The 230,337-nt window shown below is 32.0% G+C and overlaps 5 protein-coding genes across 10 annotated transcripts; 3 read left to right on the top strand and 2 right to left on the bottom strand.

Moving 5' to 3' along the window:
- Window positions 1–900: 900 nt before the first annotated feature.
- Window positions 901–66,608, bottom strand: LOC118184910 (tyrosine-protein kinase CSK-like). 2 transcript variants are annotated; one of them, XM_035354650.2, is made up of 13 exons: window positions 66,455–66,608; window positions 56,527–56,595; window positions 50,046–50,156; window positions 47,634–47,734; window positions 41,382–41,601; window positions 36,797–36,965; window positions 36,377–36,479; window positions 26,626–26,787; window positions 20,164–20,263; window positions 10,054–10,149; window positions 9,796–9,882; window positions 7,320–7,527; window positions 901–4,761 (listed from the first exon to the last, which is right to left on the bottom strand). In XM_035354650.2, exons 2-12 carry the CDS (start codon window positions 56,551–56,553, stop codon window positions 7,351–7,353), a joined length of 1,353 nt encoding a protein of 450 aa, XP_035210541.1. In that variant the 5' UTR covers window positions 56,554–56,595; window positions 66,455–66,608; the 3' UTR covers window positions 901–4,761; window positions 7,320–7,350. The 2 variants fall into 2 exon arrangements, with proteins under 2 accessions (XP_035210541.1, XP_035210550.1); XM_035354659.2 differs by lacking the exon at window positions 66,455–66,608 and adding an exon at window positions 66,176–66,196.
- A 142-nt stretch (window positions 66,609–66,750) lies between these two features.
- On the top strand, window positions 66,751–123,852 carry LOC118184922 (glyoxalase domain-containing protein 4). 4 transcript variants are annotated; one of them, XM_035354666.2, is made up of 10 exons: window positions 66,751–66,907; window positions 83,853–83,902; window positions 91,316–91,436; window positions 93,863–94,007; window positions 103,402–103,452; window positions 106,001–106,080; window positions 109,310–109,396; window positions 112,459–112,572; window positions 117,458–117,544; window positions 123,646–123,852. In XM_035354666.2, the coding sequence occupies exons 1-10, from the start codon at window positions 66,818–66,820 to the stop codon at window positions 123,709–123,711; spliced, it is 891 nt and encodes a 296-aa protein (XP_035210557.1). In that variant the 5' UTR covers window positions 66,751–66,817; the 3' UTR covers window positions 123,712–123,852. The 4 variants fall into 4 exon arrangements, with proteins under 4 accessions (XP_035210557.1, XP_035210577.1, XP_035210571.1 ...); XM_035354680.2 differs by lacking the exon at window positions 66,751–66,907 and adding an exon at window positions 67,267–67,524; XM_035354671.2 differs by lacking the exon at window positions 66,751–66,907 and adding an exon at window positions 68,442–68,704.
- Window positions 123,853–137,793: 13,941 nt separating this feature from the next.
- On the bottom strand, window positions 137,794–139,918 carry l(2)37Cd (general transcription factor IIIC subunit l(2)37Cd). The gene has a single exon (XM_035354718.2). It carries the CDS (start codon window positions 139,576–139,578, stop codon window positions 138,259–138,261), a length of 1,320 nt encoding a protein of 439 aa, XP_035210609.1. The 5' UTR covers window positions 139,579–139,918; the 3' UTR covers window positions 137,794–138,258.
- A 302-nt stretch (window positions 139,919–140,220) lies between these two features.
- On the top strand, window positions 140,221–172,856 carry AIMP2 (aaRS-interacting multifunctional protein 2). Of its 2 annotated transcripts, none has more exons than XM_035354708.2 (5): window positions 140,221–140,485; window positions 141,325–141,441; window positions 161,787–162,006; window positions 167,094–167,166; window positions 172,497–172,856. In XM_035354708.2, exons 1-5 carry the CDS (start codon window positions 140,342–140,344, stop codon window positions 172,825–172,827), a joined length of 885 nt encoding a protein of 294 aa, XP_035210599.1. In that variant the 5' UTR covers window positions 140,221–140,341; the 3' UTR covers window positions 172,828–172,856. The 2 variants fall into 2 exon arrangements, with proteins under 2 accessions (XP_035210599.1, XP_085672200.1); XM_085816074.1 differs by lacking the exon at window positions 140,221–140,485 and adding an exon at window positions 140,595–140,627.
- Window positions 172,857–198,458: 25,602 nt separating this feature from the next.
- LOC118189042 (ocellar opsin-like) lies at window positions 198,459–213,079 on the top strand. The gene is made up of 5 exons (XM_035359577.2): window positions 198,459–198,616; window positions 207,484–207,805; window positions 209,493–209,824; window positions 211,368–211,629; window positions 212,633–213,079. The coding sequence occupies exons 2-5, from the start codon at window positions 207,506–207,508 to the stop codon at window positions 212,942–212,944; spliced, it is 1,206 nt and encodes a 401-aa protein (XP_035215468.1). The 5' UTR covers window positions 198,459–198,616; window positions 207,484–207,505; the 3' UTR covers window positions 212,945–213,079.
- The last annotated feature ends 17,258 nt before the right edge of the window (window positions 213,080–230,337 follow it).

The raw sequence follows: 230,337 nt of genomic DNA, 5'->3' as shown, positions 1-230,337 counted from the left end.
CAAAAAGAAAAATTCCTAAACGTGGAAGACCATTCATTGATGGAGAGTTTGCAAAAGAATGTCTTCAGTATGCCATTGATGTGCTTTGTCCATCATAGGCTTAAGATATTTAGAACATTATCTGTCTGGTGCAACAAAGTATGGAGATGCCTGTTTCCCTTGAAGGATGGAGTTCAACAATTCATGCAATCCAAAGAGAAATCCGTTTGCGAGTTCCATGATGAGAAGTAGTAAAGAGATTTTGCATTTCTTGTCAATATAACTGGTTATCTCAATGACTTGAACTACCACTTACTGGGAAAAGGTCTACTTATTCATAATCTTCATGATTTTCAAAGGTTTTGAGACAAAATTAATCCTATGGTAAAGTCAATTGCTAAATAAGAATTCAAGTCACTTTCAAAAACTGATGGAGTTGGTGAATAAAACTACAACATGGAACTAGGACGCTTTGTACACTACATATCAAATCTGAGATTCGAATTCAAAAGCAGATTTTCAAACTTCTGTGAGAATGTTCTCTTTGCCATTCTCAGTAGACATCAAAAGTGTTTCACCTGAATTTCAGTTAGAATTCATAGATTTGCAGTGTGACTCTGAAGTAAAAAGGAAGTTTCTCGAAAATTTTACATGAATTGATTTTTATTCAAAGTATGTGTCCAAAGACAAGTATCCAGGAATGCATTGTTCGTGTCTTATATCTTTGGCAGTACCTACATATATGAACAAATGAAATCAATCAAATAAAGAACACATTTGACAGATTAATATTTGGTGATATTCTATGAATCATAACACAGACTTTACCAGATATCAAAGCTTTAATAAAGCAAAAACAATGCTAAGTTTCTTATTAAGACGGAAGGAACTTTCAAACTTTCATCTCACCAGTAATGCAAGTTTTTTTTTTTTTTTTTTTTTATTGTCAATGGGTTTTATAACAACATTATGTACTATTTATCATGTCACTTTCATAATTAAAGTACAAAGCATATAAATTTGACTTCCATTGACCTTCATTTTTTTAAACAAAAAACACAAAATATTGGACTATGTCTTAATTATTTGTAGTCCTGTAAATCTCCCTCTCTTTTATAAATTTCCTGTCAGTGCTACTTATCTGCCAGATAAGTAGCACTGACAGGAAATTTATAAAGATGTATGGCCCACAAATCTGTATAAATTTATTGATATGGCCCTCAGGCCTGAAAGGCTTGAGACCCCTATTTTAAGGTGCCACCACATAAGGTGATGGGGGTAAATCACATCAAAATATTACAAGTTACCAATTAAAGGCACATGACAAACTAGAACTATAAATAAGTTCTAATACTCAATTTAGGTTTTAAAAAAGAAAATTGATTCTTTAATATTTAATTAATGTATTATTCATTTCATACAGAAGTATTTTGAAATTTTCTAAGCACAAGAAGGTTACAAACTATTTCTAACATCCTAAAAAAATAAAACTTTTATATATATCAAAACTTAAGGATTCTTACTTCTTTCATAAAAATGACATATCAAGAAATATGTCAGACTCTCAGCAAAATTTAGCTCTTTGTGACAAGGAAGACTATTATAATAGCCATATCCTGTTTGAAAGAACATGGATGTCCATTTTACTGGTCATGTTTTTTTCTCCCTTTTCATTCTAAGCTAGGGTAGGGTGAAATGTCAAATGTGATGTCCTAGGAAATTTAACCACTTATCTTTTTTACAGGTATTAATGATCTAATTTTCACTAGTTTTCCCTTTCCATTGCTTTGCTTCAGAATTTTCCATGAACATGTTCGTGCCACAGCAACATAAAGCTTAATGTTACTGTGGAATGTTCCATGTTTTCACAATGCTTGGAGTTACTTTGCTTCATTTTATAACAACATAGCAAAAAGGAAAAGGCGATTGACCAAAGAAATAGAAAAAGTTCCTCAAGGTTTGTAAAGTGCTAATTTATATAAAAACATAGCACACAGAACAATACAAAGTACTGAAGACAAGTGTAACTTCTCTCCCATTCTTTTAAAAACTATATACTTGTACACTTTCCCCCTTTTAATTTGAAAGTGTTTTGTTATATATAATTGTGGTTTTAATAAATAGTAAAACATGTTCTCCTAGTAAGGCTGTGAAACTAATAATAATAGGTTTTTCTGCTAATTGTTACATTTGCAAAGTATTTTTCTGTTTACAAAACATGAAGTTTGTAAAATTAAGAAAATGTGTTTATAATAAATGAGTTTCACTAAAATCAGCTATAAAATAACAAATTAGGGAATTTAATAAAATAATTTTACTATAGAGGTATAACAGAATAATTGTTGTAAACATTATATGAACACTTAATTTGATAAGGTAATTAAAAATTATTTAGAAATACAGGCAACGCACACACATACACACAACAATTTTTGAAAAGAAAATTCTTGCATAAGACAAAATCATTGTGAAAATTAAACTGTATTTAATATCCATTATAAAATGTTCATGAATTTACATGAAATTAATGATATTCAAAATATAAATATGAAATTTAAAAATTACTAAAGTGAAATAAATTTCTACACGATACCGATACATAGGCTTTAAATAACAAAAAATACAGAACATAATTTCTTTTTTTTTCATTTCACAGACATCACTGGACACATGTTGACATATAACTTTAAACTTGAAATGATTACTCTAACACAGAATTTCTCAAATTATGTTCTTTGGAACTCTGATATAAAATTAAGAATTTTAGGGATGGGATTACAAATTAAATGTTACAGTGGTAGTAAATTTTACAAAGTTACAACAGTGGGTCTTATTGTAAAGCTAATTTACTAAAATGTCTTTTTAAATGCAATGTGCAATCTGCATATAATATTTATGGCTATAATACAACAGCACCTATCCAAAATATCAATAAATGATGCAAAAAGGGATCAACTGGGACCTTACCTAACTCACAAAATATGTCAAAAATCTATGTTCATTAACATGCATGTTAATGATTTTTATATTTTTAACACTAATTTTTATAAACAAAGGATTGGATACAATAACTATGATTTGTTTAAGAATAAAACCTTATCCTTTTGCTCCTGGCATGACTGGCTGTTATATTTATTTACTGTACTTAAAAAGGATAAAAAATGTAAAAGATATTTGATGAACAAACAAGAAAATACTTTGTTGATGGCATGTTCAGTTTTTTTTTGTTGTTTTTTGTTTGTTTGTTTTCATTAATGGGATCAATTGCACAAAATATGAAAGAGTTCCATGAGTAAACTTAATTTGGAAATGCCGTTCTAACACATTTTGTCAAAGCAATGACATGAAATAATTTCTGTACGGAAATTTCACATAACTTAAAATATATTGTACAACATTTAACAGTGAAAGATTTGAAATACATGAACATAAGAACTTAACAATTGAAAACATTTCAAACATCATGGAACATAAAAAAATTCATTATATTGGTTTAAAATAAAGTAATTCCAAAGTCCTCAAAATGTTAATAATATATAAAATCAATTATTCAGTTAATGTATGCTCAATAGAAAATATTCAAAATTTTGGCATTAATCAACTAATTGCTAAATCTCTTTTCCATGCAACATTTATTTGAGCAATGTTTATTTATTTATTTATTTTTGGCTTATATACAGTATAACACTTCTGTTCTAAATAAAATACCAGCAGATGCTAAAAGATACGAAGCCAAGTGAAAACTTTCTGTTAAAAAGGCCTTTTATACCTTCAGTAAAGCATAATAACTTACTTTGTACATTAACTTCTAAACTGCCTTAAAAATATGAGTAAACAAATTGCACATCAGACTTTAGATCAAAGTTTTAAAAAAATAATATTGAGAATAAAAATGAATATTTATTGCATATAAAAAGCAGTAAGTAAGGCACAACACTTAAAAAAGAGCAGATTAAATTATTTTTTACTTCTATACTTAAGTACAGACAGAAAATCATGTTCTTTGTAATAAGCCAGTAAATTGGCTTACCAGTAACACAAATAAACAAACCCAGACTAAGTGCAATGAAATAAAGTGCATCCACCTAACAAATTATAAATTCATAGAATTAATCTGCAGTTCCAGTGACTAACTATAAACAACTAAAAGCAAATAACTTCACTATAATTCAACACTGAATAAATAATTATAAGTGAAGGAAAAAAATTAAGAACATTTGCCTTAAAAATCTGTTACAAATGAAAAATTTTCCATAAAAAATAAAATATTTTGCATTACTGAAATGAAAAGTTAAAGCAATTTTTTTAATAATGTTAAACTACGTAACAATTTAAGATTCACCGAATGTTCTAAAATTTTTTAATCAACTTCATTATAACAAGTTGTATAAAACACAGAGCGTGCATATCAAATTCTATAATAAAAACAATATGAAAAATATTCTGGCCAAATATGATATGGCTCGGTAGAGTATGATGACACAAATTTACAGAAGTGATGAAATAGGACATATTTCATAAGTTAAATATACTATATTTTCATTTAAAAATGTACACAATGAAGCATGAGTGACAAGAGGCTTCATATCTATTACAGTTGTTTCCACAAATGCTGTATTTCCACTTGCAGTATGGAAGCACTGTTTCGTAGGGAGAATTGGTCAACATAAAAATGCATTCTTTGCACAAGTAAACATGCTTCACCAACACTAGAAGGCACTGCAAAACTACATTCCAAGTTACTTTCTGCATAATCTTCACATGAGCATAGCCAGGTAGGACCTGTTAAAAGATTTAAAATCTGGTCAATGTTTTACAAAAGTTTACAAGTAATAACTATGCTTTGGAATACAGTTTGAAACTGTGAGTTACTACTAATAATATAGTGCAAAATGTAGTTATTAATTGTCAAACCAGGACACATTCAAGGAAACATTTAAAAAATCTAATTTTTCCACTAAGCATGTATGATATTACAATAAGAAATTAAAAGATATGTCTAAATTAGAGCCAGGCAGGGGTGAGCATGGTGAGGCATTTGCCTCAGGTGAATAAGTAGAAGGAGCACCAAATTAGCCAAGAAAATACATAAATTTATTTTTAAAAAGAAATTTTGATTTTTAATTTCAGAATACATCAAAGAATATCAAAATAGCATTACAGCAATCCACGTGTGAAAAAAAAATAATGTTGATTTTTTCTCAAAAGAAATGAGTTTTCACAGGAGTGTACACCTTGCACACACACCACACCCACCCACCCACACATACATACATACATACATACACACACACACACACACACACACACACACACACACAAAAAAAAAAAAAAAAAAAAAAAAGAGAGAGAGAGAGAGAGAGAGAGAGAAGAAGGAGGCAGTTCTTTATCTCCTGTTCTACAGGGCTGATTGTCAAAATTTAACTTGCATTTACTATATCTCAAAAGCATGACGTAAGATATATATTAGATTTATATTCTGATCTAGTTTATTCAGTAACTTATTTTTACTTTCATCAATTTATTTGACTTTTCATCTCATGTGGTTGATAGATCCACCTGCTCATTTATTTACAAGTTTGCTTGCTCTGCAAATTTATGTCTTTAGCATTTTCTATGAAGGCATCCTTCCACGAAAGAGGTACTGCTTATGGAAATTTTGCTCACAAAGATTACATATTGTTATGAAATGTACAGGTGCGGTAAGATGGCTTCCACGCAAAGCAGTTTTAGGGTTGCCATAAAATGCGAAGGAAGGCAGGGTTGCCGCATTTGGCAAGAAATCACCCATTTGGCGACAAAATTGGCGATATGACATAGATGCATGGAGAACCTTCTGGAATGAATTCTTACCAGTTTAGCGCAGAATGTTCTCGAACACAAGCCGAAAGCTATATAAACCCTGCTGGTCTGCAGTTGGTGGGTGTGCTTCATCAAGAGGGCCAGTCAGAGTCCCTCGTCTGGAGTGCGAGTAGTTAGTATCGAGTGTGTGTCTCGTCTAGCAAGTCAGTCCGTGTGGAGTCGATTGAGTTGACAGCTGGGCAGCAAGTGCCGAGTGGGTCATCGAATGCACCAAAGGAGTCTGTTAGTGTATCGTCGGGAGAGCGTGTTGAGCTTTGGGAACGAGTGAACCGAAGACTCAGGAGCTGTGCTCGTGTATCGTCGAGTGCATAGCGAATTGTAGCGTGGAGAGTCTCAAGAGTACGTGGAGTTCCGAGAACAACCAAGCAGAGTTGGGAGCTGTACTCTGGTGCAGGAAGCTGTTTCCACCTTTATTGCCTGACAGTATGAAGGCTGTGTCACTGATGTTCCAGCGTGTTTATAGTAGATCTTTGACGACTATAAAAAAGTGTTGTTGGAGCTGCTCTGATTAATATTGGCTAAATAATGTATGTTTCGATAATTCATCAAGTGTCGTCGTTTTCACTCCAAATCTACGAACCCCGTACGAAAGTGAAGGAAGAAAATAACATAACAACTGGTGTAAGAAAAGAAGAATAAAAAACACAACAATATATTAGCAATACTTTTTAATGCATGAACTAAATCCCACAATTCTGAAAGATGCTGCTGTAAATATCATCAAGAAAAATGGAACTTCCGATGTCCCAATATAAAAAATTGTCATTATTAAAACCAATACATAACTACATAAAAATCATGATAAGTACAGCAAATAACTTTAATTATCCTTGAAATAAAGCCATTCGATAATAATATTAAATTAAACCTAAAGTAAAAGAATAAAATAGATTCTGCAATTTATACCATGAATCAAATAAAACAAAAAAAAAAAAAAAAAATTAGCAGAACATATGTTTAGATGCTAGTTTCATATATATTTCCAAGAGTGCATATAATTCACAAGATTTTACAAAGGAGATGCTACTGTAAAGTATTGCATCCATTCAACTTAAAAAGGAAGACAGCATGAAACAAGGTAGTAAAAGTTTATAAGATTTATTTTATTATTATTATTTTTTAAATCTGAGCAAGGATTCATACCAAAATTTTTTAACACAAATGCAAGTGTTTCTCAAAGTCAACACATAATTAAGAAAATGCTGGTATTTTTTCTATTGCTTGCACTAACATTTGAAAGAATGATCATATAAAAGTGAGGCATATAACTGAGATGTTTCTGCATTTTTATTATTTACTTAAAATTTTTTCATCAAGAGAAAAGGATAACAGAATTTTGAAGTTAAGTTAAACCAATAAATAAAAACGTTTACTTATCCAAGTAATTAAAAAGCAGGCAACACTTAAATTGAATGAAAGCTTTTCCCAGCAGGAAATTGAAAGCACAAAAAATAATCAAAATAGAAATATATACTCACATTACAACTTTATTTACATATATATATGCCTTCAGTCAGTGATAGCTCTGAGCTCTTCCAGTCTTTTTAAAACTTCAGAGAAAGTGGGTCGGTTTTCGGGTTCTAAGTCCCAAGCTTGTTTCATGATATCATATATTTCTGTAGGACAACCTTCTGGAGCTTCCATCCTGTAGCCTTTCTCCACATGCTTTACAACATCTGCCAATGGCTAAAATAGGGAATATACTATAAATTAATTTTTAGAACAAAGCTCTTTCTGATATCAAAATAAAGAACGTTTTAGGAACAAATAAGAATTAAGTATGTTTACTAATATTTAAATATATTTTATTTTTAATAACCTAATAATTATACTAAGTATATTTGTCTTTACAAGGTCTTTTCTGTTATGCTCTCTCTAATACATACTGCAAATCACCAGGAAAGGATTAACAAAATTTCCCAGAAACAGTTTTCAAGTTAATTTCCCTGTTTTTTCCAGATATCACTATCATAGAGCTGATAACAAGAAGTCATTATTCAGTTAAAACTTATTACAAAATGTATAACTAATGTGTTTTGTCTTAGATAAAATTCTATAGATAGTGAGCTATTGTTATTTTACACTTTACCATTATTCAGTATCCCACATTGAGTCACTTAGAGAAAGCATAATACTGAATGAATTGTAACTTTACTTATTAGCAATTTTGATTTGTATCACTTGAACAGCACAGAAAAAATACAGTATACCAAAAGTTTTCTTAACTCATTTCTGTAAAGGATTTTTTTTTTAAAATTTTATATTTTTCCTTATTTGGGGGGGGGGGGGATCTTACAAAAATTTTGTTTCAGCAATTTTGTATAAAAGCTTCAATAAAAACTACTTCAAAATCTCTCCCCCCACTTATTTGTTTCAATCAGTTAATTAATCTGCTTTTTTAACAGCTCTAAATTTATATAAATTAAGCTGTTAATTATGATAAAAGTTTCTAACTCTAATATAATATGAGAAATACGTTTATGTTTTGAATCCTAACAATACACTGAGTTATGAGCTGATTTTAGAAATCTAGTTGTCCTTTATAAAACAAAATATTTTTGATTATGAGTTACTTTTATTCACATCCACAAGTAATGAAAAATATAGTCTAAGAGGGGAAAATAATATGAAAAGACAAAATGAAGCAAACAGAAAGGTAGATTCACTGGGGTGACTACATGAAATTTTTTAAATTTATGACTGAATTTTATACTTTTTGTACTGTGACCCAAAAGTCTGTTAACACTTGAAAATTCATTAATTCATGGAATAATGTAGATACAGAGGTAAAAATTGACATGCATACTTGGAATGACATCGAGTTTCATTGAAAGAAAAAAAAAAGTACCAACATATAATGCAGGGCAGCAAAGTGTCAGTGGCACTGCATGAGAATTGTGTATGAATTGAGCAGTACTGAGAGAGGAAATCAGTCTCTTTATGACTTTGTCAGTTTTCTATCCTCACCTCTGGATGTTGGTCATAGTGTGATTCAGATTTATCACATCAATCATGATTGGACCCTTTTTCTTTGACAAAATGTCTATTCTGCTATTCAAACTGTCAGTGTGACCAGTGCCACATATGCTGGTATGTTGCAGAACCACATCATCCCTAGTCTGGTTGATAAAGACCTGTTGGAAGGTATGACTTTTATGCAGGATGACACTACACCCCATATTGCTAAACATGTGAAAGATCTCTTGCACGCATCATCTAGTAAGGATCAAGTGCTGAGACATCACTTCCATTATGCTTTGCTTTTCAGGTCCCCAGATTTAAATTCATGTGATTATTGGTTGTGGGGGGTTAACAGAATTCGCAAGTCTACCGCAATCGTCTGACCTCATTAGAGATGCTAAAACACAACATCTGACGGTAATTTTTTGTCATGTCTACAGATATGTTGTACATTGCTGTTCACAACACTGCCCCTTGACTATACATACTGTTGATGAATGACAGCCGACACACTGAACATTTGTTAAAAGGAACATAGTCTACTAAAAATCAATTGTTATGCTAATGACTGATTTTGTTATCATATGGAGTGCCATCTGTTGGTTGTTTTAAGCACTTTTTTTTTGGCTTTCAATAAAACCCCCATGACATTTCAAGCATGTGTGTCAATTTTTACTTCTTTACCTGCATTATTCAATGAATTATTGACCTTTTAAATCCTAATGGACTTTCGAATCACCTTGTATACCTCAATGAGCATTTAAATTTAACAATACTGACAGAAATTTAGTATTAATATATACACCATTTACTTTCAATATGAAAACAGCTTATAAATACTAATGAAGTAGATGTCTTCACCATGGAAATATCGAATATGAATTCTGCCATTTCTATTTTCAGTCAAAAACAAAACATCCTAGGATGATAAAACATTACATGAAGAATAAAAAAGAAAAGTAAAAAAAGCTTCTAAATTAATTTTATACTTACTATTCTTGGATAAGGCACACGACCAAAAGAATATATTTCCCACAGCAAAATTCCAAAGCTCCACATATCAGATTTATTTGAAAATTTCTGGGGTTGGGGGAAGAAAAGAAAAATTATGAAAGAATTCTGTTAAAAAAAATTTTTTACAAGAAAAATGTTATAACTTTTGAAATGTTCTAAGTATGTTAGGCATATAAATGTATGATTTTATGCATTATGCAGTTTAAACACTGATATTCTAGAATGTGTGGAACATACACTATGTCGTAAAGCTTCTGGGGCAGTCCATTTTATCGGAAATTTTCCACCTTCAAGGTTAAAAGATTTTTCTCTAGCTAACCCAAAATCACAAACCTGAAAATAAAAGAAAACTTCATGAAACATATAATATATATAGGCTACAAAATATTTTATCAGCAGTGTATGAAAAACTTCAAATCTGCATTTTTTTTTTTTTTTTTTTTTGCTATATTTCACTTACAAGCATTTTCTATGATGCCTTTTAATAATTTGCAGTATGCAAAAATGAGAAAAAAATCATATTATCTGAGATACTTGTGCAATAACTGCTATGCAGATATCATTAAAAAAATCCACCCGCTCCAGAGTTTTGCCAGTAATATCATACAATGTTATTTCTAATATAAATTTCATCTTGGAAAATTCATAAAAAATTATGAAGATGTAAATTTTTCTCTAACATTTATGTTTAGTTTTTCAGTAATTTATTATTTTTAAGCTCTTACAAAAACAGTGTTATTTGCATGATATTCTGACACATTTCAAAGCATTATACTAATTATTTAAAAAAATTTTCTAATCATCTGATGTTAACACTTTTTAAAAATCTTTTCAATTCATTTTACCGTAATTTCCGGAAGAAAGGCCGCATTAGCGTAAACGCCGCACTCGAGAAAAATGGCGGGAAAAAAATTAAAATTACACAGAAACGCCGCAATAGATTAAATTGCGCTTGACATTGTCGTGGGCCGTATAGATGCAAAAACTCAACCTAAGTCCTGATATATGACATACCAGTTAAGAAAAATGCATGAAATGAAACCATAACTCAAAAATAAATTAAAGGTAAGAAATGTATAGCTTCTGTGCCGTTTAGAGACATTTTCAAAATTTTTCCGCTCCCTTCTTACTTAAAAACTATTCAACAAGTACTTGTACATAAACTGATGGGATCTGTATTTGGCAGAATGCCAAGAAAAATCCATTCATGCTGAAGGGGAAATACGTCAGAGTTCGTTATGGCGAGGCAGGTGCAGTCGTGTCCGCCTTTGAAAAAAATTGCAGAAAAGGCAGGCGTGGGGAGAGGATGAGTCCTGGAAGATTCATCGAATGGCAGAGGAGAGAGACTATTCAAACTGATGAGAATGTTGATTTGAAAGGGGGAAGAATGTTATTGTTCTGAGATCTCGTTTAGGGTGAATAAGGCATGTAGGTCTGTTCAAGGGAAAGAATGTAAACAAAATAACGTTCGCAAAAATCAACTGAGTGGTCTTTTGTGTGCGAACAGCACCAGTCTATGCACGATGACAAGGCCATCCAAACTATGTATAATGACCATCATAGGAAATATTTTATTTTTAGTGCACCTAAACGCCGCACCCGCTGAAAATGTAAGTTTTAAACACATAAACGCCGCGGCGTTTCTTCCGGAAATTATGGTAATTACTATACATTGTTTACAATATAATGACTTTATTTTTATAAATATATAAAAAATATTCAATGATGTAAAAAACCTCCGACATCACATGCTTTCCAACAACACTGGATTTCACAACTAATTATAGATTATCACACAGTTGCAAAAATTCAGTCTGCTTATGAAGACATACTATAAAAATAAAAATGAAATATCAGTATATATAACTAATAAACGTTTTGTGAATGAAAGTTAAAATATTTCTCCCCCTAAAACAAATAAAATTTCAAATGGATTTCCCTGCATTTTTAAGATAATAGGTTAATAATTATAGATTATCACACAGTTGCAAAAATTCAGTCTGGTTATGAAGACATACTATAAAAATAAAAATGAAATATCAGTATATATAACTAATAAACATTTTGTGAATGAAAGTTAAAATATTTCTCCCCCTAAAACAAATAAAATTTCAAATGGATTTCCCTGCATTTTTAAGATAATAGGTTAATTTTGATTTAAGAAAAAGATATGTCTAACTTTCTTAATAAGATAATGTTAGAGGTAAATTTTGAACTGAAAGTGATCAATCTTTTATACTGCATGTGGAAGAAATAAGAAAACAGTTTGTTCTACTTGAAATGAATTGAATTTGATTGAAATTTGCAGTGTTTAGTAAATTTATTCTTTCAGCCACGGTGTTAAAGAACTTGATTTTATTTATTATATTTTAAAATAAGGTTATCAGTCATCTTAGCTAACTTTCTATAAAACTGAAATTAACTTTAAAAACCATGCATAATTTTTCTGGAATATATACACTTTTAATATGGAACAGAAAATTAAAAAATATGTAAATAAAAATATAATTTAAACTACTAGTAACCCCCTTAATTGCCCCTCTCTATTCTAAAAACCACAATACTTTTTCTGGACTGTGCCATTTCTAGATTATTCCATCTTGTATCCCTTATATAACATTGATGACATAGCTAAGTCAAACCCAAAAATTTTGAGAACTGAAACTTTCTAACTTGAACCTGGTGAGCCTCCATATCAGATAACTGCACACTTAAGTTTCAGCTTTCCTGCAACCAAGAAGCTACTTTGCTTTGCCGTGCTGCTAACTACGCCATTATCTAAAATGTGATACACTATTAAAAATTGTGGGGTGCATATTACATCCATGATCATGTGTAATGAAAAATATGTTTCAATAATTAGTTCATGTCTAACAAAAAAAAAAATTATATTCCATTCAGCCCAGCGCTTAATCTATGAATCTTGGTGAGAGAGAACGTTCTCTTTGACTCTGGCTCTTTGCTGATATAATTATAGCCATCAAGCGGATGTGTGTCAGGGGTAAAATGAGTCCTGAATCTGACTCCTAAGTATGAATGTAAAGTTGGTGGTTACGCTTTCGCTCCCCATATTTGGTTGCATTAGTGGATACTGCCTGAAGACGATGTATAGAACGCACTTGAGCTGTTTATCTCAGTATTTTACTTTTATTGTACTCACTGTCACTTAACGCACATTTAAGAACACAAATTTTCCTTCCTGTGAGGATAACCATTGATAACAATACACTAGATACCATGGCATGGTGAGAAATTTATAAGTTCCTAAACAAACTCCCCCAAATTTATAGCTCTTCTTAAAGGGAAAGATTTCCGCATGCGAGTGATGAGACTTTACTTACACGTCTTGTGTTCTCATGAGCTCGTATTTCTAGGGAAATAGAGTACTGCAAGATCTGCTTATTGTTAAACTAAAACGTTAGGAATTCATTTTTTTTCCTTGAAATTGTGGCTCAATTTTATAAAAAGAAGTACCAGAGCTCATCTTGTTTAGAGCTCCGTTATGCTTCGGCTAGAATTGTAATTTATTTTAATTGAGAAGTACCAGAGCCGGGCTCCGGTGCAATTTAAGCACTGATTCAGCCACGTCTGTCTACAAGTCTCTCTTTCAAGTATCATCTTTCTAACTATAAAGTAGTCTCTCCATATTACAATGCAGACAACCATCACCAATCCATTGCTGCTTTCTCCAAGTCTTCCTGTTATATTTATATAGTCAGCACTCTTCCAGGAAATTGCCAGTACAGTCACACGCCGTTAATCCGGACCTCAAAGCTACAAATTTTTTGCGCATGCATGTAATACCTTTACACATGCGAATAATACGTTTATGCATGCGCGTTTAATGTATAACAGACGGTACAAACTAGGCTAAAATTATCTAATTATCTATTTCAGTTAATGTTGCAGATTGCGTTGTTCCTTAATCTTCAAATTGGATCCGGCTTATTATTTTTTGCAGACCTTTAGAGCAATTTTATAAAGTTGGAACTTTCGATTATGTCAAATAGAATTTCCAATGCTGGATAGACAAAGGGAAAGAATGTTTCGATGTCCATCAAACAAAAAGTGGAATAGCTGCAAAAAACTGATAAAGGCTCCTTTGTTTTCTAACCATTCCGAAATCTGTTTATCAATTTCACGCTGCTCTGAGGGGATCTTCAGGGCAGATGTTTTTATTTTATTCGGCTTATGATTCCTTACTAAATGTAGTATTTCATCTCGATGTACTCCGTCTTTGATATGATTAAAATCAAATTCCTCATCATTATAAATATCATGAATACAAATCAAATAGTTTTCTGGTTGCAATTTTCTAATTTCGACTACGCGTAATGTATGCTTTACTCATGCGTGTTGAAAGAAATGTTCAATATAGTAAACAAATAAATATTAAACTTTTTTTTTGGTAAATTTTGATACCCTTTAGATCATAATTGCTCTTTATTTCATAAATTACGGTTTCATATTTTTAATTTCTGCATGCCACCTTACCAGATTTAAACTGATGATCTATAATCCGAAAAATCGATAATCAGGAATCGCCGTAGTCGAACGAGTCTGGATTAAAGACTTTTGACTGTAATTTATTTACTTTTCTATACACGTATTGTTCTACCTTATTTTTATGTATGTACTATTCTCCTTCTTTTTATTTTATTTTCATATGTTTTTGAGGCATAAGCAATATAAATATTAAATTTATTTTAAGTTTATTAAAAATTTTAAATAGTTTTATCATAGTTCTCTTAAGTTTTCACATTTCTAATTTAAATTAGCAATAGTAGATTTATACTTCCTTTCCTAGGACATAATCATAAAAATTACTACCACTTGTTGTTTTGTATTAGCTGAGAAATATTTGGCGACAGAGGAGAATCTTGTCTAATAGAGCATGCGCTACCTGAAATATATTCTGTGAGAAACTTGATTTTTGTTGTACATTCGAAGTTGCGATTCATATGTTACACTGTAAGAAAGAAACCTAGCACCAGAGTGTCGCTATGGAAAATAAATTTATTGAAAGTTAGAGCAGGTATTTCTGTGTAATGTGTATGCTGTTATTTTATTGTGATATATAGCTATCGACGGGAAACAGAAGAAGTCAAAACAAGTTTTTGGCCGGTCAGAGCCGGAACAGCTAATGAAGTTTATGCGACTGTGATATTACTTTCAGTTCTGTGAAATGAAGGATTACTTTGGATACTTCCAGATTGAAGTTCTGTAGAAACAAAATGGTAAGTACCTTCCCCCTTTTTTGAAGCTCATTGTACATTTTTGAAGTTCTTTATTTGTTTATTGACTTTTGTTAATTAAAATGTCACTAAAGGAGATATTAGTGAAAAAATGTATATTGAAAACACAGTTAATAGAGTTAAAACAAAATGTTGTGGACGAAAATGTCCAAAGAAGTGATTTGGAAGTACTGAAGAATAAGTTTAAAGTGCTTGAGACAGAGATAAAGTCAATTTCGATTCTTTGTTCGGATTATGTACTGAAGAAAGTATTGATGCTTACGTAAAAGAGAAAGAAGAGATTGACAATATTCTCTTAGTAGATGTAGAAGTCAAATTAAATCGTAAATTAGTTAAACTTTCCACAGAAATTAAATCAGAGCCTTCGGTTTGCACAAATACTGAGAACAATGTTAAATTACCCAAAATTAGTTTTCCAATGTTTTCGGGTAACTTACACGAGTGGCTTTCATTTAAAGATATATTTTTAGCCAGTGTTGATTCAAATACTAATTTAACAGATGCAGTCAAATTACAGTATTTAAAATCTGCGCTAAAAGGAGATGCTTATTGTATTGTGCAGTCAATATCCCTAGTTGACTCTAATTAAAAATTAGCCATTTCATTACTAGAAGAAAGGTTCCCTAATCACCGCAAACAAGTGTATGCTCATCTGAAACGATTTATGAATATGCATCTTATGCACAATGAGTCTGCATCAGCAATATTAAACTTAATTGACATTACAAATGAATGCGTGAGATCACTAGAAGTTTTAAATCAGAGCGTTCAAGGGTTTTCTTCCAATGTATTTGCATACATTTTAGGGCAAAAATTAAATCCTAACACCAAAATATGGTGGGAAAGAAAATTAGAGAAGGAGAATTTGCCTAATTTAACAGATCTTATAGAATTTCTTAAAGATCATGCAAGAACTCTCAACGCTTCAAAGAGTGTGACTAATACAAAAAAAGTTACACATACAGTTACTGCTGTCGTTTCTAATGCAAATAAAAAACATATACAGAATTCGTGTAGATTATGTAATATGAGCAATCACAAGCTTTTTAACTGTCCTAAATTTTAGAAATAAAGTGTAAAAGAAAGGATAGAATTTGTGAAAAAACAGAATTTATGTTTTGTTGTTTTAATTTGCACAGAGCTAGAAATTGCCGTTATAATTACTTGTGCAAGAAGTGTAAGAAAAAACATAGCTTTCTTTTATGTTATCAAAACAAAAATAATTCCGTTGGTACCACAGTAAAAAGTGCAGACACTTTAGATCAGGAGTTGGGTGATCAAAACAGCAATGCGTTAAATATGCATGCACCTGCATTTCAAGCTAAAACTCAAAATGAAACCTTTACAGCCACTACGGGTACTAACAGTGGGAAAAATATGATTTTATCTACTGCCTTTGTATTCATTGAGACTAAAGATGGAACTTTAATTAAGGTAAAAGCATTATATGATAGTGGAAGTGTTTCTTGTTTTTGTGCCGCTGAATTAGTAGATATACTTAATTTAAAAAGGGAAAACACAAATATTTCAGTTTGCAGTATATCAGGTATTTCAACTACGATAAAAAGAAAAGCAGTTGCCCTTATCTGTAATCAGGAACAAACGTATAAAAGGAAACTAGAGGTTTTGGTAATTCCAAAAATAGCAGGTTTAACCCCCACAAAGTTTATTGACGTTAGTAACCTTGTGATTATTGAGAAGGTAAATTTAGCGGATCAGGAATTTTATAAACCAGAGTAAGTAAACCTGCTGCTCGGCGCAGAAGTTTTTTATGATATGTTACGAGCTGGTAAAATCTACGTTCCTCACACAGGCTTGATATTACAAAATATTGTGTTTGGACATATAGTTAGTGGAAATATAAATGATTCATGGAGAATTAATTTATTGTATTGTGGGTTAATAAATGATAATTCAGAGAATGAATTGAAAATGTTTTTCGAACTAGAATCATTAGGAATTAAAGATGATCCTTATTGTCAAGAGGAAGACAAAGCATTGAAAATATTTAATAAGACAGTTTGTTTTAAAGCTGGTCACTACAAGGTTACTTTACCCTGGAAAAGGGACCGGAATGAATTAGCTGATAATTACCAAGTAGTGGAAAACAGATTAAAAACTCTTGCAAAGGAATGAATTATGACAAAACACTGTTTTCTACATATAGTGAAATATTAGATGATTATCTCAAGCAAGGTATTATTGAGAAAGTTTCAGATGGAAATATACCTATCCGTAAACCAGTCTTTTATCTACCACAGCAACCAGTATTTAGAGAAACCAGTGCTTCAACGAAGACTAGAATAGTGTTTGATGGCAGCTCACATGAGTTCGGGCAGTTATCATTGAACGATTGGCTATGGACAGGGACTATTTTGAATCCTAACATGTTCCATCTGCAAATTAATTTCCGATTAAATAAAGTTGCAATTTCAGCGGATGTGGAAAAAGCACCTTTGCAGATTGCTTTGGCAGAAAAGGTGGTGAAAAAAGAAAAATGCGGTGCGATTCCTGTTTGTGGAAAACACACAATTAAATGATCTAAAACTAGCGACATACAGATTCAAGCGTATAAATTTTGGGATTAAGTCTGTAGAAAGCTATATATAGCTATTGATGGGAAATAGAAGAAGTCAAAACACTTGTTGCTATGGAAATGTTTCCATGGACGTTGAAAGGCAAGTTATGTGTTCTTATCCCCTATGGGTCAGAATATGTTTCAATTCACAGTTCAGGCTATATCTGAATTTGTCAGTAAGCAGCAGATGGTCTCATTCCTCTTAGCTGCACTAAACATGATGTTGACTTTTCCTTAAACAAGCACACAACTGGATTAGGTTTTGAACTGCTTTGTATATATTCATATATATATATGTGTGTGTGTATAAAATATAAAAAATATGATGGCTTTGCTCTACACAAACAGGCAATCTCTAATTAACTTTCTGCAATTTCAGAACTCCCCCCCCCCAGACCAGTACTTTCGAGAAGATTCTGGCCTGTTATGTAACCGCTACTATAAATATAGAGTTCGTGCCATTTTTCGTCAGACTGCTTTTCTCCTCCTCCTGCTATCAGACCTTTGCTGCCGCTCTTTCCGTCTTTCTTTGTTTGAATAGTATGACACAATAAATTTAAAGTTAATCCTATCTAGTTTAAATTACTATTGCATATGTAATTTTGGAGAATCTAAAAGAATAATGATTTGCCATTTGAATTGAACAAAAATGTGTAATTAGAAGCTAAATCCTTTGGTGTCATCATTTCTGCTAGATCCCACTTCGCCAAACAACGCATGGACTCACATGCCAAAGTTTGTGACTCCCAGCCATGATGACTGCAAGCTGATTACTCTTTTATGTTCCCGGAAATATTACACACACACACATATATATGCATGTGTGTAAGGTGTAAAATATAAAAAAAAACAAAGTTTAATTTGGCAAGACTCCTTTTTATTTCTCACTTTTAATTTGGCTATCACCCCTTTCTGTTCTAAAAGTAGAAATTGTTTATAATAATTTTGCTGGACTGCACCTTTCAAAATTAATCATTTCATGTTTGCTTGTGTAATTCTGCTGCAATGTGGTAAGTCCTCCGGGAATCAGATTAAAGAAATAGCTTACTATATATATGGTCCCTTTGTTTTCTACTCTGCTTGCTACTACTTAGATGTGTTGTGTAGCCTCTGTTAGCTATTATCCATTGTTCAGAAAATATAAGCCGTACAGAAGCATGAGGTGCAGAGCACATCCATAATTTTGAATTGTAAAGAAGAATATATGTTCTACAATGTATTTATCAAGAAGCAAATTATGTCATATTAACTTCAGCCACAACTACTAGTTTTTTTTTTTTTTTTTTTTTTTTTTCATTATGCATCTCAGGTAACTACGCAGTACAACCTCTCCAAGAGCAAAGAAACACTTATCACAGAGCAAAGAAACACTGCAACTATTCCTGGGTCATCTAATTATATATATGTAAAATTTGTAGGTAAATTAGCATCTGTTGATGACTACTAGGCACCATGAAATCATTACAGCATGGACAAGTTATGCCTTTTCAGTGTCATCAATGAAAAAAGCACGTAAAAATTAATTAACACATGCTTTTTTCTTCTTTTTGAGATTCTGTGCTTTTGTTGTTTTTTTATTTGACATGAACATTTTGAAATATGATGGACAAATTTAGGTCTCTGATTCAGCACATTATTAGCTATCTATCTTTACAAAACACCTTCTCATGTATACATGCCAAATAAAGCAACTAAATAACTAAATACACAAAAAAATTAACAAAATCCATAACAGATAAGGGTATTTTCAATTGAAAAGTAGTGAGTAACTTCAATGACGAATAATAAATGCAGTTTTAATCAGTTAATACAGAAATTCAGCATTTAAAGAAAATTTATAGATGGGTAATTTCTTGTCTGTTGCTAGTGAGATTGGAACTCCGAACTGAAGTCATCAGCAGACACACCAAATAACACATAGCAATGTTTCTTATACAATACACATTTTATGTAATGGAATGACTGTTTTTTTTTCCTCCCCTTATTCAAATTCCACAGAAGATACATAAAATTTAATGACCAAACAATTTAAGCTGGTGATAAATAATACAAAACAGAACCAGCACACTCAATTCCCAAATCATATTTATATTGCAAAATTATGTGCTAAATGTTTCTAAAATAAGAAGTTATATGGTTTTGAATACTATATTTAAAGGAAAAATTTCACATTTTATTAATTAGCTTTCACATTTAAAAGTATTATTTAACAATTATTATTACAATTTAACTAATAAATAGCAATTACATCAAATACCTTACACTATTCAATATTTTATTTCCAGACAATCACGCAGCTTTAAAAGTGACAAAAGTTCAGCGGCAATGGATAAAGGATTTAAATATTTCATACATTTAAAATTATTTCCAAAACAAATATTGCCTTATTATTTAAACAAAATCAAGATCATTGGTAAATCATTATTAAAAAAACAAAAGAGGACATTAATGGAAATACACTAATAACACCTAAAAATTAAGTATACATTTGAGAAAATGAAAAACTGGGAATACCTTTGCAACATTTTCATCTGATATTAAAACATTCCGAGCTGCCAAATCCCTATGAACCACTTGTCGTGATTCCAGATATGCCATACCTGCACATGTATCTCTAAAAAGAAAATTAAATCAAATTTAAACAGCTTATGTTATAAGAAATATCACTGCCATATTTCTACCAGCAAAGACAAAATAAATAAATAACTAATAATTCCTCTACTGAAATTTTTCACTGTAAGTAAATTTAACATTTCAGATATAACATGCTTCTATATTTTACACAGACATGAATGTTGCTATACAAAATTCATAAACAGTTATTACTCCAGAAATAATACATGCCAATCATATGTTATTAATAAAGTTCATAATCTTTTACCACAATATACAGTGCATCTGCACAGTTCCATAAAGGAAACTGGAAATATGCACATCCACACCATCTCTGCAAGTGATTGTAACTTTTTTTAATAGCAACTCTGCCAGAGTTTCCAAATTAAAATACATTTAAGACCTATTTTATGAGAGCAATAATAAGTAAATAAAAAAATCAGCCTTTCCCCCACGAAAGCAAAGCGAAGCTATACCACCCTTCTCTTTATTTTTCTTATTACAGTCAAAAGTCTTTAATCCGGACTCGCCAGGGCTTCGGCTATTCCGGATTATAGATCATCAGTTTAAATCTGGTAAGATGGCATGTAGAAATTATAAAATTAAAAATATGAAACCGTAATTTATGAAATAAAGAGCAATTATGATCTAAAGGGTATCAAAATTTATAAAAAAAAAAGCTTTATATTTATTTGCTTACTTTATTGAACATTTCTTTCAACGCGCGCATGCGTAAAGCATACATCATGCATAGTCGAAATTAGAAAATTGCAACCAGAAAACTATTTGATGTGTATTCGTGATATTTATAATGACGAGGAATTTGATTTGAATCATATCAAAGACGGAGAACATGGAGATGAAATACTACATTTAGTAAGGAATTATAAGCCGAATAAAATAAAAACATCTGCCCTGAAGATAAGGATAGTGCTGACAGATGAACTTCCAGTTCCTTGCGCCCTGCGACGTTCCCCCGCAGAGCAGCATGAAATTGATAAACAGATTTCGAAATGGTTAGAGAAACAAAAGATATGCCTTTATCCATTTTTTGCAGCAATTCCACTTTTTGTTTGATGGACATTGAAACATGCTTTCACTTTGTAGATTTTTTGACAGCTCCAGAATCGGAAATTCTTTTTGACATAATCAAAAGTTTAAGCTTACTTTTATAAAATTGCTCTAACAGTCTGCAAAAAATAATAAGCCGGATCCAATTCGAAGATTAAGGAAAAATGCAATCTGCAACATTAACTGAAATAGATAATTAGATAATTTTAGCCTAGCTTATACCATCCGTTATACGTTAAACGTGCATGCGAAAACGTGTTATGTTTATGCGTAAAGGTTAATATGCGCATGAAAGTTTGTAGCTTTCAGGTCCGGATTATAGATCATTCCGGATTATGAACGTCCGGATCAAAGACTTTTGACTGTATACCATAATGTTAGAGTTTCCAAATCTTTAAAATATATTTAGTCTTTCTTAACGAATAAATTTTTTTCAGGATTTTCACAATACTATCAAGAAGACAGAGATGCATTTTATTCCCGGCTTTTGTTTTGATTTAGGCTATGAGAGAGAATACATCCTTATCTAGTTTTACTAACAGAGATTAACAGACAAGTCTGTTATATGATTAGAAACTTAATTCTGCTTTAACAAGCCAGGTACACATTTTCCTTGTTTCAATTTTGACATAATCCAATCAAGAATGCAGCAAAGGATAAAACTGAAATTATGTTTACTGGTATATCTGTGTCAAAAGCACGCAAAATGACATATGTTTGTTTTGGTCCTGTTGCATAAAAAGTTAGAAAATCAGGGAGGCATTAGCCTTCATATGCTTTCCATCATCAACTAAAAGCACACACAAAAGCATATTATATGAAATGTATCCATTTTTTTAATGACGCTCATTTAAAAATGGATACATTAAACAGATACAGAAAAATGGATAATAATTAGTTAAGATCAAAGCCACAATGATTTTAATTAATTGAAGAGCAAACAGTCAATGGCTTCTGCAAGAAGTAACACAATATCATCTCAACAGTATATATTGAAAAGGAAGCATGGAATAATCCCTTCTTAAAAAGAGAAAAAGAGACTGACACATATCTTGATCCTTGCAGCCATTTTTAGTTAATACAGTCAAATCGTATTATGAAAAATTTCAGGACGACCGAGAGTTTGATTTGCTGTGTCCAGTGGTTTGTTATAACTGATCTGATAAGAAAAAAAGCATTATTTCACAAAAAATATTAAATTTGACTAATTATTGTTGTCACATTTAACAAAAGAAATTAACAATAACTAATTAAAAATTTATATTATGGATTAATTACAATCATTAAATTTCTTATTTGCTCTTTTTTCAGTTTCACCTATGATAATAATTTTACACAATAAATTACTTAGCATTAAAGTCATGGTTTAGACTTGAAATTTGTACCTCCAGCTAAAATAAACTTTTATAATTATGAATAATTCTTTTCATAACATAATATAATCTACTAAGGTATGATTATTATGTGTCATGGTTTTCTAAGAACTGTTATACTTGCTTCAAGAACCTCTGTTCTTCAAAGAACACAGAAATGCAAGGAACAATGAAGTAAAGGTGTTTTTCACAACCCTACTTTTATAAGTATATATGATTTTACAGTAATTTTTCAGCTAAAACTTGCACAAATTCTGGAAATTTTTTTGAAAGATTCAAAAAATGTTTCAAACAACAGCTTTAAATAACACATAAAGTTTGCTACATCCAAATTTTATGATTATGAAGTTCTGCTTTAGCCATACAAAATAACATTACGTGCATAAGAAACTACACAGGATAAAAAAGTTTGCTCATTATAAACTGGGTTCACTACAGTGGGATTTAACTGTATTAAATGATTTAAATGCTCTTTGTGACTCTCTGAATTTAGCTCCAACAAATATTTTTACAGTGTTTTTTCCCAGAGATGGAGGAAATATGTCCCTTTTTAACATTTTGTACAACTAACAAGAGAAAGAAGAAATTTTAAAATATTGGAATTCTTTAAAAACCAACTCCTTTTTATGGACATTTTATATAATTTATTAAGTTTTACACAAAGCCACAAAAATATTCCATTACATTTAAACTCACTGTTCAAAGTTCTGTGATTAAATTTATGCTAAGTTTTGAATACAATTAACTTTTTCCCTGCATACACTTATTTATTGTAAATGTACATTTTTTTACAGGGGCAAGAACTAGATGCAAATATCGAAATTATGTGCTGTATTAAATAATTCTGTGTGAACAAATACATGAGGCAGAATCAAAAACTTCCTGAAGTTCTGTAAGGTGCCATGAAATGGCAGCACAAGCTATAGCAACCTTCAGTCTTGATAAGGCAGTATGCCAGAAACCTCACTATATTATCATCAAGGTTATTACAGTAGTATTTTTGTAATTACATGTGTAAGACAGTTTAAAATTATACAGTTTAACCCTTTCTGGACGGGCGTCCCATATACACATTCCCTGAGAATGTCTCTTACACCTGGGTGTTCCATCCATGCACCACTAGGGATCGCATTTAGAGGATGGGTGATGTGTATATGCATTTTAAGCTGGAACGTTATTCTGAAGACCATTAGATGGAATCCTTATGTTTTAAATGAACATTATGTTTGAAATGAACACAGTTTTAGATTCCTGACCTTGAGTTTGATATATTCTGCCTGACTTTGGTATTTGACTCATCAACTGTTGCGAGGGTTGGGGTGGGGGGAGGTAAAGCGTAAACAGAGATGGGCTATTTAAGTCGCAGCGTGCTAATATAAACATTCATGTATCTGATTTATATCCAATTCCCTTTTTTTTCCTCTACTATGTACAGTCTTTTAGGGTTACTATGTAGAGTTTTGTTATGTTTTGCATTGCCTTCAGATATATTTCGTGTTCTTCTCTTTTTATTTCAGAAAGCCTCATCTCCAGTCTACTATGGTGTGAAGGCGCTATTAATCAGAGGAAGAATACACTCATAGAATTAATGAACCATTTACTAACACAGATGAGAGTGATGATTCATTTTCTAAAGAGTTAGAAAGTGATACGTCTCCATGCTTCGAGATTTACCACACTCAGTCTTCATTTTAAATTTTGTTACTTTTTACTTTTAATAGTCTTTATTGTGTTGTTTTATTAATTTTAAACTTTACTGGTGGATTTTATCAATTAAAACTTTGGAATAATTTGAAATACTGCTTTGAAAAATTATTTTACAAGATAAGCAATTTTTTAAGTATATTTTCATGTAAAATAAAGAAAAAAGGTTATTAAATGCTAATTTTAACATATATAAGAGCTCAAGCAATAATCTAAAATGATACCAAAAATTACGATGATCGAAGTGAAACTTATTATTATTATTTTTTTTCTGTTTTTTTTTTTTTTTTTTAAATAAAATTAGGCTTAGTGATGCAAAATGCCCGTTCTGTACGGTGACTGCCTTCGGTTCCTTTCCGCCCCGCACAAATATCTTAAACAAAGGTGCGTGGCCGCGAAAGGGTTAAGGAAAGGGAACAAGCCAACACAAAATTCATGCATTAAACTGGACAAACTGGCCTCAGAGAGCAATGTTTTGAGTTGCACAGGTGCTTCAAAGGCAGAAGATTGTTTAGTTTATTTGCTTGTGTCAAAGCACACGTGGGTGAAGCAAAATGCCCGTTCTGTACGGTGACTGCCTTCGATTCCCTTCTGCCCTACACAAACGTCTTACACAATGGCGCGCTGCCGCGAAAGGGTTAAGGAAAGGGAACAAGCCAACACAAAATTAATGCATTAAACTGGCCTCGAGAGCAATGTTTTGAGTTGCACAGGTGCTTCAAAGACAGGAGATTGTTTAGTTTATTTGCTTGTGTCAAAGCACGTGGGCTAGTTGGAGAGATGCCTTTGTACACGACAGGGCAGACGAGAGCTTCACACATAAAATAGAATACTTTGGAAATTTATATCACCAACAGCAACATGGTGAGAAATGTTGATTTGCATTGTAAAATAATTTTTAAAACAAATTTTAGGTAAATGTGTATTGAGTCAGGTGGAATCTAATTCTCAAAAAACTTCTGGATTTATGTCTAGTTTTTCTTCTTTTGATGCAATAATGGAAAGATATATGTCTTCTGATATAAGGATAAAAGCACCTAAAAGACTGGATTTATTCAACTGTACTTCTTATAAGTTTCAGATTCTCGTCAAGTCTCAATGAGGGCAGGATGTTATGAACTGAAGTTAACTGAAGCTAAGGTACACTGATGTCAGCTTCCAGAATGTATGAGAATCAGAATTAGTCTTTTAGTTTAAAATGTGAAAGAACGCTTGGTTGTTGTGTCTGTCTTTGCACGTTTCATGTGCTTCAATAAAATGTTTTCAAGTTTTTCGAAATGGCTTTAATCATCCTGGACTTTCCAAAATACCCTGCATTGTGCAGATATGAATCTGTAAATTAAATCTCGGTTCTTTATTTTCAGTAAATAATGATTGCATTTTTTATTTTCCTTTTCGGAAAAAGGAAAGAAACACAGCTAAACCTAAAACTGGTAAGTAGCCACTCAGATGGTATAGTGGTTAGGAGAGCTGAATGTGATACCAAAAGGACCGGGTTTGCAGGCATGGTTGTAAGTGTCCGTCCCTTCATATAATGCAAAGGTGGCCCACCTATTAGGTGCCTCCATAATAAAGTGTCCACCACTTCTGGTCAAGCCGAAGTTGGCTGACAGCCCGCCACTGGATTATTTAAAAAAAAAAAAAAAAAAAAAAAAACTATGAAGGATGTTTTTGATGTTATAAACTGCCGTATGGTAAATGTAGTTGTAGCACAAATTTGGAAACCACTCTTTTCATATTTGGTTCACCTTTTTAAATTCGCCAAAATGAGTTATACGGCAATTTGGTAGTATTAACAAGATTGTGTAAAAATACTTAATGCATATATATCACTTTTTCACATCACTCTAGCATATAATAAAAGCATACAAGAAACATTAAATGCAACATAAAAAAAAAAAAAAAAAAAACAGTCAAAAGAACAGAAAAGAAAAGATTGACTAAGATTATATTTCAAATAGCAATCCAATTGCAAAATGAATATGCAGCTGCACTGAATTAATTAAATAGAAAATATAAGTGGTTAATAATCTTTTCACATTTTCAAGAACTGTTAAGTAGTACCTTATATTTAATTAATGGAAAAATGACTCTACTTTCTCACTGCTCATTAGTGGTTGGTAACCCTACATATGTTTCACAAATATATATATATATATATTAAAAAATAATAATATTTCATGCTTTCTAATTTCAACAAACTTAAGAAACTTACGTGGCAAAATGTATTTGATCTTGTTTTGTCACATGAAGTCTTCCTCTGGAACGTAAATAATCTACCAAAGAACCTTTTGACATGTACTCAGTAACAATGTAAATTGAAGGCCAATTAAATACTACACCAAGCAACTGTACGAGATTTCTATGGCTTAGGGAACTGCAAAAATTAAAATTAAGTGTAAAAATCCATGGGAAAAAAAAAAAAAAAAAAAAAAGAGGAATGCTTTACTACTTACATAAGAGTACATTTTTTTAAATATCACATTTTTATGTAAATTTATATAAAAGATATTTTTATTTAAATTTATATAAAAGATTTCGATTAAAATTATACTGAAATTATCCATTTGTTTTTTGCTCTAAAATACTGTGTTAGAAATTACATTAAATTGAAAAGTAACTGCTATGAAAGTGGATACTCATTGATACTTACTTAATTATTTATCATTCAACCAGTTTTAAATTAGTAAATTAGTAATTTCAATTAGTAAATACCACTTTGATATATGCTACTACTCTGAGCTTCTTGTCAGGCATTCCAAGTAGGGAGGACAGCATCTAAAGTATGATTATTCATTCAAGTATACCACACATGATGATTTCTACAACCCTCCTACACACATCAAATGATTTCGAGTTGTTTTTGCGTAAAAACATATTTAAAAAAATAATAATTGGACATATTCATTTGAAATTTATACACTATAAAATATTGTTTTAAGGAAAGTATACAAATTCATCTATGGGTGAAAATGGGCATTATATATATATATATATAAGTGTTATTTGACTGATCTTAGCAAAGAATAGCACATGAAAATGAAATAACAAAAAATTGTCTTCCCATCTATATGAAAAATGTATGATTCTGTCCTGGTAATCAATAGGTAGCTTAAAAAAAAGAGAGAGAGATGAAAATGTATGAGAATAACAACATACAGAAATTTAGTTCAAGCTCTTGTTATTACTGACAGAGGATGCAGAAGCTAGAAATTTGCCAGTAAATAGATCTACCTCAAGCATATGAACTTCTACAATTTTGAGTTATTGTTTCCAGTACATCTCTCTTAAAACTGATTTTAAGGCATGCTTTTGAGAATTTAAACAATTTGCAAGCAGATGGGCTGAAAGAACTCAGTAATGTGCTGAAAAATGCTTAGATGGATATGGAACCATGTGGACTGCAAATGCAGCTAAGTCTGGAGGGTGCATCCATAGAGTGAAAAATTTAACTGAGGCAGTTAAAAAATTTTAAGATTGGCCTAGTAAATCTCAGGTCCAGGGAGGTATTTTCATGCTCTCCCAATTACTCATGTATATTCCTAATTATGTGACATGTTGCATTATCATGCTGGAAGATACAATCAATCCCAGGCAAGAAAATCTGAATGTATGGCTGTACATGGTGCAGGGATAGATGTAATGCACGGATAGATTTAATGCAACCCATAATGCTATTTGCAATGATAAACATATCTAAAAAATGGCACAGAAACACTCTCTAGACCACAATGTTGCTTCATTCAATTTGTATTTGCCCACAAATAGCTGAGAGGTGTTTATTCTCAGATGCTTCTTTTTGTATGCATTCAATAAAAACAAAATGTACATCTATTTGATTAAGACAAAAATGTAATTTATCAGAGAAGATAATTTTGGCCAGGAGAGTATTCTGTCTTTTCTGAAAATATATGCTGTAACAGAGTTTTACGAAAATTCAATGAAGAAAAAGTAAATAAATAAATAAATTTAACTACACTTAAATCAAATATTCATTAAACAGTGATAATAAACTTTTAAGCAAAACACTTTTAAGCCTACATTAGATAATAAAGTTTTAAGCATACATGAGACGCGAAGTTTGCAGTTTCTGACCAACAACATATTTACCCTTTCTTTTTCTGCCACAAGGCTGAAGTGCACAAACAATGCAGTCTATGGTGAAATGTTATGATGCCATTGTTCTAAAGTTATCAGGGACAAAGTTTTCTTGAAAAGGGACTATGTCCTCAAAGAAGAAGTGTCTGCACAGTACTTGGAATCTATTAAATTATTCATCACTGAAACAATGAATTTGGTTATTTTTAGACCAAGTACTTACTTATTCTGACACTACCAAACAAGTAAAACGAAACCAAGAAAAAATTTTTAATATATATATAATAATGATTAATTAGCCAATATTCTTAATTATGTATATTCCCCTTAGTATTTCAGTGGAATATACCGTCATACAAAATTCTGAAAGAAATAATAATTCAGCTCACCAAGCGGGCCGGACTATGTCCTAAATAAATAAATAATTCACCCTTAAATTGAATGGATAGCACAAAGCAAATCTCAAAGCATACAAAAAAATAGGAATAAATTGCTTTAAACTATGAGGTAAACAATGAATACTCTCTCCTTATAACTGTAAAGCAATAGCATGCTACAGCATGAAATTCATGTAATTCTTCCCATTACAGGAGTAAAAATGGGGAAGGGTGATGTTGACTTTACCTGCACAAAGTATTTTGTTTATTGAATGCAGATACTCTACAGCAGGAGTGGCCAACAAGTCGATCGCGATGCTAATTTTGGTCGATTGCTCGCAATGACTGGAGTGGAATTCCGTATACAGTGGACTTTGAAGCGAATATAGAAGACAAACACTTTTAGCAATAGTTTAATGCGTTCTGGGAATTTGCCGAGGTCATAAATTCCTAGAATTCTGACAGCCTGACACTGCAATCTCCACCCATCTAACACAATACATTTTGACTTATGTTTTACACTTGTCACCGGACCAACTGTTAGGGCTCATAAAAGAACACAGTCAGTTAGCTTGAATATTTGGTAGTGTCATACGGTAGCTGCGTTTCTTTGTGTTAACACCATTATTATTAATCAACATTATTTATTCTCATTATTATTATTATAATTATTTATTCTCAGTGCCCACTTTGTGTTTCAATTTTTCTTTTGCTTAAAATGTAAGTACCTTTTCTTTGTTTTAAATCAAATTGCTTTTCTTACATATCTATTTACTTGATACGTGAGCATTCTTGGCAATAGATCTCTAAGCTGCGGTTATTACACTGAGAAAAAAATAAGGACAGTATTACAAATACATTAGGAATAACAATAATTCTATTTAAATTAAGATTTCAGTATTTAAACCGTAATAAATATATTGTAACTTTCATATACTTCTTGTAACTGAAAATATCTTTATTAGATTTTAATACACTTGTATTGCTGCATCCGATTGTAGCATGCAATATATTATCATTTCTCTCAGTGTTACGGAGATAATAGCCGCAGTTCACGAGTTCTGAATTTTCTAGAAAAATATTTAATTCAATATTTATTCTTTAAATTGTCATATTTCTTTGCATTCTAGTGTACCCATGAACATGAGTAGTATAACCGAAGAAGTCAAAAACTTATCACTTCAATGAAGAATGGGAACTCGATTACTTTTCACAAAACTCAATTCACAAATCAACACAGCATTTTTAAGAAGCTAAGGTTAAAGTCACAAGCAATAGCTGCCGCATTATTCAAAGTAAGCTACCTCTTAGCAAAAAAATTTAAGCCATTTTCCGATGCTGAATTTGCAAAGGAAATTTCTTTAGAAATGCCAGATTCAGTTTTTAACGATTTTAAGAACAAGAGTGAAATCATTCCTGCATTTCAAGATTTACAATTGTCTCGAAACACAGTGATGAGATGAATTGAAAGGATGAGTGGGAATGTAAAAGAGCAGTTATATAATTATATTAATAGATGTTCTTGCTTTCCCCTTCAGTGTGATGAATTGACAGATATAAGGGATACAGCACAATTACTTGTTTTCGTTCGCATGGCTTTTAAGCATTGTATATCTAAAGAAGAATTGTTGGGTTTGATTTCTTTGAAGGAAAGGACTAAAGGTGTAGACATATTCAAAGCCTTTAAAAACTTGCTCAATGATTTAAAAATACCGCTATTTAAATTAGTCTCAATAACAACTGATGGAGCAGCTGCAATGATAGTTAGCATAAATGGATTTATAGCCCTAATGTCAAAAGGAAGATGAATTCCCTGCCTTTTTAAGCTATCACTGCATAATTCACCAGCAAGTGTTAGCTAGCAGGAGACTAAACACAAAAGAGGTAATGGACATAGCATTTAAAATTGCTAATTTAATTTGAGGAAGCCCCTTCAAACGGCTTTCTTCCAAATGCAGCTCGATGAAGGCCAACCTGAATTTTCGCAGCAATTTCATGATTAGTTGCCTGAAATTATAGATTTTCTTCACGAACAAGGTGGAAACTGTGAAAATTTAAATGAAGAAACTTGTTTTAGTGACTTAGCATTTCTTATTGATTTTACTTCAATATTAAGTCATTTAAATTTAGAATTACAAGGTTAAAATAAAACAGTAATTGATATGATCAGCTGCATAGACGAATATAAAACTAAATTTATTTTTCTAATAGAAGATCTGCAACAAAATAATCTGAATCATTTTACAAATATAGCGGATAACCTACAAAAACATAAAAATATGAATTATACGATCGACAAATATGTCGTGGAAATCTAAAAAGTACTTGAAAATTTTGAGATAAGATTCGAGGATTTTGAAAAAATTAAAGAAATTGTGGAATTCATATCTTTTCTTTTAAAAAAAGATTTAAGTGTGAAACGCATTAACCAAAAAATTTCAGACACATTTCATGTGGATCAAAAGGCATTAGAAAATGCAATTATAATTTTACAAATTGACTTAATCTTACAAACCCGAAAATATGAAGAGAATTTTTGGAAATATGTCAACCGGAAAAAATATCAAATGTTGCGCATCACCAAATGTTGCGAATATATCGATATATTCGCAACATTTGGTGACGCTGTCGGACGTCTGATGTCTTGTTTCGGATCTACACACCTAAGCAAATCGGCATTTTCATACTTGAAATTAACAAAGACTAAACAACGTTCTGTTCTGACTGATTCCCATATTGAATACTCATTATCTTTGTCAGGATATACACCTAATTATGATTCCTTGGTTAGGGACATGCAAATCAATCTTCCTATTGATGTTAAGGCAATAAAGTAAATTCTAAATCTGTCTTTATCTGAAGCTACTTTGAACTCATAAATAATGTTAATAATTATCCATGTTCTTTTTTTCCCTTGATATGAGTTTTTGAGATCTTTTGTTGTTGTTTTTTTATGTAGGTAGATAAACCTTTCAGTATGATATTTCAGAATGAGGTATGCTCAGCGAGCTATTGATAAATTAGCAAAAAATAAGCCACGTTATTCTTTCATGATAAATTCTCCTGGCCCAAAAAATATGAAAGTGAAATATTGAAATCAAATTATCAACTATACAGTACATTTGTATAACAACATTTTCATAATTAACGAATAAATAATACAACAACCTATACATGGCAGTAGATAAAAAAATTAAATTGCATTTTAAGTTAGTAAAAATCTATCTTGAAAAAGTGTAGGAAAATTTAATTTTTTAGGCACTGCATGTATGAAATGCTGCTATTAAAAGTTGGGTCTGGAAATTTATTTTCTTCATGAGCCTATATCTCTAAAACTTAATAAGTCATTTAAAAAATAAAAAATAGTTTTGAACATATAGCTGGAATGCATCTTATACTAAAATACCATATACAAACATTTTATGCATTTTACGCCCTCCTCCCCTCTTAGACTACACCTATAATAACAAGTCGATTGCGACACACTTTTAAGGTAAAAAGTAGATCTTATATACAAAAAAGTTGACCACCCCTGCTCTACAGCATGTGCAGTCCTTTTACAGTGAAATATGGGTAGAAAGACTTAGGAAGAATTTGTCCAGTTTTGAATACCTGACTCTAAAATCAATGAGTCTATGGATACCTACAGATTAAAAGTAAATATAAATAAAGATTTTACTACATGACAGATTTACACAATACAGTACAAAAAGATTTTACTACATGACAGATTTACAGAATGCAGTACAAAATCCGTAATCCGGACTCGTCGAGACTTCGGCGATTCTGGATTATAGATCATCAATTTAAATCTGATAAGATGGCATGCAGAAATTATACATTTAAAAATATGAAACCATAATTTATGAAATAAAGAGCAATTATGATCTAAAGGGTATCACAAAAAAAAAGGCTTAATATTTATTTGTTTACTTTATTAAACATTTCTTTCTATGTAAGTTGTTTAAGTTGCTTCACTTTTTTGTGCTAAACATGCATGCGTAAACATTAAACACGCATGCATAGCATTAAACGCACATGCGTAAAGCATACCCCTAGAAAAAGTTTGTGGCTTTGAGGTCCGGATTATAGATCATTCCGGATAATGGACGTCCGTGATATTTCCAGTTAATGGAATTTGCAAAGAAATGTGGAGAAATTTAGTAATTGAAAATGCTATAACAGAACTTTTTCATGGTGATGACGATGCACCAATCATCAATTAACTAATGGATGGCAAAATCTGTAGTTATGGTTCTAAATCCAGAAAATATCTTAGTGAAGAAAATGACAAGAAAGTTATTGATAATGAAAATCTCATAGTGAAGAAAATGGCTAATCTTTGGAATATGGTAACAGGTAGTTTGGCGACATTTTGGTAAGGCGATAAAGGTTACTAGGTAGGACTTAGCAATAATCTGAGAAGTACACAGTTCGAATCACAGATTATTTTGTCTCAGAGAATTGAGAGATCATGAGACGTGACATTTTCCGGAAAATTCCGATCCTAATTCTAGCTAATAAGCACTTAGAAACAATTTCGCTGCTAAAGTGCAGAATCGCCCACTTATTTGTTGGCGCTTTTTACAAGAGTAAGAAGAATTGGATTTTTGTCAATTTTCTTTGACTTTTTAAGTGAAAACAGGTCGATGTGTACATAGATAAAGTCAAGAGTGTGCGCAATGCTATTTTTGTGCAATTTGGGGATGTTTTTTTAAGTGAAAATAGGTCGACGTGTACATGGATACCGTGTATGCGCAATTCTTAAAAACACGGCAAGCAGTTTGCGATTCTGCACTTTCTCCCAATTTCGCACCTAATCTTCATCATGATTAAGCACTTTTGTTCCATAAAAGTTCTAGCATAAGTGTAATTCAGCTAGCAGATTGTTGGAAAAAAAGTTGCGTAAAAGGGGGGGAAGGAAAAAAATGCCTTTACTTCATGAAAACAAAATGGCATCCCCCCAAAAAAAACTAACAGTTTGCTGTAGCAGGGTTGGTCGCCAAAAAATTGCCAAGTTACCATAACCCGAAGAGTTACCAAGAAAATGACAAGAAAGTTATTGATAATGAAAAAATTTCTATTGACAATTAATTGGTGTCAACAATTAGTTGTCAATGTATTGACAACAATTGCTGATAAGGCAATTACAGGACTTGGACAATGTAAAATTGTAACTGAGCAAGAAATTACATCTATCTATAGAATCAAAGAGAAAGTATTAGCACAAAAAAGTATGCAACTTAAACAACTTACATCGAAAGAAATGTTTAATAAAGCAAATAAAACATACAGAGCTTTTTTTATATAAATTTTGATTCCCTAGAGATCATAAATGCTTCATTATTCCATAAACTATTATTTAATGTTTATAATTTTATAATTTCTACACATCAAATTACTATAATTAAAGATAATGTATTTACATAAAAAACAAAGTTATTTACATTGAAAGAAATGTTTATTAAAGCAAACAAATATTGCGTTTTTTTTTTTTTAAATAGAAATTTTGATTCCTGTAGATCTTAAATGCTTTATCATTTCATGTTTTTAATTTTATATTTCTACATGTCATCTTACTAGATTTAAACTAATGATCTAATAATCTGGAAAAATAACAAATCCAGAATCAGTGAAATCGCGATTAGTCCAGATCTTGCACTTAGTACTTATATGTATATATTTGCAGATGCACACACATACATGATTAATTCCAAATAAGCGGAAAAATGTAGAAACTGTTACAGAAATGCTGATATGCCAAGCAACAAATATTTAAATTCTTAATTCTGAAATACTCCCATTTTATAAATATTAATAAGGCACTTTTATTATATAAAAACTCATTACATAACATATAAGAATTTAATAAATATATTTACACACACACACACAGGATTTGGAAAATGAAACAGAAACACTTGGTGATTATAGTACTTTACATTTCAAATTTTATCATCAACTGTATAGCAAGACACTTGAATTTTTAACATTAGAAGTATTAATTTTAAACACTGAGAACATAACAGGACATAAATGGAGATTAAAAGAGTTTAAAAAAAAAAAAAATCTGTTCATCTGACTGCATCTTATTATTAAGATAGATCTTTTTTATTATCAAGGGCCACAATACTTAAGACACATAGACTTGTCTATATGCCAAGAAAAGTGAAGAATTCCATTCAGTTACAATTGACAAATTAAGAGAAAGTCACAAGAAAAAGGATATTATAGTGTTAGAGAGGAATTTGGACTAAAAACACAATTACTTAAAGCAGAATTTAACATTATCCCAAATTCACCCATTTCTGCAAAAACTGCTTATCAGATTTCATGGGATTGATATTTATGGTTGGATAATTGGTGCCTATGTTAAATTTTGGTTTGGGTATTTAGTATGGATAATTTACAGCCACTAACTCTAATTTCAGCAATTATTCTGACTGCTGAAAGATTTTAAGGGGCACAAAATTTGGACATTATATGATGTAAAATGTGCATGGTTCACAAAAGAATTGAACATCTCTATTTTTCTCACTTCTGAAAGAATTTATGTATGGACAACTTCTTAAGAGGTGCGTAATAAAAACTGTCCACCTAAAAATTTTGGTGGACAGGTCGAAGCCCAGACTGAAACATGGAACTGCATCGGTGATAAATTAGGCAGCAATATTATGGAATTGCTTTGGAATATTGACCGTCTCAAGGTCCCACCATTTTCAAAAATCATAAATAGGCCTGTCCATCTAAATATTCAAATGCTGTATCCCAAAGGAAGTGCTGGGTATCAGAATGATAATTTATTAGTTCAAAACCATGAAATTGATCATGAAGTGATTTGAAGAATGTAAAAATTAATTTGAATATTTTCCACTCTTACACAATCTCTTGAACTCAAGCCATTCAACCTATATGGGATAAACTATAAATAAGAATTGGAAAACAATTTCCTCCTTCATTATCATGAAATGAAGTAGCTAAAATTTTGCTCGAGAAATATCTAAGAATACCACTAATAATAAAATAAGATTTGTATTGGTAGTTATAAGAAGAATCACTGCACTGATGGCCTTCTTACTAATAAAGCACTGCACACTAGTTCCAAGTGTTTCAATTTCGTGGACCCCTGCATATACAAATATCATGGAAGTATCGTCATATTGCCTGCTCAATACTGATTCATCCCAAATTGAAAATATGTCATAATAGCTGGCCTAGGAACAAATGTTTAAAAGAAGTTTAAACTAGTTTTTTCCTTTAATCTAGAATCAGTTCATTAGTTAATTGCATTAATCATGTATAAAGCAGAACACAGAACTTATTTTAAGAAAACATGAGCCTATGAATGAAGTATTTACAAAAGTTAATATTTTCTGAAGTTTCTAAAAGAATTGAAAATAATACTTAAGCATAAAAATAAGAGAATTAAAATGTATATTACATGTACAACCATCTTTCATACACAAAGAAGTGACTAAAGTATAAACATACGTCATAACAGAAGCTTCTGCCAAGAATGTTTGAGCAGCTTTGCTGTTATCTTTTAAAACTTTGACAGCAACTTTTTGACCTCGAAAACAACCCAATACAACATCTATAATACAATACATAAAAAGAAAATTAAAAATATGAAACACTCATAAAAGCAAAATACAAACTTATAAAAATTATTACTGTTATTTTTTTAAAATAGTAAATCTCACTTGTGCATTATACAAAATTCCCTCCTTAATCATCATTTTTTGAAATTACAGTCATTAAATTTTTTTCTTTGGATTAAAAACTTTAAAGTACGATTCATTCATACGTATATAATATTTATTAACATATTAATTTAATCAAAGCTAAAAGTTTTCACTTTTTAATTAAGAAACAGCATTATAAAAGAGCAATAAGAGACATTAAAATTACCTCCAAATTCTCCTTTACCAAGGACTTCACCAAGTTTTAAATCATCTAACTTTATTGTCCAGCCAGCTTTCTCAAATTCCTGAGAATCTACTGAAAATTCAGGACCACCTTTTTTTGGAACAGACAACTTTAATCTTGTACAAAGACCATCAGCATCATTTTGATAATGCTATCAAATATGAAATAGCAAAATTCCGACATCAATTTACACTTAACGACTTTTTTATATTTGGTTATTAGCAACTGAATAAAAAAATCAATAAAAATCAATTTATTATACAATTATTTAACACTAAGCAAAATTACAAACTAACTTATAATAGAATTATTTAATGATACAGAATATTTTTGTTTTCTCAAATGAATTTTTATACTGCTCAAATATTTTGCTTGTAATTAAAGTTAATACTTGCAGTTGAAAATAATTTAATTTGGTATTATTACTTTCATAGAATATTCAGAGTTATTTTTAAAAACTAACATTACATTTTCTTTCGCAGAATAAGGTTACAATCTAATATTTATTCATATACACAATTTAAGTTCTCATATAGTTCACATCTATTATTTTTTTAAATATAGAAGCTGCAATTCAAAAATGCTTTTAAACTACTACTTCCAGTATGACAATGTTTCTTAATCTGTGGCCTTTCTAGATTAAAAAATAAATAAAATTCAAATTAACCATGTATAGCTGAAAGTGTTTTGAAATTATACATGGTAACATTCATCACTTTTTTTTCCTCTCAAGATGGACATTTTTATGGCATTTATTACTAGTTATCCATCTTACTCTAGTCTTAACAGCAAGAGAGATTTAAAGAGAGTATGATTGTTGTGCTTCTTACAACAAACATCCAAATACAGAAAAGCTATGCAAGAATTGGCAGGCTCATCTATCTTATTAATGTGAGTATCAATATTTATCTAATTTTTAGTTAATAAGGTAAATATTACCCAAATTCTAAAAGCCTTGAATTATAAATTTTCTCCAACTTAATGCCAATATAAAACTAAATGAATTTTAATTAATTATATTTTTAAAATGTAAGTACACTGGTAGTAACACATGTTAAAAATTTGCTTTTGAAGCAAAAAAACATAAGGCAATCTGAAGAAAATTTTAATTTATAAAAGTGGTTTTTACATGAAAAATATTTTACAAAGGCTGCAGTATGATATTTACAAGATTCAGTTTTATGTGTTCTTTGTGTCCTTTAACAGAGAAGGGAAGGGAACTTTTATTTTGTCCTCTCAGTTTTTAACATGAAACAATCCAGCAACCTCAGATTAAAAATTCAGGACCACCTTTTTTTGGAACAGACAACTTTTAAAGATGCAATATATGCATTTCGTTTTAAGTTTTAACTGCTATTTGAACTGCATCTTGTAATTTTTTTCAAACTGCAGTGTTTTCAAGTGAATTTTTTGGTTATCTGATACTCACTGATACAGTGAACAGTTTATAATGTCTCGTGGTGATGAAATCAGTTTCTTTTTTTTTTTTCTTTTTCTTTATTATTATTATTATTATTTCTAATGGGTATAGTTTGGGAATCACATTCAAAATAGCATCTTTGAAAACAGATTATTCTCTGCATCTTGTCTCTGCCACTAAGTAAAATGACAAGTGATGAAGAGCTGTACTACACAGCCACTTAACACTCCCTAATGCCACTACATATCATTCTATCATTTATTTATGGATTATTCGAATAACAATAATAATAAAAATTATCCCTTCATCCTTCATTTCATTGGGGGGGAGGGGAGGGGAGAAAGGAATGGACAGCAAATGTAAAGGAAAAGAAATAAAAAAATCTCATATTCATAAAAGAATTCAGAGTATCTTCTAGGATTGACAAACATTCTCAAGAGTTCAAGTCACTGGCTATATATTTGGTAGAGCATCTGCAGATACTGGATAATTGAAAACCACTTTTTCAAATATTCAGCTGTTGTAAATGAAATGGGTCATCAAATGATGTCAGGTTTCTACTGGTTATAGAAGAAAGCCAGTGCTGAAGTTTAGGTAAATTTTTTATGTCATGTGACAATGTGCCCCATGAAAAACAAAATGGTATTTATTTTGTTTAATGAACTGAATATTACTGACATAAGAGTTAATAATGATTTGATGATTAGTCATGATTATGATCATGATATGGCAGTGATTTAACATCAATTAATGCTCACCTGCATTCCATTATTGCTTCTTTCAATATTACATCAATGTTTGCTAATGTTCCAGTTGAAGAAGGACTAATATGTCTTGAAACTAAGTTTTGAGAATTCCATTTCCTTTATACTGAAACTGAAGGGTTACTTTCTCTTTCTAAAGTCTCTTTAAGTCAAACCCACTTTGTTTTGCAAAATGAATATTATTGCCAAGTTATTGCTATGGGCAATCTTCTCAGTCCCTGTACTAGTTGAGATTTACAGGTACTATTCTGAGGTTAAATTATCTGAGAATCTTTTCACTTCTGGATTCACTATATAAACAACACTTTCATGCTTTTGATGGTAATAAAGATGTACTAGTTGAGATTTACAGGTACTATTCTGAGGTTAAATTATCTGAGAATCTTTTCACTTCTGGATTCACTATATAAACAACACTTTCATGCTTTTGATGGTAATAAAGATCAGACGTTATCTATTATAAATTCAACTGACCCAGCCAATCAGCTCACTTTTGAAACTGAATCTAACAATACCCTTCCCTCCTTGATATTCTTATCATTTGCAATGAATCTCATTTTAGCATTATTGTTTGCCATAAAACCTTTTCTGTTTGTTTACTGCCCCATGCTACATAATGGCACTTGGCACTAAATCACTTGAATTATTTAAAATTAATGTTGGCCTGAAAACTTAATCTTTAGCAGTCAATACGTGTGAATTAAAATTGTAGCCAACAGAAATTTCTTGCAGTTAATAAGTTTTAGATTTAACACAGGAGAGAAACATAAATTTGAATTTTTTTAGTTAATTATCATTAGTGTTTATGCATGCTTTGATAAAAACAAATGAAATTTAAAATTTAGTTAAAAAATTTATTTTTGCTAAAATAACATTTTTAACTTGGAGGAGGGGGAGAGGGCAAAGGATAGGTCTACCAGTTGCTTTTAGATTGTGCTTTCATACTGCATGTGTTTAACACCAATAGTAGAAATGACCTTGTCACATGTTGAAAACTTCCATTGATGCCTCTGAAGATTACTTTGATTAAACAGATATTCTTTTTATTTTCTTCTTTTTCAAGCACCCATAAAATTTAATACACAAAATGCAATTTTATTCTGAATAACTCAATAGTTTACTGTTTTCTCTGTGACAGTGCACTTTGGTAATACAAGTGTTTCAATAATCATTAGGTCAATGCTTCATTTTGAATTTCAAGCTAAATACAAGACTAAATATTAAAAGTAATCAGCAGACTTTTAAAGGCATTCTTTTATTAGGTAATAAAATAGTTTTCTAATATTATAAGCCTGAAAGTTACTACATTTTCATGAAATTCATGTACATTATTGCATGAATATTATATACTTAGAACAATGTTTGTACAGTAGCCTTCTGAAGCCTGGCTAATTATTAGAAGTAAAACAAATATTCGCATAATTTATTGTGCCACTGCAAATAATCTGTGAATTTAAATATCTAATGATTAATTATGGTAAATAAACACTGATTACGTATAGTAAAACTGAAATAGTTAAAAGAAGTGTTAGAGTTTTATCATATATCATAAGAAATATCAGGATGAATTTATAAACAGAAGTAAAATGCAACAGACAGAAAAAAGCAATGGTTAAATATTATAAAAATTTGCTTTGTGTAAATCATGCGAAAATCAAAATTTCTAAAGTAAATGGCATATGCAACCTTGAAATATGAAATGGTACTTTTTATGCTATGCTTTTAAAAGAACTTCAAATTGATTAAATTCACTTTATAACACACGATTCAAAATATTCAACTATTTATAATAAGCTTTTCACATACATTATGTTAAAATTTAATTAGATAATTTGACATTTTACATTCCTTGGCAAATTTCATTTTGTAATTTTCACATACTCAGTCTAAATTGAGAAAATCATGGGTAGAAAAGGAAAGCTTCAGTTTATCAAAGTAGTTTAAAACATGACAAATATAAGATTAATACTTTTCTGTGGATAAATTTAGTAATTTACCATATATTGGTGTAAGACAAACATAAATACAAATTGTTACTGATTAAACATTATTGTTATCTCTATATAAAGTTCTAGAGATGCCTACAGAAGATTAAGACAATTCAGACCAAGTAAAAGCCAATAAGGAAAATTATGCTGAAAATCATTAGGAGGTTAGGTGAATGACATTCACATACTTTAAATTTCATTAATTCAATAAATTTCACTTATTGCTGAAAAACACTTTAAAAAAGTTTAAAATTTTAAAAAAGGACAAAGATTTGATAATCTGTCCAGAAATATGACAAAACCCGGAACAGATGGCAGAAATGTACATGCATAAAAATACTTTATATATGCAATACATATATTTATGAAAGAGAAAATATTGATTTTAAGATTACCTCAACTAATCTTGATAAGTTTTCAAAGTATTCTTCTTCATCAATGGTTAGTTTGTTTTCTTTGTAAATGACTCGATAATGTTCAACTTTGTTCTTAAAACACACACATAATGTGTAGTCACCAGGGAAATTAGTACTTTCCCTTACTAAAAACAGACCATCTTCTCTAGGTTGTAATAATGCTTCTGCTTCATCTCGAGTAATTTTCCCATGAAACCACCTTCATGATTATATGTGGGGGAGAAAAAAATTTAAATCACAAAATCCTCATATGAACATCAGTACATATTATTAAAATAATAAAGGGTACTTTTCCGTCTTGCTGGTGCAAACAATAAGGTCGCCAATAATGGTACAACTGATGCCAAAGGAATATCTTCACTGGTAACCTTTTACGCCTCATTTTCAAAACAAGTTGCAGTCATTCGTGCCAGATTAATTGTTTCTTTCAATACTGGCATACAATTACATAGAATATTTACAAAGATAATTAAATTTTATGCCCTAAGACCATTCGTGGTAATTAAGTCAATTAGGATGCAATCACACCGCTCACCCGACGGCGAAAATATAGAAAAGGCAAAATCAAGGATTAAATTCATCAATTCTAATGAGAGTGCACTACGGTTTTACATATTTTCTGAGTAAGCTATTCGTATGAATTGAAATAATTCTTGCATTTAAACTTGTATTCCAAATTAAGATTTCACTTGAAATTAATGTAAATAATTACTGAGAGAATTATATTTTTGTAGCGTAGTTTACATGAGATGAGATCACTTGGGGTCACGCGATACGGATCGGCGAATCAAGATGTTGAACCATGATAACATAGTAAATTCTTAAATTAATGTCTTTTTACAAATTTATTGGCTTTTTACAAAATTATAAACCATATTAAAATGTTTATGCCTTCAAAATAAAATATTCTTAGAACTAACATTTGTTAACATTTTTTATGTATATACTTTATGTTGTCACCAACAAAGTGTGCTTGGCGAGATTTGAAAAGCACCTAATAAAGAAATATTAAAACAATTTAAATTTATATTTAAGAAATTACAGTAAAATCTGTTAAGACAATTATTACAGGTAATATGTACACACATCACAGATAATATGTACATTATTAGTCTTTATGAAGGTAGACAAAAATAGTTCTGTGATAATACCAGAAATATAAAATTTAGGTCATAATTTCATAAATGTTTGATGATCTTAGATAGGCAGTGAACTGGTCATATCAAGAAACAACATAAATATTACTATTCAATGAATGTCCTTCAGGTAGTCATTTCTACACTTTTACAGGCAGCTCTTGGGTGATTTAATGCATTCTGTGAAACAGGCAATCATTCACTTATTTATGTTATACAATGACTTTCAGAGATCACCACTAGAGATTTTATCATATATCTACACAATAATTTAGAAAACTTCACAGCAGTTGAAAACTGATTGGAATACATCAAAGGTCTTTAAAAAAATAAATAAAAATGTGCAACATTATACATTAGCCCATTAACAACACTTCCAATGACAGAATATTTTTTATGAACTGGTCAGAGAACCGCATACTTCATATATACTAGCCAACATATGACATTAAAAAATTAGAAGATTTTTTAAAGAAATCAGATTTTTCTCAATGACAAGAAAGATTTTTAAATGATAAAAACATATTTTTTAATAATGAATTACTTGAAACAGTTACTAATTAATATCTGAAAGTTAAGTTACTAATTCTTAAATGCAAACAGTAAAAAAAATAATTAAATGTAAAAAAAAAAAAAAAAAAAGTTTATTATTTGCATCTTTTAACCCCTTAACTGCCGCGGGTGTATATATACAGCTTGCTAAGCCGATGCGTTAACTGTCCCGGGCATATATATATGCCCTTCCAAACTACTATCATTTGCTTTGCGCAGCTACCCGTAAAATTATTCGCAAAGTTTTGGAATGCAACACCACAATGACCTTGACAAAGTAGGCGAAGGAGAATACTATTTCAGAGAAGTGTGAGGAGAAATTAGAGAGAGGGGTGTGTCTAAAGTGGTGAATGTAATGACTGCGCCATATTAGCTGGTGTTGTTTGAGTAAAATGTATTTTTTTTTTATTCTGTGTCCTCCGTTTTCGTTTACTTTTTGTAGTACGTTCCAGAAATAAAGATATAACGGATGTTCTAAACACATTTATCTTTTTTGAATTATTTCTTGATGAACTGCTCATGCTTCATATTATTACTGAAACTAACCATTTTGTAAACGAGTATACGAACCAACACCTTGCAAACGAAAAATTAAGAACAAAATCGTGGCATTCAACCAGTTCAGAAGAAATATATGTTTTTTAGGCATACTGACTGCACAAGGTATAACACTGAAACCTGATATTGGATTTTACTGGTCTAAAAATGAATTGATCGAAACTCCATTTTAGGGATCTTTATTATATTTACATCTTTTTATTATACTTTTACTCAAAACATTAAATTTTGTGCATTCATTTTTTTCTTTTATTCTTTATTTTGTAAAAGTAAACAGTTTTTAGAAAGTAAAACTTGCACTTACTTCCCCCCTAATACATCGCATAACTATGCACGCCTGTGTGAAAAATCGTGGCACTGGGAAATGAATCTTGTATCTTTTCCACAGCAGTTAAGGGGTTAAAAAAAATAATACTTTAATCAGTTTTCTTACAAATGCTATGAACAGAGGCAGATTTAGCTTTCATTAAGAAGGTAATTTCATGATTTTGTTCTTAGCATTTTCCACATAGGCCTGCTTTTGCTAAGAGTTTTTTCCTACTGTCTCATTACTAATATTAGGTTTAAATTTAGTCCTTGTTTTTGCAACAGCACTGAAAATCCTCTTGCACTCTGCTTTACTATGGGGAATTGTCAGGATGGCCAACATTCTAGACAATTCACTATACTTTAAAATTCTATCAGCACCTTTCAATTTTTTAATTAAACTCCAGTGGGTGTCAACAGCAGCTGGTTTTATAACTTTATCCAAGTTTTCTAATTGTAAGCTGTAAAATTGCAAGTACCATTTATCAGTTGCAACATAAATATGATCATCTTTCATGATTAAATGAAGTAAAACTGGAAATTTAGTCAAAAAATGTTTTATCAGAAAAAGATGCATTTGCTAGAGAAGAAATATTTGCAACTTTAGCATGTAAAATCACTTCATCATTGACTGGAAATTTATGTAGTATGTGTAGAAATTTATGTAGTATGTTATCACATACTACATAAATTTCCAGTCAATGATGAATTTTGGTAGAACTAGCTTCTAATGTGGAAATAAATCTTATTTTTGCCTTTCCATGAAACTTCTTCCACTACTTTGTTAGTTGCAGCCCCTAGTACCAAATTTTCATCTTTCTTCTGATTTTCTGTTTCTCCATAAATCACATCATATGTAGAATTAGAAGACAAAACAAAGATTGGTTTTACAAATTTTGATAAAATGTCTTTAAAAACAGACCATAAATTACTGACTGCAAAACATGAATTAATGAAATGTTTTCTGCTTTGTAGAACTGTGTTAAGAACATCGAATGATGGCAAAATGAATTGTACAAAAAAAGCAAAAAGCTTTGTTAAGTCCGAAGACAAAAAACATAAACATTCATTCCTCACAAGATAAACTTACAGTAATCAGAAAATGCTTCCCTTGTTGAGCAATTTTTTAATTTTGAGAGAAATTTGTATCAACTAAGTTTATATTTTGTATGATTACTTTGAGAAATGCCAATTAAGTTGCTCACTGCTGAAGGAATTATTTTTCTTAAACCCATATTTTACAGTGGAAGTAGTAACTACATCTACATTTACTTTAGGTATATTATAACTTTCAGTAGAGCATTTTATTTTAACTCTAGAAGCACTTACCTCTTCAAAAAATGCAAGAAGTGGTTTCCATTCATTCTAGATAAACATTTCTTTAAAGATAGCCAGTATGCACATATATGTTTAAAATTTTTTATTTCAGTATTATGCAGCTGTTGGAATTGTTTCGATTTTTACTTCTGTTTAGAATTTCTTTTAATAAATATCAACAATGTGTTCATCTACACTTATTGCCCCATTTTCAACTGCTGACTTTAACCACTTCCCAGTTTTGCCCGAACGCCGTTCGGGTACTTGTAAATGGCACCTTTTTGATTTTCCCGAGCGGCGCTCGGGCAAAACTTTTTTCTAGTCTAATACACTGATTTGCCCGAATTTTTTGCTTATTTAGTGTGTAATGTTTCTAACAGATGGCGCTAGTAGTCCAGTAAAGTTAGAATTGCAAAACAACTGGTTTCAAGGTTAGGTTTTACTGAATTCTTTTACGCAAATAAAGGCGCGAAATTTCTTTTCACTAGCTCCGGTGTTCCGGCTACTGCGAATACTATTTGTTTTAAATTTGGAGCTAAAATAAAAGAAGAAATGAATGATAATGAGAAGCTTATAACTGAAGATATAACTCTGATATTGACTCAGATAGTGAATCTGAAATTTCACTAAATGATTCTGGAAGTAATGACAGTTTGTTGTCTGACTTCTCTAGTGATGAAGAAACGGAAAGTATAGATAACCTAACGCAAATTTGGAACTTTTATGAACTTGATATTAATAATCCTTCTTTCTTGATATTAATAATTCTTCTTTGGAATCGAACAGATATGTAATAACAATAAAACATTTTAAATTCTGACATCTATTTTTGTAAAGTGTGTTTTCCAGTTCGCTTACTTGTTCGAAAAAAGCCAACTTTAAGGAAATATGTGCTTTTTACAATGAAAATAAAAATTAGCATAAATCAATAAATTCAATACTTGTAATAGTTCTGACTCTTGATTTGGGTTTATATAATGACTTTCTTCATAAAAATGTTTATCAAAAATATGCTTATTTTTTGTCATAATATGACGGAAAAAAGAATCTGTTAAGTGGTTAAGAGGTGATGGGCGCACATCATTTGCAGACCTGAATTTTTCATTTTTAAGATGCTTGCAACACCAGTTTTCAAGCCTACCATTACTGGTCCATTTTTAGCACCAAGTGCTAAGCGGAGGAATTGCAATTTCTTTCAAAATTTTAATAATTTATTGTGCTATATTAAATGTTGCTTTAAAGTGGGAACAGAAAGTAAACTACATTCAATTTCTAAAGAAAAGAAACAACAGTTGGATACAGTTTTGAATTAGTATTATTGCTTCCATCTGCAGAAATGCAGAATGGAGTTATTTTAATGTAATCAATAACTGAAGATTTGTTTGTCATACCCATTTATTAATCTTTTGCAGCCATTTTGGTCCTTATACTTGAGTACTTCTTAGTGATTTCGTTATCAGGAAATATTTTTAAAAGATTGCAGCATGATCCGATGCATTCATTGGCAGGTTGTGCTGCAGGAAAAGGGCAAAGAAAAGGCACTCTACATTAATCACCTTTTGGTCCTTTGTTTCCACAGAAAAATTTAACTTTTCATTTTTTTTTTTTTTTTTTTTTCAATAGAACTCATGTTGTCCTTGTGTTTTTGTGTAAGTACATGTTTGAGAACATCGACCATTCCACCGTGCAAAATAAAAAAATCGCAATGACAAACAGTACACATCGCAAATGTATTACATTTCCTTGAGGAAATAATAGAATGAAAGTCATCTATGTATGATTTTGAAAATACATAAGTATTTTACCTTTTTCACAGACATAACTAAAAAAAGATCATAATTTCTTAAACTATTTCTCGAAAGCACGTGCACTCACACCACTCAGTTTAACAAGATGAATAAAATAACAGCCTCAATCTTGCTTAGTGTTCATTGGCTAATATATGCCAGTTGACATGCAGTGGCACTCGATGGTCATTGGAGAACTGGAAGACAAAGTTTTCGGACACGTACTCCCACTCACAAAGTAGAACTGAGCCATAAATTCTCACTGATGAAACTACTTTTCTATGAAATCTAGAGAAAAACCACATGCTTTCAGATGGCCAAAATCACTTTTTCTTAGTGCAAATAATGAAGTTAAGCCAAGCTACATAAAAAATGTGAGAAATTTTAAGAATAAGAGAAAGTTGGGAGAAATATGTTGTAAATCGGATTGGTGGCAGACTGATTGGAAATGAGCAGAGTTTGTAACTCAGTTCATATATTTAAAATGTGTTTACTTTCATAGAACAACAGTGCAATATGAATTATAAGTATTTCATACAGCCAATTTGAAATATTTCTATTCCAGTTTTACTTACGGCATGGCATTCAGTTTAACTTCTGATCGCTTTTGAATGTAATTGGCTGGTATTAATCCTTCTCGGTTGTCCACATGTCGTGCTCTGTACCAATTTGGATCCTTAAATAAATATTCTTAATGTAAAATGAAATAAAACTATTTATTCCTTGATACATAAAAAGAATTATTTCCAATCACAAATTTATTAATAATTCATATTATTTAAATTATAATTATTTGAAATACTGCTTTCCAGTTCATAAAGTATAATAATAACACATATTTTTTAACAGAATAAAGCATATCTAAATTTGCACATAATGATCTTTACTATCAATAATGATAAAGAATGAAGTCCTACTTATGAAATTTCGGATAGTTTTCCCCTAAGCGTTTGCCCCATGTAAATGAAAAGCTAAACACATATCAAGACCCAATGATAGGCCACCTGGAAACTATCTTTTTATATCTAACATACATCATAAGTTCTTCCTCAGTAGATTTATCAAACAGAGTTTTATTTTCATATCTAACATACATCATAAGTTCTTCCTCAGTAGATTTATCAAACAGAGTTTTATTAACTGAAAGTTTTATTTTTTACTACAGATGTATATAAAACTTATTAAATATCAGAGAGTTATTTATTAAATTTTATTTACCTTTGCAGAGGTTGTGCTAGCATCCAAAAGAATGCTAACATAACCACAATCTAAAGTTTCTGCAATAACCTGCTTATGGATAATAGCTACAATATGAGACATAAAATCCCTGCATAGTTTGTCATTTTGATATTCACTAAGAGCAATGCCTATTTCAAATTTATTACGCAGCTAAACCAAATCTTTGAAATCCCAAAATGGCTTATTGTGCTTTGCAATATAATAAGCATTGTTAAATAGTTTTTAAAAGTGCTGAAATAGACTTTCATTTATTTTTCTTTAGCACACTGCTAATGGTGTGGACTCTGGATTTTTTACAGTTGTAACTTTCAACAAGCAATTTTTGTGGATTAGTGATCGACTGTAAAACTTGAAAGTTTCTAATGTGAATAGCCACTGAAACCTTGCACAATCCACGCATATTTATCTGCTACTTCCATATATTCTGTGGACACTCTGGACTGAGCGATACCATTTTCATATGATAATCACTGAATTTCATCATGCTACTGCTTTCTCAACTGCCTCTTGCCTTCACCTTTTTAGTACCATCACAATCGATACTGATATCACTCAGTTAAGTTCTTCATTTGACATTATTTGGAACTTGATTTGGAACATAACACCGAAAATATAGATACAGATTACACTATTAAAAACAGTTACAGAAAGGTATTGATATTTAAATATATTTATATATACTAAAAAGAAACTTCTACTACATTTCTCAGAAAATTAAAAAATTAAATATACAGTCAAAAGTCGTTAATTCGGACACCCATAATCCGGAATGATCTATAATCTGGACCTCAAAGCTAAAATCTTTCTGCGCATGCGCATAGGCGTTTTACGCGTGCACGTAAGACATTTACGACTGCACATATGCGTCTGCGCAAGCGCAGAATACATTTTCACGTGCGCGTTTAATGTATAACGGACGGTATAAGCTAAAATGATCTAATTATCTATTTCAGCTAATGTTGATGATTGCGTTGTTTCTTAATCTTTGAATTGGATCCGGCTTATTATTTTTTGTGGACTGTAAGAGCAATTTCATAAAAGTAAGCTTGAACTTTCGATTATGTCAAATAGAATTTCCGATGCTAGAGCTCCCAAAGGATCTAGAAAAGGAAAGTATGTTTCAATGTCCATCAAACAAAAAATGAATTGCTACAAAAAATGGATAGAGGCATATCCTTTGTTTATCTAACCGTTCCGAAATTTGTTTATCAATTTCACGCTGCTCTGCGCGGGGGGCGTCACGGCAGGCAATGAACTGGAAGTTGATCTGTCAGCACTATCCTTATCTTCAGGGCAGATGTTTTTATTTTATTCGGCTTATAATTCCTTACTAAATGTAGTATTTAATCTCGATGTACTCCGTCTTTGATATGATTTAAATCAAATTTCTCGTCATTATAAATATCACAAATACAAATCAAATAGTTTTCTGGTTGCAATTTTCTAATTTTGGCTATGCACGCATTGAAAGAAATGTTTAATAAAGTAAACAAATAAATATTAAGCTTCTTTTTTTGTAAATTTTGATACCCTTTAGATCATAATTGCTCATTATTTTATAAATTACGGTTGTATATTTTAAATTTTATAATTTCTGCATGCCATCTTACTAAACTGATGATCTATAATCCAGAAAAATCGATAATCCGGAATCACCTAAGTCCCGACGAGTCCGGGTTAAAGACTTTTGACTGTACTACTTTTAACTATTTTGAAAAACATGCTAGTTTACATAATTTATAACTTACTTTAGTTGGAGTTATTATAGTCATTATATCTCCTTTCTGAAAAACTAAATCTTCGTCAGAACTACCTTTGAAGCTATAACGGGCAACAACTTCAGTACCTGGTTGCCAACCCTAAAAATATTTAAACATTATATAATGATCAAATATAATTTTTAAAAGTTTGTAAGTACCTTTTATACATCTTTGAAATGCATACACAGTTTGAAAAGTAGCATGATTTAGTGCTTTTTATGGAAGATCATATGCAATGACGACTGACAACCACTGCCGAAATTTATGCCAACAGTCAATAGGATAATACATAAGTAAGGTGACCAGACGTCCCGATTTAGGCAAGACAATCCGGATTTCAGACTTCATGTCCCGGCGGGATGCCTATTTGTCCTGCTTTTCTGCAAAAGAGACTCTTAACGTCAATTAACTCGAATTGGGAGCCATGGAGCATTGGTGACACCTCGGTGATGCTTGCTTACGATAAAGCTATGATGTCATCAAAAAGGTGGGCAGCGGCTGAGTTGGTGGCTAAGGCACAGAAACAACATACGCGAAATATCTATTGCCAAAGCTCCAAGCCGGCGTCGAAGTTCCAAAGGGCACGTTTATCAAGAGACCATAAAACGAATATCATTTTAAATTTCTTTAAACTTTAAAGGAAAAGAAAATATTTTTTCGTGCAAGTAAATTAATAAATGAATTAGTTATTTTGAGGGAAAAAAAAACGAAAATCCATGTTTAATTTATCACGAAAAGTCAAAGAAACGTTTTGTCAAAGAACATTTCTTCTTAACACCTTGTTCTTCAATTTCCTGTACTGTCTGTCTATGAGAAGAACAGCTCCCGCCACAGTATCTCGCGAGTGGCGATCGCTATAGCAACAACGCTAGTATATTTCAAATATGGGCGAACCAAGGGTTGCCAATTCCTCTTTAAATGCACCAAGATGGCAAATCTTCAAGGCGTCTCTATGGAAAATGGGTCAAGGCTCATTTCTACGGCAACAGAAAGCTGCAGACTAACTGGCGAAAGCTTTTCTTATGATAGACTATACACATCGCGGACAGAGAAATTCTTGTCGCCAGGTTCCATCACCAAATCCCTTGGCAAATTCTTCCTCCACTTTTCAGTGACATAATAGCAAACTGGTTTACATTTTGTTCTATGGAACCTTTCCTTCTTTACATAAATGTTCTTTGGCTAAGATGGTTTGTGTGCGCTATTGTCATGTTTCGGAGGTTATTTATTTTTTTCTTATGTGAGTGATATTATCCGAGTCTCCATTGTAATGCATGAGTGATATTACTTATTAATATTACTTAATTCTTATTCTTTAGTGATATTACTTAATTCTTATGTGAGTGATATTACCCAAGTTCCGAGACATTGAGCATCAGTCATGCCAAAACGAAAGTCGAAATTTAACGAGGAATTACAAGGCGAGTTTGCTTTCATAAAGAAGGTAGGTTAGAAGCAACACTGATAGTGACGTGACGTGCAACAAATGTGGATCACATTTTTCCATCGCTCACAGCAGGCGTGGAGATATAATGAAGCATTTGACTACTGAGTGTCATTGTACATTGGATTACGAACTATTTTTCTGATGATTATTAGATTTGAGTTAGGTGAAAAGGAAGCTTGGTTGGCTGCTACAGAAGATACCATACGATTTATCACAATCACAGTTTTAGGTCGATGGACTGTACTTCCAAATAACGCAAAAGTTTCTGGAGAAACAGCACAGACGATTTGCAATTTTCTTGTAAATGCATTACAATAGCATGGTCTGACAAAAAAGGTTGTTTGCTTCTGTGCAGACAACGTTAACACGAATTTCGGAGGATTAAAAAGAAGAGGTTGAAACAACATTTTTGCAATATTACAATATGCCCTCGCGATGAAACTGCTAGGTATTGGTTGTGCTGCTCATATCGTCCACAGCACAATCAAAATAGCAGGAGATTGCTTACAAATTAGCCCCGTTCACATGCAACGCTCCTTCGCACAGCTGCCGTTAGCAAGGGGAGAAAAGGAGACATGAAAGAGTTTCGTCTTTAGGACCCGTTCAGAAGACCACAGTCTTCCTTCCCCTTTACATTTTAACGTGGTTTACTGTTGTTAATTTTGTAATCTGTACTTTCGCAACTGGTACCTGAAATTTCGTAATGGTTCCTGAAATATATATGCTTTTTAATTAATATTATTATTTTATAAGCTGTTATTTAGTTCACTCTTGGTGCTTGTCGCTATGGTTAAAAGATGGTAATGGATTTTTAAACTGCTTCTCGATAAGATATAGAACTCAAACTTTGTACATACACTGCTTGTGGATTTGGTGTCACGCTTTTGATTTTTAGAGGATTAGATTTTTTTCAAATTTAAAGTTGAAACGACTTTTTGCAAATATTAACAAATAAACTGAGAATCTCAGAATATTATAGTTTGCACCATAACACACTGTGGAAGAAAAAATTAAATGAAATTTTTAGCGTAATTTTTTAAAAAAATATTTTGGGAGAATTTTTGAAAATTGTTCATATTTTTAGACTTTTTGACGCCCATTAATTTTAAAATTTCATACCTAAAAACATATCGGTTACAAACTTCCAACATTTTCACAGCTTATAAAACAAACTTTTCGCATTTAAAAAAAATTATAAAGGAAATTAATTGGATGATTTTTTTTACTTTTTTGAAAGATATGCAATGAAGCAGAATGGGAAATATTGGTTCTTCTTGGGCATCAATTCGAAACATCGGTAAACTCACTATTTTTATGACATTTATGCTATATAAGTTGTTATTGTTACCAGTTGTTAGTTCAGGGTGAGATTGGAGATATTTCTGAGTTAACTTTCTCTTAAGATGCGTTTTGCATTCCGTTGTGTTTAACATTCTTATTAGATTGAAGCATAACTACTGATTATACTTAGAGATATTCTAAACACTTGTACGAGTATTTCTGAGGAAAATTCCAAAACTTTGAAGTGTTTATGTTGATAAAATAAAATTAATTAAGCTATCATCGGATTTGAGTGCAATGACAATCATTTACGATCTATTATCAATCTATTACAAACCCGTACGCATGCAACACTATTATAATTAATTAATGTATTAAAATTGTTTTGAACGTGTTTTACAAAACAAAAACAGGTAAAGAAAAATTCTACTTGCATTTTATGAGTTTTTGCAATTTTTCTGGCCACATAAAGTTTTAAAAAAAGGTTTGTAATTTATGTTTATATTTAACTGAGAAACCTTTTGCACTTTTTTCAATAAATACTTTTACTTAAAGTTCAAAAACATATACAGGTACGGACTAATTTTTTTAATTATTTTTACTGCTTATATAAAATTATATATTTTATAGAAACAAGGATGGGTTTTGCAAAATACTGAAAGGAAAAAATTACTTGAAATGAAAATGTGACTGAGATCATATTTGTTTTAAAGATTTTAGATAAAAGTGTATTTTTTTTCTCAGAAACTAATTCATTAATTGCAAAAATCATTCCTTGAAGTTACAATAAAAAAAACTGGGGGAGGAGACATTGAAAATTGTAGGAGAAGAAAAACATTTTAATTGCAAAATTTTTCTACAAAAATTTAAATTAAAAAAAATACTAGCAAAAACTTTTTTTCAGCTTAAAATTATTTTGTCTCACAAAACCATTTAATAATATTCATAAAAAGTAGATAAAAATGCTTAATTTTTTTTTTTTTTTTTAAATCATTCAAAAGGTACCGAGTCCCTTTTTGCGTTGAAGCCGATATGCACTTGTCTTAACTTTAGTTTTAATTTGAACGATATTTCTGGAATACATAGCATCAGATAACCTTGTCTGTATTTGCCTATAATTTCCGCATCTTGTACAGTTCTATCTAATTTTTGAGGGGATGCTATCACATCCCCAGACATCTATTAGCGCGATTGTTTCACTGACAGTGCAGCGAACAGTAAATAAAATTAAGTGAACTGCACAGTATAGTACAGGAAATCTCCCCATTTGCCCTGCTCCCGAGAGGTAAGGAACATTCAACCAAGTTCTACCTCCAATTCGGCGAGGTAGTTAATGCTTGTCCCATGTGAGCGGGACACGTTGGAAGAACCGGTTTTCGCTACCGGTCGAATCTGCTTTTGTGAAAGGGGCTAAATTGATGTGCAAGCAGTTATTATGAAAATTTATTATTATCTCTATATCTACACCGTTCGTGTTGAGTCATTCAAAGAATTTTGCGACTTTGCCTGTGTAGAGTACCGGCACATTTTAGGATATGGGAAAACTAGATGGTTATCACCGATGCCTGCAGTAGAGAGAGTTTTAAAATTGTTTTCTGCACTGAAATACTATTTCTTGTAGGAAGGGAAGCGCCCCACCCTAATCTGCAACTTTTTTGAGAATTTCTGTGCTGAATTGTGGCTCTATTTTGTACATAATATCGCTGCGTTGTTTCAAGTTTCAATTCTGCACATAGAAGCACAGACTGTAACAGCATTGGAAGTATCTTCTGAACTGGACGATTTAATACATAAACGCACTGAGAGAAGCACAAAAAACTTTTTGCTAAATGAAGTAAGTACGTATGCTGATTACCCAATTAGAAGAGGAAGGATTGGCAAGAAAAAATGACATTATAAGAGCCACTGAAAATTTTTACGACAACTGTGCTGGATATCTAAAAGAGTGGGTTGAGCAATTCGAAGATCTAAATGCATTTAGTTGGGTTGTGTCAAAGGAGCCACCGTTGTAGGAAAAAGTACAAGAGAGCATACAACGTTTTTGGTGGAAGATTCCGAAGGTTGACATCAATAATAACGAGTTATTTCATGAAGTAAGCTACATTAGGCAATTTACTTCACCACAAAATATTGCAGACTGGAACTGACAGAAAACTAGTCTTGACTGTCGATGGGCAGAAATTTTTCGTCATTTCAAGGATAACATACCATGTGCGCAAATCCAGAAAACTGTGGAGTTTTTGTTGTGTCTTCCAGGGACAAATGCTGCCAGTTAAAGTTTTCTCGACTATGAATATCATATGGACAACCAAAAAGACACAGTTAAAACTGGAAACACTACAAGCAATGTTAATAGTGAAGTGCAATTTTAAGTTTGGCAGTTCCTGTGATGAAGTCTATGAAAGACTTCTACAAGAGCCAAAATTTCTAAGAAGCATCCATTCGTCAACGAAATACGTCTAAGGAGCACTTACACAGGATGATCCTTCTAGGTCAGGCCCATCGTCCACATCGAATTAATACATTTGCGCCGTCATATATTGGATGAACGGATTCAAGCAGTAAGGTAGGTAGGAAGTTACAAACTTTTATTTTCCGACTGCTTTTTTTTTTTTTTTTTATTCTTTGTTTGCTCTTAGTCTTACTGAAAGTGTGTCTGAGTTGTCTCAGTCCAGATCCCAAAGTCGTGATTGTTGATTTAATAATTTATTCAGTCTGAGATATGGATAAATTCTATTTTTCTTTCAATAATAGAGTCTATTTAACACACACGCTAATTCACAAATGTTGGGTAATTCTTTACAGGACAATGTGACTTCACTAAAAATTTTGCACTCCGTATTTTCACCTTCAGAAAGGGGTTCTGCCCTCTCAAATTTGGATCCCTGCATCCCACTTTGCCCTCCAGAAAATCTGGTCACCTTAACATAAGTGCACAAATATCAATTTAAAGAGCTTTGTTTTCTCTGCTAGGACAAATCTAAAGCTAAATATATGTTTTGCAAAGGACTTCATACATAATCCAAATTTCAATAATAACATGTGATCTACAAATTTTAGTTAGTTTTGTATTTCTTCGAATGGCACCACTAAAATGCTATTTTTAAATTCAAATGTGCAATAGAATATTAGGGAAAAGAAATGATTAAAACAACAATTAATTTTAATGCCATCATCTAAGAATTAATAAATAACTAACTTACTAAAAATAGCATTACCCAAATTTCTTTGTAACCCAAGATCCTATTAGTAACTGATGCTTCAATAAATATCTGCTTTATCTCACCTATCTCTTGGGGGGAAGGAAAGAGAAATTTTACTAATACTAAACATATACTAAACTTTAATTAGTTTTCATAATTAATTTTTACCTTAAATACTCAGTTTTGAATCTATATTAACTCACATGTGATTGAAAAAGAAATATTTTGTTAGCTAACATAAAAAACTAGTAATAAATTATTTTTTAATTAACTATAATTATCTACTTGTCCTACTTATAAGTAGAAATATAAGATATGAAGATATTTCTTTATTAAAGCAATCACTGCAATTAACTTCCAAAAATAGTAGACTTCAATCTCAAAACCCGTAATGAGCAACTTATATGATTTTCAGACTTAGTCACCAAAGGCCTATGCGATAGTTGCTGTAATAAAGAAATACTAATATAAATAATATTTTGCATGTAATCCTCATAAAAGAGATTTCTCTTCCCTCTTGACATAATTTCATACTTACTCTTTGAGACATTCTCTCTTGATTCATGTTGCTAAAACCATTGAATCCAGTCTCTTTTCAAATGCAAATCTAAAAAATATTAATTAAAAGAAATTTATTTTACACAGACTGCTAAACATATCATCGAAATAAAGCAAACACTAAGGAGCTGCCAAACTGCTTTACCTAAAAGGCTATGAAAATACATCATTCTTATTTACATTTCAAACATTAAGCAATCGTCTATCGTGCATTTAAATGTGTATTTATATATATGCATACATTTCCACATAATTTTTTGCCTGCAACAGCTTTTTTTTTACATTATTTTTAAATGAATACATAAAAACTTTCAAAATACTTATTTTGATCTAAAAACCATATTTACTATAAATTTCCCCCTTTTCCTACTAATTTTACGGCTAATCTTTAGAATATAGTAACAGGTAGTTTGGCAACATTTTGGTAAGGCGATAAAGGTCACTAGCTAGGACTTTAGCAATAATCTGAGAAGTACACAGTTCGAATCACAGATTATTTTGTCTCAGAGAAATGAGAGATCATGAGACGTGTAATGTGACATTTTCCGGAAAATTCCGAGCGTGATTTTAGCTAATAAGCACTTAGAAACAATTTCGCTGCTAAAGTGCAGCGAAATTGTTTCTAAGTTTCTAAATTGAATCGTCAACTTATTTGTTTGGCACTTTTTACAAGAGTAAGAAGAATTGGATTTTTGTCAATTTTCTTCGACTTTTTAAGTGAAAATAGGTCGATGTGTACATAGATAAAGTCAAGAGTGTGAACAATGCCATTTTTGTGCAATTCTGGATTGTTTTTTTAAGTGAAAATAGGTCGACGTGTACATGGATACCATGTATGTGCAATTCTTAAAAACACGGTAAGCAGTTTGCAATTCTGCACTTTCTCCCAATTTCGCACCTAATCTTCGTCATGATTAAGCATTTTTGTTCCATAAAAGTTCTAGTATAAAAAAAATTGGGCTAGCAGATTGTTGTAAAAAATGTTGAGGGGGAAAAAAAAAAGTCTACTTCGTGAAAACAAAGTGGCGTCCAAAACAAAACTAGCTGGTTGCTGTAGCAGGGCAGCCAAATTTTCGCCAAAAAATTGCCAAGTTACCATAATGTAAAGATTCACCAATTTTACTACTTGAAAAAAGAGGGGTGACCATAACATTCAATTTGAAATTTTTAAGTAAAATTTCTGTTCACAGGATTTAAAACTTTCAATCTGATCATAGACATCAAATGCCGAAATGGCATTTTCTTTCAATTATGGTGTGTTGAGTTATGGCAAAGCACATGAGGGCTATCTGCCTAAGGGAAGGGATGCCTTCATGGAGGACTTTCTAAGGAAAGCTAGCTCGTATACACGTTACACATGGAGAAAACCACGAAAACTACACAGTATATTAAAAAGCACACACAGAACATTAAAAAACACATAATTAGACACATTAATATTATTATATCTACATTATATATTATTAATATGAATTAAAATCTATATTATTAATAAGAATATATCTATATTATATATTATTAATAAGAATTAATTTGTCTAGGCACAATATGAAATACTATTCGTTTGATAACTACAGTCAAAAGTCGTTAATCCGGACTCGTCGGGACTTCGGCGATTCCGGATTATCGATCATCAGTTTAAATCTGGTAAGATGGCATGCAGAAATTACAAAATTAAAAATATGAAACCGTAATTTATGAAATAAAGAACAATTATGATCTAAAGGGTATCAAAATTTACAAAAAGAAAAAGCTTAATATTTATTTGTTTACTTTATTAAACATTTCTTTCAATGTAAGTTGCTTCGTTTCATGTGATAATACTTTCTCTCTCTTTAATTCTATTAAACAGACATAATTTCTTGTTTAGTTACAAAGTTCCGCTGTTCAAGTCCTATAATTGCTTTAAATCATATCAAAGACGGAGTACATCCACATGAAATACTACATTTAGTAAAGAATTATAAGCCAAATAAAATAAAAACATCTGCCGTGAAGATAAGGATAGTGCTGATAGATCAACTTCCAATTCATCGTGCTCCCCAGCGTTAAAGATAAACAAAGTTTAAATAAACAAAGCATATACCTTTATCCATTTTTTCCAGCAATTCCACTTTTTGTTTAATGAACTTCGAAATATACTTTCGCTTTGTAGATCCGTTGCATATTAATAAATATATATCAGAAAATCTATTTGACCCTGAAGATAAGGATAGAGCTGACAGATCAACTTCCAATCGGCGGGGTGAAATTGATAAACAGATTTCGGATTTCAAAACATACTTTCGCTTTGTAGATACAAATTACATATTAGTAAATATATATCGGAAATTCTATTTGACATAATCGAAAGTTCAAGCTTACTTTTATGAAATTGCTCTAACAGTCTTCAAAAAATAATAAGCCGGATCCAATTCGAAGATTAAGGAACAACGCAATCTGCAACATTAACTGAATTAGATAATTTTAGCTTAGCTTATACCTCCGTTACACATTAAACGCGCATGCGCACAAACATATTCACAGCAGTAAAGGTCTTACGCGCACTCTTAAACGCCTGTGCGCATGCGCAGAAAGTTTGTAGCTTTGAGGTCCGGATTATGGGTGTCCGAATTAACGACTTTTGACTGTACTATCTACAGCTCTTGCCTAAATCAAGAAGAATCGCTAGTGGAATCTTGGTTGGTATTAAAAAGAACTTGACGTCCAAATTCAATATTATCAGTGACTTATCCTCTCATATTGGCGCCGAGGTGGTACAAATCGACGTTTGGAAACAAAAAACCCATTTCACTATTTATGCTTGTTATAACCCACCGATTAATAATAAATTAAGTTTCCAGGGTCTTTTCTTTCTTAACAAAACTATCCTTTGTGGAGATTTTAATGCTCATAGCTCACGGAATTATAACGATTCTAATCCTTCCGGGAGGATAATGGAGGACCTAATTAACTCAACCAGACTGGAATTAATTTATCAGAACATGGATGTTCCTTCTTATATTCATTATAATGGAAATGGTACAAATCCTGATCTGAGTTTAGCTACTGCTGATTTAGCTCGGGATGCAAGAAGGGAAGTCATTTATGCTCCTGGTTCTGGACATCGTATGATCATGACCAGTTATGGATTACAAACCTCTTACCCTTTAGTAAATAAAGTGAGAAACAGGTGGAATTTTAAGAAGGCGAAGTGGGAAAACTTTTGCTGGGAACTTGAGACTATCTTTTCCCAGCCACCTAAGTTTTTAAACCTTGAGATGAGCATCGACAAGGCATTCTTTTATTTTTCTGAATTAATTTTGACAACTGCAAAGAAGTGGATACTAAGAGGTAAACAACTAAGGTTCAAGGCTTTCTGGAATGACAGATTGACTGAAGTAAAGAGTGTATCCATTGAATCATGAAATGTTGTTGAACAAACAAAAAATCCAAAGGATGTCCAAAGATGGAGAAGTGTAGCCATCCTTAGAAAAGAAATTATTGCAGCAAAGAAAAAATGCTTTAATGATTTCATTACTAATATAGATTATAGAAAGGATTGAAAAAAAGTTTATAATTTTGTGAATGGAGTGAAAAAGGAAGAGCGTGTTCAGGGAAGAGAACCCATGAAAGTAGGTTCAAAAATACTGATGGATGATCTGGTCATTGCGGATGGGTTTAACTAATTTTAATGCAAAAGACAGCGCTTAAAAAAACGATCTAAAGAAAAGCCAAAAGATACTTAGGATAACAATTATCGAGAAATTTTCTTCTAGCTCTCGGGGACCTTCGGTTTTTAATAGAGATTTTACAATTTCTGAATTGCGGGAAGCTATTGGACAAATGAAATGTAAAAAAAATCCAGACCCAGACAATATCCATATTGAATTTTTAAAGAATTTTGACGAAAACACCCTGAATGTCCTCGACTGTTCCTGCTGCCTGGGAAAAGGCCATCTTGATCCCAATTGATCTAAAAAAAAGAACAAACCACAGCAGGATTTGGACAGCTATAGACCAATTGCTTTAACTAGTGTGTTATCAAAGATAATGGAGAGAATGATTATTTCCGTCTAAGTGGTAGTTAGAAACCAATGGCTTAATATTTTCCAAACAAGCGAGATTTAGAAATTACCATTCTACAAGTCAACAAGTTGTATTCTTAAGCCAGTAAATTAAAGATGCACTTGATGAATGAAATTCTGTACTGCCTGTTTACATAGATTTCCAATCAGCTTATGATAACGTTTGGAGGTTTAAGGCTGTTCAAAAACTTCAGACATTCGGTGTTGGCGGGAAAATGTTCTTTTGGTTAAAACATTTCTTGACCCAACGTTTTTGTGCTACTCGTTATAGCACCAGCACTTCAAAATATAAACAAGTTAAAACGGGTTTGCCTCAGGGCACTGTTATTAGCCCTATTTTCTTTAACATTTTTATTAACGACCTAAGACATCTTAGAATCAGATGGAATCGTGAACACTGCCCTTTTTGTCGATGATCTTGTCGTATGGGCCAGAGCTAACAAAAAAGATCAAGATGGTTTAAACCAAATCTTAAACTCTGCGCTCCAGAGACTTGAGGAGTGGTGTTCTGCTAATAATATGAGAGTTAATCAGAGGAGGACTACTTGTCAGTTTTTCTCTCTCAACAGACAACATTTTACTCCTAGACTAATGTATGAGAAGTCGGTATTGTAACAAACGGATGGTGCCATCTATCTTGGCTGTATTTTTGACAAGCGCCTAACCTGGAGAAAGCATGCAGTTGCTAAGGCGGAGTGTAGATTAGCTATCCTTACACGCTTAGCTGTTGTTAAATGGGGTTGTAGTAGAAAGACTCTCAACTCGACGTACAAAATGTAAATTCAACCAATACTACATTATTGCTGTGAGATATTGATCTCGGCTACACGAGATGTGATACAACGTCTGGAGGTCTTCCAAAATCAGGCACTGCGAAACTTTTCAGTTTCTACATACCAGTAGGGGCTTACTCCACTCTGATGGAGAACTGAAAACCACTCATGTAGCGCTCCAACAATTATCATTGAGACAGAGCTCATTCAGGAGGGCTATTGTGCTGTCTGATTCGACTTCAGCAATACAGGCCACCTCCTCTTACCAAGAGTGTAAGAACATATACAGTGAACAGTGTCAGGAAGTCATAAAAGAACTTTCCCACAAGATATCTTTTCAATGGGTACCTTCACACTGCGATATTTATGAGAACGAGATGGCTGATATGCTTGCGAAAAAGGGGGCTACTGTTCTCCAAAAGCCAAAAATGAGTGCAAGCCTCCATTCTATTAAGCTTCTGACATCGCTAACATATCAAAAGACTTTTAGAGACTTTGCCACTCGGGCTTGTGAGGGCAAGCCTTGGAGTGTTCTCTCCGAGAACAATAAAAAAAATAATAACATTTCTCATTCCTGCCCTGATGACAGAAAAGTATCAAAATACATTCCTATTTGAACGTACATTTTAATTATTACCGGTCATCAAACCGAGCTTTTGTTCCTGACCACCCGTGAACAGTTGCAGTTGCATCTTTTAGACTATTGACGGGACATGATCATCTACAGTATCATTTATTTCACATTGGACTAGCTGATTTGACATTGTGTATTTTATGTAATAGTGGACGGTGGAACATTTGGACGAGTGTGAAGCACTGACAAATTTTTCTTGTAGATTTCAGCACTATTGGCAAGCAAGGAATTTAATGGCCTAATGGCCAATGTAACTGGCATTTGATAAGTAAAATAATAAGATTTCTCATTCCTACCCTGATGACAGAAAAGTATCAAAATACATTCCTATTTGCACGTACATTTTAATTGTTACCACAAGTCAGATGTTTTTAAATCATATGCTGAAAAAAGTATGGGGAAAATATGCAAATGAGTACGGTATTATGAGGAAATTTACGAAATATCTTTTTTCTTGATCTTTAAAAGATGAAATTCACATGAAAAAAATTTCCTTACATTATATTTATTTAAATATAAGATTTTTTTCGGGGGGGGGGGTCTATATTTTTGTTCTAAAATTTGGTAAGGTCTTATATTCATAGATATAAGACCATAAGATTTTTATATTCATAAGATATAAGATTTTTTTGGGGGGGGTCTACATTATGATAAATTAAACTGTAGTATCAGAGAAGTTCATATATATATATATACAGAATAATTACAGCATTTAAACACTACACCATACAGGTAATAAATATAAAAGAGCCTTCTTACAATTAGCCCACAGGCAAAATAAATATTCACTTACATTTTAATTTCTTAGAATTTATGAAGTACGGAAGGCCTTGTATTCACGAGGACATAAATCCTTTATGGCAACTGCTTGAAATTTCTGTAAATATTTAAATCCCTTTTTATAGTATTTCTGTAAATATTTAAATCCCTTTTGATAGCATTTTTATTATTCTGTATTGTTGTAATATTGCATATTGCTTTGTTCAGTTACTTATTCTTTGTTACTTTGATGCAATAATTCTAGGATACACTTTTTATTTAACTTGATTTCTGACCCCATGTTTATTTCATATATCAAATTAGTTCTTTTAGTTCTGAGTGAAAAAATGCTTAAATTGTAAAAGTACCTCAAGTAGTAGGGATATGGCTAAATATGCTCCTGATGGACCTCGGAGACACTAATACTTAAAAACTTACAAAAAAAAATTTAAAAACTAAAACTAAATTCTAATAAAAAACACGGGCTCATAGAAGTTCCTTTGTATCTTGTGAAATTTACCACTACTGATATAGAAAATAAAATTAAAAAAGGAGAGAGGAACTCACTTAAAGGGACACAGCAAAATTATTATTATATTTTTTAAAATCAGAATGAAAAAGTATTAGGCATTGATACAAAACTGAAATAGCTAAAAACAAGTTGAAATGAAGCTCTTGGAAGTATTTTAATACTTGTCAACATCTAGAAAATTATCCTTTAAAAAGACATGCTATTCTACATAGATATACACATGAATATGCTTAAAGCAAGATAAAAGTTACTGCATGTATTAATAATGAAAACTATTTCTTTACATAAAGAAAGTTGAACCATAACTGATTTAGGAAATTATAGTTTATAATCATACATTTATACTGATAAATGGGTACAACTCTAATATACGCCCTAATTTCACCAAATGTGGCGATATGTGTTCTGAGCTGGTTTTTGGCGCGATTGCGTGTTCTATGGCAACCCTGTTGACATTGAAAAATCTTTCACTGGAGCTCATTGGTTCGCATCTGTGTCTGAGAAGATGGGAGGGAAAGATAAAATAGTAGTTGTTGAATTGAAGTTCGGCAAAAGGAAATATGATTGTGGCTATTCTGTTGAGGGGTAGTGGGTATTTCGAAGTGTGGAAAGAGGGTCTGGGAGATTATTTTTAATGGCAGTGCATGATAGAAGTGGGGATTTGTGATTTTATTTATTTGTGAACCATAGTATAAATTTTCTGGATAGTGTGTCTGGCTGTCGTGTAAATACAATAGTGATTACGTGGCAGCATGTTAAAGGCGGTATGAAATTTATATTTCTGCTATTCGAAAACGCATTAATTCATGGTAAGTGCATTTTATGTTATCCTTGTTCTTATTTTGTAGAATGTTATGTTCATTGGTTCTTTAGTATGAATTTCTGTCGTTATTGTTGTTTTTTTAAATTGTTTGAAATTTATTGTAGTTTATTTTGTTGTTTATTGTCTACACTGTACAATTCGTAGATGTTTTTTAAAGTTCAAACAGAATGCTGTGTACATGGTATTATTTGAAATTTATTGTTGTTATGTTATTTTATTAAAGCGAGGAGTGCGTAGATCGTAGATTCCTTCCTTGCCTAAATTGTGCAATTCGTAGAATTTTTTTTAAAGTTTAAACAGGATACTGTGTACATGGTATTCTTTGAAATTTATTATTATGTTAATTTATTAAAGCGAGGTGTGCGTAGTTTGTAAATTCGTTCATTGCCTACATTGTGCAATTCGTAGATGTTTTTTTAAGTTAAAACATGTCGCTGTGTACATGGATTCTTGTCAAATATTTTTGGTTAGTTTTTGCTATCTAAATTTTTTGTTTTTGTTTCAGATTTTTAGCTAAATTGTGTGTTCAAAACGTAGTTTTTGCATGTGCGAAAACCGCGTTTTTGGAGACATTTTAGGCTAAAAGTTCAAAATGTAGACAAAAAATTTAGATAGTAATATGGCAGCGTGAAGTTTCTCGCCAAAAATATTTGGCAAGAAATTTGGCGACTTGAGGGCGCATATCAGAGTAGTTCCAATAAATGCCATGTAAAGTGACAATAACACGAAATAATAAGGCTCTGATGAAAAATTATATAGTATACATTACCTGATGATGAAAGTTAATAAAATGTTTGCTTTTTTTTAAAAAGGAAAATAACCTAAAAATATACATACATATATATGCATGCATATGTGAACCCATTCATCTATCCATAGATGCATACATACATTTCTGAATCTGGTCATGATAAGAGATGAAGGTTAGAGTAGAGAGAAGGGTATCCCTTGTATTATCGCGAGGTTGTTGTTTCATTTATGGTAGCCTGAGTAGTTGAATGTTACGGAAACCCTTTTATGACATAATTGGTTGCATGATTGCAGTAAATTTGTAAGGGCTTGTGTGCATGTTTATTAGGAAGTACACTGCTCGTTTTGTGGTTTAGATGGTAAAATGGCTGAATGTGGTAAGATTAATTTGAAGTTTCTGTATGATTTGGAAAAAAAAGAGAAAAAGAGCATTACTTGACTGGTGTGTAAATGAAGGTTTACTTAGTTGCCATTAATTAAGTGTCCTGTTTGTAGGAAGGAATGCATACTAATGTAGAATGTGTTTGTAGGAAGGAAATGTGTACAATACAAAATTCAGATATTCCAAGTAAAAAAAAAAAAAAAAAAAAAAGTCAGTATAGTAAAAAATTTCAGAATTGTATATTCATTTCATTTTTAGGTTTTCCAAATGCAAAACAACTCCTTATATACAATGCCATACTAATTAAAGGAAACAATAATGTTACATATGTATATTTCAGAAATTTTCCATTATATATATAGGATTATAATATACATAATAGATATAAAACAGTTCTCACTAATACAAGAAATAAACAAAAATGTACTGCTTTCAAATGCAGAAAATTTGGCCAATTCATGCATATTTCTTTTCTGTTCAAAATCAATGCCAAAATGACCAGAAAAAAATTAATATTAATTCTTTACCTAAATCTTTTGTTTATTCTGTAACTTGATTCTAATACACAGATATCAAAACATTTCATTAAAAAATTCATGTATTTAAAACACTTTTCCCTATTTACGAGATTTTAATGCTTTTCTCAACAGAAAATTCCTACTTTGTAAAGTAACCTAAAATCCCGGCATTCTGAAATTATCAATCCCAATATTGTTTACACTGAAACGTAGCAAACGATATGTTATTTATAAAACTCCTACATTTTAGTTATTCTATAAATGAAATACACTTGAATCGGATTTCATAATATTTGTTTCATGAAAAGTTTCTAAATTGACACTTGAGCAAAAGAAATCTTTCAGCGATATTTCATAATTTTCATTCCCAGTATAAAAAGTTGACACATACTATTCCAGAGCAGTCATAAGCACTTCATAACCTAAGTAACAACGATACATTTAAAAGCGAAACTATTGTAATGTATGATACACATAAGCAACAAAATATCATAATATACTTGGTGAGTGGTATTTTGACACAAGCAGGTAGGCATATCTGTGTTATCAACGAACCATCACTCGATACAATATTTGCTTGCTCATTGAAATAACACAATTTATATAAGTACATGTAAGTCTTATATATAAGTACATGATTTAAAGTTTTTTCTTAGTGTAGAAAACTTACCACACAATGCATACACGTGAAAAATAAACACAAAATAACAGACATTACACTTAAATTTCGTTTGCACGGTTGGCAACTTTCAGCGATACGAAATGAATGCTTGGAATGTTGAATCGCCAAGGTAAATAATTTAAATGAAATAAACAGAAACAGTTCACTATCGTCTATAGATAAACATTATCGTTAGTAATAACAGTATCGATAAACTAAAGATAGAAGCTTTTGCTCCGAACGCCTTTTTCGTAAAGGAACATTTCGGCTATTAATTTATGTGAACTTTCTTGAGTGGCAACACTCATAAAAATCACACAGACCAAAGAATCAAAAAGTGCGAAAAGCGAAACTTGTGGCTGAACCTGAACCATGGCGGCAAGGCGTGCTTTGCATTTTGTTTTTAAAGTGGGAGACCGAAAGGAAACCATTAAATTTTACACCGAAATTTTGGGAATGAAGGTAAACTGAAAGAATTGAATTGTAAAATTTAAATACCTTACTTTAAATACTTAAGTATTTTTAATGTTAATATTTCTACGCCATGCCCAGCATATTAAATTGGTTGATCTTTACTGTACGGTACCCCTTGGTTTCTGTCTGAAAAAATCGCCAAGTGGTATTGGTTGTCCGTGAAATCTGGAAGCCCAATGCGTGAAATAGGTTTTTCAGTAACCCTAATGTTGATAATGTTGGCGAAACTAGCCTTTGGGAAATTTTTTTTTTTTTTTTTTTTTGTCATTAAAAAGGTTTTTTTTTTTCTAAGAATATCACCAAGCGTATTATGATAAACTTAGATTTTGGTTATTTGGTTATTTTTTATAATAGTAACTCTTTCATATGGACCCGAGTTTGGTTTTCAGTTGCAGTGTTTGTTTGGATGTATATGGTATGTCTTGGATTTCAAACTTGCTATTATTTTGCTGAGGGTACTATCATTTGAGTATGTGTGAGGTGGGTAAGAGGATGAATGTTCATTAACAGTGGATGAGCCAAAGCGACCAAAAATTTAACTGAATTGCTTACATGGTGGATGGAGGAGATGGTGGGAAGCGTGAACATATGCATGTGAAAAAAAGGTATGTTAAAAAAATTGATGTTTCATTTATTTATTCATCTCTGTGTATTAATTTAGAAGTCAAACAACAAAAATCAGAGTTATACTTTCAAATTTTCACAGGACTAGTTTTATTACATAATAAATACATAATATTACATAATAAAATGCTTTATATATTTAACTGAGGCTAAATTACTTGTATTTAAAATTTATAGACCGATCCATATGGCCTCAAATTCAAATTACATGCCGGGTAATGCATTATATGAAAACAGCCTGACTGGCCGAAATTTTCTTTTACTAAAATGAATTGATTTCATTTAACAAAACAACATTTTTTCAAACCAAACTAAATTTTGAAATTTTTTTACAACATATTTATTCAAATATACATAAATAGTAATATTAATGACAGGAAGAAAAAAATTACAACTGATATTTAGTTTCCGTCTCAAATCTAAAGATTGTTATCTATAAGAAACTTCTGTAACACTTCGTAATTCAAACATATCGACAGCTAATTATTAAACTTTCAGACTGACATTTATTTTAGATAATTCTATTGTACTGAATAAACTGCTTAATACCTTACTTTTTAACTTTCATTAAAAATAAATTATGATATTTTTCCAAGTAGGATAAATCTTAATAATGACAATCTCTTAATAATAATAAATGATAATCTTGCTTTTATTTATTAAATTTTTCAGTTAGAGTAGACTTTAAGCACCCCTTGTATTATGGCGAAGTTGTTTCATTTATGGTAGCCTGAGTAGTTGAATGTTATGGTAACCCTATTGTGACATAATTGGGTGCATGATTCTGGGAAATTTTGAAGCATGAGATGTTTTGTAAGAACTTTTGTGGTGTGTGTTGCTTTTATTGTTTAGACGGTAGAATGGCTATACTTAAGTAAGATTAATTTGAAGTTTCTGTATGATTCAGAACGAAAGGAGAAAAGGGCATTGACTGGTGTGTAAATGAAGGTTTACTTAGTAGCCATTATAAGTGTCCTGTATGTAGGAAGGATATGCGTCTAGTCGAATGTAAAAACCGTTTAGATGGATTTGTAGGAAGATAGGTTCAGATGTGGCGACGCCAATACACGGATTCAAGTTCAGATAATTTTAGGAAGTTTTTGGATGCTGTTAAGGAATTTTGTGTGCCACAAACTAAAGATGAAGGAACTTGTAAATAGGGTAAGTGGATATTTGCTTTTTGTAGTACTTAAATATATAACATGTTTTTCCTTTTTATGTTATTTTGTTTGGTTTAAAATGTAGTTTATTGAGATTATGTATTTTTTGTTTGCCTGTATTGTAGAATTGGGTGCTCCTTTGACTTCTTTAATGAAAATATATTGATGTGTACATGGACAAAGTGAAGGGAGTGCACAATGCAGGTTTGTGCAATTCTTGGATTTTTTTTAAGTGAAAATAGGTTGACGTGTACATGGATAAAGTTTGCACAATGCCATTTTTTGTGCAACTCGAGGATTTTTTTAAAATTGAAAATAGGTCGATGTGTACATCAATACCGAGCTTGGGCAATTCTTTGTCTTGTTATTTTGGCTTTGCATAGTGGCAATTTTTGAGGCAGAAATCACCGTTATGTAAGCCAAAATAATTTGCACAAACTTAGAATCCATGTATCGCCAAGGGTACCCTAAAATATACTTTTACCAATTTTTCTCTGATGCATACAGAAAAAATACACGTTTGTATGTAAATAATCATTCCTTATTTCTTACTACCATGGCATTTTGATTTTGATAAAGTTCGCAACCTTGGAGAAATAAAACTAGAAACTATCTTCATCAACAGTTGTAGATGCTCACTGTCAATCCTTTTCTTTTTTTAAGTTTATTGATTTTTAGCTCTGGGAAACAAAGCTGTTCACATATAAATATACTCCTAAATGAAGAGATTATTCTTACAGCAAAAATTCTTTAACTCAGGATATTTATCTTTTGAAAAATACAAAAAAAGGAGTACATAAAAAAGTGGGTGAATCTTTACATTATGGTAACTTGGCGATTTTTTGGTGAGCAACCCTGCTACAGCAACCTGCTAGTTTTGTTTTGGATGACATTTTGTTTTCACAAAGGAAAAGCTTTGGTTGATCTTTACATTATGGGCCCACCAGCGGCAACGTCGCTGAACACTGGTAGTTCGGTCCGAGGTTCGAATCCCACGAACGGGCTGGCTGCATGGGTGTTTTCGTGGTTTTCCCCATGTGTAACGTGTATACGAGCCAGTTTCCCTTAAAAAGTCCTCCACGAAGGCATCCCTCCCTTAAGGCAGATAGCCCTCGAGTGCTTTGCCGTAACCTAATAAACCAAACCAAAACCTTTACATTATGGTAACTTGGCATTTTTTTGGCGAAAATTTGGCGACCAACTCTCCTACAGCAACCCTCTATTTTTTTTTCCCCGCCGCCATTTTGTCTTCACGAAGTAAAGACATGTTTCTTTTCTTTTTATCTACTGAACACTTCTTCCAACAATCTACTAGCCGAATTACACTTATGCTAGAAATTTTATCTTACAAAACTGCTTAATCATGACAAATATTCACTGCAAAATTGGGAAAAAGTGCACAATACCATACTCCTTACGCGTTTTTCAAAATAACACATACACATAAACCATGTACACGCCGACTTATTTTTACTTAAAAAAAATCCCAGAATTGCACAAAAATGGCATTGCGCACACTCTTCACTATATCCATGTACACTGCTTTTTTCTCATAAATTAGAAAAATTTCACGAAAATACATGACAATTTTCTCGATCTTTAAACCCGGTAAAAAGAACATATATGAAATTACCTGATCGCGAAAAAGTATTTACCCTTTCCAAATATGAACATTTCCACAGATAAAATAAATAAAATATCCAAAAACTTTTACCTCTAAATCATCTATTACATTATACACGTCACCAACGAATTCATACCGCAAGCATTACAAATACTTAGTATCAAATATTTAAATTATTTCCATGCACGTTTATTTCAACTTAAACGTATACCAAATTCCTACAAACTTAAAATTCACAAAATAACTATCATTTAATTAAAATATCACTAAACCATGTACACGTCGACTTATTTTTACTTAAAAAAACATCCCAGAATTGCACAAAAATGGCATTGGGCACATTCTTCACTATATCCATGTACACTGCTTTTTTCTCATAAATTAGAAAAATTTCACGAAAATACATGACAATTTTCTCAATCTTTAAACCCAGTAACAAGAACATATATGAAATTACCTGATCGCGAAAAAGTACTTACCCTTTCCAAATATGAACATTTCCACATAAATAAAATATCCAAAAACTTTTACTCTAAATCATCTATTATATTATAAATGTCACCAACGAATTCATACCGCAACATTACAAATACTTAGTGTCAGATATTTAAATTATTTCCATGCACGTTTACTTCAACTGAAACGTATACCAAATTCCTACAAATATAAAATTCACAAAATAACTATCATTTAATTAAAATATAATTAAATTAAAAAACACTACTTAAAATATAAATGAGCCCATACATTAAATTAATAAAAATTACCTTACAATCCTAATTACTTTAAACTAAATCATTGCTAATAACAATTTTCCCAATAATACCAAATTCCTTTACTTCCACCTTACATTTAGAACAATGCATAAAAATATTATCCTCAAATAATTAAAAATACTAACTTACCTCATCTTCTTCAGAATCTTGATTACGTGTCCGATAAACTTTTCTTTAGTTACGGCCATGGGATCCAAAAATTCACGAACACTGTTTCTCACAACACAGAATAAACCAAATACAAAATTTCCAGATTTTTTCCCGATTTCCCCCCCCCCTTTTCCGATTAAAGAACCGTAATTCGTCCATTAATATCACATGACATATCCCATGATCTCTCATTTCTCTCACACAAAATAATGCGTAATCGGAACTGAGTACTGCTCACATTATTAGTCCCAGGTAGTTACCTTTATCGCCTCCAAAATGTCGCCATTACCAGTTACCATATTGTAAAGATCAACCAAAGCTTTTTTTTTCTCTCAATATTTTTTCCAACAATCTGCTAGCTGAATTATGCTTATACTAGAACTTTTATGGAACAAAAATGCTTAATCATGACGAAGATTAGGTGCGAAATTGGGAGAAAGTGCAGAATCGCAAACTGCTTGCCGCGTTTTTAAGAATTGCTCATGCACGGTATCCATGTACACGTCGACCTATTTTCACGTAAAAAAACATCCCAGAATTGCACAAAAATGGCATTGTGCACACTCTTGACTTTATCTATGTACACATCGACCTATTTTCACTTAAAAAGTCAAAGAAAATTGACAAAAATCCAATTCTTCTTACTCTTGTAAAAAGTGCCAAACATATAAGTTGGCGATTCAATTTAGAAACTTAGAAACAATTTCGCTGCACTTTAGCAGCGAAATTGTTTCTAAGTGCTTATTAGCTAAAATCACGATTGGAATTTTCCGGAAAATGTCACATTACACGTCTCATGATCTCTCATTTCTCTGAGACAAAATAATCTGTGATTCGAAATGTGTACTCCTCAGATTATTGCTAAAGTCCTAGCTAGTAATCTTTATTGCTTTATCAAAATGTTGCCAAACTACCTGTTACCATATTCTAAAGATTAGCCAAAAAGTGTATTTAAATTAATTTGATACCTTTGAATAAGATTTATATATCTGTGTAAATTATCTATTCTGTTATCCAGACCAGAGTCATCACTAAATGTTTTGCTAAACTTGCCAACAGATTGATTTCTATGAAGTCACCAATTTTTACTTTTAAAATAGCTACAATGCTTACATTCAAAAAAAGCAAAAGAATGCATTCAAAACTGGCAACGAGAATACAGATTCTAAAGATGTTCACTTTTTTTTTTTCTTATTTTTGTATTTTACCACAGCTTTGAAAATCTGGGACTTGCCTAATGATGAAACATTTTCCATACAATTTCTTCAGGAACAAAGAATCATTCGCTCACGAAGAAATTGCATGAAAATACACAAAATGAAGTTCTACTTCAGTTCAAAAAAGTACTAAAATAGAGATGAGAAGATGCGAATTTGAACATTTCAGCATTAATTATAATTTTATCAATCGTGATACTACCAATCATACTCAAACTTTTGAAAAGTTGGACAGCACGAAATAGACTTCAACACGGCATTGAACGTAACCAATTCTTATTTGAGGTAATGTGGCGCCAGCAGCACCCTAAAATGCAAATCTTTTGAGACATTTTAAATGATATCCACAGTTTCATGCCTCTGCATTAATCTCAATTTGCTAAATTCCCTAACCGATTTTTTCCCCTAGTTTCTTTGGTAAGTTGTTTAATTTACATTAAAAATTTATAATTTTAGGAATATTTTTTATGTTTTTTTCCCCCCTTTGGACCTTTCTTCAATTAAACTGTACTGCAAATATTTTGGAGATTATTTTTAGGCTTCAAATTTTTCACTAGATCATCAGCTTTTGGCAATATCTGAATACAGGCCAATACCTAAATTAATTAGCTACATTTGAAGATTTTCTGAGGCATTACTTATGTTAATAAAAATAATATCAGAGTTGACTCCAAATCATTAAAAATCTTACACATTTCTTCAAATTCTTGTCTTAATAATTAATGTTATAAACAGTGCTAATTAATTTATGAGAAATGTATTTATGGGCAACGTAAAAATACTTCTTGGGGCCATATGTGGCCCACATACCATCAGTTTAAGATCATTGGTCTTATATACAAAGCAAGAGATAAGAAGAATAAAAGCGATGAAAAAAAATCACTCGTTTTGAAATTTAATTTTAAATTCCAGAAAGCAAGAGGGTAAATTCAGAGTAAACAGCAATTGAGCATAGTTGAAACAATTTTTACATGAAGTATTCTTTCATTTGAAGAAGGGAAGAACATCTCATTACTTATTCTCATATTCTTAAAACAACTCAAATAATTTTAAACAATTAAATGTGCTCAAATTAACTGACAAATCTTTTTATATTTTGATGACGAAATCGCATAAAACATTATTTTCTCTCTATGCATCATTTTTAATAATAATAACATGAAACTTACTGAGGTATATTATCACATTATCGAGGATATCACATTATAAAAATTATCACATTATCGAGGATCAACATTAGATGCAGAACAACTCTTCCAAAGGAATTATTATTAAATAATGGAAATAAAGCAAGAATCATTATACGGACATTCACACTGACACAAATTTTACATTGATAATTATCATTTAACGTCAAAGGAAAAGCTTTTATTTATTTTCGTTAAACAAAAACTTGAATTTTCTTTACAAATTATTAATAAAATGAAACTTAAATCCTATTTTTGAATAAATCATTTTATTATACAGGCAATTAAGTGTTTTTTTATTATGCATATGTGTTTTAGCAGTTGGGTTATTGATAATATGCAGTAAGATATTAATTTTCCTTCTTTAAATCTTAAAATTTCAATGATTTGCATTATGTGGCCACTTAAGTTCCTTATTAGAAATTTAATCTATCCACTATTGAAGGATGGGCCGCATTCGAATCCTTGAGGAGGCACGGTTGTAACTGTCCGTCCTTTCATAAGAGACAACGGCAGCCTCATATTGGGTGCCTTCACAATAAAAAGGCTACTTTTTCTGGAATTAGGAGTGGCCATTACTGAATAGGCAAGTGCCCACCACTGGATAAGAATAAAATAAAATAAAAAATATTCGTTCATGGAAAGAAGTTAAAGTTTTAAAATTCTTTTATAAAATGTATATCAATTTGTTTGCAATTTGAACCATTAAATATGATGGATAAGACTTTAAACTGTGGTAAAAAAAAATGTATTTATATCAGTGTTATCTGAAGTTTCAATGATAATTTGGTACTTGCATATTAGCATAACTACCAAGGTTTAATTTGGTAATTTGTTAGAGAAGAAAAAGAATGATGACTTATATTTAAAAAAAATTGCATGCACATATATTTTACATTATAATTACATATTTATCTTGAAAGTCAATCAGTAAATCTTGTAAATTTTTTTTTTAACCTGTTGGAAATTTTGTGGATTTCATTTTTTTTTCTTTCTTTTTTAACCTGTTGGAAATATTGTGGTTTTCTTTTTTTAAGAATCAAGGCAAGTATTTTCTTAAAGAATTCTACAGCAGACTACTAAATTCTGTACTACAGTTTTTTCTGTTGGGACCAAATCCCTTAAGTAGGTATTTTAAAATTTAAAACAAAAATGATCACCAATTTTCTGTAAAAACAATGGCATTTGTAGTGCAATAAAAAGAACTTGCATAGAAATGGAGACATTACTTACTAAAGCTGAAGATTTGTCATGTGAATGGTTTCTAAAATTGACATCTACTAAAGTATTGTAATCCATAAACACTGAAATTGAACAAATGTCTTTAAGTGGCTCATTACTGGTATGTTAACTTTAATTTGGCTGACATTTGCACAAATGATTTATTGCTATCCTTCCTACTAATGTGTGTAATCAGGGATATGAGGGGAAGTATGAGAATTTTAAAATTAATTAATTTGTGGTCAATGGTATGGATAGAGGAGGGTGACTTGCTCCAGATGCCACATTTTTCAGACGTGATACAGTTTTATGGAACAGAAAGAAGTAACAGAATTTGATAACTGAACACGGATTTCTCTTAGTAATAGAGAAAATGAAGCAAAAATTAGCCCTTTTAAAACTTTTAAAAATTTAGTCTAAAAACAATGTTTTCCATTGGGAATGACAATGTAGCTATTGTTAATAATCTTCAGAATGCTATTCCAAATGTTGTAATAATGCTGCAAATTTTCCTTGCAATTATTGTGTTACCAATGTTAGAGAGTTTTTTAAATGAAAATTATTTAACAAGTACCTAAGGCCTACAAAATGAGTATGTTACCTTTAAAAAATCTTAGTATACTCTTTACTGAACAGCAACTGGAGTAGTGAAATAAACCTCTACTGGTATATGATTGATCAAATAACATTTCAGAATATTACAATTCAAGTTTGAGCTAAAAAATTATCTCAGAATTAAAATTCTGCCTCCTTCCTAAGTACTCTTTTGGGTAATTATTTGACTTTAGATATTTTATAGCTTTTTTGATGTTTATGTGAAAGAGGTGAAAATTTCAGAGACCACCACAGGCAGCAAAATTCTGGCTATTCCACTATTGTTGGTCTAAGCTCTGATTTATTTTTATTTTAAAAAAAAAGTGAGATCTAATACTTTTGTCATTGTAGTAAAAACTATTTTGGATAAATGTATTTATTCAAAATATTATTAACTTGTATATTAAATCATATATTTAAATAAATAATTTACATGCAAAGTTTATGCTCATATTAAATCTAGAGATGTGTGGCAGGCGCTTGAAATAGCTATGCATAGTTAGTTATTGAGGAAATCATTATAAGTAAAGTACTAATGCAGCACTGCCTCCATATTCATGAATAATATATTCCTGGAGAAGGAAAACAAAGCATGATTTATGCAAGATTTTGAAACTTACTGTGAATATTTGAAATCTTTATAATAGGAAACCACATGAAAAAAATGGGATATTTATGCAATACAGTCAAAAGTCTTTAATCCGGACATCCATAATCCAGAATGATCTATAATCCGGACCTCAAAGCTACAAACTTTCTCTGCATGCGCAGACGCATTATGCGTCTACGCATGCGCATAATACCTGTACGCATAAATAAAAACATCTGCCCTGAAGATAAGGATAGTGCTGACAGATCAACTTCCAGTTCATTGCATGCCGCGACGTTCCCCCCATCCCACAGAGCAGCTTGAAATTGATAAACAGATTTCAGAATGGTTAGAGAAACAAAGGATATGCCTTTATCCATTTTTTGCAGCAATTCCACTTTTTGGTTTGACGGACATTGAAGCATACTTTCACTTTGTAGATCCTTTGGCAGCTACAGCATCGGAAATTCTATTTGACATAATTGAAAGTTCAAGCTTACTTTTATAAAATTGCTCTAACAGTCTGCAAAAAATAATAAGCCGGATCTAATTCAAAGACTAAGGAACAACGCAATCTGCAACATTAACTGAAATAGATAATTAGATAATTTTAGCTTAACTTATACCGTCCGATATACATTAAACGCGCATGCGTAAACGTATTATGTGCATGCGCAAACATATTATGCGCAGGTGTAAATGTATTAAGCGCGTGCGTGAACAGATTATGCGTTGACACATGCGCAGAAAGTTTGTAGCTTTGAGGTCCGGATTATAGATCATTCTGGATTATGGGTGTCCGGATTAACGACTAACCTGGATTTTTGCTTTCCCTTGTTTATGTGGGTAACCTGTGTTTTTGATTGTTCAACATATATGATTCCTATTAAGTTATTGCATTAACCCGCGAGCACCCTCGCCAAAATTACGAACACGGGGAGGCGTGCTGGGTATGTCATACCCGAAAGCAATTAACACGTTTTAAATTACATTAATAATATAAATATGAGTATAAATGTGGATTAACATAAAAAACAATTAACTTTAGAATATTTTAAAGAATATAATAAATGAAGTACTTAACATACAATTATTTTGCACATCTCGGGCAGACTGAACACATATGCTCTATACAAATACTGATATTACATTTCTCGCACAGAAACCGTGTCTTTCTATCCTTGTTTTTAGGGCACTCAGCACATCTTCTGTAAACATTTTTCATCTTTTTAGATGGTGGTTCCATGTTGCAATCTCCTGAAATTATGTTTTCGTTTAGTTTCAAAGGGAGCATGATTTGCTGCTGCCATTGATTTGAGTAATCTTCCACTTTCAAATAACCAGTATTTCCTAGAATTTTAGAACTAGTCCCAACATTCATTTGGAATTTGTTTTTCTTCCATACCAAGCCATTTTTACCAACATAATTTTTCATCATTTCATTGATTTTCTAATTCACTGTCTAATTCAGTGTCCGTATCACTGTCTATTGATGAATTATAAATGCTGTTGTGTTCTTCATCTATTAATTCTTCCTCCTCTTCTCTAAATGTTTCATCATCTGTTGAAATGGTTTCTAGACCTTTTGCATTTCTTTATCATAACTTAGATGTCACGCCATGCTGACTAACTAGGAAAGTGAGGGTAAAAATCTGAGAGACGCGAGAAGGCGCGCGGGTGTCACATACCTAAACGGTACAATTCCTAGAAAAGTATTCGAAGAATCACTCCATGGATTTCCCAGCTTCATGAACGTAACCTTGAATTCAGCTACAAAAGGTTTTGTTCATTTCCAGGAAAGGGGTTTTTAGATAATGGACAAAGAATATGCCCCCGGGTATAAGATAGCCGGCGCGCGCTGGTTAAAGTTGTCATTTGGGCATTGTTCTTACAAAACTGAAATTGCGATAATACAATACAAAGACTAAGATTCAGAATAGTGAATACTTTGGCAGTACCAGCTTCTGAAAATTTCCGGATTTTAGATCATCAGTTTAAATTTAGTAAATAATAAAATTAAAAATATGGATACTTTTTGATTATCTGCACCCCCTTCCTAAAAAAAAAAAAAAAAAAAAAAAAAAAAAAATCACAAGGCTGTGTTGACCTATTTTAGGCTAAAAATTTAATGCTATGTGAACAGAAAACTTTTAAAATACAGTGGTGGCTAAAATTGTGGACACTTTTGGAAATTTTTATCTTTTTGAACTTTGTATGCTTATAGAAAATGTTACGTTTCACAAAATGTAAACTTGTATATATCATTTTAAAGAGAATTTATTACTGAATTCAATACAAAACACAAAATTCAATTATTTGCAATACAAAAAAGTTATATGTACTTTAATATAAATAAAAAACACAGTTATGAAGTGGTTTGTAATGTCTTTCTTGGCCAATCACTGAGAACCAATCAAATGTTAGTAACTGCCAGTAGAAGCTGACATCATGTTTACACTTGAAACAATTTATTATTTTGCTTTGTTCTGTAGAAGGAGGACCTGTTTCTTATACACTGCAGTTACAAGTAGGAATTTTTGTAAAAAATTTTAATATTTAGTCAAGAAGCAATGACATCAAGTAAAAGAGTAGATTGGACACCTAGAAAGAGATGTAATATTATTGTGTTACGAGAAAGTGGTCTTTCCTATGCTGAAATTGCAAGACGGGTGGTTCAGTGACTACAACTGGAGTCCGAATGTTTTGTTTACGATGTCAGGAGACAAATTCAATAAAAAAAAAAACAAAGAAGGAAAAGGTGCACCACATCTATTGATGACAGAAGAATAAAAAGACATCCAAGATAGAAAAATGTCATCAGTGGGCATCAGAAGTGATCTGAATGATGCTGGTGTTTCTGTCAGTTCAAGAACAATCAGGAGAAGATTAACAGATGTCGGACTGAGAGGTAGAATTCCACGAAAAAAGCCTTATCTTAATTTTCAGCAACGAAAAAAAAGACTGCAGTGGGAAAAGGAACACATTAATTGGACAGATGATCAGTGGTCACAAGTTATATTGAGTGACGGAACTAAGATATCGTTATTCGGTAGTGATGGGTGAAAATATGTAAGACGTAGAATAGGAGAAGAGCTACATCCTGACTGCATTCAAGCAACTGTGAAGAACCCAGTTAGTGTTATGATTTGGTCATGCATGTCAGCAGATGGTATTGGTTGCCTTCATATCATCGATGGGACACTGAATGCCAGAAAATACATTGATACTATTCTAGAACCAAAACTACTACCTTCCATCAGAGATCTCTTTCCCAACAATACTTTTCAGCAGGATTCTGCTCCTTGCCACACGGCCAAAATATCGAAAGAGTGGTTTCGTACAAAGAGCATTAAATTGTTGTCATGACCAGGAAACAGTCCTGACCTCAATCCTATCGAAAATTTGTGGCACCGTTTGAAAACTATTGTCCGAATGAGGAGTCCATCAAATAAAAGGGAACTAATTGAGGCTATAATTGTTTCCTGGCATCATGTAATAATGAAAGAAGAGCTCAAAACTCTTGTCAGCTCAATGAAACGGCGATGTGAAGCTGTAATAAAAAATAAAGGGTACCCTACTAAGTATTGATAACTCATTGCAATCATCACTATCTAATGTATATCAATAACTATTATCTTTTAACTTTTTTTGTATTGCAAATAATTGAATTTTGTGTTTTGTATTGAATTCAGTAATAAATTCTCTTTAAAATGATATATACAAGTTTGCATTTTGTGAAACATAACGTTTTCTATAAGCATACAAAGTTCAAAAACATAAAAATTTCCAAAAGTGTCCACAATTTTGGCCACTACTGTATACATTTTCTCCCCAACTTAGGCTAAAAATTTTTAAATAGAAAACTGCACTTTACGATAACCATTTTATTTCCATCACTTAATACAGTACAAAGTCCGTAATCTGAACTCGTCGGGACTTCGGCGATTCTGGATTAGGGGTTTTTTCCGGATTATAGATCATCAATTTAAATCTGGTAAGATGGCATGCAGAAATGATACAATTAAAAATATGAAATCGTAATTTATGAAATGAAGAACAATTGTGATCTAAAGGGTATCAAAATTTACAAAAAAAAAAAAAAAAAAAAAAAAGCTTAATATTTATTTGTTTACTTTATTAAACATTTCTTTCATTGTAAGTTGTTTAAGATGCTTCCACAAAAAATTCAAAAAGTTCCTTTTTTTTGTGTCATATATAGTGGACTTTCCAATGCCATACTTCTCGCATAATTTTGAGACGTATAGGCCTTTGTCTGTTTTGTGCAGTAATTCCACTTTTTGTTTAATGGACATCAAAACATGCTTTCGCTTTCTAGATCCTTTGGCAGCTCCAGAATTGGAAACTCTTTTTGACATAATCGAAAGCTCAAGCTTAATTTTTATAAAATTGTTCTAACAAACTGCAAAAAATAATAAGTCGGATCCAATTAGAAGATTAAGGAACAGCACAATCTGCAACATTAGCTGAAATGCCTTAGATAATTTTAGCCTAGCTTATACCATCCGTTATACATTAAACGCATGTGCAGTTTGTAGCTTTGAAATCCGGATTATAGATCATTTCAGATTATGAATGTCCGGATTACAGACTTTGTACTGTACTTGAATTTCCAGCCATTTGGTCTTAAATTTTTGAAAGCAAGTTTGTTAATTTTAACTTACTAGTTTGATCTTTAAAATTTGTATTTAAATACATGTCTTTAATTTTGAGGTTGTATCATTTTTGATCTTCTTATGGTTTTGAATTAACTTTTAATGTTTGCTTCTGTTTTTGAAACTGAAATGAGAGTGTCTTCTAAAGTAAGTATCTCATTCAGATTAAATGTGTTCTTAATAGAAACTTTAATTTGAAGATTATTTGCTATTTTGTTTAACTAGATTATTGGCTTTAAATGGACTAATGGCTTTATTTGGATTGAGTATTAAATTTGACTTATGGTTTGAACCTAGCAAATAATTTGATGCTTACTTGGAAGTAAGATGAAACATTTTCTTAATTTAGTTGTTGTTAATTGATGGAAGATTGGTTTATCCCCTTGATAAGTCGATTAATCTGCAATCAGTGACAATATCTACTTTTTCAATTTAGAATTTACCTTTGGTTTTGGTATTTTTGTGATTTAAGATTTTTCTTAGCTGATTTTTAAACAAGAAGTTGAAATTACTGTTTAAAATTCTGACTAAAAAAAAAAAATTTTTTTTTCTTTCATGGTTTTAATTGAATTTGTGTTCCTTGGAGATGATACATGGAAAGTTTTCTTACTATAAATTATTATGAATTATAGTTAAATATATTTTTTTTACTACAGAGATAGTGCATGTATTTCATGTTCAAATTCCAATTTCCTCTTTTAACTCGCACGTTCTGTTGTGGGAAAAGGCCACCCCTTCCCGCAGAGGTGAGGAGAGGTTTCTTCTGCCCCCTTTCTGAACAAAGAACAAAGTTCTCGTCCTTGTGAACATTTATGATTGACATGGTGAATTAAGCTAGGACTGGTCTTTCATGTCCCCAAGTTCCTTGAGAAGAAAAGGGATGCTACACGGTGAAGTCACTAAATGTATTTGGTTAATCTTCGGATTATGGTAACTTGGCGAAAATTTAGCGACCAACCCTGCTACAGCAACCTGCTAGTTTTGTTTTGGACGCCATTTTGTTTTCACGAAGTAAAGGCATGGTTTTTTTTTTTTTACTCAACATTTTTTCCGACAATCTGCTAGCTTAACTATGCTTATACTAGAACTTTTATGGAACAAAAATGCTTAATCGCGGCGAAGATTAGGTGCGAAATTGGGAGAAAGTGCAGAATTGCAAACTGCTTGCAGCGGTTTTAAGAATTGCACATACACGGTATCCATGTACGTGTCGACCTATTTTTCACTTGAAAAAACATCGTAGAATTGCACAAAAATGGCATTGCCACACTCTTTACTTTATCCATGTACACTGCTAAAGTCCTAGCTAGTAACCATTATCGCCTCACCAAAATGTCGCCAAACTACCTGTTACCATATTCCAAAGATTAGCCATGTATTTATATGGCATCCCAGTGTGCATGCGTATGCAGCAGGTGAGCAGTGGTCATGAATGTTTTTCTTGCATTGAGTGCATTTTTTTTTCTTGTAAGGAATATTATTGGAAGTGTTAAGTATTGCATTCCTTCAAAAATAGGACATTTTGCGTTAGAGTAAAGACTGCAAAAACTTTCATTCTGTGATGTTTTTATTAGAGAAATAATAGAATTTTCTGGATCAAAATTTGTGCACCAATGCTGAATTTGTGCAATTATGTACAGATTGCTGTTTACATTTAAAAACACATGCAAAATACAAAATTTGTCAATTTTTTTTTTTTTTTTTTTTTTTTTTTTTTTTTTTTTTTTTTGAATAAGTAAAAATAAATCGGCTGTGTATATAGAGCAAATGACAGCATGTGCAATGCCATGTTGTGCCATGATGCCAAGTTTTTGCAGTTCTTTAAACAAATCTCTGTTGTGTGCATGAGGAGAGCAGAGCAAAAAAAGAGGAAAATGTTTTATTATGTATGTTTCTTGTGTTTTCAATTTTGTTAATTGTTTGTTGTTTTATGTAATTCTTAGTATGGTACTGTGTTTGAAAATGGTTGTTGTCTTTCGTGTCTTTGCTTAGTGAAAATTTAGTTGCCAATGGGTAGTGATTTTTCAGAAAGATGGTGTGGAAATTCGAAAGTACCAAAATATAAATTAGTTGTATGTGAAATAAGACCTTAAGAAAATCAAAATTCATAAAAGCAAGCTCAATATTTATTTGTTTGTTCTGTTAAATATTTTATTTAGTGTAAGTTGTATAAGCTATTTCATTTTTTGTTTTAATACTCTCTGTTTAGTTTGATAGAGAGAAACAGTTTCTTATTCAATTAAAAATTCTGTTACAAGTAATTGTTTTGCTGAGAATTCTAACTAAGCTGTTAGTCAAAATCTTGTATTTCTCAACAACCTCTTTGTCTTGAAAGTGGAATCTCAATTAATCTGGAAAAAATGCCTTTTCTTAATCCTAAGTACGATGGTATCTATAACTGCAAAAAACAGATACAGTGAAATCGGCTGGTGTTTGAAAGGGGATTGATTGCCAAACAAAGATCAAAGTTGTTCGAGCATAACATTAGGCAAAGTAACAATCTTTTATTTGGTTTAGATTTTAGTCAAAACTGTATTGATTTTGAGAGCAAGAAGGCACAAGCCTCCCTTCATCTAGAGCATTGAAATCTGCAATGAGAGGAAAGCCACAGTTCATCATAAGTGTACTATATATGTGTATACATGGTATTTCCTTCAACTGGGCTGTATGCAGGAGCTCACCTAAAGTCAGAACTGACAATTATATTGTATTTATACCTAAAAGAAGTAGAGTGTATTAATACCTAAAAGAATATGTTCGCAGAAATAGTAAGGAAAATTGAAAATTTAAGTTAATAGAATTTTCAAAGCATGAGGAAAGACTGGATTGAAATTAAAGTCATTAACTAAGCAACCTTAGTTTTTGTGAATGTGAAAAATCTAGTTCACCAATGAAAAAGTGTTTCAAGAAAATCCAGTTCAGCTTTCGGAAGAAGCTTTTTGGATAGTTTTTGCAGACCCAAAGTTTAAAATTGTGATTAATTTCAAGAAAACTAGAAAGGGAAATATAAGAAATGTGTGAGTTTTCTTTTAAATGTGAGCAACAGCTGAGAAATATTGAATATATTTGATTACATATCTTTTTTGAATAATAATGTTCCCTTCTCTTTTTCTCTCAGGTCTTAAGACATGAAGAGTTTGAGGAAGGCTGTAAAGCAAGTTGTAATGGGTAAAGATTTTATGCTATGTATAATAATTTCAAAGTTTTTAGGGTATGGAATATCAAAATTTACTTCCATATGTTAGAATACTTATCAGCCTTTCCAAAATTTAAAATAACAATTCCAAGATAATTATCATATTAGCAACTTCATAAAAAATTAAATATGAATATTTTTAATAAATGTGCACTTTTATGTTTATGAAACTATTCAAAGTATTTTTTATTGTTTAATTAGGGAGAATTTATTTGATTATAAATATAGAAAATTAAGATTTATGTGTATAAATATTAAACTACTTCAAACCATTTTCAAAGAATTTTGAATAAATTCTAATGCCATTATTATATATTGACAGTGCAGGATTTACGTATAAGCTTTACAAGCTATAGCTTGGGGCCCCCACAAAAATTAAAATATAGTATGAATATAGTATTAAAATATAGCATAGCAGACTTAATAAAGGGCCCCATATCTCAAATAGCGTAGGACCTTATCAAGTCTAAATCCGGCCCTGTATATTGAGGAAATTTATTTGAATGTATTTGTACTTACCAGCAATGTTTCATCTAATTTTCCTTGTAGTAGTGTAAATATTCTTCCATGCAAAAATATATTGGACAAGATTAAATGTGTGCAGTATCATCATCAGTGTACTATATATGTGTATACATGATATTTCCTTCAACTGGGCTATATGCAGGAGTTCACCCAAAGTCAGAACTCACAATTATATCAAATAAGGCTAGGAATAAAAAGATAAATAAGATTAGCATAAATTTTAAATCAGTATTTAAATTCTATATAAAACCTAGGTCTCTCTCCCATTATACATTTGGGGAGGGGCATACCTTTTACACATATACTAGCAATCTAACCTGTTAATGTGTAATTCATGTACTCTCAGCCTATTAATATATTTTTATTAATTATTTAATATTAATATATTTTTTCAACTTGAAATGAGTGCTAGAGGCTTATTATCGTTTATAGCTCGGAAATTTCTTTGAGTTCTGGACAGCGATTGGGTAAGAATTTTTACTTTGCAAAGGAGTACAGATAAGTCATGCAAAATGAAGGGGGGTGTATTTAAATTGGAATTAGGAATTTAAAGGGCTATTGTCAATTTAGTTAGTAATTTGTTATTAATATTCCATTATATTTTTATATCATACATATTTCCCTCTTTAAGAGGCAATAAAAAAAGCCTTTTGAAGGAAAAGCATTAGAGCATTAGCAAAGGGAGAGAAATTTTGTGTAAATATATGCAACTCCAATTAGAAAGCAAATGAATTGCTTCAGGGACATAACATATAGGTTTCACTAGGCCCTGTCATTGATTCATGAACTTTCTCATATCTGAATACAGTCAAAAGTCGTTAATTCGGACACCCATAATCCGAACGAAAGTATGTTTCGATATCCATCAAACAAAAAATGGATAAAGCCATATCCTTTGTTTATCTAACTGTTCCGAAATCTGTTTATCAATTTAATGCTGCACTGCGCGGGGGGAGGGGGACGTCGAGGCGCGCAATGAACTGGAAGTTGATCTGTCAGCACTATCGTTATCTTCAGGGAAGATGTTTTTATTTTATTCGGCTTATAATTCCTTACTGAATGTAGTATTTAATCTCGATGTACTCCGTCATTGATATGATTTAAATCAAATTCCTCGTCATTATAAATATCACGAATACAAATCAAATAGTTTTCTGGTTGCAATTTTCTAATTTCGGCTATGCGTAAGATATGCTTTACGCATGCGCGCGTTGAAAGAAATGTTTAATAAAGTAAACAAATAAATATTAAGCTTCTTTTTTTGTAAATTTTGATACCCTTTAGATCATAATTGCTCATTATTTTATAAATTACGGTTTTATATTTTTAATTTTATAATTTCTGCATGCCATCTTACCAGATTTAAACTGATGATCTATAATCCGGAATCGCCGAAGTCCCGACGAGTCCGGATTAAAGACTTTTGACTGTATATAAAAAACACATAAAATTAATTTAGAAAGATTAAACAAAATATAATATAATCTTTAAATTAAATTTAGAGCTCAATTTAAGAGTCTTTAAAAATATGTGTTTGTAAAGTTCTTGAAGCATTTTTTCCAAATAATATAAAAATGTTCTAAATTTGGCATCTAATTCTTTTTTGGTAAAATGAAACAATTGAAAAGGTGCACAGCTCTTATAATGTCACACTTGAGTGTGACAGTGTATTTTTATGGTAATTGATATAAATCAAAATATTTTTAGTACATAATCTTGAAATTCTGTTAACAGAATTGTTTATTGTAGAGCAATGTTCGTTACATAAAAAGGAACAAAATACAATACAGTATAATTGTAAAATAAACTTTGATGAAAAATGGGCTTGTCTGCTACAAGTGAATAGCGTAACTACCTACCGATGGCTGTGGGATACTTAACCCTTTGTTGCATACAAATAATCTAGAGAAGTTAAACGAAAATGTTTGTATTTTTTCTACTTAAAATAATTTTAGTAATAATAATTTAAAAAAAATATTCAAATTTCATTTTAAATAATTGCTACAGTTTGTTCACTACAGTGGACAGCATGCATATATGTACATGCATACAAATCTCTTCCCAACTATTTACGGTCATTGTATTTGAAATCATTTCCTGCCTTGTTTTCAGTGATCATTGCCATCTTCTAAATGGTAAATCTACAACTGACATGTACATACAGACCCCCCCCCAAATACCTTTATTTCATCGACTGTGATTAATTAATTTTGCTACGATTTTGTAACCTGTACCTATTGGATTCAAATGTCAAATGTTCTAGAAATTCCTTGCCAAACATAAACATTTTCAGTGGTGTTTTGGCTTGATAAGCAGTACATTTGGGTTTCAATTCACTCTTTTCAGTAGATCTTTATCTACCCACTCCACAATTTTCTCAAACTGACATTTAAAATAAAATGTCTAAAATTACTAATTATGAAAAAAAAAAAAATGGCAGTATAAGAAAATGTAAGCAATATTATATAATGTTTACTATAAGAAATTGTACTAACTTGGAAACAGAAGTAGCAGCCATTTTCCAAATAGCAATGCTTTACTTAGTGATGTTATACAGCCATCTATGATCGACAGTTGAAAGTTCTAATAATATAGAATGAATAAGCACAGGAATGGAATCTGTTAAGGCATTTACAGAAGAATAAACAAATTTAAACTTTTGTCTACTAGAAAGGACATGATGCAACAAAGGGTTAACTGCAAGTGATGTAAAAACTTCTATTCCTTATACAAGGCAACAGGCTTGTAGCATTGTATAAAAATATCAAAGTTTCAATTTACTTTTATGGTTGTAAAATTCCTTATATACTATAAAGAACTTGAAAAAAATAAATATACAGAATTAAAATTCAAATTAAGATGAATAACTTGTAACTCAAGTTAGGTCTTATAAATTTAGAAAAACAGAATTTTGCATTACCTTACAATAATTAATAATAAAAAAATTAAATGTATGTATGAGAGTGTGTATATTCATATTTTTATATCTTATGTTTACCTTATTTTATTATCTTTAATATGCAGATGCAATATTAAACAGATAAAATCAAGAAAAATTTAATTTTACTGTCCTGTATGGAGGGCAATGAACAGTATGTATGGAAAGAGAAAGAGAAGAGAAACAGATATTATTTTTTGTATGAGGAGTCTTTTTCCATAAAAACGTCAGGGGTATCTTCTTTCATCTTTTGTCTCTTAGTGCGACTCTATTCTGTATGTGGCATGTCGGGTCTCAGTTTCACTAAAAATTTGTGTTGAGTTCTGTGTTTTAAAATGTTTCTAAAATGAGACATGGCATTGTCATTGAAAATGCTTTGTTATAGCTATTGCTTTATCAGGGTTGTATTATAAATGAAAATTGCATCTTGTTACCTTTATAAAAACTTCACATGTCTAGCAACTAGGATCATCATTTTCTCCCTTCTTCTTCCACTGAAGACATTTCCTTCACAATCGCCTTTTATTCTTATTTCTTAAGTTGTTGAACTCATTTTTATGGTCTTCTAGTAACTCCTCTGGACCCATAATATGGCGTATAATAAAATTTGTCCTTAACCTTTTCCCAAGGGCTGGAACATATGTGTCCCAAATTAAGTATACAGCAACTAGCAACTGGGGAGCACGGGACACTTTGTTGTTGGTGGCAGGGGTAGGAATTCTAGCGCTTGAGGCTTGATGACTGTTTTATGACACCCCGCAGAGTGCGTTCTTTTGTGGGATTCTGCTAATGGATTGGGGAAAATTGTCGGTGTTTTGAATTTACCTGTCTTGTTGGCAAATTTGGTATCTTCTAGGAAATATTTTGTTGAGAGGAGAAAATAAAAAGAATAATTTGTTACTTCAATTCACACGCATTTGCGTTTTCAGGTTTTTTCTTGTGCAAATACGGCTTGGAAGTCAAATATAAAAGAAATTTTATTTTTGGAAGTTCGGCTGCTAAAATTCTTCGCAAATTATTTTAAAAGCTTGAATGTATTTTAAAATGCATAATTTTTTCAGTTATTTCTGATTATATTCTTTTTAATTTGGTTTCAATTCGAATTTGAAATTGCCTTTGTTTCATTCTTTTCATAAGTGTTTTTATCATTTTATTCCAATTTTTAATGTGCATCTGAAGGCAGTGTAAAAAATTATAAATGTTTCAGGTGATAAAAATTAATTTTAATGTTATTTGTAAATGACATACATTCCACAACTACTGCTTACTTGAGTGAAATTTTGGTTTGTTATGGTCTAAATGATAACTAGTGGCCAAGTGGATAATATTTCTTTAACTCTGATTATTTAACCTGGATTCAAATTCTGATGAACGGATTGACTGCATGAACATTTCTTGTTCTCTCACATATATAAAGGGAATATCAGCCGATTTCCTTTGAAGGCGCTCCACAATAGCCCCTTTCGCTTAAGTAGATAACACTTTCTTTCATCTGACAAAAATAAAATTATATTCGAAATAATAAAGCTAAACTTATGAGCGTTTTATAACTATGTTTAGAAACTCTTCCTTTTATGAATAATTTTGCTGACAAAATGAATTTTAATTGTGCGACGAATGAAATACAAATTTTTAAAGCAATTATTATGGAACATTTTCTAATTCAAAATTTAAAAAATTTTCAAAATTTATTAATTTATCCGTTGTTATATGTTTGCATTTCTAATGCCATATCTATATCAATTCATTCAGAAATTAGATACCACTAATGTTAATTCAATATGGAAAAACACACGAAGGCTGCCTACCTAAAGAAAAGATGCCTTCGGGGAGATCTGAGGAAATTGGCTCGTATTCACGTTTCACATGGGGGGAACAACAAAAGCCGACCATGCGGCCAGCTCGATCGCCTGACGTCGAACTAACAGCATTCAGCAGCCTTTACCACTCAGTTGCTAGAAGTGTTCAGAAAGAAATTAATTTTACATGAGAATTGTGTTTTGGAGGGAATCAAATAAGACATTGGAATACTAAGCATGTATACAGAAATTCAGATGTGTACCACTTTTTAGTTCCCTGAATTTAATCTCAATTGAATGTTCATTCCCAGCTTCATTACTCCCAAAGAAAGCAATAGCTTGAGATCTGAAAATTTCACATACAGTTTGATATCTAAGTCAATTTTAGCATTCTGAATATGTAGATCATAAAAAACTGAAGAAATATTTCGCTACTCGACAAAGATGTTACTTTCTGAATATCAATGCGTTCCTGTATATGCAATTTTGCATTCAAAGAAAAAATGGTGTAGCAGTATAAATCATCTAACAACTATCATACAAATTAATATCTATCAACAAAATATCTTATATTGCTAAGTGATAAAACTAAATTTTTGTTACTGAATACATTAAAACTCAACAAGGATTTTTTCTAAAGCTCCAAGGTTTGCATCTACATTTCTTTCTTGAACCAAAAACTATGAAGCGGTTTAAAAGAATTAAACATTTTATATGCCTGATGTAATGGCAGATCAACTCTGGGACCGATATTTTTAACACCACATGGAAGAAAAATAAATAAAAAATTTCTTGACTCATGCATTGTAAGTTTTTAGTGCAGTACAAACGCAGTGACCAATTTCTATTGCTCCAGAAATGAATATTACCAGAGATAACACTCATTTTGGAATCCGGAAATGCTTTTTAGTAAAGTTTTTAGTTTCTTTGTAGTAAATAATCTCTATTTAATTTGCTTTTCAACATCAGAATAATAATACTATTAAAAATGAGAATGTATATATTGTTTGCAGGAAATGTTTGAATATTTTAACTCGCTGAATTTTCGTTACGATGGCAAGTGAATGTATTTAACTCTGATTGCTTCTCTTATTTTTTAGTACATAATTTATGTGCAAGTTTAAAAAACTATTTTAATCATAAAATGGAACACTTTCTGGAACAAAATTGTTTGTAGCATACATTTCATCTGATGATAAAGTAATACTTTTTTTCTCCCTTGGGAAAACTGCATTCAACTACTTGCAGTGTGAAAGCGATTAGAGTTCATCCCGCATTCATCACGCCTAGAGCATTGAAATTGGATTGAAAGGAAATCCTGACCGTTTCCCTGCCTGCCCTACAAAAGAGCACTAATCACCTTGTCCTCAAGACTCGATTCGATAATATTCCCCCATTTCCATAACCGCTGAGCCAAGAGCCTTCAGTGAAGGTACACAACTGTTTTTCTAGCCCACAGGAAAAGGTTAATGACAAAGTGCTGTAAGACTGCAACCTAGTCTGGTCATAACTTCCTGTAGGCTGAGTTCATGATTTTGTAAGTCACTTCTAGGCTTGACAAGATTTAAGACAATGGAAAATATTAAAATCATGTTTCAGAGTTTTAATTCTGTAGCATAAGTTACCTCAAAGTACCTTGTGTGCAACTTAAATGTTTGTAACTTGATACATTGTTCATCATCTTAGATGTTTTTCTTCAAATATTTTTTTCATGATGTGAGACGTTCGTGATTTAAAATTCATCTGTATCTATTATTTTATGATAATATGATTTCTTTTTTGTTTAAAACTTGCTCTAGTAATGTATGTAAAGCATTTTGATAATGCCTATAAAGCACTTTTGTGAATAAATAAATTTTATTTCATTGATTAAGCAGGATGTTCCTTCTTCAAAAATTCTCACTTCCTTAACTCTTTTTTTTTTTTTTTTTTTTTTTTTTTACATTTGTGTATTTTAGTGTATCATTTTATTTAATACATGAGTAATTTGTTAATGTCAGAAGTATAAAATATGAAATTGATAAACTGATTTAATAAAAATTATGTAAAATTATTTAATAAATACTTCAGAGTGAAAATAGATGTGTCATTTATATTTTAGACTTTTCATAAAATTTTTTCAGACCATATGATGGTAAATGGAGTAAAACTATGATTGGATATGGACCAGAAGATAACCATTTTGTTGCCGAATTGACCTATAATTATGGTATTAAATCTTATAAATTAGGGAATGATTTTATGGTAAGTAATATTCTTATATTTTTGTGTCATAATGTATCCAGTTTTTGCAAGCCTTTTTTATTTGTCTAAGGAAATAATTTATTTGTGATGTTAATTTTTTTGTGTACAAATGCATTGTATCAGATCTTACCAATAAGTTGCTAAGAACTTGTTTATCTGGTTGTAACGAAAGTATTCCGCCAAAAAACGTTCTTAATAAAAGAAAAAAAATAAATGAAAGCAGTACCTTTAGTGTGAGTAGTAATCACCGCCTAAATCTACAATTTTCTATGAAATCTACGATTCTGCCAATGTTTTGGTACTTTTCAAAGCCTTCGGCACAGAGACTTGATGGATGCAAGTTCAAAAACGGAACAACCTTATTTCGAACGTCTTGTGCAGTATGGAAGATAATGCCAGCAAGATGTAGCTGCAGGTGTGAAAAAGATAGAATTTCAAAGGAGCAATGTCCGAAGCTATGTGGTTTGTGTGGCAAAAGATCCCATTCAAATCTGTACATAGTCCAGCTGGTAAATGCAGACACATATGGGTCTTTCGTTATCTTGATGGAACATTACTTTTTTGTGCCGGAACTCGGAACAGGGACTAGCATCTTACTGTTGAAAGTTTTACCTTTTTTCAGATAATCTTACCAAATACAAAGCATGATCTTTTTATTAGCGAAATTGTGCTTTGCAATTTTGCTGATGGGCTTAATAGGTGCAGACCAACCCCCTTTTTGGACTGTGTTGTTAAAGTAAATCCACTTTTCGTCAGAAGTGATGATCCAGTCCAGAATTTTGCTCTTGTGTTGATATTCAAGCAGGCCTGAAGATGTCTGTCCTTATCTGCTTGAGTTAGCTCATGGGGCACTCAGCAATTAAACTTGTACGTCAAGTTTATGCGATACATAGTGTGACTAATGGGCATGACACTAATGCCTATCTCCTTAGCAAGCTCTCGTGTGCTTGCATACTGATCTTCATCCACAAGTTGTCGTAGGCGACCCTCATCAACATCAGTAGGTAAGCCAGAGCACTTTGCTTCTTAAATGACATAGTCCTTATTTTTAAACTTTCGGTACCAAACCTTCACAATGTCATGTGATACAACATCAGTATCTAAAGCTATATACCTGATTTGGTGACATTCTATAGCTAATGTTTTGCAACAAAACGGGAAGTAAATGATGTTCCTTTTGGTTTCATGATAGTTCCATTTCAGACATCTTCACTTTGCTTCTTAAATGTCATAGTCCTTATTTTTAAACTTTCGGTACCAAACCTTTACAATGTCATGTGATACAACATCAGTATCTAAAGCTATGTACCTGATTTGGTGACATTCTGTAGCTGACGTTTTGCAACAAAATGGGAAGTAAATGATGTTCCTTTTGGTTTCATGATAGCTCCATTTCAGACATATTGCACTTAATGATAACTGTATTTTTTTTTATAAATTTCACAAAAGAGTCTTCTAAAACAAGTCTCTTTCTTTCAGATGCTAAAAATCTTTTAACAAACTGTGATTAAACATGCCAATACAAACTGTCTGCGCAGACGATATTTGTGGTGGCGGGAAACTTCCGTTAAAACCTGATATTAGTTAATATGCTTTCATAATATATATAAAAAATATTTTTTATAAATATTGTTTACTGTAAATAGTGTATAAAAGATACAAATTATAAAATCCTCTTAATAATGAGGTGTACCGAAGAGAACGAGGCTGTAGATTTTATAATCAGTAGTTTAAAATGATGTGAATGCCTCATTAACAAAAGGGTTTGATGCACATAGCAACTGAATATCCTGAAGAGGTTCTAAAAGTTAATTTGATAGTACTATATGTCATAGTATATCATTGCATGTCAACTTTATAATTTTACTTGGTTGAAGCAGTTAAAAGTAGTTTACTTTTTATAGCTATTTCTGGCCATATCACAGACTTTAGAGCAGGGTTCCCAAGCTTTTTGTCCCTAAGGACACATTCTAGAATATCTGTTGGATGGTGGGTACCATTTACTTTTTTAAGGTGAATTTATAGTTGGATAGAGTTAATAATACATGCATATAAAAAAACTAGAAATCTGTCGCTTTTTGCTGGTATCTTTATTGGACACAAATTCTATTTCATTAAAAATGAAAAAACTTTCACATAGAATTTTATTGAAAACTAAAACATTTTTATTGTGATCGCACAGCAGCGGGCACACATTAAACATGGGCATACATTTGGGAACCCCTGCTTTAAAGCATCTACTAATTTTGTAAGGAAATGAGAAACTGATGATAAAGTAGTCTTTAATATCTTTTTAAAATCCCATAAAATTGTAATTTTGATTTGTGAACATTTTTTCTTGTTTTCTTGCATGGCATCAACTATATGTATTTGCATATTTAACAGTATATGCTTTATGATTCCTCAAAACATTTTGAATACTGCAGGGAATTACACTGAAGTCAGATAGTATTATTGATAAAGCTAAAAAGCATGATTGGCCTGTAAAGGAAGAAAATGATTTGAAATTTGTGGAAGCACCAGGTGGATATAGATATTTTATAGTTGATGAAGTTCAACTGGATGATTCAGGTAAACATTACCTGAAAAATCGCTTTAGAGTATTAATTATTTTAGTAAATTCATTCATTCAATTATTTTTTCTGTCTTTCCATATTCTAAAAATGTGAATAATTACATTAATGAAGTCTCGGTGTAAGAAAAAAAGACTGATGATGTCTCGGTGTAAGAAAAAAGATTTTTGAATAGTTTAATCATACAGAGAAAATTTCTGTGTGGATCAAGAACTCGCGTTTGCAGAGACTCCAACTCCTAATTAAGAAATTCTTTAAAAACTGTGAGCTATAGTAAATGTGGGGAAAAAATTATGGATATTACAGAAATAGCATAAGGGAAATGGTATGCAAAAGGGAATCAATGTATTCATCTATTGATTGTCAAAATGTTTGGGACATCATGTATCACATGTTAAGTTGAGTGTCCTGCTAGTTTTGAAGACTAGCTGGTCTTAGATCTCTAAACTGACTGCCATTATTAATCTTTCCATTCAAACATTTTGTGGCAAATCTAATGAGCGAAGCTGAATGACTTGCATAGTAAATAAAGTTCTTATTTGCCCTGCAAGTCATTCGGTTTCATTCATTTAGATTATGGCGAGAAAACATAAGCTTCTGGTGAGTTATGATTAAATAGGAAATGTTTTGTAAATTTTGCCCCTTCAAAATAAGAGGCTAAAATTATCAAGCCAGAAATTTAAAGGCTTATATGCTACAGAATTCTATGCATTAAAGCATCTAAAATTTCTATAAATCATTCACATTGTGCTCTTTACAACAAATTTTGAATTGTGCATGGTGATAAAGCTGCATATATTTTCTCAAAAGCATAAAGAAATGAGTGCAAAAAAATTGAATGAAATATCAAATTTCTTCATAAAAGATGATGAAAGTAATGTTATAAAAGACGGGTTCTATTTTGTTCAATTTTAAATTGAGCACAGCTTTCCAATTTTGGTTTTAGACTATTTGAAACAATATTTTAATTTGTTGTTTTCAGATTTTGCCATAGCAAAAAATTTAACTGGGAGCACACCAAAAGTGCTACAGTTGTGAAAACACTTGCAGAAAGTACTGTCATGATGTTGTAAAATGAGTGTACAATACATCTTTTTCTGTAAGTGCTGATAGAAATAAAAAAAAAAAAAAAAGCTGCTAATACACTTTAGATCAGGGTTTCTTAAACTGTCACCAAAAATTTTAGCAGTTTGGATATTTGTTTAACTTATTATAATAATTTAACAATTACCAAAAATTTTTACGCAATGTATCTGAAAATAGATAAAGATAAGACAATACAGACCCCCCCCAAAAAAACGAAAACGTTTTGACACATCCTTTTTATAATATATAATATAAACACTCATTTTCCTTGCTTTGCATATGACGCTGTCATTTCATCTGTTACTTATTTAAAATTTTCACATTGTTCTATGTCTTAAAATTATAAATTAAAGTTAATTACCTAAAACTGCTATTGTTCTATGTCTTAAAATTGTAAATTAATGACCTAAAACTGCAGCAGTATATTACAAGTGAAAAAATTGACAGTTTCACCCATGCGTGTGTTGGATTTGTGCAATCTTATAGGGTGCAACAAAATTTTTTTAAATATGTGCTGGGGGTCGCGAAAAAATCTCAGTGATAAAAAGAGGTCGCGACTGAAAAAAGTTTAAGAAACCCTGCTATAGATAAACAGTAAAATTTTAAAAAATAATGATATTTGGCAATACAGTGCTGTTTGGCAATTAAAACAATTTGAAAAATTCAGTTTTTTTTAATTTAGAGAGTTGTGAATTTGATACAATGATAACAAAATGTACTATGTTATTATGGTATATTATAGTAAAAAAAAGTAATAATTACTTCAATGATTTCTATTTTAGAACGCACAAATAATGCCAGAGAAGACAATTTTAATTCTTTAAATTAATATTGTATGAGCAAAGTTTTAGATAGGAAAAACTATTTATAATTTTCTTCAGACTATTTAGTAATATGATGGGAATATTTAAAGGTGTAAGCATCATTTATTAAAATGCATCAACCAGCTGTAATCATCTGAGGTTATCCATTCAGCTACAATGAATTTACTAAAAAAGTAATTGCTTTAAAAATAGAAGTGTTGTAAAAAGATACAGTAAAAGCTCAACTAACTGGAAAGTTTGGGAAATGGCAGATTCAGAAATATGCAAAAATTCTGGGTGGTTCAGTGTATAAAAATTGTAATTCAAGGTTAGAAAAGAGTAAAAAATATTTCTGATCTAAAATTATGAAAAACAGTCATATTTTTTTGTTACCAACTTGAATATCAAAAACCTACTTTTAAAATTATATAACATTTCAGCCCACTCCAAAAAAAGCATTTCAGGCATAAAAGTTAATGTATTTCATAGGCCCCTTAAACATAAAAGTTAAACATCTTATAGATCTAATAAAATTTGAGTTTTCTGTGTATCTAGTAGATACTTTGAAAAAAGTTGCAGATTTGCATATTGAAATGTACTATCTACCAGTAAGTATTTGGACATCTGTGATAAAAAAGAATTAGAAAAAGAACAAAATTTATTCAAATTCAATAGTTGGTATAGGCTCAATGAGTGGCAATTACAGCCTCAACCCTCTGCGGCATGCTTTCTACAAGTCCTTGTATGGTGGCTGTTGGAATTTTCTTCCATTTGGCTTGGAGAATTCACTTCGCTGATATTGAACGGTTGTTGCACCCCTTAATTCAGGGATCCAATTTGTCCTAAAGGTTCTCAATAGTGTTCAGGTTTATGCTTTGGCAGATCAGTGCATTCAGTTAACCCCTTTGTTATCGTACTAATCCATGGTGGACCTCACAACATGACAGCTGATGATGTCATCCTGAAAGTAACATGGGTCTAACCAGTAAACCTGGAACAACAGAGGAAGCACACTGTCATCCAAAATAGGGCAGTAGGCAGGGTGTTCAGTTTTCCATGAATTTGGACCAATGGTTAAGTCCATAGCAGGAGAAACACCCCCAGATCATAATTCCACCTCTGCCAGACTTTACTGCAGACAGAATGCATTCTAGCAGGAGGCATTCTCCAGGCAGACACCAGACCCAGATCCTGCATCTGAATGGTAGAGGGTGAATCTTGATTCATTGCTCCAGAGAACTCCTTTCCACTGATCAATGGTCCACTGTTAATGTGCTGTGCTTCCTGGAGTATGTGGGCCATTGATTGGGTGTAATTCTAAATTTCTCTGGATGTTACCCATCGCTCCCTATTTTCCAGTTTCATGGGTCTGCTGTCTAAGCACATTCTGATAATCACCACTCACCTTCCAGTTTTGAATCACCATAGGTTACTGCCGAATTTAGTTAATTCAGCTCACTAGAAATAAATTGGGTAATTCAGCTCCTTAAGGATCAGCCATTTTTGTGATACCTGACAATTGCACCTTTCTCAAAATCAGGTAACTCTGCACTTCATGGCATCTTGCATGGCATTATTACCAATATTTTTCCTACACAATATTTAATGGTGGAGAGCATGATGTATATCAGAACCGCATGTATCAGCATTTGTATGGGTGTCCAAATACAAATGGTAGATGGGTGAGCATGAGGAAAAATTGCAAAATTAAAAGAAGTGAATGGGTGCATTAAATGCAAAGTACTACCTATTATGATGCTTGCAACAGTACACCATTCAAATCCAGCTGGTGAAACTTTTTTTTCTATGATAAAAAAGAATCAAACTGAAATTTGGCTGAATTTAGGTACAAAAGCTGTCTGAGCAGTTCTCATTGACAAAATAGACATGCAGCAAATGAAAAACTATATTGTAGGAAAACATGAATAAAAAAAAAGAAAAGATAATTCAGAATTTAAGCATACTACCTATAAATATTTGCATTCATAATTTATAGATAAATTATGAGCATTTTTGATGGTTGATTATATGCATGTTTTTTATCTATCTGTAATTTTATTTTCTTTTATTTCCTGTAGAAATCAAAACCCCGAAACCTCGTAAAGATATGTGTATGTAGTTTGTGGATTTTGATGTGTATCATTTATGATTTAAAATATTTTCTTCCGTAATGTATTAGATTTAGTGATATTTCTGCTTTAGTAATGAAATGAAAATTTTCATTTGAATACACATATAATTACAAGAAATATTTTAAATTATTCAGTTTTTTATATTTATGAATTTTAAATATAGACTGGCTAATTAAATTGTGCCTTACATTTACATTTTAAAAATTGTAAACATGTCATTCATTTATTGACTGTTGACAAGTTTTGCTGTAAGTTGGAGTCTATGAATTCAGTGATATTTAGAATTTAAGTGCCCTTGAAGAGCCCAAGGATTCTAACTCGAATCATATGGGGGGAAGGGTGGAGATTAAATTAAAAAATTATGCAAAAGTTATTACATTGAAGTTAGCTTAAACCATACCAAACAGTATATAGCAAATCTGTGTAATTTGTTGGCAAAGGGGTTATGAGCCCCATAATCACTGTATATAAATAGCAACCTATCTACAAGGATCTGTGAGAAATCAGTGTTTTAGTTTATATTGGGAAGAAGACAGGAAGGTGAGAAATTTTATAAAATAAGTAACTATATGGAAAAAAATTACTTTTCTTATTTATCTGTGATTCAGAAATGAAGAGGCTATATATTTTTTGTATATTTCATAAGATACAGTATGGATTATTTGTCTTATATGCCAGTTTTGAGAAGGAAGAAATAAACATACTAACAAAAAATATCTACCAACGTTGAATTTTCAATTTTTGCGAAAAAAATATATAGGAATCTACTCATCTAAAAATGCATATTAGCAAAAAAATTACTTCCTAATTAACTATAGATAAGCAGCTAAACATTGTAAAAAATATTGAGATTTGGTAATACAGCAGTGTTTGAAATACATGATAAAATGATTTGACTATTAAATCAGTATGAATCAGAAATTTAAAATATGAAATCTTACTTAATACACAAATCTAACTATGCTAGGTGATGTGGGTGTATTTTTCAGATTTCTCGAAATTTCATCAGAAAGTTTACTATTGGTATTTATATTCATCAAAAATCCTATATTGACATCTTTTCAAAATTTACTGTAGAATATTAGCAGCTGATTTATTTTATAGTTATATATTTTTTGATAAGTAGTTTCATATACAGTAAAAGTCCAAGTATTTGCCATTCAACTAATTGGAATATTTTTTAATTATAAAAATTTTTTTAATGTAAAATTAAGAAAGGAAGGTATTTGTAACTATTATATTATAAAGCATGGACAGGACTAAAAAAAACGTCATGTTCGATTTAAAGAAAAACTGTTGCCAAATAGTGCGATTTAGAACCATTCATTAATAAGCATGCTGCCTGGTCGGTATAATATTTAAGGGAGCCTACTGCAGTATCGAAGATCCCAGTTTTGAATCCTGGAGAAGGCATGGATGTTTATAAATGTGTAGCGTTTCTGCAGCATGGGGGCACACTAAATATGTGGCAAGCTGAAAGTCCTGTTGCATAGCTTAGTGATAGGGAAGAGGGGTGGGAGAGGAGCGCTGTCTCAGGAGGGGAGTGCTGTCCTTCAAAATCCAGTCGAAGTCCAACCTACTTGAGGCTCTGATAACTTCTTCCATGAAATACATGGACAAGATAACAGCAACAACAACAAAAATCGATAATGATGTAATGCTTTGGCTTTATGTAAACCTGATTAATTCTCAATAAGTTGGCTTAATTTTGTAAAAAACAGTGAAAGATAACTGCTTTTTATCACATTTTGAAGGTGAAAAATGATTATAATTTGACTTTGGTTGGTTTAGTTTATTATGGCAAAACACACTAGGGCTATCTGCCTAAGGGTAGGGATACCTTCGTGATGGACTTTCTGAGGGAAACTGGTCAATATACGCTTTACACATGGAGAAAACCATGAAAAGCTTATACAGCCACCCTGTTCACCTGGAATTAAACCCATATTAAAATTTAGGACTTCACTTTAACAAAACAGCATGCAGTACATTATTTCAAATTGTTGAATATCAAAAATTTGTATTGTTAAATATCTGAAAATTAGGTGTTTTAATTTCTTTTTAGACTTTGACTCATCTTAACACATGGTGTCGGACAAAACTAATTAAAAAATCAAGTAATTCAAAACATTCATATATCATATCGACATTCTTATAAACATTCGTATAGTGGTAGTACAGTTTAATTTTTAGGTTCACGTTGTGAGTACCCTATGCAAAGGAAAAATCAATAATCCAAATTCAATAAAACTCCATGTTTCTTAAAAGCCTCCCAGCTCAAACAAATGGAGGGACATGACAGACCACAGTAAATTGTACACTAAATTAAACAAATGAAACATAAAATATATATCAAACACATTTATTAATTTCTTGGCTATCATTATATTACTATATAATGGATAACTGATCAGTAATCCTACCACATATTTTACTATGAAAAGTAACACATAATGTCACATGCAATTACAGCTTACAAAAATTAATATACCTTAAGATGAAAAATAACACATATCTCATTCCAAGATTAACATACTCATATTAATTTGGTAAGTTTACTATTTTTTTGACATTCAGTAGCTCACTAATTAAGCTGGTAAAACAAATCTTTAAACCTTCATCTACAGACTTAAAGTTAATTGGTCGTTATTCAAACATTCAATAGCTCACTAATTAAGCTGGTAAAACAAATCTTTAAACCTTCATCTACAGACTTAAAGTTAATTGGTCGTTATTCAAACATTCAATAGCTCACTAATTAAGCTGGTAAAACAAATCTTTAAACCTTCATGTACAGACTTTAAATTAATTGGTCATTATTCAAACATTCAATAGCTCACTAATTAAGCTCGTAAAACAAATCTTTAAACCTTCATTTACAGTCTTTAAATTAATTGGTCATTATTCAAAATATTCTAATCATTTACTAGTTTACATATATAAAATAAATGATTTTCATTTAAGTAATTTGAAAAGATAGAGAGGTAGACAAATTTAAAAATCACTCACAGATGGAAGACAGTTTTTCTGGGTTGAAGGATCTTTAGTGTCCAATACACTTATTTTTTTTTTTTTTTTTTTTTTTTTTTTTTTTTTTTTTTTTTTCAAAACACTTCAGAAGCATCCATTGATTCAGGAACTGCTTTAAATATGTCCATTAAGTGAGAGACAATTTCTGAACGGAAAGATCTTTAGTGTGAAATATTTTTTCTGTCAAAACACTTTAGGAAGCGTCCATTGATCTCAGGAACAAGGGCAGCATGATACCTTTTTCTGGAATTAATCTGTATCTCATGACAAATTTCATCAACTGGAATGTCTTAAACATGACTATTCAAGTTCTCCAAAATACACGAAGTGGCAAAACTAAATTTTGCGTAGAACACTTTCGGCACTAGCTTCTTAGCTTTCTATGACGAACAATTCTAACTGGAAAGCCTCTAACATGACAATTCAAGGATCTCAAAAAACACGATGAAACGGTGAAATCACATTTTTCGTAGAGCTCTTTCTCCATTCGAACAAATTCTCATCAGCGGGAAGGCTACGAGAAACCTCGCCTCAGACCGAGGTGCACCAAACTTTGTCTTTTACTGCCTTACATCTTCGCAACTCAAATCTGTCTCCCAATCCGACACAATAGCAAGACCCGTAAGGGTCAATCCCCCACTCTTTCTCCTCTTACTCTTAGCTTGAAAATCAGAATCAGGAATAATGAACTCTAGCCTGGTACAAGCATCCAGGAAATCTCGGTGAGTTCATAGGCCTTGTGAGTTCATAGGGTTTGAAAAATCATAAAATTAAAATCACACCAATGCTGGAATTATTTTTTCTAAACGGAGAAAATGACACACCCATTACAAATCAAACACCAGAAAATCTGACAATGCGGTCCAAAAAACATCTGTACACACAATGTGAGAAAAAAAATGGACCCCTCAACTAACAAGCAGAACTAAGCTTTACGAGAATCCAATTACCTAAGCTTAGTTCAACCCCCATTGTCTTGAAGTAAGCAAAACTGCAACTTTAACAAAGCGAAGGTGAGACAATTTTCGTTTCACACACCATTAGGAAAAGGCGACAACACAACACCCTACTGCCTCCACTGTTAGTAAAAAGGCCATAAACCAATAAACCAGATGGCTCTTGCAACTGTTTCCTGTTGTTGTTACACTACGCTTTCAAGAACTACCAGTTAAATAAGGCTTTAACAATTTAAAAATACTTTTTTTTTTCCAGATTAAAATATACATGAATACAAATAAAAATAAACTAGAATAATGATAACTTAAAACATATATTAATAATTAAAATTCGCGACATTACAAAATTACAAAATTAACAGAATCCTGGCATCAAGAAAAGTGCGACTTGTGAAAATTATGAAAAGCGATTTGAATTTTTCATAAGTCATGTTCATAATTTGTGTATATTGATTAACTAAATAAAGAGCGATTTGTTCCTTCAATCCTCTGCTGGAATGATTGGCTCAAGTTTGTCAAGATAATCGCCAATTTTCAAGGTAAACAGAATTTCATAATTCAATATGATGTTTTATTTTGGTGTTTATGTCTAGAATGCCCTATTTCGTTTGACAACTCGCATAATTTAAATGCAGGCATTTGATATTCAAGCTGATGACAAATAAATTCTTTATATAATTTTAGACTGAAAGTTTTTTAATTAATTTATTTGGCTTTTCTACCATGAGTTGCATTTTATATTTGTTCAGTTATCCAGAATTTTCACATATTCAGCATTCGGCATTTCCAGGGCTTCCCGGATTGTCAAGCTTTTACTGTATATGTATTGAAAAAAGAATGAGAGTTCAAGGTTGGCAGACCTTCCTTCTAAGTCACAAACTAAGAGATTCACATAAAGAAATGAAGTCAAAAGCAGAGAGATTCTGAAAATGACAAGTACAAAGTCACAAATAAAAATTCTTAAAGAAATTCATTTATAATTCTGTAACATCTTAAAAAATTAATATGAGTGAACTTCTTTCAGCTGAAACTGAAGATGGGGGGGGGAGTCAAGGGATCTAAAATCAGATTTGTCAAGAAAGAGTAATATAGAATTCAACATGCAGTTCTGCTTATCAGAAATATTAACTTATTAAAGTCCTTTTATGTTTGAGTATTACACATTTACTGTATGTGCTAAAGGTATTCAGCATATCAGTATCTTTATATTAAATTATATGTAGTTATTGTTTTAATTATGAATTTGTTATAATGCAAACATCTAAAAAGTATACTGTTATCAAAGTTTTTTTAATAGGAACCCATTTGAATAAAAAATTTTTACTAAAAAATTTAAAAATGTGAATATGTAAATATTTTCTATTGTATTTATTTTGCCCTTTCAGATCCTGTTAAGAAAGTTACTCTTGCTTGTTCTAATTTGCAGAAGTCAACAGGTAAGCATGTTCATATTCTTATTTGATATGAAACTTAATATGAAAGTTAAATATTCATAAATACTACAACTTTCCTTTGCCTAATAAAAGCGTTTTCAATTATTTTCTAAGAAAAGGTATGCAGTTGAAAAACTTCAGAAAATTATGTAAGGGAAATTAAATGCCATTAGAGTAAGTTTTTATTGCAAATGGTAGTAATTAATGACATCAATGATTAAACATTAAATTGATTATACAAAAATATTATCATTTAAATTATTATTTGCAATTCAGATAATCTTCACTGTAAAGCTGTTTTCCAGGATAAAAGTATTTGAAAGAGTAAGAATAAGTATCATAAGGAGTATTAATTAATATTAATGAAATTTATTAGGTACTCATAAAATAACAGGAGTGACCAGTAGCAGATTTATGAAGTAGGGTGTATTGGTGTATTGAGAATACGGCAAAGCACACTAGGGCTATCTGCCTAAGGGGAGGGATGCCTTTCGTGGAGGACTTTCTAAGGGAAACTGGCTCGTATACATGTTACACATGGGGAAAACCACGAAAACGCCCATGCAGCCAGCCCGTTCGCGGGATTCGAACCTCGGACCGAACTACCAGTGTTCAGCGATTTTACCGCTCGGCCGCTGGTGGGCCTATGAAGTAGGGATTTGTAGTTTGAGGAACCATCATTTTCAGATACAGAATATGTTTACTGTTTTTTAATTAGTTAATGATTTAGACATTCATTAGAATACTGTACCGCTTAAGATTTTGACTTTCATAACATTGTAAATGCACTTTTGTCACAAAAATAAAGGCTATTGAGGGAACATGAAATATGACAGATTCATTGCAACTATTGCAGGATAAGTACAGGGAAAATGTATTTTGTAATGCATAAACATTGAGGTAGAAACTTACTGCAGTTCCAATTAAAGGAATTATATCACAACAATTTTCAAAACAAATGCTTTGGTTTTTCTCCATGTATAATGTAAATCCAGATCAATTTCCTTCCTCGAGTTTCCCATGAATAGATCTGTATCCTAAGTTTCATAACCTAAGTATGGTTTATGGAGTAAAATAATCCACTCTTGTTTGATAGAAACTAGTGCAATTTCCTATTATTTTCTGTTGTAAGTAATTAGTGCTTTGAATTTTTTCCTCCCATTTAAACCCAATATTGAAAGTGTCCATAACTAATATGTAACTTCAGTCATCTCTCTTCAAAAAAATACAGCTGAATATGTTTTATTTTGTAGCATAACATAGTTTACCTAAATTATGTCTAAATTATGCAAGATAAAAAAATCTAATTTGAATTAGAAATAGACCCTTAATTTTTCATTTTAATTTGGCAGTTTCCCTTTTCTGTCCTTAAAAATAGCTTCTAATAAAGTGCATCATTTTTAAATTAATGGATGTCATATTATTCTTACATAGTGTTAATGACTCAAGCTTTTTAATAAAGGCTTCAGCCAATAATGATTGCAGATTTGGAATCAAAATTTCTAACAGCCAATACTGAAACCATTTTAGCCAAAGGCAAAACTGTGAAATGAAACTCAAATCGCTTTGAAACCAACTTTTATTTTGAACACATTGCATTCCTACTCTTGCTTGTTGTCCTGAAAACGTGTCACAGATTACCTATCTTTCATCCATCATATATTCGTAAGTTGAACAAATGAAAAATGTGATTAAAAATGGGCATGCAGATTGTGTCCATTGTGATGAATATTTTATTTTTGTATTCCTCGAGAATAAATAAAATGTCTTTAATTGTCATGCCAGCTAATATTTGACTGCAACTACAAATTTATGCATCTGCATACCATCAACATCTACATCATTACATATATGTCAAACACTTTTTGCTGAAAAATAGACCTTTTTCTTTTGAAATTCAATCAGAAGTTATAATCTGCATATTTTACTTGATATAGCACACTTCTGCTTATTCTGTTTCTGTATTAATTTTATAAAAATTGAGAAATCTCCCCACACTTGCATTTGCAGTCAATTTGTTGATGTACTCATTATGAGTAATAAAAAATTCATATTTTATAGTATTCCTGTGTCAGAATTTTAGAATTTAAAATAAAAAAAAAAAAAAAAAAAAAAGTATTTAAAGGTAATTTAGGGTTTTGTAAAGTAAGATTGTAATGTTTTTTGTAAAAATTTGTTTTATTTAGTTATTTTTAACTGAAAAATTCTTTTTGACATTAAAAACATTCATTACATTTTCCTTTTCTTGTATGTCATATTACATTGCATTATACTACCAGATCTTCACACTTATTCATTTATCAGTCATATGGCATGACAATTGGCCAATTTTGTGAGCTGTTGCTATTCCATATGGCATAATAAGATTTGTAACAGATTTTTCAAATATAATATTGTACTTCTTAAAGGTAACTCAGGGATTTAAAAATATTTTGCATACATAAATAATTGTAACAAATTTTACATAGCCATATAATTAATAAAGTATGTTTTTATGAAATATATTTGTCTTTACTGTAGAATGTTTATTATAGTACATTTTGTTTTTCAGAATTTTGGTGTGATATTCTTAATATGAAAAAGTATGGTGAAGAAGATAATTCTGTGATTTTAGGATATTCTGAAGAACAGGTATTATTGCTTATCTGGCTCAATGTCTATAAATAAACAAAAAACTGATTTCCTTTTTTTAGAGTCCTCATAAGTTGAATCTTTTCTTTTCATGGTGGTATATTTTTCTGAAAATTTTATTTTTTTTATCATAAGTGGAAATTTTGTTGGCCATGATAATTAAAGATAATAAATGCATGTAAAATTGAATTTTAATAAAATGAAACTGAAGGAAGTGGGAAAAAATTTTAAGTAAAGAAAAATCAAGGTTAATGAGATTTCCAGCAAATTAGGTCTGAAAAAAATCTATGATCTTAGTTAAATTTAACAAAACAAGACTAAAATTTGTTATTTATATTAATTATAAAAGTTATTTCTATGCGTAAATTACAATAAAAAAAAAAAAACAAGATATTAAAATTCTTTTAGCTTACAGCAGAAAATCTTAACCCTTTGCACTCAAGGCCTTCTGCTCAGGCAAACCAGCAACTCAAAACGATTTCGCCTAATATGCTTTAATTTTTCTAAAGCTTAAAGCTATTTTCTTTTAATCACGTAAATGCTGTGCGGAGACTAACTAAGCTAAGATTTGGCTAAGAATGCAAACCGAGTCTGGTCCATGAAAGTACTTCAGATAAGAATAGCTTATTACACATCATAAAGAAACAGACTGAGTTCCAAAATGCCATACTGTTTTTACAGCACACATCAAGGAGCACATCAGACCTCCTGGTTGTATGGCATACGGTGATAATAGGCTTTTAGCAGAAAATCCCGGGCACTTAAAGTGTATGGCAGTTCTAAGCTGGGTACCCAGACCCTGCTTAGAGTTTTCATACATGATTAATCCTCCAGTCCCTATAGGTGATCCAAAGAGGCATAACTCTCTGGTCAACCCTGGGGAACTTACATGATTCACACAGTCTGGGTAATAACACACAAGCCAGAGGTGGATGACAATGCATCCACCAACAAAGAAAAGAACATAGTAAAACATAGTCCATTCTTAAGTTTAAGTTTATTTTATCCATAGGCTGGCCAAAGGGCAGCCAACTTGTTTGTTTTGACAGGGGGGGGGAGTTTCGGCTAAAGGTATTATTATGCTCTTATCTAATCGTGAGAACTTTTCTTTTGAATTATAATTGATAAAATCCATGTATTCTCTACTTAGTATTTCATTTCTCAAAAAGACTCTTTCTCTCACAAAACTCAGTACTCTCAAAAAAACCTTGAAAACCTTTAATTTTTGCCTATAATCAAAAATGAATTCATTCAGAAGAAATTTTAAAATTAAAGGCATTAAAATATTGTCATTGCAACCAGAGTCTATTTTTTTTTTTTTATCTGTGCATCACTGTGGTTGACAAGTTTCTTTAGTCTGTTTACATCATTAGGATTTCTAACAAGGCAGATACTTAAGAGTTGTCCTAAATGCAAATTAATTAAGACATTTGTTTATCCAAATCTGAAATGCAACAGTTCAAGAGCAATTTCATAATTATTTTCAATAAGGGTTGAAACCAGAAATAGGTTTGTTGGCTAAGAAAGCATTTTAAGTAAATAAATTTTTCTATTTTTGTACTTTTTCTATTTTGTATCTTTGTAAGTTTAGATTTTTATCAATCGCACTTATGGATTGAACTGTAAGTTTTAACAAATTCAAAGGATCACCATAAAATTTATTTATAGACATCATAAAATTTAGGTAATTTTAAAGAAGTTTCTGTATTTCAATTTGGAACATGATTAGAACTGGATATATTTATCTCTTCATTAGAATTATCATCTCTAATACTTTTTTATAATTCTTCTATTTTAACAATTGAATTACTATTGTAATGTAACAGATTATTGTGATGCTCTTCTTTGGAATTAATTTCCGCATCCAAATTCTTTAAATTTGTTTCTTTTAGTATAAAATTATCTGTTAATGTGACATTTTTAATTTTGGTGTTTAACTGATTTAACAATGCTTTAAAATTACTCAATTAAATTGGTTTATTTTCTTCAAATATTCTTATCTGTTTTACAGATAAGTTTTATAATAAAGCCATTTTCTTTAGTTCATACTTTTTTTCAGCTCTGTCAGTTCCATTGTAAATAAAAGAAATAACTGTTCTTACTTTTTTAGATGTGTATCCAACTATTTAGCGGCATTAAAATTTTGACACCTACATTTCCTTCAAAAAATATTGAATAATGATTAAATTAGTTCTTCATAATCTTACTTCGCTGCTCACATGATGTGCCATAAAACAAAAAGCAATTCAAAAATGAAAAAAACGTGTTCCGCTCCAAATCATAATTACCTTTTTTGTGAATCATGTATAAATATTAATTCAATAAATTTTTCTTTAAAAAAACGAGAGCGTATGTTTGGGGCCACCAGATGGCCCCAAAAGCTACATGTGTTCAAATTATATTGTTACATTAGTTTTCTTTTCACATATGTTACGCTCGGGATTCGTGTGAATTTAGAGTGAATAATGACCACAACACTCGATGAAGTATCAAACACACTTTATTGGCCAATATTCTTCAAGACAGCTCAAAAACCACGTTTACAAGTCTCGAAGAACTACCATAAACACGCTGACACAATCAATGACACAGCTTTCACGCTATCAAGCTATAACTGTGGAGACAGCTTCACGGCAAAGCACCAGAGTACAGCTCCCGACTCTGCTCGGTCGCTCTCGGAACTCTACGTACTCTCAAGACTCTCCACACTATGACTCGCGATGCACTAGATTACAGCTCCCGACTCCATGGTTCAGTTGTTCTCGGAGCTCAACACACTCTCTCGACGATGCACTAACACCGATACACTAAGAGACTCTTTAGGTGCACTTGACGACCAACTCAGCAGTAACTGACTATCAACAAGATAGACTTTCTGCACGGACCTACTGACTGACTGATGATCCACTCACTTGAATCTACCAGCAGGGTTTATGTAGCTTTTGGCTTGTGTTCGAGAACATTCTGGGCTAAACCAGTAACAATTTGTTCCAGAAGGTTCTCTATCCGTATGTGGCATATTGCCAGATATGTCGCCAAATGGGCGACAAATTAATTTAATGAATTTAATGAAATTAGTGAATTTAAAGAAAATTATAAATTTAATGACTGTTTAATTTTTGCTCAATTAGAGGAAAAAAATAACTCGAATAGTAATGAAATATTAATAAATTTATTTTCTTAATTTTTGAAAAAAATTATATATATATTATTAACCTTGTCATTCCAGTGCAAACTTGAATTAAGAGAGATTGGAAAACCAGTCAATCATGAGCAGGCATTTGGAAGAATAGCATTCTCTTGTCCAACAGATGAGGTAAGTTCTTAGCATTTACATGGAAATTTTAGTGCTTTTCTGTTAATGGTGTGCCAGTTATCAAATATATATCAAAGTGCCATATGCAGTAACGTTATAGCATTAAGGCGCAATATCACGCTGAACAAATACTAATTTGGAAGTCAAACAACAAAAATCAGCGTTATATTTTCAAATTTTCACAGGACTAGTTTCGATGGTTTTATCAAATCACCATCCTCAGCTGCAAAAGCACAAATGAACGAGATAGGATATAATGATTAGATAAGATAAGAAAGCCTGGATGGAAAATAAGCTGGTGACACCATCTGTTGATGAAACCAGAACTAAAACATAATTTCTTTAAAAGGCCGAAGGCAAAGATGGATTGGAATTAGGATCGTTAACTAGAACAGAAAGATTTTTTTGAATGTGAAATGCCTCTAGAAAATCCAGTTCTCTAATGGAAGATGTTTTTTGAATAATTTTGGCAGCAGAAAAATTGAAAGTGGGATTTTTGAACCAACAATGTTGGGCACTTCTGTGTAGAAGACTTCTGTGTTTCCTTTTTTCTAACATATGCCTCATGTTCTTTGACGCGAAATTTTAAGGCTCTCTTAGTTTGACCAATGTAAATTAAACCACACTGGCAAGGAATCCTATAAATACCCCAGGAATTCATATCCGGAATGGGGTCCTTGAGTATAGAACTCGGAATTTTATTGATGGGAGAATAAACGACCCAAAATTTAAATTTCTGCAAAATATGAGCAACTTTATAGCTAATTGATGGAAAGAAGGGAATGACAACAGAATTTTTATAATCTCCTAAAACAAGAGTGTGCCTTTTACTGTGTTGAGATGAGAATTTTTTAACTGCTTCAATAATAATGTTGGGTGAAAAGCCCCTGTCAATAACTATTGCTTTTAAATAATTTAGTTCTTCTTCAAGGGATAGTTTGGAGGAGCAAACTTGAAAAGCACGAAAACATAGGAATGAAATGAAGCTAACTTTTGTTTAGTCGGATGACATGATTTAAAGTGTGGTGGAAGGCAAACCAATGAAGGTTTATGGTAAACCGTAGTACTGTTGTTGTGTTACCTGTGACCAGAATGTCGAGAAACGGAAGAGAATTGAAAGTCTCAAGTTCAAAAGTGAACTGAATAGCAGGATCAATAGAATTCATTTTAGTTCAATAGAATTCATCTTGTTTTAGGATATTATAAAAATTCTGTTGTCATTCCCTTCTTTCCACCAATTATCTGTAAAGTTGCTCATATTTTGCAGAAATTTAAATTTTGGGTCGTTTATTCTCCCATCAATAAAATTCCGAGTTCCATACTCAAGGACTCCATTCCGGATATGAATTCCTGGGGTATTTATAGGATTCCTTGCCAGTGTGGTTTAATTTACATTGGCCAAACAAAGAGAGCCTTAAAATTTCACTTTGAAGAACATGAGGCATATGTTAGAAAAAAGGAAACACAGAAGTCTTCTGCACAGAAGTGCCCAACATTGTTGGTTCAAAAATCCCACTTTCAATTTTTCTGCTGCCAAAATTATTCAAAAAACATCTTCCATTAGAGAACTGGATTTTCTAGAGGCATTTCACATTCAAAAAAATCTTTCTGTTCTAGTTAACGATCCTAATTCCAATCCATCTTTGCCTTCGGCCTTTTAAAGAAATTATGTTTTAGTTCTGGTTTCATCAACAGATGGCGCCACTAGCTTATTTTCTGTCTAGGCTTTCTTATCTTATCTAATCATTATATCCTATCTCATTCATTTGCGCTTTTGCAGCTGAGGATGGTGGTTCGGTAAAACCATCGAAACTAGTTCTGTGAAAATTTGAAAATATAACACTGATTTTTGTTGTTTGACTTCTGAATTAGTATTTGTTCAGCGTGTTATTGTGCATTAATTACAGCAAAAATTAGGCTATGCATGCAATTTTAGCAAAATTTCTTCCATAATTAGCATGACTCAACTTTTTTATTTTCACTTTTTTTAAGTGAAAGTATTTTGTTTATTGTGTAAATTTAAAAAAAAAAAAAAAAATTGTTAACACTTTTGTGTAAAGAAAAGCGAAATATTTTAAAAACACGTGCTTGGTTAGATATATATTACCTAAACATTGTGATTTGGTTTAATGTCTGTTAATATAGCTATTTTAGTTTGAAGAAATGAACAGTTAACTGGCAGTGGATTGTGGTTCATTCCAATCGTACAGATTTTGAGAACAGGCAAGAACATCACATCAAAAATATGGTTGACGAAAATGCTAGAAATTTCGCTTCTTGAAAGCATCGGGTCATAAAGCATAATCATCAGCAAAAACCGATTCAGAAAATTCTGAAATTTAAATTCTGCAGCAGAAAATATTGTGATAAAATATAAAGCATCTGCACATCATTGGATAATGATAGCATAGCAGACATGTGTTTTCAAAAGTTAAAAGCTTGAAACGCATACTCACATCATGGTTTGTGAATACTAGAATTGAGGAATATTTTTACCTCTGTATTTCATATTTTTTAATTAACTAATAAATGTTTGCTAAAGTGCAAGAAGGAATTTTAAGCAAGTTCGATCATGATCCAGCTATTCATCGATTATTTACGTACGAAAATCCTGGTCAATATCGAACGATCCTTGTATTTTATAATTGTCATTCATCAGTATCTCTTGGAGACTAAATTTTCAAAGAATGCTATTTTTATACTCTGTGTCCGTTTCTGTTTGTTTTTTGTCTCTAGAGGAGAAAAAATAATTGTCTTTAACTAGGATTTTGAAAGGTTGAGTGAACAGCCTTGGTATGGATGTGCAAAAACTACCAATTTGAGAAATTGCTGTAATTGGTTACTTTTGTGACTGAATCCACTTCTTGAATCCAGTTATTAAACTGAAATGTGTTTAAATAAATCAAAGGTTTAAATTATGTACTGAAAATATTAAAGTGAAAAATATGCAGATAAATATGGTATATATGTTTATCTTTTAAAATGTATATAGATGATTTTTCATTAAAAGATTTTAAAACTATAGTGATTTGTTTCACTTAACTGAAAACATGTGATTTCAGTTAGCAGGTATCCAAGAGCAGGTGAAAACAGCTGGCTGTAAAATCTTAACACCTCTAATTAGTTTAGACACTCCTGGGAAAGCAACAGTTCATGTTGTTATCTTAGCAGATCCTGTAAGTATAGTTGCAAATAAGGATTTGTGTTAAAGTTATGCTTTTATATATACTTGTATTATTATTATTAATTTTTTAATTCTATGAAAGTACTTAACCCTTTAATTGTCAAGTTATTTTGATGCTTTTGGTGTATAAATTGTCAATTTTTTTAATTTCAGAAATGAAATGTTTGCCTCGCAATCACAAAATCAAAAAAAATGCTGTGCACTTTGAACATAAATATCTATCCTTTGAAACCTTCAGTAAAGTGCCACCATCTGTTGAATTAAAGCCGAAACAAACTTCTTACGTTATATATTCGATATAGCAATACAATACACTAAAATAATAATAATAAACAAATAAAAAATATAATAAATTACACCGAGTAATATTCGACCAGTGCTGTGACCGAGATTATTTTGGGTTAAAAGGTTAATGCAAATAATATTTAATTTAAAAATATAAATACTCTTTTTATGTTTTTAAAATGAGTTTTCAAAATTGCTAATTTTTTTTTATTTGGTATTGACATTAGAATTATATATAAAAGATTTGAAGTATAACTATTATAACTTTGAAGTGTAATTATGTGTATTATGATTTGAAGTGAAACTCTGTGTAGTTCTTTTAAAAAATTTTATTTAAAAACTTTATATTCTTAGTAAATATAAAGAGCTCTCATCTGCTTTGCCATATTCAAATAACCTATTTTCCATGCTTCTGTAAACAAATGTAATATGCTTTTTATATATTTAGAAAGACATTGTCTTATTATATCTTTATTACATTTGATAATAAGTTTGAGATTTAAATTGCAATGATTATGTTAAAAGTAAATTTGATAACACAGTAATAATATTTTTGCGTTTAAAAATGATAATTTATTATTCAATTTTTCAAATTTTTTTACATTAACAAGTAAGAAAAAGAATTCTATTTGTGGAAAGTAATTAGAAACACTTTTCTATCATTATTATTATTTAAAAGTGTCTCTTGATTATAAGTAGAGATTTAATTGCAGATAAAGTTTTGATAACGTTTTTTAAAGAACTTGTAGAATCTTTAGGTTAATTCAGGGTTCGTACAGTCCTTAAGAGTCTTAAAAGTCCTTAAATTTTTTGGAATCAATTTTTGATCCTTAAAAGTCCTTAATTTTGACCAAAATCAGCGGAAAGTCCTTAATTTTAATCATCTGAAATTTCTGTCTGTTTTTATGACTGCCATTTTGAATGTGAATTAGCATTTTGGGGGAATATTTTTGGTGATTAACTGACATATATGGTTATCTTTTGAATGTGTTCATATGTTATAATTTGTTTCTATTTCTAATATAAATGATGGGATACTCGAGTTTCTAAGCAAGAAGTTAAACATAAGCATTTGGAAATTCATTTTTTGTAATAAAGAGCTCTTAAACAAGTTTTCGCTTTTGGGGATATGAATTCTTTTATTAAACGGTTCTAAATTTGGCAATTTGTCAACATTTTGGCGATTTTAAGATCATTTCTATAGAAAATTTTTTAATTCCGAGATCTGAAAATTTGTCGACGATTTTTTTTAAAACATCATAACATTGATAAAATTCATTAAAATAATGGTAACATACTGAAATTATATTTAAAAATAACATTAAAATAAGACATTTTTATTTTTTGCTCTCATATTATAAAGTTTCATTTTGGCAACTTATTATACAATATTTTGAATCTGAAAAATACACAAGGTATAATGCTATAAAGCATAATTTACGAAACAGCTCTTAGCAAAAGCAAAATTAGCTATGTAATTAATTAAAAATGTCTTCTTTTTAATTTTTTCATAGTAAGCGTTTTTCCCATGTAATTGTCTCAGAATATTCAAAATTCTCAGAAAATGCATCAGTTTTCTCTATAAAATTAATTTTACACTTTTTCCCCTCCTTTTTTTTTTTTTTTTTTTTTTTTTTTTTTTTTCTCTCCAAAATATTTCTGGCTTTTTGCTGTTACAGAATTGGTAGGGATAATTTTTGTTTAGTATTTTAGACATTGCAGCTTGGAAAGTTTAGAAGGATTTGAAGGCAAGATTTATAGACCCACGATTCTAGAAGATTCGAGAAATATGTGACAAAATGAAAAGTATCTACATAGTATCAACACGTAATGGATGTATTTTACAGAAAGTTTGCAATAAATTTTTTATTTTTTTGGAGAACATCTGGAAGAACAATGAAAACATAATTTTTGAATGTTTTACTCCTGATACTAGAATCTTTTTCTTAATATGTTTATTCCCCTTTATTTTCCCTATTTTTCACTATACATCAGCATGGAAAATATCAAAAATGCGTCTAATCTTATCATTTGGGCAGGCAAATTATAGAAAGGGATTTTTTTTATTAATAAAGAAATTGAAAACTTACAATGTAAAAGATTCATCTAATATGTCTTTATGCATCATAAACAGAGCTGCACAAGGCATTTTCCACATGATGGATCCTCAGTGGATCCTAAATTCTGCTGCCTAGTGCCTTTCTAAATTCTGCTTCCAATCCCTGCTCTAAATTCTAAAAGTTTGCCATTTCTAGATTTTGTTTTATGGTATGTCACTAAATTCTAAAAATTTTGCCACAACAGCTCTGTAACCAGCCTTTACCATAAATATTTCATATTTCTTCTGAATGTTCACATTACTAAAGAAATAAAATTAGCCACTTTTTCTATACATTCTAAATGCATTTAGTGTTTTTTAGAATAACAGTAATCCTTATTTAAAATATAAAATGAAAAGGAAACAAGCTGAAGAAAGAAACTGAATAAATACATTAAGAAAATTGTTCTTCAAAGACGTGCAGTTATTATTATGTAAATTACCCAATTGTTTATAATTTCAGCCTTTACTATAATTTCCAATTTCTATTTCCTCATATGATAGAGTTACTGAGCCAGATTAAATTGAAATTAAATTGTATAATCTTTGACCACTAGTCTTCATTTTTAATTTGAATTTAACTGTTCTTGTTTAATTACGTCACTGTGAGCTATAATTGATTTTGTTAGCATCGGAACATGCCTTTATGTTCTAAATTCTTTTTAAATAAGAGGCTTAATTAAACTTTTGTCTGATATTGTAGTTACTTTTAGACATAGTGATATTTTGCTCCACGTCTGTCTAGGGTTTGGGACTATTTAACTTTTACCAGATCAAGTAAACCCTTATAGGTACATTGTGGAGAGGTTGATAAGTTAGGAGATAAAGCACACAGAAACTAGCGAGAGCATTAGATTGCATACTGAGACAAATCTCTCATTGTTAGAAAAGATGCTTAATATAAAGTAGCCAAAATGTTTGGGAAGGCCTTTAAATTAAAATGACAGGTAAATATTTTGTTGAGTGTTGTTGTTACAAAACAAGAATGTTTTGTAGCTTTTAATGTGTAATTATCCTAATATCGTTTAAGAATCAATGTCATAAATTACTTGCATTTTAAACTGTGAAATTCTATTAGATTGTGATTTTAATAGGGCTTTTATAACAATTATTGTTAAAAAATAAAATTTAGTAGTAGCCATGTAAATCCATAATGACTAAGGTTATATAATTACCTAATTTAATCATTTGTAATTAACTGCTTACCCTTAAAAATTATCGCTACATATTAAAGAGAGTTATTGCATTAATACTCACTGTAGTCACAAGATAAAACACAAAAATGTAAAAATGCAAGTAAAACTTATTCTTTGCATCTAGTGAGGCTTAAAATAATACAAACCTCACCTCTGGTGCTTTAATGGCTTTAATGGTATCACCTCTGGTGCTTTAATGGCTTATTGGGACCTTAAAGTATATTAACTGGGTTACAACCTCTGGAACTGTATACGAAGCTATGACACTAACTGCATCAAACAGAGCCTGACTAAATTTCAATACTTTCCCAATCGGGCTTACATCAGGCCTTTCAGGTTTGTTCGAATCAGCATGTCTCTTTTCTGGACAATTAGCAGGGGTTGACAATATTCAGTCTCTTGTTTATGAATCATGCTGATTATGATCTTACTTCTCATTTTAACCTATGTCGCTTGACATAAAATCCAGTACCTGCTATTTACTAAACCTCTAGACTGACCAAGTATGTGACAAAATGAGATAAAAAAATCAACATAAAGCTAACTATTAGTAAAACATAAATGTCACTTATCTTCTTTCAAATATGTCCAACTATTATAAGTGTAAAATATTTAATGCTACTTGATAAATTGCATAAAGTTTATTTTATTCTCAAACTTATTAATAATTATGTTAATTCATGTTTAGTTATGATGCATACTATTTAGTGATCTATTTTATTTTTAGGATGGTATTACAAAAGTGAAATTCAGGCATAGAATAATATTTTTAATTGAATTTATTCAGTTCCCGTTTGCTCATAGGTCCTTAATTTTTTTCATTAATGGTCCTTAAAAGTCCTTGATTTCCGTGTGCAGAAATGTGTGAACCCTGTTAATTGGAAGCAGGAGTGATGAAAAATGAGTAACGCCTTCACCGGGAATCGAACCGCGGCCTCTGGAATATGCGCCCTGCATGCAGACCACTACACCCAGAAAGCACGCTAAGAAGTGGGAGAAATTCCTTATATACTCCCCCTTTTAAAGGGTGGTTGGGGATTAGGGGACCCAATTGCCAAATCCTGGTTGTGGAGAATCATCATCCACCACCCTTTTTAGTTCAGGTGCCAGTGTAGAATCATTAGGTTAATTAGAAGCAGGAGTGATGAAAAATGAGCAACGCCTTCACCAGGGATTGAACCGCGGACCTCTGGAGTACGCATCCAGCATGCAAATCACTACACCACAAAGGCACACTAAGAAGGCAGAAGAAATACCTTATAAAGTTTTTATAATAATTATGATTTATTCCCTTTAAGGATGGGCACGAAATATGTTTTGTTGGTGATGAAGCCTTCAGAGAATTATCTAAAGTTGATCCAAAAGCTGAAGGATTATTAAATGATGTAAGTAAAAATTTATGTAGATATTTCACTTAGTTTAAATCTTTTTTTATGATATAGTTTATGTAAAAAAACTTTTTTTCATACATTACATATAATTTAATTTAGATGTGTATTTAAAAAAAGGAATTTTACTATTTATTCCAGCAAATAAAATCTGAGTATAAAAGTGCATTTTGATTTGAAAACTTTGAATTTTCTCATTCATTTATTTTGAGCAGAGTCCGATAAATTTTTTTGAGTTCACATATTGCATTAGGTATATAACAGAAGACCAACAATCTACTGACATAAAATCCACAAAGCTTCTCATATGTCAACAATGAAATACAAATAGCTTTAGTGATTTTTGATGACATGTAGATATTAATTACAGATTTGCTTAGTCGTTATTGAAACAAGCAACCTATTTTATTGATTATTGCTATTGTAACTATTCCCAAATGAATATTTTATGAAAAGGCTTTATATGCATAGCGGAAATTTATCTCAGTTCTGTTTTAATTGAGCAAGACTACATTATAGTTTGTTACTTTAGAATACGTATTTCAGGGTCATTTTCCTCCATCTGGCTTGTTTTATAACTATGATAATGACAATTGTGGAAGGTGGTCATATTCTGTAATTATTTTTTTCCCACTTTATATCCGTTTAGCATGTTTCACTTTGTGAAAAGTGCAAGAATGAAAGCTGACTTTAACTACAATCTGAAATAAAATGGACATAAGTGGAATGAAATGCAAAGTAGTTAATGAAATGGACATAAGTGGAATGAAATGGAAAGTAGTTAATGAAATGGACATAAGTGGAATGAAATAGAAATAAATGGACATGACGATCATAAATGAGGGAGAGTTGGAAGACCTTGCATTGTTTGTATTAAAGTAAATGGTACATTTTTGTCAACAGGGCAGGAATCAAAATGTTTTCACAAGTATGCCAGTGGTTACACCATGAACTATGCCAAATATTGTAACTCATCATGATTGATTTAGGCTCATTTTTCCTACAAGATTTTCATGAAGGAATCAAGATTAATTTTATGATTTGGCAATGGCTAAGTGATAAAGAATCTGCCTTTAAATTTTTTCGTGAAAAAGGAACTACCCATAGTGAATAATTTTGATTAAGTAACTATGAAATTATACTAACATAGCACCAAAATGGCATTGCAGCCAACATTTGTGTGTGTGTGGGGGGGGGTGAAATATAAACCCAAAATTGTTTTGAGGGAATTATTCACTTCATGGAAATTATAATTTTCTCAGATATTTAAGTATGATTGTTTTCAAAAAATGATGCACCTTGAATACATTGCTAGCATTGCCATTATTATTTCAAGCTACATTTCATTGCAGCATTTATGTTTGATACTGTATGATGATATGTTTGATGTATGGAATGCATCTGTCCTGTTAATGATAAAGTACCAGAATTTTTAAATGCCATTGCAACAGGAACTAAAAATAGTAGTTTTTCATTATCTCAAAATAGCAATTTCTAAATTGATTTTTCTGCAAGTAATAATGAAAAAACAAATTTTGAACAAAAAAACCTGAGCAACTGATTAGGAAGTAGGGTGTGATTCAAACTAGAACATCCTATTTTTATAGTACAAACTATTGTAGACATATGTCCAAAAATTTTTAAAAATAATTTCCTATTTTCTTTTCATGTACAATTATAGCTTATTTATCATACATTCCTGAATAGATATGAAGAAGAGGGGGAAAAAAAGTTTATATGTGCTTTTTTTCCCCCCTCAGATCTAAATCTTATTTATTTATGGCTTGAAATATACATTCCTGAATAGATATGAAGAAGAGGGGGGGGGAAAGTTTATATGTGCTTTTTTTTCCGACTCAGATCTAAATCTTATTTATTTATGGCTTGAAATATACATAACTTTAAAATCTGCACACCTCAGTGAAGTCCAGGTATCAAATGTCCCAAATTCCTAAAATAAATCCAGATAATCGAGTCCTAAGCTCTTTGGGGTTTTACATCTACTTCTGTATAAATAATTTGCCATGCTGCAGGGGACATGATATTTATGTCATTTGAGAATTGCTATTTCATTGTAGTAATTAAATGACTGAGATCTGAAAAACTGACCTTAGAAAAAACTATTGTAGACACATGTCCAAAATTTTTTTTAAATAATTTTCTATTTTCTTTTTACGTACAATTATAGCACATTTGTCATATATTTCTGTATAGAAATGTAAACAAAATGTTTATATGGGCCTTTTTTCAGATCTAAATATGTTTATTTATGGCTTGAAATATGCAAAACTTTAAAATCTGCACACCTCAGTGAAGTCCAGGTATCAAATGTCTCAAAGTCCTAAACTAAATCCAGATAATTGGGTCCTAAGTCTTATGGGTTTTTGATCCACTACTGTATAAAGAATTTGCCATGCTCCAGGGAATATGATATTTATGTCATTTGAGAATTGCTATTTCATTGCAGTAATTAAATGACTGAATTCTGAAAAATTGACCTCGGAAAGTTATTTTTTGTTATTATTTAGTAATACAGTCAAAAGTCGTTAATTCGGACACCCATAAACCGGAATGATCTATAATCCGGACCTCAAGGCTACAAACTTTCTGCGCATGGGTCGCTTTCACGCATGCCCACAGCCGTTTACAAGAGCGCATAAGACCTTTACGGCTGCGAATATGTTTGTGCGCATGCGCGTTTAATGTGTAACGGAGGTATAAGCTAAGCTAAAATTATCTAATTCAGTTATGTTGCAGATTGCGTTGTTCCTTAATCTTCGAATTGGATCCAGCTTATTATTTTTTGCAGGCTGTTAGAGCAATTTCATAAAAGTAAGCTTGAACTTTCGATTATGTCAAATAGAATTTCCGATATATATTTACTAATATGTAATTTGTATCTACAAAGCGAAAGTATGTTCCGAAATCTGTTTATCAATTTCACGTCGCGGATTGGAAGTTGATCTGTCAGCATTATCCTTATCTTCAGGGCAGATGTTTTTATTTTATTTGGCTTATAATTCCTTACTAAGTGTAGTATTTCATCTTGATGTACTCCCTCTTTGATATGATTTAAATCAAGTTCCTCGTCATTATAATTCGCTTCCGATAGTGAAGAAAGTGACCCAGAGGTTATTGAAAACGAAAACATTTCGATTGACAAATTAGTCGGTATTCTCAACACACCAATTTTAGGACTTGAACAGCGGAACTTTGTAACTAAACAAGAAATTATGTGTGTTTAATAGAATTAAAGAGAAAGTATTATCACATGAAACGAAGCAACTTACATTGAAAGAAATGTTTAATAAAGTAAACAAATAAATATTAAGCTTTTTCTTTTTGTAAATTTTGATACCCTTTAGATCATAATTGTTCTTTATTTCATAAATTACGGCTTCATATTTTTAATTTTGTAATTTCTGCATGCCATCTTACCAGATTTAAACTGATGATCTATAATCCGGAATCGCCGAAGCCCCAATGAGTCCGGATTAACGACTTTTGACTGTACATATTTATTGTATAATTATTAGGAAAATTCTAAATGTTTATTAGAAAAATTACATGCTCAGTTTATAATCTGATGACAGTGTTATTGTTTAGAAATGTGCTGAAGAAGACAAGATATTGATATTACTAGAGTCACACACATAAAAAAATCACATTTCCAAATGTTAAAAAAAAAAAGAATATCTTTTTGAAATTTAAACTGTATCAAAAGTACTCATGTTAGTATTCATTCTACTACTTTTGTGACACATATGATGTCCTATAGGAAATTGGATGTTATTTTCCATTTGAATGTGCATTGAAATCAAAATACCCATTTTTTATTCATGGTCTGTAAGAGGAAACATAATGGCATTGAGGTATATTAAACACCTTGTAAATTCATAAATGTATGAATGTAGATCATAGTTCCACATGATTATTACGAAATCAACTTATTTCCACAAGCAGGGATCTTAGATCTACCTGAGGTTTGATGCCTACATTCTGCAATTATCAGCTTTTGGTTTTGCACAAAATAATCCATCTAGTTCGAAGTTTGCCAAAAGTTTCTGAGCGGTATACTAAATCTTCATTTAGTTATTAGAAATATTTATTATACAGTCAAAAGTCGTTAATGTGGACTCGTCGAGACTTCGGCGATTCCGGATTATAGATCATCAGTTTAAATCTGGTAAGATGGCATGCAGAAATTATAAAATTAAAAATATGAAACCATAATTTATGAAATAAAGAACAATTATGATTTAAAGAGTATCAAAATTTACAAAAAAAAAGCTTAATATTTATTTGTTTACTTTACTTTCTTCGCTATCAAAAGCGAATTATAATGACGAGGAATTTGATTTAAATCATACAAAGACGGAGTACATCGAGATGAAATACTTCATTTAGTAAGGAATTATAAGCCAAATAAAATAAAAACATCTGCCCTGAAGATTAAGAATAGTGCTGACAGATCAACTTCCAATTCATTGCGCGCTGCGGCGTCCCCCCGCCGCAGACCAGCGTAAAATTGATAAGCAGATTTCAGAATGGTTAGATAAACAAAGAATATGCCTTTATCCATTTTTTGCAGCAATTCCACTTTTTGTTTAATGGACTTCGAAACATACTTTCGCTTTGTAGATCCTTTACATATTAGTAAATATATACATCAGAAATTCTATTTGACATAATCGAAAGTTCAAGCTTACTTTTATAAAATTGCTCTAACAGTCTGCCAAAAATAATAAGCCAGATCCAATTCGAAGATTAAGGAACAACGCAATCTGTAACATTGACTGAATTAGATAATTTTAGCTTAACTTATGCCGTCCGTTATACATTAAACGCGCAAGCGTAAACATATTTTGGGCATGCGCACATGCATATTTGCAGCCGTAAAAATCTTACGCGCATGCGTCGAAGAGACGCATGCGCAGAAAGTTTGTAGCTTTGAGGTCGGGATTATGGGTGTCCGAATTAACAACTTTTGACTGTAGTTTAGTTAATTTAATTAATAGAATAGAATAAAATGTTTTTTAACAGTGGAATAACAAATGTAAGAAGATCTGAAATTTTTATGAAAATAAATCTTGCTTAAAAAGATAACAATGAAGTTTTTTAATAATAATATTTTGAGTCACCAAAACAATATCCTCATTTGCGGAAAAAAGTTATTTCAATTTAATACCATAAGCCTATGCTTGTGAATCCCAAAACAGCAGTATTTTTATGTTTCTACAGCTAAAATTTACATACTTTTCTTGTAAACAGAAATGCAGTTTAGAATTCCATAGTATGAACTACTACAAACTGAAATGGTTTATGCAATGGTCTTATGACAGTTTTGCATGAAGTTTTGTTTCTTATTCAATATTATTCTTCCCCTCCCCTCACTAATATTTAATGTTTATTTTGTGCTGTTGAAGGTTCCCTTTGTATATTCACTTATAGAAAACTGTTATAAAGTTAACAAGGTGCACCCATGAAGAAACCGAACAATTTTTTATAAATAAGAAAAAGATTAATAACCTTCAAATATATTTATTGAATAAAAGAAATTTATTGAGTAAATTGGTCACCCGAGGAGTCTATTCAATTTTTCCAACATTTATTCAAGACATTGAAACACTGTTTACAGACACTGGAACTAACTGTTCGCAAAATACATGTGAACATTTGACGCTGAAGTGCGACCTGTCTTTGGTTCAACTTTAGTGCTTGGCACTCACATTTAAAGCCATTGTATCACAATGTCTTCTCGATAAATGCAAATAACTCTGGTGTTTTGGTATGCAAATGACAATAACGAGTTTCTGCAGGCTTTAATGAGAGTTGAGATGTTACTGTTTGTAAACATATTTATTCTTCCCCTATTTTATTTTATCGCTTAGATTTTTAATTTGTCTGGTTACTTTATGGGTGCACCTTTTATAATTTTCTGAATTATGTGTTATTGAAAAAGGATAAAATAAATATATTAGACTTAAATATACAATAAAAGTATTTCTTTAAAAAGTTTTTAATCTGTAAGGTTTCATTCTGTATTTTATTTTTTCTTAAAAAATATAAAATTTTAATTACTAGCTAATTTTTTGTAGGCTATTGCTGCAGATAAAAGTGATGAATGGTTTGCCAAGAAAGGAAAATCAAAAGTGGAAATGTGATCGAATACCTATGGATTTGCAGTAATTTGAATTTTGCAACACATTTCATTCTGTTTATTGTTCTTCATATATTCTGTAAATTTTGTATTCTTCTTGGTATTCAACAACTGTATTTTTACTAATAAAATTATTTTTCATTAACTGGTTATTTATTATATGTATTTAAAATACTATCAGAAACAAATTTTATTATATTTATTATATGCATGCTCTTGATGGTTCTTAATATCAGTAGAAAAAAGGTGGAAAATATTTCTAAATCTGTCATCATCTAACAATAGTTATTTCTACCTTGTCATCATCTAATTATAATTACTGTCTAATGATATGTTACATCATCTAATAATAGATTACTGATTGTCTTTACTAGTCTTTACTGTGATTTTTTGAAAATGTGCCTATTGTGTTTAATTAAAATATATTACTAACTCAGAAAAATCTTCTTACAAAATTGAAAATATATTTGAATGCTGACATATATAGATGTAATAAAACTGTTCCATTATTGTTATAAAACTGCGTTATTATTGAAGTAAGATGACTTGGTGAGAATTGCAACGGATTGGCGTCGGAGGGGACTGTATTGTAACGTGAAGACTTTGCTGCATAGTTAGAACGATGGATGCATAGACCAAAAAACCTTCAGACATGGCCTAAATTCTACAAGAAATTTTATTTCTTGGATAATGCACATTTTCACTGTGCACCCCCCAATTTCATACAACTTACATTTTAAACAATTAACGAAATTAAAAAAGTAAAACTGCAAGCAACACAAGTGTTTGGAAGTAGAAGGGAATACAGAAGAGAGTTACGATGCAATTAACCTTTTATGCCATTTCAGATTACATGACAGTTTAATGTCCAGATGCCGGGCTCAGACTTCATCAATAAGTGCACAATATGGATTAGATGATGGATCTTTTTCGTTTAGTAAGAAAATTCATTGCTCTGTTATTTTTAGAATGAAAACAGGAGTTAAAGGGCTATTAATGTATTATTTGAAAGCTAGATTTTATATTTTACATATTCCCTCCCTTCAAGAAAAAAAAGAGCTGGGTGAGAGAAAAAGGTTTTTAGAGAGAAAGCATTAAATCATTAGCAAATGAAGAGAAATAATTTGAAAAATACAAATCCTGAAATTTTGAGCAAAATAATTATTTACATAATTGCAAAATATAAACTTTGATATTATTTTAGAGTTCTTTAAAAAATTTCAGTCCAAAAATTTTTGTGTTTTAGAGTCCACATAATTGATTTTTTTCAGGGAAGGCTTTACTGTTGTTATATTTCTAATTTTCTTACTTTAGACAAACTGGAAGACCTCACATATACCTAATACACATATATCAAGCTATTTGAGCATCACCATTTTCATGAGTGGTTAAGTGTTGCTTTGGTAGTTACTTATAAAGGCTTCCATTCCAGGCAACTGGCCGTTTGAACTGCAATATACATTAATTTAAAAAAAAAAAAAAAAACCCTCCATTATGTGAAAAAAAAAATCCTATATAAAAATTAAGCCCGTGTACATGGAAATTATTGCTGACATATATATATATATATATATACCTACATAATTTTTAATAAACATGTATATACGTAAAAAAATTCATCATAACTAAAATTGACAAAGCCAATAATAATTTTAGCATAATATGAAAATTTTTTTATGTCTCATTAATTAATACTGAACTGAATAATGCCATTACTTACAAACTCACCAATATACAAGAAAATGTTATTGCAAAAAAGCTAAAAGCATTTCATAAGAAACTGCAAATTTCACAACCATCTAACTACAATAGATTAGCTAATCTATATGCTCTCCCAAAATTTCGTAAATCACCACTCAAATTTAGATTTATTGCCAATGGTACAAATAATTATAAAAAGAATATAGATTACATATTTGCAATTAAACTTAAAAAATCTATAATTTAATCCAACAACTCGTTAACAAGTAACACAACTATAGTTGGATTATTTATAATAATGCTCCAGTTTTCAGCAGATTTAAAAGTTTAGAAATCAAGAACATTAACTGCTATGACTTTGAAAACCTTTAGAAGAAATTTTTACTAGTTTAATGCAACTCCCACAACTTTTTCCTGACATAATTGACATCCTTTGTATTGAAAAATGGAATACTTATCTGAATTGTGCATTATTTAATAACTACATTAAATTCAATAATAAGATCTTTCAGCAAGTGAGAGGAATTCCTATGGGAGCAGACAGTTCTACACAAATATGTAACCTATTTCTCTTTACTTATGAATATAAATTCCAACTAAGCTTATATAAGAATGAATTAAAGCTATTTGCACATACATTTAGACACATAGATGATATTATAACTTTCAATAATAATTCTGCGTTTGAGCAATTCAAAATTTACCCAAATAGTTTAACGCTTAATAAAACGAATATGAATAAAGATACTATTGAATACCTAACCCTGCTAATTATTAAACACAGCAAAATTAAATTATATGATAAAAGATGGAATTTCCATTTTCATACTATTAAGCTAATTAATTGGAACTCTAATATCTCTAGAAAAGTAATAGAAAACACGTTTCATAGCCAAATAATCAGAATAAAAAATATATGTACTGAAATAGAAGATTTAAAGGAAGAAATAATAAAGCTAATTAAAGTTCAAGTTGATAACCAAGTACCACCAAAATTTATTAATTTATATATTAAAAAAGCAGGCATTAACTTTACTTTATAATTTTTTAGCTCTTTGTGGTATAACATTACTTAAAACCTTAGCTGGAGGGTAATAGAGGATATAGAAGAGTAAAGGAATTATCTTGTAAATTTTTATTGTAAATAAATTTGTAAATATGTATATTTATCAATACTGGATACTTTCCTTTTACTAATAAAGGGCCAACTCTTTTAAAAAGTCTCAGTTATAGCCCGAATTGAGTGAAGATTTTAATCTTCTAATTTTTCATACTTTAGCCAGTATTTAGTAAAGTTTTGATATACCAGTTGAAATCAAGTTTATTAAAACTTTCAATATTTTCTTTCTTTTAATAAATAAAAAAATTTTAAAGGATTCATTTCAAAATTTAAATTTTACTTAAAAAAATTTGGGGAATTTTTAAGACTTTTTTAAATTTTACTTTAAAACATTTTTAAAATTTTAAAACATTTCAGTTTTACTTAATTACTTTTTAGTTTGCAGTTTTCACAAAAAAAAATAATTTTTTCACTTAACATTATTATTTGCATTATTTACACAATTCACACATTTAACATTAGAAACAAATGTACATTTATTAATTCACAATAACCACTTAATTGGCTCAGCTACTAAACTCCCTATCATAAATAGTTGGTCAGTTAAAATTAAAACTTGAATTACATACTTTTAGGATATTCTTTGATTTTTTCTAGATTTATATTATTTAAATATTTTAATATTAAAGATAGCAGCTTGACACTCTACTTACATTAGCGCCATTTATATTATTTGCAGAGCACACTTACATCACTTAGGAAATACTTTTGCAGACCCCAATGCTTATATGATAGGTAAGTTAGAATTAAAACTTACTATTTACTTGCTTTTAAGTATTTTCTAGATGTGGAATTATATTTTTAAGTATATATTTGTTTTTTATAAATTATGAATTAGTTCTTTTTAGTTTCTTATTGGTTTATTTAATTTTGTTCCTTTTTAGTTTCTTTTTGATTAATATGCATACTCGTGTCGAGGAGGTTTCTGTAGACAAGGGTTTCTAAAATGCATTGGTTTCTAAATTAATTTTCTGGAAAATTTAATTTAATACTGAACTTTACATTGCTTATTTCTCAAAATACTTCATTATTGGTATTTTCCTTTTAGACCTTTAATTTTTAATTGCTAATTACTCAAGGTACCACTTAGTTGGTATTTCTTTTTAGACATACTTCACTATGCATTCACTTTTGGTTTTGACTTTTACCCTTGCATGCATGAATGACGAAACATGAATTGAATGATTGAAGAGTTAGGTTTGGAGGCAACTTCCCCTTGATAAGTCTGTCTCCTGCCTGCTCAACAGTCATTCACTTATGCATTTTTTAAAAAAATTTTTAGATTAATTTTAATTTGCTAAATTGGTGAATTTATTTTCATGGTTTGGTTTTGCACTTGATTTACTTATGCTATCTGAATTTAAATGATATTGTAAATTAGTTCGAAAATTAAATCTTTTATATGTTTGCACATTATTTTAACTTTAAATTTGCTTTTTTACGTATATGCATGTTTGTTAAAAATTAAAATTTCATTCCTTGTAGCAATGGCGCAAAGAATTAATTAAATTTTTATTTATTCTATTTCTTCTTTTGAAACAATATATATATATATATAACGGTTTATTTACTAAAGAAATATTAATTATATTATCTCCTAATATAAATTTATTAGAAGTATCAAAAAAGAGTGAACTCATATGTAGGAAGTTTAATTCCGAAAATTGTGTTTTAAAGTAACTTAAATGCAAATTATTAAAAATGTTTTATGGGGACTTGAATTAAATCATGAATAAAAAAATTTCAAACTTTGAAAAAGAAATTAAATTAAGAGCAAGTACTTATCGCTATTGATCGGAAATTAGTTGACTTTTCAAGGTGAACAAACCAACTCACGTTCAATGAACAATAATTAATAAATACGAAGGTAACAGTGGTAATCTTAGTTGGAATTATGAAATAGAACTCAAAGTAATTGAAATAAACATTAGAAATTTAAGAAACATAATGCTATCTTTGCAAAAACAAATCAAATAATAAAAATTGAAAAATTAATATATATATATATAATAAGAAAAAAATGTGAAATGTACATGAAGATATAAAAAGCCATGTTGTAAATGTGTTGATCGTAAGGATGCATTGTGCCTTGGCAACTGCTTCAAAATTTTTACACTAAGCAAAAAATTGTAAAATAGTTATTTGGAGTGTATTCTATATTTCTACAGCACAAGTCTGAAATCTACATTCAATAACTGAAACGATCTATTATCCCCACCTCCTATACTGAATTTAGGCATCAAAATTTCTATAAGAGCCAAAATCATCCCCCTCCCTTTTTTTTTTTTTTTTCCAACCGTGCATGTCAGATTGACTGAAAGGTTTTTAGAGTGTCATATCATGCCTCAAGACATTAGATTGATGGGTTTTTAGAGTGTCATATCATGCCTCAAGACATTAGATTGATGGGTTTTTAGAGTGTCATATCAAGCCAAGACATCAGAGACACGAACTCTTAGTGAGCAGCTTGAAGAATGTTAGGAGCGAAGCATAAAGGTTTGGAGTAAACAAGTGGCCCTTTTGTTTCAATGCAATGTGGTTTGATTAATTAGGGTAATGCTAGAGATTATGCCTATGGTTAAACCAAAATCATAGTAAATCTGGTAGCACTTGGAAAAAAGACAGAATGCGAAAAACTAATGTTATTTCATAGAAAATTAAATCAAAACTTCCCATTTAGAAGTATTCTAAATTGGAAGAACAATGTTTGCTTATGTTACTGTTTTATTTTCATAGGGGTCAATTGCAAACCGAAAATTATAGCTATGCATTTAATTTATTTTTAGCCACATGATTTAATAATTCTTATATATTCCAGTTTATATGGAATTGAGTTTCTGTTGTGTATAAAAATAATTCCTAAATACTGTTTTATCGGCTATTATTGCTGTTATTTCTGCATTTTCTCCTCCATTTTTTCATTTTATTTAGAAATTTTGATTTGTTTTGATGGTTATGTATCATGCAACATGGATCTCTGATATGTTAATCAGTCTAGGGAAGTAAACTAGGAACGAGATAGAACTGAAAGGAAGTGAGCTGATCTTGCTGCTGTAGAGCAAACATCATATGTTGAATGCTTTTTATCATTATATGTTGCATACATTTGTAATTACATAGAAATGTCTACACTAGTACCAATAAGAAAAGAAAGCATTTTAGAGTTTGCCAATGCAATGTGATTAATGTAGCAGTAGCTATCATGACCTTTTGAGTTTTCCAACTGACAAAAGAAACATGCAGGTTGCATAGATTAACAGATGCAATAAAATTTTTGTGGTAAAGCATAAATTACTTCCAGGCTTTCTGTACTGATGAGAATCATGTTTATGAAACTTTCAGAATTAAAATAAGTGATAAATTTTAAGTTGTTTATTTTATTTGTGACAGCAGTTAGTTTATTCAAATCCCATTTAAATCCGCAAAGGTGCTTTGAGTTGTGTTTGAAAGTCTAACTAACCATAATGACCTAACCAAGAGTTCACCAACTGTTCTGCCTGCTAATGTTTGTGAGTAAGCATGCATGTGAGCAACTGTACTTTGTTTCAGTCCTTCGTATTGACCTGATGCTAAAAATGAATAACCGTAAAGAGCACCGAGTATCTAATTCTTTCTTCCCTTTCTGAGTGGAATTAAACTTTGTTTCAATGCTTCGTTTATAAGTTATACAGTAGAAAGTCCGAAATCCGGACTCCTCAGGACTTGCAGCGATTCCGGATATTTCCGGTAATAGATCATCAGTTTAAATCTGGTAAGATGGCATGCAGAAATTATACAATTAAAAATATTTACGTAATTTATGAAATAAAGAACAATTATGATCTAAAGGGTATCAAAATTTACCAAAAAAAAAAAAAAAAAAACCTTTATTATGTGATTGAAATCTTATTTATTGCAACAACAAACTTTTAAGACATTTTGAACTGCACAAGATTCTCTTGCTTTTACAACTGCATATAGTTGTGGAACACTTCCAGTGACAGCGTGTATAGCCTTGCTTTCTACTTCTCGAATTAGCTGCAGCTGCTTCTCTCAGCAACATTACTTGAGAAGTAACCTCATGTACAGAAAGTAACTTTTCATTACAAATTACAAACTGATTACGGGTCTAAAGCTGCTTGAAGGTGTCATTTTTAATTGCTAGTTTATAAAAGCCGGAGTCTTATTCCAACACATTTCGGCCGACATCAGGGACTTGTATTGGTACGGTATCACTAATTTGAACAGAAGAATTTTTTTTTTTTTTTTTTCTTGAGATTCGTAACATTTTTGTTGCTTGCAGCTAGCAGTAAAAGATTCTCTTTCGCAGCCGATCTTTTTATAGAAATTAACTCGTGTTGTTCAGTTCAGGCTTGATATGAAGACATGGTAGGTTGCAGGTCCTCCTCAATATTTTTCTTTGAAATATGGTTTTTGGTATGGCGACTGCTCAGATTTTCTTCAAAAGCATTAACAGTTTCTTCAAGCTGTTCTTCGGTTTCAAAAGTATTAGCAGTTCCTTAAGAGTTTTTCTTTGGTTTCAATATTTGCGATTTGTTCGCCAGGCAAGAAAGACAATGCTATGCCTCTTCTTGGTTTAATGCCAAACATAGATGGCATGCAGAAATTATACAATTAAAAATATGAAAAATAAAAACAATTGTCTTCTCGTTTACTCGCAATTAATGCATTTAGCTTTTCATGTTTATGAAAAGTTCACGATTTACTGCAGTATCCATTCAACATAAATTTGGGTATCGGATGAAAAAAAACAAAATTTAAGAAAACGTTGCGTGTATCATCAAACCTAGCATAAGACTGATAAACCGTGTTCCAGAGTATAACAAATACATGCTACATAACTTCAATCGCAGCAGAGCAAAAGATTTGGCGACAGACAGTCGCCCCTCTGTTGAACTCGACTTCTCTTTTCGACCTCCACCACAAAATATCTGTGATTGTCGACATACACTGGTGATGGTCCGAATGTACAAGAATATAACCAAATATTCGGTCTTTCACCAACGTATTTGTTATGTGTTGACATTCACCGGTGAATGACGACATTCTCTAATTTCGGTCTTTCACAGTAACATATATGTACAGTCAAAAGTCGTTAATTCGGACACCCATAATCTGGACCTCAAAGCTGCAAACTTTCTGCGCATGTAAGATCTTTACGGCTGCGAATATGCGTGTGTGCAAAATACGTTTATGAATGCGCATTTAATGTATAACGGACGGTATAAGCTAAGCTAAAATTATCTAATTCAGTTAATGTTGCAGATTGCGTTGTTCCTTAATCTTCGAATTGGATTCGGCTTATTATTTTTTCCAGACTGTTAGAGCAATTTTATAAAAGTAAGCTTGAACTTTCTATTATGTCAAATAGAATTTCTGATATATATTTACTAATATGTGAAGGATCTACAAAGCGAAAGTATGTTTCGAAGTCCATTAAACAAAAAGTGAAATTGCTGCAAAAAATGGATAAAGGCATATCCTTTGTTTATCTAAACTTTAACATTTGTTTATATAAACTTTGTTTATCTTTAACGCCGCGGCGCGCAATGAATTGGAAGTTGATCTGTCAGCACTATCCTTATTTTCAGGGCAGATGTTTTTATTTTATTTGGCTTATAATTCCTTACTAAATGTAGTATTTCATCTCGATGTACTCCGTCTTTGATATGATTTAAATCAAATTCCTCATCATTATAATTGGCTTCCGATAGCGAAGAAAGTGACAGGTTATTGAAAATGAAAAATTTCGACTGACAAATTAGTCGGTATTCTCGAAACAGCAATTATAGGACTTGAACAGTGGAAGTTTATAACTGAACAAGAAATTATGTCTGTATTATCACATAAAAAACAAAGCAACTTAAACAACTTACATTGAAAGAAATGTTTAATAAAGTAAACAAATAAATATTAAGCTTTTTTTTTGTAAATTTTGATACCCTTTAGATCATAATTGTTCTTTATTTCATAAATTACGGTTTCATATTTTTAATTTTATAATTTCTGCATGCCATCTTACCAGATTTAAACTGATGATCTATAATCCGGAATCGCTGAAGTCCCGACGAGTTCGGATTAACGACTTTTGACTGTATATAATTTAACAAATATTCTCTATTTGTAAAAAGCTAATATAAATTTAATTGCAAAAATAAAAAATCAATTGTCGCTGTGAACTAATTTACTATATCATTTAATTCTAAGAGCATATATAAATTAAGTGCACATATTTAAACCATGAAAAAATATAATATTCCAAAAATTTTAATCTCAAAAAAAAAATATTTAATGAAATTTTAAGACCAAATTAACTTGCATAAGTGAATACAGTACAAAGTCCGTAATCCGGACTCGTCGGGACTTCGGCAATTCCGGATTAGGGGTTTTTCCGGATTATAGATCATCAATTTAAATCTGGTAAGATTGCATGCAGAAATTAATCAATTAAAAATATGAAACCGTAATTTATGAAATAAAGAGCAATTATGATCTAATGGGTATCAAATTTTACAAAAAAAAAAAGGCTTAATATTTATTTGTTTACTTTATTAAACATTTCTTTCAACGTGTGCATGCGTAAAGTTTGTGGCTTTGAGGTCCGGATTATAGATCATTCTGTATAATGGACGTCCGGATTACGGACTTTATACTGTAATTGTTGAGCAGACAGGAGACAGACTTATCAAGGAGAAGAAATTTTTGTTGAATTGTTCCTCGTCAACATTTCTTAGAGCATTTAAAAAATTCTATAATCATTGCCAAGCGTAATGTTAGCAGAAAAGGTTGCCTTACTCTTGTTATTCAATTACTAATATAAAAAAAGTTTAGACATCACAGCATGAGTTATTACTGAAGCTGTCATGTATTGATAAACATGCGGTGATGAAAGCAAAATATAATAAATCATGACTCCCCAGGTCGGCGTCAGGGATATAAAATAGGTGAATGTTTCGGTTTGAGATGTGATGCCAAGCACACACTCAGCTGCGGAGCCAAATTATTAATCTCACAAATGTATGCTTACATGATTGTTTTTTTCATAATGAGGTATTTTATTTAGTGCCGAATTGAAATTAAGAATCGTAATTTTTAAGTGAAAATCTCCGCATGTTTTATTATGGAAGGAAAAATCAAATGCGCATGCATGAAGCGTTTAAAAAAAAAAAAAAGTTTGTGACTTTGATGTCCGGATTTTAGATCATTTGAGATAATGGACGTCCGGATTTCGGACTTTGTACTGTAGTAAAATTCAAAACGAAAAATAAAACCAAATGTTGTCAATTGTTAAAAAAAAATTTAAACTAGTAGGAATTTTGAGAAATTTAGCAAGTAAATGACTAAAAATTAAAATATTTATTAAATTAAATGTCAAAATAATAAAGAGAGAAAAGCAAAGCAATCGCAATTCTTCTTGTAGAGCAAAGAATAACCTCCTCCAGCTCAATAAGAGTGGCTGGAGGTGGAAAACGTGAAGATGCACGTGTTTCAGGAATTTCAGGAATATCATTGAAAGTGAAAAAGCCTGTGCACCCAAGCAGTTATAAGAAAGTGGGTTGATTTTATGCTGCCACCACTGTTGAGGGGTCAGAATAGAGGTTTACTAGTTTGGGATTCAGCCAGTACTCACCGCACTAAAGACATGAAAAACTTTCTTGCTGAGAGGAAGATTGATCAAATAATGATTCCGGCAGGAATGACTGATTACCTCCAGACACTTGACATTGCAATAAACAAGCCATTCAAGGATCTATGGAAATCAATGAATACTATATTGAAAACAGAATGGTGAGAAATCATCGAGGTAATTTTGTAAAACCAGGCTTACAAGAAGTTGTGAATTGGGTAAAAAATTTATGGGACAAAATAACTGATAGTGATGTTTCCAATGCACGACGAACAGGCTACTTAGACAAGAAGTATTCATTTAAGGATAGCTATATCGCAAGACATGAGAGATTCGGACCAATAATTCAACAGGAAATGGATTTCGAAGAAAATCAGAATATAATTCAGAATTTTATTTATGACGATGTTCCAGAAGAAGATGACATGACTGTAACTGAATAAATTTAAATTTCTATATTCTGTGTAAAATAAATATTAAATAAAAAATATATAAATATACTTTTATTTTTGCCCTCCCCGAAAATATACCCTAGCGCGTATTTTGGACCAAAAAAGAAAGTACGACAATGTCTTATTTTCGGAAAAAGACGGTAGAGGCAAAACGTAATTTTTGTCTAAAGTACTTGTCAATATCGTTAAATTTGAAATAAGTCACAGTTAAAAAATCATTAAAGGTAATATTTTGAGAACTTGAAAAATGGGTTAAATTTGTCTATAAGGATTAGTCAATTATCGATATCGACACACTCTCTGACGTAAAAAGCTAGGGCTTCACCCCTTAAGAATTCTGGAAATAACTTCCTTGTTAGTAACCTTTATATTTCCACATTTTGTTTTTTCAAAAAATGAAAAATCTATCGGAAAATCAGTCTTGATATCAGAAATTGGAAAATTAAATTTGTGTATGTTTATGGAAGCATTTTTGGGTTTGCTCAAGGATATTTTTGCTTGAGAACGCATTTGCATGGAGAAATTTCAGTTATAATTTTTGTTAATCATACAGCAGTGCTTGATACTGATTATTGGTAATATCATTATGGTTGCAGAAAGCAGAAGGGAAATAATAATCTACCATACAGTTGAAGTATTAATTTTAATCGTGTAGTGGCGAAAAAAGATCCTAATTTATTCGCATAACAGCCAAATGAAGATATGCAGTTTGGTGACCTTCAAGGCACTGGAATGTTGGCACTCTGATAACATTCCTCATTTTACCATGAAGATACGCTGAATTAATTTTGAATGGCTGGTACTAGGTCGCATTTTTAAGCACTCACAGCACTTTTTTTTTCACATTTTCATACTGCTGTTGAATTATGTTGCACTTAATAAATCACTGAATATGGTGGATTAAATTTCAAAGAATGGATTTTCACTTAAAATATTTAAACTTGCAGTATACTTGTTTTGGAATGATTCAGTGTAGATGACTTGGTGATTTTTTGTTGTGCACACAGAATGATGAAGCCATACATATCTTGAGGATTAGCACATGAAAGCATTAACTAAATTTCTACCGATAACACCTATGAAGCACAGGTACACATTGACTCAATTGTTACAAAAACTTGGAGTAAGCTGTAACAGATTGATTATGGCTCTCTGCATTATAACTTGGACAGAATTTAAGGTAAAAATATATTTACGGGTATCCCTTGGCTTATATTGGCAATTTTTGGCGGTACATTGATACCGAGTTTGTGCAATTCTTTGGCTTATGTAGTGGCGTTTTTTCACTTCTACACAAAGCAAAATAACAAGACACAGAACTGCACAAACTTGGTATCCATGTGCACATCGGATTATTTTCACTTGGCATTGCACACTCCCTTGACTTTATCCATGTACTAATCGACCTATTTTAAATTAAAAAAACATCAGAGAATTGCACAAACTTTGTCCATGTACACATCAAACTATATTCACTTAAAAAGTCAAAGGAACAAGTAAAATATATATATATATATATAATTTCAATAAACTGCATTTTAAATCAATCAATGGAATAACATAAAAAAGGAAATTCATCTTTGCACTACACAAAGGAAATGTCCAATTACCTTAACATGCCTTCAGTCAAACAAAATTCCTTAACAGCATCCAAAAACTTCCTAAAATTATCTGAACTAGAATCTGTATACAGGCATCGCCACATAAATTCACAAAATAAGAATAAAAAATATCCTCTGTAGCACCATTCGACCATATGCATTTCCTTCCTAAAAAAAAGGCCGCAATTTCGCCAAGTGCCGATTAGGGAAACATCCCCCACCAGTCAAGTAATGCTCTTTTTCCCTTTCTTCCCAAATCATACAGAAACTTCAAATTAATCTTACCACATTCAGCTATTTTACTATCTAAACCACAAAAATAAGCAATATACTTCCTAACCAACACACAAGCTCTTACGAATTTACTGCAATCATGGAACTGATTATATCATAATAGAGTTTCCATAACATTCAACTACTGAGGCTACCATAAATGAAACAACTTCACAATAATACAAGGGGTACCCTTCTCTCTACTGTAACCAAATTTAATATATAATTAGAAAGATGACACTCGAAGGAGACACTTGTAGACAGACATAACTGAACTGAACAATCTCTATTGCTGGACACGAACTAATTATCGAGACCATATTTCTCATAAAACATGATCATGAGTGCAATATGCACACCACCATTTTATATAGAGTATCACATTTTAAATAACAGCGTAGTTAGCAGCACAACAATGCACAGCAAAATAAATCATCGAAGCAGCAAAAGAAGAGCTAGCTAACTGTGCATTATATCTAATTATGTTATAATATTATAATCGTCAGTATGTCAGCATAAATTGGGGTAAGTTAAATTTTGTCTTGTTCTTTGCATGTTGCATGTTTGGTAGTTCAGAATTGTTTTCCCTCGGACAGGGATAACAATTTTGGCCGCCATCTTGGATTTCAAAAATGCGCCAATCCAAGATGGCAGCCGAAAAATCGCCAAGGGCCGGTTATCTGAAACGTGCCCATTTATCCAATATGGCAGTCCATTAAGAGAAAGGTTTCAGATCTCAGAATTACGTCATCAATATTACACAGGCCATACAAAGTGGACTGATTTGGAAATGATGCAATCCAGAGAAGTTATTACAATTTTTAGAATAACGAGGAAGAATTAAAGGGTTACCATTAGTTTAAATTATAATTTTTATTTACATGTTTTTAAGAGGAAAGTGCAGAATCACCCACTGCTTGGCTCGTTTTAAAGAATTGCACATACGAGGAATCCATGTACACATCAACCTATTTTCACTTAAAAAAAGCATCTCAGAATTGCACAAAAATAGCATTGTGCATTTCCTTGACTTTATCCATGTACACATCAACCTATTTTCACTTAAAAAGTCAGAGAAAATTGACAAAAATCCAATTCTTACTCTTGTAAAAGCGCTAAACGAATAAGTGGGCGATTTGTTTTTTATTTTACACACATATATATCTATATATATTACTGCATACGAAGAAAATAAATACTTAAAGCCTTTTGAAATTAGAATTACTATATGTAATAATCTCTCATTAATTTTTAGCCAAGAAATCTGGAATGTTTATTTCCTTTTATCACAAATAACTACTACAAATAAAACTAAAGAATAATAAAATTTACTGTCAACCTTCAGGCACAGACATAAGGTTAAACATTCTTAAATTTGGCAAAATAAACAACATATGCTATTTGTTTAACCACCAAATGAACTTTTGACCACATACACAAAAGATTAGAACACATCTGTTTTGAATTAATTTTATGATATGTTAAAGCAGTTCTGTAAGATTATTAGTGTTCTGTATAATACTGTTTAGTTTACAACATGATTTCAATAAATCGTGTTGCATTTATTCTTACATTTGAAAGCTAGTCTGATATTTACAATATATGTAGATATACTGTAAAGTGATTTCAGTGTCATGAAGTAGAAAATTTAATAACGAATTACATTCTTCGATCCAAAATACATATATTTTCGAAATTTTTGCTTATATACAAACTATTAATTATGTAAATTAAAAAAAAATTACATACAACTATTCATTACAATCACATATTTAAATTAACTTCCAGTTTCTTTTAAATTTTTTGCAGTTTTTAGTATATCTGCGATAATTAATTCTCGACATTTTTCTAATACCCCAGGATCACACCAGCCATCCTTTTCATGGCAAGTTTCTTCTCGCCCATCATTCTGATGAACAAGTTTCTGCACTGATTCTAAATGAATGTCACATAACTGAAAAAAGCACTGCCTTAAAGTAGGCAATTTGCCAGGAAAATATTCATACATATATGATTTGGACTTGTTATCATCCATCATTTCATCATCTTTACTAGCAGGAATCAAATAACTTGTATTGATGGTTGCAACTCGCTGTTGATTCTGACTGCTCTTATTTGGTAAAGAATAATACGTAGGCTTTCGCTTAGTTTTACTGTCATCTATTGGTACATTAGGAGATATTCGTAAGTCCATTATTTGGTATCTTTTTGAAGCTGGATCCTTTCGTGGATTGTAACCAAATTTTACCCAAAGTGCTCTCCATGGACCATTTGTAAAATAATATGCTGTGCAAGGAAGTGCATGCTTCAGTCTTCCACGATCACATTTCAGGAGACTGAGAAGAGCATTACGTGTCCAAATTGGCCTTTCACTATTAAATAATGCCTGAAGTTTTTTTTGTACTTCCAATTCTAACGGATATATCTGTAACTGTTCCAAAGCTTCAGGCTGAGGTTCATCACAAGGGTCTGCGCTTTCAAATGTTGTAAAAACTGCATAACCAGCTCTTCTCTTCCTACTTCTCCCAATTATGTTTGGAGGCAACTCAACTTTTGCTTCAGGATGCCTTGACGTCTTAGCTTGAATATCAATATATCCATTCTGCGGGAAATCAAATCGTGAATACAAAAGAGGTGGAATAAAAAAATCAACCTCCTGTTCAAGCCATGAGGAAGGATGTAATTCGGTTGGTACTATATCTGGAATTAGCGATTTAAAAGCCTGTTTATTCTTGTCGAAAGTTACAGGGAGAACCTGGAAATCAGCTAGCGATTTGAACTGATATGTGCTGCTGGCAACTCCAAAAAACTCAACATTAAACTGCACATCAGGATTTGAAATTCCATTTTTTGGTTTCTTTCTTGTTCGTTTTACAACTTTCATTAAAATATTAGTTGTATTAAACAGATCACCATGCGCACTTTTGCAAAAAGGGTCATTCGGACGAAATTTTAAATCCAAACGTTTTGGAGGACTTCTGAAAACGGAAACCATTTCCTTTTTTCCACCAAATGTTTTCTCCATACTCTCAACATTAAGTACAGTACCAGGATAATCTACAGCAATCAACTGTTTCTTATTATATTTCACGTCCATCTTTAGATCTTGAACAACTATTCCCCTAAAAATTTATAATAGAGAAATTTGGTATTTACCAAATACCAAAAATATTAGTACTTAGCATAAGAAACAACACTAAGTTTATAACGATACCATTTTACATCGCTGTTGCCAGATTGTAGATCGTAGAAAATTAAATAATGCTGCAAAGAGACCATTCTCAATTCTCTATGGCCATTCTAATAATAATTCTAACTACTGATAGGTATCAGCCATTAGAATTGCTAATCTTTTGTCGTATTACGTATAATTACATATTTATGTTATGTTACACTAGTATTACATATTTGTCCTAAAAACTGTTTGTTCATTGGACTTACTTTTGCACTGAGTTCATACAAAAAGTATCATATGTTTTAAATAGGATCACACGATGCGAGCAGTCTTTTTTTTTTTTTTTTTTTTTTTTTTTTTTTTTTTTTTTTTAAGTTAAGGTAAAATTTAAGTAACTCATAAGCACAGTTTACTTTCATAAATACAACTTTTTATGGTACAAAAAAAAAAAAAAAAAAAAAAAAAAAAAAAAAAAAAAAAAAAAAGCTTCACACATATCTAAATTTGAGAGAGCTGCAACTTCTTTAATTTTGGGGCCGTTCTCATTCAAAGCGCACAAATACGAAACTTCGTATACAACTGTGAAAATTGGCAACGATAATAAAAGTACATAAGATTTAGTAACGTCGGTATTCGGAAAGGGAATCTTGCAGAAGTTTTTTAGAATTTCTTTCCCACAGTTAGCATGGCACTTAGTGTGAATGGGCCGATGAAAATGTATAAAATTAGTCCTTTGTATGATTATTGTCCTGATATAACGCTTCCAACTACAATGTATAAAATGAGAAATGTGTATGAGGATACAGTTACAATAAATTCTAATGACCAGGTACTAATGAATTTAAATTTTAAAAAATATTTTTTAGTGCCTTAGAAAAAGAAAATATTTGCACTTGAAAACTAGCCAGCGTTCGGAATAACTATTAATAGCTTTCCTGAACGTATTTTTGAAAATGGCAGAGAAGGAAGAGGTATCTTCTGATCCTATAATTTTGTGAACTTTTTAATATTATAAGCCTTTTTTTTTTTAATTATCAAACAGAATTTTTGTTAATATTTATAGAATAAGGATCTTGTCTGAAATAATTTTCTGTTCGCGTCAGATGACATTGGGATTAGAGGAAAACTTAAAAATTTTTTTTAGGTAGTGCATACCAATTTAATGAAGAAAAACATTAAATGACATATCTGCAATTCATTGCGCATTTGTTTCATATGCACTTGTTTCTGAAAAGGTTAAACTCTGTAATGCTCCGTATTTTTCAATCATTATTGTTATTTTTGATTACATATTTGCCCCTGGTTATTTCATTAGATATACAAATTTTGTGAATTGGGTACATCTTGAATATTCATAAATTAATTAATCTTTTAATATTAGGCTCCTTAAAATATGAAAAACTTTTAATTGGTTCTAGTTTAACAGTAATTTTCAAATCTTAAAATTGATATTGTAATGTATTGAAAATGTTAAATTCATCTCTGAGTAATAAAATAAGGTTAAATTCGCAGAAACATAGCCAGAAAGATTTGCAATAAACCATTCCAAAGCTCTCTGAATAATTTTTGGGGAGGTGACTGTAAATTGATGCCTGCAACCAAAAGGTTCTTTGTTAATAGTAGGCAATTCTGTAAGCTGCATCGTGAAATTTTTTATATGTTTTGTAGGACGATGTTAAATTACTTGCCTTGGAGAAACATCAACTCAACATTATACAGAAACTTGAAAATTTAAAGGATAAAGTGCTTCAAATGAAAAAAGAACTAGGTGTTGAGAATGAGAAGGTAATTTTTATGTTGTTTTTGTGTTTCCTTTGAATTTGAATTTAAAGAAGAAACCATTTGAATTTAAAGAAGAAAATTTAACTGTTTATTGTTAATCAGATTGTCATATTATAATTTTGATTTTAATTTTAAACTTAAGAACTAGCTTGTATATTTTGAAGATTTCTCCTCTCTTCACAGTGTGTAATAAAAGGAAGTGTAAAATATATGTCATATTTTAACATTATCTTGGTAAAGTAATTTTTCACAAATGACTCTTAGCAGTATAAAAATTAATTATTATTTTTCATATTTTACCAATTGTAAATTATATATTTTTTTATGGTTACTAAACTGTGTGATTTAACATCTAATGATTGATAAGCATGACATCAAAATACAATTGTAAATTCTTCGTATCATGAAACAGGGATTAATCCCCAGTAATCTACTTTATCAATTGAAATGCATTTCTCCAATTTTTTACTGGAATGACTGGTGCAAATTTGAGCTGATATTGCTTAAATTGGGTATTTTTCAGAACAGGGTACTCCACAGGGAAATTAAATTTTTGCCTAGCTAATGTGGGAAAGGCAAGAGCCACTTTCAAAATAGCAGTGTGGTTGATCTTTACAATATGGTAACTGGTAGATTGGCGACATTTTGGAGGCGATAAAGGTTACTACCTGGCACTTTGGTAATAATGTGAGCAGTACTCAGTTCCGATTACGCATTATTTTGTGTGAGGGAAATGAGAGATCATGGGATATGTCATGTGATATTAATGGACGAATTACGGTTCTTTAATCGGAAAAGGGGGAAATCGGGAAAAAATCTGGAAATTTTGTATTTGGCTTTATTCTGTGTTGAGTGAAACAGTGTTCGTGAATTTTTGGATCCCATGGCCGTAACTAAAGTGAATTCGAAATGGGTATTTATGTATGTATTAATTTAATGTATATGCTCATTTATATTTTAAGTAGTGTTTTTGAATTTAATTATATTTTAATTAAATGATAGTTATTTTGTGAATTTTATGTTTGTAGAAATTTCGTATACGTTTTAGTTGAAGTAAACGTGCATGGAAATAATTTAAATATCTGACACTAAGTATTTGTAATGGTTGCGGTATGAATTCGTTGGTGATGTGTATAATGTAATAGATGATTTAGAGGTAAAAGTTTTTGGATATTTTATTTATTTTATATGTGGAAATGTTCATTACTTTTTCGCGATCAGGTAATTTCATATATGTTCTTTTACCGGGTTTAAAGATTGAGAAAATTGTCATGTATTTTCGTGAAATTTTTCTAATTTATGAGAAAAAAGCAGTGTACATGGATATAGTGAAGAGTGTGCGCAATGCCATTTTTGTGCAATTCTGGGATGCTTTTAAGTAAAAATAAGTTGGCGTGTACATGGTTTAGTGATATTTTAATTAAATGATAGTTATTTTGTGAATTTTATGTTTGTAGGAATTTGGTATACGTTTAAGTTGAAGTAAACGTGCATGGAAATAATTTAAATATTTGATACTAAGTATTTGTAATGCTTGCGGTATGAATTCGTTGGTGACGTGTATAATGTAATAGATGATTTAGAGGTAAAAGTTTTTGGATATTTTATTTATTTTATATGTGGAAATGTTCATATTTGGAAAGGGTAAATACTTTTTCGCGATCTGGTAATTTCATATATGTTCTTTTTACCGGGTTTAGAGATTGAGAAAATTGTCATGTATTCGTGAAATTTTTCTAATTTATGAGAAAAAAGCTGTGTACATGGATATAGTAAAGAGTGTGCGCAATGCCATTTTTGTGCAATTCTGGGATGTTTTTTTAAGTAAAAATAAGTCGGCGTGTACATGGTTTATGTGTATGTGTTATTTTGAAAAACGCGTAAGGAGTATGGTATTGTGCACTTTTTCCCAATTTTGCAGTGAATATTTGTCATGATTAAGCAGTTTTGTTAGATAAAATTTCTAGCATAAGTGTAATTCAGCTAGTAGATTGTTGGAAGAAGTGTTCAGTAGATAAAAAGAAAAGAAACATGTCTTTACTTCGTGAAGACAAAATGGCGGCGGGGAAAAAAAAATAGAGGGTTGCTGTAGGAGAGTTGGTCGCCAAAAAAACGCCAAGTTACCATAATGTAAAGATCAACCTAGCAGTGTCTTAGGAATTTCATAAAAAGAGCAGTCAATAAATGAAATTTCAAAAGAAAGAAACACTGATGGTAAAACATGTAGTTTTTGCATTCTTCAAATGTATACAGCAGTTTGATGCTACACACACACAAAAAAAAAAAAAAAGTAAATGGTAGGCTCTTTCTTTTAGTTTAAAGAGCCACTGGTGTCTAAAGCATAGGATTAATAATGGAATTGTGGGGATGTTATAGAACAAATGAAACAAACAAGATTTCACACATATAATTTGTTTTATTTTTTATTTATTCATTGAAAATAACACTTGATAAAATTGGTTGATGATGTGAAGAATAAGATATATAATTTTAAGATGTCTGCAGCTATATTCCTAGTAAATGTTAAATCTATAAATTGATTGCCAAGTGTATTTGGATAGTTAATTGGCACCATATTATGATTAAAGTGATGCTTCATAAAATCAAATACCTTTTCATTTTGTTTGACATCTACGTGTAAATTTACATTGTAATAACATGTATCTACAGTAAACTCTTCATTGATCAATAAGTTAGTGTCGAAATATTTCACTAGTGCACTAAACAAAAACATCTTCAGATTGCCTGAGTTTGATGAATATATATGGATGCTAGAATAAATCTTGACTGTCTATTAACAATTACGTCAATCATACAAATATTGCTTGCTTCTAAATCCTGTATTCCGTTATGCTGCTTTACGGTAACTTCTGTTGGTACACAATCTTACTGCACATGCCAAATTTCTAAAAATCACACCACCACTAGCTAGTCTAAATAAAATATAGCAAACACCAATCGAACACGCTATCTACCAAATGACCTTGCCACTCACATTTGGTTGCTTATGTGCATGGAGCTTTGATTATTTTTGATGCAATACTATTCATGTACTCTGTCCAGTGTAAACGTTTTTTTTTTTTTTTTTTTTCTCGTATCTGTGTTTGCTAATAATCTCTTCCATCTATCTAATGATGTATTTAGATTGATTGCAATGGTGGATTGGCCAAAGAAATCGGCACTGGCAACATAAAATACATCCGCCCTAAGGCCCCATATGAAACGCCATTATACATATAAGTTATCGTCATCATCATAAAAAAAAATAATTTTATAAAATAAAAATATACCTTTGCAAGAAAATAACACTTTAATCATATATATATATATATGCAATTAAAGCTACTTTCCATCATCATCATTAAAAAAAATTATAAAATAAAAATGTACCTTTACAAAAAGTAATACATTATTCATATATATATGCAATTAAACCTACTTTCCATCGATGAAATGGTGTTATCCATTATCAAATTAAAGACGGCAACTTGAATTGTTTGATAGGGCAATTGAAATTATAGCCAGGTGATTCTTTGTCATCCATTTGCTTCACTTTTCGGCATCTTCTAGCAAGTAGTTCTTCTATAATTCTACTACAACCCAGCATTTCTAGTTTATTGCTGCAATTCGTTGCAAATGATTTTGATGCGTTAAAATATTAAATCAAAGTTTCTAGAAATTGCTTTTAAAGAGATTTTGCCATTAATCAAATTTGTGCTATTTGTATATCATTGCAAGCACTACCTTTGAGAGCAACAACACTTTATTCATATGCTAGGATGAATATTATTTATACTAGGATGTAATCTAATACTTTAGTCTGCAAATATTCCGTTACTGTCTCAGCATATTGAAATGCTTTCAAATATGTATGAGCAGACAAAATTATTCTAAAAGTTGTTATTTTGTCCAGAATAGATTTTGCCATTAGTCAAATTTGTGCTATTTGTATATCATTATAAGCACTACCTTTGAGAGCAAATATTAATTCTATGTGTATAGAATTATCTTTGTAATTGAATGTGCCAAAAATTTGTTTTAGGGCGTGGTGGTGCCCTGGTGTTAAGGCATGTTTTAGGGCGTGGAAGTGGTGCCCTGGTGTTCCTCAAGGGTAAACAAACAGCCATGAGATATCTAGATATACTGACAGTTTGAGTTCACCCTGCAGTGTTGCATTTTTACCTTGATGGCGACGGATACTTCATGGATGATAATACAACTACAAGTGCTCAAATTGGTTCACTGAACATCAGTCCGACTTCCAACACCTTCTCTTCCACACAGCCGAGATCTTAATCCCATAGAAAATGTGTGGGATAGGGTGGAAAGATGCATCTGACAGCACTCTCCTCTTCCATTTAATTCACAAGATCTAGAAAGCTGCATAGCTAATGCATGATATTTTATGGATGCAAATGCACTCTAGAATCCAGTAGACTTGATACCCAAAGGAATCAGAGCAGTTATTCATGCAAAAAGTGGTTCAATAAAATATTGATCTTGGTTTTTTAATTCATTGGCCAGTGTGTCTATGTCTTTAAGTAATGGTAATAAGCTGTTATGTATGAGGAAGGTAGTGCTTAATAATTCATTGCATTGCTTATATTTTCATAATATTGCATTGCTTATATTTTGGAATAAACATAAGACAACTTTTGTGTGGATACATTTTTAAAATGAACCTAAGAAAGATATTTTTCAAAAGTAATCGAAGTGAAACCTGTCATAGAATCATTTTTGGAAAAGATCAATGTTTTTGAAAGATTAAATTAAATTCACCAATGGTTTTTAATATCACCATTAGTAATGTTCTGCAAGATGATTATTTCCACAGAATATTCATATTATCTGGAATAGTAAGTGACCATCTTAAGGAAGTTTCATTATAATTATTATACATTTATAGTCCAGTTTTTGATGCATTTCAGAAATGTCCGTTCTGTGAAATTATATTAAAAAATAACATATAGACAATTGATTCTATGAAGTTGTATTACATAGGAAGAAATGTATTTATTTAGCAGTTTGTCTTTTAAGAAAAAGACTCATGTTTAAAAATTAATAGTGTTTAATGTATTATTATTACATCTACTTTGTTAATTTAAAAACACCCTACAGATATTCTGGAAAGCAAATCCAAGAGCTTGGGTAACTGGAAATTTATTTAAAGATTGGTTTTTAAATTATTTTATGCCAAACATTGAACGTTATTTAAGGCAGAAAAGTTTTAGCTTCAAGCCACTATTACTGTTAGAAAGTGCTCCATGTCACCTCCTCCCCCAAGATTTGAACCATCACAACCTCAACATACTGTTTCTACCTCCTTACATTACTTCATTGCTCTAACCATTAGGATTAATGTAAAGGAAGCTAGGAAGAAATGTTCAATCAAGCATTATATTGACTTTATATCTTCATTACTTAACTGAAAACATCAACGTTAAAGGCATGTTGGAAGAAGATATGGCCCTCTTCAGTTGAAATAGGAAACATGTGAATTGTCAGAAAATGAAACTGGGGGCATATTAAAACTTCTAAAATCAATCGGGGTTGAAGGCTTTTGTGGATATGAGTATTGAGCACGTTCAAGGTTTATTAATGGAAGAAGAAGCTGACGAAGTTTATTTGATGGATGGAGCTGACGAAGCAGATCCGATGCTGTAAATCAAATTGATTCTGAGGACACTAGCACTGATGAAGGTTGTACAGTTAATTATTTAACATTAAAAAAAAATTAAAAGAAGGCCTAATGTTAGCTGAAAATTTTGGTCATTTTTCTTGAATGCAAACCCTTCTGCTGAAAGAAGCTGAAAACTTCAGAACTGTCCAGCTCCATACCGAGAAATTTACTGTGACCTGGTAAGAACCAGCAAGCAAAGTAAAATTTTAAAAATTTTTAGAGAAGGAAGAAAATGCAGGAACTTTAAATGAAGAAAAAGTTCTGAAAGTGAAGATGATATCAGGCCACCAAAAAACATTCTCGGTTGATTATACTGAACAGTGACGGTGAAGAAATTTATTACATAGAGGTTGCAGTAAATTAATTTTTTTGTGTGTGTTGTCCATACATTTATATTTTTGTTTCTTTCAAACTCATTATTATAAAGGATAAATAAGAATGAATATAATAATAATAATAAATAAAATAAGAATGAATATAATGAAATTTTCCATAACTTTGGAAATATTCAACAGTATGCTCTTCTATAGTAGGCAGGTCCCAAATTTTAATCTTTTTTTTTTTTTCAAAAGTGCGTGATAGAGGGGGAAAAAGGAGTCTTTACTCAAGAATAATAACTAACACATGTAATCAAGATTACACCAAACCCAGCATGTTTGAAGAAGACTTTTTCATTTTTGGCGAAAAATCGCGTATTTTGGTGTCTTTTCTTTAATAGGCAAAAATGGTCGATGGGATTTTCCGTAAGTATCATATTTTTAATAAAAATAAGGGTGAATCATCTTCGGATTATGGTAACTTGGCGAAACTTTGGCAACCGGCCCTGCTACAGCAAACTGCTAGTGTTTTTTTTTTTTTTTTTTTTTTTTTTTTTTTGTTTGTTTGTTTGTTTGTTTGTTAGACACCATTTTGTTTTCACAAGTTTTTTTTTTTTTTTTCCTCAACATTTTTTTTCTACAATCTACTAGCCGAATTACGCTTATGCTAGAACTTTTATGGAACAAAAGTGCTTAACAATCATCGTGATTAAGCACTTTTGCATGTGTATATGCATTTAAATATGTATATTTGCATTTAAATTTGCACCTAATCTTCTAGGTGTGAAATTGGGAGAAAGTGTAGAATCGCCCACTGCTTGCCGCGTTTTTAAGAATTCCATGTACACGTCGACCTATTTTCACTTAAAAAGTCAAAGAAAATTGACAAAAATACAATTCTTCTTACTCTTGTAAAAAGCGCCAAACAAATAAGTGGGAGATTCTGCACTTTAGCAGCAAAATTGTTTCTAAGTGCTTATTAGCTTGTAGGGTTTATATTTATTTTAACTAACATTTATTTTAAGTTTAAACTATCTTTCCTGTCAAGCCTTACTTTCCCCTGGAACTGCCAATGCCAGAATATGTAAATTTTAGTAGAACGCGCAAGGATTCAAATTATCAGTGGAAGTATTCTGATTTAAATAGGAAGGAAACGAGTTCGGGGTGTGAGATTCTTACTTCACGAGCGCGGAGGTAGTTAGCGAGAAATTGAAGAACCCCGCGTTTCGGCCTATGTGCTTGGCGGGAAGTAGTGATAATCGTTCAAGTGAGCTTCAAGTCTGCTGAATTAGCAGCGGTATTGTAAAACGCGGTGAGTTAGTTATTTTAGAGAGCCTCGTAGTTAGAGTCTTGTCTTTAGTTTCTTTTCAGGTTATTATTTTTATTTGACCGCCGAGTTGGCGCAGTCTGTGAGCATCAAGAGCACGCAATTGTAATTTTTACGTTGAATAAAAAGGGACTTAAACTCTTCACAAGACTCTGTATTTTATCCAGTTTTCACAGTCACCTCTTGGTTGCGTGCAAGTTGGAGGCGCGCAACGTTACATTGGCGCCCGAACAATTCTCGAACTGAAATGGCCGAAAATTGGATGGAAGCCGCTGGACAACACCAAGAAATGACAACTCAGTTGGAAGGATTTGGATACCTGGTCCAGACTTTGAGAGCGTCAATCAAGCCAAATGTCCATTTCGACGGAAAAAATTCGGTGGCGGTATTTCTAGAAGCTCTAGAAAACCACTTTCAGCTCTACCCTGTTCCTGAAAGACAAAAAGTTACCATCGCCACATCAGCACTAACAGGACAGGCCGCGCTATGGTGGAAAAATATAGGCAAATTTTTATTAGGGGAATTTGGAAGCCAGACATATATATTTGAAAATTTCAAAAAATCGTTAGTAAAGACCTTCCCCATAGTGAAAGATCGCGCACGGCTGGAAGCCGAACTATATAGTTTCTATCAACGGGATATAGCAGAATTGACGGACTTTATTCTACCAAAAATCAAGCTAACGGATATGCTGTATGGAAAGAAACCCGATGCGGAGATTATTGAAATAATATTACCAAGATTGTTACCCGCTGTTCAAGACTACTTTGAAATTAGAAACCCAAGCACATTGCAGGAACTCTTCGAATTGGCGGTGAAGTTTCAAAATCGCAGAATAGCGGAAAAAGCGAGAGGGGAAACATATTCTCAAAGTACCCGAAGGAAATCTTCAAATGAGGAAACCAGAAATGGAAATCGCTCTTATGGGGGAAAGAACTATCAAGCTAACGCATCGAAACTTGAAGGTCAAGGCCCAAAAAGAAAATTTGAAAATAAACATCCGCATACCCAGAAGACACAGATTGAAAGGAAAGCTTTAAACGAGTAGAGGGGCCTGTGAAGGGGAGGGTCCAGACCCCGGAAGTTTTAAAAAAACCCCTCAAATAGACATTTAAATATGGTCATTGTAAAAAACTCACAGCTACCAATTATACAAGTCCTGGTTGGCGATGTACCAGTAGAAGCCCTCATCGATACAGGAGCAGAAGGAAATTTTATGAGTGAAAATTTCTTCAAAAAGAATTTTTATAGGGTACGATTATTTAAAACCAAAAATACGGAAATTATAGCGGCACAAGGAAAAACATGTCACTGCATCGGGAAATTATCATTAAACTTACAGGTAAAAGAGGAAAGTCTCAAAGTATTAATTTTTGTAGTGAAAGATCTGCAACATTCTCTTATTTTAGGTATGGAGTTTTTAAGGGCCGCGAGGGCCAAATTAAATTTTCAAGATAGTTCCGTGGTGTTGGAGATGGACCAGAGGGTGGTGGAACCTGTGGAGACACCGCAATTGGACCTTAGCCATCTGAATGACCATGAAAGTAAAGCAATACAGCAAGTGGTGAGTAATATTTCTCATTTGTTTTCAGAAAAACCAGGAAACTGCCAAATAGTTACGCACAAGATTCAATTAAATGCCGAAAAACCTTGTAGGACTAAACCTTATCGGTATGACAAACAAAAAGACGTAATCATCGAAGAACATATTCAGGAGATGTTAAAGAATAAAATAATAACGCCCATAAATAGTGAGTACGCGAGTCCAGTCGTACTATGTAGGAAAAAGAACGAGTTTCCTCCTTCGGATAAAAGGGCTTGGAGGTTTGCTATTGATTACAGAAAACTAAATAGTATTACCAAATTTCCAGTTTACCCTTTGCCGGTTATAGACGAGATCATTAGACAGATCAAATCGACAAGATATATGTCTACTTTGGACTTAACGTCTGGCTACTATCAAATAGCTATGAGACCCGAAGATATACATAAAACCGCGTTTATAACAAAATCGGGCACTTATGCATTTTTACGCATGCCTTTTGGGTTGTGTGGGGCCCCATCAACATTCCAGAGAGCTATGGACATTGTTCTAAAGCCTGTCCTAGGGAATCAACTTTAATTTATCTAGATGATATAATTATAACGAGTAGTACGTTGGAACAACACATTAATGATCTAGAACAAGTTTTTAAATTATTAAAAGAGGCCGGTCTTACAATTAACGCCTCAAAATGCAAGTTCGCAACTAAAGAACTTAAATATCTCGGTTATAAAATTTCGCAAAAGGGTATAGAAACGCAAGATTCAAAAATAAAAGCTATTAAGAATTTCCCACCGCCCAACACCGCCAAGAAACTTTCTTCTTTCCTTGGGTTATGTTCTTACTATCGATCTTTCATAAAAGATTTCGCTAATATTGTTGAACCACTCTTAGTAATCAAAAGAAAAAGGGGTAAATTTACATGGACAGCGGAAGCTAACACATCATTTGAAAGATTAAAAGAAGCGCTAATTAATGCCCCTGTTTTAAAATTCCCGGAGGGGGACGAAAACCTGGAAATTGCAGCAGATGCGTCAGACTATGCGGTGGGTGCGGTTCTTATGCAAAATAACCATCCTCTGGCATTTTTTAGTAAAACATTGAATCAGACACAAAGGAATTATACAGCTACAGAAAGAGAAACATTAGCCGTATTAATGGCTGTACACAAATTTCGAGTTTATTTCGGCAAATCGCCAGTAACAGTCTTTTCGGATCATGCGGCTGTTGGTAGACTTTACTCGGGGAAAAACCTAACGCCCAGGTTAATAAGATGGGCTTTAAAACTCCAAGAATATAATATCACAATAAAATATAAACCGGGTAAGGAAAACAATGTAGCTGACGCACTTTCTCGTATAAAACTGGACGATGAAGGAAATGAACTTAAATGCGCTGCGTTGACTTCAAAAATTTTAGATTCTAGAGATACGGTTATTACTGAACTGAAAGCTGATCCTGAATTTGGAAATATCTATGCTTATTTGAAAGACCCCGAAAGCTTTGAGCACACAGATATCGATGCGATAAGGAATAGAGCAAAAAACTATGAAATAATAGATAATTTATTATTTTATACGAAAACAACAAACGAAAATCTTGAGTATAAGCCAGTCATCCTGGCCTCGCTTCGATTAAGCATTTTGAAGGAGTTGCACGAAGCAAAAACAGCGGGCCATTTAGGGGTCAGAAAGACTTTAAAAAGGGTACGCGAGGCGGTATATTTCCCGCAATTATACAAAATAGTAACGGCGTATGTCAGGTCCTGCAATCAATGTCAGTTAATAAATGATATTAATTATAGCCCGGCCGGGTACTTAAATAGCATTCGCGCTACATTTCCGAATGAAATTTTAGGCATAGATCTTCTTGGTCCCTTTCCCCAGAGCGAGTTAAATAAAAATCGTTTTCTTTTAGTAATAGTAGATCATTTTTCAAAATGGACAGAAATTGTTCCACTTAAACGCGCGTCAGCCAAAACAGTCGCAGATGCATTCTTACACAGATACATTTTAAAATACGGTGCACCGATAAAAGTCATTAGCGATAACGGAAAACAATTCATTAGTCAAATATTTGAAAACATATGCAATGGACTTGGCATACGCCATATCAAAATGGTTCCGTATAGACCACAGGCTAACATAGCAGAAAGAGTTAATAAAAACATTGTAAAAATAATTCTCAGTTACGTGAGCACACATCACAAGCGCTGGGATGGCTACATAAATGAATTAGCTTATGCTTTAAGAACGGCACATCATGATACTACGGGAAAAACTCCAGCAGAATTATTTTTAGGCAGAAAGTTAATTACGCCTTTAGATAAGTTATTCTTTGTGCAACAAAGAGAGCAGGAGTTTAAACAACAAGATGTGCAAAAGTTGATTGATCAGGCGCTTAAAACCTCGGATACGGCAAGAAATAGGCAGAAACTTTATTATGATAGAAAACGCCGTGAAGCAGATTTTAAAGTTGGGGATAAAGTATTGAAGCGGAAATTTTCTTTATCAAGTGCCCCAGACAATTTTATGGCAAAGCTAGCTCCAAAGTTTGAAGGCCCCTATGTAATTCAGGAAATCAAAGGAGTAGTATTATATCTTAAAAACGAGAGAGGGGAAATCTGTAAAGCAAGTCCCGACCAGGTGAAAAAATACTATAATCCAAATGATTTTGAAATCTTTAAAAGTTTCTTGCAGGACTCAAGTCTAAACGAAATAGAAGGTCCAGAGATAACAACTATTCCACCACCCAAGAAACAGAGAACTGAAGAGAGACCTAGCCCTTCTACAACCCGGACGTCGGTATCAAAAAGAAAAAATAACTTTCAGACTCCAGCGTGTAAGAAAAACAAAAATACAGATGCACCGGGTAAAGAAACCGTGGTAAAGAGAAAAACACCACCTACAAAGGATTGCAGGAGAAATTATATATCAAGGAGAACGCGCACACGGCCACAGAGTCAGGTGCCAGCAAGGCCGCCGTTCCGGAAACTGAAACGGCAACAGGAGGCACAAAAATACGAGGAACAGAAGAAATTCAAGAAGGACTCCAGACCGGAGGACGTCAAGACCAGCCGTCCCAGGGAAAAACGGGAATGCCAACCACCAGACGATTACTCTGCCAAGAGGCCAGCATGTAGAGGACGCAAAAGAAAAAGTAATGTGGACGACACTCGGAGGGCAGTAAGGAGAAGATTAACATCCATGAAACCTCTAACTTGGGACCAATTTTCCCAAAAACGAATGACGGAGTTTCAAGCATCGAAAACTCAAAGATAAGTTAAAACCTTCTATAATTTTTTTTTTTCTCTTTTGTTCCGAAATGTTATGCATAAGTACGAAGTTCTGTGTTTTGACGAAAGTCAATATGTCTCGTTGAGACTTAGTTTTGTTTTACTTTATTTAGCTAAGGCAAAAGTATTATTTTCTTTAAGTGTAAAAGCTAAAAACAAGCATTTTCTGTTGGTCAAAAGACTAATTCTGTTATGTTAAAGCCAAAATTTGGCTGAAGATAAAAATAACTTTATTCTTGTATTAATAAGAATTTTAGTTTCAGTGCCGCCAGCTTGGCGAAGAATGAGTAAAGTAAAAATTTATTTTCTCTTATTCATTTTATGGTAAATTGTAAAAATCATATGTATTAAAATTTTGTAAATGTACGTAAATACTTGAATGTTATGTAAAGAATTTAGTCTAGAAGCATAAAATTGTAGATGCTAAAAGTGAATGCTTAAAAGCAATGAAGTCAAAATTTAAGTATTAAATTGTAGATAAAGTCATGCTTTAGAGCGAAAGCCTGCATGTTTAAAGATGAATGAGGGGGAAGTTAGAATGAATGTGTTTTGTAGGGTTCTCCACCTACATTTGAATTTTTAAGAATATTAAAGTAGCTCATTGAGTTGTAGAATGTCGAGTAAGGTGTGTCTATTTGGTCGTTGAATTCTAACAAATCATGGTGGTTAGGGGAAGTGTTGTAAGACTAAAACACGAATATTCCCGTTTGACACCACACACGGTGGAGAGCCAGGGTAAAGTTAAATTAATGCTTGAAAAATTGAATGAATGTGAAGTAAGCAATAACTAAGAAAAACGAATCGTTTAAAAACAAAAATTTATTGTGTCAAGAAAGTGTAAATTATGATGTATGTAGAAAGATACTGATACTTATTCCTTCCAGATGCTGGAAGGAAAGACCAAGATTGATTGATGAAGTCCAGGAAAAGTTGCTGTAAGAAGAGAGAGTTAAAACGAGCAACAGAATTTTAGTATACAAATTGTTACATAAGATTTTTTTGTGTAAACGAGGTTCTCGCCAGTTAGTTCAGAATTAGAGAAACTTACAACAGGTCGTTTGTAGGACCTGCTTCCAAGTTTTCCAAATTCTGGCAGCGGCAAATGTAGGGTTTATATTTATTTTAACTAACATTTATTTTAAGTTTAAACTATCTTTCCTGTCAAGCCTTACTTTCCCCTGGAACTGCCAATGCCAGAATATGTAAATTTTAGTAGAACGTGCAAGGATTCAAATTATCAGCAGAAGTATTCTGATTTAAATAGGAAGGAAAAGAGTTCGGGGTGTGAGATTCTTACTTCACGAGCGCGGGGGTAGTTAGCGAGGAATTGAAGAACCCCGCGTTTCGGCCTATGTGCTTGGTGGGAAGTAGTGATAATTGTTCAAGTCTGCTGAATTAGCAGCGGTATTGTAAAACGCGGTGAGTTAGTTATTTTAGAGAGCCTCGTAGTTAGAGTCTTGTCTTTAGTTTCTTTTCAGGTTATTATTTTTATTTGACCGCCGAGTTGGCGCAGTCTGTGAGCGTCAAGAGCACGCAATTGTAATTTTTACGTTGAATAAAAAGGGACTTAAACCCTTCACAAGACTCTGTATTTTATCCAGTTTTCACAGTCACCTCTTGGTTGCATGCAAGTTGGAGGCACGCAACGTTACAAGCTAAAATCATGATTGGAATTTTCCGAAAAATGTCACATTACATGTCTCATGATCTCTCATTTCTCTGAGATAAAATAATCTGTCATTCGAACTGTGTACTTCTCAGATTATTGCTAAAGTCCTAGCTAGTAACCTTTATCGCCTTACCAAAATGTCGCCAAACTGCCTCTTACCATATTCCAAAGATAACCAAAATAAGTTCTTTATGTAGAATTAAAAAAGGTGTTATTAATAAGTTTTTAGAATTTAGGGTTTCGTACAATACAATTTCACACAAGACGGCATTTTCTAGGAACCTATCTACCATGTTATAAGAGGTACTTGTAGCTGTTAGAATGCTCAAAAAAACTTATTTTCAGCATATTCACAAATTATACAACATTTTAACAATTGTTACAGTTCTTCACTTGTTTCCATAGTTTGTTTCATCTCTCTTCTCAGTTCTAAACTAAACAAAATATCTGCATTGTTCATGTGCTGTGAGTCAGCACCCTTTATCTTGTCAATTTGTGATTCCATTTGACTATTTGTAATCTAGATTTGAAATTCAGGTTTTAAAATATCACATTCTTGCAAATTCTTAAAATTTCTTGTAGTTATTTTATGGAGCATCATCCAAATATACTAATTTTGAGATACCAAGTCTTGCAAAATATTATTTCAATTAGTGGTTAAGAAGCATTATAATACTTGGTTTTCATGAGATTTTTTTTATTTTTTATTTAATCTCATAAGAGTAATAACAGTTTGATTATTTAGTTGACAAATGATAATTGTTTTTGGAAAAGATTTTTAATTTTTATGTTATCACAGTTATTAATGTCATTCTTGTAATTTAATTATAAGCTTTTATTAGTTTACTTTATAATCTCTAAACAAAGTTTTATATTAATTCAGAAGGTGTGTTATTGTGTCTTAATTAAAGTTTTATGTCTCATTCAATAAGCAGTGAGTAACATAACTTAAATATTATGTCTAAATTATATTTTAGTGTTATGTTAAAATTTAAGGTGTGAAATAATGATAATCTAATTTTATTATTATATCAGTAACTTATCATACATACTTGTAAAATTTCATAGTTTTAGAAATTGTACCATATTTATGCCAGACTAAAACCCCATCAAGTATAAAACCCTTCTTACATTTTAGAATAAATATTAATATATATATATATATATATATATATATACACACACACACTATATGTTCACGAATACCACACACCCGATTTTTTTAATGCACCAAAAAAGATAGTCTGCGAATATGGCACACATAGTTCCATCAAACCCACTAAAAGCTTAATTTACAGGAAAAAATATCTTTTTTCTGGATTATGAGCATAAAGAAACAAGGAAATATACGGATCGACGGTTATTGGGAAAGAAATATGAGCTACCACCTGCAGCTCATGCCTAAATACATAGAAACAAATGCCCAGTAACATTTTATTGGGAAGGAATAAATCATTTAGCAGAATTTAATTCTTTGGCAGAAAGAAAAACTGCTAATCTAAGTATGTTATATAAAATTTATTCTATAAACAATAGCTTCAGTCGGCAACAATCATTATACTAAACATGGATTTAAAAGTCCTGAGTGGTCCTTTAAAATCTATGTGTAACCTAACAAAGGCAGATTAACTTATCACACCATATCACTTCTTCCCGCTTTTTTCAATTTGGAAACACAATGTAAATTATCAATCTTCCTTGCCTTCTGCGCTGCTGACATTACTGATGCTTTCCGAACTGTCGGTATTCTCTTCTTCCTCATCATCCACAATGCAAAATCCTCACTTCCATCCATGCTGTTTGATATTTTACACTTTTTGAAGTTCTTAATAACAAGTCCTTGTGAAATTCCATCCTGGGCAGCTTTGATCCATCCACAGATTTGAGTTGCTTTGGGCTTCTTGCTGTGACCAGTTGGTGTCAGTGCTTGATTTCCAATGACCATCCATTTTGTGTACATTCTTTTCAGTGCTACTTTAAATAGGCGATTAATGTGTACACCTAGTGGCTGCAGCATAGATGTCATCCTACCCAGAATAACCACAAGATTGGTCCTTTTTTGCTGGCACATTTTTTACATTGCATTAGTCCTATGTGCACGAAAACTGTCCAGTTATTGTGTTCTGAAAGCAGTTATTGTGAACATGTCGCGTAGGCGAACGCGTTACGCCGCTCCTCCAAGTATGCACAGAAAGAATATTGTACCTCCTGAAGATTATTTGCGCGTTTTAGAAGAAGTCTCGGTTGATGAAGACTCCGACAGTTTGGATAACGTATCTGATGTTGATGAATCGGAAGTCATCGAACATTCTTATCATGAAAGTGACTCAGAAATTGAGGGAAATGTCTCTAAACATCCTCATTTTCCTTCCTCAACTGATGTTTTCCTAACAAATGACGATTTTAGTGATATTGAAAATGACATGAGTGACTTAAAATATGAGGATTCTTTTGTAAAAACAATTTACAAAAAGAAGAAGGTTGCAGGAAAGTTTTTGAAAGAAGAAAAGGAAACTTATAAGTGGAATAAAGTTCCCCTCAAGAGCAAATTCACCAGAACGTCTCAAAACTATTTGATGAAAAAAATATGCCCAAGTGCCAAAACTTGTGACGATATAAATGATGAGCTTTCTGCTTTCCAGAAAATCATAAATACAAGTATGATTGATGCTATCGTACAATATACAAATATTTATCTCAAATGTAACAGGACTGCAGATGATCTCCAAAACATCTCAAAGAGAAGCATGTATGATACTAATAGAGCAGAAATGTTGGCCTTTTTAGGAATTTTATTCTTATTAGTGTGCAAAAAAAAATGTCAAAACTCAATTTGGAGGAAGCATGGGCAAAAGACGGTACTGGAATTGAAATTTTGCAAGGGGTCATGGGTCTCAAGCGATTCAGAAACCTGTATGCTGCTATTAGATTCGACGATAAAGACACAAGGTATGTGCAAAGAAAAACTGATACGCTTCCTGCACTAATAGAATTATTTTAATCTTTCAGTCAGAACTGTCAAAACTTTTATACACCAGGTGACGAACTCACAATCGACGAGAAGTTGGAACCCTTTCGCAGAAGATGCTCTTTTATTCAATTCATCCCCAACAAGCCCGCAAAGTACGGTATGAAACTTTTTGCAGTTGTTGACTCACGAACGTTTTATACATTGAAGCTTGAAGTTTACTGTGGCAATCATCCCCCAGGACCTTACGAGGCTTCTAATTCAAGTAATGACATTGTCAAAAGGCTAATTGTTGCGTACGAAGGTTCCAACCATAACCTAATGACCAATAATTGGTATACAAGCTACCCACTAGCTCAATATCTTCTTACCAAGGGTATAACACTTGTAGGTACGCTGAAAAAAAAAATAAAAAGGAAATTCCAAGTGAATTCCAGCCATCAAAAACAAAAGAAGTCGGCAGTTCACTGTTTGGTTTTCAAAAGGATATGACGATTGTTTCATATGCAATGAAAAAAAATAAGTGTGTAGTACTGCTCAGTACTTTACACGATTATGACAAAATTGACCAGGAAACGAATAAACCTCAAATAATCCTGGATTCTAACAAATGTAAAGGCGGAGTTGACACTATAGAAACAAATTTGTAGTAATTTCACTGTCGCACGAAAAACCAAGAGGTAGACAATGGCAATATTTTTTGCACTGCTAAACGTACCGGGCATAAATTCGCAAGTGCTCTTGAACTTCGCCAAGCCTGATGCAACGATCAAGTTTAGAAGATATTTTTTGAAAAATCTAACTACATCTTTGATGAAATAATATCTTCAAGATTGTCTGAAAATGCCATTTCTCCTGTCGCATTCCAAAGCTATTATTAAAAGGCTGGTAACAATAGAAGCGGACAAGACGGCCGAAAGGGACGTGGAACCAACTGCAAAAAAGATCAAAGGACGCTGCGATGAGTGCGGTAGAATGAAGAATAATTACACTACCAAAAAATGTTCCAAGTTTACCTGCAGAAATTATCTGTGCAAGACAGTACAACTTGGCAAATCCTGCTGCAGTGAACAGGGACAATCTGAGGAGGATTAAAATAGCAAAAGGTTTTTAATTTTTTCATTTGTGAAATTTATTGCTTACCGAACTTTTCTTTACAGAATATTTATAATTTGTAAGTTTGATTTATGATCTTATAATTTTCATACAGAAAATAATACAGAATACTTTTTAATTTTAAGTTACATTTCCAGTGCATTCCACTTTTTGAATTAATTAAAAATTCGTAATTTCCATCTTTACTGCTTTTTTTTCTGTTATTCTTTTTCTTATATCATTTTTACTATGACGAATCACCTTATTAATGCCATGTATAAGATTAAATAGTTTCAAACACGAAGCAGAGACTCGAAAAACGACCTGGCGTACTTCATACGCCGCACCTCTAAAATTGTACCATACGCCAGCCCCTCCAGCTGAGGGTGGTTAACTGACGCATTTCAGTAGAAACACGATATCCACATACCATTTTTCAATCACATATTCGTAAAGTTTCTATTCAATGTCAGGGTGTTTGGCATTTAATGTTGGCCCCGGAAAGCCCTGCAAGTACCAATGCTGAAGCAATTCTTTTTTTTTCCCCAATCTCAAATACTTGATTCACCAATACACAAACACTTGCCACTCATCTCAAGAACCCTTGTTTGAGCAACACGTCTTTACTAATGACAAATTTCTGGAGTCTGTTTTCAAAATGATGAATTTACCAGGTATTTGTGTCGCCGCAGGGCTATCTCAAAATGGTTCAACAAAGTGTGTTTGTGCAGAGATGAAAGGTGATTCATACTGACACAAAGGTCAAGGAAGCAGCATAGCGTGGGCTGAGCGAAATGTTAAAGTTTTGTGTGTGTGTGTGTATATATAGTTGTGGGGAGAGAAGTGCTAAAGTTACATCTGTCCAGTTGCCTTTTTCTTTCTTGAGGGCAATTTTAGAGCTTCGTTGACAAAGCGATAATCACACCTGCTTCTAAGCTGGCTCCAAGACCGTTTTGTGAGATAGTGGAAGGAGAACAATATGGCATGTTTCTGTTTAAATGAAAGCTAATGGCAGGGGGGGGGGAGAACTGGGATTTCTGCCTAAGAAATTACCGCAACCTGCAGCTGTAAGTGGTAAAGAAGGGCTGGAATCTTGTTTCAGCACATGTCAATTAGCGTTTTGGGTGGGAGAAGGTTACTGACTTGTCTCTATTCTGGTTGTCTCGCCATACGACGTCCTTGAGGGATGCTCTTGAGTTTCATGTGATTAGTAGGTCACCCCATTTTCTTCATCTTTTGCGCAATTTTGTTAACATGTACAGAATTTTAAGTTGTAAGAATTTTTAAAGAGTTTTGTGACAGCACGACCATTTTGGTAACTGCATATTTAGTTCAGTGGCCAAGACTAGAAAGGGAAAACAAGCCATTAACGCGGTTTGACATGGGAAGCAGAGAAATGAACTTTTATTACACTTTTTTAGTGAGATACCATTAAGGCTACATTAAACAAAATGTCAGTAAAACAAACATTAAAAACCTTGTGCTTATTTACATTTTTGGTCGTGTGCTCTTTTTAAGTTGAACATTGAGGTTAGGAAGGGACATCACACTTCAGAAAAACAGTGACAAAATTTTCAAATCATCTGCCTGATTGTGTTTCTTTATTTCCAGTTTCCAATAAAACAATCACATGTTCTTCTATTATAGTGATATAGACAATGAAGAAGCACATGTTTTGCTTTTCCTTGTGATATCAGTTTTTTCTCCGAGCAATGCAACTTCAGCCATCTGCAAGCAGACACTGGCTCTGAAGTGACAAAAACAACCCCCTCCCCCAGTTTTGTCTTGGAACTGGTTTGTGTACCAGAATTCCTTCTTCCTTATCAGCTGAACTCCAGTGCTGCTGTCATAATGTTATGACTAAGAAGCCAAGTTCAGCAAAAACCATTCAGAGAATAACAGTTTGGTGAAAGTACCGGTATATCCTCTACAAATCCCTGGCCAGAATTTATTATTTGAGGAGGGTACAGGAGCATCATATAACATTATATTTTCTGGGGGATACCGTAGCTTCAGAAAGAAATAATTTATGCCAACTAACTTTCATTTACCTGGCGTATATTGCTTGTTTCACGTAAGCCACTCCCCTCGCTTTTTGCAATTAAAATTATCCTGTGCATAGTATTCGTGAACATATGTATTGCAATTCTGAGAAAGACAATCTTATAGTAATTATATGTGTAGTTTATTTAGTCTTTAAACAGTATACATTTTTTATGTAGCATGATAATTAAACACTTCTCTCTCATTCTGCAGTTTCATTTATCTAAAATACCTGATTATAAGACCCTACCCAATTTTGAAACAATATAGCCCCCCCCAAAAAAAAAAGCAACCTTATTTTTAGAGTAAATGTAAATCAAATATTGCATGTGTCATATATACACTAAGATATATATTAAATACATTATTCTTATTTTTTAAATGCTTACCTATCAATGTAAATATTTTCAGCATTTGGAAAAATTTCAAGATATAGTCATAAAAGCCAATCCAGAGTATCCACCACTCAGTATATGGGTGTTTTACAATTTGCTGTCAAAATCATTGCCAGTACGACTTGTTACGTATGTTCATTCATCATTAGCTTCAATTCCAGGAAATATTCAACATCTTCCTAACAATGCCAATTCAGATCATGTTAAAGTGTCTTTAACAGTTATATGGCGAGATGGTAAGAATGTTTCTTTCTATTATTAAAAAAATGTTTGTCTAAAACTTTTTGTATTAATAGTAATTATTTTATATATATATACCTTTATGAGTTATGTTTCAAAATATCATTCATATTTTCTTTTAAGAATCTATTGTGCTAAGTGCTTGCTTTTATTGTAGAAACAAAAAGGAACAAATTAAATAACAAAAATTTTGTTTGACAAGAAAATTGTACTGTTTCCAGTAATTTAGGTTCAAAAATGTGAAAAGTTCTAGAAATAACCTCTAGGTTATGTAGTAGTAGAGATATTCTTTTAATCTTAATGCCAATCCTGAAAAATGCAGCAACCATATCCCAACAGTCCTACAAGAGATAACAATAAAAGAGGGCAAACCTTATCAAACTATTCATTCCAGTTTCAGTTTACAAAACAGATCGAAAACATTTTATTTCATCTTAACTGTATATGCTGTTTGTTTCTTCAATATGCCAGCTGCAACTTAACTGTTTTCTTTATTTCATGTAATGGTTAAAACTCAAAGTATTTTTATATGTATAATATAAAAAAAATTTAATTACATAAATTTAAAATATGTTTATAAAATTTAGCCATGATATCAGTGTTAACCTGTTACATTATTTTAATGATTTCAACACCAAAAACTACCAGTTTTTTTTTATTTGCAGGAAAGGAAGATTTTATAAAGTAAATAATATTCAATAGTTGTAAAATGTAATTTTAAGTTGATTCATAACAAATTGAAAATTTTTGTAATAATTATGTAAAACTATATTTTATACTAACAGAAATGTTATTATATACTAACAGGAAAAAAAATGCAAGTTTTATGATTTTTTCCCCCACTTTGAAAGCATGAATTCTTTGGAAGTGAATTTGGTTTTTCAGAGCTATTTTGTTATTTGTTTTCACCTTCATTACTTAATTTTAATGTTTTTCTTCATGGCAAAAAGGAAAACCATTGCTAAGAAAATGTGAGCTGAGATTGCTGATAAGTGCTAAAAGAAGAAATCGAATGGCAGTAGAATTTTCTTCTACAAAATTACTAAACTTTCTGTCAGTTAGTGTGCCATGTGAGACAACAGCATACATTTTAAATCATACCAGTTCTTTTAAAATAAAATAACTTTTGAGCTCTGGACTGATTGTTCATTGTAAGCATATATGTGGTTTTGGAGCAATTTATTTCTCACACGTTCCAAAATAGTTTCATCATAAATATGACAATAAAAGTGCTGGTCATATGTGAATGAATGAATATTGGATATGTGATTGAAATGAATATTGGATGGTCATATGTGAATGAAGATGAATATTGGTTATATATTACATCCATAAGGTAATTAAATTTTGTAATGTTTATTTTAAATCTGAAGATAATCATACAGTGCCTAATTTTATTGCAATAAATTATTCAAGGTGGAAAAGTGATGTCAGATCTGGATGGGGTTTCTAAGATACTGGTAGTACTCACATGGAACTAATTTAAATGAAATCAAGTTATTTTACTCTAGCTTATATTTTTTCTAAGAATAATATTGACTCCTGCTACATAAGCCAAAGCTGTTGCATCAGGTGAAAAAGAGATGAAGCTTAATGCCATGAAAAGTTATGTGTTTTGAAAAAGATTCACAATACAGATGATACTGTACAATAATGATACCAAGCAAAATTGTAATGGCCAAAAACTATACTTAAAGAACTTTTGTTTATGATAAAATATATAGCCTTGGTACATATTATGAGACTATCAAATCAGTATTGACAATTGTGTTGAAGGGAAATATGCATTGAAAACTGTTCAGTGTTGGTATTAACTTCCTTTGTTGTATATCTGAAGGGAAAATATTTTTGCATCAGCTAGATAGTTTTGGTGATAATAAGGGTAGAATTTGTAAACTGAAAAGAATCTCCATGGACTCAAAAATCAAGGTGTTATCAATGGTTTGTTGACTATCGAAAAGTCTAAAAATAAGTCTTGCTGATTTCTGTCCCTTCTTTCAAGAGTATAATGATAAAAAATTGATTCTAGTCATTTATAGGGATGATGATTTGGTGGAACTGACCAGTGTGAGATTGATGAGTTACTTGTCTATCTGAGTTTAAAGTTTAAAAAATCACTGCATGTTTGTTAAATAATTTTGTTGGAATGGAAATTGAACAGAATAAAGAAGACATTTGTGTATGTTCGAGCTTATGAAAAAAATAATTATAAATTACTTCGGTATGTCTAATGCCAATCCATTTTAATTGTGTGTGATCTAAATGAAAATGACAATGATATTTTGCTTTAAAAGGGAAAAAAAAAAATCTTGGGGGAAAATATATTTCAGGGTCTCCCTCGGCAAAAACAGGGTATTCTTTTTTTATGCCAAACATGTTTTGTCTACATGCAACACCCTTCCAAGTAAAATAGCATCCGAAACATAATGCAATGAAACATAATTAAGACATATAAAAATTGCAATCTCAATAAAGCTGCATTTTAAATCAAAATAGAACAAGGAAATGCCATAAAACTGGAAATGCATATTATCTAATCTGGTCAGTACAAAAAGAAAATATTGACTTACCTTATTTAGAAATTTCTGTGTCTTTGATGTGTGGCATCCTTAACAGCATCCAAAAGCTGTTTAAAATTATCTGAACTAGAATCTAGATACTGCTGTCACCACATAAATTCACAAAAATAAGAATCAAAAATATCTTCCATAGTGCTGGTCTGTAGGTGGCATTGCTTTCGGAAATCCGTTCTCGTTCAATAGTATTGATATGAACTCCGGTTTCTGGATCCTTAAATGTCACTGTATGATTTACTGAGAGGTGAACAAAGTTGTTATCAGAAAGACAATTGTACACCTTTCAATCTGAGATTATTGTTGCTCCAGGTAAGATATTCCATTGATTTACATCCAACAAAGTTTATTTTCTTCTGTTGTCAACCACTTAAAAAAAAAAAGCAGCCCCCTTCCGCTTCCTTGTTTTATACCACCAAACACCCGGTTTACCACTGGCAGTATTTTTCGTTGCAAAGCACAAAATAAGTAATGCACTTCTTAAATGATATCCAATGCAGAAATAAGCCATGAAAAATATTCTTTCAACAATCAAAATGATTGCCATTACAGATTATAACAAATCACATCATGATAGGGTCCAACCAATCACGCCATGATAAGGTTTCCAAAACATACGCTGTAAAATACTTAGGTTACCATAAATGAAACAGCAACTTTGATAATCCAAGGGGTACCCTAAAATATAGACTACCCAAATTCTTTATCTTGAAATAGTTGACTGTCTGTTACATATCCAGCTAGTTGAACATGTAGCTTTTACTGTCTTTTTCAGTTGTGTGTGCTGTTAGAGAAAAAAAATTGTACAAATGCTGACTAGATTTCTGTTAAATAAATTTTTACGTATTGATGTGATATTATCAAATAATTTTCTTTATCTAAGAAACAGTGATCCAATTTTAAGGGCTTTCACTTAAAGCAGATTTTGCCAGTGATTTTAAAATTCAATACTTAACCAAAATTTCATTTATCAACAGGAGATTTGGTTTGCTTGTTATTCTTGCCATCTCAAGTCTTAAAATCATACTTGATCAGACTTTTTTGAAAGCGTATTTAAATTACATTAGGTTATTTCGAAGCAGAAGAGATGAAAAATGAGCAATGCCCTCACTGGGACTTGAACCACAGACCTCTCGAATACATGCTGACCACTACACCACGAAGGCATACTAAGAAATTGGGAGAAATATCTTATATTTCATTCACCACAAAAGTTGCTTATTAATGGTCTGTTTGTTGAATTCTCTAATTAAAATATTGGCTTACTTTTGATTAGATTTAAAAAGGTTTTTGGAAATTTAGGAGTATAATTTAAAAGCATGAAATATAAGGGGACCAGAAAGCAATGTAGTCATTTTACATTAACGAATGATTTTTCAACAAGTTTTTATTTTTAATCAGTGATGTAATCATTCATTATCAGAGGTCTTTTGCCATCTAGTATACAAATTTTCTAACCTGTATCTATAAAGAGCAATTGTTTTTTGAGCAAAGTATCTAGAAATGGCATTTTCGATGTCATCCAAATTTTCAAATTTTTTGTCAAATAGAAAGTTTTGTAACAATCAGAATGAAAGGAAATCCAATTGTGCAACATGTGGCAAGTACGGTGGATGAGGCAGTATCTCCCATTCCATTAATTTTTTCCAGGATTCGTCTTGTGTGATGCAGCCTTGCACTGTCGTGTTGCAGAATAATGTCTTTTCTCTTAACAATCATTAGACACTCTTTGATTGAAGATTGATTTACTCAATCCAGTTATTCGTAGTAAAGGTCTGAATTCATAGTTTATCCAGGTTTCAGCACTTCAAAATGAACAATTTTGTGAATACTTCTCCAAACACCCAAAAGCACCTGTTTGAGATGTAAACCTGGCTTAAGAGTACTTCAAGGCAATTCATTTGGAAAAAGCCACTGCCTTTCGCATTTTGGATTATCATAGAGGACCCATTTTTATCTCCAGTTACCAAGTAATCAAAAAGTGGTTCTGTATTATGCTGTTGAAACAATAAATTGCATGTGGTGGGTCGATTTTCGTTTTCTTAGGACAAATTGTGTGGGACCCAAACACCTGCTCTTCTTTACCAAAAATTACCTTTCGCCCTTATGAATGTCTAACGCACTTGGACAAACATAAGTGTTTGGGGTAGCAACTGTTCTGTTACTTTCCCTGGGAAGCATGCAGTGCCAGATGTGTGCCTCTTCTGATATTTAGCTGGCCATTTCACCCATAATTGTAAGGTATAAGGGGGGAGAAGAAAGATTTAATCCTGTACAAGTAAGCATGTCACTTTAATCTTAAAACGAGTTTGGTAGGACTTTGAAGTAAAGTGTTGAGCTGATAAATGGTAAACAAATACTGATATAATGCAGAAATTATTTTATGATCCTCATTATACATACATTCATTTTGTAACAGTTGAGTACATTAATACTAGTACTCTAAATACATTTCTGCAGTTTATTACATGATGTCAGATTTTTTAATTTTTGTCTTTTTAATTGAATAGGTGGAAAAGATCATGAAATGATGATTGATCCTATTCATCAGGGCATCATTGAGGGAGAAGTAAATATTGCCAGGTAATTAATTATTTTTCAATATATTGTATGTATATCTTTATGCAAAACTCAGTTCAGTTATATGAATTTTTTTCAGCATCTAGTTTGAATTGCAGAACAGGAGATTTGGTTTGCTTGTTATTCTTGCCATCTCAAGTCTTAAAATCATACTTGATCAGACTTTTTGAAAGCGTCACAAACATCCTTACATTATTTATTAATTTTTTATATTTTAATTGGTAAATGAAAGCATAAGTGAATATTAAGTTCTTAAGTTTTTAAAAGAAGATGAATATTTGAGAGATGTATTTGTATTAAATTAGAATGTTATAAAAACGCTACATTGTAGCTATGCATTTTCAGTGACTATGTATAATTTACAAATTTAAGATAAGTCATATTAGTGACTGATTGGTTATGGTTGTGAAGCCTTCATATTTGCATCCTCCTTATGGCAGAAAAGTAATTGTTTTATAATGTAAAATAAATATGAACTAGGTTCTTGTAGTCTTCTGTGAAGAACATTCCTTTATAGGTGGAAACTTTTTGAGTATTCTGTGATAATTAACTTGAGATGATTAGAGTTACATAAGGTGGAATATTGTTAGAAACAGTTTAACTAAACTTTAATATATTTTTGTCTAATAGAAAAGGGACATCCATGTATGTTTTTCTAGTATATTATTAAGATAAATGCATAATTTCAATTTTATTAATGCAGCTTTCACTTAAAGTTTCAAGTTTAAGTAGTACAAAGTCTATTCACTGAGAAAGATGATTAGATTTTTTTCCTTGTTCCTCAGCTAAGAATAAAAATTCGCTAAGTAAAAGCACTAGAAAAATTATTAAATAAAAAATTTGGTACTGTTATGTTATTAGGACCAGATCCAGAAAAGTATGTATGTGTTCATGTATGCACATATATATGTGTGTGTACATATATGCACATACATACATACACATGCACATACTTTCATACATTTCTGAATACAGTCCCGATAACAGAGCAGTACCAAATTTTTTATTTAATAAGATTTTCTAGTGCTTTTACTCCCTAGGTAACCCTTAGTCACCTATTCAGAGACCTGGCATTCAAAAGCCTTTTTTGTACTGATTTGCCTATCATAATCTTGTATTTAATCAATAATTTTGAGATGTTGCTGGTTTTTTCTTTATCAGATCCTTAAAAAATATAAAAATACAGTGAACTGAAAGTTGTTATATGAAGTCAAAGGCTAAAAATTATATATTTTTAATTCTTTTAAATGTGGTAAATATGAGTGAAATTTTATTAATTATTCAGAAATAAGAGCTGAGTCAAAAATAATATGCACTTTTACCATCATTCCTTCAAGGTTGTTGTAATGCCTTCTGGGCATGCCTGCTTAGAATTGGTACAATTTCAGTCATGTGAATTTAATCCTGACCAAGTTATTTACCTGTCTGCTATTGCAGTTTTATGTTTATATATGCACACTCCGCTTGCAGTTTGCACCAAGGTGGGACAATAAGCAGTCATTTGCTTTCTCTCATAAAGGGTGTGAAAGGGGTTGAACATTATAGATTTTTATCACAATATGGGGGACAGTATTATATTATGTATTATTATTATTATTTGATCAAGATGTTGAAAAGTGACTGCATGGATGTGACTGAAAAGGGAGTAGGATGCTTGTCACTCCTCCACATACAAGATTGAACAAGCTCAAAAGAATTCACCAGAATCGTTTTGGTGAATATGTGAATTAACACTAGTGAGAAAATTTTCCTAATATTTTTTGAACATCAATCATAGTTCTGCCCATGAAATCATCCATGACAAGCTTGGCTTCTGTAAAGTCAGTGTGTATTTGGTACCAAGACAAATTACTGCAGAATGCACACTCATGTATTGACATCTGTCAATGGTTATTCAATTGTTTCAACAAGGAAGACAACACGATTTTCAGCAGAATAATCACTGGCGATAAAACGTGAATTCATCATTATGAGCCAGAAACAAAATGCCAGAGTAAAAACACCCGTGATTTGAGGCAAAAAAGTTCAAGACTGTACCATCACTGAAAAGGTTATGCTAACCACTTTTTGAAGTGTAAAAGGGCCTATAGTTTCGTGTTCCAAAAAATGATTGTCATAATGCTTTATGGAAAAGGAGGCTATGATCCAGTGCAACATGTAATGAAATGTTGGAAACGTATCTGAAGTAAATTCACAATAGATTTGGAAGATGAATAAACGTGTTGTTACTGTGTAATAGTGCCTGACATGCTGGAACACCCTTCCTACAGCCCAGATTTTGCTCCTTGTGACTTTCATCTCTTTGAGTTGCTCAAAGATGATTTTCTAGGTCATCAGTTTCCAACAGACTTTGTCATGCTGGAAGCAGGGCAAGAGTGGCTTCATGACTTAAACGCTTTTCTTTGTGTAAATAAATTGTAAAACGAAAGTAGGTATTTTTTTTACTTGCCTTTTTATCACAATGATAAAATAATAATTGTGTATTATTCAGATATGTTTCCCCTTTTTCATTTACTAATTTTATTGTTCAAAAATCGAAAGGGGAAAACTTTACGAATAATTTCGATTTTCGAAGGACTCGATTGCATTAAGAACATAAAAATGAAAACTGTTATTTCAGTATTCCATATGCCTCAGATCATGCATAAATGATTAGAGAAGGTGAATATGCAGCTGACTCAAAATAGTAGGGTGAATGCCAGTTTTGTATTTGTTTTGCTGTAATTGGTTGATTCATTTATTAGGATTACAGTCAAGAACGAAAGATTTGATGTGACTTTTGCAGTTAGTTTGCAAGTTTTTTTTCTTTGTTAGTGACAACAAAAATTATACTACGTGGAGTAATCCATTTTAAATTTAGGGAAGCTCAGTCTCTGAACACATTGAGGAACGTGGAAGTACACAAATAGTTTAGAAATTTTTAGAACGGGGGGTGCTAAAAAGCTGGGGGGGGGGAATATGTGAGAAAGTAACAGTATTAATTTTCAACATCAATTTAGTTGATCTATTATCTAATTTTTGCATATATGTTTATATTATGTTTTGCATTTTAGTTCCTTTGTAAAAATGTAATCATTACCAAATTTTATTATAAAGAGGAAAATATGAATAGCATTTTAATATTAAGTAATAATGATTAATCAAATAATAGTGTTAAAATTAAGTAGAAAACACATTTCTTAAATTAACCTTCCATTCTGTAAATTCATATTTAGATGCATTTCATAAATATATCTGTTTCCACATTTTTTGGGGGAGGGGCCTGTGAATTTTTTGTGTAGATTTTTTTTTAGTAGGGAATTTAGTTGTGTAACATTTTTTATAACCATGCTATATGTTAAACTATATTTTTGGAGCTGTGTCTTTTTTTTATACATACCAATAAATAAGACCGTGTTTAAAAAAAATTAGGAAAGCACATTTACTGTTTAGTTAAATTGATTATAAAAAAGTATAACTTGAACATGAACGAAGTATTCATGCTAAATTTTTTTGGGGGGGGGGTACTTCCATATTATCTTGTCAATCATTGGTGAAAATTTTGTCCATGGTTGCCATTTGTTACAGCAGAATTTTAAAGGATACAGTCATCCATTATTGGCAAAAAATCACACTACTTAGTTGATCAGTGGGATAATGCATACCTTTCTTTCTGTAAATTACTACATAAAAGTAAAAGTTTTGCTAAATTTGTTAATCAGTTTAGCATCACTTAGCATTTTGTTCATTACTGACCAAATTTTATTTGTTGGAATTTCTAATCTTGGGCATAAAAATTTAAATAACCGTTTATAGGTAGGATGGGATTCAAACATATTTAGTGCCTATTAAATACTATATTGTTATATATATTGTCCTCAAATGTACTTTACAACTTCAGTATCATATAACTCGAATTGTAATTAACTTAGAGGAAAAAAAGTAAAGTTTATCTGATGCAACAACTTGACATTTTTTTTTATGGTTCTTTAATCAAGTTCTATGTATGCTCCCTTTATGGCACATGCAGTATCTAATTAATAGCCTAGTTCTGTTCAAACCCATTCTCACACGTCATCTGTCTCAATACGTGCCGTTATTCTTGCCTTCAAATCAGCAACATCATGTACAGGCGTATGGTATTCTAAGATATTTTATAACTCTATAAAAAGAAGTCAAGAAGTGTAATGTTATGGAATCAGACAAGCTCTTCCAATCAATCTTTTGGGAAAGTCCTGGAAATATTTCACTGGTAAAGCTAAGTGTGGAGGTGTGCTATCTTGCTGGACTAGAACACGAGGCTTCTGGGTATACAATTGTGGTATTAGGTCAAAATAATTTGAAACATTTGGTAAAAAAGAATGACCCTATAATGCTGTCAACTAACAGGCAGCACCAGACATTAACTTTGGGACTACAATGCATCACTGCCTTACAGCATTTGGATTGGTCGAGCCCCAAATGTATACATTATATTTATTAACTTTCACACACACATGAAAAGTTGATGATTCATCTGCAAATGCAACATGCATTAGAAATTCTTCATCCCTATCTACACGTGCATTAATGTCCCAAGTAAATGCAGCTTGTTTTGGTTTTGTATCTGGTTTGATTCCCCGTAACAATTGCTGTCTGTACAAAAACAGATGAAGATGTTTTGAGAGTACCCGGTGTACTGTCGTACAAGGGATTCACAGTTCTTTTGTTGTTGACACCTTACGAACTTGGTTAATGCTAAAAAAAAATCTGTCAAATTCTCGCTGTATCTTTGTCACCTCTCCTTGGCCTGCCTATATAGTGCTTCAAATCCACATTCTTGTTTCCATGAAGTTCCTGTGCCATTTTCTTATGGAAGACCAAGAGTGCAGTGGTTTTCCATATTGCTTTCTGAAATTTCTATGAACTTGGGGAGGGGTTAACTTTGTTTTGATAAACCAAGTCACATACTATGTCTTTTCTTGTTCAAACTCCATTATTCATGTCATTTATGGTGTTCTTACCATCCTGCAACAACAAAGAAAAACTTTTTTTAGTTATGTTGCCCTTGTCACTTGGAAAGGCAAAGCATTTATTCATTACCTTATATACAAAAAATTTTGAGTTTGTGCATCAGACAGACTTTACTTTTTTCTCTATCTTAATTACAATTAATCTATCCAAGTTACATGACATTGAAATTGTAAAGTAACTTTTGGGACACCTGTAAATTTACAATTTGAAAAATTATATTAATTTAAAAACTTTGTTTGCAACATCAGACTGTTACACTACTAGTCACATTTTTCGGTTCTAATGCATTAGTTATAAATATTAAGCTTACAGCATGAAAAATGAAGAATTTTTCTTTTCAGGTATATCTCTAGGCTGCTTTCTTTCAATTATGAACATGATCCTGTGGTATCCACTCAGATTGACAACTGGCTGGAAATCGCACATTCATCATTAATCCATGGCAACAATAAAGATAGACAAGGAGCACTACGTTCTCTGAATTCCCATCTGGGGAAATCTAATTTTCTGGTTGGGGACAGTATATCTCTTGCTGACATTATTACATGGAGTGCTATTATTCAGACAAATTTGTTTCAGAGTTTGCCAGCAAATGTTACAAAATGGTTTAAATCCCTTTTAAGTGCTGATATATTCAGTTCATGTGAAAAGCTTATTGACATGCAACTTTAAACATTTAATTAAAAATATATAGAATTTTACCATTGTTCTGTGCATTTTATATGAGTGTAACATTATAGTATACCTTATTATATTACAACAATGTAATTTTAGATATAAATATTGTTTATAAATTTAAGTTTAACAAAGAGGTTGGCTATACACTGAATCATATGTTTTGATAATTATTTGACAATGAACTGTTGTGGAAATGAGCATGCCATGCAACTGAATGCTCGTAATGTCATTCTCTTGGAAATTCTTACATTTTGATCACCATTTCAGTCCATTTTTGTTTTCCACGTGTTAGTAGCAATGAAATTATTACTGATAAAAGTATGTTTTATTCTATAAAGAAACCACATACATCATATCTGAGGGTTTAATATATATACGATGATATCACTTTGAATTGTATTCAACTTCAAGTAGCTGAAGATTAAAAATTGTATGTCCTAAATTTTTAGATTTCACAGTTAATTGGTCAGAGATGGACCTTCCCCCCCCCAATGGCAGATTGTGAACAGTTACAGCTTTGTAACGGAGTCCATTAATCTATACTAAGGCCAGATGTGGTGGTCTCTTTATTATGGAGGCACCTAATAGGTGGACCACCATTGCCTCCTATGAAGGGATGGACAGTTACAACCATGCAGCAGGATTCGTACCTAGGCCCTTCGGTAACGCAGTCAGACTTCCCTAACCACTATGCCGATTGGACATTGTAATTCTGAGAGACCTAAAATAGTAATAATTGTCTTACCAAGTTTGCATGGTCCTTAAGAGTCCGTAGGTTTTTTGGAATCGGTTTTTGGTCTTTAAAAGTCCTTAATTTCGCCCAAAATTGTGAAAGGTTCTGAAATTTATGTCTGTTTTTACAACAGCCATTTTGAGTGTGAATAAGCATTTTAGAGGAATATTTTCTGCGATTTACTGACAAATATGGTTATCTTTTGAATGGGTTCATGGGTTATACAGTACAAAGGCTTTAATCCGGACTCGTCGGGACTTCGGCGATTCCAGATAGAGTTTTTTCCGTATTATAGATCGTCAATTTAAATCTTAAGATGACATGCAGAAATTATAAAATTAAAAATATAAAATCGTAATTTCTGAAATAAAAACCAATTATGATCTAAAATGTATCAAAATGTACAAAAAAAAAAAAAAAAAAAAAAAAACTTAATATATTTATTTGTTTAATCAAAATCGTAAAAACAACCTTGTATTTAGCGTAAGTATAATGAAACACTCAATCGATTTCGAGGGCAGCTAAAGGTCCCTCCTCATCAGGAGAAGGAAATATCTAGAAAGAAGAAAATAAAGGAGAAGGAGTCACAGAAACACGTGGTCCTTATCAGCACTGCACGTGGTTATAACTGGATTTTTAATCAGAGTTGCACTGGCCGCCTACTTTTACATTTATTTGTTTACTTTATTAAGCATTTCTTTAAACATTAAACATTTCTTTCAATGTAAGTTGTTTAAGTTGCTTTGTTTTTTGTGCTAATACAGACATAATTTCTTGTTCAGTTCCACTGTTCAAGTCCTGTAATTGCTGTGTCGAGAATACCGACTAACTTGTCAATCGAAATTTTTTAGTTTTCAAATACCTCTCTTTCACTTTCTTCACTATTGGAAGCGGTGCATTGAAACATGCTTTTGCTCTGTAGATCCTTTGGCAGCTCCAGAATTGGAAACTCTTTTTGACACAATCGAAAGTTCAAGCTTACTTTTTATAAAATTGCTCTAACAGTCTGCAAAAAATAATAAGCCCAATCCAATTAGAAGATTGAGGAACAATGCAATCTGCAACATTAACTGAAATAGATAATTAGATAATTTTAGCCTAGCTTATACCATCCGTTATACATTAAACGCACATGCGCAAATGTATTATGCGCATGCATAAACGCATTATGCGTTTACGCATACGCAGAAAGTTTGTAGCTTTGAGGTCCGGATTATAGATTATTCCAGATTAAAGACTTTATACAGTAATTTGTTTCTGTTTCTAATATAAACAGTGCAATATTCGAGTTTCTGGGTAAGAAATAAAAGAGAAGCATTTCGAAATTATTTAATTTTTTTTTCAAATGAAGAGCTCTTGAACAACTTTTCAGTTTTGTGGATGTAAATTCTTTTATTAAGCGATTCTAAATTTAGTGACTTATCAACATTTTTGGCGATTTGAAGATCAATTTCTATAGAAAATTTTTAATTATGCAATTTGCGAATTTTTTCCGTTTTTTTTTTCTTTTTTTTTCAGAACATTATAATATTAAAGCTCTTAAAGAGCTTTTCACTTTTGGGGATATAAATTCGTTTATTAAACGGTTCTAAATTTGATGACTTATCAATATTTAGGTAATTTTAAGATCAATTTTAAAGAAAATTTTTAATTCCGAAATTTGTGAATTTTTTAGAACGTTATAATATTAATAAATTTGATCAAAATAATTGTAATATAGTGAAACATAAGCTTTTTGAAATTATTTCATTTTTTTAATGAAGAACTCTTGAACAACTTTTCGCTTTGGGGGATGTGAATTCTTTTATTAAATGATTCTAAATTTGGCGATTTTAAGATAATTTTCTCTAGAAAATTTTTAATTCGGAGACCTGGGAATTTTCGACGATTTTTTTTTAAACATTATGACATTGATATATTTCATCAAAATAATGGTAGTGTATTGAAATTATATTTAAGAAACAGCATTAAAATAAAACATTTTTATTTTTCACTGTAATACATTGAGGTGCCACTGAATTAGGGATACCTACCTAGTAACAAGTTGGGCCTCCTTTGACCTTGATAATGGCTGCCACACAACGAGGCATAGATTCAACAAGTTTCTAGAAATGTTCCACGGGAATGGCTTGCCAAATATTGGCTAAAGCTGTCCATAATTCAGTAAGGTTTGTTGGTGCTGTGTGATGGCCTTTCACACCTTGTTCCAAAACATCCCAAAGATGTTCAATAGGATTTAAGTCTGGGCTTCCAGGTGGCCAATTTATGACAGAAAAGTCAGGAATGCTAATCCAACCAGCCAGTAGCCAAACGGAACTTGTGAGAGGTACGCGGATAACAGAACAGTATAAATGGTTGGAGGTGATCACCCAGCAACTGTATGTACCGAATTGCATGGAGGTTGGTACACGCACCAAAGATCCCAAACAGTGCCATTAAAAAACACCCCAGACAATGATTGAGCCATAATGCCCTTATACAGTTCCAACCTGGCATACAGGATCCATAGCTTCATGAGCCTGACATCATATTCTGAGCCTCCTATCGGCATTAAGTAGTCGGAATCGAAAAGTGTCTTGCTTTCTACTGAAGGAGATTAAAATAAATCAATAAAAAATAATAAAAAATGCCAAAAAATTTTTATAAATGATTCTTATTTTGCTAAGAAATCTGATTTTGTAGTTTTAACAAAATAAAAAAAAATTTATTTCTTGAAAAATAGTTTTATTTTTACTAGGAATACACAATATAAAACTGTGGAGAACTTTTAAGTAGCATCCAGATCTGAACTAAAAAACATTTAAAATCTTTGGATGGAAGTTCAAGGAATGAAATAATGTTACTTAACAAAAATTAAATTTAATCTCTCTCTTTTTTTTTTTTGTTTGCTCCCAGCTCTATCCCGTGGAACATCTGTCTATGCTATGACTCATGCTTTTTTTATTCAGTGAGAGTTCTGTTTGGGATTCGAAACCTGGTGAAAGGGCTGGCTGTATGGCCGTTTTCATGGTTTTCCTCATTTGAATATATGAACCAGTCCCCTTTAGAAAATCCTTCATGCATCCCTCTCCTTAGGCAAATAGCCTTCAAGTGCTTTGTCATAATAAACTAGTCTGTTATTTAGTGCAGTGCAGTTTCTCATTGTATGTGGATCGGTTTGTGGTCTGTTATTGTTCCTTGTGTGTGTGGTGTTTCTAATTTGGCAAACATTGTTGTGGTGTTTAAAAGTTGAAAATTACGCAAGTATAAAAATAATTTTGACAAAAAGAAAAACATCTTAGTAGATGGAACAAACACTTGAAGCAATTAAGAGACTGGACAAGGAAAAGACAATGCAGAAGCTAGCTGATAGGATCCTAGGAATTATGGAATGTGCATTAAAAGAAGGTTGGATGAAGGAGATGATCAATATGAAGTAAGTGATGAAGAAACTGTCGCTATTATCAGTTGCGGTGAAAATGAAATTGAAAATCAAAATCAAGCACCAACTGTTAAGCCTCACAGAATTTCGCATAACGACGGACTTATGGTTCTAGAAATTGCAATTAAATATGTTGAGCAACAAGAAGAAGCTACTGGAATCGACACAGTGATGCTGCGAAGATGGCGAGACTTGACAACGAAGAAATGGCACTCATCAACGATGCAAAATTTCTTTCAGTCATTACAGGACTGAACTTTTGAAATACTGTACGTATTGCTCTTAACTTCAGACAATTATGTGACTGTAAGTTAATTTTTCCTGTTATGTTGTAAAAAATCATTATTAGGCTCATAATAATGATTAATAATGATTTGAGGGTCACCCTCAAAAGGGGGAGTATATAAGCTATTTTCTCCTTCCTTTCTGCATGCCTTTGGTGTAATGGTAGCCCACTCGGAGTGTATTAGAGAGGTCCAAGTTAGAGTATCGGCAAGAGCATTATACACTTTTCACGTCTCCCGCATCAAAAGATAACCTAATGACTCTACAGTGGTGCCCGAACCAAAAAAGAGGGGGTGGATAATTCGTCACCACAAGGATTTGGTGGTTGGGTCTCCTAATCCCCAGTTGCCCCTTAAAAGGGATATTTTCACCCTCCTTCCAGCATACCTTCGTCGTGTAACGGTAGCACACTCGACCCTTATTCTAGAGCTCTAGGTTCGAGTCCCGGCAAAGGCACTGCTCATTTTTCACGTCTCCGAGCATTAAAAAAAAAAAAACTAATGACTCTACAATTGATGTCTAAAAACGAATAGGCAACAATGTACCTCTAGAAATGCTTTTGGCCTGCAACTAACGATGCTGTTATTTCAAGAAAATGCTAAAAAGGTTTTTCTCAGTATTATTTCAAATCAAAATAAATAATCACCTGTATTTTCATTTCTTAAAATTTATCCCGCCTTTTTCCTAATCGAGCGGCGGGCACATTCTTTTTTTCAGCATTGGCCACTACTAAGGCCAGAAGTGGTGGCCATTTTATTGTGGAGGCACCCAATAGGCAGTCACCTGGGACTGTCACCTGGACACCTGACTGGGGATGTATACCTCCTGCAAGGGGTTAGACAATTTACACCATGGCCGTCTCCATGATTCAAACCCGAGCCCTACGGTATCTCATTCGGCTAATCTAACCACTATACCGTCTGGGGGGCTTAAAGGTCATCCTGGAATGTGAGGAGAGTCATGTTTGAAGGGGTCTTATTTTCGACTAAATATAGTGCTAAAACTCTCAGAAAGCGGATTTGTGCACCGCATTTCGCATATACAGATTACCTTAATTGCTTCCGTTTAATTTTTCCAGCATTAAAATTACTCTGATATATAAAAAATAATTGTCCCCATTCCCATCTAGATTGTTAGATATACTATATTTCTTAAATGACTTTTGAATTGTCGGGTTTAAATTCATTCGATATTATCCATTCACACACTGTTTCTAGACTGGCATGACGCGTGTGGCCTCCTTTTGTAAATGTTTTTTCACTTCCTAACATTCATTGTCATTTTAAATTTTCTTTTAATGTTTTATTGATGTATAGATCTGAAGGCCAAACTAATGAATTAAAAATCTTACCTCACTGCAGTGCTTTGCTTCTTCGCGAATGGTATAAAATTAAAACCCATGGTTATTTTTTAAAAAAAGATGATGTGGAATTACTGCCATCTCTGTATTACACTCTTCCAACAATTTCTTTGTATTATCCGTTAGATAGGCTCTAAACGTGTCCCAACTAAAGGAATTTCTGGATTTTTTAAGACAACGAAACGCTGTTGCCATACACTTCTCATCCACAATTTTACACCATTTCAGCCCATCCATCCTTCTTGTAAACATGAATGAAAACACCATTAGGGAAATTTTGGCATCATCTTTCTTTTAAAAATAACCATGGGTTTTAAGGAGCAAAGCACTGCACTGAGATAAGATTTTTCGTGACCCGTTATTTGTTAAAAAAACGTAAGCGAATATAAGACTCTGCAGCTTGAGAGCACAAAAACCCGGAAGTCATGCTGAATGAATGGAGGCAGACAGAGAACGTAAGAAACCATTGGAATATAAGATCTAATCTCAACCTGTACTTTTATCTCTACATTTTATGCATTATTTATTTTATTATTTATAAAATATCTTGTATATGCGTGTAATGTCCTCGATTTTTACCAAAGATTTCAAAGCAAATTTCCAATTTTATACATTGTACGACTCATTCAATTTTTATGTTCGATAACGTGCACTTATTCTCTCTCAGAAAGTTCACGTAACTTTTGGAAAATGAAACAAGTTTTGCCCTTAATGAGATAAACGTGTTAAAAAATAAAATAGGTAAAATGTAACTTTAGATCGGCGTAGTTTTGAATAAAACTCTTAAAACTCTTTTGAGGACTTCTAAGGATGATCAGATACGGATCCACTTTCGAAATAAACAAAGTTTTGTTTAAAACTACACCAAACTAAGTTTGCCTTTCAGCCTGTTTTACTTTTTACAATAAGGTCTGTCTTCTTCAATTTTACAAATGAAAATACCGTAATTCAATCCCTTATACAGAAGATTAAAAACTGCATGCATTCTTAGGAACATTTAATTTATTTTCTTTATAAAAAGGCAAAGAAGCACATGGAATGAGAACTAGCTTTTTGACAGCTATCTTAAACATATTATATAAAAAATATTGCTGTTTACATCATCACAAAACACAGACACACTCATATACATATAGGAAACGCGCTTTTCATGTAGCTAAATACAGAAACTGAAATACAGAAATGCTTATGTGAGGATTATCAGTATTTCTTCTTTATATTCCTTTTTGAAATCTTCTTTACATCCTTTTTTCTTCATATTCCTTTTTTTCAACAGGTCAGTATTTCTTCTTTATATTCCTTTTTGAAAATCAAGGTACCTACTCCAAACGTTAAAATTAATTTAGATCCGTTTTTTGAAAATATCCGGGGTGCTCGGAACTGTACCAAATCGCACTGCCATCTGTTAGGTGCTCAAGGCTGTTGCTGATGACAAGTGTAATATAACCCTCCTTGGCCACGAGGAATTTCGTAACATCTAAACAGATTCTGACTGTAATGATCTATGCGGGGCGCTGTAAACTCATATGCTCGATCGAATAGGCCCTGACTTCGAAGTTATTTACGTCTTTCTAACAAGGCGCTGGAGTCAGCTGTTCAGACATGAAAAACAGAGCCTAGATGTCAGTAATTCTGGAATTTATACAAAGCTGTTGTTCAAATGCTTGCACAAAAGAAAGCAAAGCAATTCTGGCTTCAAAACTCTTAATAATAAGATATGGAAATAAAGCCAGAAATTCCCTTATTTTGATAATCTGAAATTATCAAATCTTAAGTTTGTGTTCATGAATCGTTTTGAAGGGCTAAACAACTTGCAGTCTTGAAACCCTCATCAAGTTCATGACTTGCAGTTTGCACCAAAAGTGCCTTTGCTATTAATAGACCCGCTAGCGGCAAGATCGCTAAGCAATAATCTGCTCCAACGGGCCGAAATCCCTATGAGCGAACGAAAATTCCGTTGGCTGCAGTGGAATTTTCTTGGTTTTTCTCATATTTAACGTGAATAAGAGCCACCTTTTCTAAAACGTCTTTCACGAAATGCATCTCTCTGCTTACGTAGATAACCCTTGTGTGTTTTGCTGTAATCCAAATAACATAACCCAATCTTTTTATATCAATAAGTTGGGTTCAGGGCTATTTTTGTTTCTTAAGCTTCGCCACTAAAAGTAGAATATTTCGTTACAGTCGCAAATAGCCTTCATGTGCTTTGCCTAAATGAAATAACCTTTTTTTTTTTTCACAAGTGAAACCGTACTTATTTTAGAAATCATTCCACGAAACAAATATAGGACACAGTTTTCGCATTTGATTTCTCTCCTTACCTCACAAAAATGGAAACTTTATTTATCCAGATTTCTGTTCCATTGAGGTTAAATATTCTTTTTTTGTTGTTATGACTAATCTTGCTTGTCTGACACCAGGAAAAGCCCATGAAATTCATCGTGGCAAGGAGTACAAGATTAGTAGTACAGTCAAAAGTCGTTAATCCGGACTCGTCGGGACTTTGGCGACTCCGAATTATAGATCATCAGTTTAAATCTGGTAAGATGGCATGCAGAAATTATAAAATTAAAATTATGAAATAAAGAACAATTATGATCTAAAGGGTATCAAAATTTACGAAAAAAAAAAAAAAGCTTAATATTTATTTGTTTACTTTATTAAACATTTCTTTTAATGTAAGTTGCTTCGTTTTTTATGTTATGATACTTTCTTTTTAATTCTATAAACAGACAATTTCTTGTTCAGTTACAAAATTCCGCTGTTCAAGTCCTATAATTGCTGTGTCGAGAATACCGACTAATTTGTTAGTCGAAATTTTTTCGTTTTCAATAACATCTGTGTCACTTTCTTCGCTATCGGAAGCGAATTATAATGACGAGGAATTTGATTTAAATCATATCAAAGATAGAGTACATCGAGATAAAATACTACATTTAGTAAGGAATTATAAGCCAAATAAAATAAAAACATCTGCCCCGAAGATAAGGATAGTGCTGAGAGATCAACTTCCAATTCATCGCGCGCAAAGGCGTCCCCCCTTCCCAGCCGCAGAGCAGCGTGAAATTGATAAACATATTTCAGAATGGTTAAATAAACACAGGATATGCCTTTATCCATTTTTTGTAGCAATTCCACTGTTTGTTTAATGGACTTCGAAACGTACTTTCGCTTTGTAGATCCTTTACATATTAGTAAACATATATCGGAATATGCGCAGAAAGTTTGTAGCTTTGAGGTCCGGATTATGGGTGTCCGAATTAACGACTTTTGACTGTATAATAATGAGAGTTTTGCGCCAGAGGATCAGGGGCGTGGCCATTGATGTCACACAGAGGGCGAGGCCAAGGCCAATGTTATCAATGACATCACACCAGGGGGTGTTGTCACAAGTTGAGTTGTTTTTAGATTGCTGGTTGAGTTGTAGAACTCCTGATTTTCATTTAAAGTTAATTTTTCAAAATTGGCAACGGGGAATAGTTTTTGCATCTTAATTTTGATGATATGCCGATGCTGCCCTCTGTTGATGAAAAAGTGAATTATACGTTTTAGAAATATATTTTAAAGTCTGGTGTTAAAATTATTTAATGTGCGACTATGAAAACAATATAAGAGAAATAAATATTAAAAAAACTTCCCTTTAATGACAATTTATCACGTCGGGAAAATGAAACTACAAGATAATTTTTTTATTACTTAATTTTATTTTAATACTTTTATCCTTTCTAGTTTCCTATGAAACTTTAACTTATTTCTTAGGTTTTCTGTTCATAATAGCATATTTGTTTGCCGTAATACTTAACGTTTCTAATTTGTAATATTTTATTTAATTTCCACATTTTTTTTTGATACCTTTTATAAATTTCAGCATACGTTGAATTTTAACTTATATGTTATATTTCACGTACGTAATTATCCCCGTACGTGCTGTTTATTTGTTACATTACTTAATTTTAGAGGAAATTTCACACTTTTTTTAATGCTATAGTGTGCAATATAGTCTGAATTTTAACTTCATTTACATAACTACTGTTTATTGTAGCATTTAATTTTAAAACATAATTTTTAACTTTTATTTATTTTTAATTTTTTTTTTTTTAACCGTTCTAGTCTTCTACACACACTTTCATTTTAACTCACTTGTTTTAAATTCTGTGTAAAAATGAACGTTTATTTTTCATAATCTTAGTTCTTTTACTTTTTTACAGAATTTTTAATTTTTTTCACATGTTTAACAATATCTTCCTTACACTGCCCAATATATTTTTTTTTAAATTTAAGTCTGTAACTGTTAATTGCTTTTCTTATGTTAATAATTTCCCTTCTTAGTATATATTTCATAATTCTAGTTTAACTTATTTATTCTGCTGTTTTTATTTGTGTTTCATCATTCCAACATTTTATTCCATTTTAGACATTAACACACTTTTTACAATATGGATTGTTTTCATTTACTGCATATTCAGACATTTCCTTATAATTTTTAAAATACTTGTTAAATTATCCAATCATAATTGATCACCTACAAGTTTTACTTAGAAATTTCCATTCACAACTTTACAGTTTAATACCATTTATATCTAAATGTATTTCTTTCTCGTATAGTTTTAAGGTCTTCAAAAGTTTTTGACATCATGTTTAGTTTTAAATCCCAACTACCTTTAAGTGTATTCATAATTTTTGTTTTTAATTTTACATTACACATTCAGTGCTTTATCCAAGCATACCAAAATATTTCTTACATCTTCTGATATTTAGTCTACATCATATTTCGGTACTTCAAATGAGTTTACACAGCTCATACTATTATTTTTTCATGTTTTAGAGGCACTGATTTTCTACTAATTTTACCTTTTTCCTAAACTAATGTCCACATTCACGGAAAACTAGCAATTTTTTGCATCACATGCATAAAGAAATTCTTAAAACCAACTTTTTCAGTATCATACTCCAATTACTATTTTCCAAATGTGAATTACTAGTATTCTTTGGTTTTACTCTGTTGCATCTTTTTAAATGTTAACATCTTACTTTTAATTCTAACATACGTCTTTTGAACAACTTTTTCTTTTAATGATAGCGTATATACTTACGTTGTTTGTTCAAATTCCATACAATACCTTCTTTATTTCACTATGCAACTCCAATATCTTTCACTGACATTCTATTTGATAATACTACAAGTTTCCTTAATTGACAAAAAGCGAATTATTTCTCATTTCAAAATAGAACTAATATATTTTTCACAACCATTACCTTCTTCTATTCAAAACACTCCCTTAACCTATAATTGATGTCGATATACCAAAGGAGACTCTTATCACAAAGTGTTCAATTGTAAAAATCTTTCGACATTTCAGGTTTTTAGAACTTCTTTCGAAAGTATATCAATACCATTAGAAAATACACTTGACATTTTTACTCAGTTTAAAGATGACATGCTGTTATAAGAATGGTTTTGTTAAATTTATAAGGCAAATAAACACATTTTGGGCTAAATAGGCATAAACATTTAGATTCAGAATATTTCTTTTTAATCCAATGTAAGACATGAATTTCATTCATGATACGGATTGCCTCTTGATTTATTTGACCGTACACTAAGAAGAAATTGTTATTTTACAAGTTCAGCTTTTAATGAAATAAAAATAAAAACTACGATACACCTGTTGTTTTTAAGAAAAGGAACTTTGATATATTTCTGGAAATGTAAATGCTTCTAGAGTTTTTTTTCAATAACGTTGGCTTTCATTACTTTACTAATTTCAATAATTCTCTTATTAGCTAATATGTTTTCTTATGAAGGAAAGATTGTCAAAAACATGACACAGTATAACTCTTATGAATATACATACCTTTACCACCATACACGCATTACCGATTGAAACGAAGAAAGGCACAGATATTTTACACCAATCTACATTAAATTAAAAAAATATTTAAACTTTCATACATTCTAGAGAACAAATGAAAACTAAATAGATATCGTTATGTTTGTATATATTAGATAAAAATTGTATGAATGATAGTTGAAGTAATGCTTAGAACTTCATAAAAGTGAGCATTCAGTATGTTAATACACATATCATCAGTTATTTACATTAATGACTGTAATATCGTTATTTATTACGTATACTATACGCATATATATTAAAAGTTTAATTGTCTTACGGCTGAATAATTAACTATTAGGAGAAAGAGGTTCATATCTTACACTATTAAATTCACATTGAATACATTTTCTCAAGACCCACATTGAACCACGTTTATTAAATTCGTGAAAGCTCTTTTATTTCTGCATTTTCACACTCATGGCACATTTTAAAAGTAACTACTTATTACCATCTTAAACACCGATATCATAACTCAATGTAACACTACACCATAACTGAATTTTTTTACTAATTACAATTTCATATAGTCAAGAAGTACATCTAAGAATTGATAATTTTTCTATGTTCTAGAAAATCGATTCAATTAAGAACATACCATTAAGACTTGTGATTTTAGTAGACTTACATGCATTAACGATGTCAACGTTTCTTCGTTTTTGTAACATTTGCATCAAACCATGTTGAATGTGGTGTAACACATCATTTTTTCTTTTAAACACTCGTAAACAATGGATGCAATTTCTAAGAAGAGAAGTATCATACTTATACTGATGATGATGTTTTGAAACATCATCATCATCAGTATTTTTTTTTGGGGGGGGGGAGGACAGCTGCTACGTGTAAAAAACAAATTTCATGAGATTCTCTTCAAATTTTGTTTTACTTGAAAAAGTATCCGAACATTTAATACAATGTATAACATGTAAAGTTTCATGTTATTTTAAATTTTCATGCTCACTAAATATTTTTTTTACCATGATTTACACTTAAAAGTAATTTTATAAGTTTTCATATCCTTTTTACATGTAAAGAACTTATAATTATTCACTACAAATTCTAAGACGAGAAGCTTCGCGACTTTTCAAACTATAAACTTCATTAAATTTCTTAGGACATGCACTACATCTGATGATTCTTTCATGAGATTTCAAATATCTCTTCAGGTTACTCGTTTTCAGGAAACCTTGCCAATATATATCACACAAGTAAAATTTCAGCAAATAATCGCTTCATAAACTCTTAAATTTTCAACACGAGTGAATCATTTGAAGCATATACTGTATTGGAAACACATAATGCTTAAAAAAATTGTTATAAAAAATAACAATACATTCATTTCACCAAGAAGCTTTTCTATTTAAATACATTTATTTATTTCCAAAGAACAAGTTTCTGTATTATACATAAAATATACTTAAAATTTTCATTAGTTGATATCAAATTAAGAGCAATATCCATTTATTTACATTTGATATACTTGTTTGTTTTAAAATTAAAATAAAAATTTCAATATATTTCTATAAAAAATACTAAAAACCAAAATAGACATAACATCAGTCAAACACAGAAATTTATATGAAAAAGCTATACTTATATCAAAGCATTTTTATAATCTTCATAACATTTAGATTTAAAAAACATGTTATGAAATAAGTGAATAATATTTTTCTTCCTTAAAAAATCTGTTACATTTTAAAAATTTATCCATAAAAATACATCTTTAATATATTTAATTCTGTCATCAATACTTATCGTAATGCATTCATGTCTTGTTTGTGAAGGATGATCTATAATACACCCCTCGCATTAAAATAGTTTTTTAATTACTGAATTTAATTCAATTTTGATAGACTTTATGAGTTCTTTGAAAAGTTTGTCATCATCATTTGTTTCATTTGAACAATAGTTTTTACATCTGATTTGCAAGGGTAAAATAAAAAATACATTTATATAAAGTATTTGACACATCAGGAATAGTTTCTTTCAGTCTTTTTAAAATATCAGTCTAATTATAGTCTAATTTAAATATCAGTCTAATTGTAAATAAGTAGTTTTAGTTTAAAAGAATGTTTATCCAGTTTAAAAACTTGTTGTAAAACGCGTTCACCTCCATTGTTGAAGACTATCAACTCAGTATTGCAAATGAGACTGGCACTTGTATACACAAAATTGAATTGATATATTTTGGAAGAAAATTCTTGCCATGTAGGGGGTGTCATAACAACACCGCGTGTAGTAGGATACAAGTTTTTGTTTTGTTCCACAAATTCACGTAGATGAATGTTCACTCCGCTTTCGAACTGAATGAGGGATACAAAATAGCCCCAACCAAGAGTCCACTGCATTATCAACTTCGAATTTTTATTTTCCTTTTCTCGATAATCGGGTATGAAAATATTTTCAGAAGCAAATTTCATACAGTTTACAAGTCAGTCATCCTCTGGAAGTTCCTCCTCCTCATCATCATCCAATCGCCGTTTTTCAATTTTCGAAATTTTTATGTCACGAAACGTAATACTAATTCTAGGCTCTTGAACTTCAGGTTGAGATGGTATTTCCTGCAGTCAAAATTGATTCGTTGGTGGTTTTATCACCATGAGTGATCCATACTCTTACACATTGAATACATTTTCCACGGAACGTGAAGTAAAAGTTAGTCGGGAAAATATCATTCGACGTTTTGCACCTAAACTGATAATAGGTATATCACATTCGGATTCAAGACAAACTTCATTGTCTTTATGCATAGATATCTTAGCAAGTCCGTCGGGATAGTAGTTCAATAAGACAAAATTATTATTTTTTGCTTGTCACTGCTTCAACGTCTTCTTTAATATTTAGAAGAGACTGCGTCCAAGGTCCTTCACGAATACTCGTTCCGGAGTGTCGCTAAAGGGAATATGTTGCTATCCTCCTCGAAACTTCAGACATGACTCTCATCCTCAGCTCCATCTACTCCTTCCCCGCAGACACCATCATGGAAGCAACTGCCGCAATGGACATAATTCGTCTAAAATGTTCTTCCGCTCTCACCATCTTCAGCAGCGAATTTGATGCCCATCACACAATCTGGGGCTATGCCGACACCAATAGGAAAGGTCAAGTATTAGAAGACCACATAGCCGCTAACCATCTCCACTTTCACAATTCCATAGATGCCCCCCTATTTTTGACAATACTTACAACAAAGGGTGGCCGGACGTGACCCTTACCAGCAACAACGCCATTCACTTCTTGCAAAACTGGGAGGTGTCAAGACGATTGTAGCCTGTCGGATCACAAACACATCCACTTCAGTATCAACACCAGCACCACCATCCCAATACTTAAACGCTACAGACTACCAAAAGCAAAAATCAAGTCACTGAAAAGGCAAATCCACGACCTACTAACCAGAGAACTTCCATCACTGCATTGCTGCCACAACGCAGACCTCGACCAGTACACAAACCATCTAACGCAGGAGCTACAAAAATGCTGTGACATTACTCTCCCCATCCGCACAGCCAAGAAAATCCAAGGTCTTTCATGGTGGTCTTCGCCAGCAACGTCAAAAATGCCGGGCACTACCATCTCCACTGCTCTACACTCCGAACGACACTCCGGAACGAGTATTCGTGAAGGACCTTGGACGCAGTCTCTTCTAAATATTAAAGAAGATGTTGAAGCAGTGACAGGCAAAAAATAATAATTTTGTCTTATTGAACTACTATCCCGACGGACTTGCTAAGATATCTATGCATAAAGACAATGAAGTTTGTCTTGAATCCGAATGTGATATACCTATTATCAGTTTAGGTGCAAAACGTCGAATGATATTTTCCCGACTAACTTTTACATCACGTTCCGTGGACTTAAGAGTATGGATCACTCATGGTGATAAAACCACCAACGAATCAATTTTGGCTGCAGGGAATACTATCTCAACCTGAAGTTCAAGACGCCGCCTCACCAAAGCAGACACCCTAGAGAAACGCGCCTACTTCCTAACACAGTTCAGAAAAGAGAGAGCTACATACAAATGAAGCATACTGACTGCAAAAACTACCACCTGGAAGAAATTCTGCAGCCAGAACTATGATCCCTTCGGTATTCTCCGCAAATTCTCAACAAACAAAGTTTTTCGACCCCACCAAATCTACTTGCGGCAACAAACAGCCAACTCTAACACCAGCCTTACCTCTAACACTGCTGCAATTATTTTGAGCACCGTCTTTCCTTCAGACAACCCAGCTGATGATTCACCGGAACAAAAGCCTCTTAGAAAGAACCACGCAGTACCGATGACCCAAGACGACATTTCCTTCGCCAGGCAAGAAATCGCATAGATCTATCGTATCCTGCCCAAGAAGAAAGCACTAGGCCCTGACAGCCAAGAATACAGCATTTTCAAGATCGCCTACAAATCACATTCCATCTCCTTTCTGCACACACCCTTCTGAAACATGAGCTCTTCCCAAGCGCCTTTAAAACTGGTCATGTTTAAACTTCGCTAAAAAGAACAAAGATCCCCAAAGTTCAAGCTCTCTCCGACCGATCTGCCTGTTGCCGGCTCTAGGCAAAGTCTACGAAAAACTCAACTTTCATCTGCAAGACAACTGCATCCTAAGCAGCAGGCTGTTCGGATTCCGCTATGACCTCTCCACATTGCATGCTGTAGAGCAGTGTTTCTTAACCTTTCTAGCGAGTGGTATCCCATTGAATCTGAAAATATATCTCCGCACCCCATTGAAAAATGTGTTTTAATTTTTTTAGTCTAGAAAAATACATTTTTTGCAAAACTTATTTTTTATTGAAAAACATTGTACATTTTATATAAATACAAAGCAATATTATTTTTGTTAATGACTAGTCTGTTGTTGTTTGTTCATTATACTGGCGAAGCGAGGTTCCTTTTTTGAAAGACTTAAGCTTAAGTCATCACTTGCATTTAAGCGATTTCTCGCTTTAGCTTTTATATGCAAAAGCGATGAAAATCCCATTTCGCACAAGTAGGTGGTAGCAAAGGGTAAGAGTAACTGCAGTGCTCCGTTCGCCAACTCTGGATAACGTTGTAACTGTGAACACCAGAATTGTTGCAATTCTAATTGTTCGAATTTCATTTGAACATGTCCACTTGCACGCATTTCAATAAGTTGATCTTTTTTTCAGATCATTATCATCCATCAAATTTAAATCAAACAGAAATGGATCCAGTATCCATCTCTGAGTTTTGGTAATATTTCCGGTAGAAAAATATCCATTGAATGATTCTCTCAATCGTCTCAAATGTATTACAATGTCGGGTATAATTGTATTCTTTTCATTTTTAGCAATAGCAGAATCAAACAAGGGAAAGTTTGCAAAATTCCCCTTTTCTACTCGACGTATCCAAATTTCTAATTTTGCGGTAAATGAAGATAATTTTTCACTAGATATTATTATATTTATACCAAATCCTTACATTGATAGATTCAATTCAGTTGAATGGCTAAATATGTCTGCTAAGTAGACTAGCCTCAGCATTGCATCATTACTCTCAAAATCTTTTACTAACAGTTTTGAACTAGCGTCTACATCCCAAAACGGCAGCCTATGAGAGAGGCGATTCTATTATTTTCATCGGGGAGTAGGGAATTTAGAATGGTTTTCTGAGGAACGCTAGCGGCAGTGCGCGATGTTTGCTTACATTAGGAAGTTCAGAAAATTGCAAAGGTGGATTGCCTTAGTTTCTGCGGTTACTTTCAGGGAAATATTAGGCAGTTTTTTTGGTTTGCTGATAGATGGCAAATAGATAATTTACCTTTATCAATCCGTGTTTATCTATATAAACTTCAGAAGATTTAAGATGAAGTGAATATATTTAACACAACAGAACCAAGCTTAAGACTTGTAAATCTTTTAAAAAAACAATACATCGATAATTAAAAATATTATTTATAGTTCATCACTAAAAACTTTTTATAAATGCATAGTTATCATATAATTAACAATTCATCCATTGCATTATCTCATTATTTATTATAATTAAAAGAAAAGATATTTTTTACAGTAATGTTTAAAAATTTGCTGTTGTCTTTTAAAAGATTTACAAGTCTTAAGATTGCGTTCTGTTGTGTTAAATATATTCTCTTCATCTTAAATCTTCTGAAGTTTAAATAGATAAAAGCGGATTATAAAGGAAAATTGTCTACTTGCCCTCTATCAGCAAACCGAAAAAACTGCCTAATATTTCCCTGTAAGTAACCGTAGAAACTAAGACAATCCACTTTAGCAATTTTTTGAACTTCTAAATGTAAGCAAACATATAGTCCACTGCCTTTGCATTCCTCAGAAAACCATTCTAACTCCCCTACTCCCCGTTGAAAATAATAGAATCGCCTCTCTCATAGGCTGCCGTTTTGGGATAGTACAGTTTTGACTAGTCAGTAATTGATTAATTTCCTCACGCAATTCAAAAACTCTGTTAAGCATGCGACCCTTAGATAACCATCGCATTTCGGTGTGATATAGGAGCACGGTATGATCAGCACCGATTTCTTCGCAAAACGCACGAAAAATTCGATGATTAAGCGCTCGCCCTCGGATGTATTTTACTACATTTACTGCTGTAGTTAGATGTTGTTTTAAACTTTCTGGCAGTGCTTTCGACGCAAGTGCATGACGATGCAACATGCAATGCGTTATTATAACTTCCGGTAATTCTCTTTTCATGTGTGAAAAAAAAACCTGAATTTTTTCCTAACATTGCTGGGGCTCCATCAGTGCATATTGAGGCAATCACATTCATTGGTAATTGATATTTAGTAAAAAAATCTTTGATGCGATTGAAAACATCAATTCCTCTCCTATTCGCGTCCAGTGGCTGACAAAATAGAATTTTTCTATCACCTCTTTTTCCTTCACATACCTGACAAATACCAAAAGTTGGCTACAATTATCAACATCAGTTGACTCATCCAGTTGCATGCTTATTTTTAGTGGACTGATTTTTATGTCTTCAATTACTTTCATTAAAATATATTCACTGAGATCTTGTATTCGCGATCGTATAATATCATTCGATAATGGAATCTGTTGGATTTTTTTATGTGCTTCCGAATCTAAAACTATTTTAGCAATAATTAAAGCAGAAGGTTTAATCAACTCTTCAGCAATCGTGTGAGGTTCCTTTCTTTCTTTCTTTCTTTTTTTTTTTTTTTTTTCTTCCACACAAATATGCCACTTGATATGACGCTTCTAATAAAGGTTTTTGAATTGCTGGTCCGCACAATTTTAGGATAGTTCCACTGGTATCAAACCGAGCCTTCTTTGACTTCAAGCTGTTCATGCTATGCGCTTTTTCGCCACCATGCAGATTGTTGAAATGCTTTAATAACTTTGATGGTTTGAGATTGCTGTTTGAAAATATTTTGGAACACAAGATGCATTGCGGTCGTTGCGTGCCATCTTTTTCGGTTGTGCAGGTAAATCCATAACCGGCATACTTATCGTTTCATTGTCGTTTTTTTGACATAGTGGGGTTCACTATAATCGATTTAATTATTTAGAAATAATGTAATATAATATATATAATGTTCTTACGTTTGTAATATCACTGAATCCTATTCGGCTTGAACGGACAATTAAGAATGTATTGGTCTCAAGAGATTTCTGGACAAGTCAGAATACACAATACACATGTCGCAGACACAATAGTTGACTCAACTCAACCTAACACAGGCGCAGTAGATGCAGATACAAATCTGCGTAGATTCCATTGGAGTAGCACCATAGACCTTATAAGAAAATAGACTAACCCAAATCGGTTTTCTCCCTCGTCTGAGGCGTTCCCGGCTGTCACCTTGATCACATCCGGAGGAGTAGGGACGACTTGCTGAAATTTAACAATGGTTGCCTATTGCAGCGTGTATAATTGTCAAGAAAAAGCTGGTTGTAGCGCCAAATTAGAATTTCTACATATTTTTATTTTTGAAATTGATATTGATTTTTAAAAATTTAGCATATTTATCAAGCATAATTAACTTTCCAAATAATTATAAAGTTATTGCATGCTTTTAGAGCTGGATATTTTTTTAGCTTTTCCTATGCTGTAAGGAAATTTGTAACTACTTCTTTTAGAGAATATTTTAAATCTGAACTAATAGAAAATTTCAAACAAGCAATTTTCTCTTGCAATTTTTATGCTTTTTATTGGTGTAAATAAGCAAAAAATACTAAAATATTTAAAAACGAATTTTTGAAAGTTTTGTTTAAAATTCTAAATTGTGCTGCTTTTTTAAAATTATAGACGAGTATTATAGCACAATTTCTATAAAGGAATTTTATTTCAATTACATTTCATAATACATCAAACAGATAAACACTTTTGACTCCTTAAAAATTTTTATACATTTAATTCTAATATTAAAATTGTATTTAACCGTAATAATTAATTTTGCTTGTATTTTATAGTGATTATTTTTTTAAATTTATTTTTAGTTCTGCATAAGATATTTTTTATTTACTGTTAATTTAATTTATTAGCCCAAAGGAAGCCTAGAAAGGCTGTTAGTTTCGAAGCGGCATTTTGCGCTGTTTTACTGTAAATGTCCGTGTCTCCTTGTAAATTGTTGTTACCAAATATTATCGCCCTGTATTATATATATTTAAAGAAATTAAATAATGAAGAATCTGCATGAATACACGTATGTTTCTCGCACTGTGACAGAAACGACAGTATCTAGAGCCATCAAATTTTGAATAACGTAATCCTCCACCCGAGCATGGGCATCTGGACGGCCGAATTTCGAATTTGTTTTAATATATTTCATATTTCGTAAAACTTTAACGAATTTTTGATTAACAAACTCAACGAGTTCAGAGTGAGCACTGTACGGAAAATAACAGTTTTATATCCAGTGCGGAAATTCTAAAGATATGCCGTTTTCAAATGTATGTGGTTTACGGGCGAAGAACATGATATTCAATAAATATAGGTAACACACAAAACGTTAAAAAAAGGTTCCTTTTGGGCGTAATATAAAATCTGAGTGCTTCTAGATTTAATTATACCTTTTTCCCCCCCTTCATTACACTCAGAAAATTTATGCTCCGAATTTTATAAATTACTAAAATAAATATTCACTTTAATGTTAATAAGTTAATGATGATATAATTTTTTATATCATTTTTTTATTTTTAATGTTTTGTAATGTTATTATAGTTTTGAAAATCACTGCCTGAAAATGGTCATTAAATTAAAAAAAAATATCAGATCTTTTTTAATTTTGCCTTATTTATTTCAAAGCATCACGTACTATCAATCTTATTTAATTTTGCGTTATTTGTACGCAAAATTAAGTTCATAAATTTTGTGCTTAGAGATTTTACTGTTTTACCAAAGTGAAGATGTTTGTACAAGAATTACGCGTGACAAAAATGCGCGAAATGCAGTAAAAAGTGCTTTAATGAGATATATTAAATCCTATTTGGAATAAACTGTGGCTTTCATAATCTCATCACTATACAATGTATCACATTTAATAATTAAAATGAGTTATGTGATACAAAGGCCATAGGTTTCAGTGTTAAAGTAAACCAGATCGCCCCTACTCTTTCTTGCCAACATGTCGGTGACGCGCGGCCCGCCTACTGGGTTAGTCTATCTCTTATAAAGTCCATAAGTAGCACATATTGAACTCAGCGCATGCGCAAGCTGGGATAACGTTCTCCGTCCTCCGGGATAACCCTCTCTCTTCAAAGTTTTTTTCTTTACTCCGTCACCTAGCTGCCTGTTCGCGTTCGTTTGTAGCGTTTCATGCCTTTTCGCAGCGTAGTATATACGCCCATCGGCACCGGCTCTTTCCTGTTCCTTTTGCCGATAAGTGAGCTAGGGGCTACCAATTGTTATGAGCTTCAATATTGGGGACACTATTGCTGATTTCAAATATTTTATTATAAGAAATTTAATAAATGATATTTAATAATTTTTATGGTTAGGTAGGGGCATCTCCCGCACCCCCAAAAATACATTCCCGCACCCCTCGGGGTGCGGGCACCCCCGGTTAAGAACCACTGCCGTAGAGGATGTTCGACGGATAATCCACCACAACAAAGAACAACAGTTTCACACGGCCTTTGTCTCAATTGACCTTCAGAGTACCTTTGACACCCTCTGGTGGCCGGCCATTAAACAAGCTCTCCGCTCACCCCGATGCCTCTGTAACATCTATGGCATATTTGACAGTTACCTCCAGAATCGTTTCCTCCTGGTCCCACACAACAACGGGACAACCATTAAACAGCAGGAGAGAGGATGTCCGCAAGGATCCTGCGCCGGCACAGTGCTCTGGAATCTTTCATCAGCATCATCTCCACCAACTGGCAACAGCATACACAACTAGTTGCCTATGCAGACGACGTTCCGTTCCTAATCCAGGGTCGCACCAGAAACGAATTGGAACACAGAAGCACTCAAATATTACAAAACTTCTGCTCCCTCTACCAAGAACTCAAATTAACCATCTCCACTGCCAAATCAACCGCTCTAATGATTCCTAGGCCAGGCACCAACCCAAGCAGAAATCCATGTATCAAACTCCAACAGAAAATTCTAAAAATCGTCCTCAAGTATTTAGGCTTAACATGGGACAAAGGCTGGATCCCACATCTACAGCAACTCAAAACTAAGACACAAGCCATTGCACGCAAGACCCGACAGTTCCAAGGTATAAATTGGGGACAAAAGCCATATATTAACAAGATTTTATACACCACAGTGATTGAACCCATAGTCCTCTACGCTGCCGAAATATGGGCGACGCTGATGCAAAGCCGGAAGCTTAAACAACTACAGACAATCCAAAGACTTTTCGCACTAATGATGTGCAAACGTTTTCGCACCACAGCCACCTCTGCGGCCATCATCCTTTTAGGCATACCACCACTGTACCTTAGAGCCGAGCAATAACCAGAGTTCTGCAACTACGCAAAGACGCCACCTTCCACGATACAATCCACAATCCGACCTTATATGAAAACCTTCGCCCCACTCAACGCCCACAGCCAGGCATTCAAGGTAGAAACTTCCGCATCACCATAGACAACAATAGCAGTTCTAGTATTCCCAACGCTACTTATGTCTACTACACCGATGGATCAAAGATTGAAGACGGAGTTGGAAGCGCCTGCATTTGCTACCATCAAAATGATGATAGCTGGAAGGCAGCACTGCGCCACTTCAATAGTGCATTCCAGGCAGAAGCCTTGGCCATCCTCAACGCCACCAACGACATGCTAAATAACAACTACCACCAAGCATGCATCTGTACAGTCAGCCAATCTTCACTCCTGGCAATTTAAAACTTAAGCCACACTTCCCCAATTATCTCCGAAATCCAAAATTCAACCACCAGCAATGCATTCACCTCACCTGGGTTAAGGCGCATGCTGGCCTCGATGGAAACGAGGCAGCAAACACATTAGCCAAAGAAGCCGCCACAGTTCTGAAATCCAAGCAAATCCGTATCCGTGTACCACCATCGCAGCTAAAGAGGCTTTTCAAAGAAGACCCACTGAAAAAATAGCAAGAGAAATGGAATGCATGTGACGCCGGACGGCGGACCTACAATCTCCTAACAAAAGTCTCTCTATCACGCTTCATATCTTTACCCCAACTCACCCGGTTCATAACAGGACATGGCCCCTATCCAGCGTAATATTATAGGCATAACATCTCCACTACAGGTGCTTGCGTGTGCGGCCAACCTGGATCACCAGAACACTACATCCGCTCTTTCCCACTCACAGCAGACAACCACATTAAGCACTCCACTCCTCCTACAGACGCTTTTCAACGGATATTTATTTTAAATAAACCGGCAATCAATAAAATCTATAAGGTCAATGACCAGCTTGCAGCTATGGGCTAAGATATATGCGACGCTGCATAATCCCACAACGTTCGCCACTATCAGAAGTCAACATACACATCACCCTGTGCTGTTAACATGTTACCGCGCTCGGCGGATTCACACACTCAGCAACCTATGCTCCACAAATATATATTCGCCAGGACCTCTCCATGTCCCCCATATCAATGCCCAGCAATCACATGTTAATCCCCTATCATGGCCCCTCGTCTGTAAACACCCTCCGCACAATGTACCATATATATGGTCAATGAGGCCAAATATGTACCTGACATGTGCATCCTCTTTTTTTTTCGTGTGTGTTTTCTGTACTTTTTTATGTTTTCACATATTTAGTATTTAGCTCTGAACCCCTCATCTGTAGATCCGTCCCACAAATCTCTTACTGTAATTATGCAATTAGTCAAGCAATGTCAATAAGTTGCCCCTGTTTGGCTATGTAAACTCTTCTTGCGCTCTCAATAAGCTCCGGGTGTGGTCTCTTGAGGCCACAGGGAGTTCTCACTAGATGGTGGAAGGTGAGGGACACATGCCTGTTTATCTCTGGTAGCCACCAAGCGTCCCCAGTCCACATTAAAGGACTTTCAGTTCGCCATGTATTTAGAGTGTCCCCATGCCAAAAGACACTATGCATTTACAAATATCCATGTCTCCTGCGGGATTCAGACCCGGGCCCTTCGGTACGGTGGTCACTAACCACCATTTCGTTTGGGCGACATGTTATTTTGTAAAAGCATTGGGGCGTAATACAGAGTGTTTATCGAAAAAAGAGGGGCGGGCGGAATCTGAAAGTTTTCAGATTTTGTATTACGCTCAAAGGGGCCTTTTTTAACGTTTTGTATGTTACCTTTATTTATTAAATATCATGTTCTTCGCACTTAAACCATAAAATTCAATTCAACAGCAATATCCCAAAATGGTTTTAATATGAGCATATCTTTAGAATTTCCGATATACAGTCTCTCGCGCTGGAGATAAAAATGTTTTTCTTTTCGTACACTGTAGCCATTGTTCGCTTTGAAATCGTTGAGTTTGTTAATCAAAAATTCGTTAAAGTGTTGTATAATATGAAATAGACAATAAAACAAATTCCAAATTAGGGCTTCCAGTTGCCGATATTCGCTGGAGGCTTACGTTATTAAAAATTAAATGGCTCTAGGTACCGTTGTTTTATCACAATGTAAGAAACATACATACATTTATGCAGATTCTTCATTACTTAATTTCTTTAAATATAACATAGAGCGATAACGATAATATTTGATGGCAACAGTTTGAAAAGTGAATTAACGTAAAATGCCAAAACGAAATTAATAGCCCTTCTGGTCTAAGGCCCTTTGGGCTAAAGACAAGAGATACGTGTCAAATGTTTTCATGAATACAACACTTTTGCTGTCACAAAATAAAAGGCCCGGAATTTACAGAAGTATGAATAACTATATTTAATTAAAAATTATAAAAGCTGTTAATAAGGAATTCAAGACAATTGTTGTAGAAATATCATGGATTTGAATAGTTTTTAGATTTTTCTTGTGAGCTTAAGTAATTTTCCATTATTTTGTAAATTATAAGAAATAATAGCTTAAAAATACACGAGACAAAATGAGATTTTAACAAGTTTTTTTAATAATTGCTTACAAATAATTTTCTTGAAAGACAAAATTTGATATCTCTCAGTTAACAAACTTTTCCCTGAAATTTAAATGGAAACGTTTTTATTAAATGTTAGATCTAAACCCAATTAGGAAGATTAATATTTTCTCAATTTGAACTAGAGTTTATTACATAAATGAAAAAAAAATTATATGAACCTAAATCTAATTAAAATAGGTACGAATCAGTGAGTTTCTTTAAAACATTCTTAAGTTATTGATTTTCTTTCATAAAATATTCTCAGTGGGAATTTTTTCTTCTTTGAGATCACACCATCCGAGAACTCTTAAAAGGATTAAAAAGCTAATCTCATTTCTTATATTTTGACAGATTTAGAAAAATGAAACCTTATGAATTCTTATCTGCTTAAGACAAACGCAAAGTACAATTCGATATGAATATAAAATGGCCAAGCAATTCTGTGAAAGTCGCATTCGTGCAAAGCAAAGCGGTTCCTTGTGGTTCTGTTGGCTAGCATCTTCTGCAGGAGATTCACAGCGCTACTTGCGGGTGGCTCTTGTAGATTTGAGAAATTCTGAGTTTCAGGTAAGTTCTATCTTTCAGTGATATTTGATTGGAAGCATACTGACAAAGGTTTAATAACTTTCATGATAACATGAAAATATGAAAGGTCCTTTATCCATTGCATTATAAGTATAATATTTGCATGGCCAAAAGAAAAAGAATTGGAAACTAATTTTAACGCTAAAATAATTTTATTCAACTCTTTACTAGTCTGCTGTTAATATGAAACAGAACTTTCAATATATATTTCATCTGAAGATTAATGTTTTCCTAATTTTGGTTAAGATTTAATTTTTTTATATGACCATGTATATTTCTTTTGATAACCACTAAAACATAGTAATGCAAAGTTTTCCTCCTTTAGGTATTAAACAGTTTTCGTTGTTTTTCGTGAATTTGTCTGAAAGGGAGGATTTAGATGATCACAAACTTTTCCATTTTCATCAATTTACTGATTAAGTCTCAATTTTTTTTTATTTAATTACGTTTTTGTAATGTAAAGTTTTAAAGAAAAAAATTGAAAAACACTTAATAATTAAATTTAGATTTAAAAAAATGTTTTCTTTATGTAATTTAGACATTTTAATAGAATTGTGAATGTCCACCGCTATTTTTTTATCAGCAAATAGCTCTTTAATGTTCTTAACAGCAGTGAGCTTTTGCGTTGCTGGTCTTCCTATTCTTTATCCGTCTTTGCTCCTCCTTACTGCGGACATTATGTGAAGATAGTTCTATGTTATTGTGCCCATCTGGCATAAATTTGATTGAGCCAGATAAACTACTGATTTCAGTGGTATTCTGGCTATAAGTTATCAGTCAGTCAGTCAGTGTGGGGAAAAATCCTGTACTTCTGTATTAAATGCTTGCTATTAAAATTTACCTCTCATGTAGTAAGTACACTGTATATCTCCCTACGAGAATTATAATCGTGTTTCGCTTTACTTTAGATATAGCTCTGAATATTTTTTGATTAATACGCACATTTATCGTTTTCATTTAAATATATAAATTACTTCTTCCAGAGTTTTAGATATAAAAATAAGTTGTTGGACAGAATCACAATAATTAATTCAGGAAATATGTTTAAATGAAGTAAAAGAGAAACACTGTAAATAGCTTTTAAAACGTTACAGATAAAATGTAAAATATTATTTTTAGACCTTTATGCCAATTATTTTGTGTTTCATCCTTTCTCTTCTAAAGAAAGATTTATCAAATAAGCTTATATAATCAATAGATGAAAAATACAGTGAAAAAAGAGAAAACTAAACTTGTTTAACAAATGGGCCCAATTCTTGGCGATTATAGATACACAAGTCAGATGCCAAAACAAAAATATCCGATCATAGCTATTCAGACTGTAAATAAAAACAACTATTGCAGTGTTTCAAAGCAAACCTTATTATAAACAATCATTAACGTTTCTACTACCTGCACGAGAATTAAATATAAGAACGCAGAAAATTACCTTCCCAAAATTTTGCGTCGAATTGCTACATTGTTAATCATAAATCGGATTTGATTAATTTATTTTTAAACTTCTATAGAATTAATAAAAATTTTATGTATAGCAAGGTAGTACCATTTTATTTGCTAATTTTGATCATAAAATGTATATTACTGAAAGCTTAAACTAGTTTCTAAGGGTCAAAGGCAAGGTTTATCAATTAAAATTCAAGCGTCTTCTATAGAATTTTCTTCTATTAGGAGGACTTCCAAAGGACTTTTCGATAGGTGCACTTCCAAAGACGTTCTCCCACCTACATAAAAATTATTTTATGAAAAATGAAATGAGTTTTTAACTTTAAATTGAATCACCATTATAGCTGGGACTTCTCGTTTCTTTTTCTTCGTTATATTATATTACATATCGTCATGAGAAGATAAAGTAATGAGAAATAGTAAATTAGTTAACTAATTTAAATGGATGTAGTGTCACTTCAGTTCCGTTACATTTCTAATTAAATTTAGTTAAAGCGGAATGGCAACACCTTCTACTCTCCGCGAAGAACGAAGTAAACAAAACTCCGAGTTTCTGTCACGCGATGCTACGTGCATGTAAAATGTAAATAAATCTTATGAATAAGAATCTATAACATCGTATGGAATAAAATATTGGTTCCATAGGAGTCAGAGAAGTGTTATTTTTCTATATTTGCACACCAGACACTTCACTGGTGTATCCCGGCGTGATCGAATTCTACAATGGCTGACGAAGACGAAACCGAAATTAAAGCAACAACTGCATCTGTCGCCAAGGTAAGCGTTAAAGTTCCTCCTTTTTGGAAGCCAGATCCTAAAATATGGTTTATTCAACTAGAAGCACAATTTAGAAATGCAAAAATTAGTGTAGATCAAACAAAATATGATTGTGTTATAAGCTCCATTGAACCCGATATTTTGTCACAGGTATCTGATATTCTGCTAAGTCCACCACAAGATAATAAATATGAGGCAATTAAAAATAGACTAATTTCATTATATGCTGATTCAGAGACTCAAAAAACCCAAAAATTACTGAGTGAGTTAGAACTGGGTGACAAAAAGCCATCTCAATTGCTATGTGAGATGCGTAATTTGGCTGGCGATAAAGTAACAGATACTTTCCTAAAAACATTGTGGCTACAACGTTTACCCGTTAATATGCGTAGCATTATATCTGTTAGTAGTGAAGATTTGTCAAAAGTGGCTACAATGGCCGATAAGATTTGGGAATTAAACCCTGTTACTCCCCAAATAGCTGCTGCATCATCCATAACGGTAAAAACGGAAGTGATTGAAAGTTTACAAAAACAGGTTAGTGAACTTAGCTTACAAGTTTCTGCTTTAAACAAGCAACGCCACAGTCGTCCCTATTGTCGTAACCGATCCAAATCACGAGATAGGAGTTACAGATCTAGTGATATTTGTTACTATCATAAAAAATTCGGTGATAAGTCATTTAAGTGTAAACAACCCTGCAACTACTCATCAACATCACAGACAAATAGTCCGGAAAACCAGCTCCCCGTCTCTCATTGACGACGGATGGACAAGGGGTGCAGCTGAGTCGTCTTTTCATCAGCGACAAAGAATCGGCTACCCAATTTTTAATAGATACTGGGGCAGAAATTTCTGTCATTCCTCCCTTGCCTGCAGATAAGAAAAACATCTCAAAATTAGAACTCTTTGCTGCAAATGGTACGAAAATTAAAACATATGGCCAAAAATTACACAAGCTTGATCTTGGACTCAGACGATCATTCACATGGCCTTTTGTAATTGCGGACGTAAACAAACCGATAATAGGCATGGATTTTCTTGCAAATTTTAACCTTTTGGTAGATTCTAAAAATCGCAAGTTGATTGATGGTACTACATTCTTAACAACCAATGGAACTCCTTGTTTTCAAAATAACAATAATAATATTCCGATTTTAAATGCCGTAAATGATCCATATAAACGTATCATTAACGATTTTCCGGATTTGTTAAAACTCAATGTAGTTAATAATAAAGTTAAAAATCATAACATCGAACATTATATCGAAACCAGAGGTCCACCAGTTTTCGCTAAAGCCAGGAGACTATCAGCTGAGAAACTTAAAGCGGCTAAAATGGAGTTTGAATTTATGCTCCAAATGGGTTTATGCAGACCATCCAAAAGTAACTGGTCGAGCCCACTACATCTCGCTATGAAGAAATCAGGTGATTGGAGACCTTGTGGAGACTATCGAGCGTTAAACAACGTCACGATTCCTGATAGATACCCTCTCCCATTTTTAACAGATTGCAGTTCCATTTTAGCGGGAAAAAGAGTTTTCTCATCCATAGACCTCATTAGAGCGTACCAACAAATTCCAGTTCGCGAAGAAGATATACCGAAAACGGCCATTCTCACTCCCTTTGGCTTATTCGAGTTCCCATTCATGACGTTCGGCCTACGAAATGCGGCCCAAACGTTCCAACGTTTCATGAACAGTGTGTTGAATGGACTAGAATTCGTGTTTTGCTATTTGGATGACATTCTAATAGCCTCTCCAGATGAAGAAACTCATCGAAAACATATACGAGTAGTCCTCGAGAGACTAAACGAATATGGCCTGTGTATTAATGCGGCAAAGTGTAAATTTGGTCAAGCAAAACTTGCATTCCTGGGATACGAAGTGTCAGCTGAAGGACTTAAACCTCTCTCAACGAAAGTTGATGCCATCAAAAATTTCCCAGAACCAAAATCATTTACTAGTTTAAGACGATTTTTAGGTATGGTGAATTTTTATCACAGATTCATACCAAATTGTGCAAAACTGCAACAACTTTTAACAACAATGCTCAGTGGTATTAAAAAGAACTGCAGAAAAGAAATAACCTGGACGGCAGAAACAAGAAACGCCTTCCAGATCTTAAAAGATGCACTTATTCATGCCACAAACTTAACTCACCCATCCGAAAAGGCTGAAATATCGCTAACAACTGATGCTTCCGATACTGCCATTGGAGCCGTTTTACATCAGATTGTGAATAATGAAAAACAACCTTTAAGTTTCTTTTCCCGGAATTTGACATCAGCACAACAAAAATATAGTGCCTACGATAGAGAACTCTTAGCCATCTATACAGGAGTAAAACATTTCAAATACATCTTAGAAGGGCGAACTTTTGCAATATACACGGATCACAAACCACTAACATTTGCCTTCCAACAAAACTTGGAAAAAGCTTCCCCACGACAAGCTCGACAACTGTCATATATTGGCCAGTTCTCAACCGATATCCGATTCATACAAGGGCATGAAAATACCGTCGCTGACGCTCTCTCTCGCATAGACACCATTTCTGTACCATCTGCAATAGACTTACAAACTATAGTAGACTGTCAAGAAGATGACGACTTGGAGATACTAAAAAACAACCCAAACTTAAAAATCCTACAGATCCCTATACCGGACAGCGAGAAGAAAATTTACTGTGATACTTCTACAAATTATAGTCGACCATACATCCCTGCAAAGTTTCGGCAGAAAATATTTTCTTCAATCCGTAATTTATCTCATCCTGGAATAAGATCCACGATAAAATTGATAACACGACGTTTCATATGGCCCAATATGAATAAAGACTGCAAACTATGGACTAGAGCATGTTTATCTTGCCAAAGATCTAAAGTTCACAGACATACACATTCATCTTTGGGAGAATTCAAAGTACCTCCACACAGATTCCAGCATTTAAACATAGATCTGGTGGGTCCGCTACCTCCTTGCAAAGGATTCAAATACCTTCTAACCATCATCGATCGTTATACACGATGGATCGAAGCGGTACCGTTAGAAGATCAATCAGCAGAATCTATTGCTAAAGCTTTGATTTATACTTGGTTTTCACGCTTTGGAATTCCGAATCGCATAACATCTGACCAAGGTCGGCAATTTGATAGCCAACTTTTTCAAGCTTTAGGAAAATATCTTGGTTTTCATACAAACACTACAACTGCGTACCATCCACAGGCAAATGGCCTGATCGAAAGACAACACATAACTTTAAAAGCAAGTCTCAAATGTCATCTACTCGAATCAAAATCATGGCCGGAAGCATTGCCTTTCGTTCTTTTAGGCATAAGATCTGCCATCAAGGAAGACTTAGGTTGCTCATCCGCAGAACTTGTATACGGAACTCCTTTAGCATTACCTGGTGAATTCTTTTCAACAGTACCTCATATGAAACAGTCTGAATTTTGTCAAAACCTTCAGAAAATAATAAGAGCTATGAAGCCAAGTTCTACCACCACCCATGGAAATAGAACAGTCTTTGTTTCTAAACATCTTTCCAACTGTTCTCACGTATTCCTATACAACAACATTAATAATTCGTCGCTACAGCCTGTCTATCTTGGACCGTATCCTGTAAGAGCAAGAAAGGATAAGTACTTCGATATTGAAATCCAAGGAAAAGTTAAAAGAGTTTCAATAGACAGACTAAAGCCATGTTTCCTAGCGCAAGATTATGATATTCCTTTTCAAAACTCCCATTCCAAGAAAGCGGAACTTTGGGAAACACCTTCACTCAAGAACACTGAAGGAACTTCAGAAAATCATCATGAAACTAAGACTACTAGAACCGGCAGACATGTGAAGTTCCCCAGTCACTTTAAAGACTATCTTCCATAATCGCTGTCACTAGGAAGGGGGTGTGTAGTGTCGCTTCAGTTCCGTTACATTTCTAATTAAATTTAGTTAAAGCGGAATGGCAACACCTTCTACTCTCCGCGAAGAACGAAGTAAACAAAACTCCGAGTTTCTGTCACGCGATGCTACGTGCATGTAAAATGTAAATAAATCTTATGAATAAGAATCTATAACATCGTATGGAATAAAATATTGGTTCCATAGGAGTCATAGAAGTGTTATTTTTCTATATTTGCACACCAGACACTTCAATGGATGTAAAAAGTGAGATTTATTTTCTATTTTAAATAGTTTTAAAATTGTTTTTGAATTATCATAATTAAAATAACTAAACCAGAAAATGTATCAGGAAATATCCATACGATAATTTTATATAATTATTCCCTAAAATCTAAAAATTGTTTCCAGGATTATTTCTGGACATAATGGATAGAATACGCATTAAATGTTCTAACAATGTTAGAACTATTTATTTCACTACGGAAAGACGGTCTTTATTAGTCTCATGTTAAGTTACTTGTATAAAATAAACTATGCATGATGCCTATGGATATAAACGAAGCATCATAACCAGCATCTAACCAATCATAACATGAATATAAAATTATATTTCAGTCCTGTTTCTAGTAAATATGTCTTTTTAATTTAAAAGTCAGTTGATTTTCATGAAATGAGAATATCAAAGCAGATTCCACTAAAATTTCTCCTCTGTTGTATAACACACTTTGTAAATATCGCATCGGAAATATAAGGGAAACACGTGATCTTAAAAGAATATTGCACTGTATCGGAAAAAATAAAATTTAATTCATCTCAAATGTAACATAAATGCAGTCAAATAAAAAAGAATTCACGATAAAGGAATTACACTAATGAATAGTATTCAATATAAAATTAAATGTCCATTAGAAGGAAAAGAGATAAAATTTTTGCAGTATAGAAAAACAAAATATAGGAATTTTACTTAATAACATTATAAGGTATTTCTCGCGCCTTCTTAGCATGCGAAATGTAATGGTCAGCACACTTGGTGTGTATTCGAGAGGTCCGAGGTTCCGACCCTGGCGAGGGCATTGCTCATTTTTTATCTCCTTCCATCTCTACAACATAATAACAAGAAGCTTTATTAAAAAAATAATTTTCTTTCACTAGAAGAATGATTGTATTTTATTACATTTCTAGCAGCTTCGCTGCCAGCCTTCGTCTGGCTTTTAAATGTACCGGGAAAATGGCTAAAGGGAACACCAAACGTTAAATTTAAAAGCTGCGTAGAATTTTACTCAGCAGAACAACTTCATAAAAAAAAAGTTAATACATATAACAAAATTACAATGAAATAAGCAATATCCCTTAATAAAAATATTAATTATCCTAAAACATAAATTAACCAACTTCCCTTTGCAAAATCTTAAGAAGTTTCCTAAAAAAAAATCACTCAAAACTTTTCAGTATCTTAAAAACAGTGAAATGAGCAATAAATAACATAAAAGAATACAAAAAAACAAAAAATTCTGAAAGGCAAAGTATAATTAATGATATTTTGTCTTATATTTTCAAGAGAAAAAAATTACAATGAAATAAGCTATATCCATTAATACAAATATTAATTATCCTAATAAAAAAATTAACTAACTTTCTGTTGAAGAAAAAAAGTCATGCAAAACTTTTCAATATCTTACAAACAGTGAAATAAGCAAAAAATAACATGAAAGAAACTCAAAAAACAAAACATTCCGCGCAGAATTTTTACTCTGCAGAACAACTTTATCAAAAAAAAAAAAAAAAAAAAAAAAGTATTATATATATAAAAAAAAAAATAACAATGAAATATGCCAGTCTCTTAAAAACAGTGACATAAGAAATACGATGAAAAATTCTTGCCAAACCCATGTTTCTAAAAGAATGAAACTATTCAAAATGATGCGATTTCTTCAAAAATCTATCAACAACAATAAGAAAGAAAATTGTTGCCAAAATCACATTTTTAAAGATGTGAGAAGTGTACTCGGAAGCTTCATTTAAATTTTTTTTTTAAATACAAAATATTATCATTTTTCCAAAATTCTTTTTGTAAAAGCAGTCGCAAAGATGAAAGTTTAATGTGTCCAAAAATCAAAGAAAAATAAACTGTACATTTTTAAAAATAAACTTTTTTAGAAAAAAATCCCGTTGAAAAGGTGTTAAGCTCACTTTATTAAATAAATTCACTTATTAAATAAATTCGTATTTAATCGATTTATTGAAACACGAAATTTATTTTAAGTTCGTAAAATAGTGCCTACATTTCATGACGATGTGAAAATAGAGTGTGTAGAGTAAAATCTCGCTTTCTTGTAGCCCATTATGTCTCTAAATGACGTGATTTCGTCACAAAACATAAAATAAAAAAAAAAAAATTCTAATTCTAATTTCGAAAAAAATCGCTTCGAGGTGCACTGTCTCTTGTCTAGAAGCACCTATGTACCAAATTTCGTAGCCGTGGGTCTATTAGCTTACGCGCAGCACGAACGAAAGACACACAGACACACACACAAACAGCCTCTTTCTTTTATTATATGTAGAGATGGGAAAATATTAATTCACCAACTTCTGAATTCTTAAATTCTTTTATATTATATTTTTTCACAGATTTTTAACGCAAACTTTAGTCAATTAAATAAAATTTCAATAGTCTGTAAAACTTTGAAATGATTCCAAATTAAATACTGCCATTTTCTTTTGCAGCATCGATTTGCTTCCTTCAGACATGTCTTCCCAAGTGATGAACAGTGCCTTCATGGCTCCTCGCGGAATGCTTGGTGCCCCAGCCCCAGTCCATCTTAGTGCTCCAGTGCCTTACGATGGTGCATTCTACCCTTATCACAGGAATGCAACTGTCGTCGACACAGTACCTAGCGACATCTTATATATGGTACACGAGCACTGGTATCAATTTCCACCTCTAAATCCATTATGGCACAGCCTTTTAGGGCTGGCTATGATCATTTTGGGAATCATCAGTGTCATTGGCAATGGGATGGTTATCTATCTCATGACAACAACTAAGGTAAGAAATTTTTACAACAGTCACAGTTAATGTACCTGAAAATTTTAGATTATCCAAACTTATTTGTGGCATACCACCACAGCAGCTTCGTTTCAGAGATTTTGAATTTCATAACAGATATATGCAATTACAATTTTGCTTGTAAAAACATACACTTTAATTTTACAGTATGTGGGATGTAACATTCCGCAACTAAAGTTAAAAGCACTGAGGAAGTGGCTAGTCTGGTTAAGTCTAGGCAAAAAATATAGCAACGTTGGGCAAATTAGTGTATTAAGTTGTGCCAGTAAAAAACGCAGTTTTTTAATCTTTTATTAAAACAGAGAAATATATACTTTTAAAAATTTTGTGGGTAAGCTAAAAAATTTACACTACAAACTATAAGTAAAAATTTAGTGTAAATTAACTAAATTAAAATTCTCGGCATAATTAATAACCGCATTCGAAAAGCAGGATATTCTTAGGAAGCAGATTTTAATAAAAAAGTATTATAAAAGTATTTTGCCTTGTTATTATGCAAAATTTTCAATTTTAATGTATAGCAAATCCGAGCATAAATGAACATACATTTTTTAAGAATTTGCTCGAACATCCCTATTATCAAATTGCCGAAATGAACAAAATCTTAGCAACACGAAGCTTACGAATCTTAAGAAGAATACACATGCCTAATTAAAAAGTTCCCGGATTTGACATACAAGCTACTAATTACAGATTAACTTTTAAAATGGTTATGAAAGTAGTTAGTATTATTTTTCAAATATTAAATGAATAGTAAAGAATCTCACTTTATTGGACTATATTTCTCAACACAAAACTGAAAAATGAAATTTCAGATAAAACAGATACAGATGCAGTATGGGACAAATACATGCCAGACTTTATAGTTGTTTCCAGACTAATGTTAAAATAATAAGTTGAAAAAAAAATGCATTTTCCGCACATATTCATTACGAAAACGCATATCGATTCCTCTTGTTATCAATAGTCTACTTTTAAATTTTTGCCGGAAGTTTTAATTTATAATATTACTATTATTTTTAATTTCAATCTTTACTACTTCTACTTTCTGTTTCCTCACCTGAAATAAATGAAGTAGAGAGTATTTAAGATAAGATTTTTGGAGTCTAAGGTAAAACATGTTTCTGTACCTCGAAGCCATGATACTTAGTTTTGCCAACTGTGACAAGATTCTAATTATTCGGCTTTGCGTTATAGCTACCGTCATTGAAATTTTCACGCCAGTGAGAAGTTGTGAGGCAACTTAGATTTAAATTAAATTGTGTCCTCCTTGACTACTAGGTTAAGTTCTAAATATTGAATTTAACTGTTATGATAAGTTGCATCTCCACAAGTGGTGCTGATTCTGTGAACACAAGAAGTGCGTATATATTCTAAGCTCTGTTAAATGAAAACTTTTGTTTCAAACCTTTTCAAATTTCAAATCTCTGCAGTCGTGTCAAACACAGCGATAATTCATTTTACGTCTGTTAAGAGTTTGAATTTATAGAGTTTGATTTGTCTGTAAAGCAAACCAAACTCTATAAATTTGTAAAAGAATATAGTCTTTTACAAATGTAAATAAATATTACATAATTTTCTAATTCGTGATTTAAATCTCTTTATTTGTATTTTTATCAGTTTAAGTTTTGGTTCATAATTCTAATATAATTCAATTCTTTTTCAGAGCCTCAAGACACCAACAAACATGTTAATTGTAAATCTTGCTTTCTCGGATTTCTCTATGATGGCCTTCATGATGCCCACTATGGCCGCTAATTGTTTCTCCGAAACGTGGGTCTTAGGACCACTTATGTGCGAAATATACGGGATGGCTGGTAGTCTTTTCGGCTGCGTTTCCATCTGGACCATGGTGATGATCGCATTCGACAGATACAACGTCATCGTCAGAGGTATGTCTGCAGAGCCTTTAACTAGCAAGAAAGCAGCAATTCAGATCCTTTTAGTGTGGGTCTGGTCAGCTATATGGACTCTTCTTCCTATGTTCGGCTGGAACAGGTACATATACTCTACATTTATAATAACAGTAGCATTTGAGAAAAAAACTCCTCAATGAAAACCTTCTTTACCAGGTCTCTTATTTCAAATCAATTCAAACACAATAAATAAATATTTGCAAGAGAGTTATGCACTATAAAAAGCAATGACTGTTTTTTAAGATCTGTCTTCAGATTTATTACTAGTTCAGTAATGATCAGGTATGAGATAGAAACCATGCCAATAAGAGGCTCATATTTATCCAAATTCGAAGTTTCAAGATTAAAATTACGTTAATTCCTCAAAAGTTAGTAACTATATCAAGTGTTCGAATTATTACTGTTATAATTTTAATTGCTAAAATATGATTTTCTCTCTTCACCAACAGCTGAACAACTGTATTACCGGTAGGGTACATCAATCTTAATGTCCAATCGGCGATGTACATATCCTTCGGATCACGGTAAGGTGACAGGAGATGAGATTAGTACACGTACATTGTCCTCAGCGAAGATATCGTGTAAACAAAGTTAGGTGAAAAGAACAAAGTGAAAAGGGCATAGCAGAGTAGTGAAACCCTTGTTCAGAATAAATAAAAATAAAGTTAAAAAATGAATAGATAAATAATAATAATAATAGCAATAATAATAAGTCCTGCTTATACATTTTATGCCATATATTTAAGAGAAGATACAATAGAATACATGCTTAGAATATTACAGTACCCAACGTTATAACATCATTATTTTATACTATACATTTCACAATATAATTATACGCACATTTTCCTACAGGGGCAGCGATAGGCTTTACATGAGTGAAATCAAACGTTAAAGTACATCTAGCAAATATATTTCTATTAATCAAGTTTAATTCCCATACAAAAATAGTATTCCCATTTAAATTAGTAATTAGGGAATTATATTTTATCAGAACAATCAGTAATTCGAAAAAAATGTGCGATTTTAAGATAGCGTGGATTGTGAGGCGCACTGCGATTTCTTCGCTGAGATTAGTTCCGAAAATAACTTTTCAAAAGTTTATTTCTAAATATAACATTACGATGGAATAAATTGAAAAATTAAATAATTACTTACTAAAAATAGAATAATGAATTTAACTATACAACGGCATAGATAATCTAACGGCAATGTAAATAATGATAACAGGATTCATAAATCTGTACAAAAAATATTAACGGTCCTTTAAATACGTAAAAATTCTTTCTAATATCTAGGTCTTAATCTTTAGTCATATTACTTAGATACCTTTATACTTATATACTTAGATATCAGTTAGCCTGGCCATTAATCGAGCAGATATTTAGGTAACATTTAGCAGGAACTCAGTAGCTTATGTGTTCTATTTATCCTCAGAGAAATTTAACATCTGTTCCAAATAAAAGTTCAACTGAAAAACAATTGGCCATTAGGTACACTTTCGAATAAAAACTAATCACGTAGTTTGTTGCTCATAAAGTTCATTAAATGCAAAACTGAACTGAAAGGCACAATTTACTAATATTATTGCATTTTTGACAATAATATTATTGCATTTTTGACAGGTATGTGCCCGAGGGTAACATGACTAGCTGCACCATCGATTATTTAACGAAAGACTGGTCTTCATCTTCATATGTTATCTTCTATGGTCTTGCTGTTTACTTTACGCCTTTATTTACCTTGATCTACAACTACACCTTCATTGTTCGTTCCGTCGCAGACCACGAGCAGCAACTCAGAGAACAGGCTAAGAAGATGAATGTTTCATCTCTCAGGGCTAATTCTGATCAGCAAAAGCAATCCGCTGAATGCAGACTAGCTAAGGTATGGAAATTACTTTTAAGCTGTATTTTACAAATTTTAGTGCAGAGAATTTAAATGACAAGTAAAACACTGCATGAGAAGAATTACGATCTCATTTCGTTGGAAAGTATCTTAAAAAAAAAAAAAAATCTAGTGGAAAAGTGTACTTGGGGGATCTTTGTCCTCTTAAAGTTAAAAGGATATCACTTGGAAACCTAGTGAATTTTCTCGCAGGAGTAAAAGAATACCAGCACAGAAGAAGTATGAAATAACCCTTTATTATTCATCAAATATTAACACAAATGTAGGTACGTCGTGCTTATAGTAACACCGAGGTTTTGCGGTGGAACTTAAGATGAATTTAACAATAAAATCAAAGATAAAGAGTTGTGCTGGAGTAACAATTTAATTTAAGGCTAACTAGGCTGACTCAGCACCTTACTCGGCGATGTACTTAATAACTGGCCGAAATGGCGTAACAGCCACTCAGCGTAACATCAAGAATAAACTAGTAACGTGTACTGGCTGCCGAAATCACGCTCTGCATAAACTGCAAGATCCGTTTATTTAAATACTCTATTCACCTGACTTTAAAATTGGATCTTGGCGAAGAAAAAATGAGAGGTTCAGGAATGGTACCAAACTTAAAAATAATTTGTTATGTAAAATAAGGGAAACATACCTACATACTAAGTAAAAATTTCTTTCATAGAAACTTTCCCCTTGGGTATTTTTTTTTTTTTTATCTAAAAGTTAAACGGAATACCAAATACTTAATAAAACATAATGCATTTCACACAGATTGCATTGTTTTTCACAAATTTCTGCTCTCTCATATTTAGTCCCAAATACAGGCAGACGTTAAAGTGTAACATAAGACAGAATTTAAATTTAAATATCATAATGATACCAATAAAAATCTGCATTTATTCATTATTCCTTACTGCAAATGCAGTTTTTGTATATGTACTAATAGAAGAATCAATGTTGCACGATTGAATTTACCGTTTATTGTTTCTAATAGATTGCCTTAATGACTGTCGGATTGTGGTTCATTGCATGGACCCCATACCTCAGCATTGCATGGAGCGGTGTTTTCAGTTCAGGAAAGCGTCTTACTCCTTTGGCCACCATCTGGGGAGCTGTATTTGCCAAGGCAGTTGCAGTCTACAACCCCATCGTTTATGGCATAAGCCATCCCAAATACAGAGCAGCTTTGTACCAGAAATTCCCAAGTCTTGCATGCGCTACAGACAACGGTGACCATGGAAGTGACACCAGATCTGATACCACAGTCACTTCCGATGAGAAGCCGCCCAAAGGTTCAGAAGCATAATTTTTTTTAACTAAATCTTTCTGTTTCAAGCTTGTAAAGTTGTGCGCTTTGTGACTTTTTCTAAATGGATTGTTCCATACGTTAGACTTGTAGAAGTTTTGCTCAACATTTGCGTTAATAAATCTGAATTCATTATTTTGGTTGTATTTTTGTTCATGTTTGTCCTATGTGTTTAAAAAATATGATTTTTAATGAATATTGAATATTGTTTTTAATGTTACTGAGATGGGTTTATAACTAAAGTAACCACACATCCCGACTTTGGCGGGACAGTCCCACTTTTTGGAGGACTGCCCCGCATCTCGCCGATTTTTAAAAATGTCCCGCTTTTTAGAAAACATCAGCATTTCTTTTTTTAAATGTACTGTAAAAAATATATTACCTATTATTTATTAGTTATTATAGTAAATATAAAGAAATAAAAATATATAAATAAAAAAACACATAAAATGCATGCAGAGTAAACTAAATTAGGCGATGTAACGAGTTAGATTTACTCGGTGGTGTTTGATCATTGTCGTTACGTCTCATCAAGGAATATGTATTGTTAACGGAGGAACAGCATCAGCTGAAGGGCTATTTGCTTTCCACACCATAAACCACAATCAAAGTTTCAGATGAATTGGCTGTATGTCGCAAATGATCAAAAAATTGTACAACAAAAAATTTGCATGTGCAAGGTCAAAAACCGAAGCAATTATTTGTAATGTTTTTTCACTATATTCGTTTTCACAATTGCAGAAAGAATTAGATAAATGTATATTTATCTAATATCATATATTAGGATGCTTCCAACCACAAAGATTTAATATTATTTCCCACAACTGTTAGACTTTTTGATCCAGAAACAGGGATTAAAATTAGAATATTAGATTTTGTTTCACTACCGGGTGAAACTTCATAAATAAGTTTTGATTCAATAAGTACTATTTTAAAAAAGAATAATTTGAACAATAAAATTATTGCCTATTGTGAGGCTAACACTAAATTCAAATTTTGGTGGAAAAGCTAGAAGAGGCATCAATAACGTTTTTACGAAACTTAACGAACATTTGAACCAAAAAATTATTGGAGTAGGTTGTGCAGCACACATTCTACACAGTACTATTCAAACAGCATCTGACGTACTTTCAGTTGATCTTGAAAATATTATTGCAAAAACTTATTCGTATATATATATATATATATATATTAATTGAAAAAGAAAATGTAAAGCTAACTGGTAATTAGACGTAAGACCTATCTGGTCTCAAAAACTTTTGCGCATAATGCTGCAAAAAGATTTGAAAGAATAGTAGTAGGTAGGAACATTGCAGCAACCTTGCTAAAAAGTTACCAGGAGCTGTAGCTCCTCGAAATGTTGTAACATAGTACTACATAAACAATAAGAAATTTGTCTGGTAAAACTGGAAAAACTGTATAAGCGCGATAAAACTGCCAAATTTTAGTGCTGGAAGACTTGCTAATGCACGAAAAAAAATTAATGAATCTGACCGTTGTGAAATGTGAAAAGTTAACTCGCATGAAAAATAGATGGACGGAAAAAAAATATATATATATATAAGAAAGTTACAAAAAACATGGATTATAAATGTCAATATATAAAATGCCTATACATAAAAGATTAAAATTAAAAATTGCCAATATATAATATGCCTATACATAAACATTAAAATCAAAATTTAAAAAAAAATATAATAAAGACACAAAAAGCATCAAAAACTATCTACAAAAACAATAATTAAATAGCGGAAAAATGGTAAATCAGCCCACTCGTACTCTTAGTTGGCTTTTCAAGGGAAAAAACTGTTCTACGAAATAGGCTAAATACCATTACACATTTCGCCGAAACAGACCATTGAAGCTCTTGTTTAATGCGAAAAAAATTTTTTTATAAAAGAATATTAGTATTTCCGAAAAAATTTTTACTGGAATAAATCCTTTTTTGTAGCTCCACTGCTCTGTCTCTTTTTCCCGACGCGTCCGCTGAAAAACACATTAAGGTGTCAAAGGCTATTATTATTCCGAGCTATGTAAAATAAAAATCAAAATCAAAGTAGAAAAATAATAAAATAAAATAAATAGCGATCTGCTATTAGTCAAAATACACATCAACGTACGGGCTGGTCCTTTAGACCTTAAAGACTTTGTAACTTTTATTAGAAGAAAGGTGCTGTAAACAGATAAAAATGTAATCAGCATTGTAAGTAAAAAAATGTATTCAATTTAGTAAGTAAAAATCGTCGCAGGGTCTTATTAGGACTAAAAACTTATACAAAAGAAACGAAAAAACTGACCTGAGAATTTCCGTCCTCAGCTTTCGAAAAATTTTTTGGAAAAGGCACAAAATCCCTTCTTGTCCAAACCAACCTTCCTTATCGTAAAATGACGTCATCGTGCAAAGCTATTAAAACTGAAGAAGCCAATGGGCTAAGAGAGTAAGTTGGCGGGAAGTCTTGTCCCCCTCTTTTTTACAGAAGGGGTGACAGATGAGAAAAGACACGGAAAGAACTCGAAAGGGCGTCAGTCAAGTTGTAGGAAGAAAAAAACTGTTAAAAATGAGTGAAAATGGCTAATTCAGCTAAAATTACTTATTTTTGGCCTCAAAAGAAAGTGTAAATTGGAAAATAATCATTTGTTAATAAAAGTCATCATTCTTCAAGCTAGAGGACTGTCAAGCTACTATGAAAAATGAAAAGGCCCGATTTTGTTAATAAAAGCAGAGTCTTGCCTTCTAAGTAATTTAAAACTATTACATAATAGTATTAAAGTAGAGTGCCAAAAACTTTGGAGGAAAGAAAATGTTTGTAGAAGAATTAACTGTACATTTACATTTATACAATTTTTACATTAGATAATTTGAATTAGCCATCCATCATCTGCCCTCCGGTAGGCTTTAAGCAGAAAATTTCATTATCCAAAACAAATTATCTAAAAATTGGTAAGGCTAATGCCAGCTTCTTTTTAAAGTATTTTTAATTATTTTCTGAGGAATTTGGTTATTTTTCAGAATTGTGACGAAGTAAAGTATTTCTTCTTGTAAGTGTTCTGTAGTATTACAAATCCTTTTTATTCTAAGAAGCTGTGAAAAAATTGTGTTAATGATGATTCTTTTGGAAATATTAGAATTCCAGTTTGTTAACTTTAGTGTAGAAAAAGTGAATTCTCTGCTCTTGTCGTAGACTTTAATAAAATTGTAATCAATGATATTAAGGTCAAGGTATACTACATTATTTTGCACCGTATTTGTTTTATTTAGCTTTAAGCTAGTTGGGTAGATATTAGCTGCTTCTATTTTGTTATGGTTTTTAAAGGCTATTATATCATCAATGTAACGCTAAATGTGTTGAAAAAATTTTTGTTCTGCTACGTCCAGAGATCGGACAAATGTCAATTCTCTTGTGAAAAGGAATAATTCGCAGACGGAGCTCGAAAAATTTCCTCCCATTGGGATCCCTTGTATTTGTTTGAAGATACAATTGTTAAAGAGAATATAATTATTGAAAAGCATGCTCGTAAGAAAAAGTTGCCATTTTTCGTTATCAATTATTGTATAAATCTGAGGAATTATATCTGGTAGAGCAAGTAAGCTGGTATAAATTTCTTCAAGCGGTAAGGTAGTATAACGGTTTTCGAAATCGTAGCTTTGTATATGGTCGATTTTAATTGAAATAATTGTCTTAATTACGAGTTCGTTACTTGAAATCATCCAGTTGCAATGCAGATCTTGAAAATCATAGTTATTAATCAAGTCACGTACTGTGCGTGTTGAAAGTTTGAAGGAGTTTTGTGAAAGCGCAGAAATCGAATATAAAAGAATTGGGTGACATTAAAAAAGGAGATTTTATGGAAATATGTGGAAAAACCTTTTTAATACAAATATTGTATTAAAAAGTATATTAGTATAATATATTACCATTTTACGAAAAATTATATTTGCGAAAATGATCTTTTTGATGAGGTGTCATTGGTAAAAATATATGTTACTGAAAAAAGTCAAATATTATTTGTCTGCAAATGTGTAAACAGACAAAAAATGGGCGGAGTTATTCCTTCATTTTAAACAGAATAATATTCCTTAAGAAAATATTTTGAAAATTGTAGAACACGTGCTTTTCCTTCCAGGAACAAATGCAGCAACGGAATGTGTTTTTTATAGTATCGATAAAATATGGATAATTGAAAAAACGCAGTTGAACATTAAAACTTTATAATCCGTATTAAGGGTAAAATATAATTTGACCAACTCATGTGAGAAATTTCACGACATTTTAATAAATGATCCGAATCTATTGCAAAGTATTCACTCGGATAAAAATATGACCGTGAAAGAAGAAAGTCATAATTTTTTTAAATAAAATTTTAAATTAATTAAATACATAATATTCAAATTACAGTTTTTTAGAAATATTTTTAGTTACCAATAGTTAATAATAAATATGTTTTTGTATATTTATAGACAAATAATGAGTGTACACAATAAAATATATTTTTTTGAGTTATTGGTCTGCTTTCATAATTAAATTACAATTTTTATTTCATTCCATTTGTCCCTCTTTGTCTCAATGAAAATGTGGTCACTTTATTTATAATACAGTAAGAAGTAAATTACAATTTTTTTAGGGCAAATTTCCAAAATGATTTCAGATTTTTGCAAAAGTTACATTAAAATCGTGAATTTCATGGCTGAGAAAGGCCATAGAAATTTTTTTTTTTTTTTTTAATCTTGGAAATGGATTTTAATTTCAGCTAAGGGGCTCGTACGGGTACCTGAATCTTCTAAATTCTTATAGAAGTAGAACTTTCCTGAAGAATTTCACTTTCAAGCTTGTTGTTATGTCTTAGCATTCTCGAACTGTTGCTTTCAAGCTTGTTTCAAGCAATCATCGCTTAATATGAGATATTTCTTTTCATGCATTTCATTTTTCAATTCAGCTTCGTGTCAGTTTTTTAAAATAATTTAAAAGGGAATGTTGTCCCATCTTATTTATTTTAAAATAAAACGGAACGATCAGAATTTCCTGACTAAGTCACCAGTCTGGTTTGCTTGATCAGAAAATTCATGATTAGTAATTAATTAAATTAGTTTCAATGATTGATAATATTATTGAATGGTATTACTCGTCGCCAATGCTACAAATTAAGAATAATATCTAGAATGCTCTAGGGCGATGCAGGTAAAAAAGTCCATAACAAGAAAATAAAAGTAATGAGGAATAAAATAGGAGGGCTAAAAGCATAAGAATCAGGTGCTAGGCCACATCCTGCGTGTAGCGTCGTGGGGAAAAGCATATCTTTCCTGGCATAACATAGTGTAGTTCATTATTGAGAGAAAAAATTCTCGTGATAAGCAATGAATGAGCCTTACGCATATACAGTTCTAGGAGTCAGTCGAATCATAAGCTGGAGATGTGAAGAAGCAATAAATATGACAATACTGTAGGGAAAAACATATCTTAGATGTCGCATGCTACTGTCACGGCTTCCGGAGCTCAAATGAAGGTAGAATGAGTTGAAGAGAAGGTCTATGAATAGCTGGGAGGAGCTACTGGATCACGTGGTCCAATGGTCGACCTGGAAAAAGAGTGCATAGTTTTGCTCGTCAGGCATTGGTCGGGGGCGAAGCTAAATTACAAATCTTACTTAGCGAAAATTCTAAATTACAGAACAGTAATATAAAATTTAAAACAAAATACGTGTGGTAATAAAAGGATCATGTGCTGAGATAATATAAGTTGGCCTAAATAACTATTGTGGGAAAAAATGGATAATAAAAGAAAACTTTGTAAAGCATGACAGAGAATCAGAATCACTCAGAAGACAGATAAGCTTACAATGTTCCCTAAATTTATTAAGGCACTCGAGACTGAAAGAAACCGGTTACATAGAAGCTACAACATTACTTGGGATCCGAACACGAAAGCCGAGCTCAATAGAATAAGTAAAAGGCTCAGGAAGGAAATACAGGATTTCAGGCAAGAAAACTGGAATGACAAAATCGCTGAGCTTGAGATGGATTGTGATGCTTTCTGTCGCTTCACTAAAATGCTTAAGCGCACGCACCAATGCAACAGGTCTATAGTAGCAAATGGTATCACAGCCTACTCTGATAATGATAAATGTAAGATTTTCGCAAATCACTTAAAGGAGCAATTTAGTCCCAACATAACACTATGCAACATTTCGTTTGCACAGCAAGTTCAAAATGAAGTAAATGAATGGCTGAAGATGCCTACTGCACTAATGCTAGCGGGATCACTACTCCTAAGGAGGTTACGAAAATAGTCTCTAAACTTTATCTAAAGAAGGCCCCAGGCATTGACGGGATCACGAATCTCATGATCAGGACTTGCCTAAAAGTGGCATTACAATACTCACAGGCATCTTTAACGCTTGTACCACGTGTTGCTACTTCCCAGAAAGGCTGGAAATGTGCGAAAATATTTTTGCTTCCCAAACCCGCTAAAGACATCACTAAAGCAGAAAATCACAGGCCGATTAGTCTTTTATCCAATCTTTCCAAGATATTTGAAAGGATTATCTTACAAAAATTTCAGCCCTACTTGCAATTCCTGCCTGATGAACAGTACGTCTTTAAGAGCGAGCTGTCTACTGCGAAACAGCTAATTAGACTTGTTGAGTTCATAGGATCCGCACTCCGTCATAAAAGCTGCACAGCACTGCTCATGCTAGACGTGGCCAAAGCATTTGACCGCGTCTGGCATGAGGGATTAATCTACAAAATAATCAAGTTTAATCTTCTCAGAGAGCTTATCCTACTGACACATTCTTACATTACAAGCAGATTCTTCACTGTGAGCTGCAGACAGAGTCATTCTGGCTATAAGATGATCTCAGTAGGGGTCCTATTTGGGGCCAATTCTTTACTTATTCTGTGCGGCGGATTTTCCAAGGGACAAATTAAATAGGAACATGCTACTCGCCTGCTATGCGGATGAAACGGCAGTAGCAGTTAAATCAATAAATCCTAACAGAGCCATTAGCGTATTGCAAGATACTGTACTTGATATTGAAGAATGGTGCTCCAATTGGAGGATTTCTATTAATGCTGATAAGTCTCAACTGCTTATCGTACGCAGGAAGAAATTAAAAGTTGTTATCCAGCCACTGTACCTATTCGGCCAGCGGGTACCCACAGTTGATAAGGCCAAATATCTAGGCGTTTATCTCAATCAAAGGCTCATGTGGAATACCCATAACTAAGTAGCTAACAAAACTAAAGGTGTTGCACAGCAACTGAATCTTCTACTTGGTAGGTGTTCTAGATTGAACCTACGCAGGAAGCGACAAATTTATCTTTCCATTTTGCGACCTATCATGTGTTACGCCTCACCAGTTTGGGCTACGGCGAAGAGCAATGACCTGCACAAATTGCAAGTTGTACAAAATAAAATCTTGCACACCATTACAGACGCACGTTTCTATATTACGAACAAACTACTGCATAATGACTTGCAGGTAGAATAGATTGATGAGTACCTCCATAGATTAAACAGTAAATTTTATGATAAGGGTTTAAAGTGCACGGCGAGCAATTTTAATGCTTCTTTTTACTACATATGCGTCCCAGAAGATGTCACACTAAAGCCATTTACTGCTCACAGAATGCAGAACCACAATTTCTTCACTTAAGCACACACTTTGCTGCATTTCTCATTGTAAATACCATTAATTTACACTTTATTTATTCATTTTTCTGCAACTTGATATTGCTACATTTGCACATCTATGTTTTGATTACGAATATTTCTAATCACCTCTTTGATAAGTGGTAGTTATGTAACGATTATCTTAGCTTGACTTTGCGCTTCACGGCCAACGGGCCCTCTTTCCTACCTTGATCCATTTCCCTGCTGGGATTTAGTTGATAGTTTACACTGTGATGTTCCCTAGGGATTAAAAGAACAGAGCTTATAAAAGCCGCAAGGCTACATAAGCATAAGCAATTCGCATTTTTAAGCATGGCAGAGAAAACAAAATAAGTAGTGCGTGGTATTAAATGTCGATGAAGTTTATGAAAGCTACGAGCGGGGATAGAACCGGCGATCTAGAAGCCAGAGAATTTTTCCCGCGCTCGTTACCGATGAGCTGCGGCTTCTCCCTAAAAGCATAACGGGCCTGAGAAGAAAAAATGTCGTGGTATTTTAGTGTAACGAACTGTGCTTGAGATGTAGCGCCATCTAGTAGGGCCTGGTGCAATTATTCCCAGTCATCGTTCAGAAGTAGAAAGTAAAGAGAATTAAATATTCAACTCCTCGATTAATCGAAGTTTGCCTTCTTGAGAGTTTAATTTTTAAGAATCGAAGCAAATTGCAAAATTTTGCCGTAGAAACAAGAAATTTGATTTCACTAAAATTAACATTGCAAGAAAATGTTAAGCCTTTTCTAGTCTGAGAAAACGCATTCTTGCATTAAGCGGAAAAGCATATAATATTGACATACCATATGCTAATTAAAGACACATTTAAATTTTTAGTGAATTCCATATCATTTCTTTTTTAGGATCAGTAACAGTTCCCAATCTTTTAATGCATTGTGTGAGAATCTTATCCCAACAGCATTGCAAAATTGCAAACGTGTCGCACTGTGACGACCTCAATGTCGCAGTAACGTTGTAGGAATGGCTTAATGTCCGCTTTTTGCGACGTCACATTTCGACGTTGATGTGAAGTAAGATTGGGACTTTGATGTGAAGTCACATTGTGACACTGCTGTGAAGTCATGCTGCGACTTTGTTGCGAAGTTACACTGCGACTTTGTTGCGAAGTTACACTGTAATATGGTTGTGAAGTCACACTGCGACATTGATGTAACAACTCATTTCTGACTTAATATAAAGCCATAGAGTGACATGAATGCAGCATAATAAAGTGCCATGAATATAATGTCACTAAAGATGTAAATGGATGTCATGAAACACTGGATTACATTCTAAATGATTAGAGTGATGAACTCCTATTTTAGAGAACAGGTAACTATAGCCATGTTTTAATGGTCCAGTAAGGTATTATATTTTTCAAGGTATTAAAATACTTCCGTAATATTCGAAATTTTCAAATAATTGAAAATATCTAATATAATCATTTGGAATTTCCTCATCTTACTGAGGCTGTATCTCACCCTATTAAGGTTACATAACTGTAATCAATTTATGTTTATTACATATCTGTGTAAACTAGAGTGTGCAGAAAATGCAAAACGTGTTACAATATATATGATGCAAAAGTGATCTATGGTCATTCTCTAACCGTATTAAATTGCTAATACTTTTGAGTATAAACTATCTAGAAGCTATATAATTTTGCTTTCATTCTTTAGAATTTAATATTTAAAGACAGTTCATATTTTTCCAAAATTTCTAAATTGTAATAAAAATCTGAGTTCTTATTATAACTTATTAAAAATGTCATTTTATTTCTTAATTTAACACCTTCTTCCCCCCTCTTTCAAAATAGAAATATTTCAAAAAATATTCTTTGGCTTGCAATGTTTATACTCGTAATAACTATATTTCTTAATACCTTTTCCCACCTCATTCTAAATAGAAATACTGTAAAAAATTATATTTGGCTTGGAATATTTTTTTAACAGTTTAGCTTTTAATACCGTTTTCTGTTCTCCATTCCTTTTTTCCTTAATTGCTTTCCTTCCAGAAAAAGAGCTAAATTGTTTTTATATTTGGATGAAAGAAAAACCATTTTAGTACTGTATTAAAATATAGGATATTTACCTATTTTATTATCCTGTTATATAACAAAATGTTTCGTTTTGAATTAAAAGCTTTTATAAATCAACACAATCATAGACTCCAAATTAGTTAACTACAATCTTCGTTTCCAAATTAGCGATTTGTTGCTTAATCTATAATATTGAACAAATAGTTATGGGTACAAAAGTCAGTAGCTGGGAAACATGGTTATGGAAACTAAATTACAGGAAATAAATATTTATACTTATATTAGTTATACAAAAGGGACCTTTTCTTTCACCATTATTGCACTATTGACAAATTACAATTTATGAGATTTTTAAGCTATAAATTTAAAATAACTGCCTTACACTGCACAGCTTGAATATATTTAAATAATAATATTACGGTAAAAATATCGCATAATTTGTTTCATTTGATGATTAATGTGAATAATTTGTTTTAAATATTTCAGCATTCCCTAAACGCATTTTTCTGTTCACTCAACAAACAGAATATTATGCAAAAGCATAAATTTGCAGGAATTAATTGTTCCAGTTCATAAAACCATTATTGTTACCAAAGCTGACTCACCGAAAATTTGTATTACTCACTTCTGAGAATATACACTATACTACGACATTCACAGCAATGCTTAAATACTATTCGTAGCTCGTACTATTCGTAGTATTCATTCAGTTCACTCGGCTGTTTATGCGTTAAAGTACACAAGCTCCTTTATTTAATCAACACATATGGGGAGTAAACACTTATTGTATACTGACTTGAATGATAGCAGTAACAATTAATATAATATAATAATTGAGACTAAATTTAAAAATTATTATTAAGAATGAAGCGATTGACGAGAAAAATACCAGAGATGCATGAACTTTATAGAAGCGCGAGAAAAATCAATGAAGATTTTTTGCTATTCACAAATTCCTACAAACAGAAAATGAAATCAGGGCATTTGGAATTAATTTAATACGATTTTTCAGAGCAAAGATGAGGATTCGGAAAATGTGTTTTGATGTAAATATGAGGTAACATGAAATATAGGCATTCTTGCTATCCTTCTCCTTTAATATAAACACGATTCAGTTTTTTATTCAATTTAAATAATATGAAGATATTATGTTTTACAATGCATACTTTCAAAAAGTTATTAATTAAAGTTATTAAAAATTTAGTAATTATCTAAATGAATCTGTCCAACACAGAGCCGTACTGTTTTGGGGTGAATCAGGCATTTGAAAATAATGGGGTTGCGGGTGTCTGCGAAATGACATACTTTATATCTGTTGTTTCTTCACATGCTTGATCATCTCTGAAAGTGATGTGTAGCGATGATTCCCTGGAAGTCTAATAGCTTTCTTTGCAACTTTCTTCATTTCAGTGATAAATATGTCAGAGTTTTACAACAATCCGATAGCCCAGATTTACAAATGCGGTTTAAAGCATGGAGAGGCAAATTATGTAATCAACTTTGTTGTAAAGCATTTTGAGGATTTGAACACCATTAGCATATATGCTGTTTGGTCCCTAAGAACAAATCATACAAAGCCACACTTAATGGTACTTCCCTATAAAATTTTACATGCATCACTAACCGATTGCATTAATTTCCAATACAGGTCTTACCAATAGCAGGTCTTGCATATTGTCTCTGTGTATCGAAAAGTCATTTTAATGAAAGCTGTCAGTAGTAGTAAAATACTATTACAATACTATTTATAGCAATTTATTAACAACAGAATAGTATTGTAATTGTAGTAGAATTCTGTTATTTAATTAATATTATTAAATTATTGCTTAGAATTCAGTTATTTAAGATTAACTATGAGGATGCAAAGTAAAACAATATCCAGTTTTGATTTTACATGATTTTTTTTAATCATATTAAAACAGATTTTTTTTATTTTGACTCTTGGGAAGTGAATTAATTAATAATTCGTGAATTTGCGTTTCCCGAGAAGGCTCTAAATTCCGGAAAACTTAGATATATATCGCTGCGTTAACCATGAGGTCAATTATTAAGGTTGCAGCACTCTCGTATATTACAACATTACATTACTAGTCGAAGTACAGAATAACTCAAAATCGAGACGCTCAGTTCCGGAGAGAACTTTGACATATAGTAATTTCTCGGGCAGAAGTAGGGTAAGGATAAGCTAAAACGCACAATTAATCTACGGTAATTTTTTTACCGTGGATTAATTGTGCATCTTTAGTTGCATTTAATGTCTTTAGTTGTTCACGATGTATTTCGAGAATGTACAAAGCAATTCTTTCTCACGATACTTTAAAGTAGGGATCTTCAACCAGTGGCCCGTTGAAGGCATTTTAGTCGCCCCACATTTCAGTTTGAAGAAAAATTGAAGAAATAAAAAAAATTTTGATTTCAAGAAAAATTGCCTTGTCAGCTTTTTGTCTTAAAAAGAATTCATTTTCTCTTATTCTTGATATTTAAAACACTTTATTGACATGCCTGATATTATTTGAGATAAAATTTTCTAAAAACGATGAGTTTTTAAAAAATTTTACTTTATCTTATGTAATTTTAAAAATTAAAAATTTGATTACGCATAAAATCTCAATTCCATAAAAACGGTAGATTCTTATCTCTGTTGTAAAAGTGGTTAATTTCACTCCGTCTAAAGGACTTAAATACAGGAAATTTCAACAGTTTTTGAGTGATCTGGAAGCTGAAATATGGTGACGTTGTGTGATAGACATTTGGAGTAAACTTTACGAAATGCAGCAACGCAAATTAAACCGGATGTTGAAGCTTAAGCAAAAACAATGTCAAATTTCACATTAAAACTAAAGTAACTACCATCTCCCGCTAGTAATGTAAGTTTATTTATTTATTTATTTATTATTATTTTTTTTAATGTAAATGCATTTTGTAACATCGCTCTGTACAATCATATTTATACTTTATTTTTCATAGTTAAAAATATTGCAAAAGCGACTTCCATTTGACTTTTTGGAACCAATGGAACCAATGTATGTGTAACACCATCTCTTCGCTTAGAATCAATAGCCTTGCAAAACAAACCTTCCTTTTTCATATAAATTTTCTGACTACACACTTTTTGACAGACATGTGGCCCGCGGATCTTTTGCGAATTTATTGATGTGGCCCTCCGAGAAAGTTTGAAGACCCCCTACTTTAAAGCTAATGACAACACTCTTTTTGACAGACATGTGGCCCGCGGATCTTTGCGAATTTATTGATGTGGCTCTTGAGCGAGAAAGTTTGAAGACACCCTACTTTAAAGCTAAATTGAATTTGTATGTGCTTCTTTTCGCGCGTCTCTTTGAGCCAATTATCAATATCTGCATTTGCTTTGGCTTTGTTCCAGAGAAAACCTTCACGGACAGCATGGTCACGTGCCCTTGCCGGATCGAGCTAGTTCTTAATACTGCTACAGTAAACTTTACCGATACTTAAAGACGATTTGCGGCCATCATCAAAAGGGGTAGTGTGTTCATTCAGCACTTCGCACATATCAATTTACATTAATTTTTATTGATAATTTTAATTCTACTAAATTTGTATTGTAAATAGATTCTGGGTTATTTATTTCAGTACTTATTTATTCAGAGGATTTATTTCCAGATTATTTATTTCAGTTCTACTGTAAATAAATAATCTGAAAAAAAAATATACATAGCATACTTTTCAAGGAAACTGTGCTGTGTTCTTAAGGAAATTTTACTATACATCAAATGTAGTTCAGAATCAAAAGTAAAAATTCTGAGATGCTACACCGTTCTGCACGGAAATGCACAGGAAACTGTTTACTATTAGATTTTGATAAGTCACAACATGCTCCATGCCTCTATCTTAAAATAAAACGTTTAGAGATTTTATTTCAAGATGGAGGAGGAAAATTAACAAATTTATAATTTTAATCATTTATGCTTGTTGCAGCGTTTATTATTTTCTTTTTCAGTATAATGACAGAATTGCACAAATGATTTTTAAAAGGTACAGTTTTATTTACATATTATACAGCAAGACGTCGACTATTTGGGAAACCAGTTATTTCAATGTAGCTTTGGAAAAACGTAGAAGGAGGAAGAAAGTGCAAAGGCACTCTAAAAAAAAGGTGTTCGAACATCGAATTTCAAGTTGGTTTGCAGGGAAAAAAGAAAAGAATTGATTCTACGCATTCAGAATGAAAGATGTCGGTTAAAATTAGTTGTGCTGCATATCATTAAAAAACTGCTAAAATATGATTCATTTCGATTGCAAAAAGTAAAAAAAAAAATATTAGCAACGCTTTTAAATTTTGGTAAGTGGCAAAATAACACTACTTTGCCAAATAAAATTCTTTTGAAAAGTTTGACTGCCTATATTAGTAACTAATTTTTTAATACTAATAATTCATAAATGAACAGAATGATCTGAAAGTTTCTGCTTTATTTAGTACAGGTTGACAAAGAAAAAAGTACATCTTTTTCTATAAAGTGTTTTATAAAAACTGAAATATTCTAATTACCAAGGCTAATAAATATAATAAATAAATCAGAGGGACTGATAAATGGATATTTAATGCAAATTAAGATTCCTCATAATTTATTTGTTAATTACTCCATATTTTTATTGAGAGAATAGAACACTCGAGAGAATGCGAAGCAGTATACTGAAATTCCGGAAAACCGCCAAAAACATCAAACAATATCATTTAAAAATATTTTTGCAACTCCTTCCTACTGCAGTTAATGTTTTATCATTGTGTATAGCTAGGTATTTCTGCATTGCGCAGTTAAAATTTTGAGGGAATACTGATCAAAATAATCAGACGTACTCAAAATGTATTTGATAGCTAATAAAAAATGAATGAGAACTTTCAGTAAGATTAAGGGTGTGGATATTCTGAACAATATATTACAATAGCGATGTTACAATATATTGTAATATACATACTACAATATCTACCTTTCTTAAAATAATAAATTAAAAATACCCATTTAGTTCCTCTTTTAAATTTGAGCATGCTCCCCTCTGCATTCTAAAAATAGCAAAACAATAACTTTTCTAATATAATATTTACTTCTTGTTATTCTGAAAAGTGATTCGTCATCTGATTTCTCTTGGGAGGTATTCCTAGAATGCGATGCAATCTTAAACAAGCATTCGAATATTAATCTATTATAGATATGAAATTTAATTCGCTTAATGTAAACATTCTTGTAATGTGATCCGAAATAATCTGGTATAAATGGTTTTTGCTGCGCAATCTCTCTCTTTTTTTCGGGGGGGGGGGGTTAAAACTCTCAGAAGTTGTGCACCGGCTGCAATGTAATGATACAAAATATTTCTCTCTCCTTTTAATCGCCTCTGTTCAATAAATAAATAAATAAATAAAAAATAATAATTAGACTCTAATTACAAACAATTTCACACCCGGAGCTGAGGTATGTTTCAAACTCTAAAAGAAGATTCAAATCTTTTACTTATTAATCTTTTATTGCCTTCAATCTAAAACCGAAGGCAAAATTGCAACTTAAAATATATATATTAGGTGTGACACAAAAAAACGAGATTGGTCCAATAAATCATTGTATTTCCAGAATGAGTTAGTTCTCCGTGACATTATCACCTTCAAATTAGTTCCCTTCAGCCTTCACACACTTCTGCCATTGCTGGTAACAGTTCTGGAATGAGTTTTTTGGAAGACCCTATAGAAGATTCTCTGTTTTTGCCTGAACTTCTCAACTGAGGTAAAATGGGTTACCTTTAAGCAAGATTTATCATTAGAAAATAAAAAAAATGTCGCATGGAGCCAAATAAGAGGAATAAGGAGGATGCCCCATCACAGTAATTTTTTTGCTCTTTAGAAACTGCTTGACAGTAGGGCTATGTGAGCGGGTGCATTGTCCTGATAGCCAACCACCACTCCACAACTGGGGCCTTTTTTTCCCCAATTTTTTTCACAGTTTTTTTTTGTACTTTAATATAGTAGTGTCGATGGGGGCGCCCAGCACGTTCATCATCTTTCTGAAACTGTCCCTTTCCCGTGAAAACCACTTATGCCATTCAAACACACGTGCATGAGACAAAGTTTCGTCTCCATAAGCCTCAGTTAACATTTGAAAAGTTTCTTCCGTGGCTGATTTCTTAAGTTTCACATGAAACTTCATGTTGATTCGCTGTTCGGTTTTTACATTAGATATTTTCTCTTCAGAATGTAGTTGCACGTGTTCACTCAATGACGCAGTACTTCCCACTGGCGTGGTCGGTTAAGTCGAAACTGGACGCATGGATAGAGAAGTTGTGGTGGCATGACGTCATTACAACAGTTGTTGCCAACTCCACTCTCTTTTCCAGCTACACACTTAGTCTCGTTGTTTTTTTTTGTGTGTGTGTGTGTGTGTCACACCTCGTGTATATACAGGGTGTTTCGTAGATCATGGGACAAACTTGGAGGGGTGGTGAAGCGTACTAAAACATGCCTTTTTTATAGGAATATAGGGTCTAAAGCAGGGGTGGGCAAATACTTTTAAGCGCGGGAGTAATAACCGCAAAGTTTCCTAACCACCTCCACCTTAACCTCTTACCCCCCTTCATAAAATTATCAACTAACCTCACTCAGTTGATTAAAAATTTTAATTAATTATAATTAACTCTCTTTAACTTACTTAATCCCCTACTCTTCACTAAAGCCCTTCAAACTCCCATCCTACTAAACTCTCCCTTCCTGTCGTCCTCAATCCCAAATTCTGTGGATATTGATTTCCTTGTAATTTATTTTTAACTTCGTAGTCTTTCAGTTATAGCTGCCTCTCTTGTGAATTTTTACTACCAGATTTGTGCTAGCCGTGTAATTCATTACATTTGGCCGTTTCATCACCTGAACATCTGTAGCTTATTTTCTATGATCTGTAATTGCTCTTTATTATTTTCTGTGTGAATATAACTATGACCTAGTTCTATGCCATTGTCGTAAATTATTACAACTTTTAATTGTATTTTAGTAAGTTAATGAAGCATTCACTGGCACGTTCGGTATTTTTAACTCTCAAAATTACTCTTATCTACTGCCTTTTATCCATATTTTATTCTCACTTGTTTATGTTTTTTTAAATATTTTACTGTATAGAATTTGTCCAAAGTGTATTATTACATAACTCCCCTCCCTCCCTTCTAGTCCTCTCTGAATGAGTTTGTCATTAGTACCTCATTGTTCATTCTTTGTTAGCGCCCACGATGTTATTTCATTAACATGAGTTCCAATAATTCAGAGTCGTAGCTAGGGTTTTCAGCGCCCAGGAACAACTGAAGATTTCGCGCCCCCTACTGCTTGCCAAGGATGGAAAACATTTAATTCTAAAATGTCGTAACATCAGTTTGGCGCCCCTTGGATTCTGCGCCCGGGGACAGATGCCCCCTCTTGCCCCCCTCTTACTACGCCCCTGCAATAATTCGCCTTCCCTTCCTGGCCCCCAAACCTCCATCTCTCTTATACAAGTTACATCTTCCAGGGACAAGTGTATTGACTCCTTGTCTAATTCAGCCTCCTCTGCATCCAGAATTGCCACAGTGTACCACCTTTATCATCAAATGTCCCTTTCGCAAAAAAAAAAAAAAAAAAAAAAAAAAATTACTCGCGGCCGACCGTCAAGTATTGCAACCTGTTGCCTTCTCATTTCGTACACGTGCTGACAT

The sequence above is a fragment of the Stegodyphus dumicola genome, chromosome 4 (genome assembly GCF_044657685.1).
Source record: "Stegodyphus dumicola isolate Sdum_Otavi_A_Nest chromosome 4, ASM4465768v1".
Classification (NCBI taxonomy): domain Eukaryota; kingdom Metazoa; phylum Arthropoda; class Arachnida; order Araneae; family Eresidae; genus Stegodyphus; species Stegodyphus dumicola.
This window is presented reverse-complemented; position numbering and strand designations above follow the sequence as displayed.

What these genes read in the sequence shown, in the direction of transcription:
- LOC118184910 (XM_035354650.2), bottom strand. Translation starts at nt 56,553, where the DNA reads ATGAATCAAGAGAGAATGTCTCAAAGA. An exon ending in AAGAGAGAATGTCTCAAAGA is followed by an intron (nt 50,157 to 56,526) that starts GTAAGTATGAAA and finishes AAATATTTTTAG; the next exon opens with GGTTGGCAACCAGGTACTGA. An exon ending in CAGAAGCTTTACGACATAGT is followed by an intron (nt 9,883 to 10,053) that starts GTATGTTCCACA and finishes CCCCAACCCCAG; the next exon opens with AAATTTTCAAATAAATCTGA.
- LOC118189042 (XM_035359577.2), top strand. Translation starts at nt 207,506, where the DNA reads ATGTCTTCCCAAGTGATGAACAGTGCCTTCATGGCTCCTCGCGGAATG. An exon ending in CCTATGTTCGGCTGGAACAG is followed by an intron (nt 209,825 to 211,367) that starts GTACATATACTC and finishes CATTTTTGACAG; the next exon opens with GTATGTGCCCGAGGGTAACA. An exon ending in CTGAATGCAGACTAGCTAAG is followed by an intron (nt 211,630 to 212,632) that starts GTATGGAAATTA and finishes TGTTTCTAATAG; the next exon opens with ATTGCCTTAATGACTGTCGG.
- AIMP2 (XM_035354708.2), top strand. Translation starts at nt 140,342, where the DNA reads ATGGCACTTAGTGTGAATGGGCCGATGAAAATGTATAAAATTAGTCCT. An exon ending in TAGGTGTTGAGAATGAGAAG is followed by an intron (nt 141,442 to 161,786) that starts GTAATTTTTATG and finishes AAATATTTTCAG; the next exon opens with CATTTGGAAAAATTTCAAGA. An exon ending in AACAGTTATATGGCGAGATG is followed by an intron (nt 162,007 to 167,093) that starts GTAAGAATGTTT and finishes TTAATTGAATAG; the next exon opens with GTGGAAAAGATCATGAAATG.
- LOC118184922 (XM_035354666.2), top strand. Translation starts at nt 66,818, where the DNA reads ATGGCGGCAAGGCGTGCTTTGCATTTTGTTTTTAAAGTGGGAGACCGA. An exon ending in TAATTTGCAGAAGTCAACAG is followed by an intron (nt 103,453 to 106,000) that starts GTAAGCATGTTC and finishes TTTGTTTTTCAG; the next exon opens with AATTTTGGTGTGATATTCTT. An exon ending in TTGTTATCTTAGCAGATCCT is followed by an intron (nt 112,573 to 117,457) that starts GTAAGTATAGTT and finishes ATTCCCTTTAAG; the next exon opens with GATGGGCACGAAATATGTTT.